At 38.4% G+C, this 288358-nt stretch overlaps 6 protein-coding genes and 2 long non-coding RNA genes across 11 annotated transcripts; 1 reads left to right on the top strand and 7 right to left on the bottom strand.

Annotated features, from left to right (window-relative positions):
- Positions 1 to 39885: 39885 nt before the first annotated feature.
- On the bottom strand, positions 39886 to 51272 carry LOC127539954 (secreted Ly-6/uPAR-related protein 1-like). Its single transcript, XM_051964464.1, has 4 exons — positions 50965 to 51272; positions 43049 to 43168; positions 41589 to 41797; positions 39886 to 40301 (listed from the first exon to the last, which is right to left on the bottom strand). The coding sequence occupies exons 1-3, from the start codon at positions 51017 to 51019 to the stop codon at positions 41598 to 41600; spliced, it is 375 nt and encodes a 124-aa protein (XP_051820424.1). The 5' UTR covers positions 51020 to 51272; the 3' UTR covers positions 39886 to 40301; positions 41589 to 41597.
- A 2934-nt stretch (positions 51273 to 54206) lies between these two features.
- LOC127544512 (ly6/PLAUR domain-containing protein 2-like) lies at positions 54207 to 61179 on the bottom strand. Its single transcript, XM_051971177.1, has 3 exons — positions 61094 to 61179; positions 58086 to 58205; positions 54207 to 55069 (listed from the first exon to the last, which is right to left on the bottom strand). Exons 1-3 carry the CDS (start codon positions 61149 to 61151, stop codon positions 54858 to 54860), a joined length of 390 nt encoding a protein of 129 aa, XP_051827137.1. The 5' UTR covers positions 61152 to 61179; the 3' UTR covers positions 54207 to 54857.
- Positions 61180 to 101679: 40500 nt separating this feature from the next.
- Positions 101680 to 109280, bottom strand: LYNX1 (Ly6/neurotoxin 1). The gene is made up of 4 exons (XM_051971178.1): positions 109162 to 109280; positions 106023 to 106137; positions 105476 to 105577; positions 101680 to 104877 (listed from the first exon to the last, which is right to left on the bottom strand). The coding sequence occupies exons 2-4, from the start codon at positions 106072 to 106074 to the stop codon at positions 104666 to 104668; spliced, it is 366 nt and encodes a 121-aa protein (XP_051827138.1). The 5' UTR covers positions 106075 to 106137; positions 109162 to 109280; the 3' UTR covers positions 101680 to 104665.
- Positions 109281 to 110926: 1646 nt separating this feature from the next.
- LOC127544516 (uncharacterized) lies at positions 110927 to 224220 on the top strand. 4 transcript variants are annotated; one of them, XR_007949461.1, is made up of 6 exons: positions 110927 to 111163; positions 182742 to 182881; positions 185775 to 185992; positions 187926 to 191774; positions 214417 to 214602; positions 224075 to 224220. It is a non-coding gene; the product is annotated as an uncharacterized LOC127544516 (long non-coding RNA). The 4 variants fall into 4 exon arrangements; XR_007949459.1 differs by lacking the exon at positions 224075 to 224220 and having other exon boundaries at positions 214417 to 214904; XR_007949460.1 differs by lacking the exons at positions 110927 to 111163; positions 224075 to 224220 and adding an exon at positions 181771 to 181982 and having other exon boundaries at positions 214417 to 214904.
- On the bottom strand, positions 122865 to 135528 carry LOC127544514 (lymphocyte antigen 6D-like). The gene is made up of 3 exons (XM_051971179.1): positions 135456 to 135528; positions 131076 to 131174; positions 122865 to 123941 (listed from the first exon to the last, which is right to left on the bottom strand). The coding sequence occupies exons 1-3, from the start codon at positions 135508 to 135510 to the stop codon at positions 123709 to 123711; spliced, it is 387 nt and encodes a 128-aa protein (XP_051827139.1). The 5' UTR covers positions 135511 to 135528; the 3' UTR covers positions 122865 to 123708.
- LOC127544517 (uncharacterized) lies at positions 182875 to 185753 on the bottom strand. Its single transcript, XR_007949463.1, has 2 exons — positions 184724 to 185753; positions 182875 to 183941 (listed from the first exon to the last, which is right to left on the bottom strand). It is a non-coding gene; the product is annotated as an uncharacterized LOC127544517 (long non-coding RNA).
- On the bottom strand, positions 215157 to 224384 carry LOC127544515 (lymphocyte antigen 6D-like). Its single transcript, XM_051971180.1, has 3 exons — positions 224228 to 224384; positions 216640 to 216738; positions 215157 to 216044 (listed from the first exon to the last, which is right to left on the bottom strand). The coding sequence occupies exons 1-3, from the start codon at positions 224277 to 224279 to the stop codon at positions 215827 to 215829; spliced, it is 369 nt and encodes a 122-aa protein (XP_051827140.1). The 5' UTR covers positions 224280 to 224384; the 3' UTR covers positions 215157 to 215826.
- A 44944-nt stretch (positions 224385 to 269328) lies between these two features.
- Positions 269329 to 285488, bottom strand: LOC127544518 (lymphocyte antigen 6E-like). The gene is made up of 3 exons (XM_051971181.1): positions 285309 to 285488; positions 278406 to 278525; positions 269329 to 269854 (listed from the first exon to the last, which is right to left on the bottom strand). Exons 1-3 carry the CDS (start codon positions 285355 to 285357, stop codon positions 269643 to 269645), a joined length of 381 nt encoding a protein of 126 aa, XP_051827141.1. The 5' UTR covers positions 285358 to 285488; the 3' UTR covers positions 269329 to 269642.
- Between the last annotated feature and the right edge of the window lie 2870 nt (positions 285489 to 288358).

Genomic DNA, 288358 nt, shown 5'->3' on the forward strand with positions numbered 1-288358 from the left:
GATCCAATAAGGGAGAACTGGGACACTCCAGGGGGCAGGTGCAGGAAGCCAAGTTTTCTAATTGCTCAATTACTTCAAGTGAGCCCTGGACTGCCTCAGGCCTTGGCGAGGTAGGTGCTCCGGCTTAGGCAGGACGGCCACCCAAGGGGTTTTCAAGGGAACTTCTCTCCTGCAAGCAGGATTGGACCCCGCATCTTTGGACCTCCCTTCCAGTTTGGAGATCCTAATTTCATCTATACTCTGGAAAAGTTTGCCTTTGATTTCCAGGATTGTAGAGCCTCAGGGGTAGCAGCTGGACTCCTTCCTTGGGAGTTCTAAGAATTAATATTTTGAGAAGTTACCGTTAAAAAAGATCTTTCAAAGGTTCTACAGTTGTGAAAGTCCCTCTTACCTTAGTGATCTGCAACCAGCATACCAACCTTTTCTAGGAGCTAATTAATTCAGGAGATCTTTTCTTCCTCCTAGGACCTTCACCTTTTATCATGGTCTACCTAAGATTTCCAAGATCCTTGAAACCCAAGACGTGTAGACGAAATTCCTTGAGCCTACATGAGTCCCCTTTCCCAATTCTTGCTTATCTGGATCCCCTTTCCCAGCTGCCATTCATAACTGAGTACCCCAGGCTAAAATGGTGCTCTTCTGTGTGACCCTGAGCAAGTCACTTAACCCCAATTGCCTCAGCAAAAAAAAAAATAAAAAAAAATTTTTTAAAATGCTGCTCTTGCAGCAACTTTTACCTGTGAGCTACAGTCCTCAAGAGTTTTTTTTTTTTCTCAAGAGAAATGACAACTTAAAATTTCTCAAGGGCCCCTAAGTTGCCTGTGTATTTTTGGTCACCCTAAGCTTTTAAAGCTCTCCTTTAAAGTTTCCCAGGCCTTATTGCAATGTTGTTGTTGTTAAAAGTAAAAAGGATCTTTAGAATAATTTATTCCAACCTGTTTTTCTTTTTAAATTATGAATTTAAGCATCAACAAACATTTTCATTTTTAAAATTCATTTTGAAAAATTCCATAATATAGGAACATTTTGTTTTATAAATGTATATTAAATGTAACAAAATAACAAAATCACCCTGTTTGTCCACTTCTGAACATGTTGGTTGTCTTCTGTGTGTTATAAATGTTTTATTACTGCTCTTTTTAAAAAATAGTTTACTTTTTCCTGAATTAAATAAACCCTCAAAAGGGCATTTCCATATGCAAAGTAGAAGAGGAAAAAGATATTCTAGGTGAAATCATAGGTCTCCACTGTGTGTGACTTGCCTTTTTTTTTTTTTTAAGTATATAACAGATCCATCATGTCATTTTCAAAGCTGTCCTGCCTGCTGTCTTGTCTGACTTTGAACCTTTAGCTCTCTTTTATGTTAAAAAAAAAAAAAATGCTGCAATGACCTTTTCTTTCTCTTCTTCCTATTTTTTTGGACAGCATAACTGTTAGTTCCCCTATTCTTTACCTTCAAATAAAGAAGAAAAATTCTTGCAGAAGATAAACAAATAGATTTGCCATGTAACAAAAGCATGTCTCATTCTGTACCAAGTCTTTCCTGTCTGTAAGGAGATGGGCAACATATCTGCTTCCTTATTTGTCCTCTGGTATCAAGATTGATTATTACATTAATCAGAGTGCTTAAATTTTTCAAAGTTGTTTGTCTTTATAGTATTGTTGTAAAAATTGTTCTGATCCAAGTCTCACTTTTCTCTAACTTCTCTCATTTCTTACGATGAAATAATTACATTCAATAGCATGATTTATTCAGCCATTTCCAAATATATGCCCCCTTTCTTTCTAGCTTTGTGCTAAAAGAATAAAAAAGAACTACTATAATTTGTACACATAAGTCTTTTCCATCCTTTGATATCTTTGGGGGCATAGGGCTAATAGTGGTATCACTGGGTCAAAAAGAATCCAGTTTAGTGAATTTTGGGGGCATCATTCCATTGATGCTTTTTTCTCCTGCCTCCATCACTATTTAGTAATTCATTTCCCACCCATAAATATAAGTTCTCTCTGGTGACAAATAAGTCTAGTCAACCAAAACTCAACAATGCATTTACCATGTCTGAAAAGAATTTTTTTTAATTCTTCTCCTCTCCCACTTACTACCAGCATTAACTTTGTCAAATTACTTAGCTGTGTTGAGCCCCAGCTTCCTTATCTGTAATATGACTAGATAACTAAAAGACTTACCTATCTCTCAATCTGTCATCCTTAACAGTCCGGAAGCATGCTTTGTGCATTTTTTCTAATGCCACAATTAGTTACTAAGTTTACCAGTGATCTAAATTTTTGAAAGTTGTTTTCTTTGTCATTATTATGATCTTCATGTAAGATCTTCCTCCTGGTTATATCAATTTTCTTTTGCATCAGTTCATGTTAAAAAAAAACTCCCCCAATTTCTCTGAATCCTTATTTGTCATTTTTAATTCCACAATAATATTCCATTGCATTAATGTATCACAATTTATTCAACCTTTCCTAAACTGATGGGTACCTCCTTTGCTTCTATTGTTTTATTTACAGCAAAGAATATCACCATAAATGTTTTGTGCATATAAGTCCTTTGCTTTTGATTTTTTGGAATATATGACTGGGAATGGGAAAGCAATCCCTTTATTGTTAAAGAAGGAAATCAAGGCCTTAGGTAACACAGCTGCTTTGTTGCAAAGTTGGGATTTTATTTTAACTCGAGTCCTTTGAATCTACATCAAATGCCCTTTCCACTAAACCCACAGATAGTAATTGATACCTTTCCCTTATGCCATAATATATAATGAGTTGAGTCTTTGTAACAAGATGCCCAACTGATGGCCTTCATATATTCATTTTCCCTTTCAAGGCTTGGGGTTTTTTCTCTTGGACAGCTATGAATTCTCCCCACCTCTACCTACTTACTATTTATTCTCTGGATAGAGAGTTTCCATAAATTGAAGTTCAGAAAAAAGAAGTGACCTATATCATTATCAGGTTATCATTATGTAAATTATCTTTTCTAGTCAATTTTGCAGGTGGGAGTTTGGAAGGGTAGAGAAAATAGGTTCAGGTTAAATCAGTTTTCTGGCTAACATGAAAACTGGAAAAATGTTTGTTTTGTTTTTAATATTGACAGTGTGGTATAATGGTAAAATTAGATTTACAATCAGAGAAACTGATTTCAAATCCTTTCTGTTCTTCTGTGTGACATTAGGCAAATCATTCTCCTTTTTTGTTGCTGTAGTTTCCTCACTGTAACATACAGGTATTGTAGTGAATCTTCAAATTTCCCTTTATCTCTTAATAGCATCTCCCTTCCTGTCCCCCCTCCATTCTGGACAGAGGAAAGGGAAGTGGCTTGTTAGATGAGCAATCACATGTAGAAATCTATGTGGGACACAAAGAATCTGCCATCAACCAGACCTGACTTCCTAATGGTCAAGGAGTTGAAGATTATAATCTAATGAATAACCCTCTTTCAAGGTTATGGTTTGAGGGAATCCCAATCCAATCCAACAAGCATCTATTAAATGTCTACTGGGGCAAGGCACCTTATTAGGTCTGCAAACAAGAAACTTCAAAGGCCTTCAAAGAGCTTATGTCCTTCTAGAAGGAGATATCTTGTTAAAAAAATAAGTGTATACTCAAGAATTTGATAGGGAGGGGAGAGAACACTAACCATCAGGGTAGCTGTAAAGGATCTCCATAGGAGATGGAGCTTGAGTTTGCACTGAAGGAAGCCAGGGATTGAGACACAGAAAGGAGGCAGTGAGAGAAAGGCTGAGGTGGAGGAAGAGAGATAAGAGTGATGAATTCATGAAACATGGAACAGCCTGAAAGCTTGGCTTTCTTATAGGGTGCCTGAAAGAAAATAATATAGAATGAGTTTGGGGAGAAAGGCTGGAGCCCTGAGTCTGCATTTTATCCTAAATGCAAGAGGATTGTATAGGAGGAGATAGACAAGTCAGACTTGTTACCATGTTGGAGTTAGGGATGGAGAGGGCAAGGACATTATGGGGCAAATAACATTATTTATGGTGGGGCTATAAGATAGTACCCATGGTACCAAAGTAACATAAGAAATGTATAGGGATCAATGTAAGCTGAGGAAACTTGCTCTGCTAAATTAGATTAATTGCAGACTGGCCAAGTCTGCACTGGATAAATTATTTTGTAAAGTTCTAATGATCTTTCTCTAATTTCTTGTACCAGCATTCACATAGACTCTTTTTCTCTGTAGGCACAGTAAGTACCATGGCTTAGATCCAACAGGTCGACAATGTGATAAGAGAAAGAGAGAGGGGATGCTGGTAAAATCCTTTTGGATACACTGGGAACAAGAGAGGGGAAAAGTAATTAGAGAATGGGGGTTGTTGATCTCAGATTCCAAGGGAAGGGGAAAGTTAACAGATTCCGTGCTTCATTTGGGTTTTGGAGAATCTGGGAGGTTTGGGAACTAGTGGGAGATCACTTGGGTTCTGCTCTTTGCATGGGCACAGCACTAAAAGGTAAGGGCCAGGAAGGGTGTTCATGATCTGTCTTGCATTATGGATGCCTGGCGTGGCCATGACTCTCAGCATGGAACTTAGAATCACTACTCCCCATCAGGAAAGGGGAGAAACTCCTGGCATTCTCTTTTAGCCAAGACTGAGCATCCTGGAGTTGCAGCTTCTTTCATGGAAGAAGCCCAAAAGTGCATCATGTGATTGAGGGGAAGGCAAGGGATGATGAGCCTAGCAGAAGAGAGACAGACACAGCCGAAGGAACGTCTCCCCACGGCCCACCCAAGGATCAATTTTCTCCTCCCTCACTGTCTCTCTTCTCTTCTGGCTCTCCCTCAGATACTCTAAACTTTCCCAAGTCTTGTCTCTCTTCCAAAAACCACATCTAAATCTTCTCTCTGGGGACACCACAAAGATACCTCTCTCTAACCAGTTTGTGCCATCTGGTGGGCACGATGCCCCGTGCCAGGCATCCCAGAACACGGGGCAATTGCTGTGTAACTGTCTTACCCACTAACACGATTCCTGTTTTATGAAGAAAGAAATTAAGACTCAAGAGTGGCATAGTAGACAGAGCTATGGGACTCAAGCTAGGAAAACTTGAGTTCAACTCTAGCCTCAGACACTTTTGTAGTTGTATGACCCTGGGCAAGTCATTTAATCTCTACTTCAGTTTCTTCATCTGTCAAATAGGGTGAATAATAGCATTTACTCCCCAGGATTGCTATGAGGGTTAAAAGAAATAATAATTGCAAAGTGCTTAGCATAGTTCCTGTCAAAGAGTAAGTGCTAAATAAATATTACATCACTGTAAATGCTATGTAAATGTTAGCATTGTTATCATAAATGTTATATAAGTATTATTTATTATTATAGGAAGTCATTTTCAGAGCTGTGATTTAAACTGATTTCAAGACTGGCAGTATTTTTTTTTCCTCAATTAGATTTATTGATGATCTTTGTTTTTCCTTGGAAGTAGCAATAGTAAAAATTAGCATTTATTGCTTTAAGGTTTGTGAAACAATTTACAAATAATATCTCATTTTATTCTCACAACTATCCTGGGAGGTAAGTGCTATCATTACTTCCATTATACAAATGAGTAAACTGAGGCAGAGGGTTTATTTTGAAGGGTGTTTGGGGTTTATTTTATGTATATGAATAAGTTGCCTGACCAGTGCTCTATCCACTGTAGCATTCAGCTACCTCATTTCTGGAAATATCTCTCTCATTGTCCTCTCTTTCACACTGAACCCTCCCTGTAACAAAGGAAAACTTGTTTAAGACATTAGTCAAAACCAAAAACACATTCACTATTTGGCCCTCATCATCCCCCTGACTTCTCAAGCCCAAATGCAAATGCCCAAAAGGCAAATTTCATTCTTTCTTCTCTAACACATATATTGGTTTTTCCAGAGCTTAAAATTACCATCTTTTTAATTGCATTGCTTTGGTCATTGTGTATATATTTCTTTGGGTTCTGCTTTTTTTCTTCTGTGTTAGTGCATACAAAATTCCCCGTGTTTCTCTGAATTTCTTATATCAGTCACTTCTATTGCATAATAACATTCTATTACATTCACATATAAGTTTACATAGCCATTCCTCAACGGATGGGTACCATTTGGATCGGTGGTTCTCAAAGTATGGTCTAGAGAATCCTGGGGATCTCTGAAACCCTTTTAGAGAGTCTACAAATTCAAAAATAGTTTTTATTTCCAATATGATAAATGTCTATAAATACAATCCAGATAAACAAAAACGCTTTGGAGAGATCCTCAATAATTTTTAATAGGATAAAAATACTGAAAACAAAAGTTTGAGAACCACTCATTAGATTTTAACTCGGTGATACCACATAAATTGCTGCTATGGATATTTTGGAATTTGTTCTATTTTTGTTTCTCTCTGTCTTCCTTGGAGTCTATTCTCATTAATGGGATTTCAGGATGGAAACTATGAAGTTTCCCAGTCTCCTTTCTTGCATCATTCTAATTGCTATTTAGAATTGTTGGCCCAGTTCACAGGTCAATCAATGAATTATTAGTATGTGTTCCCACTAACACTGACTTCCTGTTTTTGTTATTTTGCTGATGTACAAGAAATGAAGAGATATATTCACACTGATATAAAATACTTATTTCTCTACCTCATTGATTTGAAGCATGTTTTCAAATGCTTTAGCTTACAATTGTTTTGATAACTTCATATCCTTAGATTGCTCATCTATTGGGTGCTTCATGTCTCAGCTTCCTCTGTAGTTTGAGAAATTATGGTATCCTAAGATTTAAAACTAGAAATCCACTCAACAAGTCTTTATTAAATACTTAATTGTGTGCCAGATAGTATGCTAAGTGCTGGGAATATGAAAAAAGCAAAAAATGGTCACTGTCCAAAGAGTTTGCAATCTAATGAGGAGCCAACATGCAAACAACTGTATATTAACAAGATTATAAAGTGGAGATAGTCTCAGAAAAAAAGGCAGTAGCATGAAGATTGGGAGTGTGTTGGGGAGTGGGATTTGAGCTGAGACCAAAAAAGTCAAGAGGTGGAAATAAGGGAGGGCGGTGCAGAACAGAGTCAGCCAGCAAAAGAGCACTGAAGGGAGCCCAGAGATCCAACACCAGAGGTGCATGAGGTCCACAGAGTGGGAATCAATGTGGTCAGTTTGGTCACTAGTAAGCAGTGGATTTCTTGGGGGACTGGAAGAAATCCAGCTAATAAGCCAGACCTCCTGACTCTCTAATGTTTATTCTCCTTACACAGAGGTCCCCTGAAAGGTTTCTGTGTTCTTTACAAAACACAAGAATTAATAAAGGTTTTTAAAGATCATCTAGTCCAATGCCCTCTTTTTACAGGAGAGGAACTGAAAAACCTGAAGAGGTGATGGGTTGCCCCCAACATCATATATACAGTGGCTGAATAGGGGCTGTGTTACAAAGGGCCTCAGATGCTGTAATGGGGCAGGAAGGAGAGGCTAGCCACCCAGGAGACGACCAAGCTCTTCCAGAGGCAGAAGGGGTTGCTCTAGGGATCTAATCAGTTCTCTAGCAACCGCCAACAGGCAAACACTTACAGTGTGCTTGGCCACAGGGACAGGCAGAGAAACATTTTTGTCTGGGTAGAACCTGGAGCCCAGCCATAATATCTCCTCCCTCCCCTACCCCTCCTGCCCAACACCTGGACACCTCTCCAGAGAGTTTGGGGGAGACAGGTCACCAGACGCCAGGCTCCAGTCTCAGAGTGGAATAGAACTCTTTGCTGGAGACAGCTAAATGGAACATGGCATAGAGTGCTGGGGCTGGGATCAGGAAGAGTAAGAATTCAAACCTCGCTTTTTGGGCAAATCACTTAACTTCTGCCTGCCTCAGTTTCCCCAACCATATTAGAGTTAATAATAGCACTTTCCTCTCAGAATAGTTAGGAAGATCAAATGAAAAAATATTTTTAAGTGCTTGGCACATAAATTCTATATAAAGATTTATTCCCTCCCTCCTTCTCTGGAAAAAAAAAAAGCCTATTGTCCTGTTTCCAGACAGAAGATGCAGTCTTTGTCCTCAAGGATCCCTCAATTTGAAGGAGGAGACACAATCTACCCTCAGATAAATCTAGTCCCAATCCAAGGTCTTTTTTATATAGCCACAACTTATTCAGCCATTCCCCAAGTGATGGCAGTGCCCTCAATTTCCAATTCTTTGCCACCATAAAAAGGGCTGCTATAAATATTTCTGTACATAACGGTTCTTTTCCTTTAAAAAAAAAATCTCTTTGGGATACGGACTTAGTAACGGTATTGCTGGACAAAAGGATGTGCATAGTTTTACAGCTATAGTTTTATAGTTCAAATTGCTCTACAGAATAGTTGGATCAGCTTGTATCTTTTTCACTGATGTCTTTCTTTATACCTGTGAGTCAGGTAGTCTAGACATTGTTGAACCTATTTTGTAGAAAAGGAAACAGAAGCTCAGAATAATCAAGTGATTTGTCCAATTTCATACAGAGTTCAAAATTCAGTCTCTCTCTCCTTAAAATAGTAAGCAATTTGATATAAGTTATACATGTGAAGTCATGCAAAATATATTTCCATATTAGTCATTTCATGAAAAAAATGGACCTTCTCCAATAAAAACACAAAGAAAAATAAAAAATTTAAAATTTGGCTTTTTTCAACAATGAAGTGATTGATTCAGTTCTAATAGTTCTAACAGACTTGTGATGGAGAGAGCCATCTACATCCAGAAACAGGACTATGGGGATTGAATATGAATCACAACTAGTATTTTCACCTTTTTTTTGTTGTCTGCTTGTTTTTTTTTCTTTCTCTTTTTTTGCCTTTTTGATCTCATTTTTCTTGTGCAGAACAATAAATGTGGAAATATGTTTAGAAGAAGCACACATAATATAGGTTAATATTGGATTACTTGCTGTGTAGGGAAGGGAGTATGGAAAAGGGAGGAAGGGAAAAAAATTTGGAACGCAAGGTTTTGCAAGAGTGAATGTTGAAAATTATCTTTGCATGTATTTTGCAATAAAAACTTGTTATTAAAAATGTATGCCTTGACCTGCATTCAGACTCCATCAATTCTGTTTCTGAAAGTGGATAGCATTTTTTCATCATGAGTCCTTCAAAACTGTATTGGATCATTATAATGGTGAGAACAGTTAAGTCATTCTCAGTTGATCGTGAAAAATATTGTTACTTTGTACAATGTTCTCCTGGTTCTGCTCACTTCATTTTGCATCAGTTTATATGACTTCCTAGGTTTTTCTGGAAACATCCTACTTGTGATTTCTTTTAGCACAATAGTATTCCACCACAAGTGATGGCAGTTCCCTCAATTTCCAATTCTTTGCCACCACAAAAAGGGCTGCTATAAATATTTCTATATATAATGATCCTTTTCCTTTTTTAAAAATCTCTTTGGGATACAGACTTAGTAGAGATATTGCTGGACAAAAGAATGTGCATAGTTTTATGGCTATAGTTTTATAGTTCCAAATTGTTCTACAGAATGGTTAGCTCAGCTTGTATCTCCATCAAAAATGCATTAGCGTGGGACACACTTTTAAGTTTAAACTGTATTATTCAGTCCATCACTTTATCAAGAAAATAATAAATCATGCTTTTACATATATTCAAAGTAAATTAAGCAGAAACAGGATAACATTATACACAATGATTATAACAATGCATTGTTGTAAAGGAGGAAGAGGGGAAGAAAAGGAGATATTTGCTGATTTCTGAAGGAGAAAGGCTGCACTGAAAATTTAACAATAGATTCTCATGTACCTGTTTGAACTGCCTCCAGTACACCCCTGTCTCTGTGGTATGTATTCTAGCATAGGACACTTTCTTGATGAATAATCCTTTAATGTGTGATCTTGCAGTGAAAGTTGATTAATTATAGAAAGGGGAGCAGAGACTGGTCAGAAAATAAAAATTCATGATTCTATCTATAACTTGCCCAATAGCAGTGATAATTGTTTGATCATAAGATCATAGATTTTAGAGTTGAAAGGGACCTTAGAGAATATCTGATATAAGCCCCTTATTTAAAAATATTGATATTTTTCTTTTTGTTTAGAATTACTTTAATTTCTGAAAATATCCTTCCCTCTTCTCCCATCCAGAGATCCATTTCCTACAAGAATAATATGTTTTAAAAAAATAGTTCAACAAAAGTAGCAATCATATCAGCAGGGTCCGACACCATATGTAATATTCCACAGTCTCCCATCTCTGCAAAGTAAGGGAAAATGTACATTTTTTCATCTATTCTCCAAAGCCAATTTTGGCCATTTTAAGGATATAGTTTTCAGTCTTATCTTCCCTCTCTGCCTCCTTCTTCTCTTCTTTTACATTTATATTGTACATTATGTACATTTACATATATATTATTATACATGTATATATATACATTATATAATAATACATTTATATTACATTTATAATGTTATACATTATATTGTTTACATTTATATTGTTATACATATATATAGTGTTTAATCTCTTCCTGTTTCTGCTTATTTTATCCTATATCAGTTCACATAAGTCTTTCTGTGTTTCTTTGCATTCTTTATATTCATTGATCTTTGCTATGAAGAAAGATTCTAATATTACATTTATGAACATAATTTGTTTAACCTTTCTTTTTTTCTTTTCCTTGATGTTTTGGGAGTGGGGAATTGAATTTAAACACCAAATAAAATTAATATTTCTATAGCCACAGTTAAACAGGAAAACAAGGTTGCACATGATCTTTCTAATCATTGGAAATTTGCTTTTCTTTGAAATACATAATAAATTCAATATTTAATTTTCAAAATTGTAATTCTTGTCTGTTATTTTTTCTAGTTTTCCTTCTGTTCTCTTCTATGAATTTTAAAGAATGTTTTTATGACTTTCTTTTCTCCCTCCTTCCCTTCTTCCTTCCTTCCCTTCTTCCTTTCTCTCCCTTCTTCCCTTCCCTCCCCTTATTTCCTTCCTTCCTTCCTTCCTTCCTTCCTTTCTTTCTTTCTTTCTTTCTTTCTTTCTTTCTTTCTTTCTTTCTTTCTTTCTTCCTTCCTTCCTTCCTTCCTTCTTTCATTTTTCTCTTCTTTCTTTTTCTCTCTTGCTTTATTGATATAGATAGTACTGTCAGGTATGTATAATTTAATAATTTTCTGGTGATGTTCTAAATTGCTTTCTAGAATAGATGGAAAAATTCATAGTTCTACCAATTGTGCATTAGTGTGTCTATTTTCCTATAATTTCTTCAGCAATTTAAAAAAAATTATTTTTAACACATTGCTTTGTGAATCATAGTGGAAGAGAAAAATCAGAGCAAAAGAGAAAAATCATGGTGGAGATTTTAAAAAAAACAGAAAAAAGAAGTGAACATAGCATGTGTTGATTTACATTCAATATCCTTAGTTCTTTTTCTGGATGCAGATGGCATTTTCTGTCCAAAATCTATTGGGATTGCTTTGAATCACTGAACCATTGAGAAGAACTCAATCCTTTATAGGTGATCATGGCACATTTTTGCTATTATTGCATACAATGTATTTCTGGTTATGCTTGTTTCACTCAGCATCAGTTCATGCAAATCTTTCCAGGCCTTTCTAAAATTAGTTTGTTCATTATTTTTTATCTTAAGCAAATTTCACTTTCATTTGTGTCATCTTTCCCAGTGTGAGGGGTATAAGGTGGAACATCCGAGTTGTTTTAACTTTCACTTCTCTAATTATTAGTGAATTAGAGCGGTTTTATGTGCTTGTTGAATGCTTCTGTTCCTTCTTATGGAAATCACCTATTCATATCCTTTGACCACTTATTCATTGGAAAATAGCTTTTATTCTTATGAAATCCAGTTTATATACCTGATATGAGACCTTTATTAGACAAATTTGCTACAAAGAGTTTTTTTTTAACTACTTCCCTTCTAATTTTGACTGCATTGGTTTTGCTTGTACAACAGTTTTTTTTTTCATTTTATATACTCAAAATTGTCCATTTTTTGTCACTTGTGATCTTCTTTATCTCTTGTTTAATCTTTCCCCAATCCTTCAATCTAAAAGTCATTTTCTCCCACGATCTGCTTATTTATTTTGTGTCCTTTTTTTGCATTAAGATCTGAATACTCACCTGAAGTTTATCTCAGTGTATAATATGAATGTTGGTGTATATCTATTTTCTGCCATTTGGCTTTTTGGTTTTCTCAGTAGTTTTTGTTGTATAATGAATTCTTATCCCAGTTCAGGGGACTGGGATTATTAAAGATTATGCTATTATATTTGGATCTGTATGTTGCATGCCTAATCTGCTTTACTGATGGGTCTCTTTCACTTTTTAAAACTAGTATCAGAGAATTTTGCTGATTGCTGCTGTGTGCTGTGGGTTAAAATCTAGTCCTACTAATGTGGTGGATAGAGCGCTGGGTCTGGAATCAGGAGGTCCTAAGTACAAATATTTTATTGTCTCTGTGATAATAATACCACAGAGACAATAAAATATTTTTCATAAAATTTTCAGAGACATTACCATTTACAAAGGCCTGTTTCAACCCAACCACTCAGGGGCTGTGGGGTTGATTGGAAGTTATTCCAATTACCTTACTTCAGGTAAGAAACTAAATTTTCCTGAATGAAAATTCTTCTGGGTCCCTTTAATTATGTCACTAGAAGTTTATACAAACATCCTTCAACATATAAAACAATCCAATCAGAGGGGTGAGCAAAATATTTTCATTGGGTTCTTAAAGCACATAAAGCAGAGTCAGACTCTGGACAAGTCACTTAACTCTTGTTTGCCTCAGTTTCCTCATCTGTAAAATGATTTGAAGATAGAAATGGCAAATAACTCTAATATCTCTGCCTAGAAAACCTCAAATGGGGTCACAAACAGTTGGACCTGACTGTTTGTTACCAAGCAACAAAATAAAATTATTTGAATATTTTCTTGTTTTTTTCTCATTTAGCTTAAGATAAAGTCAAGTTCATAGTGATTCATCATAGAGATGGAAAAAAGAGCTCCAGTTTTGTGCAGAGGCTAGAGCATATACTTCAGAAGTGATTAATAAAAGTCACCATAAAGTATACGAGCCATTGTCAGGAAGCATGGATGGACTCTAGATGAGCAGTGAGTCTCATAGCAGTGATAGTTCTGTCTGAGTAGCAGAAACAAGCCCCCTTCTCACAACAGGTCAGCCTAACAGGTCAGGAAGAAGAGCTTGGTGACAGAGAAATCACTCCTGGGTGGGTAACTGAGACTCTTGCTGAGGTGGACGAGAGAAGGCAGACGTTGATCAATGCTTTCTTTTGGACTGCTCTTCAGTCTTCTCTTCCCCCCAGGTCTAAGCAAACTCAAATGAAGAGAATGAGGAAGTCAGTTTGTGAAAGCACATCCATGGAACCCAGCATGAAGAAACTGAATAGTCTTTTGCCCTAATGGCCAAGCCTGAAAGAAGAACCTTTTCATAGTGGATATATTCTGGCATGTCCCAGGAGAAATCAGGTGATCCTCTGCTTCCTCTTCTGTCCCATTGATCAGAGAACAGTTCCCCTTATTCTGTATCTTTATTGTTTCACTGATAACTTTTGTTTTTCAAGTTTCTGACTCTATACACTTACCTGAGTTATATCTGTTTTTTAACTCCAAAACTATATTCAAATAAAAAGGTTATGCAAATGCAGAAGGAAATTGGGGTTTGGACAAAGGACAATGTCTCTTGTGAAAGATTTGTGCACCTTTAGGTTCCCTCCAGGGAATAACATGTAGTGAAAAAATGTCACCAGGAAGAGACACTAACCAATGGGAAATATACCTTAGGACCTGGAAACAAGTCTGCTTTTTCTGAGATCCTCTATTGTTTTTTAATCTTATTTTAATCAATATTTTCATTTCACAATATAGCTTTCCATTCCTTCCCAACAAGTGAGTCATCCCTTGTAGTGTTTTTAAAGATAGAAAAAAAAATCCACACAGTTCAAGAAAATCAATTCATATTATCAACTCAGGTTGGTGGTGTATATACTATCCCACATCCACAGATTCCTGCTCTGCAAAAAAGGGAGCACAGGATATATATATTTCCCTCAACTCTTTTCTAGGGCCATATTTCTTGGTTATTAAAATTACATACCACTTTAAGTTTCTGTCATTGTTATTACCACTTAGAATAAATAAGTATGATTTTTTAAAGAGAGGTTGTTAAATATTGTTAAACATTTACTGTCACACCCAAATACATGGTTATATAAATTTGTAATGTAAAAAAATAAAAAAGATACCACTTTATAAAATTTTCAGAGACACTACCATTTACAAAGGCCTGTTTCAACCCAAATATAATAAAGAAAATAAAAAAAGGGAAAAGGAAATCAAACTTTTCCTTCTTTTTCTCATAGGAAAAATTTGGTCCACTCAGGGGCTGTAGGGTTGATTGGAAGTTATTCCAATTACCTTACTTCAGGTAAGAAACTAAATTTTCCTGAATGAAAATTCTTCTGGGTCCCTTTAATTATGTCACTAGAAGTTTATACAAACATCCCTTCAACATATAAAACAATCCAATCAGAGGGGTGAGCAAAATATTTTCATTGGGTTCTTAAAGCACATAAGCCATCCCAAATTTCTCCAATAGACCCAATAGAATTTCACAGGTCATTGCAAATGGACATCTAAACTCATCTCTCACTATAACAGAAGAGTTAACTTAAGGGCTCCCAAAAAGGTATTAACCTTGTGGTTGGTTCAGCATGGTTTTTAGGCCAATGGGCAAATCTTATCCTATGGATCTGGAGTCTATATGGATTCAGAAAAACTGTACAATCATTATAAAACAAGCAGTTTAGGTTGGATCAAGAATAAAGGAAAAGAAATTATCATGAATGATTTACCACAGTGTGCTGAAGGAAAATTGCTAGATATCAATTTTCTAAAGATACAACATTCAAATTGCTTACATCAGCTTTCATAGTCATAATGACTATGGTAATACAATAGACTTAAGTACATAAATTTTCAACCAGGCAAAAATTATCTCAAAGAAACTTGTCCAACTTTTAATAGCAATGGAGCAAGTAATTAAGTTAGTTCCTTGTATCTCTTGGATATCATACCTTGTCACAGATATTTGATGCAATTCTTCCCCCCACACACAATGACTTTCATTCTTAACATAGCCACATTGATTTTGTTGATGCAAAACAAATATTTTTGTTAATTCATGCAATTAATACTGTTTAATCTTTTGTAATAAATTCTATTCCTTGATTAAGAATTCTTTCCTAAACTATGAAAAATATGCAATAAATTTCTCTTCTAATTTCTTTTTCCTATGATGTCTACTCACAATTTTTCAGTGGTTCATGGGAAAAGTGTCAGGGGTTACAAACTACTTAGAAGTATTGAGAAATCTGTAATAACTCTGAATTTCAGAAGGTATTGGGTAATATGTAAGAGCTTTTTTTATTTATTGACTTGATACTTATAGGCTTAAAGCTGTAACTTAACAAGTGTTAGTTTTTCTAATCATCTGTGGCTCATATGTATAGGGCACTTCATCAAGGAGGAAGTATTTCCCTGAGAAGACAGATAGAAGCTCTTGTTACTTAGATAAGTTTATTTTTTTTATTTTATCCATTAATTTATTTTTTCTTTTCTTTTTTATTAAAGCAATTTAATTTTCAAAACATATGCATAGATAATTATTCAACATTAATCCTTGCAAAACTTTGTATTTTTTCCCTTCCCCATCTCTAGATGGCAAGTAATCCAATATATGTTAAACATGTTAAAATATATTTAATCTAATATATGTATATATATTTATACAGTAATCTTGCTGCACAAGAAAAATCAGATCAAAAAGGGAAAAAAATGAGAAAGAAAATAAAATGCAAGCAAACAACAATAAAAAAGAATTAAACTGCTATGTTGTAATCCAAACTCACTTCCCACAGTTCTCTCTCTGGGTGTAGATGATTCTTTTCATCACAAGATCATTGGAACTGGCCTGAATCATCTCATTGTTCAAAAGAGCCACATCCATCAGAATCTATCATCGTATAATCTTCTTGTTGCTGTGTACAATGATCTCCTGGTTCTGCTCACTTCACTCAGCATCAGTTCCTGTAAGTCTCTCCAGGCCTCTCTGTATTTATCCTGCTGGTTATTTCTTACGGAACAATAATATTCCATAATATTCATATACCATAATTTATTCAGCCATTCTCCAATTGATGGGCATCCACTCAGTTTCCAGTTTCTTGCCACTACAAACATGGTCGCCACAAAGATTTTTGCACATCCAGGTCCTTTTCCCTCCTTTAAGATCTCTATGTGATATAATCCCAATAGGGGATTGGATCAAAGGGTATGCACAGTTTGATAATTTTTTGAGCATTGTTCCAAATTGCTCTCCAGAATGGCTGGATCTGTTCACAATTCCACCAACAATGTATTAGTGTCCCAGTTTTCCTGTATCCCCTCTAACATTCGTTATTATCTTTTCTGTCATCTTAGCCAATCTGAGAGATGTGCAGTGGTACCTCAGAGTTGTCTTAATTTGCATTTCTCTGATCAATAATGATTTAGAGCACCTTCTCATATGACTAGAAATGGTTTTAATTTCCTCTTCTGAAAATCGTCTGTTCATATCCTTTGACCATTTATCAACTGGAGAATAGCTTGAATTCTTATAGATTTGAGTCAATTCTTACTAGAAATGGTTTTAATTTCCTCTTCTGAAAATTGTCTGTTCATATCCTTTGACCATTTATCAACTGGAGAATAGCTTGAATTCTTATAGATTTGAGTCAATTCTTATTTGGACAAGTTTAAAGGTGAATGAATGATATTTCAGGTGATTTGTAATTATTGTTAGAGATTTATGGAAAAATAATATCCTCATTGTAAAACCTTTCAGTGACTCTTACCAGTATATGTAAAGTTGTGCCCAATCCACAAGCATTTATTAAGCACCTGTTATGTATGAAGATCTACATGCATGCATATATAATAGAGGGAACAGCCATAAGCAGATGGAAATATAGGAAATTCAGAAACAGTGTTTTAAATGAAAGGAATATCCTAGACTTGATTCCTCAGTATCTTTGAGAGGCTGCTGGGATGGGAAATGTGACCAAGTCTTTAAGGATCTAATTAATTGCCTCACACGTGTAAGAGACTGGCTTTTACCCATTTAAGTAAGCCTTTTGTGTTACACAATGATACCAGCCTTGATGTCTTGGGAATAGCCTTGTACCAGGAGAGCTTTAGCTACTCAGAGACTCTTCTATTCAGCTGTCAGGAACTCTCTGATTGTCATAATCCCTGAACCAATCAGTTCTTAGTATTACAAAAATAATATTAAATACTCTTGTACTTCAGAGAATAGAATATTCACCAGAAGTGATGACTTGCCAATTCTATGATCAATTCTTGTTGAATCATGTTCAGGAGAACATATTTTCAGTTACTACCATTGCTTTGGTATCATTTTATTGTTGTTTATTGAAGGAGGGTACTTTGCTAAATTGTGTACCGAGCCAGATTAAATAGGGTTTCATAAGGCATGTTGGCCAGATATAGTTATTTTAGATCATCAGAGCTAGTATATGATACAAAAAGGTTTAAAGGTCTACTATGATTGTGGTGGGGTTCTTGGAAGGCTCAAATAGGACCTTGGTAACAAGCCTATATTGTAAAAACTGAAATTAGGATGAAAACACTATCCACTAAGGAGAAAACTCGTAATATCTGATTTAATTAGGTAGACTAGAGATAATTAGATGGAACATATCATTAACATAAGGCAGTGTGACAAATAGCTGCTTTTTGGGGCTAGTCTTTTTTACCAATCAATTTTCTTTAACTTCCAAACCTAATGACCTTTTCTTAATCCTCATCTTTCTTGATCTCTCTGTAGTACCTGCTACTGTTGACTACATTCTCCCTAATACACTCTTCTTTCTGGGTTGAAAATGGCATATAATTCATGTGATTTTATACACATTCAGACACACATATAAATATACATATATTTATGTATGTACGTAAAAATACACATATAAATATACAGGTATATGTATTGTGTACACACATGTATGTGTATGTATTCACAAGAACTAAAATTTTTATTGGATGAGAATATATAATGTACAATTTTTCTCCATGGCATAAATCGGGAGATCTGGGTCCCTAACTCCCACCTACCCCTGACTTTTAGCCTTAGTCCTAAGAAACTTAACCCGCCTTAGTATTTGGGGTGGGGGAATGGGGAATCATGGCACACTGAGAGAGAATTCAGGAGAGAGCAAGAATCTCCTCTCTCCCCATATTCTAGAATTGCAGAAGGGCTGGTATGGGCAGATGACACAACCCTGAGGTGCTGTGGAAGACTGTGACATCATCATTAGCCTGCCTCGGATTAGGGATCCATTTGTTAACCTGCAGAGTTCCTGTAATTCTGGGGAAACTTCTTTTGTGTGAGATCCTGGGAGTCTAGTATAAGAGAAAACTATTAGAAGAGAGCATCTAGAACTGTGTTTTTGTGATAAGAATCAGACAGATCCAGGAGCGGAGACAAAGCTGGTCCTTTGTGGAAAAAAGAATGTCTTCCATCTGCTGGAAGGTAGAGAAAACTGCAAGAAGCATGGGGAAAGAACAGGGAAATCTGGGAGACGCCTGGAATATGACAGAAAGCACAATGATGTATCATCTGTTTTGAGAAATGGTTGGGAAGGACCAGCTCCACCCTCCATCCCCAGCCCACCCAAACACCGGGGGCTTCCTGCAAGCATCCTTACCAGGACAATAGACAGACTTTCCAAGAAGATTTTATTGCCTGGGATAGATGAGCCCAGTTTATTCTCCATATAAACAGGTTCATGTTTTAGACCTTGTTTAACCTGGGTGCTGGAGGGGGATTTGATTACTGTTCCACTAAGGAATTGAGGGTATCAGACATTAGAGTTCCTAGAATATTTGGGTAAGTACAAGATAAAAGAACAGTCCGCCATAGGTACTTGTTGTATTGTTTGCTTGTTTGTTTTGTGTTTTTTCAGTGAGGCAATCAGACTTAATAACTTGCCCAGAGTCAATGGCTGGTGCACATCAAATGTCTGTTATTCAAGAGTTAACATATTCTTTATTTTTCCTTTGGCCAAAGTTTTGCAGCCATTGGTTGCTAGGAATAAGGGCAGAGCACACACACATCAAACCCACCCTGAATTAGAAGCTTCCTCATTTGAAGAAGTTCGAGATTGTAAAATGAGTCCCCCCGAGCTCCTTTTCACTATATTGGTCTGGCTCCCTGGAGGAAGTAAAGACTAGATAGATATTTGTCTCCTGGTCTAAAACCTGACTTAGAAAACCACTCACATGGAACCAGAGTTGGCGAAACCAAAGGCCCTTTGGCTCATGGAAGGGACACGGACCCCAGAGTCAGTGCTGGGACTGGGGACTGGGTGGGGGGGAGAAGGTGGGGATCTCACCCAGGTAATTATAGGGGCCCAGGTGTTTATATAAACTATAGGCTCATGGCAGCTTAAGCAGGAGATGCTAGAGATGAGTCAGAAATAATAATAATTTTAAAAATAAATCCATTTAAAATAAATAAATAAATTCTATTTCTATAGGGCTTCCAGATTTATAAAGCACTGACTTTATTTACAATAGTATGTAATGGAGGTAGTATTATTATTTCCATTTTACAAATGAAGAAATTGAGGGACAGAGAGACAGATGTTTGTAGGTATCTGAACCTGAACTTAAACCTATATCTAAACCCAGGACTCTTGTAGCTATACCGCCAACCTCCTCTCAACAAAGCTTCCTCCCTTCCCTCCACATTGATGGGAGGCGGTATAAATAGAACTAGATGTCATCTGGGGTCCTATGATTATGTGACTCCCCGAGGCTCAGGTTCTGGAGATTTGGGGTGATAATGAAGAGGGGAGCTGGCAGTGCAGTAGCTCAGAGTCTATTGCATAGGTGTCCTGATTCCCAGGCCAGGGAGAGACAGGATTAATGCGCACTTTGAAGCCTGGAGACTTGGAACCACAGAAAGCTTGGCAGGGAGAAAGGGAGTTACAAGAGTGGATGGTTTTGGGGACTTGCCAGGGAGGGCTGGCAAGGGCAAAGGTGGGAAGTGGTAAAACCAGTATTATTAGTGTCCAGGCCTCCAGGTCATGGGTGGTAACTGTTCTGGGGAATTAGATACAAACCAATTAGGTCTCTAAGATCAGAAAAGATAAATAAACAAATAACAAGTGGATGGGGGTAAATGAGTGAATTAATAAACAATTAAGTACAAATGCATATATACACATATTTATATACATACACATATGGGTCTGTCGATGCTTTGTGGATAGAGGGCTGGACTTGGACTCATTTTCCTGAGTTCAAATCCAGCCTCAGTACTTGTATGATCCTGGGCAAGCCCCTTAACTCTGCTTCAGTTTCTCATCTGTAAAATGAGCTGGAGAAGGAAATGGCAAATCACTCTAGTATTTTTGCCAAGAAAACCCCAAATGGGGTCACAAAGAGTATGGACAAGACTGAACAACAACGTATATATGTCTGTGTTAGGGGAAGGTGGTGGAAGAGAGAGAGAGAAGGGATGGGAAAAGAAAGATTCAAAGCTGAAGGCCCGGGAACAAGGATTGACACACCCCATAGATTCTGGTTTCTCTCTCCCATCTTCTCTATCTCATCTTTAGGGTGTGTGTCTCATCTCTGTTTCTCCCTTTACCTGAGCATATTCCTAAGGTCCTTTGCATCTTCCTTTCTTGGCAATGGCCTTTCCTCTCAGAACTCTTTTAGCCCTTTGTGTGTGTGTGTGTGTATGTGTGGTGGGGGGGCAGGAATCTATTTCTTTCTAGACTTGAAGCTGCATAAGGAAAGGGAATCCTGTCCATCTTAAAGTCAGGAGTTCCCTAAGTTGAAGACATGTGTTTTCTCATGCTGAAGACCAGAGTCTTGCCTTCAGACCAAGCATAATTTGTAAGCAGGAGTATTCTTCCCTTTCAAGTCAGTTTAATTTAATGCAAAACACTTATTAAGTTTCCCCTATCTAGGGAACCTCCTGCTTGAGGTTAGAGATAGAATAGTGGGGAATATCACCATGAGGAAATCCCAAATCTTCTCCAGAGAACAGGACTTTCCTGAGGACAAGAGCCCTTATCAGGCCAGGGCTCCCTGAGGATTCCATATCTCCTCCAGGTCACATTTCTTCCTCCACATCCAGGAAAGAAGTTTAATATCCTGTTTCCTAGAGAAGCCCCTAGACTTCCTGGTGGGATGTGGTTTCTACATTAATTGGCAAAGTCATATATTTATTCAAAGACTGTTCTGTTCCATTTGCCAGATTCCCCAAATGCCCTCTTCCTTGAGAGGAAAGCACGGGTGGATAGGTCACAGAAGAAGGATGGAAGATAGTTCTCCAGACCCTGGGCCATAAGCAGAAGATGTGTCTCATTATAATAGCAAGAAAATAGTTACTTTGCATCTTGGTGATATTTCCACTGCATGGCTCTAAGGATGTTTCCAGATTGGGAGAAGAGAAGGGAGAAGTGGAGAATATACAATGAGAATTATGAGGGGTCCTGTGTATACAACCTAGGGGACCATCTAGAGTAAGGATATCAAGTAGAGGAAACTGGTGAGAACTGGGAGTCCCAGCAGGGTCCTCGGCCTGGTCCCATCTCCCAAGGCACTATCTGTGTTGCACAGGTCTTGGTAGCAGCAGGAAACAGGATGAGCAAGACCGATGGTATCTGGGTCCGTAGCCACACAGTTGTTAGAGCAGGAACGGGTCACCATGGCATTGTTAAAAAATGGATATTCTGGAGACAGACAGAATGGGGATAGGATAAAGATAGCCTTCCTTCTCAATTCAGTTGAATTCAACTTAAAATGCTTATTAAATTTCCCCTTGTGACATATGGTATTAGACTGTAAACACACTGTGGTTAGGAATTGTGCCATTTTTCCCTTGGCAGAGCATGATGGAAACCAAGGCAAAGTAAATTCTGATACGTATCAGCCGTATGTTCTCAGGCAAATTAATACATTCTATCTGGGTCTGGGTATTTTTTCTTTAAAATAAAGAATTTGGCTTAAATGATTTCTAAGGCCCTTTTCAACTCTAGGTTTTATGAGAAATCTGAGTAGAAAGAGATCACTTTTAACTGGGAAGGTCAAAGAGAAAGGAATAAAGAAGAGAAAAAAATATATATATATATCTGATAAAGGCAGAGCAAAGGGCAGGAGGCCTTGTAGTACAGTAGTGTATGAATTACATGGGAGAAGCAGTAGTTTTAATATGGTTTCATTTTATAACAATAATACTTCTGTGGATGCTAAGTTGACTCAGAACATCTGATTTTGACCAGATAAAACTGGATCAAGTTGGCATTCTCACCCATAACTAGTTATTTGTTATCTGAGTGCTAGATTTTATGGAAGGTATAACTTTCATTTGTTGTCTTTTGTTGAATTTTTAATCACCTAGGGTTTTTTTTTTTTAAGAAATTACTCCAAGGAAATATGTAAAATCTGTAGTTCTTAAAGGGCATATTTCAATGATTATTAGAGATACTGAGGTGACTATTGGTATGAGAAAATAAATCATTTCAAGGAGGATCTAAGCCCATAGTGAAATAGAATCAATGATCAGAATGTGGTAAAAAATGAGGAAAACCACCAAGAACTGATAAACTAATTCTGTGTAACAGACTAATAAATCAGAAAATATACAAAAACCTTTAGAGGTATCCAGGAGACAAAAAAAAATTGTTATTAAGATTCCTAAACTTCTTCAGACTTCTTAAAATTGGAAGAACACTGGAAAAACAAAAATCCCAGATATGAAGGAAAAATGTTTCAGTGGAAAAAATGGGTTTTTTGGTGGGGCAACATGATACAAAGCATATAGTACTGACGATGGAAAAAAAAAGGCAATTTTTACTAATGAAACTCATTTTTTCATTCAAATTGTTAAAAAATGGATATTCTGGAGACAGAATGTGGTTTCTACATACATTCTACATTCTACATATGTAGAATCATTGTCAGAAGTTCAGATGAGCCTGCAAAATTTGGATATCTCTACCAGGCTATAAAATATTCTTCCCTCTGCTCCCAAAACACACACACACACACACACACACACACACACACACACACACACACACATGGAAGAGAAGACAAAGAGAAGGAGGGAAAGGGAGAGGAGGAGGAGAATGAGAGAGAGATAAAGTGGGAAGGAGAGAGGTCAGGAACTAGGAATTAGGATTGGAAAGCCTGGGCCGGAATATCACTTTAAACACTGAAAAGATGTATGACTATAAGCAAGACATTTTTTTCATCTTCAAGGTAGGGATAATAACCCTTGTACTACCTACCTCATGGAATTGTTATGACTAAAATTTGTTAATTTTTTTTTACATAACATTAAGTTGAATATAAATAACATTTATATGTAAAATGTTATTTATGTACTGATGCAGTATTGATTGATCCCTGATCTTGATCCCCAGACCACAGTCTGACCTTGACCAGAGATTGACTCTCAACCCAATTTCACTTTGAGTCCCAAAACAGGTCCTAATCTGCACCTGACTAAATCCCAGAGCCATTTCTGAATACAAACGGAACCTTCACCCTCTCCATAGTTGAGAAGAGGCACTTCTGTTCCCTTAGCTAGAGCAGAGGAGATGTTTTCCCCATGTCTTTCTTTACTCTATTTTTTGCCCTCTCTTACTCCGTTTCTTCATGCCATTCCTCTCTTTCTGAAGTCATTTGTTCCCAGGAAGAATCTAAAAAATTGCTTCTCACCCAGCTACTGAGCCCTTCTTGCTTTTTCCTCTGAGGATACTGGTATTTTAAAGAAAAGGCTGGGGAGGGCAATAATGAACCCTAAAGGATGACAGATTGGTGGTGGAATTTTAGGCATGGAGCAAACTAGCTCCATAGAATTTTGGCTGTCTTGAGAGGTTTCTTTGTGCTTCTCCCTTTATGGGATCTGGGGTGGGGGTGGGATGGGTGGGATGGAGGGGAGGAGAGGAGAAGGAAAGGAGAGGAGGAGGGGAGAAAAGGAAGAGCGAGGGGAAATCAACCTAGCTAGCTGTCAGCCTTTACCTGACTCCACTTTCTCCAGCCGGGTCTTACAGGAAATCTCACCATGGTTACAAATACTGATGTTTCTGCATTTATAGATGTCAGTTGGCTCTTTGCAGGTGTAGCATATCAGGGTGTTGCCTGGGTGGGAAGGAAAGGGAATTGCATTTATAGTAATAGGGTGTCATATCTAGAAGGGATGACAGAGAAAAGAACAGATAATGCCATGGAAAAGTGGATTAATCATTCCTTTTCAGGTAAGGAGGCTAGATATGGGAAAACAGGAAAAGTAGCAGATGGGCGAGTTTGTCAGGATGAGTTTGGCTAAACTATAGAGTATAAGAAAGGAAGGAATATATAATAAACCTACAGGGGTAGTCAGTCTTATGACAGATTTGTATTTTACTCTAAAGGTGATAAGGAGCCATTTGGATTTTTTGAGTAGGGGAGAAACTGTTATGGGCTAGAACTCTGAACTTAAAACAAAGGATTCTTACAAGGTACTAAGTCAGTGGAATTGATAGATACCATGGTTATCTAGTTTATCATGGTTCAGTATGATTGATTTAATCCTACAACAAATAATGGTTTCCTAGTGATATAATGATTGGTGTATATTCAGTGTGAAGCATATAAGCAGGGACTGAGAGCCACAAAAGAGAAGCTCTCTGGGCCAGAGAACACAAGCACACTAGAAGTTCTCAGAGACAGGAAAGACGAGTGCACTAGAAGCTCTCGGAGGCTGAGACAGATTCATTCCATCGTCCACCTCTGTGGTGGCTGGAGATTGAAACAGAAACCTTTGGATTCAGGGAGATTCAGAAGCCAGAGAAGGAGATAGGAGCTCAAGCTCTCAGAACCAAGGAGAGAGACAGGTCTCTAAGAAAGCTAATCGGGTCCCAGGAAAGGAGACAAGATTTGGAAAGAGACAATAAAGGATTTGGACTTTAACTCCTGGCTGCTCGCATGGTGATTACTGAACTGAAACGAAGGCTGCTCCCAGAGACCCCCAAGAAACCTCAACAGAGAACAATACAAGAAACTAGAGAATGAATGAGAGAGATGAGAAACTGGATTCAGGGAAACCAATTAGAGGCTAATACCATAGTCAGGTGAGAGATGATGAGGATCTGGATGAGTGGAGAGAAGGGGAGGATGAGATAGATCTTGGGGAGCAAGCATTAACAAACCTTGGCTCAGGGAGAGTAAAGAGTTGAGGATATAAGTCTGAATTGTTGTAAGCCTGGGTAAATGGCAGGTGATGCTATCTTAAACAGACAAAGGGAAGTTTGGAAGAGAGGAGGTTATAGAAAGGGGGGAAGACTATGAATTTGGTTTTGAACATAGTAAGTTTGTGCCCAGTTTTTATTATAGGAAATTCTGCTATGTTGATAGAACATGTTTTCCTGTTTTTAATGTGCTTGGTTATAATTCAAATAATGGGATCTATGAGTCAAATAGTATGGATATTTTAGTCATCCAAGGGATATCTGGAAAAATCCAAAAAATGACTGATTGTATATGACTAGGACCCAGAAAAGAAACTAAAACGAGATATATAGATCTGGGAATTGTCTGAACAAAGATTATAATTGAATCTATAGGAGTTGATGATATCACTGAGCAAGAGAATGTATAAAGAGAAGATCAAAGAAAAGGCTTTGGGAGTACATTCATAATCAGGTAAATCCAGAATTAGCACACAGATAATTTTACAGCAATAGAGATTGCAAATATGCTTCCTCTAGGAAGAGAACCAAGGGAAAGCAGTGTCATGAATATTCAAAGAGGTAAATTATATTCTAAAATAGTAATTACTCAATTTTGTATAATGCCAGCTACAAAATGGAAAAACTGACCAATTGAGCAAATTAAATAAAGAAGAATCAGAAACAATTAAACTCAATAACCTGATGTTTGGGAAACCTCAAAAGGTAAATTGCTTGGGGAATTTCCAATTTGATTGAGGCACATTTCTCTCTCTCTGTCTCTTTCTCTCTTGTTCTCTCTCTGTCTCTCTCTCTGTCTCTGTCTCTCTCTCTATAGATAGATTGATAGATCTCTCTCTCCATATAGACATATTGAATATGACCTCAAAGAAGAGATTTTAAGATGTACTTTCCCCAAAAGTGGGGGTTATGGGTATGAAACACTGTATTTGCTGTCAGATCTGGCTCATGTGTTTTGCTAATTCATTAGTTTTGCCAATTTTTTCCCTTTTTACTTCTTTTTCTTTATTATATGGAGTAGTTTCTTTTTTTTATTTAAATAACTTTTTATTGATAGAACTCATGCCAGGGTAATTTTTTACAACATTATCCCTTGCACTCACTTCTGTTCCGATTTTTCCCTTCCCTCCCTCCACCCCCTTCCCCAAATGGCAAGCAGTCCTTTACATGTTAAATAGGTTACAATACAATAGGTTGAATATCCTGGATACAATATACGTGTGCAGAACTGAACAGTTTTCTTGTTGCACAGGAAGAATTGAATTCAGAAGGTAGAAATAATCCGGGAAGAAAAACAAAAATGCAAACAGTTTACATTCATTTCCCAGTGTTCTTTCTTTGGGTGTAGCTGCTTCTGCCCATCTTTGATCAATTGAAACTGAATTAGCTCTCTTTATCGAAGAGATCCACTTATATGGAGTAGTTTCTAAGGGGAATGGGAAGGATATAGATATAGATACATACATACATACATACATACACACAGGTAGATTTATAGATATATCAATAGATATAAATATAGATAGATAAATATGAGAATCAAGTTGATATAAAAAAGAGAGATTTTTTAAAACTACAAAAAGGAGAGAACATCCAGGAAGGATTCTCTGGTTCCAGATCTAATGTCCTTTCCCACTCTATCACAACTACTCTGCTGTCTTTCCCTCAAAGGAGAAATGAAAAAGTGGCTATAAAGATACAAAGAGTTGCTACAACAATGATTACTAACAGATCCAACTGGCTGGGTCCAGGATTGGACTCTCCAAGCTCATAAGAGGATAAAGAGGGGAAATCTTTGGATCTTGGGGCTTCTCTGGGAGCTGGAGGGAATTCCCCCAAGCTTTCTAGCCATCAGAATTGCCTAAAGTGGAAACAGGATTACAGACATAGGGTGAGAGAGCAGAGGAACTATAGGATTTAGAGTAAGAAAAAATGCCCATTGACTGGGGAACATTTGACATGCTCCCTAAGTATACTGTGAATCACCATCTTTTCTAACAGACCCTAAGGACCCAGTTAGTCTTTCTATTTGCTATTAAGGTAAGTCCTCCTTTATCATTTTCTTAATTAGAACACAAATTCTTTGATTTCAGGGAGTTTCTTGCTTTTCTACTTTAATCCCAAATACTTGGCACAATCCTTGGCAAAAAGTGCCTTTCCATTGCATTCCATTTATTTGATTTATAAGATTCCTTAGCTCAGGATCACCCAGTTGGTAAGCAGCAGAGCTGGGGTTGAAACCCAAGTACTGAGGCTTAAGTCCATTGCTCTTTCTATCAGGTTCACAGTTATGTGCATGCTCCCAACACTGAGTTTTAGGCTGTGGGCACACAGGGTTAGGGTCACCAGCCCTCCTGACACCCGCCTTTATCCCTTGACTTACCCTGCGCCACACAGGTGGCAATCACCAGCAGCCCGATCCAGAGGGAATCCATCTTCAGGATATTAATCCAGGACCTCATCAACTGAGGCCCAAACCTCAACACCAGGGCATTTATCCATTCCCTTTCTCTCAGAGGGGTGGGATGACATCAGGTTTCTGAGTCATAACAGCTGTGATAATCCCTTTATTAATTCACATGTACGTTGGAAGAGGCTGGTAGCCTGTCTGGACTTGCTAAGTCAATGTCACGCAGCAGGCAATAATTTTGTGCCCTCCTTGCTAATTCAGAAAATAATGCTCTGACTTAGGGAGAAATCAGACTCTATCCTCAGGGAGACCCTGTTCTAAGGGAGGAAACAAGATCTCTGCCCTCAAGGAGGCCCAAAGTGCTCTAAGACATGGCTTCAGGAAGCCTCTATTCTGAAAGGGAAGTGTGGTCTGTGCATCCAGAAAATAACCACAAAATTCCCAAGTTCAGCGTCTCAAGTGTTATCCATGACTCTTTACTCTTTCCATATCACATATTCAGTCTGTTGCCAACTATTCTCATTTCTGCCTCCATATCTCACATCCAACCTTCTCCTCATTCATAAAACTACCTCCTTATTGTTGACCTCATTTCTTTTTGCCTAAACTATTACAATAACCTCCTAATTGGTTGTCCTACCACACGTGTCACCCAGTTCCAATCCACTACACAGAGCTACTATCATTATTTTTACAAAGTACAAATTTGACTATGTCACTCCCCTACTTAAAGAATTCCAATGGCTCCCGACTACTCCCAGAATAAAACATAAAATCCTCTGTTTATCCTTAATAGCTCTTCCCTATTACATCTTTCCAATTTCATTGTACATTCCTCCTTTCTATATAATTTATTTTCCTTCCATTTTGCCTTGCGGCTATTCAGCGCTCCATTTCCCATTTCTATTCATTTCCATTGGTTGTACTCAGGGTCTGAAAAATCCTCTATCTTCACCTCTGATTCTTTTCCTTCAAATCTATCCTCCACAGAGAACCTTTTCTGATCCCAATTTTTAATGCCTTCCTTCTCTTAAACCACTTGTATTTTTTTCTGTTTGTTCCATATATATTTATTCGAAGAAGCAGTATGACTGTGGATAGAGAATTGATCTTGAAATGAGAAAGATATGGTTTAAGTCCTGTCTCTGACACATTTATAGAAGTGTGAGTCTAGCCAAGTCACTCAATCTCAGTACTCTAGGTAGTGTTCTAAGACTACAAATTGCAAAGAAGATGCCAACTTACATTAGTAGAAGGAGTTTCCTCATTCAGATATTTCATAGATCCATTCCCTATTTACTCTATATACACTATGTAGCATGTCACAGATCACTGAAAATGAAAGATAAAGGAGCAAATGTCAGAGAGAGAGAAAGAAAGAGAGAGAGAGAAAGAGAGAGGGGGGAGAAGGAGGAGGATGAGGAAGAGGAAAAGGAGGAGCAGAAGGAGGAGGAGGAGGAGAGAAATAGAGGAGAAGAGAAGAAATATGAGGGGAGGAGAGGAGAAGGGAAGAGAATGGAAGAGAAGAAAAGAGAAGAAAAGAGAAGAGAAGAAATAGAATCCTCCATCTCTAAGTCAATGTGCTTGATTGACATTCCTGGGAAAATCCAAAAATGGATCATTAAAAAGATATTTGATGGATATCCAAAAGGAGATTGTTGTTCTTTGTCCTTCATTTTCAAAAAGGACTAATGACATCAGGAAGGTGATGTCTTGACTTGCAAGCAATGATTGGAAAGGACCATTTAGACTTCACTAAAAACAGGTAATATCAGATTAAATCTCATCCTCTTTTTGAAAATGCTCCCTAACTATTGGATACAAGGTGGCTATAATTTATATAGATTTTTTTGACAAAGTATCTCATACAATTCTTGTGGAGAAAATGGAGTATTGACTGGACAACAATACAAACAGATGGATTTGGAACCAGTTGAATGACTAGATATGCAAGATTTGGTTTTTACCAGTCAATGTCATGACAGGAGGTGTCTAGTAGAGTATATTAGGGATCTGTGTTATTAACATTTTTTGTTAGTGACTCAGATGAAGCATGGATCGAATGCTTATCAAAGTTGCAGATAATTTAAAACTGAAAAGGACACCTAATACACAGGATGGTGGATTCAGAATTCAAACAGATCTCTCTAAGTGAAAACACTGAGTTGAATCTAACAAGATTAAATTCATTAGGGATAAATGGAAAGGAAAAAAATTAGTTTTGGCAAAGAGGCCACAATTGAGGAGCTTTTCCTTTAAATAAAGAAGAGCTAGGGCTCAATTACTGTAGCAGCTTTATGATTGGATTTTCTACTCCAGTCCATCTTACATACAACTGCCAAAGTGATTTCCTATAGCATAGACCTGACCTTGTGACTCTCCTACTCAATTGAATCCAGTAGCTTTCTATTACCTCTTAGATAAAATATAAGCCTTCTCTACTTCTCTTTTAAGAGGCAGCTAGGTGATGCAGGAGACAGATCATCCCTCTTGGATTCAGGAAGATCTGACTTCAGTAACTTACTAGCTGTGTTACCCTGGCTATGTGACTTAATCCCTACTTGCCTAAATTCCTCGTTTGTAAAATGGGGCAAACTGGAGAAGGAAATGGCAAACCTTGATGATCTGAGCAAAGCAAATGAATCAGAATTTTTAATGGAAATATCAAAGCAGGGACAGGAAAACCCCATGGACAAAAGTCCACACAACTATACCCATGATTTTATTGGCCCCAGGATCTGACCACTGAACCAATTAATAAGAAGAGTCCCTGAATATAGAATTTCAGGGTTGGCAGGGCCTTAGAAAATAGAATGTCAGAATTGGAAGAGATTTTAAGAGAACATCTCATCTAATACCTCATTTTACAGGGGTGGACTCTCAGGAAGCTAATAGTTCAGCTTTTCCCAATGAGTTCTCAATACCCTCCCATTTCCCAAGCTAATTCTTCTTCTTCCTGAGACTTCTTGCTAAATGAAGATTAATTCAGTAATTAAGGCAAATCCACCCATCGATGACAGGTTCTTCATTCTGGTCTTGGTAGCAAAACTAGAAGGAAGTGAGGGAAGAAAGGTACTAAGGCATAATTAAAGCTTTTATAGTCACTCCAAGAAAAATTTTTTTCCCAAAGGGGCAGGTAGAGGTCACCCGAGAAAGAGTTTCTGGGCTGTGTACCCCATCCTGATAACTCTACTCTATCCCCCTCTCTCAGGTAAAGCCTGGTATGAGTGAAAGACTCAGATTTGTCCTCAGGTTAAAAAAAAGACCTAAAAAAGCCCCAAAAGACCCTCAGAGAACTAGGACTAGTTTCCCTTCTCATTCCTCTTCCTATATTACTTGTCCTGGAACTATTTGCTGGAAGTGGAAAAAGCCTTGGAAGAGGACCCTCCCTACTAATTCTATTCTCTATGGAATCAAGGGTAATATGTATGTGATGGGTTCTTGAGGACAAAACTCTCTTTAGAGCTACCTTTCTGTTACTCCTCCCTCCCCAAATTTACCTTGACATTCTAGATTCAAGTTACTCTCCATTGGCTCACTTTTTAAAGCAACTCTTTTCTGTTAGTTCTAGCTGTTGCTATTGACAAATAATTAAGACATAATATTTAGCAGAGCAAAGCAGTTTAATTGGATTAAGACAAGCATGTTAATAGCAAGCTTCAAACACCCAAAAAATGCCTACATTGCATCATCTTAAAGAACTCAACAACCTGTTTATGGGAAATTTTATATATATAAAAATGTATAAAATGTGTGTGTGTGTGTGTGTGTGTGTGTGTGTGTGTGTGTGTGTGTATATATATATATATTATATATATATATATATATATAGAGAGAGAGAGAGAGAGAGAGAGAGAGAGAGAGAGAGAGAGAGAGATCACAGATGTCTAGTCACAGGGATGTTCCATTTAGGGATTGCTGTGAGAGGTCAAGTTCATTCCAGGTCACTTTAACAGATTGGATGAGAGATCAGGAATCAGCTTGCAGTTTCTCTCATTTGGAACTGAAAGAAGGATCATGCTAAGAATCTCTTTGAGGTCTGAAAGCTGCAGGGGGATGGATCAATCAAAGGAGCTATCTCAGTCATCTGCTTCTCTTGCAAGGGAGAACAAGACCCTTCTGGATATTATCAAGCCAAGGTGGGACAGGGCAGGACACTTGGGAAGTTTCCTTCCATGTCCACTACTTACCCCCTTTCTTTCTCTTGTCTTTTTTCTCCTGACTCCATTCAAAACTCGCAATAGCATGTGTTTGTCTTTCTGGTGCAAAGCATTTCTTGGAGGGAAGAACAAAGCCAAATCCAAATATTAAAATATGGACAAGATACACGTGTCCAGAGGCAGAGAGTAGATAGTTCCTTTGAATTCTATCCTGAGTAAATCATTTCAAAACCATTGTGCTAACTGGTCAGAAAGCATTTATTAAGCACTCCTTCCTCTCCACCAACTACCAACTAAAATCCACCTCCTATAAGACACAGTAGTAAATGACCATAGTGATCAAACATTTGACAAACCCAGAAACCCCAGATTTGGGGACAAGGACTCACTATTTGACAAAAACTGCTGAGAAATCTGGAAAACGATGTGACAGAAACTAGATATAGATCAATATCTTACACCATATACCAAGATAAGGTCATAATAGATACATGATTTAGACATTTGTGGTAATATCATAAGCAGAAAGATAATTGTATAAATGTGTATGCATATATTGGATTTAACATATACTTCTACCATGTTTAAAAAATATTGGACTATTTGCTATCTAGGAGAGGGTGAGGGGAAAAAGGGGAAAATTGGAACATAAGGTTTTGCAAGGATTAATGTCAAAGAATTATCCATGCATATGTTTTGAAAAATAAAAAGCTTTAATAAAAAAACATAAAATATCATAAGCAAATTAGGAGAGCAATGAATAATTTACCTGTCAGATCTATGGAGAAGGGAAAAATTATGATCAAACAAGAGATAGAGAATATTTTTGCATGTAAAATGGACTATAATAAATTAGAAAGCTTTTGTACAAATAAAACCAACATAACCAAGAATAGAAGGAAAGTGGAAAGTTGGGAAACAATATTTGAAGAATGTATCTCTGATAAAGTCCTCATCTGTCAAATATATAGAGAACTGAGTCAAATATATAAGAATTCAAGTCATTCTCCAATTGATAAATGGTCAAAGGATATGAACAGGAAGTTTTCAAATGAAAAAATCAAAGATATCTATAGTCATATGAAAAAATGCTCAAAATCCCTATTAGAAAAATGAAAATTAAAATGACTCAGAGGTACCATCACATGCCTATCAGATTGACTAGTAAAACAGAAAAAATAATACATGTTGGAGGTAATATGGGAAAACTGAGACATTAATAAATGTACTGTGGTGGCATGTGAACTGATCCAGTCATTCTCAAGAGCAATTTGGAATTATGCCCAAATGGCTATGAAACTATTCAAATCCTTTAATTCAGCAATACTACTCCTAGGTCTGTATCCCAAAAGAGATGTAAAATAGTTAAACGAAACAAAAAAGGACCTATCTGCACAAAAATATTTGTATCAGCTTTTTTTTGTAGTAGCAAAGAACTGGATGGGGAATGGCTGAACAAGCTGTGGTATATGATTATAATGGAATAATACTATTGTGATAACAAATAATGAGCATATGGATTTCAGAAAAAACTTGAAAGACTTACATGAACTGATGAAAAGTGATGTGAATAAAACCAGAAAAACATTCTATACAATAACAGTAATAATATATAATAATCTACTGAAAAAGACTTAGCTGTTCTCAGCAATACAATGATCTAAGAAAATTTCAAAGAACTCATGATGAAAAGTTCTATTCACCTCCAGAGAAAGAACTAATGGAGTATAGAGACTGAAGTATACTATTTTTACTTTGTGTATGTGTGTGTGTGTGTGTGTGTGTGTGTGTGTGTGTTCTTTGGTATGCCATCTTTCATAACATGATAATATGGAAATATGTTTTATATTATTGCATATGTATAACCTGTCTTAAACTGCTTTTTGTCTCAGGGAGGGGGAAAGTAAGAGAAGGATGGAGAAAATTTGGAACTCAAAAATTTAAAAAAAGAATGTTAAAAATTGCCTTTACATATAATTAGGGAAAATAAAATATTATTAAAAATAAAGAAAACAAAATAAAATTCCTATGGGAAATCTTTCTCATCCTACCTTAATTCCAGTGCCTTTTTTTTTTTTTTGCCTTTTGTTGTTAAATTGTTATTCTGTTCTGTCCAACTTTTTGTGATTCCATTTAAGTTTTCTTGGCAAAGATATTAGAATGGTTTGCCATTTCTTTCTCCAGCTCATTTCATGGATGAGTAATTGAAATGAGTAGAGTTAAGAGTCTTGTGCATAGCTGGTAAATGTCTGAGGCCAGATTTGAACTCAGTTTTTCAGAGCTAGAGCTCTAGCCATTATACTACCTAGCCGATGAGCCATAGTGAAATACTCTGTATCTTGCTCCAACACAGTGACTTCATTTTGGTGTTCTTGAAGAATGAAGGGCAACAACCAATTAACCCTTTCCTATTTATCGTATATATATACCTTCCTTTATGTATATTAGTTTGCATGTTGTTTTTCACATTATGTTGTAAACTCCTGAAAGTGTCTCTTGCCTTTTTGTATCATCAGAGCTTAGCACATAATAAGTACTTAATTAATGTTTATTGAATTGAACTTACTATGTTGATCTCTGCCCTTAAGAAGTTTACAAAAAGATGTCTCTAATGGAAGAGACATCTAAAAACAATTATTTCTATATAAGATACATACAGGGTGGATGGAAGATAATCTCATAGTGAAGACACTAGGAAGTGGGGAAGCTTAGGAGAAGACATACTAGGGAGGGTATTTTTAAGAGCAGAAGGGATTTGAGATGGTTCTTAAATGAAGCCAAGGAAGGCAGGAAGAAGATGTCAGGAGTAAATGCATTCCAGGGGAGAAAAATGATTATATTTTTCTTATATTAAAAACCAATTGTTAAATTAGGACTAACGTTTTCCTTTCCTATTTCTTCACTCAGAGTCCAGCCCCTGTAGGTCATTCAGCTAGTCTCTGAATAAACAGAATACAGTCTAAATGAGTTTTTGCCTTTAGGAAATAAGCTCCTATCCTTGAAATCTTCCATTAGAAGCTAGGGTGACCCAGCTTATGAAATAGAAAACCAACCAGAGTGGGATCCCTACCAGAGTAGGGAAGCACCTAAATCTCATGATCAAGACATGTTCTCAGCAGAAGGAACTGAAAACTTGTAGTACACCTCATCATTGGTATATCTGTCCATTCATTAATTGTTCCTAATCAGGGCTGATTTTCACCTGTCAGGAGTATCTCCTTTTCCAAAGGTATTTAAGCATTCAGAAATCTCTTTTTTTTCCTTTAGTTACCAAGACAGACTACTGATCATCAATTTGTTGATTATTTGCTAGCCTAATTTATATATTGATTATTAATTACTCAGAAACTTTGTCTCTAGAACTTTTCATTTTTCACATGAAAGGTAAGGAAGACAGCCAGCAAAAATATACATAAAGAGATGTTAGGAAATGGAGAACACCAAAGAGTTTCGATTGTGATACCTCATTTTAGAAGAGACATCACTAAATGCATAACCAGAGGTAAACACACAGAATGAATATAGTATAGGAAATGTCTCTTATAGGAAGTGATCTCTCTCTGTCTGTCTGTCTCTGTCTCTGTCTCTATCTTTCTCTGTCTCTCTCTCCATAAAGCTTTGTGAAATCTCTTCTGTTGAAACAAAATGGCTTTCCCCCCTACATAAACAGTATTCTGAACTAAGCTTCTCGAGAGTCACTGGAGCAGGCTGCTTCTGAGGATGCCAGACACATTCCATATTCAAAGCTTTCCTAGCTATTAGGCCCTATTGGGAAAGCTTTTGAGATCTCAGAGCCCTCTAAACATAATGAAGTATTGGAGAAAGACATAAATTACTTTTAAAAACACTTTTTGTATGTGTTTTGTTTTTACATTAAAAATGTCAACAGATTATTCCTACTACTTGAGATCTTTTCTTTTAAACAAAGAAATATGTTAGGAAAGCTAATAACATAATGACTTTATCTGAAAGTGCATGTAACATTTCATATGTATAGTATTAACCTCCACCTATTTGTTTTTTAATAGAAATCTATTCTTTCCCTTTTATCTTCTGATTCAATAGAAAATTATTTTTGCAAGAAATATGCATACTTAAGAAAAAACAAATTCCCTAAATAACAGTTTGTAACAGCATACAAACATATATGCCTCATTCTGCATCTTAAATCCATTACCTCTGTAACAGACAGCATGTTTCAACAATCCTATGTAATCATAAATGATCATTATGTTAAAAGTTTTACATGTTTCAAAGTTAAATGCTTTTATAATGTTGTTGTTATATAAATTATACTCCTTAATCTGCTTATTTCATTCTTCATCGATTTGTAAAATTCTTCAAAATTGTTCATTTTTATAACATTGATGTTATAGAAATTATTCTGTTTCTACTCACTTCACTTGATATGTTATCCATGTCTTTTTGAAATCATCTATTTCTTCATTTCTTACAGGAAAATAATATTTCATTGCATTGTGATGCTACAGTTTATTATGTCATTCCTCAAATGATAAGCATTCCTTTAATTTTCAGTATTTTTTGTCACCACAGCATTTTTTTGTATTTTTGTGAGTTTTCTATATCCTAAAATATGTTCAACTTTTAAAAGTTGATACATAGCTAAAAACAGATATATTTCTTTGTTTTTCTTTTCAATAATCACCAAAAGCATAATCACATCTAATTTTTCTAAAATTATATTAAGGTTCTGAACTTCTCATTGATTTTTTTGGTTAAATTTGTCTATGGTTGATATAGGCAAATAGTACCAAATGGCATAGCTTCTAAAAATCTGACAAACGAAATTAATTACAAGGAGAAATAGACATAAACAATTATTTTCCAACACTAATGCATTCTTTCAATACTTCTGTGACTCAATGATCTTAGAAGTATGGATACTCCTTCTGCTCATCCATGCTATCTTACCATGTACAAGTCCAGTCTATGTCTTTTCTCCAAGAATCTAGGGAAGCTCCATCCAATCATCTGATGATCTTTCTTTGATTCTTTTGATATTTTGTTGGTCTTGAGACAGCAGAGAGCTATTCATATGGTCATTGAGTTAGATCTTTGGGATTCTTCATTTTAGAAATTAGGAAACTGAGGCCCAGAGAGATGAAGTCACTTGCTTTAAATCATAGAAATAGTAAGTAGGAGACTTGACCCAGCTTCTCCAACCCTCAGATTCAGGGTACTTTTTTCTTCCCCCCTTTTTTCTGTTATATAAGATCTCTGATGAACTTTGGTACAAATGTGACACCGTTTGCTGATAATCCAAGTATTCCACTAGTATTTGGGTTTCCTATAGTTGTAATTCTTCTAAAGATATGAATATCCATGACTCATAGACATGCAGCATTTGGGCATATTGGTATATAACAAAATGTTACGTAGATGGGGTGGAGGAAAGCTATCACTGATAGAACTAGGGGACAGGAGATCAAGGAAGGCTTCCTAGACAAAGTAGCATCCAAACTAGGCTTTAAATGACAAGTAGGAATCCAAGGATAAGCAGATGAAGAAGGGAAAGGAAAGATATTCCAGAAAAAGGCAACCTTATGAGTAGGTAGAAATGGACCATGTGTGGGCAGGACATATGATATGGTACTTTAACTGTGGATGTCCCTCAAGACTCTGTCCTGCATTTTTGTTTCTCTCTAGATATTCTTTTACTTGGTGATGTCATCAGCCTCCATGAATTCAATTACTTTACAAGCAGATATTTCTCAAATTGATTTTTCTAGCTCTAATCACTTTCCTGTCTTTGAGTATCATCTTTCTGATTGTCTACTGGTCATTTCAAACAGGATGATCATGGACATTTTAAACTCAGCCATTTCTAAAACATAACTAATTATCTTTTCCTCCAACCACTTCCCCTTTTTCAAATTTCCCTATTACTTGGAAGAACACTATCATCCTTTCAGATCTACTAACTAGGTATCATGAATGACTCTTGGATCTCTCTTCTCCCTTACATCCAAGTCTTTGTCATTTATTATCATTGAGTATTATTGATTCTACCTCTGCAACATATTTCATATATTTTCCTTCTTTCCCTTGACATTACTTAAACTCCTGATACAGGTCCTTATAACCCAAACGTGGACAATTCCATTAGAGGCTGGTTGGACTCTCTGCCTCAAATCTCTCTCCACTCTTGTTCATCCTCCACTTAGCTACCAAAGTGATCTTCCTAAATTGCAAGTCTGACCACAACACCTCCATCCCCCAACTCAGTAAACGCCAGGGTCCCTATTATCTCCAGGATCAAATACAAAGTCCTATTTAGCTTCGAAAGCCTTTCATAACCTATTAAGTTTTTTTTTTTTTACCATTCTAAGTCATTTTAGACTTTACTCCTTTTATGACACAATGACAGAGATTTCCTTGCTATTTCTCAAAGGAGACACTCCATCTCTGGACTTTATGTGTTTTTACTGCTTCGTGTCTGAATTTCTCTCCCTCCTCAAGTATATCTGGTTTCCTTGGCTTTAAGTCTCAACTAAAATTCTACCTTTTGCAAGTAACCTTTCATTCCTCTTCCCACCCTCTCCCTATTGTCTCCCCCATTTATTATCTTCCCTCTGAGATTAACCCATTTTTCGTGTGTGTGTGTGTGTGTGTGTGTGTGTGTGTGTGTGTATGGTTTGCAATTTTGCAAACTATTGCATTAGATTGTAACCTCCTTGAGGGGAAATAATGCTTGTATCTCTAGCGCTTTATAGTATTAGTAAATTCCAAAAATTTTTTAAAAATGCTTATTGATTGAGTGACTAGGGGGTTTACATATAGCCATAAAATGTACTTTGTATATAAAAAGTATACTTTGTTTGAAATCTCTATATGTGATGTACTCTGTTTGTGTGTAAGTTACATAGTTTATCTTCTGTGACACAGTTCTATGTCATGTGTATTATGTTTCTGCCCATGATTCTTGTGTTTGACCTACTACATACAACACTAACTTAAAATACATACTCTGTATCTGCAATTACCTTTGATTATGCCATAAAAGATCAATTGATGCCTTGGATTTTCTTCTCTTGTCTTTCTCCTTATGTTCTTCTGTCTTATTAACTCACATGAATTCAATTATCATCTTAAAGTTGATGACTTTTAGATCTCCATAGCTAGCCATTTTTTTCTCTCCTGATCTCCAGTTCTGCCTTACCTGTTTAAAATATCTGATAGACATGGGCTGATGTCCCATGGACAACTCAAACTCAACATGTCAAAAACAGAACTTATTTTCATTTATTTTTGTGTTAACAAAGAACTGGAAACTAAGCAAATTTCCTTCAACTAGGGGGTAGCTAAACAATTTGTGTGCATGAATATAAGGGATTATTATTGTAATGTAAGAAAAGATGAGTAAGAAGAGGATAAGGAAACATTAGAAAACTTTTATGAACTGATGTAGAGTGATGTCAACAGAACAAGGAACACAATATACACAATGATTCAATGACTATAAGAATGTAAATGGAAAGAGAAAAAAATTAGGTCCTCCTGACACTACACTAGCCTACTTGTGTAATGGAGAGCTTCTTTTATATACCTTGGGAGCAATTGTGGGACAGTGGGAAGAATGTATTTTGTGCGGATCTGGATTCAAGTTCATTTTAATTCAATTGGTATTTATTATCTACTATTTGTCAGATGCTGGAAAAAGAAAGGACAAAAGTAAGAATCTGTGCCAGCAAGAGATTATGTTCCTATGTGCTGAATCTTGGTTCTATCAGTTACCAATCATATAATTTTTGTTATTTTGCTCCCCATTTAAGAGTTCTTTCTAATAAACCATGAGTTCAACTAAAAATGCTCTGAAGGGGGAATTTCAGGTACTGTGATAGATCAATGGGGGAAAAGCTCTAGGGTGGGGACTGGGAGGCAGACAAGCTTCTTTATGTAGACCACTTAAATAACTAAATCTGAGTTCAAAAAGGGCATTAGATTTTGACTAATCCTAAAAGAAACCCTAAAAGATATGAGAAGGTTGTGAATAAAAGAATTTTAATATCTTCTCTAGGCTTGTATATTCCGATTTCTATGCAAGGTCCTGGTTAATTAACTTTCAGGTCCCACCTGATTAATTTTTCAATTCTTGAGCTCTTCTGTTGGATATTGAGCAGAAAACAAAAGCACTTTCTGGAGTTGCTTGTAATCCCTAGCCATGGCTAATCAGCAAACTCAACAAATTGGGCTTCTGTCTGATCTCAGATTTCAAAGGCTAACTAGGATTATTATGAATCATGTTGGTTTCAGAAGCCGAAATATTTCTTTATGATAGGGATGGTCTTGTTTTTCTCCTTGGTGACAAATGAAAAAGGGATGACATTCAAATATATTTGTGGAAATTCAGTAGTTTCAGGGATCAAGTGCAGTGCCTTCGTTACATAGATGTGTTGGTGGCTGAAAGGGATAGAAAAGGACATTAGTGTACACACACATACACACATACTTACGGAGAGACATAGATTGTCCTGAGGACTTGGGATAAGAGGGAAAAGATTTCCCCAGCAGAAAAATGCAAGCAGAGAACTTTTTGAAAGCAGAATGCTGACCAAAATAAAAGGTAGCTATAAGTATAACTTAACTTATGAATTCATTTACACATCACTTGTTTTTAGAGAAATTGCCAATCTAATAACTGTTTTGAGATGATGCTACAATAATATAAAGGCTATTTGAGGTCTTGTCCCAATCACATGGATTTTCATACTAATGTAACTCCCTGATTTATTACTGAAAGTCTGAACCCAATCTTTCATAAATATTATATTTACTAGTGGGACAATGTCACCCAGATTATTTTTCATGGATATCTTGATTTTGCCTTTTAATGAGAAAATATAATATTATTCTGCCTTTTCCTTATCACTGGGTACATGTTTCAAGTTTAAGAGCTAATGATGTTATTGTGACTGTTTTTGTCTAAATGAGAAGTGCACTGATGAGTGTGTCATGGGCTGAAGTAGTAAAGAACAAAAATGTATTCCTCACACACCAGAATTACCCTTCCCTGCTCCATTGTCCAATCCCCAGGATCCTGAGATTTGGGTAGTAGCAACTTAGTTGTACTTGTGATCACTTTTTCTCACCTTTCACTCTAGGAAAGCCCCTTGCCAACATCCTTGTAGGTTGGGGGTGAGTCAGTCCAAAGAGACTGAATTATATATGACATGCCTAAGTGATCCTGGTACTTAGGACTAAAAAAAAAAAAGGGTTTTATTATTAGAAGAACCTATAGATTTTTTACAGGAAGAGTGAAGAGAAAGGTAGCCCATGGAATTTGTTAATTATTTTTCTCTTCATTTGGTGTTTTGCCTAGAAGAGGCAATGAACAGTTATTTCACTAATTTGCTTTCTTTCTAGCCTTCTTTCTTGACAATACAAGCAATGTTTTCTCTCAAACTAAAGATCTCTCTAGGGCAAATGTCAAATCTTCCCTTCAGATAGGATGCTTCCTGACCAGGATTTCTCTGAGGAATGAAGCCATGTCTGTCAGGCTGAGCAATCAGGAGAATCCAGGAAAAGGCCAGATCTCCCTTTCCTTCCATCCCTCTCTTCCCTTCCCCCCCCCCACCATGATCTAGTGCCTTCACCTCAGGCAGCTGGTATAAATCCCTAGATTCAGGCTTTCAGGGATGGACAGGGATTATTTAAAGTGGGCAGAAGTCTGACCCTGACCTTCCCTACCCTCATCAGCTAGCATCGGCTGAGCAGGGCTGACAGGATTCCAATCAAGGTAAGGCGGGACCCTCGGGGCACCAGGGCCCCACTGTCCACACAGAGATCAGTGTTGCAACAGAGGATGGGTTGAGATTCTCCAACGGCCTCAGGTTCTGTGGGAATACAGGAGGCCACACATCCCCGCTGAACTGTTTTCTCCTCAATGAAGGGATAACCTGAAAAATCCCAGAAAATAGAGTGAGAAGATTCTAGTCTACCCTTTGCTGCTTTCAGTTAGATTTTTATATTCCTGTCTTCTGTGGTATGAATAACAGATATCCAGAGCCACCCAAAAATCCTGGATTCTCTCTCTGTCTCTGTCTCTCTGTCTCTTTGTGTTTCTCTCCTTCCCTCTTTCTCCCTCCCTCTCTTCCTCTCTCCCTTTCTCCTTTCTTCCCTCCTTCCCTACACACACACACACACACACACACACACACACACACACACACACATACATGAAGGGATTTTAGAGGTCATCTAGTAAAACCTCTTCATTTTACAAATAAGAAAATGGAGGCCTAGAGAGAGGAAATATTTTGTCCATGGTCACACAGTAAGAACAGAGCTATTTAAATCATGGTCCTCTAACTTCAGATTTATTCCTCCCACCATTCCTTCTTTCAGCCTCTTATTTCTTTCCTGTACCCACTCAAGCTAACACAGCGAGTTCTGGATCTCAATTTTAGAAGGGACTTTAGTAGTCATCTTGTTCTCCTTTATATATAATTGACAAAGAGGAAGTTGCCTTCCGTCAGAATACCTACAAGCAATGGGGAGATTACCACTTCCTGAGGTATTTTGCCTCATGAGAAAAGCTCTCACTGTGAAAAAGTTCTTTCTTATATTGAAGTGGAGGTGGGTAGAAAATAGAATGAAGATCATTGGACTAGGAATTAGGAAACCTGGGGTTCTGTTCTTGACTCTAAGCCTGTCTTGCTCTGTGACCTTATTTAAGTCATAATCCCTCTCTAGGTCTCAGGTATCTCCATTAATAAATAAATCAATGAATGACTATCATTCTAAGAACATATGAGCTAAAAAATTTCTCCCTGTATCTTTACTCCCCTCTCTTGATGTCTACTACAGGTTTAAGCCTATGACTTAATGCATTAAATCACAGATTTAGATTTGGAAATCTCCTTTGAGAGCAATCAATCAACAAGCATTCATTAAGTGACTACTATGTGTCAGGCACTATACCAGGTGCCAGAGACACAAATATAATGAAACAATCCCTGCTCACATGACTGGTAAGAGATTTGGTTAGTGAATTTGCAAACAGATAACTGGGAGCTGGCTGTTTATAGGTGATGGGAGGTCCCATCACTGGTTGCTCTGGCCCCCAGAGGAGGGTGCCTTGGACCTAGCTTTTATTTCTCCTTGCCTGCAGAGGCCCTGAGATTTTCCCAGTTATCTCCTGGGCTTACCAGATTGCAGAGACAGCAGCATGGTTTGACACCATCCCTCGGTGGTTGAACAATTGACTACATCAGTACAAAGAGACAGGGCTGTGGGTTTGGAGCAGGAGAAGCAGCTCAGAGAAGCACCTGCAACGAAGAAGAATTCTCAGACACACACACACACATATATCAGGCACACATAGACATACATGGACAGATACAGAAATATAGACCCATAAAAATAGAGATACATATAGGTACAGGCACTGGACTCCAGTTTTAGACACAGGGACAAGAATAGGAAGCATCTGGGCATTGTGCTTAATATGGATTCAAATCTCACCATAAATACAAAATAGCTGCATGACACTTAACCTCTCCAATTGTAAAATGACAGAGTCTAAAATCCCCAAGTCTTAAATCTATAATCCTAAAGCACCTCCTTGGAACACACTCTTACAATTGAATGGTCTCAGAGGTCAGAGAATCCAATTCCCTCCTTGCACAAAAGGCACTGAGGTCTAGAGAGGGGAAATGACAAGTATTTAGCTTGAACTTTGATCTCTTGATGGCCCAGATTCCTTTCAAACATTTTATGCTGTTGGTTCAGCCACATTCAGGTAATGACATAAAAAGACATACACCAAGTCACACTGATGTTTGCTTACAATACATTCACCCAAGTCACAGAAATATAGACACAAATATACCAACAAACACATAATCATGAAACCACTCAAATACAGAGGCACATGCACACTTGGTGCTATTGCTGGATGTGTGTGCCCAATGCTTTGTTCAAGTATAAAGTAACACCATTCTGAGAAAAATTTTGAACTACAAAAGAGCTTTATATCCAGAGTTTGTACCCTATGACCCAGCAATATTGATTCTAGGTTTATGCCCCCAAAGAGGTCAAAGAAAAGGAAAAATATGTATAAATAGTAATATATTAATATGTAATTTAATGTATTAATAAAAGATTTGTAACAGTTTTTGGTGTGTGTGGTGGCAAAGAATTAGAAATCAAGGGGATACCCATTAGCTGGAAAGTGGCTGAGCAAGTTTTGATATATGATTGTGATGGAAGACTATTTTATTGTAAGAAATTACAAAGGAGATGGCTTCAGAAAAACATATGAACTAATGTAAAATGGGAAACAGATCTAACAGCAGTATTACTGGATCAAAGGGTACACACAGTCTATAACTATTTGGCATAGTCCAATATTGCTCTTGAAAATGGTTGTTCCTCCCAGCATTTGTCATTTTCCCCTTTTATTGTTTGTCAGTCTGATAGATGTGAACTGGTTAGGTGTGATGATAGGTGTGAGAGCTCAAAATTGTTTTACTTTGATTATCAATCAGTAGTGATTTTGAGTACTTTTTCATATGGTTTTCTTCCAAAACTGCTTATTTACATCTCTTGATCATTTGTCAATTGGGAAATGACTTATATTCTTAGAAATTTGACTCAATTCTCTATATATTTAAGATAAGGCTTTTATCTGAAAAACTAAGTTTTTTCCTCCTCAATTTTCTGTTTTCCTTCTAATCTTGACTACATTGATATTATTTGTACAAATTTGTTTTAATTTAATGTAACCAAAATTATCCATTTTACAATGTTCTCTATTTCATATTTATTCATAAATTTCATTTATCCATAAATCTTCTAGGTAATATTCTTTTATTATACTTATATCTTTTTATATCTGGGTCATGTATCAATTTTGATCTTATCTTAGTAAATGATGTGAGATATTGGTCTATACCTAATTTCTGCCATACTGCTTTTCAGTTTTCCCAAAATTCATCTTCTTTAGTCTATATAGTCTATATAGATAGATCCCAATCTATTTTCTCCCAGCTCCTTAAGATTCTCCAAGGGAAAGTTTCTTAAGTTTTGAACATGTCCAAGCTCTATCTGTCTTTTCCTTTGATTCTGATCCTTCTCAACCTCCATTTCTTCAGAAATGACACGTGCTTAATTTTTAGTCTATCCTCAAGAATGATTCCTATTTGATCCCTGTATTCAGTGAATTGAACTGAAACATTTGTATTGTTTACCTGAGTTCTGATTCATGGGGGAGAAAGGGAGAGGAGAAGACTCAATTCCTGACCCTGGAGAGAACTTCATGAAGGACACAAGACTTAATTCACAGGAGATTGCATAGTTCAAGTGCTAATAGAGGGAGAGATCACCTTGGATTAGAGACATCTGGGAAAGATGAAAGAAGACATGAGTCTGGAGCTTGAAGCATGGGGAGATTTGGATCAGAGAAAGAAAAAGGGAAGCTCTTTCAAGTTGGGGAGCAGCCTGGGCAATGGTGATGAGGATCATAGGATTTGGGTTGACTGAGACCCTAGAGCCCATCTAGTATAATCAATACATTTTACATGAGAAGGAAACTGAGACCCAGAGAGGAGAACATTGCCCAGGGTCATGAATACTCCAAACCTGTTCTTTTTTTCAAACAAATCTAACTGGAGTGGAAGGTACATGTTAAGAATAAGGGAAAGAGGAAATCAGAATTGTAGTTGTTGGCTTCCTGTTTAAGGGGGCCAATGTAAGTATTGTAAATCATTTCTTTTCTAGGAATAGATGGTCTCCAAGGCCATTTTTGACTCCAGCATCATGTGTTCTAAGATTCCTTCAGTCTAAGAATCTATGAAGCCTTGAATGTAAGACCAAGAAAGATAGAAAGTTTCTCTAGCCTCTTCTGGATCTTGCCTGGCTTCTGGATTATAGAATTCCCTTTCCTCCATTTCTCAACCCATTTCTTCCATCATAAGCTCTCTAAGAATGAAGGTTATTTCATTTTTTGTCTTTGAATGACGCCAATGCAACAATGTAGGTGCTGAGTGCTAGATTGAAACCTGTTCCACTTTTCTATTTTACATATTGAATCTAGCACCCAGGCAAGCCTGTTTGCCTCCTGCTGGCCAAACTCTTTTATGCTTGACTAGATGCCCCAGCTCTGACAAGGATAAATTCTTTTCCCCCAAAGTCAAAGCTGAGATCATTTAGTCTACCTTGTACAGATGAAGAAACTAAAACCTCGAAAGAACAAAAGAATCTTAAATGGAAACATGGAGGTTCTGGTAACTATTTAACAACCAGTTCTCACGTATAACACACTTTACATTTTTAAATTATCTTCTTAAATCAAACAATCAATTCAACAGCAACTCCAGTGTTGATTTCCAGCTTTCCCAACTCCTGAGGTACAATGCTCAAGCTCAAAATTTAACAATCAGTCCCAGTTAGTTCCAGCCTATCTCTTCAAATTTTCATGTTTTAAATTATATTAATCTTAGAACTATGATAGCTTTTAGCTATAATAAAAAGATATGACAACAGGAAAAAGCCAATGATGCTTCTTCTATTAACAGTGAGGAGAAAACCTACTTAAGAAGGTTTTTCATAATATATATTCCTTACACATTTGATAAAGAGTCTTCCATACGCATCTAATAGTATTTTGAATATTCTTATCCTTAGGTTTTCTCCCCCTTTGATTCCTAAAGGACTCACAAAAGAAAAAAAAAAAAAAAAGCAATTGTATTCAATTAAAGGAAGGAATCTTGAGCTGTATATAAATCAATATCTGAGCAAGAATCTTTTTTGCAATGCTTTAACTACATTAGGTCATATAGCTTTAGCTTCAATTAATCTATCAATCAATTAGCAAATATTTATGAAACATCTATAACTGTGAAACAGGGCAGCTAGATGGCACAATGCACAGAGCATTAGGCTTGGAATCAGGAAGATTTGTGTTCAGGAATTTAAATCTGGCCTCAGACACTAGTCTAGAGTTGTAACTCTAGACAAGTCACTTAACCATGTTTGCCTCAGTTTCCTCATCTGTAAAATGAGCTAGAGAAGGAAATAGTAAACAAACATCTTTGCCAAAAAAAAAATCCAAACAAAAAGAAATGGAGTCATGAAGAGTGAGACCTGACTAAAAAATGATGCAATAACCACAAATAAATTGCCAGGTACTGGGTTATGTAGTAGAGATACAAAACTAATACATGAAACAGTCTGCTATAGCAAGGAGTTTATCTTCCAGTGATGAGGATCACTCTGTCTCAGTCAGTCCATTCTATTGTGGGACAGCTTTAATTATTTTCTGAAGGAGGTACCAGAATCACTAGACCTGAGTTCTAATCCTGTCTTTACTATTTATTAGCCAAGTAACTAAAGGTAACAAGTCTCTCAGAGCCTCAATTTCCTTATCTGAAAAATGAGCATAACACCTGTAGCATCTACCTCATAAGAATGCAGGGAAATTACTTTTTATATGTCAAAGCTCTATACAGTTGTAGTCATCGTAGCTATTATCATGTAAGGAGGGACAGGATTGAAGGGATAAGGGACAAATATGGTAATGGGTAATTTGGAACCTAGAAGATCTGAATTCAAATCCCCCTGATCCATATCAATTATGTGATCTTGGGTAAAGTCATTTAACCTCTCAGTGCCTCAGACAGCTTCCTAGGACTATAGTCTCAGAGACTTATCTAGAACTTCATTGGCTGAAAGAGTTTCAATAATAAATAATAGCAATAACATTTATATAGGGCTTTAAAATTTTTTCAATTGTACCCGACTCATTGTGACCCTATTTTGGGGGTGTTTTATTGGTAGAGATAATTGGAGTGGTTTGCCATTTCCTTCTCCAGCTCATTTTACAAATGAAGAAACTGAGGCAAGCTGGGTTAAGGGATTTAGCCAAGATCACACAGCTAGAAAATATCTGAGATCAAATGAGTATTCCTGACACCAGGCCCAGCATTCTATCCATTATAACATGTAGCTGCCCCTAAAGCTTGCAATAATTTTAAAAATAGTACTTGTTTGATCTTCCAACAGCCCTGAGAAGTAGATGCTATTATTATCCCCATTTTACAGATGAGGAAACTGCAGCTGAAGCAAGTTAAGTGACTTTCCCAGCTAGTAAATGTCTGGGTCTGGATTTGAACTCATGTCTTTCTGTCTCTAGTCCAATACTCCATCCGCTCAGTCACCATAGAACTTGGTAGTCTGGACTTAGCTCTTCTGCCCAGGAATGACTGAGTTCCCATGAGTGCTTGGTAAACAGATCAAGGCTTTGGTCGGAAGTCTATCCCTAAATTTGGTTTTTCCTTGCTGACCTGTCCAACATTTCCTAGAATCCCAGTTGGAGGAAGCTCAATGGCTACGTTGGGACTCCTTCGATACAAGAGGTACTTATCCTATAGCCCAGTTTGCAGGGATGGAACCAAAGAACTTGAGGCAGCAGGTGCCTCTGACAGACATGTTCTGCTGCCCAGACCCAGCCAAAGACTTCACTCTAGAATTGGGCCCCAAGCTAAGGGACCCAAGGACAGGTCTACCATGATGTCCCGGCATATGTAGGGAAAGTTTGCCCCCTTCAGGTCTGACCAGGGAACTCACAAAAGGACTTCTGGGCTTGGAATTCAAAAACTTGGGTTCCAATGGGTGACAGGTGTTGCTATGGGACAAGCCATTTGACCTCTCTAAGAACATTTGTATAACAGAAAAGAATTGCTGGGCAAGATGACATCTGAGATCTTTTTCAATTCTAAGATTCTATCCCCTTATAAATCATCAGCTCAAATCACACTACCTCCAGGAAGTCTTTCCAAATTTCCCAACTTTCTGCATCCTAAAGACCTTACCTTCACTTTGACAGTTCACTAATAGTTTATAATGCCTTGTTTTTTGTTTGTTGTTTGTGAATCATCTCTCCATCCAGACCAAGTCTCTTTCTTTTATTTTTTTCCACAATGGGGATGAGTGGGTATGGGAAGGTAGAAGACTAGATGAGTTGACCTATGACATCAGTGATTTGCGCTGCAAAATTTTGTCTATACCAGGATCCTATGACCCCAGGGCTGCTCTTCTGCTTTCCTAATCTTCTCCAAACATTATTCCTCCCCAACCACTTCTGTTTCCCTCATTGACATGCCCTCCTACTCCCATTTCTGTCTCCAACACACACATACATCCTTCATTTCCCCATGTAGAATGGGAGTATATCATAGTCAGGGGTTCTAACCCTGGAGTCTGTGAAATTTTTCAAAGTATTTTGATAATCACAATTCAATAGAGTTTGTTTTTTCCAGTCTCCTGTATTTTATGCATTTAAAAGAATTATTTTGAGGAGTTCATACATTTCACCAGACTGCCAGAGAAATTCATGATGCTAAAAGATTAAGAACCCTTGACATAAACTGTAAGGGATGGAAGATATATTAGAATATTAGAGCTGAGAAGCTCCTTAGAACAAATAACATTGAACATCCAAGCTAAAAGGGACTTTAGAAGATAAAATATTAGACATGAAAGGGTCTTAAAACACAGAATAATAGAGCCTAAAGAGTTCATAGAAAATACATTATAAGAACTTGAAGATTTGGAACATTGAATGTCAGCATTGGAGGGAGCCTTAAAACATAGAATGTTAGAACTGGGAGGAGACCTGGAATACAAAATGTCTGAACCTTAGAGATTATCTAGATGCCTACTTTCCAGGGGTCTTTATATCAACTCCAAGGACTTCAAGAAAGTAATAATTAGGAGAATTCCCAGGGGGGTGAATCCTAAGAGGGTAAGGGTCTTAGATGAAGGTATCAGATCACAGACGAATCTAATCTTTTCCCCAGATGGTAATGGATCTAAAATCAATCCTACCCCAGAAGGGCCTGGAGTCCTGACACCAACATTTGGCAGCCTATCTTTTTTCCTGCTCCCACCCCACCCTAACTAGGGATTGTGCTTTTAAAATAACTACACATAAAAACTTGCTCTACTACTGGGAATGTGGTTCGATCAGTGCATGTCAACACATTGTCCCTGTCCTTGCCCCTAAGTGGGAAAAAATCTTGTTGGTAAAGGAAGCTTGTTAAATGATAAATTAATTTGAGGGGTAAGTGTTGGATTGCCTGAATTCTAGGATCCCTTTCTGCTATCAAACTGTGACCTATTCCTCTGAACATCAAGGAACTTCCAGCCTGAATGAGGGTAATATACATGACACAATCTTTAGATCTAACAAGTAAAATATTAAACAACAAAATTGCATATATATGCCTTGGGTGCCAGGAGAATCAGAGCTAGAAAACGGGCTAAGGAACTTTCTTCCCATACCAAATTGGTACTCTGCCAAAGGAAGATTTAATACTCAACTTCATCCTGTTGATCCCTCCCCTAATGAGAAGTCATCTTGAGGGACTGCTGTCCCCACCTTCTCTGTTCAGTTTCTCTCATCCTAGTGGATGGTTGTGGTGGGAAGTGGGAAAGGGCATGGGGATCTAGACTGGGAATATAATGACTGAGCCTTAGACTCTTAGAATCTCAGAAGTAGAAAATCTTAGGTTCCAAGAACCCCAGTATTGCAGACTGCATGGCAGATGACTTCTAGTACAACTTTCAGCCCCCTGCTGAACCTCCCCACTCCCACCTCCTCCCCCCAGTCTCCCGGTCAGAAGGGCCAAGCAGTCTGCTTTTCGCTCAAAGACTGGAAACTCATTTCCTTTCCAAACAGCCTACTCAAAGGGCCAGATCAGATTGTTAGAAAGTCATTCCTGAAAAACAAACAAACAAACAAACAAATGGACAGACAAACAACAGACGGGTTTGGAGGGTTTGGAGGGTCTCACATTTAGACTGTGAGACTTTTTTTTAAGGTGGCCCTGCCCAAGAGGGCCATCTCCCCACCCCCACCTCCCAACTCCGCCCTTGGCTGATCAGTTCATGATCTTCGGAATCTGGTTTCTCCCAGCCGCTTAGAGAACCCCTTCCTCACCCAAGTTTCCAGAGCTGACGTGCAGCTGGAGAGAATTCGGGGGACTTTTTAAGGGCTCTTAGTCACTTCTAGTGCCCGTCCCCTCCCAGAATTTCCTTGCGAAGGTCCTGGGAAGCCACTTACCTCGGGGCAGGGCTGCCGCTGTCAGCAGGAGAGCAACTAGGGCAGGTTTGGGCATTGTACAATCTCCGGGCCGGGGGAGGCGGGTCTGGAGGGTACCTGGGGAAGGCGAGCTGGTGGGGCGGGAGCGGGGGTAGGGCAGAGGGAAAGCCAGCTGGGTGGGAGAGACAGAACTCTCAGGGAACGAGTTGGATCGGGAGACTAGGACCTGGGAAGCTTGGTTGGGTTCCGGGACGGCGCAAGTAAGTAGTAGCCCAGAGGTGTGCGGGTTGGGCGGGGACTCGAGTGCCGGAGGAGGGGGCACGGAGAGGACTGAGGTCACCTGGGCGGTCAAGGATGGAGGAATCTCGGAGTATGTGTATGTGAAGGGAGGGGCAGGGGAGCCGAGGTGAGGAGGGGAGGCATGAGAAGGCAGAAGGAATGGAGTGGGGGAGTGCCAGGAGCAAGGAAGGGGGGGGGCGAGGAGGGTGAAGGCTGAGGGTCGGGGTGCTACTGGGTATCACTGGGGAGAGAATGAGAGAGTTAGAGAAAGTATCTGTGTACTATTCGGCTTCTAGGATCATTCACTGAGGACCGGAATGGACTAAAGCAGTAATTTAATCCCATCCTTTCATTCTCCAGAGGAGGAAACTGAGACCCAAAGAGATATCCCATAGATGCAGTACAGTTGGTAGGCTGACTCTGGATTAAAGTGTTATCCTGTGATCACAGGTTCTGCTCTTCCAACGCATGGGCCTGAGTTGAGGTGTGCAATGGGGCAGGAGGCTTGCCAGATCAAGCTGGGCCAACTTTTGCATGGCACTGGGGAGGACTGGTTGGAACACATGAGAACATGAAGTAAGAAAAATATAGGGTGAAGAGCAGGAGAGCAGGTCCAGTGGATCTGGGGAGTTGCTGTCCAAGGGGGAGGAAGAAAACATGGGCTAAGGGTAACTTGTTCAAATGCAGTATTAAAAGGGGACAAGCAGGATTTAGTGTGTTGTTCCCCTCCCCCCCACACCTCTCTCTCTCCCCTCTCTCTTTCTCTCTCTCTCTTCTCTCTCTCTCTCTCTCTCTCTCTCTCTCTCTCTGTGTGTGTGTGTGTGTGTGTGTGTGTGTGTGTGTGTAAACAGGCAGAGCAGAGAGGGGTTATAGATTCAGGATAAATTTGTGTGAGCTCTGAGGTCTGGGAGATGTATGACCAATTTACACTTCTTTGAGGATCAGAGGTGGGACAGGAAGCATCAGCTACCCCACTGGGAACCCATCACCACACTGTGGTCTGCCAGATTTCTTTACTCATTCCTTGATCTTAGTCACTGCTTGGGGAGCTGCAATTCTGAGGGAGCAGCAGGCCTGAGGACTTTTAGAGACCTTAGAATTCAACTTTCTAATTCATAGATGAGAAATGGGAAATCATATCAGGAAAGGCACTTGTCCAAAGATCCAAGGTGTCAGTTAGTAGCAGAGCTGGGACTGGAATCCAGGTTTCCTAAGAGCCAATGAAGTGGTTAAGCCACCTTGTCATTGAAATGCAATAAACATAATTGACAGAAACACACACAATTCTCTCTTCACATAAGTGGAACGTTCAGCAGACCTCTATATAAACACTCAATTCAAAATTTCCAGGGTCTGAGGAAGGGAGGAAGGGGAGTGCAGGTGGAAGGAGAGAACTTGGACATGATTCAAGGACCATAGAAGTGAGAGCAGGAGAAGGAAACATGGGAGCTGCAGTCAATTATGCTTGGGCAGGAGAGAGTGGGGTGACCCGTGTAGTTGGAGGGAGAGGGGGAAAAATGTCTTCTCTCTTGGGACCAAGGCCCTATGGAAGGCAGCTTTGATCTAACAATGTCTCTGTTTCCATTATTCTTCGTTCGCCAGAGAGGTGTTGTTTTTGTTTTTGTTTTTTCCTGGTGGGAAGTGGGAGGCCAGGGAGAGCCCAGTGGAGGGCCAGGAAAGGGAGAAGTGGGAGAGACTGAGACAGAGAGAAAATAGTTTTTTTTTGAAATGTGGTTTCAGAATTCTTAATATAAAGTGGAATTTGCACAATTTAAATTTACACAAATCTAGAATGATCTGTACTAAGATTTGACCCTCCTTTCTAATCTGAACCATTTTTGAAGCTCCTTTTTTCTGTAGAGCTTCGTAAAATTTTTCCACCCGAGACCCCTTTTCACTCAAGACATTTTTGCTTGACCCTGGGTATATGGGAATATAAACTAGGTAGACAAATCAAACATTTACTGGTAATAAATCATAATTTTACAACTCCCACATTCAGTTACCTGATCCCATCCGATGTTTTAAGCCACATATTAAGAACCTCAGCTTATCGGATGGACTCTAAGACAGGAAGTGAAGAAAAACTTCTGGAAGTATTTCTCCATGCTTGCCCCTTCCTTCCCCACCCACCTCTTCCCCCTTCGTCTTGGGATGTACATGTATATGTACATGTTCCCCCTTCTACTCACTCTGCCCCTTCTGTCTTGGGATATACATGTATATGAATGTTTACTTGTGTCTACATGCATATCTGCAGGGAATAAACATTGTATATCAAAGGCTGAATAATTGATAGATTGGGGAACTTTGCTGAGAAGCAGTTTAACATGATGGTTAGAATGTTGCACTTGGAGTCAACATAGACCTTCTGCCTTCAACATTTATTAGTCATATGACTATGGTCAAATCATTTAACCTCTGAGTCTCACTTTGCTCATCTATGAAATGGGCATAATAAGACTTGTTCTTGTGAGTAGCAAAGAGATGATATGTGTAAAGTGCTTATTTTATAGATGAGGAAACAGAGGCAAACAGGGATAAATGACTTGTACAGGGTCACAAACTAAGCAAGTGTCTGAAGCCAGATTTGAAGTCAGGAAGATGAGTCTCCCTGACTCCAAGCTTAGCACTTTATCCATAGCTGTTCATGCAAACCTTTTAGCAATATATCAATGCCAAGTGTTGTTCTTCTTTGTGTATCTATGATTGTGCATATGTGGATATTTGTGTTTTGGGGACTGATGCGTCCTGTGCTCTCTAAATCTGTGTGAATATAAGGAGTCGTATTTCTACAGAGTTTTCAGGCTCACAAAACCTTCCTTTACAACAATCCTTTGAGGTAGGTAGTGCAATTATTTTTACCCCCCCTTTTCCAGTGAGGAACTTGATCCTTAGAAATAAGAAGCTTCCCTTCCTTGGAAAAGTTAAGAATTTCTTCTGAAACATTCCCTGATAAATGACCATTCAGTCCGTGCTTGAAGTCAGCTAGTCTGTTGTGGGGCACTTTTAATTGTCGGGAGGAAGGAGACACACTGTGAGTGGAGACACAGCAAAAAAGGAGACAGTGGATAGAGATCAATAGCCAGTAAAAGCAAGAACAGACAGAGAGGAGAGAAAGGCAGGTAGAAAGGACACACAGAGAGAAACAGAAAGGAGATTGGGAGAGAGAAAAAGAGACCATGGAGATGATGATGATGATGATGATGATGATGATGATGATGATGATGATAGTTAACAATAAGATTCTCATACCATTTTAGAGTTTGTAATTGCTTTACATGTCTCATCTCAGTTGATCCTTTTAACAACCCTGTGAGGTAGGTGCTATGATCCCTATTTTATAGATGTGCAAACTGAGGTGGAGAGCAGTCAGAAAAAAGAGAAAAGGCTGTATTTACTTGACTCAGCCCAGAACTCCCTGAAGGACACGACTGAATCTCCCCCCTCAGACTGGGAATTCTTGAGGGCAAAAATTCCATTTTCCCCTCAGATGGTGACATCTTTCTCTCCCACAATCTATAAACATAAAGACAGGGGAGTTAGGGGTGTTGAGGTGTCACCCCTCTGGATACTGAAAAGGAAACTCAGAATTGGAAGAAGGGAGAGGGAAACCCTTGTCCGGCCCTGTCCCTCTAGATTCTAGTGTATAGGAGGAGGAAGGTAATGACAAGGAGGGTAAGGACCAGCCCCCCAAAGCTCCCCAGGGCAGCAGCCCCTCCTGTGTTGCATAGATCTTGGTTACAGCATGAGATAGGCCGAGTCAGACCGATGCCATCCACATCCGAGGACACACACTTCCGGGCACATGCCTTTGTGACTGTAGCATCTCCCAAGAACGGGTACACTGTAATGGGGCAGGGAATAATGGACAAGTCAGGTGGCCCCTCCAGCCCAAACATTAAATTCCCTTCTGCTAAAACAAGCTAAATCCCAGCTCAAACATTCCCCTGCTCCAGGAAATCATCCCTGATTAAGCATGACTAGACCGAATCACAACTGGATTTCCTTCTACCCCCAGTGCTCAGGTGATCTTGAGTATTCTCTAAGAATTCCTGGAGAAAATTGGTCTTATTGTTTCCAATTTTCTCAAAAAGGACCGTGATATCGGAGAGATGAAGCCATAATTTGAACTTGAATCGTATTTAAAGGAGGGGGGACTGTGCAAAGTCACCAGCCTCACTTTCTCTTCCAAACCTTATATAGCCAGATTTAGGTTGGGAAGACTGGAGATGGCCCCAGATGCAGTGGAATGGGTCCGATTCCAATAAAGGAGGAGGAAAAACAAATTTTCTAACTAATGAGTTGAACATTTTTTTTTGATTTTCCATGGTGAAATTAGTGATGTGTCTATTATTCAAATGTTGTCCAGTCACATCTAATTCTTTACGACCCCACTTGGGAGTTTCTTGGCAGAGCTAATGGAGTGGTTTGCCATTTCCTTCTTCAACTCATTAAAGAAGAGCAAACTGAGGTAAACAGGGTTGAGTGACTTGCCTACGAGCATATAGCTAATAGGTGTCAGTGGTTGGTTGAATTAAGATTTTCCTGACACCAGGCCTATTCACTGTACCACCTAGAGCTGGAAAAAGTTCTTGGAGGCTGGCTGGTCCAAGCCCTTCATTTTATGAATAAGGAAACTGAGTTTAGGGGTATTTGCCCAGGGTCAAATGTATAGTAAGTAGCAGAACTTGAATTCAAGCCCAAGTTCTTAGATTCCAAATCCTGTTCTCTTTACATAGAAAATGAATACTTAATCAAAGAACTTGAAAATATTTGAGATATAATGGGACTTGGCTCCTAAGTGTGTCAGTAGCTCCATAAAAGAATGGTCCTTGAAAATGGAAGACTTAGAATTAACAAACTTGGGTTCAGGTGCTAATCTTGACCTTAACCTTGACCTTGACTCTTACTAGCTGTGTGATCCTAGGCAAATACCATCCTTTCCCCAAGTTTCAGTTCCCTCTATAAAATATAAGAAGTAGTTCTTGAACTATCTAAACACACAATGTTATTGTAGAAAAAGTACTCTGGGAACAAGCTAGTGATCTCAACATGTTGAGATGTGAATAGTAGTTATGTTTAAAGCTGGCATCTCCTCCCTCTTGCTCATCAGCCTACTCCCCATTTATCTTGTTAGACTGGAAATTTGAAAAAAAGGAAATGCACTTTAAATTTTATTAAGTCCATGACAAGAAGAGTTCGTCTTTCTATGGTTTTAAATTTTAAAAACTCTTTTCCTCATGAGAACTTGGGAGGTAAGTCACTATCCTCTAATCTTTTTCCCATCTCTAGAAAATAGCAGGGTTGTACTAGACTAAGAATTCTCAAAGGGTGACCTGGAGACCTCTGAAGATCCCCTTTCAATGACTCTTTCTGTGAAATCAAACCTATTTTCAAAATAATGTCAAGATATTTTCATTATAAATTCAACAAATAATGTTAGATATAACCCATATAAACAGAAGCTTTTTGGAGACTCCCAAAAAATTTTAAAAGTAAAGGGATCCAAAGATCAATAAATTTGAAAACTATTAGACCAAGTGACCTTTAAGTCACATTTAGGTTTTACTTCTAGTGTAGTTAGATAATGTCAATACCATTATTCCCATTTTATAACTGAAGATAATATTGAAATTGGCCAGCTTGCTCCTTTACTCAGTAAGCATTGGTGGCTCCCTATGACCTAGGGAATAAGCTAAAATTATTCATCGTGGCATTTAAGACTGAATTCTGACTCCAACTTGACTTTCTATTTTTATTTCATATTTGATTCTGCTCATGAATTCTATATTATAGCAAAATTTAAGCTATTACCCATTTGCTCATCCTTTTCCTATTCTATCTCATTCCCATTCATTCCTAAACTTCTCTCTTGCCTGCCAACAGCTTTCTTCACTTGGCACCATCCCTGAACCATCCCCCTTGAGTCTCCATCCTCAGATTTTCCCAGGGTCCTGTGTTTTTTCTCTACCCTAGTTCCATTCTATATCATTCTTATTTTTGTTTTTCATTCTAATTTCTCTTTGTGCCATCCCCTCACCTTAACCCCCTGCAACCCACAACCTTTAGTAAATCTGATGGCAGAGAATATACTTTTTCAGAGTCCCAAGATTCAGAACTGGGACCATTTGGTCTAATCTTTCCATTTTCAGATGGGGAAACTGAGGACTAGGGAAGTGACAGGGTTGCCTAAAGTCACACAGAGAGTAAGGAGTAGGGCTAGAATACAAGCACAAGTCCTCTGATCTCAAATCCATTATAAACACTTTATAAATATTTGTTAGACCCCATTTTATAGATGATGAAATTGAAGGGGGAAGAAGCTCTATTTTTTTTTCCTTTTTCCTTTTTTTTTTTTTTTTTTTTTTGGTGAAGCATTGGAGTTAAGTGATGTGACTTGTTGAAGGTCATACAGCTAATAAGTTGTGTTATTTGAACTCAAGTCCACTGTTCTATCTAGTTCCCCTGGGTCTATATCTTTTTTTACAAAAGCACAAGGTTTGGGTGCAATGGATTGAGCACTAGCCTTGGAGTCAGGAAGGCTCAGATACTTCTTAGCTGTGTGATCCTGAGCAAGTCACATAACTTCAACTGCTTCCAAAAAAAAGAAAAGAAAAAGAAAAAAGATTTAAAAAAAAGAAAACCACATAGCTTGTGTGGTGAAGCTGGGATTTTAAATCACATATTGTGATTCCAAGTCCAGGTTTCTTTCTCTTTACTAACCCCATTGACCTTCATGGGAGAGGTGGAATTTTACTCTATGGAAAATTTCCTTCTTGCATTGTTTTGCTGGCCTTGCCCCAAACCCGTCATGTGAGGCTTCCCTCCTGGTACCCTTGGAACCGGACCCCTCTCCTCACCTTCCTCCAGGGAATACATAGTCGTCTTGCACATGGTCTCCTCAGGGGCACAGTTCACAATAGTGGTGCACTCGGAGAGGTTGGTGGGCTGCGGGCAGCTGTAACATTTCAGAGCCCCGGCTACATGGGGAAAGAAGAATATGGTCAGGCAGTGTCTCTTCAGCCCTTCGGATCTTCCTCTCAGCCCCAGCCTTGATGGGGATGCTATATTCCCTGCCCACCGGGAGCCCTGACCTAAGGAGGGAAAGGAGAGAGGGGAAGATGGGGCCCCTCCCCTCAGAAACTTCCAAGACTTTGGAGGGTGTCATGGCTCTGGTGGAGTCACCCATCAAGTGGAAGGGGCTCCCAGACAGCATTCTGTTCCCTCAGGACTTGTTATCTTTTTAGACTGGAAATTTGAAAAAAAGGAAATGCATTTTAAATTTTATAATAGAAGCCCATGACAAGAAGAGTTCATCTTTCTATGGCTTTAAATTATTATCTTGTTAGACTGGAAGTTTGAAAACTGGAACTGGGTTCCTTCACTGATTCATTTTGGCATGGGGGAGGCGAGTCCTTTCATCTCTGAGTCTTAGAATTCCCCTTGAAATGGGAAGGGGCAAGGCTTTCTAAGACCCAACATCTAAAACCCAAGGGCCTCTGGGTGCTGGAGCTGGGGCAAGGATAGCGATAAGGGGGGAGTTACAGGAGAAAGGGAAATGGGCTTCTTGGGGGAAGTGGGACGCCTCCTCTTTGTCTTTGGGGGCCGTAGCTCGGAGGTGGAGGCGTGCTGTGTAAACAAACATCCAGGTTGAAGGTAACATTCCAAGAATAGCCCTCCATACTTCCCTCCCCTTCCCTGCTTGAAACCTGATCCGGCCTCAGTCCATCCCAGTTAACCACCCCACAAAAAGCACGGGCATCTCCCGGAGTCCCAACAGCACCTCCTGCACACCTCGCTGTGTGGCGTGTATGAGTCACGGCTCTCTCTGATTAATCCTTTTTTCCCCCAAGGAAAGGGAAAATTTTTTTGGTTTTGGACCCATCCTAACTAACTGTCCTCCCTTCTCTCCTCTCCGTCTTTGCATCTAAACAGACCTGGAAAGAGCTTTTGAGGGGGAACTAATCCACCTCCATTTTACAGATGAGAAAACAGAGGTCTGGAAAGGAAAAAGAACCGACTTGGCTTTGGCCACACAGTGAGTCAGGGGCAGGCAGAGAAACCCTGAATCTTCTTTGACTCGCCCTCACTGTCCCATTCGTTTCCTTGTTCGGCTTTGTGCATTCTGCGTCCGCGATACTTTTTGGGGGATTGTCCCGTGTTTTCCAATCTCACTTCTAACACTGAGTAAAGGCTTCTCGGTCACCTTAGCTGAACTAACGGACTGTTTTCCTGACCAGACTCTCTGCCTTCTCCTCTCCAGGCCATCGTGCATACGCTAGTCAGAATCTTCCCAAACATCTTCAATATAGTGCCCATTACCTATGGGGCTAAAGTTAGCACTCACCAGCCCCTTCCTAGTCTGACCTCAATCTACCTTTCCATCTCATTTTACACTGCTTCCCCTCTTCTCTTCACAGACTGTCATTCTCCTGATCCTCTATATCTCCCCTCTCCCCCCCCTCTCTCTCTCTTCCCCCCTTCTCTTTCTCTCAGTCTCTCTTGCTCTGTCCCTTTTGATCTTTCCCTTTCTCTCAATCTCTGTCTCTCTGTGTCTCTGCGTGTCTCTTTTTGTCTCTCTGTCTCTCTTTCTTTCCCTCTGTCCCTTCTTCCCTTCCTCCTTTCTTCTTATTTTCTTACTCCCTCTCTTCTTCTCTCTCCCTACCTCTCTCTTCCTCTTCTCTTTTTTTCTCTTCCCCTCTCTTTCTCTCAATCTCTCTGTGCTTCTCTCAACTTCTCTCTCTCTCAATTTCTCTGTCTCTGTGTGTCTTTGTTTCTCTTTTTCCCTTCCTTTCTCCCTCCCTTGCTTCTTCCCTTCCTCCTCTCTCCCTTCCTTGCTCTTTCTCTTCTCTCTTCTTCTTCTTCTTCTTCTTCTTCTTCTTCTTCTTCTTCTTCTTCTTCTTCTTCTTCTTCTTCTTCTCCTCCTCCTCCTCCTCCTTCTCCTTCTCTTTCTCCTCCTTCTCCTCCTCCTCTCTTCTTCTTCTTCTTCTTCTTCTTCTTCTTCTTCTTCTTCTTCTTCTTCTTCTTCTTCTTCTTCTTCTTCTTCTTCTTCTTCTTCTTCTTCTTCTTCTCCTCCTCCTCCTCTCTCTCTCCCCCTCCCTCCTTCCTTCCCTCCCTCCCTCTCTTCCCTCTTTCCTCCCTCCTTCCCTCCCTTTCTCTGTCTTTGTCTCTTTGTGTCTCCATCTCTCTCAACTTCTTTCTCTCAATGTCTCTCACTCTCTCTCTTTCTCTGTTTCTCAATCTGTCTCTGTCTGTTTCTATGTCTATCTGTCTGTCTGTCTGTCTCCTTTTCCTCTTCTCCTTTCTCTCTGTCTAGCAAGCTCTAAACTCAGGAAATGTAAGTCTATCTCCATCTTTCTTTATCTTTTGTATCTTTATCCGATAAGAGACAAATACAGTTTCTCCCTTCCTCTTTCATTCTTCTCCTCATTTCATCTTTTTATATCCCCAGACTTTTATCTTCACATCTCTCTCTGTCTCTATCTTTTATAACTATCCTTTATCCATTTGCCTCTCTTAGGTCTCTTTCCCAGCTTCTCCTGCAATCCCTTTTCTGTTTCTGTCTCCATTTCTATATGAAGCAAGTAGGCTAAGGACATTCCAAGTGTGGAGAGAGAGAAAATGGCAGATATAGAATAAGTCCCTATTTCTTCTCCCTCTCTCCTCCCTCTCCCCTTCTTTCTCTCCCCCATCTCTGACTTTTTTTTTACCTTGCTCGGAACTTGTGGGGGAGGCCATTGTGAATGAGAAGAATGTTTCATTTAAACCCATTCTGGACTCTTCTCTTTGACCTTCCATCTGCTTTCGTGCCCTCCTCATTCTCCCCTCTCTCCTTCCCATTCAATCTTAGCCCCCATGCCCATCTCACCAAGCTCCCCGAATACAGCAGTAGTCACAGCCAGGAGAACCAGCCTTGATGCCCACATGGTCTACTTGGTTGTGCCAACCGTCTCCCAGGCACCTATACTTTTGACTTATCCAGAGAGAGGAAGAGGAAGAGGAGGAGGAGGAGGAGAGAAAGGTGGAGAAACCTGTTCTCTAAGAGGATTATCCTCATCTAGTTTCCAGGACCTCCCTCCTTCCCTCCCCCCTTTCTCTCTCTTATGGGGCTGCTGGAGCTGGGCTGGGCTGGAGGTTAGGGGCCAGTTATTTTAGGCTTGGTATCCTGCCAAAATGGTGACCACCCACTTCATTTAAGAGGCCCTGCACTGGAAATTGCATTCCTAAAGCTGTTCTATACATCAAGGGAATTCAGTATCATTTATTAAAACCTACTTTGCATGAATTATTGTTTGGTCCTGGCATGTAAGGGCAAAAATGAAGTGGTTCCTGCCCATAAGACCAAGATAGAATATGCTGCCTCAAAGATTGATAGGTTCCCCTTCATTGGGGGGGTCTTCAAGCAGGGGCTGAATGGTTGGGGATACTGCAGAGAGAAAAAATTCTCAATCAGGCACTTGGTCTAGATGGCTTCAGAGGTGCCTTCCAGCTCTTACATTCAGTGCTTCGAGTTTCCATTTTGTTAAGGGCATACCAGGATAAAGTGGGAGATATAATGGAAAGAAGCAAAAAACAACCTTGGACCTCAAGAAGACCTGGGTTCAAACTCTGCCTCTGCCATTTATCAGCTGTGTGACCAAATGAGGAGGTTGTTCTGGTGACTTGTAAGGTCCCTATTAACTCTGTCATCCCAAGGTTCAATTTCGATGAAATTGGGAGAGTAACTGTAGTGTCTACTCACCAGGATTTATGAGGAGCAAATGAGATAATGAATGCAAAGTGCCCGGCAAGCCTTAAACTGTTACTTAAGTGTCAGTTATTATTGTTTTGTTAATCATAATTATAATAATTTTTATTATTATTATTCTTAGTGTCATTATTAATCTGCGTGGAAAGGAGCTATTTTTCTTGAATAGGTTTGATCCATCATTTTTGTTGTATTTATTTCTTTTTTCTTTTTCTCTTTTTCCCTCCCTCCCTCCCTTCCTTACTTCATTCCTTCTTTCCTTCCCTCCCTCCCTCCCTTCTTTCCTTCCTTCCTTCCTCCTTCCTTCCTCCTTCCTTCCTCCCTCTCTCCCTCCCTCCCTTCCTTCCTTTCTCCCTTCTTCCCTCCTTTTTTTCTTCCTTCCCTCCTTCCTTCCCTCCTTCCCTTCCTTCCTCTCTCCTTCCCTCCCTCCCTTTCTTCCTTCCTTCCTTCCTTCTAGTTTTATTTTTCACCTTCTCCTATTATTATCTTGTGTCTGAGAAGGCTTAACTAAACTGAGAGGAAATTCCAAAGAAGCCTATTTTATCTATGTACCTAAGAATGTCCTTAGAATTATAACAGTTATTTAAAAGGAAAATTGGCTACCTTGGAAGGCAGTGAGATCCTTGTTACTAGAGATGCTTGAACTGACACCTCTCTTATCTCTGTACTTTTGCACATGTTCTACCCTATGTCAGAAATGAACTCCTTCAGCTCTGCTTTTGAAGTCCCTAATTTTTTTTAAAACTCAGCCCAATGCCACCTTTCACCAGAGACCATTCTGGATTTCCCCCAGTTGCTAGTTCTCCCCAGCAAAATTACCTTGCAATTCTTTTGTTTGCTTTCATATATATTATGTACATATAGATTTGTATGCATATAATTTATATACATAGAGATTTATTTATACATGTACACATATGTACGTGTGTGTGTGTATAACTAATCTACATAAATTGTACAGAATGTAAGTTCCTTAAGGACAGGATATTTTTCATTTTAATCTTAGTATTCTCAGCATCTAACAGGGTGCCAGACATATTACAGAAACTTAATAGATGCTTAATGATTGATACATTGAGACTAATTGACTATTTGGGGCTGTTGTATATGTATATATATATATAATATTCAGGTATAAATTGGGGTAGGTGTTTTTTAATTTGGTGATTCTATGATATAAGTATAACCTTTCTTTGCCAAACCCATAACAAGTGTGACCACTGAGGATGAGGGAGAAGGGACCTGCATGTTGGTTGGGGTGGGGATTAGTTAGTATTTCACCAAAGTCCCAGTGACCTTGGACTTGACCAAGAATTGACCAAGATTACCTAAAATGCTCAACACACTAGCATAGTGAAGGAGAAAATGTTGATAAGAATACAAGACTAAATGAGATGATTCCTTGCTCAACCCATGTTCTCTTTGTGTTGTTTTCTTCAACATTCCAGGCACCAAGGTATCCTGAGTGATCTGTTCCAGGTATATTTTGTATATCTCTTTGTATGTATCCCTTACTCATCCTCCTCTCCCCCTTGGTAAACTGTAAGCCTCTTGAGCATAGGAAATCTTGGACTTTTGTCTTTATATTCTTAGTACTGGAACCAATGCTTAAACATAGTAGGTGATGAATAAATGCTTGTTGATTGATTGGTTTCTTCTCTGACTTCTCTACCCTCCTCCGATGCTTAGGTTGACTCTGTCAGTCAATTATGGGTTGGCTTTGGGGATTTAGAGGGCTATTCCAGAAGGCCAGTGTCAAAGGGGATTCTTGTCATCAGATAGCCCCTTGCCTAATTGGGAGTCATGCAAGAAAAAAAGGATTTAACTAAAAAATGTTGCAATGTGTTTGGATGATTAGCATTAGTGTGTAAATTCAAGGGGTCCAAGAAGCAGCTACACCCAGAGAAAGAACACTGGAAATGAATATAAACTGCTTGCATTTATGTTTTTCCTCCCGGGTTATTTATACCTTCTGAATTCAATTCTCCCTGTGCAACAAGAAAACTGTTTGGTTCTGCACACATATATTGTATCTAGGATATACTGCAACCCATTCAACATGTAAAGGACTCTTGCCATCTGGGGGAAGGGGTGGAGGGAGGGAGGGGAAAAATCGGAACAGAAATGAATGCAAGGGATAATGCTGTAAAAAATTACCCTGGCATGCGTTCTATCAATAAAAAATTATTAAAAAAAAATTCAAGGGGTCCATGGAGGGATTTAATGTGGTCTATGAATTTGGATAGGAAAAAAAATCCATCTTTATTTTCATTGAACTCCCAATGATATTTAGGATTTCTTTCCTTTTTTTTTTGAAGTTGGATTAATTAAATATTTTATTTCTTTTTTTGGTTAATCTAGGTAATTTATATTTTTTGTAGCTATTCACCCATTTCATTTAGAATGTCAAATTTTTGCACATGTTTAACACATATTGGACCACTTGCCAACTAGGGGATGTAAGTGGGAGGAAAGAAGGTAAGAAAACCTGGAACACAAGGTTTTACAACAGTGAATGCTGAAAACCATCCCTGCATGTATTTTGAAAATAAAAGCCATTATTTAAAAAAATAAGACAGAATAAAAAATTTAATGGCATATAATTAGGCAAAATAGCTCCTAACAGTTGTCTAAATTTCTTCTTCAACAGTGATGAATTCACCCCTTTTTCTGATACTAGTAATTTGATTTTCTTCTTTCCTTTTTTAATCAAATTATCCAAAGGTTTATCTATTTTATTCCCCCCTAAAAACCAGTTATTTTCTAGTTTTATTTGTTAGTTCAATGATTTTCTTTTTCTGTTTGTTTGTGGATTTTTTGAAACATGCTTTTTTAAAAATAGCTTTTTATCTTCAAAATACATGCAAAGATGCCTTTGCAAAACCCCATGCTCTAAACCGTTCTCCCTCCCCTCCTTCCACTCCTTCCCCAAGACAGCAAGCAATCTAATATAGGCTAAACATGTGCAATTCTTCTATACATAGTTCCACATTTATCATGCTGCACAAGAAAAATCAGATTAAAAGTAAAAAAAAAATGAGAAAAAAGCAAGCAAACGCTAACAACAAAAAAGTGAAAATATAATCCTCTCTCTGGGTGCAGATAGCTTTCTCCATTTCAAGTCCATTGAAATTGGCCTGAATTACTTCAGTGTTGAAAAGAGCCATGTCCATCACAGCTAATCATAACATAATATGTTGTTGTTGTTCTCCTGGCCCTGCTCATTTCACTCAGCATCGGTTCAGGTAAGTCTCTCCAGGTCTCTCTGAAATCATCCTTCTGATCGTTTCTTACAGAACAATAATATTCCATAATATTCATATACCATAACTTATTCAGTCATTCTCCAATGGGCATCCGTTCAGTTTCCAGTTTCTTGCCACTACAAAAAAAGGCTGCCACAAACATGTTTGCACATGTGGTTCTATTTCCCTTCTTTAAGATCTCTTTGGGATACAAGCCCAGTAGAAACACCACTGGGTCAAAGGGTATGCACAATTTGATAACCCTTTGGTCATAGTTCCAAATTGCTCTCCAGAATGGTTGGATCACTTCACAACTCCACCAACAATGTATTAGTGTCCCCGTTTTCCCACATCCCCTCCAACATTTCTCATTATCTTTTCCTGTCATCTTATCCAATCTAAGAGGTGTGTGGTGGTATCTCAGAGTTGTCTATCTTTGCATTTTTCTCGATCAATGGTGATTTAGAGCACCTTTTTATATGACTGGAAATGGTTTTAATTTCTTCAGTTGAAAATTGTCTATTTATTTCCTTTGATCATTTATCAATTGGAGAATAATTGTATTCTTATAAATTTAAGTCAAATCTCTATTTTAAAAATGAGGCCTTTATCAGACCCCTTGGATGTAAAACCCCCCCCCCCCCGTTTTCTGCTTCTCTGCATTGCTTTTGTTTGTACAAATGCTTTTTAATTTAATGTAGTCAAAATTATCCATTTTGCATTTCATAATGTTCTCTAGTTCTTCTTTGGCCATAAATTCCTTCCTTCCACACAAATCCGAGAGGTAGAAGATTCTTTGTTCTCCTAATTTGCTTACAGTATCACCCTTTATGTATGAATCATGAATTCTTTTTGAACTTATTTTGGTATGGGATGTTAGGTGTTGGTCAATGCTTTGTTTCTGCCCCACTAATTTCCAATTTTCCCAACCATTTTTGTCAAATAATGAGTTCTTGTCCCAAAAGCTGAGGTCTTTGGCTTTATTAAACACTAGATTGCTATAGTCTTTGACTATTATGTCTTGTGAACTTAACCTATTCCACTGATCATTTACTCTATTTCTTAACTAGTACCAAATGGCTTTGATGATTGCTGCTTTATAATAAAGTTTCAAGTTTGATACAGCTAGGCCACCATTGTTTGCATTTTTTTTATTAATTCCTTTGAAATTCTTGACCTTTTGTTCTTTTAAATGACTTTATGATTATTTTTCTAGCTCTATAACTTTTTTGGTAATTTGATTGGTATGGCACTGAATAAGTAGATTAATTTAGTTAGAATTGCCATTTTTATTATATTAGCTTGACCTACCCATAAGCATTTGATATTCTTCCAGTTGTTTAGATCTAACTTATTCGTGTGGAAAATGTTTTGTAATTGTGTTCATATAGTTGCTGATTTTTGTCTTGGCAGGTAGACAGCCAAAAATTTTATATTATCTACAATTATTTTAAATGTGATTTCTCTTTGTATCTCTTGCTGTTGGACCTTGTTGGTAACATATAGAAATGTTAAAGATTTATGTGGATTTATTATTCCTGCAACTTTGCTAAAGTTGTTCATTATTTCTGGTAGCTTTTCAATTGGTTTTCTAGAATATTCTAAATATACCATCATATCATCTGCAAAGAATGATAATTTTGTTTCCTCATTACCTTTCTAATTCCTCTCATTTCTTTTTCTTCTCTTATTACTAAAGCTTACATTTCTAATACAATATTGAATAGTAATGGTGATAGTGGGCAACTTTGTTTCACCCCTGATATAACTGGGAATGCTTCTAGTTTATTCTCATTACATATGTTTGCTGATGGCTACTGATCATTTTAGAGAAAATTCCATTTATTTCTATGCTTTCTAGTATTTTTAATAGGAATGGGTATTGGTTTTGTCAAATGCTTTTTCTACATAGGATTTCTTTCAATTATTTTAAAACACTATTGTGAGAAAAGGTCTATAGACTTAATCATGCTGCCTAAAGTGTCCATGACACCTAAAAAAATTAAGAATCACTCTCTTAGAAGCAATGGATTGGCTTGAACCTTAGTAGGCAGAAATCAGAAAAGCTTCCCAAAAGAAGAGGAGGTAACTGAGAGATGACATCTGACAAAAAAAGAATTGGGATGGGGAGGAGAGTAAGTAAGATGGCAATGAGTGTCCTAGATTGACAGATGATCTTTTTATTAAACAAATCTGGGAGTCAAGACATTCACTGGAAATATCCTTGCTTCTCTTTTATCTTTTATCTGCTGGTCCAGGACTCCTAGGGTTTTCCTAGATGCCAGTATGGTTTCCATTTCTTTCTCTGCATCCACAGTGTTTGAGCCTTTATTTGTATCCTTGTTGCTTGGTACACTATTTTACACATAGTAAGCACTTAAAAGATGTTTGTTAACTGATTGTAAGGTGAATAGTCTAGCTTTCATGTTCCTTGGGTAAAGGAACCTTTATAGGGTGTGGTCTTCCCTGCCCCTTGATCTGTTGAGGCCTTAACAGGGTCTGGGAAGGGGCAGGGATCTGCAGTTCCATTCGTTGTCTACCTGAGTCTTATTCAGTTCCTTCTTTGGATCACACCTTTATTTGACACACTTCAGTCCTCCAAGACACTCCCCTCCCAAGAAGACATACGATCTCATTTTGCCCCTCTCTGAAGTCTGTACATTCCAAGGGCACAGTTGATGCCTTCCACCTGTCTGCCTTGGGTGTGGAGGGCTCTGGGCTGCACCTGGTGAAAGGGACTGTGAGGAAACTAGGTACTGAACCTAAACCTAAGGCCTCCTCCCTTAATCCCTGCCTGAAACCTGAACTTTCTCCCCCTCCCAGACTTTCACAATCATTAACCTGAAGCTAAGTTCAGGGCATCCCAGGACCAGGTTTAGGGCTTAGTCTTATGAATGAGGTGAAGGAGTCTATCCAATTGAGGTGAGATATTAAAACAGTGACTAAGACTTGTAGAACCAGAGACCTATAGCTGGAAGTGATTTAGGACCACCAATCCTTCATTTTGTTGAGCCGAGGAAACTGAGTCCCAGAGAGCCTAAATCATTTATTGGAATGAGTGTCGGGCTCCAGGAGTTCTCTATAGAGACTGAAAAGTCTATCCAGGAAATTCATAGATCAACTTATATTTGCAAAAGCTAAGTATGGATGATAGTAGTAACTCTTTTATGATGTGGAAAAAATGTTTGTAGTAGTGGCAAGGAAGTTGAAATTGAGTGAATGTCCATTACTTGGAGAATGACTGAATAAGTTATGGCATATGAATAGAATGTCATATTATTGTCGTATAAGAAACAATCATCAGGCTGATTTCAGAAAAACCTGGAAAGACTTGCATGAACTGATGTTGAGTGAAGGGAACAGAACCAAGAGAAAATTGTACACAGTAGTTCTTTTATGAGCAGGGTCAAGGGAGCATGCTATGAGTCCATGAAACTTGGAAAATTGGCAAGAAAGGTCTGTTTCACTCAGAAAAAAGGGGAGTACAGTCCAGTACAAGAAATGTCCTAGCAAGTTCTACCTCAGCAAATTAGTGGTAGAGCCTGAGTCCCAGTGACAAGGAGCAGGCAAGCACCAACACCAGGACTCTCATGTACCCTAGCATAGTCAGAGGAATGGACAGCCTCCAACTCTGAGAATCATCATGTGCTTCAGCATAACCCTGGGCAAATAGACAGCTACCAGTAGTCAGACTCCATGTGCTTCACTGTAGCCTAGAGAAGCACAGAACCTTGCTACCAGCCTCAGGAAAGGCCAGATGCCTCCATTAAGACCTGAGCTCAGCAATAGGTAAGGTTCCTATGGCTTCCAGCAGCATCAGTCAGTCCCCATCCCAATTCCTCAGTGCAGTACCAGACACAGGCTTCCCCATGGACCTCAGGGCAACATCAGTGCAGCACCAGGTAAAGAGCCAATCCCTGCAGCCCCTGGTGCAGAAAGCCCAAGACAGTCCCCCGTTCACCCCAACAGAAGATCTCAAATTTAAAAGAAAGTAAAAAGGCCAAAAACAGATAAACAAAAAAACAATAAAAAAGAACTTGACCATAGAAAGTTATTGTGGTGGCAGAGAAGATCAAGACACAAATTCACTCAGAAGAGGATAACTATATCAAATCACCTATGGGAAAAACCCCAAAGGGAAATAGTACATCGCTATAAGTCCAGAAAGAACTCATGAAAGAGCTTTAAAAAAAGAAGCTTAAAATCATTTAAGAGAAGAAGAAAAAAATGAGAAAAGAAATGAGAACAATGTAAGAAAATTATGAAAAAAGAGTCTTCAGCTTAGAAAAAGAATTGGCAAAATGGAAAAGGAGACACAAAAATTCATTGAAGAAAATAATTCCTTAAAGAGTGTAAACTGGCCATTTGCCAATTGAGGAAACTCATTCCTCATGGAGGAATTGAGGAAACTAATTGAGGAAAACAACTTAAAAATTAGGATTGGGCACATGAAAACTAATGACTCTAAGAAACAGCAAAAATCAATCAAACAAATTGAAAAGAATGATAAAATGAAAGAAAATGTAATATATATCATGAGAGAAAGACAAAATGACCTGGAAAATAGATCCAGGAAAGGCAATATCAGAATCATTGGACTACCCAAAAGATATAATCAAAAGGATGATCTGGACAATATCATCCAGGAAATTGTTAAGGGAAATTTCTTTGATGTCCTAGAATCAGAGGGCAAAATAGGTATTGAAAAAGTTCACCAATCACCTCAAGAAAAAGATCCCATAATAAAAATTCCAAGGAATAATATTTCAGAACCATCACATTAAGGAAAAAATACAAGTGGATAGAAAGAAGCAGTTCAAACACTGGGGAGGCACTCATGATTACAGAGCATTTAGAAGCTGCAACATTAAAAGACCAGAGGCCATGGAATGTGATATTCAGGAAGGCAAAGGAGCAATAATTACAAACCTAGGAACTATATGAATATAATTACAAAACACTTTTCACAAAAATAAAGTCAAATTTAAACAATTGGAAAAATATCAATTGCTCATGGGTAGGATAAATCAATAACTTAACCTTTCTGTGCTTCAATTTCTTAATCTATAAAATGGAAATAATATCATCTATCTTCTGGGATTGTTGTTTTGAGGATCAAATGAGATCATATATATAAAGCATTCTTGCAAAAAGCTCTATAGAAATGCTGTTACTTACTGAAGACAATGATGATGATGATGACGATGATGATAGTGATGACTTCTGGACCAAACAGAACAATTCTCGTTTCTTTTCCATATGGCATCCTTTAAAGTGTTTGAAAACAACTTTTGTGCCCTTCCTCATTCCCCTCTCTCATATCAAGTCTTCTTTTCTCTAGTTTAAGTATCTCTAGTTCCTTCTACTAATCTTCATTCAGTATGGTTTCAAGGTCCTCATAATTTTGGTCCCTCTCTTCTAGATATTCTGTAGTTTGTCAATGCTCTGATCTTTCAGTATATCTATAATCTTATCAATTTTGATATTTTTTATGATGTGAAAAAATTCTCTTGATAGCATGAATCACTCTAATTCTCTTGAGATCGTGAATCCACAAACTGAACAGGTGAGCTAATTATTGGTTATCTTTCATTATTACCACATGATCATCATCCTGTCTTTTCTTTGGACAGAACATTTCTTTGATAACACCTCTATTAGCTATTATTACTTACCTTGTACTAATTTCCCCATTGCCTTTTTAATGATCGATTTAAATAGTAATATTAGCTAGCAGTTTTTTAAACACTTGCTATGCACATTTGTCTCATTTGATCCTCATAACAACAGATGAGATAGATGTAAATAATAGTAATATTATTATTTCTTTTTTCTACAGAGGAGGAAACTGAGGCAAGCAGAGGTTGTGACATATCTAAAGTCTCACAGTCTCTGAGGCTGGATTTGAACTTAGTTCTACCCTATCTCCCCCTTTGGTGCTCTATCTACTGTGCTGTCATCATTGTCAGCTTGTCAGAGGCCATAGTGTTTTATGACTCACTACCATTCACCATTACCAGAAGAATATTAGCACAAAAATGGATCTTTGTTTCAAAGAAAAGAGTCATTCAAAGAACTTCACTATGTCTCAAAAGCAATTCAATTCATCCCTCTAGTTCAATTCTGTGTCCAACTCACTGTTCATTTTCTACTTCACAACAAGATATACATTGTAGATGGATGAAATTAACCCTGTAGATTGTCAATCCAACTACATAGTCTGGGCAATATGCATTCTTCATTCACCTGGTTCTTCTTGAATGGATAGTTAAAGGGAATTCTTTGAGTGATTATGGATCCAATTTAGAAGACTTGATGTCATTAGAAGAGTGTCATTCATAAATAATAGCATCATATAGTTTCACCATCCATAGGATGGCTTGGTCTCTGAGTTGGATTTCCTTCATGATGGTATCAGACATCTTTGGGGAGATTATGTATCCTTATTTTATAACTCGTTCAATAGTATTAGATTAGTAATAGTAATAGATTAGAAGGTAATCAAACAAGGTCATTATTGTTGTTATATAGTCAATGAATATTATAATTTCAAATATCAAAATAGTAATATAATATTTTTCTAAAAATAATCCAGTCTCATAGAAATAGCAAAGTATCTAAGGGACAGACAGGAGGCATCATGTTCTGGACAAATTAAATGGCCATTATCACTCTGACCACTATCTTCCCTCAGATTCCAAAGGACCTGATCCCCAGACCCTGAGGAATAGCAGTGACCCCTTCAGAGACTGAAGCTGAAGCCAGATCTTCAGACATGACCCATTTGCCAAATCCAGAGACTCTGACAATCCCTTCCAGCACCCACTATGACACACTCAGTGTCTACATCGAGAACAGCGAGTTCCCACCATGCAATGAGCCACCTGCCCCACCTCCTCTGCCCAGATCCAGCTGCCTTCCAGAGAGCTCAGCTCCCACAGAACCCAAGATTAGGGCCCCTCTAACACTCAGGCTTCAACAGCAGCAGCCCCAGCAGGAGTTCTGAAAAGGCAGGAGGGGCTCAGTGGAATGGTCGAGGAGCTGCATTGTGGGCGAAGTTGCAACGTGTAGCTCTGGGGGGTTTTGCTGCCCCATTCTCTTACCCCACCAACTGCCCTCATTTTGTCTTATCCAACACTGATTTTACAAGACAAATCCATAGAAATTCCCAAGGATTTCCAGAAGAGAGAGAGTCCACTCTGTACTACCTCTGGATGTTCATTACCTTGGCCCTCTCCCTGGATTTCCTTGCCTGCCTGCCTCTTTCTGGGTGACCCCTATTTCCAGCAGCTCTAATTAGGGTTCTCTTTTCTCTAGGTCCTACACATCACCCCCTGTTTCTTTATCTTCTGGTATGACATTATGCACAAGACTTTCAGAAGGGACAGTTCATTCAATTTCTTCATTTTCTCTGTCCAGGATATGATACATGTACCAGCATCCATTATCAGGATTCAGTGGCTGCATCTCAGCCCTCACAGTGTTGAAGATCATCACAGCTGTGGCTGTATTCATCAGCTGGTGCTGGAGTGAATCTCCTCCCTGTACCACCCACAGGTACTAAAGTCCAGAAAATCCAGGAGTTTGCTGCTGGTGTCTTCTCTAACCCTGCAGGGCAAAGGGCTGAGCCTAATGCCAACAGAGCCTTAGGGGCCCCATAATATTCTCCCCCTTTTTACCTATTTATCTCCCTCCCTGACAGGTGCACCCCAACTTTGGCTCTGGATGGAGCTAGCTCTCCTCTTCTTTAATCTCTCCCTAGGATTGATTTTGGAAAGAGATGACAGTTTCTATTTGTTCTCTCTCCTCCTTAATTTTTGTGTCAATTAGAACTGATGTGCCTAAAAGGGTCAGGGGAATGCAGGAATGCAGATCTAGCTCCAACCACTGCCCAACTCTATCCCCCTCCCCAGCCTTCCCTATGCTGCTGTTCTCTCACCCCATTTTGGAGCCCTTCCTTTCCCCTGCTGTGCCAAAGCTAATGCTTCAGTTATTTAAATAAAGGAAAGTAGAACTCATGGAGGGGGGGAAATTTGCTTCCAGACTGGTCCACCAACAATGAGAGAAGGAGCAATCTAATCTCATCACTACCATTACCACCAGCTGCTGACCAGCTTCTGCCCACAAGCAGATGACTCTGCTTCCAGTCATCATCTGAGGAGCAATCCTTGAAGAGATTAAACCTGGCAGGTATTGTCATAAGCCCTAAAAACAGAGGAGAGGGGGGAAAGTTCTTGCTATAGAAGTCTTCATCATCAAAAACAGGTATAGTTTTAACAGTGGAAGGCAGCTAGATAGCGCAGTAGGTAGACTCCTGGGCCAGGAGTCAAGAGGAGTTTAAATTCAGCTTCAGACATTTATTTGCCTTACTTTTCTAAATTGTAAAATGGGTCCCTGGGGAAGACCATGACAAATCTCTCCAGTAATCGTTGCCAAGAAAACTCCACTGGGATCACAAAGATTCAAGCATGACCAAAAAAAAAAAAAAAAAAAGACTTAACAATAAAATTATCAGTGGAATTTTAGGGAATTATTATTAATTAATAATTAAAGAAGATGCATTAATACTTGTCTGCTTTGCTACCCCACTCGAATAGCTACTGGTCTTTTCCATTTGATTTGCAATTGAAATCTATATCTCTTGTCTCTTCCAATAGAAAGTGAGCTCTTTGAGAGCTGGGACAAGCTCTCTTTTTTAATTTGTATGCACAATGCTTTGCATAGTGAAGACAAATAAATATAAATGTTCTTTTATTGATTCATTCACTCATTCATATGCCTGGGATAATATGTTCCTTGTTGGAAGACAGCATTTAAAGTAGGCTTTTTCTCCACTGAATCAAACACCCTTTTTATAACAAAAATAAACAAACACAAAACACCCACCCACCTACCCAAAAATCTCAGCAATATCATGTGCTCTCTATATCTTTCAGTCCATTGTGTGATGGTAATAATGTGCACTAACTACTATTGAGTATCACTTACAGGAGCCTGCTGTTTTGCTTGAATTTCCTCATCGACCATAATAATGATAACTAATATGTATCTAGCACCTACTATGTGCTAAGCATTTTATAATTATTATCTCTTTTCATCCTCAAAACAATCCTAAAAGGTAGGTGCTATTATTATCCCCATTATACAGAGGAAGAAACTGAGGTTAAGTGATTTGTCCAGGATCATATTGAAGCTGGTTTTAAACTCATATCTCCCTAATTCCAGGTACAACACTCTCTCCACCCATCAAAGGTATCTTCAATGTATGTATATATTCCTCTAAAAATGTCATATCATTGTCCTTCCTAAAATATTATTTCAGATGCAATCTGATCAGTGCAGTTCAGTGCAAAGGACCCTGACCTTTTTCCTTCTGGATTCTGGGCCTATTTTAACATATCCCAAGATTACATTAGCATTTTTGGCTGTTAGCAGAGTTCTGGCCCATATTGAACTTGCAGTTCACTACAACCTGCAGATCATTTTCAAATGATTTATTGAATAACCCTAACTTCCAAATATCATACTTATGAATTGCTTTTTGGAGCCCAAGTATAAAACCTCACATTTATTCTTATAAATTTAATTTTAACTATATTTAACAGTTTTCTAGACTGTTTTTTGAATCCTCCCCTTATCATCTAATATTAACTATTCCTTCTCCAATTTGAAAAACTGAAAAGGCTGCTGTCTTTGCCTTCCATGACATCAGTTAAGGTCACATATAGCATGGAGGCAGATACTGGATCCTGGGGCACTCTACTGGCAATCTCCACCAGGCTTGGTCCACTCACAACCCTGTTAGCAGCAGAACCAGCTTGGGGTGAGTGAGATTCCGACAAGATGACTTCTTCCCCTCGAGGACATGTTTCCTTGCTTCCTTTCCGAGGAGGCTGGTTCAAGTCCCCTGCCGACATGCTCAGCAACTGCTCTTCAGGACTTTCTAGGGGATAGCTACTCTCTCTCCAAAGCGGATTGTCCTATATTCCCTCCCCTCACTTTGGATTACCCATCTCCCTGCTCTGCCCCCAGTTCCATGCTTCTATATCACCAAATCCTTAAACTCCCTTTAGGTCCTTGTTGCCTGCCCTGTGTTCCTCTCCTAGCCCACCTTATTTTTCCCCTAGGCTTAATTCCATCTAGCTATTTCACAGGCTGTTGGAGAATGGGGAGATTTCACCAAACATTTGACAAAGTCACAGTATCTTTTTTTTTTTTAATTATAGCTTTTTATTTACAAGTTATTGCATGGGTAATTTTACAGCATTGACAATTGCCAAACCTTTTGTTCCAATTTTCCCCTTCCTTCCCCCCATCCCCTCCCCCAGATGGCAGGTTGACCAATACATGTTAAATATGTTAAAGTATAAATTAAATACAATATAAGTATAGATGTCCAAACAGTTATTTTGCTGTACAAAAAGAATTGGAAAGTCACACTATCTTAATGGGAAAAAATGGAGAGAGAAAGGCTCCTCATGTGAGTCTCTCTGAGGCTCAGTTTCCTCCTCTATGAAATGGGTATAATAGCAGTTGTGCTACCTGCCTCACAGGGGTCTTAGGAGGAAGAAACTAGGAAGCATAATTGACATTGGAGCCGGCTATCCCTCCAGGGCTTTGGAATTGCCGGTGACTCCGGGGTACCCAGTCTTCCATCTCATTTCAGGATGACCTTAGCTGTTCTTAACTGCCTAGCCTCGAGTTGCCCTTCTCAGATTTCCCAGCCCTGTCAAATGGAGCCAAGCCAGCTACTATTAAGCCGTATCCTGGCAACTCTTCCAGCCCAGCTCAGCTTCCTACTGATGCTAGCTCCTGCTTGCCATCTGCCGAGGATTCCTCTCCAGACAGGTCTCTTTCTTCCTGCCCAGCCTATGCCCCATCCTCCTTCCCAAGTGACCTCCCTTCTACCCCTCTCTCTGGTCCAGCCCATAGTTGAACCTCCAATCCTCCATCTCCATTATCATCATCTTCTCTCTTCCTTCTTATCTTTAAATTTTTTAAGTGATTTTAAAAATTCTGAATAAATGCCATTTAAAATGAGCATTTCCATATATGAAAGATAGGAAAAGAGTATTGCATATGAAACTGTTAATCTTTTTGCATTCAGCTTGCTCTTCTTTTTAAGTAGCTATCAGAATATAATTTTAAAATCTGGCCTACTTGTCTTTATTTCCTTCTGGCTATTTGTTTTCTTTTGTGTGTTTAAAAAAAAAAAGAAAAGCTAACATAAGATTTTAAACAAATATGCATTGCCAAGCAAGACAAATTCCCATGTTTACCACAGTCTTATTCTGCACCTTGAGTCTATAAATTCTCTATAAAGTGGTGGTTGACAAGCTTCATTATTTATCCCCTGAAATGGTGGCTGGTTTCGCCACTGTTTTTCTTTAAAACATTGTTATTATAGAAATCGTTCTCCTGGTTCTGTTCATTCAACATCAGTTCACAAAAATGTCCTCAGAATTGTTTAAAATCCAGGTTGATTTAAAAACTTTTTTTGGCAATTTCTTATGGTGCATAATATTCCATTCTACAAACATGGAATGTATCTGTATACATATATGTATGTATATGTAATTTATCTAGCCATTCCTCAATTGATGAGTATTCATTTGTTTCTACCAAAAAAAAATTGTTTTCAATGTTTTTTGGACATATGGGCCCTTTTCTGCTTTCTTTATTCTCTTTGGGATGTAGGGCTTGTGGTGCTATTGCTGGGTCAAAGATTATTCATAATTTAGTGACCTTACAGTATAGTTCCAAACTGCTTTCCAAAGTACCTGCACTAATTCATAGCTCCATTAATGATACATTAGTGTGCCAATTTTCTCAAAGCCTCTCCAACAATTGCCATTTCCTTTTAAATAATCATTTACATGGGACCTCCATGCATTCGTGCCAAATATGACTTATTTATATTATCCTTCATCAATCTTGTCTTCCATAAATCTTCCATAAGCAATGCATTCAATACTCTAGAAGCCCTTTTAACATGCTGTGCATACCACTGCAGAATCTGGACTATCTTTCTAGAGGCACCTCAATGGCACACTAGACCTTAGATATACTTACTAACCATGTATCCCTGAACAACTCATTTAACCTGGAAATACCTCTGTTTCTTTAACTATAAAATAAAGATAATAATAGCACTTACCTCATAGAGTTGTGAGGACCAAATAAGATCATATCCATAAAGTACTTGGCACAGTGCCTGGCAGATAGTAGATGATTAATAAATGTTTGCTTTTTTTGCTTCCCTACTCTAATATTCTTCCTCCCTCCTTTCTTCCCTCCCTGCCTCCCCTCTCCCTCCATTCCTTCTTTCCTTCCTTCTTTTCTTCCTTTCTTCCTCCCTTCCTCCCTTCCTTCCTTCCTTCCTTTCTTCTTTCCTTCCTTCCTTCCTTCCTTCCTTCCTTCTTTCCTTCCTTTCTTCCTTCCTTCCTTCCTTCCTTCCATTGTCTTTTGTTCCTGCTATAATACGTGCCTGGTTCTTCTCATCTTTTTAATTGTATATTTCCAAAATGAGCCTTTATGCCTTCTTTTGTATAACTGATTATTGGCAACATGCTGCAGACTATACTCATCATGTCTCACTCCATTGCACCTATACTTTGGTGGTTTGTTGATGTCACTGATGTTTGAATTCCCTCTAAAAACCATTCTTTCCTCTTTTATCTTAAGTAACTCTTGTCCATGTATTTCTATAAATTCTTCAAAAAGAGGGTTATCTAACATCCTGGTAATTTTCCTTGAGCTTTCTTGATATTTCTTGGAAACCAATGGAGGAGGTGGGCCATCCAGTGGTTATTCCTATATGTTGTTACATGATTGATCTACTTTTTTAACCTGGTTAGACATTTCTCTCATGATATTCTTTATGTCACTTCTCCAGTGAAAGTCTTTGCTGTCAGTAAGTTTTAGCCAACTCATGCCTACTAATCTTTTTTTCAATTTATTACGCTTTTAGAGACTTTGCTTAAATTCTTTGCTAATTATAATGTTCTATGTTAAAGTCATCCAGCATCACCAGAAGAATACTGCAACTAAAAAGACAGGTCTTCATTTTGGGGAAAAGCTTGGAATCACTGAAAGGATCACACAATTCCCCAAATATAGAATACACTGTTTCCTTTGCTTCAATTCTGGGCCCACTTTACCGTCCATGAAGAATGAGTTCCTATAACACATTTATTAATGGATCAATTCTATGTTTTATCCATTCAATTGCATATCATTGGAAAAACAGTAAGAATTTTTCATCTTTTAAAAACTATTTATTTTATTTTTGATTTGTGGGATAAAATAAACATTTCTATTACAGTATAATAAAAATGATTTCACATGAAACTGCAAATCTATTACGTACAACTTACTATTCCTTTTAAATATATAATAAAATTATCATGTTAATTTATTTTCTCCTTTCTTTTCTTCCCTCCTCTCTCCCCCACTCCTCTAGAAAGATGGCTACCAGTAGACACAAATATAATTGTGTGTGTATGTGTAAGATTCTTCTATATATATTTCTATTTTTCAGTTCTTTCTCTGGATACAGATAGCATCTTCCTTCATATGTTATTTGTAATTAACTTGGGTATAATAGTCCAAAATGACTCATATACAGTAACAGTAACATTGTTTTAAGAACAACTTTAAGCCTTCTTCATCTACTTGATTTTTCTTTTGTGGATAGTTAGACTGACCACTCTTAATCTCATTTAGGAGGCTCTGGAATGTTCCAAGCTTTGATGATGACATTACTTCATTAAGAAAAGGGAATGTTTCATTCTTTATACTTGTGTCCTTGGTGCCAAGTACATGATATTTGCTTAATAAACTTATTAATTGATATTACTTTAATTTTTTAAAATAGTTTACATATTTACCTCATTTGAGCCTCACAAAGATAGATGCTATTATTGTTCCCATTTTACAGGCAAGGAAACTGATATTCTGTAAAATTAAATGACTTACCTGTGGCCACATATCTATGGAGTATGTGAGGTAGGATTCAAATTTATTTCTCCTCATTCAAAATCACAAAGCTTTTTCTTCTGTAATATGTTGAGGGAGACAGAAACAAACAGAAAGCAAATAAAGAAACAAAGAGGGAGAAAGGCAGAGAAAAAGAAATGGAAAATGTAAGGAGATAGACACAAGGAGACAAGCAAGAAAGAAGGAAAAAGAGAGAGAGATAAGAATGAGAGAAAAAGAGAAAGAGAGATTTAGAAAGATAAAGGGAAAGACATAGAAAAAGAGAGTGAGAGGAAAGAGGGAGAGAGAGAAAGATATTTAGAAAGAGATAAAGGGAGAGACATAGAAAAAGAGAAAGAGAGAGACAAGCACAACATGTCTTAGTTTGCTTTTTAGGAAACATTCCTTCTTGCCTCACTAGAAAAATGATAACAGTTTATATTTATATAGCTCTTTAAAGTTTTGAAAGTTCTTTACATATATTATCTTATTTTATCTTCACAACAAACATGAGATAGGTATTATTCTCCTTTTTTCACATGAAGAAACTGAGGCTGAAAGTTTAGGTGATTTGCTTAGAGTCAAAAAGCTAATTAGTGTCTAGGACAGGATTTTAACTCAGGTCTTTCTGATTTCCAATTCAGCATAGTATCAATTTTGCCACCTTTAGTCTTCTCTTTATTATAAAACCTCAACACCGTTTCCTGGCTTCCTTCTAGTGCCAGTCAAAATCCATCTCCCAGTCTCTCTTAATGATGGTGTCTTCTCTTTAGCAATTATTTCCATCCATATGTATGCATGTATATATGTATGTATGTATGTATGTATGTATGTATACAAAGGGAGAGACAGAGACAAAAAGAGAGAGAGCTTATTTCAACATAGTTGTTTGTATGTTATTTTCCCCACTAGATTGTGAGTTCCTTGAGATCAGAGACTGTCTTTTATCTCTCTTTGTATTCAACACTTTTTTTATTATAGCTTCTTATTTACAAGATATATGCATGGGTAATTTTTCAGCATTGACTCGTGCAAAACCTTCTGTTCCAGCTTTTCCCCTTCTTCCCTCCCCTCTCCCCAGATAGACCAATGTTAAGTATGTTAAAGTATATGTTAAATACAATATACATATACATGTCCATACAGTTATTTTGTTGCACAAAAAAAAAATCGGATTTAGAAATAAGGTAAAAATAACCTGAGAAGGAAATAAAAAATACAAGCAGACAAAAAACAGAGGGAGTGGAAATGCTGTTGTGGTTTTCACACTCATCTCCCAGAGTTCTTTTGCTGGGTGTAGCTGGTTCATTACTGCTCTACTGGAACTGATTTGGTTTATCTCATTGTTGAAGAGCCAGGTCCATCAGAATTGATCATCACATGGTATTGTTGTTGAAGTGTATAATGAGCTCCTGGTTCTGCTCATTTCACTCAGCATCAGTTCATGTAAGTCTCTCCAGGCCTTTCTGAAATCATCCTGCTGGTCATTTCTTACAGAACAATAATATTCCAAAACATTCATAAACCACAATTTACCCAACCATTCTCCAATTGATGGGTATCCCTTTAGTTTCCAGTTTCTGGCCACTACAAAGAGGGCTGCCACAAACATTTTTACACCTACAGGTCCCTTTCCCTCCTTTAAGATCTCTTTGGGATATAAGCCCAGTAGTAGCACTGCTGGATCAAAGGGTATGCACAGTTTGATAACTTTTTGAGCATAGTTCCAAATTGCTCTCCAGAATGGCTGGATGTATTCACAGTTCCACTAACAATGTATCAGTGTTCCAGTTTTCCCACATCTCCAACATTCATCATTATCTTTTCCTGTTGCCTTAGCCAATATGAGAGGTGTGTAGTGGTATCTCAGAGTTGTCTTAATTCTGATTTATAATGACTTTATGCAACACTTTTTAATCCATTGCTTGGCACATAGTAGGTGCTTAATAAATGTTGTCTGCCTGCCTATATCACCTGGCTCTCCATTTCTTGCTTTTATCCCTAAGGATACTAGGGAGTTATTGAGAATTGAGTAATTGAGTAAACTAGGGAGTAATTGAGAATAGGGAAGATAAATCTACTCAGATAGTTGGAAGAGAACAGAGACTGGAAGTGGATATTTGTTAAGAAACTATTGTAGAAGGAAGAAAAAGAATTTGTAACTCAAAATTTTTAAAAATAAAAAAATCAAAATTAAAAATTGAAACTCTTATTGTGATCCAAGATGAAAAAAAAAAAATGAAGGCCTTGATGAAATAGAGGAGTGGTAGATGGAATAGAGAGTAGGAGAATGGTTTTGAAAAAAGTAGCAAGAGTAGAGTGGGCAGGACTTGGTAGCTTATTGGATGTGAGAACCAAGATAAAAAATATAAATTTTTGATAAGAGTAAAATAATAGGGCAGGTAAATGAAACAGTGATAGAGTGCTGGACCTGTAGTCAATCTTTCTGACTTCAGATTTGGCCTCAAGATAGCTAGGTGATCTTGGAAAAGTCCCTTCACCCTGTTTCTTCATTTGTAAATCTTCAGTTTCTTCATCTATAAAATTAACTAAAGAAGTAAATTAAATCCCTGCAACATTTTTAGCCAAAAAACCCTAACTGGAGTCACAAAGAGTTGGAGATGACTAAAACTATTGAACACAACAAAATATAATAATAACAATAGCAGTGATCATAATATCAACTGGTATTTACACAATATTTTCAGGCTTGCAAAGCAGGTTACATGAATTAATTCACTTAATACATAAAGACTCAGTGAATTAAGTATTAAAAGGAATTACAGGCATACCTTAGAGATATTGCAGGTTTGGTTCTACGCTAGCACAATAAAGTGAATGTCCCAGTAAAGCAAGTCAGACAAAGGTTAGTTTTCCAGTGCATATAAAGGTGATATTTACACTATATGGTAGTTTATTGTGTGCAATAGTATAATGTCTAAAAAAGTAATGTACATACCTTAATTAAAAATACTTTATTTCTAAAAAGTGCTAACCATAATCTGAGCCTCTAGTAAATTGTAATCATTTTGATGGTGAAGGGTCTTATTTGGATGTCGATGACTGCTGACTGATGAGGGTGATGTTTCCTGAAGGTTGGGATCACTGTGGCAATTTCTTGAAATAAGACAGCAATGAAATTTGCCACATCAATTGATTGTTCCTTTTAGCTGAATGCTTTAAGGCCTTTATAATGTTATTAATTGACCTAATTTCAATACTGTTATGTCTCAGGCTACAAAAAAGCCTGAGAAGAGGGAGAGAGTTAGCAGTCAGAACACACACAGCATTTAATGATTATATTCCCTCTCATATAGGTATAGTTTTTGGTACCCCCAAAAAATTACAATAGTAACATCAAAGATCATTGATCACAGATCACTATAACATATGTAATGATAATGAAAATTTGAAAATAATTAAAATTAGAAATATTGAGGGAATTACCAAAATGTGATACAGAGACTTGATGTAAGCATATACTACTGAAGAAATGGTGCTGATAAATTTGTTCTATGCACAATTGTCACAAAGCTTCACTTTGCAAAAAACACTTATTTGTGAAACACAATAAGGTGAAACACAACTAAACAAAACATGCCTGTATTTCCTCTTTTGCAACTGTAGAAACTTAAGTTTTGAAAGTTTAAGTGACCTCCCAACAATTAAACAGCTTGTAAGTTCTAATTGTACAACTCTACTTTTTCTTCCCCAACTCCTCTATGTGACACATTCTCATCATCCAATCTCCTATCAAATTTAAGTCATCTGTAGAAATGATGATTAATTACTGGATGCAATCACTTGAAATCAGAATCTAGAACAGGGGTTCTTAAATGGAATTTGTGAATTCTTTTTCACTCTTATTAAAATTTTTCTTTATTTTAATAGTTTGATAATTATTTAATAAAAAGGATTGATCACAATGGCAGAAATTTTAGCATTGTTGGTTGGGAAATGAAGAACATTTAAGGCCTTTAGAGATCCCTCAAACCTTATATATAATCTCCCATCTATTTGTTTATTTATTTTTAAATAATCTTTCCCCCCAATTACATGTCAATGCAATTTTTAACATTTTTTTTACAATATTTTGAGTTTCAAATTTTTTTCCTTCCCTCCCCTCTTATGAAAATGGCTGTCAATTTAACATAGGTTATACAGGTGCTAACATATATAACACATTTCCAAATTAATCACAATTGTGAGAGAAGAAATAATCAAAAAGGGGAAAATTATAAAAAGATAAGTAAATGGAAAAATATGTTTCGATCTGCATTCAGAGTCCATTGGTTCTTTATCTGGATCTAAGATCTGGTATTGCTAGACTACTTTCCTTTGTATTTTTTCCCATTAATTTCCTTGATATTCTTGACTCTTTGTTCTTCCAGATAAATGTTATTTTTTTCAAACTCAATCAAATAGTTTTTGATAGTTTGATTGTTATGTAAATTAGTAATTAAATTATAAGTAATTTAGATTAGATAAAATTCTCATATTTATTATATTGACTTGGCCTATCCATGAGCAATTTATATTTTCCCAGTTGTTTAGATCTGGCTTTATGTGAAAAGTGTTTGTAATTGCATTCACATAGTTCCTGGGTTTGTCTTGGCCAGTAGACTCCCAAGTATTTCATATTGTTTATAGTTATTTTTAATGGAATTTCTCTGGTTATTTACTTTTATTTAATTTTATATCAATATTAATTAGGGAAATTGATATATAATTTTCTTTCTCTGTTCTGACTTTTCTAGTTTAGATATAAGCATCACATTTATGTCATAAAAGGAGTCTGTTAGGACTCATTCTTTGTCTAATAGACAGTTCCTGTTCTGAACTGTTCACCCCTTTTACCTGAGAAAAACAGACCTTTCTTGATGCTTCTCAAAGTTCTTTGGGTTCAAAGATTGTTTAATCTTATCTTTTTGCTGGTTCTGTTGTGCCAGGATTTGTGTTTTTTTAATAGTTTTTGGAGGTGAATATGGGCGAGTTACAGCAATTTACTGCTTATTCCACTACCTGTGAATTAAATTTTTGATAACTGTATTTCAATAAATTTTTACTTGTGATCCTATGTATATTATTTTATGCATGTAAAAATTTTATTCTGAGGAATTCTTAGATGGTTCTTTTGAGTGGCAACTAGGTATGAAAGTAGATCAAGTGTTGAGCTTAGAATCAGGAAGTCCCGAGTTCAAATTTAGCCCAAGATACTTAGCTCTATGACTCTGACCTCTCTTTGCCCCAGTTTCCTCAACTGTAAGCTGAGAGTAATAAGATCTAAAGAGAAAGAGTGTTAAAGACCCAAAATCTTAAGGAACCCCATCATGTTATATAGATAAAAGGAAGAGAAACTAATTAAGATAACCGATTAAGGAATGATCATAAAAGAACCAAAAGAGAGTGCCCAAAGGAAAGGAGTAATAGGTTGCTTCAAATGCTACAGAAAAATCCGAGAAAGATTTTGAATCTTCCAACTAGGTATTGAATCTGCCAACTAGGAGATCATTGGTAACCTTTGAGAAAGTAGTTTCAGTAGAATGAAAGACTAGATTGCAGGGATTTAATAAAGGAGTGGCCAGAGAAGAAATGAAGGCCTTAAATATAGAAAGATCTTTGTAAGAGTTAAGAAGCAAAGGGGAGGAAGAAGGTGGGAGGCATCTAGAAAAAGTGGCAAGATTTTGAAAAGGATTTTTTTTTTAGCATAGAACATACTTGAGCATATTGCAGAAGAGGGAGGAAATGACTGATTAAGCAGGATCCAGGGGAAGAAAGACTAGAGGCTCCCTTAAAGAAGGATCTTTATCTTTCCTTTCCAAATCTGAACTTCCCCAAGAGGAGGATTCATATCTCTATCTAAAGTTCTGCCCTCATCCTTTCAATGCTTCAAATAGATTTATGATCTCTCTGACATAGGGTTCATAGGACTAGAGAGCAAGAGCTAAAAGAGAACAAAAAAGCCACTAAATATAACCCTCTTTATTTTTCATAGGAGAAAACTGAAATCCTAATTGACTCACCCAAAGTCACAGAATTTAGAAATATAAGAGATGAGAATTGAAACCAGGTATTCAGAATCTCCACTGGATCAAACTGCTTTTCTCTAAAGATGCAGGACACAGTCTACACTCAGCATGATTCTTGTCCATATACTTCCATAAAGCCTTTATTGGGGAGCTATCCAATGTCCTGAAAGTCTCCCTTTAACTTAATATTCCACAGAAACAGGACAGCAACTGGGCTACCTAATTATTATTTCTCAATATCACTGAATAACAGGACTCTACTTCATTCTTCCCTTTGCCCCAGAGTCTACTCCTCAGTCTTGCTGCCAATATTCCCTTTCATTTTTCCCTTCCTGGAAGAACATTGAAACTTTATCTTGCCAGAGGGAACCTAGAAATCGCTTTTATACTCTATTCCCCTTCTCAATTGTAGTAAGATACTCATGTGAGGCAGACATTTCAATATACATTAAAGGCAGTTATATCCTTAGGATCCTTAGGCCTTCTTTTTTTTGTAGCAAGAATTTTCCAAAATAAGTATATGAGGGGCAGCTAGGTGGTGCAGTGGAGAGAGCACCAACCCTGAAGTCAGGAGGACCTGAGTTCAAATGTGCTCTCAGACACTTAATACTTCCTAGCTGTGTGACCCTGAATAAGTCACTTAACCCCAATTGCCTCAGCAAAAAAAAAAAAAAAGTATATGAGCTTCTTGAGAACAATTTGTATTGTGCTTAGCACAATGCTTGACTCAGAGTGAACACTTGATTAATTAATACTTTTTATTCATTCATTAATTCATGAGAAATGAACATTTAATAAGTAATAAGCACTTTGTTAAGTTTTAGGGTACATATATAAATTCAAGATAGTCCCTGCCCTCAAGAAACTTATAGAGGGAAACAACATATATAGGAAAATAGAAAACAAATTAGAGTTTTGATCTGGGAAGTCCAAGAAAATGGTGAGTTGATCATAGGGCTGTTAATTGACATGCCCTTTCCAGAAAGAATGATGGTATTGATTTGATTACAGAGTCCCAAGCAAAAGGTCAAAAGTGAATGAGGGGGAAAGTACACCTGGATATGATATGAGAAACTGGTCTAGTCTGGTGCTTGCTACATATATTCTGGCCTAGCCACATCTATATTCCTTCGTCTATCAAGACAATTCATCCCCAAGGTAAGGGTTTTAAAACTGGGTGGATTGACTTCCTCTGGGACCAGGGCAATATCTCTGGTGTTCTGATTCTTAGGGTGCAGTTCTTGGGAAGAAGTGAGTCTCATGGAGGGCAGAATGTGAAGCATGACAATGGAAAAAGTAAGAAACTGAAATTAGGAGAGATTTAAGTTTAAATCTTTTCTCTTATCCTTAACAGCTGTGTGACCAGAGGCAAATCTTTTCAATTCTCTGAACATCAGCACCTAATCTGTAAAATGTATATCATTATGAGTCATTACAGGATTAAAGTTGTTGTAAGTAAAGTGTCATGTAAATGTCAGCTACCATTGTTTTTATCTCTTATGCTATTTTTTTTAACACACAAACCCTTATTGGGAATATGTCACAGCCTACTCACACCCACCACATGTCTTTCTATTGCCCTTTGGGTCACTGGCAATTTTGGTTCCTCAGAGAACGTGGTGTTTTATGATTCACAGCATATAGCAACACAAGAATACTGTTATTTAAATTATGGGCTTTCATTTCAGGGAGATACTGGAGATTGCTGAAAATATTGCACAATCTTCCAAAAACAATCCAACCCACTCTCCTGCATCTACTCTTTTCTGAGAACACAGCTCATTGAAGAGGCTAGCTATCCTTTATCATTGTCCTCCCACCAAAACCTGGGCTTTGCCTCTGTTACCCTGAGGCTACAATTGGTGAGTACTCCTTGCTTTATCTTTCCCTAAAAACAGTCCTCCATTTCTATTCCCAGTCATTTTGAAACTACATTACCATTTCCAATTTCTTCCTCCTTTCTAACTCTCTTTAAGTATCATTATGTAATATTATTATTATGTAAAATGCCAGTAGAATATTAGCTCAAGTTCAGAGATTGTCTTGCTTGTTTGTATTTGTATCTTGAGTGTGTAACACAGTTCCTGACTCATAGTGAGAGCCTAATAAATGCTTTTTTTAAATTAATTAATTCATTCATATATACACTGTTGAACTAACTCAAAAGACTACCAGTTCAGCTGCATGTCATAGTGTGAACAGTTGGCAGTCTTTGGTTGCTTAGTTTCTTCAGTATGGATTGTCAGAGTGATTTCTTTCAAGTGGGTACAGAACCATTTGAGTGGCTCTTTTAGTATTCTGGAGCTTGATGCAGTCTCCAGTGTCACATAAAAACAGAAATAGTTGGAAGACCTTTCCACATAGAAAGAACCTATCCTCCAACTAGAAATTGAGCAGGACATTCTCTAATGAGCATGTTAAGTGAGAACATGCATAGGTATGTGTCTTCCTGTTTTATACCACAGTCAATATAATGATAATCAGACTGAGTGAATATATTTATCCTTCACTGCAGATAGATAGATGTATCCTCAAACATTAGGAAGTGGATTCATACTTAGGTTTTTCTTGAGATCCCATCTGGTTCAATGAATAACTCAGAGCCCAAGGGTTCAAGTAAACAATACATTTAATAAAAATATATATTCAAATAATCTTGGGGAGAAAAAATTTGTTAAGTAAACAAAATCAGTCCAAAGGATGAAAAAGCATAAAAGAATAAAAGACTTCTGGTAAGGGAATTAAAAGCATTTGGTAAGGTGATTTCCTAGGGTCTTAGGAACTCCCCATCAAAATCCCCATAAAAAGCTATTTTTGTGCTCTTCTTGCCCAAAGGACCAGTTGTTGTTGTACTTCAGGGCAAAGTTAACCCACCTCATTCAGATCTGTGGCAAAACTTTCTTGCACAAAATAGTTCCAGTTAGTGTATGTAGCCAGGTGAGGAAGGAGGGAGACATTACTTTGTTTTCCCACTTCCAATAGTGTCCTGGTCCACAACACATTGTGTCTGAAAGATCTGGATGTGGAATAATAATCATATTCAAACTCTCACTCACACAAAGGCTTGCAAACAGATGGTCCTAACAGCTACATGATACAGTGAATAGAGGGCCTGCAGTTAGAAATATCTGAATTAAAATCCAGCCTCAAATACTTACCATGTGACTCTAGTCAAATCACTTAACCTCAGTTTTCTCATGTTTAAAATGAGTATGATAACAGCACCTCCCTCACAAGGATGTTGCAAAGATCAAATGAGATAATAAATGTAAAAAGTCACTGAATCTATTCCTTTCCCTGCTTGGAATCAACATAGTGATTGCTTAAAGAATGCTTCTTTCATTCCGTCACTTGCAGATAGCTATTATGTTCATTTCTTCTGAATGATGGAGGCAGTGTATAGTGACCCAATAATATATAGCATGTATCGTAGGGAGGGTGAAATGAGGCAGCATGTAAGCAAGACTTTGCAGGCCTTGGAGCCCTAAATAAATATCACTATTTTAATTTTGCTTTCTTTCCTAAACATTCATTTCAAGTAAAAGCCTAGTTTCCAGTCCTCTCATTATCTTGGACTCCTGCTCTGGGCACCCTTGTCAATGTCATTCCTAAAATCGGATTCACGAGATAGTATGTAAAACTGTCAGGGGAATGTGTTTTGATTTCCATGTACACAACTGGTTCCTGATCGTAGCAGGAAAACAAACGTCCTCAAGGCCTAAGACAAGGTCCTGACTTTCCATGTCTCCTGGCAGGGATAATCTTTCAGAGAATATGAAAAAATGCCTTGGCCAAAAACTTGTCTCTAAAACTGCTGGGGTCCAGTGTGGGTCTGCTAGGATGTTTTTGTGCTTTTAGCATCTCCTAGTTATCTGCAAGACTCTTCAAGTATGTGCGTGGGAGTAATTAATAAATGAACCTCATGGCAGTTTTTCCATTGCATGGACTCTTAAATAACCACTCATCATAACTGACAAACACAGGAAAAATATTTGGAAATCTTTCAGTCACTTCCTGATCTGTTCAGCAAATTGTTGAAGAGTTTACACACACAAACATACATGTGAATATGTGAACTTACAGAGGCATATACTCACACATACTCATAAAATAATTAAAAAATAACAACCCCCTGTTTTAGAATATTTTAAGGTATATCAACAATCTGGTCAGAAAGGCAATGCAAAAATTACTATTTTTATGAATGGAATGGGGAAAATCAGGAAAATGGATCGATGAGAAAAAAAGAGAATCAGAGACAGGATATTTCTAACCTAGAAATCACACAGCTTGTAAGTGGAAAACTTTGAATGTGAGTCAAGGTCTTCTGACACCAAATCTAGTCTTAATTTTACCACAAAAGTTGATGACCTGTAAAATGAGTTGTTTGACCATGACATCAGAGAGGCGATGCCATGATATGACCTTAAAAACACTTAGAATAACTTACTCATTTTGCAAATGAGTGAACTGAGGTCCAGAATGGGAAAGTGACTTATAAAGTATCAGAATTATAGACTCTGAGAATTGGGAGATGCTCTCAGAGGACACCACTCCTTGATTTTTTTCCCCTGAATCACTATCCATCTTCCCTATCAACCCCAAAGTTCTGTCTTGGACTCTGTATTAGCTAGATGCTCCTTTTTTGGTGATTTCATACACCTCAAATATTTAATTATAGTTTTTCTGCCAGTGCTTCTCAAATTTACATATCTAGCTCTAATCCCTCTCCTTAATGCTAGTTCCACATTGACAGGTGGACCACTCCACCTAGATGTCCTACTATCATATGAAACTCAACATGTCCAAAGTAGAACTTGTATTTCCCCTTTAGTCATGCTTCATCCACACTTGCCTCCCCCACCCTGTTGATGATTCAGTCATCCAGGTTTGCCATTGAGTCTCAACCTACATTCTTCTTTCTCTCTCACTTTCTATCCAAGGGAATATATTTTATCTAAATCTTGTGTCATCACCAACAGTATATAGAACACAGTGCTAGGTTCTAGCATTTACTGTATCAGTTACCCAATCTCATCATCCCTGCAACATCTTTTTAAAATATTTTTTTGTTTAAAACAATTGTTAGTGATACTTGTATGCTTTTTAAACATATTTTCATGTGAGTCTTGTTGGGAGAGAAAAATCATAACAAAAGGGAAAACCATGAAAAAGAAAAAAAAAGTGGAAATACTATGTGTTGATCTACATTCAGTCTCCATAGGTTTTTCTCTGGAAGCAGATGGCGTTTTCTATCCAAAGTTTATTTGGATAGCCTTGGATCACCGAATTGCTGAGAAGAACCAAGTCTTTCATAGTTGATCATCCATAGTCATGTACAATGTTTTCCTAGTTCTGCTTGCTTCATTCAGCATCTGTTCATGTAAATCTCTCCAGGATTTTCTGAAATCAGCCTCTTAACCTTTTTATAGAACAATAATATTCCATTACTTTCATATACCATAACCTATTCGTCCATTCCCTAATTGATCGGCATCTATTCATTTTCCAGTTGTTTGCCAGCACAAAAAGAGCTCCTGTAACATCTCTTACATCTATGCCATCCTTTCCACTTGACTGGCTACAACCATAATTTGATTCTTCATTATTATTCTTCTGGGTCTATTGAAATAGTCTGTAAGGTTTTTAAAAAATCTAATTTGCATTGACTTCTTTACTTTTTACACAATATTTATTAGCTCACTGCCTGCCTTATGCTGGGGGATACAAAGGCAAATTCAAGGAGTCTTTTCCTCTTAGTAATTTACTTTTATAGGGGAACCAATATGTTTCCTCTTTGCCTTTTTGGGCAGCCCATTCCGTTATATGATTCTGTTGGGAAATTCTTCCTTATATCTAATGGAAATCTATTTGATTTTTATCTAGGCTAGCTCTACCCTCCAAGGCATTGCCATTGCCAGCATCTTTCCCTGTTTGATTTCAAGCCCAGGAATGCCTGTGTTCTTTATTTCAGCCTGTTTTGGCAAAAGTCAAAAGTTGGCAGAAAAATTAATTTTAAGAAGAATAATTCTGACAACTCATTTTTCCCCTTATGGCACATCACTCTCACATGTGATAACTCATTTGATCCTCATCAAAATAACCCCAAGAAGTAGGGGAAGGGAGAATAAGCATTTGTAGAGTGCCAGGTATTACAAGAGTGTCTACTACATGCCAGGAATTGTACTAAGAGTTCTACAAATCTTACCTCATTTGATCCTCACATCAACTCTGCAAGGTAGGTATTATTATTATCCCCATTTTACAATTAAGAAAACTGAGTCAATCAAAGTTCAGGTGACTTGCCCAGGGTCACACAGCTAGTATCTGAGAATGGATATAAACTCAAATCTTCTTGACTTTAAGTCCCTCTTTCTATCTATTACGTCACCAACTTGAGAGGTTGTACAAATATCTCCATTTTGTAAATAAGTAAATAAAAGCAGTTTTGAATTGCACTCATTCAAAAGATTTAGATGAGAATTCCAGCCCCAACATTTATCATTATCTCATTATCCCATTATTTTGGGCAAGACATCTGACTTAATTTCCCAACCTGTAAAATGACATGTTGTTTGTCTTTCATTCTCCAAAAGGACCATGATTTGAGCGAGGGAGCATTGTGCAAGATCACCTGCCTAATTTTTTCTTCTAGAGCCATCTGGTCTAGTGGTAAAATACATATCAGGATGACTGCAAATCTACTTCACGGTGTTGTTTCAAGGAGCAAGTAAGGTATGTTAAGCACATAACCAGTAATAGAATCTGGTCTCTTGATTTTCTTGACTGAAGCAATCTAGAGGTGTTTTTTTTTTCCTTTTACTATAGCAGTAGGGTATCTTGTAGCATAGGAATCTGCTTATAAAGCTCACTTGCTTTGAGAACTACAGTGAAGAATCCTGACTTTTTGCCTTGAGAAAATTGATGGTATATATGTCTCTTATAAAGATCTTGAGTAGGTCCTCAAAAGCTTCTGGCCAAAATTCTGTTCTGAATGGACCACAAAGCTACCTTTGAGTTCTATGAACTGAGGAATATTTTTTAAAAATAAAAAAAATATATATAAATTAAAATTTTTCTTATACATCTATTTTCTTTCTTCTCCTCTAATGCCCCCTCCCAACTTGAAAAAAAAAACAAAAACCTTGTGACAAATATGCATAGAAAAACAGAATACATTATTTTTGTTGACCCTCTAGGAGAATATAATTTACCTGAATGTTGTATCTTCTCCAGGACCTAATACTGTGTTCTGTACAGTATTTATGTTCAATATATTTTTGTCGAGTTCAGTCAGTATTTTCATCTGATTTCCTTATGAGACAGGGTCATGCTTTGTTTACCATAGTATGATTATTACTTTGGACAAGAAATGATTTTGATATGATTTCATTTTCTGACAGCAGAGGCATGAGTGTGTGTTCCCAATGGTATTAGAATGATTCAGAATATCTGACCTTGACCAGATGAAATTAGATTGAACTGGTTTCCCCACTTTAATTAGTTCTCTGTCAGTTGAGTGTAGGATTTAATGCCAAACATGTTTCATTGCTTTCTTTGTTGTGTTTCCAAATTTGCATTTTTAAAAAATGGTTATTACTCCAAAAAATATGCAAAACTTGTAGTTTTTAAGAACTCGTGTCATTGAATATTAGAGATCTTGCAGACATTATTTGTGTGGAGAAGTCATGTGTTTCATTTAAACCCACAGTGAAATGAAATCATTTGCACTAATATGCAAATGTATGGTTGAAAATAATCAAATCAAAAAACCCAGATCTGACAAAAGACAGTCTAATTTATCTATAACAAGTATAGACCATTAGAGGAACATGGGAGTGGAAGGGTTATTATTGATTCTTCAGTGTGACACAGACTTCAAAAAGTCAAAAGTACAATGAGAAGACTAGCACAAAAAATAAGCAACCAACCGAGCTGCTAAATATGAAGAAAAAAGTTGATTGCCATGGTCAAGATAATGCAAAGATTGTAGTGCTGGGGACTGAAAAATAATTTTTACTGATAAAATTTACTTTTTCATTAGGTTATACCAAAATTCTTGTTCAGAAAAATCCAGGTGACACTGTTGGATCTGGGTATTCTTATTAGGTTGTAAAATATGCACTCAATAGTCTTTTGGGATTTTTTTTTTGCTTCAGATAATCCTGAAAGTCTAGTCCCCATTAAAGGAATGATAAACTTTGATAAATATATTGATATAATAAGAAACATTTGAGAATTATAGAAAATCTCACATGGAGATGAACTACTGCAGCATGATCTCACAGCATGCTACATGTCATGGAAGATTAAGAAATTTATCTGAAAGATAGAGACAAACTTGTTTTAATGGCTTGGGAACTCATTGAATTTATGTCATGAGTTATCACTGAAGTTAGACTTGAAGAAAGCGAATTATTTTTTAAAAGTATGCTTAGTAGCCAAAGTGATAAAAGTATGGTTTCAGGGTGAAGAATTAAGGAATATACATATACATACATACATATATATATTTTATAAACTCAAGGACAAGTCATGTAAAAGAAGTGATAGCAAAATAAAAACATATTGTATACTATATATTTTATTCAAAAAGTTGTAAGGTTTATGTTATGTTAGTGTCATTATTTTATCTTTTTTTGAGTATTTTGCAAACTATTTTAGGTAGGACATTTGGGTACCCACAAACATATACAATGGGTTCCCCAGACAAGGCTACCTCAAACTGAAATTACTTTGTAGGTATGCATCCACTCAAAACCATGACTTTTACAGTTACTACTCAGATAGACATATGATCCAATTCAAAGCAGTGGGTCTTTAGTGAAATAACATTGCTAAAAAAAAGTAACAATAGATCATTTTTCCCATAAAGGTGGGACACATTCTCTATTCTCTCATAAATATACTCACCCTCAGGACATATACATAGGAAACCATGTTTAGCCATGTTAACTAAGTGAAAGAGCAATTCATGCCTGTACTACTACAGAGTAATGGGTCTTTCCAAGCACAATTTCACAAAGTGGGAGGTTGGGGATCTTCTTTTGACTCTCAAGCATGAGATTTCCTCTACAATCCTTAGGAGAGATGCTACTTTTCCTCATAGAAGAAAGAATGGATTTACCCAATTTTTTTTATTTTAAAGCTCAAAAGTTTGTTTTTTCTTCAGTTCTTTTAGGAAAATTCAAAGTCCCACTACACCAAGTCATTACCCTAGAGAAAACACCATCATTCTGTTGCTTTATCTCATGAAGTGATCTGTTTCTTTGAATCTTGGTTAAAATGGGTATTTCCTTTCTAGCAGATTTCCTGCCCTAGGTATCAGACTTTTTAGACACAGAAAGCTACTGAGTGTCTTCAGGCTTGAATATGTTTTATTTAGTTTTAAATCTATTTCCTGGGCACTGAGTAAGATTTTTCCCCATAATGATTGTTTGGAAGCTTTTGAAAATTCCTCTAAGTCCCTGTTAAACTGCTTCCAGTCAATATCTATTTTAAGGGTATCCTTCAAGAAACCTGGAAAGGACTTTTTCTATTTGCCTCTCTGACTTCTTTCTACTCCCATTCTCCATCCCCAACCCCAGTTTCTGCTCCTTTAAACTCTTGCTTTCCCATGCAAACAAATACAGAAAAAAATTTTGCTTTTCTAGCTGAACAAACAAAATATCTAATTTTTCATATGTATATGCAGTAGATAATATGGTTGCTTTACTTCTAAACTTTGTGTAATCTATGTGGTTGAATAAATGAATAAATGAGTGATAAAACTTTTATTAAGTGGTTACCATGTGCTAGGCACTATGCCAAGTTCTGGGGGTACAAATAACAACATCATCCTTGCCTTAAGCAGCTTAAATTGGAGTGATGGAAGACATAAAGGGGAGCTAAAAGGGGGGAACTAGAAAAAAGGGAGGAGTAAGCACATGGCAACATGGTTTAAAAATGACTGGGAGGAAGTGATGTGGAGGTCTCATTCCAAGCAAAATAAAGCAAAAAAACTAATTTTCCCCTGACATCCAACAACATAGTCCAAGGTTCCAGTAGGAGGGTTGTAAGGAGAATGAGGAAGATGACTGAGGGAACTCTATGACTCAGTGGATAGTGTGCTGAATCTGGAGTCAAGAAGACCTGATGTTAAATGTGATCTCAAATACTCACCACCTGTGATGTTGGACAATTCACTTAACCACTATTTATACATAGAATTACAAAAAAAATCAGAGGTTAGCAAAAATGAAGATTATTTTTTCCCTATCCAAGTTTACAGATTCTCTGAAATCTATTTACAGATGCAAAGACCCCAGGTTGAGAAGCCTTGCCCTGGAATGAGAGGAGAAATCCAAATGATGGCTGATGCATGTTGCTGTGATGTGATGAGAACAAAGATCGGCAGATACAGAGAAGCAGTGATGGCTGCTAGAGAGCCTCTGGGGGCCTGGATTGGAGGTAATGTTTGAGCTAAAAATAGAGGACCCATCTGCTGCAGTGTCTGAATGCTGGAGGGCTCAGGGTAATCGCTCTGGGCATATGGACAGTGCTGAGAACCTTGATGATGAATTCTTAACTACTAAAGTAGAAGAGGGGTAAAGGTTTCTGGATAAATAGAGGAGGTAGCCATGGTATTTCAAGTGAGTGATTGTGCAGTGATTTCAAAGTGCATAAATCAAGCCATGGTTTGGTGCTCAGGTGACCTTCATTGATACTATTATATTAGAATGCTGTCTGGAAACCGGAGGAGTCTTCCAGTTCCCGGCTACTCAGAAAACTAATTAAGAAGGAAGAAGAAAAATGAGTTACTAAAGAGAATGGTGCAGTGAAAAGAAGACTAGAATTGGATTGAGAATCTGAGGATCTGGATTCAAATCCTATCTTCTATCGTTCAACTCTTTGAGCCTCAGTTTCCTGATTTGTAAAATCAGAGGGTTGGACTAGGTGACCCTATAAGTCACTTCAGCTGTTTGGGCCTCAGTTTCCCTATCTGTTAAATAATGTGATTAGACTAGATAACTTCTAAATCTAAGTACTTAGAGTCATGGAGAAATAATAATTAACCAGGTAGGTCAAGGTTATGTGGTTGCACCCTTGTTTCTTGGGTTCAATTCTCTTTTCTTTCTAACCCTCTCTCATTGACCTCATCAATTCCCATGTGTTCAGTTAATAGCACTATATGGGTGACTCCCCATTCCACATCTGTCCCTTATCTTTCTCCTGTCCTACATCACCAGCCACATGTTGGTTCTCTCTACCTATGCATCAAATAGGCATTTTTAATTTAATAGTTTCAAAATAGGCTGTTTTAGCTTTCTCTTTAAACCTACTACTTCTCCTAACTTTGTAATTTCTGTTGAGGTTATTATTGTTCTTCTAATAATAAACATTATAACCTAGAAATTATCCTTGGCTTTCGCTCTTCCTTATTCATCATATAAATTATAAATCTTATAAATTCCACCTTTACTGAAGGGCCATGGACCCTAATTCAGGCTTTTACCACCTTTTGTTTGGACTATTCAAATGATTTCTTAATGGATATCTTGGTTTCCCATATCCTCTCTTTCCAGTCATTCCTTTTTACAGCTGCCAAACTGATATTCCTAAAGAAGAAAATGTAGCTTCCAAGGGTAAAACACAAATTTCTCCATTATTTAAATCCTTCACCATCTGGTTCTACTCTATTTTTCCAGACACATTTCACATTTTCCCAGCCAGACTGGCTAATATACTCTTGCCAGTACACAATATTCCAGGCTTGTTATTGTTGTTATTTGTCCTTTGTTCTTGAAAAGGACCATAACATCAGGTAGATAATGTCATATTCAAATGAATTGGATTTAACTGAGGAAGTGCTGTACAAAGTCACCAGCCTCACTTTATCTTCCAGAGCTAAGATCAGATTAACTAGAGAAGGCTCTAGATACAGTAAATTGGATTATCACACAGAGGACTCAGAAGAAAAACTTGGGACCCTGAGGGAGGCAATGGGAAGAGAGCTGATTTGATAATCAGATAGTCCAGGCAACTAGGTTGTTCAGTTAGGAGGAAGCTGGGTATCTTAGTAGATAGAGCACATGACCCTTAAAGGTCAAGAAGAACTGAGTTCAAATTGAGAGAAATAATCATTTCTCTCTCATATTAGTAGTCAATTATTAAAATTGGAAGGGGGAATCAAAGTTTTTTCCTCCTTGAACCATTTCCTTTCTAATCACTCAAGAGCAGAGTTAATGAAACATAGAATTAACATTTTTCTCATTCTGGGTGTTGCTACTCTACCTAACTAGATCAGACTGCTAATATAAGGTGAAACTCCCTTCTACACAGGCGTGGGTGAGGAACTCTTTATTTAGATTACCCAAGTCTGGGGTTAACAGAAGTAAATGACTTAATCAAAGTTTATTAAAATAGGTCAAATTTCATTGTAATACTCATTCTCTTCTTATTTATTAACCAATCAGAGTTGATTACCACCCTTTGGAACACTCACCTTTCTAAGAGAATATAAATAGTGAGCTAGCCACAATGATATTTTTTTTGACATTTCAAAAGTGTCACTGACTTTTCATTAAAAATGCTATCATTATTAATAAAATGATTAATCATTCTGAAATTATATCTCTCAAACTTTTTAAATGTCACAAAATCCAGCCTCAGATACTATATGATCCACAAGTTGCTTAACTACAATATATAAATGCCTCTGTTCTTGAGAGCTCCTCAGTAGTCTCCCCTATAGATATGTCATTGAGAAGAACCAAAAGCAGAAAATCAGATAAAAGGTTCAGAAATGATAACCTAGAAAAGACAACTTGATCTGATCCATGGAGGCTGTGGGAATAACAATCTTACCAAGCCTTCAGAGACCCCACAGTGCATTTTTTATGGCTTTTGCTGGTCCATGGAAGGCTTTTTTGCTGCACTGGCATTGACACTGGGTGCACGGCATAATAATGGTAAAAGCTTCATAAAAATGTGTTGATTGACTGACAGATAGACTGAATCACTTATTCTTTGTGTGAGTTTGGGTAAATCACTTAATTCTTTCAGGGCTTTACTTTAGGCATCCATAAAATAAAGTATTTGGTTAGGAGTCCACTATTATATGTTTGTATGCTATGGATTCTTATGATAGTCTGAGGACCCTGTGTGTGGACTTCTCAGAATACAATTTTTAAATGCATGAAATAAACCACAAATGATTACAAATGGAACTAACTGAAATACAATTATTAAATAGTTAAAATATACATACTCTGTGAAACCTATTTATGAACTCCTTAAGGCTCCAGGAGCTCCCAGTTACTAGCCATTGGAGTATATCATTGCTGAAATCTCTTTTAGTTTTGAATCAATGTTCTTAAAATGGAGGACTGGGCAGAGGGATCCCTACCCTTGAAGCAAGCCCAGTGTGCTCTACCTGCTTTCAAACCTCCTGGGGAGGCTTGGTGATTCTGCTCCTGAATGATGATTGTAACAGAAAGCTCCTCTGCTCTTTGCTGACTTCAGAGCATAAGCAGATATTCCAACAACTTACTCTGTCCTTTTTCATTGTCTTCTGTGCATAAAAAGACTCCAAAGCAGAGAATAAGCTCTATTTCTTTCTCTGGTCAAGGGAAGGCATGTTATAAACTTAGTGGATAAAGAGGCCTGAAAGCTTTTAAAGTTCCTGCCTAGACTAATATCAGTCCCCCTCTCCCCCCACCTTTTTTTTTTTTTTTTTTTTTTGCTTCTTTTAACTTGAGCTTTTCTGCTTGTTAGTAAAGGAGCATAGAACTAGGCTGCAACCCTGGGGGGTTTAGAAATGTTGGAAGCCATTGGACATCCAGACCTACAATCCATCCCTGATTTTGCAGACAACTGAGCCCACTAAAGATCGAGGTCCCAAGTTCTACACTACACTGAGTCGCAGTGAATATAGCCAAGAGAGACATAACAATACCTCATCTATTGGCTCCTTTGCATTCAGAAGTTAACTTGTGGTAGGTGCTGGTTGAGGTAATTTCTAGTTCACGGCCTGAAGTATTCTAGGCGGCGTTATTTGCCACCCCCCTCCCCACTGGAATATTCAGATTTCTCTTCTTGCTGTATTTCCTTAGTAAATATCATCCCCTTGGAAAATCTAAATTATGTCAATTGGCTAAGTAAGATTGAGGTGTTAGCCCCTAAAAGGTATTAATGATAAAAGACACTAATTATAAAGAAAGTGGGGAGATCTCACTGGAATAAGGGCTCTGGCTTATGGCATTAGAATTTTCTTTATACCTCAGTGTACTCCTAGAATTTTAAGATTCAGCTGGGATCTCTCCAGGAACTGATTCTTCAGTGAGAGTGGGAGTTGGGATAAGGTTTCCAGGTTTTTAAAACTACGATCTTATTGCTTCATCCCTTTTCTGATTATTTATCTTTTAATTCTACTTAATTAAGTAGCATTTGCTTTAAGATTCTTGTACTTTTTGTAAAGCTGAGGTTTGGACTGAGGTTCGAGTCACTGTTGACCTAAAACAGAACCCAGGAAATGTCAAAAAGTTCCAGAATTATGTGGGGTCTATGGGAGCCCTACATACATATGGGTAGATACACATATATGGATATATAGACATATGTATATATCTATCCATGCATATGGACATGTGCCTATATGCATTCATACAGAGATTTTTGGTTTGAGTAAGGCTTTTCTGAATATTGGGTCAAATTAGTTACTTATCCTAGCACAGACACACTTCTCTCAAAGTCTTCAGACCTTCCATTTGTAGTCTCCCCACCATTCTTCTTCTTCTGTTGGAGGTACCTCCCTTTTTCTTGGTTGAAATTTAACAGCCAAGTTATAATATAACTCTTATGAGAGACAAATTGAGGCAAATAACCACACGACAAGTTTTTTTTTTTTTTTCCGGAGTTATTGTTTATTGTGTGTTGTTGTAGTGACATTGTAGAACCGGGTTGTGTAGACTGTAGAGTTGTGGATGTGAGTTAAGTTTTAAATTGTCATCATACATTACACACCTGAAGAACAGAGCTGAATAGTCAGTCACCGGGGCTATTCAGGTGTTCAAAATCCGACACATAACAACAGGACTGGACAGTTCGAGGACTATTGTTTTTGTTTTTTGTTATTTTTTTTTTTGTTTTTTTTTTTTGTTATTTTTTTGGGGGGTATTTATTTGGATGATTGTGATTGTATTGCAAAGACTTTACAGCCTGTCTAGGGCACTTGGAGGGGTTGTTGAGTCCTGGCTAAGGTATATTGGAATGGAGAAGGGATAACTGTTATCTATTACATGAACTTCCTGAAACTGGGAAATTCCAATATCACTAAAAAGACAAGTGTTACTGGGGTTACTTTGGAACTAGTTATTACCTCCCCCCCTCCCCTCCAGGAAATACTAAATAAGGATAAAGCCAACATGGTGAGAGGGTAAGCTGAGAATCACAGAGAAACTCTCCAGAAGAGAGAAACGCCATCCTCAGCAGCCCCCAACCCAGTGGCAATAATTCTGGGGAATGCAGGTTGTCCACCTGCCATTACTGTTATATCAGGGGACCAACTTTCCACCGGGTTTTATAGACTGTAGAGTTGTGAATGTGAGTTGTTGTTGCTGTTGTTGTTGTTGTTGCTGTTGTTGTTTTTAACTACACTCCCCCAAAATGCAGAGTTCCAAGGTTATGGTTTGTGGTGCTTGCAGAGTGTGGATAATTTGGAGGTGCAGAGAATTCACAGGAACTCGATGTCCAGTCCCTCAATTCCCTCCTTTGGGAGGGAAATGCAGCCTCTAACTTTGTGCTCTATTTGTGCTCCATAAGCGGATGATTGGAAGAGCACTACCGGTTGAGCACATAAACAACTTCAGACTGACCCAAGTGCCCAAGGGGAAACCCTTTTGTTGCACCCCTATTGTTGCACCTATCAGGGCAGTCTTTCAATAACTTGGAGCTGATATGCCTGTGAGAAAGAGAGAGAAAAAGAGAGAAGAAGAAAGAGAGAGGGAGAGAGAGAGACAGAGAGAGAGAGAGAGAGAGAGAGAGAGAGAGAGAGAGAGAGAGAGAGAGAGAGAGAGGTGGAGGGGATGGGAGAAGGGGTTAAGGGGAAGGAGAGAGGGAAAAGACATAAAGGGAGGAAGATAGAGGGAAAGGGGAAGGAAATAGGAAGGGAGCATAGAGATGGGAAGAGGATGAGAAGGAGAAGAGAGGAAAAGGCAGAAAGAGTGAGAGGAAAGAGGAAGGGGAGAGAGGAGGAAGGAGAAAGAAAATGGGAAAGAGAGGGAGGGAAGGAGGGAGGTGGAGGAGGAGAAGGAGAGAGAAAGAGAGAGAGAAAGAAAGAAAGAAAGAAAGAAAAAAGAAAGAAGAAGAAGAAGAAGAAGAAGAAGAGAAGAAGAAGAAGAAGAAGAGAAGAAGAAGAAGAAGAAGAAGAAGAAGAAGAAGAAGAAGAAGAAGAAGAAAAAGAAGAAGAGAAAGAAACAGACAGATCAGAAATCACCCAAACTGGTGTCACTTGGCCTCAGGGACGGGAAACTGAGGCAGAAAGGAGGCTGCTACTGTACAAGCAGACCTCAAAGTGAGTCCAGATGGGCCTAAACAAACAAGCAGGACCGCCTCCTCCCGGAAGGTCAGGAGACTGGAGGTTTAGGCAGCCTGCTGTAGAAACACCTACGAGAACAGCCAAAGAGCCGGTGGGGCTGTCTCTTCACTTTGACTGTGGACCAAAACAAACATAACTGTGCTGGACTCGCCCGAGAGCAAAATCCAGACTTTGAGCAGAAGCTGAATTCCAGTGCACCAGTACCAAGCAACAAAAATATCTTTGAGGTTTTTTTTTTTTTTTTTTAGACCCCAAAGATCCTAACCTCAGCCCTCCAAGCCTTTCCTGGGCCCTGTCCCCTTAAGCATCAGAGAGAGAAAGTGTGGAAGGTGGTGGATCGGTAACACTTCTCTCCTAGATGTAAGAGATTCAGGACCACAGGTCAAGGCAAGCCATCCTGGCAACAGCCCAGAAGGAAGGCCTCTGAAGAGGCCCTCCCCCCCACCCCTTCCTTCTGGGCTGTATTCCTCCATCTCCCTTCCATCGGCCAACATTGACTCATGCTTACTGGGTGCACGGAAGGAAGGAATTCAGCACAGGTTTATCAGGAAGCTGTGGGCCGCCAGACTGACGTCTGGCGGGAGCCACAGCGGCAGAAGTGGGCTCGCACCCACAGGAGTTAGGCCAGCCCATTACAGAGGCAAATGCGGCAGAGAGCGGTGAACAGGGGCTTCCAGGTGGGAGCAGCTATGTGGGAGAGGGGCAGCAGCATGGCAAGCCAGAGAGCTGTCAGGTGGGCTGGCCACAGGACTGTGAAGATCACAGCTACAGAAACAGGCAGATGCAGGCCAGGGGAACAAGAGCGTTCCTGCACAGAGGCACACAAGAAGCACCAGAAGAAGCTGTGGGTTGGCATTGGGACTCTGCTAAGGCAACACACTAAAACCGCCTGCTGCCCACAGGGGAGACTGTTGAACTCCCTGGCAACCAGGAGGACAGAAATTATGGAGAATCGGGGAAGTAGGATCCCCTTTCTCCAACCGTTGTAGATGGGCAGTTGGTTGCAAAATCTGGATGAAGAGGAACTGTGTCAGGTAGACTTAAAATAGGAAGGGAGAGCAGCCACATGGAGGGAGCTGGCAGTGCAGACTTGGAAGGGCAGAACAGATGTGGAGGGGCGGAGGTTAGGGAGTAGGGGCACAGACTTGGAAAAGGGAGGTAGCTACTATATGATGAGAGATCAGAAGGTACTGAAGCATAGCAGTTCAGGAGCTACAGAAATGAGCAGATGGGAAAAGCAAACAGTGGGGCTGTGAGAGCTGTGGGGAACACAGGCGGCTACATAGCCTGGCCGGACCACTGTGGGACGGACGATTCCAGAGTTGTGGTGGGAGACCAGCTTTCGTTCAGCCCTTAGACATTCATTCTACTTATCTCGCCCCACTGAGACTGGAAGGAAAGAAACCCAAGAGGCGGATGACTTCAAACCCAAAGATTCACTGGGGTTCCTTGGGTTTGAACTGAAAGTGGGTTAGCTGGGGGGAGGAGGAAAGGGGGGTTAAAAGCACAGAATATGGCAATCTTTTTGTGCATGAGTACAGACATTTCTACCCTGTTATTTACCTTCCTATTCTGCTGTAATGAAGTGTGTGTGTGTTTGTGTATTTGAATGGTCATGTATATTTTCTTTGGTGTGGCATAGAAATGTAATGGCGGGGGCTCAAGCTTGAGGTTTGGGGATAAGTGACTCAAAATAGCACAGGAGACCACAGATGTAACAAAAGGATCCAGAGTTGTGTGGGAACCCATGGGGACCCAGTGTTACACACAACCTTACTTTGTGACCATTAGCAAGTCACCTCTCTTCCCTGTGCCTCAACTTCCTTATCTGTAAAATGAGAGGATTGGATTAGATGGTCTCTAAGGGATCTTCCAGCTCTCACGTTCGGCAAATCTGTCTGTGAGGACCTTCCTGGGGCAGCTAAGGAAAGCTACCCTCCATCTCAACCTTCCATGGTATGCATCAGTCTTTGGGAGGACCTTACCTTCCTGTGGACCCAATCTCTTCCCATTCTTCTGGAAGAGCCAACTGAAATAAGGGGTTAACTATGACAATCCATCTCAGACCAGGGGCTTCCTGGGGATGGGGGCATTCTCCCCCTTTGACAGGTTCTCCATATCTCCCACTCCCTCCCCAGCAACAGCACTCTATTACTTCCACCCCCCACCCCCAAAACCCCATCAGAACTCAACAGGTAACAAAAAACCATACTTGTCCAACCCCTGTGTTTGTGCCTCCCCCCCCTCCATACCCCACCCTAGATTGGTCTTCCCCCAACACTCATCCCTGCAGAAGGAGTCCGGTGTGGATGGCAGATCCATAAACATTTCAGGTGTCAGGTCCCACATTAGTCAATCAAGTTCAAAGTCAGACATTTTGAAAAGTGGATGGGATCAAGGAGCAGAAGTATGAAGAGTTCCAAGATGGTCAGCATAAAAATAAAACTAGTCCATGAAGAAGGGTACAGGGAAATCCGAGAATCCAGGAGCCTCTTCTCCTTCTGCCTCCCACCTTTGGGCTCCAACAGATTCCCCTGACTCCCAAGACAGGCAGAGAAGAAGCCTATGGATTAGCTAGAAAGAAGGACCACTCCCATCCCCTGGAGGTATGGGAAGGATTGACTCCCAGGCCCTTTACAGCAGTGGGAAGATCTGGATTTGAAAGCACCTGGGGAAGGTCTGACATCCCCTCAGTGCTGGGGGTTGGGGACAGAAGAGATGGTCCTGGGAAGAGGTCATGGAAGGGGCTCGATGTGTGGGGCAGGGGCCAGGGACAGTTATGAAGTCGCCATGTTCTCCTCATCTCTCACAGAGCCAAGTTGATCTGGGGCTTCTGGGAAAAGGGAAGGGGTCCAGTTAGCCTGGGTCAGAGGCTGGGGGGCAGCAGCCCCCAGAGCGTGCTGAGGATTGTGGTGAGGGCCAGAGCTGAGGAGGTCTGGGCCCCAAGGCTAGCCCCATTGCAGTAGTCGTACTGGCAGCAGGACGTGGTGGCAGCATTCTTGGTGTAGCCATCGTACAGGGTCTCAAAGCAGGTGGGGACACAGGACTTGCTGACTGTTACCCTGGTTGGAGTGATATCTGAACACCATAGGGAGGGGAGGGAAGAGAAAAAAAAAGGAAACAGGCTCAGGATTCCAGGAGTGGGCAGCCTTTGCTCTGAGCACTTCCCAGGCTTACCCCCAAAGTGGGAGCCCCAGTCTTCCCTAAGACTAGTTCTATGAGAACAGGGCGTTTTCCTATTCTGTTGTCTCCTCCAGACTGTGATTGGCAGGATCCCCACATATTAAGAAGCTGCAGGGCAGACATAGCTTGACAAACCCTTCTTCCCTTCATTCAACCCATTAAAGATGGGCTTCAAGAGCTTGATGAGGGAATAAAAGGTAGGAGTCACATCTCCATCATCAAAGGAACAATTACTGAATAGTCGAAAGAAAACAAATGGAGTTCTTGAAGCCTAGTCTTGTTTTGTTTCTTAATCCCTGCCTTTGCCACCATCTCTCAAGATGTGACAATGTCCTTCCTCTCCTTTTGTCAGGAATGTAGTTTCTTATCTGTAAAATGAGGGTGTTTAATGAGATAATCCCTAAGATTTCTCTCAGGTCTGACTTGAACCCTGCTGTTGCAACATTTTGAAATTGTGGTCCTAACTTTGAAAGAAATCGAAGAGATTACTTACAGGTCCGGGTGGTCATACAGTAGTTGACATAATCGGGGCACCTCATGGTCTTGAAGCAGTTGTACCCTTTGTGTTCACAGACATAGCATTCCAGGGCATGGGCTGTGTATAGAGGAAATTCAAAGGTTCATTCAATAGATTCATTCAGAGGTTAACACGGCCCCCCCCCCCCCACCCCACCCCACACTCTCTATCTCTAGCTAAGGGCCAAGCATTGGAAATGAGGCAGATGCCTTCTGGGTGGGTGCATTCCCAAGGGACTGGACTCAAGGGCTCAGGCCACAGCTGTTGATCCCACCAGGACATATTTACCTCTATCTCTTTTGCTAATATCTCAAGTGATTGACATCACAAATCTCACACGACCTACCCCTTCCTCCCCACCTCTGGCATATCAGACCCTTCGTTTCTGCTATGGTCCCAGATATTCCTTCCTAGAATAGGATTGCTGGAATGAGGTGAGGAGAAGCATTAGAATTCCAATCTTTCTGGGCACCTCCCCCATCCCACCTCAACCCCTAGAGGTCAAACTGTTTGTCTTCCTTACTCAGTGGCTGGACCATGATAGTCATGAGAAGCAGGACTGGAAAGAACTTCATGGTTGAAAGCTGGGGGAAGGGCTGCTAAATTGAAGCAGGAAGCTGCAGGCAGGATTCTTCAGCCTGGGGAGAAAGTTAAAGGGAAAAAGGGGAGGGAGGGGGAAAGAAACACAGGGAGGAAGGAGTTAAGGAAAGGCTCCAAGTCTCAATTCCTTGCTCCTGTCCAATTCTGCTCTAAGTATTCCGTGTCTCACCTGCTACCATTCTCTCTTCTGTCTACCCATCCCCCTCAATTCAATTCATTTGATTCAATTGGAAAGGACGCTGTATTTGGAGTCATAAAACAGCTATTCAAATTCTAGCTTTATTGGTTACTAGCTTAGTGAATTTGGGCAAGTCATAATTTTTTTTGGCTACTGTTTCATCATCTGTAAAAAGAGGTTATAATTTATATATCACCTTATGGTTTGCAAAGCGCTTTAAAGATATTACCTGATTGGATCCTCACAATAGCTAAGTGAGCTAGATGCTATTTTATTCTAATTTTACAGATAAGGAAACTGAGGCTCAGTGACATTAAATGACAGTCTCCTTTAGGATTGATCTTATCTTTATCCTTGAGGTATCCACCCAGTGGCCTTCATCCACAAGAAGCAAGACAACATTTCAATTACTTGAAGATAAGCATCCTCCTCCCCTCTCCCTCCCTCCTCCCCTCTCCCTCCCTCCTCCCCTCTCCCTCCCTCCTCCCCTCTCCCTCCCTCCTCCCCTCTCCCTCCCTCCTCCCCTCTCCCTCCCTCCTCCCCTCTCCCTCCCTCCTCCCCTCTCCCTCCCTCCTCCCCTCTCCCTCCCTCCTCCCCTCTCCCTCCCTCCTCCCCTCTCCCTCCCTCCTCCCCTCTCCCTCCCCCCTCCCCTCTCCCCCCTCCTCCCCTCTCCCTCCCTCCTCCCCTCTCCCTCCCTCCTCCCCTCTCCCTCCCTCCTCCCCTCTCCCTCCCTCCTCCCCTCTCCCTCCCTCCCTTATCAAGTCTTTTCTTCTGAAGGTTGAACATGCGCATCTCTTTCAAAAGGTGCGCATGGCTTCCAGTTCTCTCTTCATTAAGAGTCTGGGCCACACCCATGTGACATAACCAACTAGTATCCTGATTGGCTGGTTGCTTTCCGCAACCTAGGCTGTGAGCTCTCAGATGGCCCCTCCTTTCACCTCCCTCTGCCGCAGTCCCCCTCCCACCTGAGCAATGCGTAACTGCTCAGAAGGGGGAGGGGGAGGGAGATGTCACTTAACGTAGACCGAGGGGGTGTGACTCAGCTTATTGTCTCTGCTTAGGTTTGACAGCCTGATGCCTAGGTCACGGGGTGGGGGGGAGAGGAGCCCCGCCCCCTGCCCCGCCCCCTTCCTAGACGCTCACACCTGATTACATCGTTGTCTAAAGACCAGTCCGCAGCCCGTCTCGCCCATTCTTATAGCGCAGCGGGTTTGGTAAGGGTTAAGAGGGTGGGCGGAGATATTGGTACCTTCCTGGGCTCGCTAACTGTTCATCTAGTCTTCCCCATCACTGCGCCATCACTGCGGTCCCTGCGGGAGCAGATTCCCGCCCCCGCCTCGCCACACCCTCTTCTCTAACTAATGAGCTCTCTGATGCTGACTGGCTTTGTGAACCCCATCAGCGAGCCATACGCCCCAACCCCATGTTGGGCATCAAAGAATCCTGGGTGTCCTTTGGGAAAATAAGAAAGTGCCCGGAACCTTGAGGAAGGAAGACCATTGGTATGCCCCTGGAGCGGGGGTGTCTGTATCTTGCTAGGGTTCAGTAACTTTAATAGGATTTTTCTTTTTGTTCACATAACCGCAATACCACTGCGCCACCACTGCGGCACCACAGCGCCACCCCTGCGCCAAAACTGCGTCAACACTGCACCAACATTACGTCAACACTGCGGTCCCTATGATTCAGCATTCTGCGGTACCAGAACCCCGCCCCGCCCCGCCCCGCCCCTTTTCTGCAGTAACCTGTAAGCACTGCGACAATTTAGTGACCATCATCAACCGCAAGACAAAGAATCTTTGTGAGCCTGTTTTCCCATCCACAAAATGGAAACAAACAATACTTGCATTAGCCACCTCAGAGCAGTATTTTGAGAAACGATCTTTGCAAACATTAAAGTACCATAGAAATACGACGCATTGATAATATCGTTAATTTTCATATAATTATCATTTTGCGCACATTGCTTTGTGACACCTTGTTTCTCTCTACGCCCAAGTGAAAGCATCCTTCTCTAAGACACGTCTCTATGCACCAACTCTAACCCCGCTTTTGGCAACGAGAATCGAAGGGAAAGAATCTGATCACCAATATGCCTTCCTAGGGCTCATTAACTCTTAATAGGGTCTCTCTTTTTGTCCCCATCAACCTCGCCACCACTGCGCCAACATTACGTCAACACTGCGGTCCCTGTGATTCAGCATTCTGCAGTGCCAAAACCCCGCCCCACCCCGCCCCACCCTCTGCCGCAATCCCCCGCCCCCAAATGAAAAAGGGGCTCTAAAAAAGCGCTGAGGGGCGGGGAGGGGAGCGAGGCACGTTATTTCCTCAGCTGTAAAACGAGGACTATATTAACTCCCTCCCAAGGTTGCTATGAGGTCTAAGTGAGCAAATACATGAAAAGCGTTTTGCAGACCTCAAAGAATTTTATAAATTGTCAGCAATAATAACTAACGTAATAGTAAGGATTATCACACAGCACAGAGTGAGGAGAAAGTGGAGTGCCGGGCATAGAATAGGAGACGGGGAACATTTTGGGGAGTGGGACGAGTCCCGTAAGGATGCAGAGATTGACGGGGAAAGATTGGAGAGGAAAGAAAGAGTTTGGAGAGGGGAGAAGGGGAGAAAACTTGGAAGAGAAGGATGAAATCCTGCGGGAATGGGAGGTCGGGGAAGAACTGAATAAGAAAGACAAGACCGCGTGGGAAAGTAAGGAGTTTCTGTAGAAATCTCCAGTCTATCCCAGCAGGTAAAGGAGCCCAGGACTCCCTTTATTTGCCTTCGCTCCCTTTCCTGAAGAGCCCCTTAAAAATCCATCTATACTAACTGGTAGGGTACACGAGAGACTCTTTCCAGCCTCTCGGCTTTCCCACAAAGCACTCACGTCCAGGTCCATCCGGCTCCATCTGGGTCCTTCCGAGTCTGTCCAGGTCCGTCGGGGTCCATCGATGTCCAAGTCCGCAGCTGCAGCCGCAGCGGCGGCTGCGGCGCAAGTGAGCCGAGAGGGGTGCACCGCTGCCTTTTAGACCCTCTTAGGCTCCGCCCCCTCTCCAGACCCCCTCTGGCTCCTCCCCTCGCTCCCTTACTGCAGAGCCCCCTCCTTTGCTCCAACCCCACCTCCACTGCAGAATTTTAGCTCCTGGCCTAGAATCTTACCCCAAATTCGGGTCCTCAACTCAGAATATTGCCAGGACCCCTCTCCCTCTACCCACTCACCCAGCCCCATCATCGCCCCTTCCCCAAATTTAACTTTTAATCCATGGGAGACCCAGATGTCAAACTGTCATCCCAGGCTGGGCCCCAGCCTCTGCAGTCCTTTCTGGGCTCCGCCCCAGACCTCCTTCTCCCTCCCTCAGATGCAGACTGCAGTCATTCCCTCCCCCCGTTTCCCCCATCCATGTCCGCAGTCTCCCCACCTTCTTCAAAACCTCTGCAAAATCTGCCTCACCACCTCCCTGCAGAGTTCTCCTCACCCCTCCCAACCTGTTTCCCTATTCTTACATAATCTCTGCGGCAAAAACTTCACTGCGCCATCACCATCTCTACTTTTGTTCAAGAACTTCTGCATCCTGACCCCAGCCAAGAACCTGTCCCCTGTCCCCAATCCCAAACCGGTCCAACCCCCCACCACACTCCCAGCTCTGTGCTACCCCCAGTTTACCCTCCTCAATATACCCCCCACCCTTCGGCCCTCCAGAACTGATCCTAGAATGCCACACCTTTGTCTCTGATCACTTTGTCCCTAAGACTGTGGCTGAGAGTGAGAGACTGTGAGACAGTTACAGAAACATAGAAGAAAACATCTATGGATGTACTGACAATCCCAGATACAGAATTATCTTCAGTCACACAGATCCACACATCCAGAAATCCCTGTAGGGAAAAGGGATTCTTTTTTTTTTACCTCCAAGGTAAGAAAAAGAAAGGATAGGATTATTATGAGAAAAGCTCTTTGTAAACCTTTATGATCTATTAAAATGTGAGTTTTTATTTACAATTATTTGTTATGTCAACCCCTCCTCTCTATTCAAAGAATGTCAGTCCTTTATTGCTTATCATCTCTTCTATGGATTATTGTGATGATTTCCTAAATGTCCCCCCTTCTAGTCTTTCCCTTATCAAATCCCTGCTTCCAGATTCATTTCACCAGATCATTCTCATTTCAATATAAATATATAAGTTTGTTTACTGGACATATTTCTTTTCCTGAACTAAGGCCCTTCCCAATCTGGAATCTGTCCCCTCTCCTCTCACCTTTCCAATTTAGTCTTCCTTTAATTTAGTCTTCAGCTACACACTATGTATCTGAGTCTCTGATTCTTACACTTACTTTTACATCTGAAATAGATTCACTCCTGCCCCCCCCCCCACTCCACCCGGTTAGTCCTTTGAAATCTTGTTCACATCTTTCCTTCCTTGATTGTTCTCATTGTATTTCTTTCTAATATGAACTCCTAAAACCCTGAACCTGATCTATTTTAATGGTCTTTTTCACATCCTACATTTAACTGTCATGATCCAGATTTTCAAAGAGGGAAGAGTCCTTAAAGTACAGACTGCAGAGGTAGCTCTGATTTCTTAATAATCTCCTAAAAATATCTTATTAAAAGGATGGTTTGTGGACATTCAGAAAGGGAAGTACAGATTAATATAGTGATTTAATCAAGACTAGACTCTGCTACCCTAACCTCATTTCCTTTGTCCATAGGATCGAATGAAATGTGAATTAGGGGAATGCCATAAATGTGGATCTCTGCAAAGGATTTGACAAAGCCTCTTGTACTTTTGTAGTGCGTGAGATGAAGACAAAGGGATTAGATACATTTGGGAAGATTCAGAACTAGTTAGATGCCTGGACCCAGACACTAGATGTGTGACTCCATTGGGTAAGTCTTTTAGTATCTGCTTGATTCAGTTTCTTCGTCTGTGAAACAGGAATAACAATAGCATCTACTATCCAGGATTTTTGTGAGGATCAAACGACATAAAATTTATAAAGTGCTTAGCATACTGCCTGGTATGTAGGAAATAAATACTATATAAACCTTAGCCATGATGATGGTGATTAATCAACTAAAATCACATTAGAAGAAGGTATCTAGCAGAATATCCCAGGGATCTGTCCTTGGTCCTGTGCTGTTTTTTGTTTTTTTTTTTTTTTTTGGTTGTTGTTGTTTCTTTGTTTCTTTGTTTGTTTATTTATTTATTTTTAAATTAAAGACTTGGATGAAAACCTAAAGGGTATGCTTACCAAAATTAAGGACAATTTCAGAGCTAGTTTGGAGTAGATGATAGAACAGGAATCTAAAAAAAAATCTCCATAGGCTAGTACAGGGGGCCAAATCTTAAATGATGAACTCTATTAATAGAGTGCAATATAACTTCAGGACCAGGGAGATATGGCTAAACCTTATTTTCCTTTTTTGACTGGATTCTTGCCTTATAGTTCAGGAGGAGATTTTTGGTCCTTGGCTGCCAGATCAGATCACTAAGGAAAAGCATCTTCTGGATGGTTTCTGGATGTCATGAACAGAGGGACTGATCATGGAAGTCAATGGTCATGCCATTTATTACTATTTATATGCTATAAGATTATGCTGCAAAGTATACTGGTTTGCCCCTTTACTTATAGCTCCCAACTTGACTGAACAGCAACAGAAGGTCAAGCAATAACTTGCCAGAAATCTTCTTCAGTAAATTCATTGCCTGACAGAAAAGAGTATTAGAAAAGCAGAAATTGGTCGGTGATTTAAGGAAAAACAACCTGATAGGGAATTTCTAGAGAAGAAGCTCATGGTGGTTTAGATTATTTCAGTGATATGGAGATATCACCTTGTGAGATATGGTCATGGAAATTCTAAAGATATGATTTAACTAGATTTTTGTAAAGCATTTGATAGACTTTCATGGTGAAAAGGAGACAAAAGTAATACAGTTATATGGATTTGAAAATAGCTGAATAGTTACCCCCCAAAATGGTGCCATTTTAATGAATTGAGGTCTATGAAGGAGGGTTCTGTGGAGTACTCTTAAGTAATTGTGCCTAGCCCTGTTTTTCCAGACATTTTTTATCACTGACTTAGATAAAGCAAGATATAGTCTATTCATCAATTTTATAAATAACATAAAACTGACATTCAGGATTCAAAAAGAAAAGCTAAACAGTCTAAAATCTTCTGGAATATTCAAAATTCAAAGAAGATCTCAAGAGGTTAGAATGTTACAGAATTATTTTAGATAAAGAATCTCAGATTTGGGTTTTATGTTAAGGCTAGCCATAATATGATTGCTCCAATTCATTCCATTTCTGTTTTGTAGCTTCCATGATCTCTTTCTTCATGTTTATGTAAAAGGGTTTGTCATTTAAGAGATATATGTATTATTGGTAATTGGAAGTGCTAGGCTGCTTTTGTGGCTATCTATGAATTGACTGGGCTGTCTTCAAAAAAGTCACATGCAAAATCCCAAGGGCAAATTATAAACTACTTGATTAAAGGAACCATTATTTTCTTGATGAACAGCAGATCTTGAGATTATTCATTTCTCAGTGGCCACATAATTTTGGTATAAATTAGATTACTTGAGTCATTACAGCTTGTTTATTTTCTTGTATATCTATTCAATTGTTTGATTCCTGGTATTTTTGTTTTAAATCCCCAAAGTTGAGCTTTCAATGTCTTTAAAGCCTTAGAAGGTTTTAAGTAGCAGAAAGATTGCTGTTCTGTTCTGTTGGAGAAAATGTCTTCCTCCTAATATGATAAAATCACAGATAAGATCACCTCTATCTCTCTCCAAATATAACAACTAAAAATATCTTTGCTTGTTTTTAAAAAACTCAGACTTCATAGCTAAAGTGCAAGTTTTTTGTAGCATCCTAGTTCTTGGAATTGTAAATAACAGATTTCAAAATCCTCTAATTAGGAAGCCTTGAGCAAAGGAAGGACAAATGGCTGTTTTAATCCTGCCCTTGCTATCCCATTTAGTCGATCTCTGTCTCAGAATTTCTGGGAATAGGCAAATTGAGGGAACATTGTGTGATTGATGGGGATGAAAAGGAAGAGCAGGGGAGGCTTCTTTGATAGTGCCATTACCAAAAACCATTTTGGGATTTATGTTGTATAGATGTCCGGACTCCATTTGAAATATAGACTAGAAAAACCACAGCACTCCCTTTCAGTTCCCTTAAGACTTTTCACTGGCTGTAAAAAGAAGATCCTTCAGTAAATATCATTAAGTTGTATACATTTTGTGTCTTGCTGTCTTGTTGCCACTAGCTCATAACAAATTCACTATTTTGAGAGTATTCACTGCTAAGTGTTTGGGAAATTCTGATTTCTTCTCCCACCCTGCAAAACCCCATGAACTCTATTCAGAGTCAGAAAATCAAATTTCACAAGTACAAGAATAATCCCCCCCCCCATGGAACAAAGTCCATCTTCTATCCTTTCCAACCTCACTTCTCCCTATAAGGGGGGAAAGAAAAAGAAAAACAAATATGTATTATAACAAAAATATATAATCAAATGAAACAAATTCCTGCATTGGTCATGGCAAAAACTATCAGGTATTGTAGTGGGCTGCAATCTCCTTATTAGTCAATATGGTGATCTGGTAGTCTAAATGGCATAATGGATAGAGTTATGAACTTGGAGTCAGGAAGATCTAAGCCCCAGTTTTTTTAACTGTAAAATGAAGAGAGTAATAATACCTACCTCCCAGGTTTGCTGTGAGGACCAAATGAGATCATATTTACAAAGTGCATTCAATAGTAGAGAGGTTGGAGATATAGATGTTGAAGTCATTTACACAGAGGTAGTAAATGAAATCATTGAGATGAATGATATTATCAGAACAGAAAGTGTGCACTAATAATCAAGAGAGATAAACAGATGAAGAGGAGAGACAAAGAAAGAGACAGAAAAAGAAACAAAGACAAAGAGAGATAGAGAAAAAGACATATACTGAGAAAGAGATCAAGAGATTGAGAAAGAGAGGGACAAAGAGAGAGACTGAGAGTATGTTAAGAGCAGAGCCTAAAGAGATACTAGGAGAAAAGGAAAAATAATGAAGGATCTTTTTGAGAGACAGAAGGATGTTTTGGAGAATAGAATGTCTTGAAAGCCAAAGAAGAAAAAGGAAGGGAGTAGTCAACAGAACTGGCATAAAGACAACAAGAGATGTCTTTAATAGAATTTGTCCAGATAAGGCTGACTGTCAAGCCCACTAAGTTACCCAAACTGTTTTTAAGTCCTGGCTTTAGCTAAGTTTTTAGCTCTGCATAATTTTTATCTCAGAGTCCTATATTCAAACACCTGTCTCTGCTCAGGTCTGAAACAAAGATGGCCTTTGTCTTCAAATAAGCTTTATAACTCTACCCTACATTATAGGCTGAGAAGTGAGGGGAAAAAAGTTTTTGTTGGTGATGACATAATTAGATGGATTCAGAAATGTTTGGATGATGGGACTTAAAGAACAATGACTAATTTTTGGTATATAATGGACTCTACCAAAGAGCTCTTGGGAATCTCTCCTGGGCCTTCTACTGTTTAATATTGTTAACAACAACTTGGATAAAGATGGCACTCTCTTATAAAACCTACAAAGAATATAAAGCAGGGAGCGCAATTAATATATTGAATGACAGAGCCAAGACACGGCGCCCCCTCTCAATCTTGACTGGATAGACTATTGCACTGGATCTAGGAAGATGAAACTTAATGGGGATAATTACAGAGTGTTACACTTGGGAGACTTGATTTCACAAGTACAAGAAGATAGGAGAAATATGTTTCAGTGAGAGTTTGTCAGAAGCCAATTGCAGAGTGAAGGTTGACATTCTAAGCATTGAGACCAGACAGTGATTAGGAAATAGATTGTTCTAGGCTAGGTCAGTGTCTCTGGAGTGCAGATTTTAAAGAGGATGAAAGGGACCAGGTACTGAAGGACTTTAAAATACATAAAGAGGATTTTCTATTTGGGGCAGCTAGGTGGTGCAATGGTTAGAGCACTGAACTTGGAAGCAGGAAGGTTCATTCTGGTGAGTTCAAATCTAACCTCGGCTGCTTGCTAATGCATGACCATGGGTAAGGTCACTTGATTCTGATTGCCTCAGTTTCCTCACTTGTTAAATGAACTGGAGGAGGAAATGGCAAATCATTCCATTTATCTTTGGGGCCATAAAGTGACTGAAAATGTTATATTTGACTAAAACAAAACAAGTAGGAAAATAGCCAGAGGTGACGGCTGCCGAAGGTCAGACCCCCCACTGCCATCTGCCCCCCAAACAGCCAGGATTATGGGTATCCAGCATTATCAAAGAACTTTATTCTGGCAGCCTGGACCAGAAGGGCAAGGGGACTGAGCGGGTGCTATGGCAACCGGCAGCAGAAGACCTGCGCTCTGGATCGGAACCAGCAAGTTCTCCGAGAGTCCGGGCCCTGCTCCTGGAAGCTGGGGAGTCTCTGTACCTCCCTCTGTGAAACGGGCGCGGGATGGAATGATGGCTTTTTAAAGGTTGTATTCCCTCGTTGGCCAGCAGAGGGCAGCGTCTGCCCCACAGTGTTCTTGGTTTCTGCCGTTTGGGGAGTTTGCAAGTCTCAGACAACCTAATGTCCCCACGTCGCCACAAGGGGGTGCACAGAAGGTGTTCTATGGACAAGGTGACCTAAGAGCATCCCTTCTGTGTTAAATAAATGGAAGGAGTTTTAACTTCGCTCATTTACCTCACACTCACATATAAGCATGTACAGCACCACATAGACATGATACAGACACACTCTGTACATGTACAATTATACACTTGTAAAATATGGCTATATCAGGTCTTTATAGCCCTGTGACCTCAAATAAGCTTTAATCTTTCCCAGCCTCCATCTCCCCATCTATAAAATGGGGGAAACAGCAGCAAAAAAATATATAGTTGTGAAAATCCAATGAGATCATACTTGTAAAGCAGTCAGCCCAGGGGCTGGCACATAGTAGGCACTTAAATGCTTGTTTCCTTCCCTCTGCTCATCCTCAGTTTCCTCATCTCAAAAATTTGGGGAAATTATGGCACTTATAAAAAAAAGAGAGGAAAAGAGAGAGGAATACTCCATCCTGTTCCAATTTAAAAAAAAAATCTTTGAAGTGTTTGAGCAGATATGTTTAGATTGAATTATAGTCTCCGATGTGAATCCGTTAGCGTTCCCAACTTTCAGCTCCATCTAAACAGAGAATGTCAGAGCTGGAAAGGCCTTCGAAAATAGAATGTTAAGAGATAAAAAGACCCCTTAGAATATGAAATGTCAGAGTTGGGAGAGACTTTAGAACATGGAATATTAGAGCTGGGAGGAACCTTAGAACATAGGACAGGAAGAGATAAAAGAGACTTTAGAGCACAGAATGTCAGAGTTAGGGGGAGCTTAGGACATTTAAGATTAGAATGAAAAGGACTTTAGAAATGAGTCCAACTTTCTAATTTTACAGAGAAAGAAACTTAGCTGTAAAAAAGGTCATTCCTTGCTCAAGGTCACATAATAGTGAGCTGGTGGCCAAACCCCATATTAGATTCTAGGCTTCTGGTTTCCAAGTCCAGGACTCTGTCTACCTTACTTTATATTCTTAATTAGTTAATGATTTTGAGAATTCGTTTCAATTCTTAATAAGCATCTGATATGTTAAGAGCATTGTTTCAAGTGTGAGAATTTTTGAGAGCCAGGGGAAACATTCAAAGCTATGGTATCTAATTTCTAAGAATTTAGGTTCCTAGTGAAATCCATGCCTGGGGCCTAGAATGATATTTCTTAAAAAATTGTCCCTTCCAGGGGTCTTCAAACTTTTTAAATAGGGGACCATTTCACTGTTCCCTCAGACAACACATCTTCATAACAAACGTCGATACCCTAACCCTCCTAGGACTCATCATCACCGCAACCGGAAAGTCAGCCCAATTCGGCCTACACCCATGACTTTCTTCAGCCATAGAAGGCCCTACTCCTGTCTCAGCACTGGTTGGAAGGACGTACTATAGTAAAAACCTTTGTTTTGTGGGCCTTTAAATAAAAAAAACTTCATAGCCCTGGGTAAGGGGGATAATCGTCCTCAGCTGCTGCATCTGGCCTGTGGGCCGTAGTTTGAGGACCCCTGCTTAGACTTTTGGAATTGATAACAAATAGACTGTTTTTTTTATTTTGTTAAGAATTTAAGAGACTTTTCTCCTTCTCTATTCCAAAGGAGGAAGGAGATGGTCTGGGTAAATCTCTCTGTCATATTGTTGTTAGCCATGTGGCATTGATCCCTTAGGGATATTCATGTAATGATGCACTCTCCTCACAATAATTCTGTAAGATAGTGCAAAGGTGATCACTACTATTTGATGGAGGAGAAACTGGGCCTCAGAGAAGATCACTACAGGGCCCCAAAGCTGATTCATTTCAAAGCTAGAGAATTTGAACTCAGATATTCATCCTCCAAGTTCATACCTTCTCCATCTTTGTAGGTACATAGAGCAATTCAGGATAATACAGCTAATAAGTCAGATTTAAATTCAGGAAGATGAATCTTCCTGATTCCAGTCCAAGAGACACTTAGTGTAGGGAATATATTCTTATAAAACCCAGTTCTTCCTTCAAGGTTCAGCTTGGGAGACTCTTCTTCTTTTTTTTTAATTTTTATTTAATAATTACTTTATATTGACACTCGTTTCTGTTCCGATTTTTTTTCCCTCCCTCCTTCCACCCCCTCCCCTAGATGGCAAGCAGTCCTTTATATGTTGGATATGTTGCAGTATATCCTAGATACAATATATGTTTGCAGAACCGAACAGTTCTCTTGTTGCATAGGGAGAATTGGATTCAGAAGGTATAAATAACCCGGGAAGAAAAACAAAAATGCAGATAGTTCACATTCGTTTCCCAGTGTTCTTTCTTTGGGTGTAGCTGCTTTTCTCCGTCATTTATCAATTGAAACTCAGGTCTCTTTGTCAAAGAAATCCACTTCCATCAAAATATGTCCTCATACAATATCGTTGTAGAAGTGTATAATGATCTCCTGGTTCTGCTCATTTCACTCAGCATCAGTTCATGTAAGTCTCTCCAAGCCTCTCTGTATTCATCCTGCTGGTCATTTCTTACAGAACAATAATATTCCATAACATTCATATACCACAATTTACCCAGCCATTCTCCAATTGATGGGCATCCATTCATTTTCCAGTTTCTAGCCACTACAAACAGGGCTGCTACAAACATTTTGGCACATACAGGTCCCTTTCCCTTCTTTAGTATTTCTTTGGGATATAAGCCCAGAAGTAACACTGCTGGATCAAAGGGTATGCACAATTTGATAATTTTTTGGGCATAATTCCAGATTGCTCTCCAGAATGGTTGGATTCGTTCACAACTCCACCAACAATGCATTAGTGTCCCAGTTTTCCCGCATCCCCTCCAACATTCATCATTATTTTTTCCTGTCATCTTAGCCAATCTGACAGGTGTGTAGTGGTATCTCAGAGTTGTCTTAATTTGCATTTCTCTGATCAATAATGATTTGGAACACTCTTTCATATGAGTGGTAATAGTTTCAATTTCATCCTCTGAAAATTGTCTGTTCATATCCTTTGACCATTTATCAATTGGAGAATGGCTTGATTTCTTATAAATTTGAGTCACTTCTCTATATATTTTGGAAATGAGGCCTTTATCAGAATCTTTAACTGTGAAGATGTTTTTTTGGAGACTCTTCTGAGAAGCCTCTTCTGATCTCTGCACCTCCACCCTCAGTTGCTATTCTTCTTTTTCTCTTTAAATTATCTTGTCCTTCCTCAAATTTATTTCTGCTGTATCTCCTTACCCATCTTGAAGAGAATATAAGATCCTTGAGTTTAGAGACTATTTTGTTTTCATTTTTGTATCACTAGCATCTAATCTAGCTCCTGGTATATGGTAAACCCTTAATAAACAATTATTGAATTTAATTGAGTAATTATAAATTAGAGAAGCCTCAGCTTTTCTTCCTTCCTATAAATTCCCACTTTTCAGGGATTATTTCTTCATCCCATATTTCATTTCTTCAAGAATTCATAATTTTGTAGATGTGTTTTCCTTACAAAATATAAGAATATCTCTTCCTGAGTTCATATTCCAGATATCATCTGCTCTATAACTTAACAGATAATTGTCAAAAATTATTGTGGGAAAAATTAATCATTCTATGGGCTCACTATGATGTTGTTTGGATTTAACTAGGCTAATCCTTTAACAACAGGTATGCATACAAATTCATCACCAGACCCATACTTAAAGCCTTTACAACTTGGTAGATTGTGCCAGAGTTTATATTCTACTGGCATTGTTCGTGAGAAAGCAGGGGCACCTGGGAAGCACAGTGAAATGGAAAAAAGATTCCCATAGAGCTTGTACATCCACGAAAAGGGCAGATTAAAGTTTATAACTTCATCCTCTTGTGAAATTATGTGATGTGAGTCAATTCTGGAAGTCAGAACAAATGATTGTAGAAATTTTGAGATCCTAGGAAATAAGAGGTGTTACTTGTTAGGTGAAAGTGTGGTATTATGCCTTAGGGGGCAAAGGACATATTTTTTCCCTTAGTGTTGTCTTTAATTTTAGATCCTGATTTTAGACTCAGAGATTGAAAGTGACCTTTCTAAAGCCATTGTGAACACAGCTAAGAGTAGAATTTTCCATCGAATCAAGGGATTTATGAATCATCCTATAATAGAGGAAGAGACAGAGAAATAGACAGATGTACAAATGGGCGAATGACAATGGTAGAAAGAAAAATGATTTCAAATTCTATCAGGAGGTTAGCATCCTTATAAAATGTGGCTTCTGTCTGATCACTAGTCCATTCCCTCCTCCTCTCCCACTCAAGAAACCAAGAGATTAATGAAGTACCTCCTTTTATTCTTTATAGCCTTCCATAAAAATTTTAATTCTACATTTCTTTTATGCTGTTTGTTTGATGCTTGCAATTGTACTTTAAAGCTGGTTTTCCCTAAAGATAAAATGATTCTTAATTGCTCCCGAGTCATATCTGTTTTTCATTTCATGCCAAAAGTGTAATAGGAGGTGTCAGTAGAATGAATTGAATGCAAGAATTCAAACAGTTTGGAGATCCTCATCTTTGGACATTTGCTGGGATTTCGCAAACTTGAGGCTTGTTCAGCTATGATGATTTATACTGATAACTTGTAGTCTTAAGTTCCTCCAAAAAGCAGAAAGATTCCTATGTGTACTGAAGACCATTGCCCCTAGGCTAAAAGCCCCCTGTGAATTCTCTAATTATTTATGTTGCCATACTACTTCAAATAAGGAAACCCAGGCAAAACATTTAGCCATCCATGAAAGAAAACACTGATGAGTTCAGGATAGTGATCAAAAGGAAAGTTATATTCAAACCTGACTCTTTTGTTGGAGATAGTTATTGTCTAGAAGGATCAGCTTTGCCTCTTTATTTCAGGGGGAGGAGGTAAACCCCTGCTCAGTGGTTAAATAGCAATCTCAGTAAAAATTATATTTATTGTATTTCCTTGATCTGCTCAATTGCTCTGAGATTATTCTGGTCACTTTTTGTGATTACACATTCTCTTACAGATATTTACTGATCATTCCTTTAATGAGATTTTTTTCCAGAAATTGAAATAAAGTTCAATGGTCTTTTATTTGAAGATTTTTCTTTCTTTCTTTCTTTTTGAAAACTGGAACAACATTACCTTTTTCTATTCTTGAAGTACCTCTCCTGTTTGCCATGGCCTTTCAAAATTGACTGACATTGACATCACAATCACAACCAATAATTTCTTCAGTTTCTGATTTATCTGCTACACATATTTTTTGTTGCTTGGGGAGCTCCCTTCTAGCTACAGAAGTCTTTAGACAACTACCCCTTGTCATCACCATTTTAATTGTTTCTCTTTTATGTTCAGATTTTTATCAAAGGCTCCTAAAGAGTTTTAGATCCTAGAATTGTGCTAATTCTCTCTCTGAGCTCTTTGAATTATTCTGTCCTAAAATCTAGGATATATGCTAGAATGTGACCAGCTTTCCTTTCCTACATCACAAATTCTAAGATTATATGGTTACTTCTTTCTAAAGCTCCTTTTGATTTCATCTTGGTAATCAGTTCTTCCTTGGTCATGAAAATCAGATCCAGAATAGCAATTCCTCTGGTTCCTTCACTTTTTGTAGAGAGAGAGAGGGGGGATTCTTTATCAATAAGAGGATTCATAAGACTTTTTTTTAGAGAGGGGGAGGGAGAGGGAGAAGGAGAAGGAAAGGGGGAGGGAGAGGGAGAGATTGGAAGGGAGAGAGTGAGGGAGAGAAAGAGAAAGAGAGAGAGAGGCTCTAGCAGATAATTGAAATTCCACATCAATAGCGAATCATGCTCCTCTGTCGTACTTTTGAAATGTTTCCTAAATTCTTTATCAAATTCCTTTTTTTTGTACAGATGATCTGATAATATTATATTAGTCCCAGTGTTCTGATGACAATGTCACTCTGGTACTTGGATCCATTGATCCTCACCTTAACATTTTTCATCACACTTCCACATTTCAGTTATTGAATTTCCTTATATTTTAATACACAATATCTTTTTTCCCAACTTGTTCCTTTTGAAAAAGGCATATTTTCATAATGAGGATCTGATGCATGCTTAGAATGTCTCAGATGGCATGTCTACATGGAAGAGAGTTGGGAGGCCAAGAAGAGAACCATGAAGATGTGTAAGGGATGTGCCTTAGAGAGGCAGACTTTGGATCCTGAGTAGATATTCTGTAACTGGTTCAGGTTGCTAATTATGTATGGGAAAGGAAGCCTTTTAATTAGCTATATGACATTCAAAGAGATTTATTAGCTTTAACTATTCTTTCTTTATGTTGGTGCTATTAGGGGAACTCAGTAAGCAATGAAGAGTGGATGGAACTTGTAACCTGGTAAGTGCAAAAGATTCAGAGCATTCCATTCTAGAATAAGGTCTTTAGAACTTCATCATTCCAAAATTCATATTTTCAGCTAGCATTGTATCAATGCCTCCAAGTTAGAGAGGGAGTAGTACCATCATCAGCATCCCAGATTTCCAGACACTAGGTTGGTAGCCAACCAAGCCTGATGCTTTTTTTTGTGTGCTCATGGGTTGGAAGTAGGAATTAGGAATCTAAGGTTCAGGTCTTTTTTTTCAGTCTGACTCATTCTGTGACTTGGACTTGGACAAAATTCTTCTCATTTTTGGGCCCCAGATTGTTGATCTAAAAATGGCAATAAATTGAGGGTAGAGGATATTAGATAACTTTTAGGTTCCCTTTAAGATTGAATATTCGATAATAGGAGAAATTCAGGAGTCCAGATCTAAACTGTAGACCACAGATGCTGATATTAGGGTTAGGATGCAAGAACAAGGTAATGGGGGAGGCCTTAAGAGGTTACAAATATGTATCTTACTCTGAATTCAATATTTGGTCATAAACTCAATCCTTCCTAACTGTAGTCCTACATTGAGACCATAGACGATTTTAATCCCCATTACAGTCTAAGGCTAAATCCGGGACTCTCTGCCTTATATTCTTTGATTCAAAAGAGACACAAAAGGCATTTTAATAATTTTTATTATTTTTCCTCTCACAACATCCCTGTGAGGGAAGTAGGTACATCAGGGTGGGCTCTCTGATTGAGGCAATGGAGCACTCTTCACCCTAATCACAGATCCTCAGCTTCTTTCCCTCCTATTTCCATTTAGGGAAAATTAACACCTGAGATAATTCTGCCTTCCCCCCCCCATTATTGCTTATAGGATAGGTTTGAGGAAATCATGTACTCTTCATCTCTGTTCCCCCCCCCATCTTGATGATCCATTTAAAGAGGGTTTAAAAGCTGCTTATTTTAGTGAAGCCTTCTTTAATTGGGTCATTCACCCTGACTGGCATTGAGGGGGTTATATTGAGCTTCCCAAGGATTAAAGAGGGGAAAGGGACTCAATGTTAAGTAGGACAGAGTAGAAAAGAAGGAAGTGATTGTTTAATTAAAACATTAAAATTTCACAGTTCCCCCATGACCTCTTCCCTTCCCCTCCCAATTATGGCTGTACCACCCCTAACAAAAAAAAAAAAAACATAATTTTCCCTATCCTCAGGGGACAGAAAAACTGCAGGAAAAGATCAGCATCCCAGATAAGAAAGGGAAGAGAAAAGGAGAAAGAAAAATAGTAATACTGGGAATTGGCCAGGTTCATACCCAAGGAATGAGACTACAGGGCAGAATTCTCCCTTCTGGATTCCCTGAAGGAACTAAAAGAAGGAAGAAAATCCTATCCTGTGGATCTTTTTTCCTGGGAGGAAATCTGCCCTTTGGTATTGGAAATCCTGTCCTGAGTGAAGAGATCTTGGGAACAGAAAACTTTAGGGACAGTAGAAGGGGTAGGGACAAGAAAAATCTCCTCACCAGCCAGCATGGAGGAGCACCCACAGGAGGCTGGCAGAGATACCCACCCACAGAACCCCTTGACTGATGGCTAGGCTAGTGGAAGCATCTGTGTCCACCTTCCCATTGCATCTATTTGCCTGGCAGCAGGCAACAGAGATGGCGTGTCCATCGTTTGAAATGGTGCTGTTCGGGCATGTTGGGGCGCAGGACTTCATCACCAGAATATGGTTGGGGTTGATTGAGTTGACTGGAATTGGGAGAGAAAAAAGAAAAGAGACAGGTGAGATTGGACAAAACACTCTAGAGTCTGCTGTTTAAAAAACTGATATTTATCATTGTCCCAGCACGCTCCACCAAGATTTTTTTAAAACCTATCTATGGCCCTATACACATTTTCTAAATTGAATTTATTGACTCTAGAGGTTTTCCTGATTAACTCCATCTGACTGATGCTCCTTTATTCTGTTTCTCCAAATCATTATAACAGCAGAGTTTCTTAAGACAGAAGTGTCTTCTATGGTTATTTAGTTCAACTCAGGATTCTTTGCAAAAAGTGGTTATCAGCTACCACTTAGAGACTTACCATAGTAGGGACTCGTGATTTTCTTGGATAACTCATGCCATTTCGGATTAGCTGCGAGAATGGATTTACTGGTAAATGTTTATCAACTGGCTCTCTGGGGGTGGGAGTGAGGGAATGTTCACAGGACATACTTTTAAGTTAAATATGCATCAGAAATTTTTGCCATCCCTTTCTTATATCATATCTAGACAATCAACAAAACAATAAAGCAAGCCTTGATTTGTGGCACTTTCCAATTTCCATAGGGTAAATGTTCACACTGAAAAGACAAGATTTGGCCGGTTTGAGTTGTTCCCAGCCCAACCATGGACAGCTCCTTTATTTAGGAAGTGTTTTCTTACACTAAACCTAAATATTATTCTCTTGCAATAGAAGCTGATACTTGTTAGAAAGGAGTCCAAATTTCTTGGGTAGAATTACAAATATGTGGAATCAAATGAGACTTGAAATAAGGAAGCTATTGGCCAAGCTTAGGATCTATTATGTATAAGGAGATTTCTATTGTTGTAATAGAAATCAAGTTAGAAACAACTTAATTCTGTAAAATCCAACAAATATTTTTAAGTGTTTACTATGTGTTATGTATTCTGGTAGGTGATGGGCACACAAAGATGAAGAAGTGTTTGAGTTGAAGGAATTTGTGTTCTATTATATGGTCATTTTAATTTGAACATACATCTATTTGCACATCAGTGTAGAGTGTGGCAGGGAAGGAAGAAAGGCCAAATCAGTCCAATGTGGTGATATTATAGGAAAGAACATTAAGACACCAAAGAATCTGTGTTTGAATCTCTTACTTGCCTTTACAACCTAAGAGAAGTCACTTTGGCTTCCTGGGTCTAATTTTTCTCACCTTCAATTGAGAAATTTCAACTAGTTGAGTTCCAAGACCCCTCGAAATTCTTAATCCTATAACTAAGGAATTAGGGAAGCTTGGGTACAAATCCTGCCTCAAACACTTTGTGATCCTGGAGTGATATAGTCACTCAATCTCTCTCTTAGTCTTAGTTTCATCATCTATAAAATGGGTATAATAATCTATCTACGTACCTCTGAGGGTTGTTGTATTAAACTTGTAATAAAATATTGCATATTAATATTTGTAAATATTGTAAATAATATATAAATATTAGTAAAAATATAAATAATATTTGTAATAATAATTTATAAATAGATAATATTTGTAAAGTGCTTTGTAAACTTTAAAATGTTAAATTTTGTATAATAATAATAACAGTTATAATCAGTTAAACAGTTATATCACAGGGTCAGTGAGAGGATTAATTGAGGTAATATATGAGAAGTGTTTTGAAAATCTTAAAGTGATTTATAAATTATTATTATCATTATTAGTTTGTTAGGAGATCACTTTGATATTTCAAACCTAGAGAAATAAAAGTTGACATAGCTAGTAAACTTCTGCTGAATTGGAGAAATTGTAGTTATTAAAGAAATCACTGATTGAAAGGGGAAAAGAATATGTCTATATCTGCAAATAGACCAATCACCTTTTCTTTTCTTCTTAGCTATGAGGTGAAGTCAGATGTAAGGGGGCTTGATTCTCCAAGGCAGAGACCTTTCCAATCTTTCTAAAAATCAAGCACATCCCTTTCTCATTAGCCAGAAAGCAAAACTGTAGGAAGATAATCTTTTAGGCTTTGACAACTAGTGCCCTTTTAAAAGTTAGTGAATAGCTGCTTTCAAGATGGAGGAATTCTTAACCTAGGGATTACGAGTTTAATTTTTTTTTTTTGATAACTATATTTCAATGCAATTGAAAAGCGAACTTATTGTGTTTTGTGAATTTAATTTTTTTTAAAAGAGGATCATAAAAGATAAAATGATCAATTCTGATGACACAATCTTTTAAAATGTTTTTGCATAAACAAATTCATTGAAAATAAAGAGTAAAGGGGAACAATTAACTGAGGTGGAAGGAGGAGAGTCTTTACAGCAATCCCTGCATAAATCTACTTTGGTCATAATGTCTAAGCTTTGTATGTATAATATGTTGCTCTTTACTAGTATTTTATTTGATTAAGATCTCATTTCCAATATATATAATAAATAGATTCAAGTAAATTTTAAGAAGGGATCTTAAGTTTTACCAGATTGCCCAAGGGAGCCATGATACACAAAAATTAAAAGGCTCTTCTTGATCCTCTTGCCTCCAAGGACTTTTTTCAAGAATCTAGTCAAAGATAGTACGTTATGAACATTGTATTTCCAACTCTTAAGAGTCCATTTCCAAGGCCATTCGAGTATCCATCTGGAGAGCCAAAACCCAGGATACTACTGAGCGTACTGGGCCAGCAAGCCTGGTGAGTTTTATGAACCACAATCTAAAATTTTGTGGGTGTCTAATTACTCCTACAGTTCTACAGGAGAAAGATCATGGCATCTAGATCTAGAAGACTTAGATTCAAGGCTTTGTTATGATACTATCCTGTGAAATCTTAGGTAGATCAAGTTTCTAACCTTTCACTCTCAGTTATCCACTTTGTAAAATGAGGGAGTTGGATTATATCCCTAATAATATCGACAAGCAAAGTAGTGGTGAGAGCTCTGCTCTTGGAGTTGGAAGTCTTTGGCTGTGTCCTTGATTTGATACTATTTGTAAGATCATGGGCAAGTCATTTAACTGTTTTTTGTCTGACATTTTCTTATTAACTGAGTGATTTGGGGAAAGTCCTTTCCCCACTCACAAGCTGTAGTTTTCTTCTCTATTGATAGCCCCTAATATTTCTTGCAGCACTGACATTTTACATTTTTTGTGATTACAAATCAACTTTCAAAGAAGTTTCCCTTGGGATTTCTCTTTCAGTTTCCTCCCTTTCTCTTCTACCCTGAGAATCAAAAATGATTCTTCTGAGGTATAAATGAGATACTATGTCCATACTGAATACCATCATTCTAGAGGGATGGTGTCCATGTTCTTCCCAACCCATTCTGTTGAGCAGAGATGGCATCTTAGCTAAACTATGCAGCTCTGAGCCTCCTTAGCTCCAAGAATAGGGTTTTTTTGATAAACCTTTGTTGAATGAATGAATGAAAACATTCCATAAGATCCTTCACTCTTTCTAGATTATGAGTTTCTAAAGATTAACTCAGACTATCAATGGAGCCATTCAGAAAAAAAAAAACCCATAGTGAAGTGAAGGTAATTTTCTTGTTATTAAAATAACTGGTCACAAGGTCACAAGCTTGGAGTGAAAAGGGATTTTAAAAGCTACACTTCAAAAATAAGTGACTTTTTAAAAGGAGCCAATAAAAAGAGCTGGGAAGATTCACATCCAGGGTTCTTTCCAATACATTTTGTGACCTTTCATGTAGTTCTCTATCCCTCTATCAATCTATAATTTTTGGAATTTGGGGGAGCCCCAGAGTGTATTCCCTCACTCATTTCCAGCTTGGGGTTATCAGAGCAACAGCTGGGTTATTCTGCTACATTAAGTCTTGTTCCCCAGGAATTCAAGTTAATGACAGCCTTCTAGGTCCAGGACCTGGCATCTATCATTTGTGGATTTTGAAGCTTCTTTTGGCCTGTCATTAAGCAGGCATGGGAGGGTGTGTGGTGTGTGTGTGTGTGTGTGTGTGTGTGTGTGTGTGTGTCTGCGTATGTGTGTTATGTATTATCTGCCCATCATTTCTGGGTTCATATGGTACCTGCTGGGCTAGTCCTGAGGCAGGAGTTATTCCCAGCTCTCATGAGTAATAAAAGACACAGAGATGGTGAATCACCCACTTCAGGGGACCCAGCACCTGGAGGCCTAAATTGGCAATTTAGTTGAGGTCATCAATCTTTACTGATGTCCACTTCCTAACACTGTTGACTTAAAAGCTCAGAGTATAACAGATTTCAGGAACCTCGGGACATTGCAACAGATGAAACCCTGAATTTATAAAACAAGCTAACATTAGGAAATGGAAAGTTTAGGAGTAGTGGCCCTTTTTCCATTTAAAACAACAAACATTTATTAAATAAGCACCCAAGTTCCAGTCTCTCTGCTTTTTTCCCCTAGAGATACAAAAAACAAAAAGAGAGCACTTTCCTGCCTTCAAGAGGCTTACAATCTAGAAGTAGAGAGAGAAGATGCAGAGAAGTGGTAAGTACAAAGGAGGGATCTAGGAAAAAGTACTATGAGATATTCCAGGAGAGAAAGATCATTTCTACCCAAAGAGAAAGTGGGAGAAGGGATTTTAGGAGTTAGTCCCTGAGCTAATTTCAACAGATACTCTTTCTCCCCAGGATCACTGGAATTCAGGATTCTATAATATTAGAGCTCCAGTAGATTTATATGGCTTAGAATGTCGGGGCTGAAATAGATCGTAGAGATCATCCAGTTTAATCTCTTCTTTTCACACATAGGGAAATTGAGGTGCAGAGAAGGAAGTAAGAATCCTATTCTTCTGACTTTCAGAGCTATTTCCACTACACCAAGCTATTTTACTTACTCTAGGATGTATATGATTGTAAATTGCTTAATGTGAGATCTCTCTGGGAGCCTGGCATTTCAGTTGGGGAATGAGTCTCAAACCAATGGAATTAATCTCTAATGGTAGAATTGCAAGCTCTATGACAGTAAAGGGAGGGAAAAAATTTGAAATAGGGTGAAATATTTCTAGAGGGTCTTAATCTCTCCTCCATTTAAAAACATCCTTTCCAGATGAAGTTCAATGGATAAAATTCCACGGGAATCTAATTGCTTATGATTTCCCCTGCAGACATTTTGGATAAATGTCCCTTGCCTCAAGCAAATTATCTGTTGTCCAATCATTTCAGTCATGTCTGATTCTGTGACCCCATTTGGGGTTTTCTTGGCAGAGATACAGAAGGAATTTGCCATTTTCTTCTCCAGCTCATTTTACAGATGAGGAAATTGAGGCAAATAGAATTAAGTTACTTGCCCAGAGTCACACACCTCATAAGTGTCTGAAAGTGCATTTGAACTCAGGTCTTTCTGATTCTGAGCCAATTGCTCTATCCACTGGTCCCCCTCCCTAGGGCAGCTGCTCCCTCAGGCAAATAGACTTTTAATTATTTTATCCCCCCCTCCATATAACTTGCTTGTACATATTTCTTTGCTTAATATCCGCCCTACTAGATTATGAGCTCATTAAGAGCTCTTTTGCCTCATTTTGTATCTTCAGGGCTTAGATCAGTGTCTGGTAGACATTTAATATGTTTATTGAAGGACTGACTGTCTGACCTACTTACTAGAGTTATGAGGAAAACTCTTCATGAACCCTTGGGGATTATACAATGAGGGCTAACATCAATAAAAATGTCATTCATGTCCCATTTTAATCTACAGACTTTGCTTAATCTCTATCCTTACCCCTCATCCTGGGTCTCATCGCAATATAGGACAACACCTCTTTTAGGAAAAGAGGGAAAGAATTTGGCCAGAGACAGCCACATGGAAATTACTGAGTCCTATGAGAAAACCCTCCTCCGGGGAGTCTTCAGTGATGGTTACCTTATTTGTACCTGATTTCCTTCCATACTCTGTGATCTCTAGCAGGGTATATTTAATTTTTACTAGGTTAGTTAGTGATGCAATCAAGGAGAATAACAACAACAACAATAACAATAATAACAACTAATATTATTTATGTAATGCTTTGAAGTTAGCAAGGAGTTTTACATACCTTATCTTATTTGAGTTTTGTCATCCCTGTATGTGAATTTCTCCACAGCTATTATTATCCCCTTTTACAAATGAGGAAACTGAGGCTCAAAGAGTAGTGACTTAGCTGTGATCACATAGAGTCAGAGGCAGAATTTGACCTAAGCCTTCCTTATTCCAAATGCTGCGTTCTCTGCGCATCTTTCCAAATATCAAATATGTTGCTTGACTTTGAAGAGCCAGAAGGCAGTGTGGTAGAATGGAAACGTTTTGGAGGTCAGGAAGATACAGGTGTGTCTGCAAAGCTTGACACTTAACTTGCTGTGAAGCCGTGGGCACCTCACCTAGCCTCAGTTACCACCAATTAAATGGGGATAATAATGATTGCCCTGGTTCCTTTCCAAGTTCAAACGAGGCAAGGGATATAATGGCAAAGCTTGAAGGGCTATGGCAATGTTGGCCATTACTGTAGAATCCCAGGACTTCTTTTTATTTGTCCCATCTGTCCTTTGGGTCTGGGACCAACAGAGGGGACCAATCTCTGCTTGACCAGAGAATCCCCAAGAACAGGACCTCAGTGGAATTATAAAATCTTTTCTTGACTTTTGGCATTCCTAATATTATATAGGACTCTACCCCCATTAACCCCTCATTCAGCAGACATTAACTCTCCTTAGCCAAGCATAAAGCACAGCCAGGAAGTGTAGGACTTTTTGTTCTTTTCTTGAGATTTCTCCATTGCAAGGTCACAGAAGTTATGTACCTGTGCAATGGGTACAACGCAGAGTCTGAGTGCAAATCCAGCCTCAGACTCTCACTAGCCTTGTGATCCTGGGGAAATCACTGAACCTTACACTCCAGCTCCAGTTTTCTCATCTGGGAAGTCTTCCTGCGAGGGTTGTTGGGAGGATAAAATGGGGTAAGATTTTAGAAGCTCTATATAAACCTTAAGGACTCCTCCAAATGCTGTTATGATTATGAGTGGGTTGGGTTGCCCACCAGGAAGGCAAATTTCTGCAATTTCTTGGGTGGGAGGAGGATTCGCGCCCCGTATGGCAGCCTCATGGCGGGCTAGCCAGGTGCGACTTCCTAGCCCACGTCCCTCCTGGGGGAAGGGGAAGGCAGGGGGATGGGGTCCAGGGAAAGGGCGGGCTGTGGGAATACTCACTTGCCCGGGTAATAAGACAGAACTTGTCTGTTGGGGAGCATTCGACGGGAGCCCGGCAGCTTTCAGGCCCGCAGCACACGTGGCATTCTAGGGAGTGAGCTGGGAGAGGAAAGGAATGATAAGGAAGGTCAAAGAGGGGATGGAGATCTGCAATGGGAGCGGTCAGGCTTTCCTGGCAGGATTACAGGGGGAGCGTCTGGTACAGGGGGGACTGTCACCGTGGAGGGGGGGGGGCCATGCAGGATAAACTGGCCTGACCTGCTGTCCTGTGTCTGTGAGGACTCAGAAAAGAAATAAAAACAGAGCGAGAGGTAGAAGTCCAAGATCATAGAGGCTTAGAATCTTAGAGCTGAAGAAACGTAAGATCACAATAAACTTGTGTGTGGAAACACAAGGAAGTTATCACAATATACATATATACATACAAACACACACGTGTACACAGTCCAACACAAAACACAATAAAACATACATGTACACGTGCATGCAACATACACGGCACATACAGCTGCCCCCATGACATGCAATGCATAAATACATGCAAATACATAAGTATACACATACACAAACATATATGTAGTCACATATACACAAACATGTATGCAGGTACACATATATAAATACACAGAGAAACATATATGTAGGCACATATATACACACATATACATATATACACAAACATATACATATTGTTGAAATCTGCCTCCTGGAGACTTTTTCTCTGTCTCCTTTGGGGGTCATACAGAGCAAGATTGCTGTCCTCATGACATCCCCTCAAATATCTGCAAACCCTAATCATGTCCCCTCTTTCTATTCATTTTTGCTTTCCTAACATAAAGTTCTGAGATAGGAGGGACTTTTAGAGTGTTAGTCGAACAACTCCATTTTACAGATAAGGAAACTGAGGCTGTGAGTGATGGAGGGACTTACCTGAAGCCACAGAATGAATCTGAGTCTCAAGTCCTTTTTTCTAATTAAAGAATTAATGGTCTTTTCATTTCATTGCACTGAAAACTGAAGCCCACAAAAAGGGAAATTTGTGCAAGGGGAAGGACTAGAAATAAAAATAATAGAATTTTTCTTGTGCAGCATGATAAATGTGGAAATAAGTTTAGAAGAATTGCACATGTTTAATCTATATTGGATTAATGGTTATCTGCGGGGTAGGGGAAAGGAAGGGAGAAAAATTTGGAACACAAGGTTTGGCAAGGGTAAATGCTGAAAACTATCTTTGCAGTGTTTTGAAAATATAAAGTTATTAAAAATAAAATAACTGTCAAAAATAATATTAATTCACATGTCCAGTGCTTTGAAGTTTGTAAAGTTTTTTCTTACTGCAATCCTGTAAAGTTGGGAATGGAATCATCACGAGACATTTGACAAATGGGGGAACTGACACTCACAGTGATAGTGATTTGTCCAGCATCACAGAACTAATCGGTGGCAAAACAAGGATTTTAATTCAGGCCTTTCACCTCCACATTCAGGCCTCTTTTCATCCCATTGCTATTGGTAACACCAGGGAGATTATAAGAATGACATATCTCCTATCATTTTGGGGAGGGTGTGGGTAGGTAGTATTCCAGAAAGTATTCTAATTCTAATTGCTCTTCATTCATTCAAAAATATTTATTGAGCATGGGACATATGCCAGACTTTGAGCTTGGCACATTAAGGTGGACAGAGAGGAATAAGAAAATCCCCTATATCCTTGAAGCTTACATTCTCAAATGAAGTCTGGTATAGACACAGGTCACTTCAGTACCAGGTAGGACATGAAAGGGCCATAGGAGAGGAACAGAAATTGAGGGGCAGATATTCTCAGGAGAGGGATGAGAGAATTTGTGCATGAGTAAATCAAGGAAGATTTCGTGAAGAGAAATAGCATTTTAGATGAATAGTCACTGAGATGAGTGGAATGACATTTAGTCCAGGGGTCCTCAAACTTTTTAAATAGGGGACCAGTTCACTGTCCCTCAGACTGTTGGAGGGCCGGACTATAGTAAAAACAAAAACTTTGTTTTGTGGGCCTTTAAATAAAGAAACTTCATAGCCCTGGGTGAGGGGGATAATCGTCCTCAGCTGCTGCATTTTGGCCCTCGGGCCATAGTTTGAGGACCCTTGCAAGTTAAGTCAGTTTGTTTAAGGGTTTATAAAATAAGCCCAAATCAATGGCAAAGGGACTGTCAAAATCCCAAGCAACCTGAGACCTCTCAGCATCTCAGTTGTCTCTCTGCAGTCTCTCTCATCTTAACTGGAAGTTCCCATCCAGGCTTTCCCCAGGATAATGCTTTCCTAATCCAGAATTAATATCTTGCTCCAAACAATAATAACAATAAAAGCAACTAACCCACTTATTTCATTAGGGAAATACACCTTAGCTAGCTGTTAGGAGGTGAGTCCCCATCAAAGTCTGAATGACTGATACAGTCTGATTATGACTCATAACAGTGTGCTACTATTGTAAATGGAACTGTCTCAGATTGGGACCCATCCTACAATAGCTTTCAGCCCAATCCAGAATTAATATCTTGCTTCAAATAATAATAATAATAATAAAAGCAACTAACCATTCATTTCATTAGGGAAATATTCCTTAGCTAGCTATTAGGAGGTGAGTCCCCATCAAAGTGTGAATGACTGATACAGTCTGATTATGATTCATAACAGTGTGCTACTATTGTAAATGGAACTGTCTCAGATTGGGACCTATCCTACAGAGCTTTCAACCAATCCAGAATTAATATCCTGCTCCAAATAATGATGATAATAATAATAATAATAAAAGCAACTAACCATTCATTTCATTAGGGTAATATACCTTAGCTAGCTATTAGGAGGTGAGTCCCCATCAAAGTCTGAATGACTGATACAGTCTGATCATGACTCATACGTGTGCTACCATTGTAGATGGAACTGTCTCAGATTGGGAACCATCCCACAGAGCTGGTTCAAAAGGGATTCACCTGGGACAAGTGACCATCCCACTTGGGTCCTCATCCTAACTTCAACAATGGGGAGGATAATTATCTAGGCACTAGCTTTTACAAGGGCTACTGTAAGGTCGAATGAGCTTGTCTATGTCCAAGCCAAAGTGCTTTGCTGCAGAATAAATGCAATCCAGCACTCGTTTATTAACTGCCTGCTGTATACAGTACGATGGTCATTTATGAGGAACCCTAATTAAGTGCTATTTGAGGTGCCCAGTAATAATAGATCCTATTTCTATAGCACTTTAAGGTTTATAAAGTACTTTGCTGGCAATAATCACATGAGGTAGCCAGTTTGAGTGCTATGAATTCCATTTTATAGGTGGGGCAATGAAAGTTCAGAGAATGGGACTGACCTGTCCAGATAATAAGTTTCAGAGTCAAATGATGAACTCAGGTCCTGCAAACTCAAGGATGTGACCATGATTTTGCATAATACTTCTTCCAGAGAGGTTTGCTTTTTAAAAAGGTAGCTGATTAACTCAAAGAAAAGAATCTCTGAAAGTGCAATTTCAGGGGACTTGTCTTTAGGTAGAGATGGCTTTTTATAGAACTCTTCAATTGTTGTTTAATTAGTCATATCCAATTCCTCATGATCCCATTGGAGTTTTCTTGGCAAACGCACTGGAGTAGTTTGCCATTTCCTTCTCCAGCTTATTTTACAGATGAGGAAACTGAGGCAAATAGAATTAAGTGACTTTCCCAAGGTCACACAACTAGTGTCTGAATTTGGATTTACACTCAGGTCCTCTTGACAGCAGGCCCAATGCTCTATCCACTGTCTTGGAACCCATCAAATTATATCATAAAACAATCCTGGATAGAAATCATGCAATTGTCAAGAGCTTTGCAAATGAATATAGGAGACCTGTTCTGTCTGTACTGTCATCTACTACCTGCATGTTCCTGGGCATCATGTCCCCTGTCTGGTTTATCCAGCTCAAAATCCTGTGATCCTATAACCTGAGTTCAAATTCTGTTTTTGTTACTTCCTATCTTGAGGTTACTTTTCCATCTTTGAGATTCACTTTTTCTGTCCGTAAAATGAAAATAAAAAATACTCAAACTCCTTACATCAAAAAACTGTTATGGAGAAATGCTATAGAAATATGAACTACTATTACCTTTTAAAAGGGGCACAAAATATGATTTTTTTAAGAACCAGAAAGACACAGATTTAATTTCAGTTAAGTACCACATAAAGAGGAATGACTCCAAATGAATAGAAACCCACTCTGCCTCTAACTCCCAGACACAGAAAGACTTTCAGTGCACGTTACAGAAATATAATACGGATTCCCCAAATATCCTACCCCTAAATCCATCCCCTCCTTCCCACGACCTTCACCACCACCAGAGAAAGCCTGGGCAGGTAGGGAGTCAGTCTTACCAAAATTCACACACAATGCAGCCAACAGAAGCAAGGCAGCAAGACACAGCTTCATCGTGGGGGGACTTCTCACCAGGACTGGAGACTGGAGGAGCCCGCCTGGTAGGTGCCTTTATATGGCCTTGGCCCAGCAGGGAGGGCTTCCGGGCTTCCTGAGCCCTGCTAATTGAGCTAGCCAATTAGCCCGGGAAAAAAACAGCAGCCTGAGTCACTAGCTGGAGCCTGCCCGTCCCTCACTCAGGGGCCCTTTCTTTTCCTCCTCTGTGAAATGGGCTCACTCCTAGATCTCTTAGGGGTCCTGAAGATCCTAGGACTTAAAACTGGATTAGAGATCATCTAATCTGAGTTTCCTCTTTTGACAGATGTGGAAATCAAGGCCCACAAGGGCTGCCTAAGATCAAAAAGGAAACAAGTGGCAGAACTGGAATTCAGTACCCTCTCTGTCTCCCTCCCCTCATTTCCAAATCCTGAGGACTTTTAGGATCATGACTCTAGAGGCTATTTCTGGACCAACGTCTTTATTTTACAGAAGAAAGCGGGGCTCTGAGAATCTAAGCAATTTACTGGAAATTCCATAGGCAGTAAGCTTCACAGGCAGAATTTTAATTCAGTTTCCTGTATCTCAAGGCCAGAGATCTTTTCACGGAATCTCTTCCTAATTGTATATTCTTCCTTGACTAAAGATAACTTTCTGCCCTTTGCCCCTTCTCTTTCTCCCCTCCTGGACTTTTAGATTGCCCGCCATTTACCCTGGATGTATCCTGAATATACAAAACTTTGTTGATTGTCTCTCCCATTAGAATAGGAGCTCCTTCCTATGTGTGTAAAAGTGTTTGTGGCGGCCCTTTTCATAATGGCAAGAAACTGGAAACTGAGTGTATGCTCATCAGCTGGAGAATGGCTGAATAAATTGTGGTATATGAATATTATGGAATATTATTGTTCAGTAAGAAATGATCAATAGGATGAATACAGAGAGGCTTGGAGAGACTTATATGAACTGACGCTGAGTGAAATGAGCAGGACCAGGAGATCATTATACATGGCAACAACAAAACTATATGACGATCAGTTCTGATAGATGTGGCTCTCTTCAACAATGAGATGATTCAGGCCATTTCAAATGGTCTTTTGATAGAAAGAGCCATTTGCACCCAGGGAGAGAACTGTAGGGATCACAACATAGTATTTTCACTTTTTTGTTGTTGTTTGCTTGCATTTTGTTTTCTTTCCCAATTTTTTTCCTTTCTGACCTGATTTTTCTTGTGCAGCATGATATTTGTAAAAATGTGTATACAATGTTTAATATTTATTGAATTACTTGCCATCTAGGGGAAAAGATGGGCATAAAGGAGGGAAAAAATTTGGAACACAAGGTTTTGCAAAGATGAATGCTGAAAATTATCCATATGTTTTGAAAATAAAAAGCTTTAATAAAAATAAATGCTCAATGCTTAAAAATTAAATAGAATTAAAAAGAAGCATAATGATAAAAAAAAAAAAGAACAGGAGCTCCTTGATATCTGACTCTGTTTTTGCCTTTACTTGTACCTCTGGTACTTAATCAGTGCCTGGCACATAATAATCACTTAATAAATACTTGTTAACTCTTGTTGTCTGGGGATTTTCATTACTGATTTGAAAATGAAAAAAAAACCATCAAATTGGACAGGTAAAGTAGCAAGAACCTTGAAAATAGCTTAAAATACTACTTGAAAATTTGCTGCCTCTTTTCATCTGGGAAAGAACAAGCAGTGGAAATGAAATGGGCTTGGAAGTACTCTCTTCTGTAGATCAGGAACATTTTTAGGTGGCACAGAATGCCAGAGATAAGGACCACAGGAAATACCCACCTAACAGCTTCTAATTCTTTTCATTTAAAAAATGTCAACAGGAGGATAATTGTCATTTAACAGCCAGACATTTATTGACCTTCCACTGTATGCTTTACATAAGTGATCTCATTTGAGTTACTCAACAATCTGGTGAGTTAAGTATTACAGATGTAATTAACTCCATTTTACAAAAGAGGAAACTGAGGTTCCAAAAAGGTGACTTGCCCAGATTCACATAGCCTGAGAGTACCAAAGACCTGATTTAAATGCAAATCTTTCTGACTCCAACTTCAGTGTATGGCCACTTTGCACATTACCAAGACTCACTGACCCATAATTATCTCTCCACAAGGTCTTTGCTCAATATACTTCTAATTTCAGAGCTGTTCTTCAATGACAGTTTACCTTTTGGTATCAGGAGTAAAGTCCCTGTCACTGAATATGCTCAGAATTTTGATGCAAAAGATAGGTTTGTGGGATGATGGGATCTTAGACAGTTAGAAGAGATCTCAAGAACATTTATCCAAATTTCTAATTTTACATATGAAGAACTGGGGCCTAGAGAAATTAAGTAACTTATTGAAGATCACACTTGGTGGTAAGTAGCTGTCAATTTTTGGACCCAGATCCTCTGACTCCTAATCCAGATCTCCTTTCAGCAGAGCATTGTATTTATATACAAGGATGGAACATTAGTTGTATGAACTTGGGGCTTCTTCTTTTCTCATCTTTAAAATGAGGCAGTCAATATAGAAGTCCTCTGTTGGGTAATTCCCAAGAGTTGGGTAACTCTTGGGAAAGGCAGAGGGGATTTGTGGGTTAGATTGAAAGTAAAGAGATTTATTAATATCTGTTCTCACTGACAGATTCCTGGAATACAGATTCCATTTTTCCAGGTCTGCTTAAAGACTGTTATCCTTCCTTTGCTTTCTAAGAAGAATATACCTTGAGTCATAGATGAACTGGATTTCAGTGAGGTAGAATTGCACAAAGTCATTGCACTCACTCTCTTCCAGTCATCAAAAGTCAGTGGCAGAACAGAAATTAGGATAGCCAGTAATAAGCTAGGATGCAGTGGTATCTTCAGACATTGGAAAAATTTGTTCTCATCACGCATCCTTTTCATCCTTGAGGTAAACATCCCCCAAACCCACTGACAGGCTTAAGATCTTTCAGTTACCCTCAACCTGGTTTCATCTGCCCACCAAGATGGCTTATTAGAGGGAGGTCACTGCTTCTGGGAGACACAGGTACCAGTTGAGTGACAGGTGGTTTCCAAAGGTGGATGAGCGGTCCAGAAAAGGGCTTGGCAAGGACTCACACCAGAAGTGCTGGTCCTCTGTGAACACCCTATTAGAGTACACATTCAATCAGAATTAACTTGGGATAGAAAAATAAAACATTTCACGGGAAAGGGATGAACAGAGAAAGAAAGGGATGAGTCAAGGAAAAAAGGAAATATTTGGAATGCAAATGATAACTTATTATTAGAATAACATGTTCCCTGTTGTGGGGACTTGAGACAAAGATAATAGAGCAAATATCTTTACAGCTTAGAAAGAAGTCCTTTTAAATAAAACTGCAGGATCTCTTATAGAAAGACTATAAGTAGTTGTTACGATAGTGACTGAGGCTGTCTGCTTTCCTAATTTTTTGTATGGGGGACTGGAGACTTTCTAATATTAGGCTACCAGGGGATTAGGGGGGATTTCTACTTTGTTAAATCAAGATGTCATGAAATGATTATAATTCCTATTACCTTTTTTGCCCTATTTCCAAAGTTTCTCTCAGGTTTAAATCTATGGCTCCTGAGATACCAAACTGAATCTATAGCAAGAAGAATCCATAATTCAGAATAGTTTTCCCTGATGCAAAAACACTAGGAAGGAGTGAATCCAGGCATTGGTGAGCAGCCATGGGTCATCTGATCCTTGAAGCCATAAGTTCTGGGAATGGGAAAGATGTTCTCTAGAACAGGAGTACCACAATAGTCTGAGAATGACCTCAGGGTGGCTGTGGGTTTCTCCCCACTCCCTCCCTCAGCTCTCAACCTGCCATGTTGATGCTGAGAAAAAGACCTATTTCCTTGGTGTTTGTTAGGGCTCCAGTCTAGATGATTCAGGAAGGTAGAGAGGATTGTTCCATAAGATAGGAGACTGTACTTCATGATCTCTGAACCCTCTTCCAATTTACATATCATGATTCCTGCAGCGCTGACCAGTAAAATCCCTGTGTTTCTGAGAAGGTGGCCAGAACTGGAGGATCCTGAAGCGGTCAAACTCGACTTGAAGATGAGAAAATGAGACTTCCCCTACATATAAGGAAACAGAAGTTAGAAAGAAAAGAATTCAGCAAAGCTCACAGAGAATCCAGGAGGAAACTAGAATATGACCCATGTCTTGGAAAACCCAATGTCCTGTTTTCTCCAATGCATTGAGCTACCCCACATGGAAAGTACATAATGATAACATAGTACAATAAGGTTTGCAAAGCACTTTACAAATAATATTAATAATAATAATGTTTGCAAAACACTTTTACAAACAATATTAATAATAATAATGTTTGGAAAGCACTTTACAAATAATAGCAATAACGAGGTTTACAAAACACTTTGCAAATAATATTAATAATGATAATAATGTTTGCAAAGTACTTTACAAACAACAACAATAATAATAAGGTTTGCAAAGCACTTTACAAACAATATTAATAATAATCTTTGCAGAGCACTCTTTGCATACAATATTAATGTTTGTAGAGCACTTTACAAATAATAATAATAATAATGTTTGCAAAGCACTTTTCAAATAATATTAATAATGATAATAACAAGGTTTGCAAAGCATTTTATAAATAATATTACTGTGTCAGATAGTGTGCTAAGAGCTTTCCAAATAGGATCTCATTTGATCCTCACAAGAACCCTGAGAAGGAAGTGCCATTGTTATCTCTATTTTACAATTGAGGAAACTGAATTAAGTGATTTGTCCAGAGTCACAGAAGATTAGACCTGAAGTCTCCAGGTCTAGCACTAAATTCAGTGTGTCCCCTAGCTGTCTCTAAGTACAAGGATTCTAGTTAGAGACCATTGTCTGGGCATCTGAAGGAATATCTGAAGTTTAGATATTTTGATGGTTTGCAGAAATAATTTTCTGCTGGATTTCCTGTCATTTTAGGATCCTGGGATTCCTGATGAAGGATCATAGAAATAATGAATCCAAAATCAGGAAAGAACTTCACAAGGCGTTGAGCTTAATGAGACCTATTGCCCCAGTGGGTCTGTCAGCCTTTGGCTTTTCCTCCTCCGGGGACCCCTTCTTCCTCTAGCCTGGTTAGCTTTGATTTTAGCTTTATGGCATCATAATCCTGGAGCTGGAAGAACACACGGAGGCTGTCTAGTACAACTCCCATGTTATACAGTTGGCAGAACTGGTGAGGAGACCCAGGAAGTTTAAGTCACTAACTTAGCCAAAGTCACAGAAATGATAAGTGATAGGAGTTGAACCAAGGATTTCTGGCTTCAGAGCCATCATTCTCTCTACTATATGAAGATACCAATCAGACTTCCCCTTCCTCTTCCATATTCCCTTGTTCACCAATCTCTATTTCCAGCTCAGCTCCTGGTGCAATTTATGCATGAGAATCACCACTAGCTGGACTAAGCAGGAATCCCTGGATTGTTCCACCTCCCTTGCACAAAACACCTGTCATTAGAGGAAGATTGAGGTGGAGGGAGAGAGCAATCAGCAATGTTGTGGACAGCCAGATATCCACGTATATAGTCTGGGACAGGAAATCATGGTGATATGAGGGCAATAGGGTGGGTACCCAGCTATAAAAAAGCCTTAGAATGTTAGGCAGCCCCTTATAATCTTTAATTAGTCCTTGCAGACATCAATGCAGGAGGAGCCCCATATTAATTTAGTTTTATAGCTGATGAAGCTGACAAGTTTCATAAACACAGCCTAGAGGCTTGGAGGATGGACCAGGCAACTTCCCTAGGTCTCTTCCAATTCTAGTTTCTATAAGCATATGATGCAAAAATTCCACTTCTATGAATCAAATTGCATGTTTCTAATTCTGATTATGTGATGCTGATTCCATGAATTTAGTTTTGTGAATTTTCTCAAGTACATCTGACTATGTAAATGCCTTTTTCAATAGTATTTTATTTTTCTTCAATTACATGTAAGGATAATATTTATCATTCATTTTTGTAAAATTTTGAGTTCCGAATTTTTTTTCTCCTTCTCAAGACAGCAAGAAATCTGATGTGTTATACATGTACAATCATTTTAAACACATTTCTATATTAGTCATGTTATGAAAGAAAAATCAGACAAAAGAGAAGCATCATGAGCCAAAAAGCAAATAAAAAGGTTAAAATGCTATGCTTTGATCCTCATTCAGTCTTCATAGTTTTCTCTCTCCATTTTCCATTCCAAGTCTATTGGAATTGTCTTGAATCACAATTGCTGAGAAGAGCTAAATCCTTCAGAGTTTATCTCACAGTGTTATTTTTGCTCTGTACAATGTTCTCTTGGTTCTGCTTCTTTTATTCAACATCAGTTCATATGTTTTTCCAGGCTTTTCTGAAATCAGCCTGATCATTGTTTCTTATAGAACAATAATATTCGATTACATTCATATACCATCACTTGTTCAGCCATTCCCCAAATGATGAGCACCCACTCAATTTCCAGTTCCTTGCCACTATTAAAAAAAAACTGCTACTAACATTTTTATACATGTAGTCATCCCCTTTCTCAATAAATTCCAGTTGTTCCCTGTCACTTCTAGGACCAAAAAAAAAAAAAAAAATCCTCTGTTTGACCTTCAAAGCCCTTCACAAACTGCTCCCTCTACCTTTCTTGTCTTCTTACATCTTAAAATCCCCACTGCCCACATATTCTTTGACCCCATGACACTAGCCTCTCTTCCACAAACAGGACACTCCATCTTTTGGACAAGATTTTTTTTTTGCTTACCTGGAATGCTCTTCCTCCTCATTTCTGCCTCCTGGCTTCTTTTAACTCTCAATTAAAATTCCATCTTCTATAGGAAATCTTGCTCAGTACCTCTTAATTCTAGTATCTTCCCTCTTTTATTTTCTACTTATCTTATATATGACTTGTTTGTACATATTTATTTGTTTATTTTCTCCCTCAGTAGATTGTCCCTCCTTAAGGACAGAGACTATGTTTTTATCTTTCTTTGTATCAATGGTGCTTAATACAATTCCTGGCATATGGTAAGCACTTAATAAATCTTCATTTAGTGCCAAACTGAATCTACTTTTCAGATTTTGAACTTACAGAACTAATTTTATGGTTCTGTTCTGTAAGTCTAGTGTTGATGTTAGATCAGTGATTCTAACTCCATGATTTATTTCTGTGATTCTTTTTTGCTATGGACTTAGTGGATTTCATAATTGTTGTTTTAATTCCTTGATTCTGTGATATAGTTCTATGAGTTTCATGATAATTTTTGATCTCTGAACCCAATTCTACAATTCTGATCTATGATGCTAATCTATAAACCTATGATTCTGTTTCTATAATTGTGATTCTCTGATTTGAGTTCTCTGGTTCTGGATTTATTAATCTAGTTCTGATTTTGAACCTATTGTTCTGATTACACAATCAAATTCTAAGCGTTTGTTTCCATGACTATAATGATAGCTTTTATATTATTGATTCTGAATCTATGACTTTGGTTCTATGATTCTGATTCCAAATCTAGTGCTGATTTTGGATCTATTAGCCTTATTCCAGGATTCTAGTTATAATCTATCATTCTGTATTCTCCAAAAGTACTTGATAACAGAGTGATGGCTTAGTAAACACTTCCAAGCCCTGCAGATATTTGGTCTTTAGAATGTTTTATCTCTTTTACAGCTTATTCTAAGTTAGAATACCTTGAGTGTAGGAACTTTGCAGGGAAAGAAGGTCTTAATGTTGCCCTGACCTGGTCACAGACCCAGTGAATACTACTACTGGCCCCAGAATGACCCTTAATTCCAGCCACAACCTAAATTCAAGCCTACTAACTAATCTCATCACAAAACTCTAAGAAATAAACAGGGCAAAGATTATTATCCCATTTTACAGATGAGAAAATTGAAGATATCTCTGACTAGTCTTCTAACTTCATATAATCAAAAAAATTACAGAGCCAGAATCTGCTTCCAAATGTATGAGTTTGCATTTAGGAGATTTCATTAGAGATTGCTTATACAGGATCAGTCCTATTGTACCTATATTAGAAACAATTTTGCTTTATGATCTAATATTATTTGCTTTTTTGGTAATAGCTAATTTTTTGTCCCAGAAAAGAAAAGTGAGTTTGAGAATCATTAAGAGTAGGGGGAAAAACAAACCCAAACAATGAATGTATTATAAGTGATATTATCTTCCCATACCATCAACAATAAACATGAAACATGTTTCTCAGCATATTGCAAAGAACAGGTTAAAAGTTCTTCACAGAAGTAGCTTTGTTTTCTATACAACATCTAAATATGTCCTTCATTGTGCCAGCAAAATCAACAACATGCCTGTAGTTTTGAAGATGTATTTTCAATAAACATTGAAAATGGGGAAAAAATTAACCACTTCTAAACTCTTTATTTTGCAAAGAGTAAGCAGAGGCACAGAAAACCAAGGTCGGTCACAAGGCCAAAATTAAGAAACAAAGCCATGTCTTCTGCATCCAGCACTGATGCTCTTTTCACTTGTCAGACCTGAGAATTCTGAGATTCTGAATGGACTGAGGGCATTTTGTGGTGTGGTGGTCAGTTTGGAGGTCGGTGCTTTGGGGAGAATGGGATAAATAAGACACGGCCCTTTCATGTCAGAAGGTCACAAATCTAGAGTACAAGGTCACACTTTTCTCTAGAATCTGGGTTACTCTAGGCTTATTTCAAGCTCTTACTTGGTAAGGTATGGTGAAAGTTGTGGATCTACAAGATTCAAGTTTGAGAGTGAGTTTTGCTTCTTCTAGATTGTGTGACTTTAGACAAGTCATTTTATTTCTTGGCTTTTCAGTGCCCTCATTTGTAAAATGGGAATAATAGCATTTGTGGTGAAGTGCTAGAGAAATAGAAGCTTCATTTGTTTTTCTGGGCTTCCCCTGTGGGGACCAGGTTGAAGTTTGGGATGTAGTAGTGTCAGATTATCCTATGTGAAAGCAGAACTGAGTCTGAATCCTGAATCTTACTTATTATCTGTGTTCCAGGCCATTCCCACTAATCTTTATGGCCTCCTGCTTTCTCCTGGGTGATATCTAGTAATATCAGGATGATATCAGTATCTAGTCAGGGGTCCTCAAACTACGGCCTACAGGCCAGATGCAGCAGCTGAGGACAATTATCCCGCTCATCCAAGGCTATGAAGTTTCTTTATTTAAAGGCCCACAAAACAAAGTTTTTGTTTTTACTATAATCCGGCCCTCCAACAGTCTGAGGAACAGTGAACTGGCCCCCTATTTAAAAAGTTTGAGGACCCCGATAGGTGATACTGAAGGCCTTGTTAAGGACCGCTTGACCCAAACCTCTCTGGATTAGTCCTGGGCTCAAGGCCGTGAATCAGTTCCTAGAGTGAATTGGCCACTGGACTAGAGGTAGAGAGCTTCCTAACACAAGAATGTCTGCATGGCCTCTGCTCCCACCCAAGGGCTCCCCGGCTATTCTTCTGCCCCAGGCTATTTCTACCCTATCATCCACTTTCAACTGGGCCAAGCTCTGACTTCCTTATTCTGTGGAGTCTCCTACATCTGGGAAAAACTGGGGCATCCATAGGGCTGGGTGATATTGCTACAGGAAGAAAAACAGAGTGCAGTCCTGTCCAAGAATTACAAAATTCAGTCCCAGGTCCTCTGACAGGATGACCTCCTAGCAGTGAATGAATGAATGAACCCAACAACTTTTCATGCTCACAATATCTTAGCTTTGCAAGGGACTTCAGAGGTCATTTAATCTAATGCAATGTCCTTCCCAAGATCCCTGACAGTGTCAGGGATATAGATCCTACTTCCATTCAAAGCTCATAATTATCAAAATTTTTTCTTTGCATATATTCTAAATCCTCCTCTTGGCAAACTCCACTTATTATGGGGTATGAGATTAAAGAACAAGTCTACATGTCTTCCCTACAGCACCCTGAAATGCTTCGAAACAGCTCTCACTTTCCCCTCAAGTCTTCTGTTTTCTATGTTAAATATTCACCATTTTCTCAGCTAATCTTCATATAGCATAGCCTCAAGTATTCTCATCATGCTGGTGACTTTCTTTTTTTTAAATTTTAATAGCTTTTTATTTACAAGTTATATGCATAGGTAATTTTACAGCATTGACAATTGTGGTGACTTTCTTGACCCATGTCAATGTTCCTTCCAAAATATGTCTGCTAAGATTGGAACCAGTCCTCCAATGTGATATAAGCAGGGCAGAAAATAGAAGAGATGTCATCTCCCTCTTTCTGGATGTTACCCACTCCACTATAGCCCCAAATCCCTAATCCATACTTTCTATTATAGAATTTCAGGGAATCTTGAGGTCACAGAGTTGTAAGAAATCTCAGAAGTTCAACCCCACACACAGTGGAGGAATCCCTTCTAAAACAACCTTGATATAGGGTTGACACTTTTCTTCAGGAAAGGGGAGCTCCCTATTCCCCAGAAAGTCCATTTTATCATTAGATATCTGTAGTTGTTGGAAAGAGTTGTTGTTTTCCCTGAGTCTGAGCCAAAATCTTGCCTCTTTGTAATTTTTCCTCATTGGTCTATTCTCAATGTAAACAGGTATCCATGGGAAAGGTGAAATCTTTGATTCCCAACATGCATTAAAATAACAACTATCTCTTTAGGCTGCGGTGAACTGTTTTTCATACCGTGATGAAAGCCACGTGGAATGCAGAGAAAAGAGCTCCAGGCTGGAAGTGGGGGTATCTCAGGAGACCCGAATTTTAGCCTAAGTTTGGCTCCCAGAAGTCATTTTTCCCTTCTCCCCTCTGAGTTTCAATTTCATCATATGAAAAGTGGGAGAATTGAACTGGATTGTCTCAAAGGCACAACCTAGCTCTAACATTTTATATTCTAAGATTCATTCCACCTCACATAGTTTTTGCATCTAAGGGTATGTAGGAGCTGGACAGAAGCATCTAGACTAAGTGAGGGGAACTTCATCCCCGGCCTCCTAAGATGAATAGAACTGAGTTTTGTATAGCTGGTTCCCAATGGACATGAATAATGAATCTCCTGAAATAGCTGTATGTATTCAAATTCACATTATTTGAAGTTACAATTTAGTAGAATATGGTAATTGGTTCCACCTCAATGACTATATGCAGTGCTAATAATTCTAATAATATGACTGCTTCAAGGGATTCATTATTCACACTTATTAGAAGCTAGCTGTATTCATTCATCCTCTCTGGAATGACCATGCTCTTACCGTCTGTAGGTACATAATATTGCCAGTAGGAACAGAGCTTGTGTTGCTCTAAAAATGAGATTCTATTATTGTGAACAATTCTTTTTAAAAGGCAAGGATGGGGGAGAGAATGGAAAAAAGTACATACTTAAAGCTGGGTTGTGGGGGTGGCAACAAAGTTCAGGAAAGGTAGCAAATCACCAAAGAGAATGATGGCTTCACTGAGGAAAAACTATAAGAGTTTCTTATTTGTACAGTTTTTACTAGATAATTAATCTCTAAAATCTCTTGCAGCTCATAGTTCTCCAGGTCATATTTTATGAAGGCAAAGCCATAACTAGGGCAGGGTAGTTGGGACTTCGTTCCAAGCACTAATAATTAAGTGCCACATTTCCTCCCTAAATGTTCTGGAGACCTCTTTCCCCAGACTTTTGTTGGTCCCTCTTTCTGTAGATCTTGGAGTAGGGTATGGGGAGGAGAGCTCTAAGTTAGGGGAAAGGGTCATTAGCAGGCAGAGTAGTTTGGCAGCACTAAAAGTCAAGCAACTATCTTTCCCAGAGTCCCTCGTTATTATCTTCTCCTCTTCTTTTCCTCCACTTCTCATCCCAAACTGAAATTATCCAAAGTTCTGGGATTCTTAGTTACAGATTTGTAGATCAGAGCCCTGGGTATGGAATCAGGAAGACTCAACTCAGGCTACAGACATTTACCAACTGTATGATCCTGAGCAAATCATTTAACTTTGTCTGCCTCAGTTTCCTCATGTATAAAATGAGCTGGAGAAGGAAATGGAAAATAACTCTGGTATCTTTGCCAAGAAAACTCCCAATGAGATCATGAAGAGTCCAACACAACTAAGCGACACAATCTCCCAATCTTAGGAAGAATAAGTATAAACTGGAATATGTTTAGCAGAATTGGTAGAATGTCATCTGAAATTGTGTCTGAAGGAGGTAAGGATCCTTAGACTGGAGAAAAGATATAAATGAGGCAGAGGAACAGAATAATTGCCTTCAAATGCTTGCAAGATTGTCATGCTGAAGAGGGGCTAGACTTACTCTGTTTGGTCTTAGGGAGTAGATCTAGGAACATTGGGATGCAGGAGAAAAATGATGCTTCTGAGAACAGATGACCTGGGTTCAAATACCAACTTTGACATTTGTCATCTGTGTGACCTTAGGCAAATCCCTTAATCTCTCCAGTCTTAAGATCATCATCTGTCAAATGAAGGGTTGTACTAGATGACCTCATGTTCCCTTTCAGCCCTAGGTGCTCATCCTATGCTCCTAAATTGCAAAGAATATTTAAGCTTGGAATAAAGAAAAACTTCCTACAATTAGCTCTATCAAAAGGAGGCAAGTGCTGTCTCTGCTAAGAGGAGTGGAGATTTTAAGCAGAGATGATCACTTGTCAGGTGTGTTTAGTGGAACTCTTGTTCAGGTAGCATTTGCTGGCCTTTGGGATTCTGTGATTCTAATATTTTGTACTCTGTGTTCTCTTCCAGCTCTGACATTCTGGGGTTTGTGCTCTAAACTTCTCTGATTCTGTGTTTCTTTTTGCATGAGGTTTCCATACTGAGAGAGGAAAAGGAAGGGTCTGGAGCCATTGCTACTTCCCCCTTTCCCCCTCCCCACCTGCCTCTGGTATTAAGTGACCTCAAGAGGAAGAATGTGACCTAACTGGAATATCCCACCATCAGAGAAAGGGGGGAGGCATAATAATACATTATTAATTTAATTGAGTATCAGAAACACATTTTTATGAGGCTCCAACTATACCCCATCATTCCAGACATTATAATTAATATCTTGAATCCACTGAGGGACAACAATATATTGGAAAAGTAGGGGAGTTAGATCTTGCCTTTATCCAGGGATCCTGGGCTTTTATAGTTAACAAAACTCTATTTAGTAGCAATGTCAGAGAAGCTATGGCATCTGTCCATTCTTCAAGGTTCAGTTTAAAAGGCATGTCTTCAAGAAACCTTAAACTATATTTGTCCTTCCTTCCTTCCTTTCTTCATTCCTTCCTCCCTTTTTCTTCCCTCCTTCCTCTCCTTCCTTCCCTCCCTCCTCTTCTTCATTCCTTCCTTCCTTTTCCCTCCCTCCCTTCCTCTCTCCTTCCCTACCTTCCTTCCTCCATCCTTTCTTCTTTCCTTTTTTCCCTTCTTTGCTTAATACTTTCCCCCAGTCCTGTGATATTATTGCCCCCAATGTAAAAACTCCCTTTACCAATTCAGATAACTTCTATAGTCTGAGAGCATCACCAAGATCATTGAGAAATTTATCAGTGTGACCATGACCAGACAGTCAATATGTGTCAAGGGAGGATATGACCCCAGATTTCCACAGAGTTTCTAGTATAGTTGAACATAGCTCTGATTCTATAAAAATGTCATAACCAGCACTGAAGCATTCAGGCTGCCCATCTACTATTATATATTCAATCCAGAACTTGTGTTATAGGATCATGTCTCTGTAGCTGGGAAAGACCTTAGTGGTGATCTGATCCATTCTTTCTCTGGAATGGATGAGGAAACTGAGTTTCAGTGATGTGCAATGATTACATTAAGTATCAGAGAAGCTTCTTTGATCTCAAGGTTCTTTCCACCATATTTGCTGCTTCCCTTGATATTTTTTATATCTTTTGAAATTCCTGATAATTAATTTTCTCTAATATTTTAGTTGTTCACATCTTCATACTCTTTTATAATTGTGTTAATTCTTATTGATCCATCCACTAAGTACAGGATGCCTATGTGAGTCTGGACAACTCACTTAACCTTAAATCCACATCCTTAAGTAACTTTCTAACTCTCTAAGATACAGAATGTTTGTCAATATTCAGTAGTAGAAATTTCCTTAATGGGACATCCATGCAATCATTTATCTAGACCAAAAAAGAAGAAGGAAAAAAGGCTAATCCTTGGGCTCCCCATATTTTGTGAGGAAAAAATGTTTTGCAAACCTCAAAGTACCATTAAAATATGAGTTATTTTTATTATTCAATCTCTGGACTTTTAGAAGCTCACCAGGTTGTTGCTATCTCCGAAGGTTCTTCCCCTAAGAACAGGAAAAAATAGACCCCAGAGAGACAGAAGCCCTAGTAGGGCCATGTACTAGTGGGGAGATAAAGACCTGAGATCTCTCTACATCCTTCTCACTCAACCAAGAAGACTATTTAGAGCCTCTATCTGCATACCTAATTCTGGATCATCAACCAATCAAAAGGTGACTCTTTGATGTTCACTAAAAGGACCAGACACAACCTTAAAATACTTGCATCTATTCTAAAATACACACATGAGATTGCATCAAGCAGAGCCCACTTCCCCTAGACAAGGTTCTCATTAGTTAGACGTCCATCACAAATTTGTATTTCTTCAATCAAAGGAAAGATCCCTCAGAACAAAAGAAATCTCAAAACACTGGAATCCCTTGGGAGCTGGAACCATCAAAAGACTGGAATTCTCAGAAGGTCAACAATGAAGATCAGGGTGGCCCCAGCTTGGCCAACTCCCAAATCAGTAAACAGAAGACCCCATTGATTTCTGTGTTTTATTTTTATAAAGGTTTTGTTTCCTGTTGGGCACACACCCATGTGGGGAACCCCACAGATCGGAGGTATCATTGTGGATGACTCTCATCATCACTATTTTTTGTTATTATTACCATTGGGCAACTGCCAATTACTCTCTCTTGGAAGAGCTCAATCTCCACCTCTGGCTTCTCCCTAGCCCTGAGGTTGGGGAGGCTCTTTCAGAAGGTTACTGGATGTGATTCCCTTAGGGCATACCCAGGATTCTGCCTGGGGTCCCCTTTCTCAAAAGGGAGGGAGCCAGCCCAGACTCTAGTTGGAAAAGGCTTCCTGGGAACAGGCTTTGTATTTTTGTTGTTTATTCCCCTCTCTTTGATTTCACTTCACCTGGAACATCAGAATCACAGAGATAGAAGGTGACAAAGCTACAAGGGAACTCAGAATACACAACGGGACAGCTACAAAGGAGCTTAGAATATAGAAATGGGAGTCTATGGGAGTCTACCTAAAGATAGACCATCCAACGTAAAGGCATTCTAGAATCCAGAATAAATCAAAGAACACTAGAATTTTGTTGTTTTTGTTGTTGTTAAGTTGGGCTCAGGTATTTGTGAACTCATTTGAGGTTTTGTTAGCAAAGACACTGGAATAGTTTGCTATTTCCTTCTCCAGGTCATTTGACAGATAAAGAAACAAACAGGGTTAAGTGGCTTGCCCAGGATTACAAGATAGTAAAGCCTGATGCCAGATTTGCACTTAGAGAGATGAGTCTTTCTGGTGTCCTACCCACTGCTCCACTCAGCTAACTCATATTAGAATATGGAATGCCAAAGCTAGGAAGGACATTAAAATACAAGCATATAGTGTTTGTTTTATTTTTTAAACATTCTAGAACATAACATGTTAAAGATGGAACTGTGCTATGTTTGATTCAAATGTTTCTAACTGATTGAATGCGCTGGGAGCCACTTTTTAAAAAGCTTGTGTTTGCTGCAGCATCCTTCATCTCACACATGCTATATATGTGCTCCACAGTTCTGTCTTTCACACTCTTTCTTGATGACTTCATCAGTTCTTATGGATTTAATAATCATCTCTCTGGAGATGTCTTTCAGTTCTCTATCTATCTATTTGACAGATTTAACAATTATCTTTCTAGATTTCTCTCTCTCTTTCTCTCTCTCTCTCTCTCTCTTTCTCTCTCTCTCTCTCTCTCTCTCTCTCTCTCTCTCTCTCTTTCTCTCTCTCTCTCTCTCTTTCTCTCTCTCTCTCTCTCTCTCTCTCTCTCTCTCTCTCCATCTATCTATCTATCTATCTATCTATCTACCTACCTATTTTTCTATTACCCTAGAAATTAATCAATATTTATAAGTAAAAGTAAATAAATAAGAATAAATCTGCACAGCAGGGGGTGGGAGGCCTCTGCCCAGGGCAGTCACACTTCTGCACAGCAGGGCTCTGCCTGGGGCAGTGGAACTTCTGCAGCATGACCATGCTTCCCAGGGCAGAGAAACTTCTACAGCTTGGCCACTCTTTGGCTGCTCTTTGCAGCCTCTTTGCAGGAGGCTGTCCCTCTATCTATCCCTGTTCTGCAGGGGAAGCTGGTAACTTCCTTGCCCTGAAGGCAGCCCCCAAGGGCTTCTTAAAAAATGAGTAAAAAACTCAAGTGAACTCTAACCATTGATAGCTTCTATACAGAAAGAGAGCAGGTTTTCAACCCCAAGGAGACAAATAGCAGACAGTCTCCAGACAAAAAGGGGAATATAACCTGGTCCCCATCACACAAGGCTCTCCTAGAAAAATTTATAAAAGATCTTAAAAGAGAGCTAGAAGAAAAATGGGGAAAGGAAAGAGAAGCTCTGCAAGAGAGAACAGAAAAGGCATATAACTCACTAAAAGAAAATTTTGATAAAGTGGAAAAAGAAAACAACTTCCTGAAATGTGAATTGGAAAAGGTAAAGAACTCCCAGGAAAGTAAGATTTGCGAATTCAAAATAATAATAATAATAATAATTCAACAAAAAAAAAATAGTGAAATGGAAAAAAATTCCATAGAGCAAAACAACTCATTTAAAAACTCAATTGGACATATATAAAAAAGAAGTTTAAAAAAACTAATGAAGAAAACTCATTAAAAATCAGAACTGAACAAATAGAAATGAATTTGTTGAAATATCAAGAATCAGTCAAGCAAAACCAAAGAAATGAAAAAATAGAAAAAATGTTAAATATCTACTTGGAAAAACAATAGATCTGGAAAATAGATCTAGGAGAGGTAATCTGAGTATTATTGGACTTCCTGAAAATTATGATGAAAAAAAGAGCCTAGACACTATTTAACAGGAAATTATCCAAGAGAACTGCCCAGATGTAATAGAATCAGAAGGTAAAATAGGCATTAAAAAAATTCATTGAACACCTTTTGAAAGAGACTTTAAAATAAAAACTTCAAGGAATATTGTGGCTAAATTTCAGAACTATCAGAATAAGGAAAAAATATTACAAGCAGCCAGAAAAAAAACAATTCAAATACCGAGAAGCCACAATAAGGATCACTCAGGATCTATTTGCTTCCACATTAAAGGATAGAAGGGCCTGGAATATGATATTCCAAAAGGCAAAAATAACTTGGAATGCAGCCAAGAATAAACTACCCAGCTAAGCTGAGCTTTTTTTCCAGGGAAGAAGATGGACATTTAATGAAACAGGTGAATTCCATTTGTTTCTAATGAAAAAAACAGAGCTAAACAAAAAATTTGACCTCCAACTATAGGACTCAAAAGGAGCAGAAAAAGGTAAAAAGAACTCTTGATAACTGTATTTTTGTTATGGACATACATAAAGAGTGCATGTATAATTTGATTTTACTGATATAATATTTTTAAAAGGGAAGTAGAAGTGGAAAAGGGATAGTATCAGAAAAAGGGAAAAGGGGAGGTAAAAAGAGGGAAATTACATCCCACGAAGAGACGAAACCTATCATATCTGAAGGAATTTAGCAGGGGGAGGAACATTATGTGAACCTTACTCTTATCAGATTTGGCTCAAAAAGAAAGTAATAGACATATTTGGTTTACAGAGAAACTTCTCTCACCTCATTAAAAAGTGGGAGAGGAAAAAAGGAAAAGGAAAAGAGTAATAAGGGAAAGATATAAGAAAAGGGAAGGGACTCAAAGGGGGTGGGAGGAAGGGAGAGCTGTGTGAGGCAAGTGGTGCCCATAAGTTTAATGCTGGGGAAGGGAGTAAGGGGGAAAAGGAAAAAAACATAATCTGGGGATAATAAGATGGCAGGAAATACTGAATTAGTAATTTTAACCATAAATGTGAATGGGATGAACTCTCCCAAAAAGCAGAGGTGGATAGCAGATTGGATGAAAAGTCAGAATCCTACAATATGTTGCTTACAGGAAACACATTTAAAACTGGGTGATATATACAGAGTAAAGGTAAAAGACTGCAGCAGAATCTATTATGCTTCAGGTGAAGTAAAAAAAGCAGGGGTAGCCATCTTTATCTCAGATCAAGCAAAAGCAAAAATTGATCTAATTAAAAGAGATAAGGAAGAAAACTATATCTTGCTAAAGGGTAGCATAGACAATGAAGCAATATCAATACTGAACATATATGCACCAAATATAGCATCTAACTTCCTAAAGGAGAAGTTAAGAAATTTGCAAGAAAAAATAGACAGCAAAACTATAATAGTGGGAGATCTCAACCTTGCACTTTCAGAATTAGATAAATCAAACCACAAAACAAATAAGAAAGATGTTAAAGAGGTAAATATTAGGAAAGTTATGTATGATAGATTTTTGGAGAAAACTGAATGGAGACAGAAAGGAGTATACTTTCTTCCCAGCAGTTCATGGAACCTATACAAAAACTGACCATATATTAGGACATAAAGACCTCAAAATTAAATGCAGAAAGGCAGAAATGGTAAATGCATTCTTTTCAGATCACGATGTAATAAAAACTACATTCAACAAAAAGCTAGGGGTAAATAGACCAAAAAGTAATTGGAAACTAAATAATCTCATCCTAAAGAATGAATGGGTGAAACAGCAAATCATAGACACAATTAATAATTTTACCCAAGATGATGACAATGAAATAACATCCCAAAATTTGTAGGATGCAACTGAAGTGGTAATAAGGGGAAATTTTATATCTTTAGAAGCTTACTTGAATAAAATAGAGAAAGAGAAGATCAATGAATTGGACCTGCATCTTAAAAAGCTAGAAAAAGAGCAAATTTAAAAACCACAATCAAATACTAAACTTGAAATTCTAAAATTAAAAGGAGAAATTGATAAAATTGAAAGTAAAAAAAAAATCTATTGAACTAATAAATAAAACTAAGAGTTGGTTTTATTAAAAAAAAACCAATAAAATAGATAAACCTTTGGTAAATCTGATTAGAAAAAGGAAACAGAAAAATGAAATTGTTAGTCTTAAAAATGAAAAGGGAGAACTTTCCACTAATGAAGGGGAAATTAGAGTAATAATTAGGAGTTACTTTCCCCAACTTTATGCCAATAAATTTGACAACTTAAGTGAAATGGATAACTACCTTAAAAATATAGGCTTCCCAGATTAACAGAGGAGGAAGTAAATTGCTTAAATAGTCCCATTTTAGAAAAAGAAATAGAGCAAGCTATTAATCAACTCCCTAAGAAAAAATCTCCAGGATCAGATGGATTTACATGTGAATTCTATCAAACATTTAAAGAACAATTAACTCCAATGTCATAGAAACTATTTGAAAAAAATAAGGAATGAGGGACTCCTACCAAATTCCTTTTATGACACAGACATGGTACTGATGCCTAAACCAGATAGGTTGAAAACAGAGAAAGAAAATTATAGACCAATCTCCCTAATGAATATTGATGCTAAAATCTTAAATAAAATATTAGCAAAAAGACTACAGAAAATCATCCCCAGGAAAACATACCTTGATCAAGTAGGATTTATACCAGGAATGCAGGGCTGGGTCAGTATTAGGAAAACTATTAGAATAATTGACTATATCAATAACCAAATTAACAAAAACCATATGATCATCTCAATAGATGCAGAAAAAGCATTTGATAAAATCCAACATCCATTCCTATTAAAAACATTTGAGAGTATAGGAATAAATGGATTTTCCTTAAAATAAGTAGCATTTATTTAAAACCATCAATAATCATCATGTATAATGGGGATAAACTGGAACCATTCCCAATAAGATCAGGAGTGAAACAAGGTTGTCCACTATCACCATTACTATTCAATATTGTATTAGAAATATTAGCTTCAGCAATAAGAGTTGAGAAAGAGAGTAAAGGAAAGTAAGTAATAAGAAAACCAAATTATCACTTTTCAGATGATATGATGGTATACTTAGAGAACCCCAGAGATTCTATTAAACAGCTATTAGAAATAATCCACACCTTTAGCAAAATTGCAGGATACAAAATAAACCTACATAAATCATCAGCATTCTTATATATCACTAACAAAATCCAACAGAGATACAAAGAGAAATTCTATTTAAAGTAACTACTGATAGTATTTGGGAATATTTGGGAATCTATCTGCCAAGGCAAAGTCAAAAATTATATGAGCAAAACTACAAAACACTTTCAACACAAAGAAAGTCAGATCTAAGCGATTAGAAAAATATTAAGTGCTCTTGGATAGGTTGAGCAAATATAATAAAAATGACAATACTACCTAAACTAATCTATTTATTTAGTGTTATACCAATTGGACACCCAAAAAACATTTTTGCATTTTTGATTTGCATTTGCATTTTTGATTTCCTTCTCAGGTTAATTGTACATTATTTCAAAGTCTGATTCTTGTGCAGCAAAATAACTGTATGGATATGTATACATATATTGTGTTTAACAAATACTTTAACATATTTAACATGTATTGGTTTACCTGCCATCTGGGGGAGGGGGTGGAGGGAAGGAGGGGAAAAGTTGTAACAGAAGGTTTTGCAAGGATCAATGTTGAAAAGTTACTATGCATCTGTCTTATAAATAAAAAGCTATAATAAAAAACAAACAAATAAATAAGAACAAAATAGAAATAAAAATTATTTTTTACATTTTGATTTTAAGGGCCATCTTGTACCTTCTATTTGTGGGGTTTTTTGTTTTGTTTTACAAAGCAATTGGGGCTAAGGAACTTGTCCAGAGCCACACAGCTAAGAAGTGTTAAGTATCTGAGGCCACATTTGAATGCAGGTCCTCCTGACTCCAGGACCAGTATTCTATCCACTGTGTCATCTAGTTGCTTTCCATCTTCTGTTTTGTATCATCTTTCATATCTGAATATATCCCTCCTTCTTCCTACCCAGAGACCCATCCCTTTTGACAAAGAAAAGAAAAAAAGTAAAGTCATGTCCTGAGTTTCAACCCTGCTTCAGACAGTTTTTGACTATTTGATCCTAGGGGAATTAAACTTCTCTCAATCTCAATTTTCCTCATCTGTAAAATGGGATAATAGTAACACCTACTTCACAGAATTGTTGTAAGGATCAAATGAAATAATAAAATACTACATCCGTAATAACTATTCTCATAATCACATAGTGTTTGTTGGAATGAATTTTTAAATGATGAGCAAGAGGGCAATGGACAGGGAGAAAGGAACGAGATCAGGAAAACTTCCATGCTCCAGTGAACCAGATCTCATCAGCTCATGCACTGGGTCCCTCTGTGTCTCTGTATCCAATGAGATTCTCAACTTTTTTTAAACCTCCCAAAAGGCTGAAAGTACCCTTCTAGAGACTTTGGTTCATTTATAAATTTGAAAACAGCAATGAAGTACTAGAGCCATCCCTGTGTGGTCCCACACTCTCACTATTGCTCAGACACTTCCTACCTGTGTCACCCTTGGTGAGAAACCAACCATCTATAATATTTATCTGTAAAATGGGGATAATCATTCTTAGACCACCCACGTCATGGAGCTCTTATGAGGAAGATACTTAGCTGCTTGTAAAACTATATAGAAATAGGAGCAATTATGGTGAAGACGGGATGTGATTTAGTCGGAAGAACAAAGGATTCAGAGCCAGGAAATTAAAGGTCTGAGTCACAAATCTGTCACTGACAAATTTTTTTGATCTAAGGTAAGTCACTTTCATTTCTGAGTCTTAGTTTTCTGATCAATAAACATGCATTTATTAAGTGTTTACTTGACATTTTAGACATTATTCTAAGAATTGGGGAGTGACCTGCCCTCAAGGGGGAAACAATATGTACTAGATAAGTACTGGTACAAGGTACCTATTTGAGGGGAAGGCAGCTTCATCTGGGAAATCAGGAAAGGTCTCAAGTAGAAGGAAATTGACTTGAATCTTGAAGAAAACTAGAAACTTTAAAAAAATGGAAGGGAGAAGGCAGTGCTTTCCAGGCAAGTGTACAGTTAGTGCAGAGGCGAGGTCATTTCTGAAGAACAGAAAGAAGGCCAGACCATAGAAGGCAGGAAGGAACAGAAGAAGGACTGAGAGAGAGTAAGGAGTCTAACGTGAGGGAGGTAGTGAGCCTAGGTGACTTCAAGGAAGGGGGTAGTCTTAGTGGTGACTGTAACCTTCAGAAAAGTGGGCTGGGGGGCAGCATGGGGAATGAGTTCAATTTGGATGGGTTGGGTTTGAGGAGCCTATCAGGCATCCAGTTTGGAATATCCTAGAGGTAGTTGGTGAGCTGGAGAGAGATGAAAGCTGGGTATATAGATCTGGGAGTCATCCACAGAGAGGTGATTATTAAATCTATCAGAGAGATAGAGAGATAGATAGATAGATGAATAGATGGATAGAGATATGGGAATCATCCACAGCGAGGTGATTATTAAATTGATCAGAGATATAGATAGTTAGATAGATAGATAGATAGATAGATAGATAGATAGATAGATAGATGGATAGATAGAGATATGGGAATTATTCACAGAGAAGTGATTATTACATCGATCAGAGAGATAGATAGGTAGATAGATGGATGGATAGATAGATAAATGGATGGGTGGATAGATAGAGATATGAGAGTCATTGACAGAGAGATGATTATTAAATCGATCAGTGAGAGAAAGAGAGAGATGGATAGGTAGATGGAGATCTCCAGAAAAATAATTATTAAATCTATCAAATAGATAGATGGATAGACAATATAGACAGACAAATGGATTGATGGATGCATGAAGAGAAATAGAAATAGAGAGAGATCTGCCAATCATCTCTAAAAGAATAACTGTTAAATCTGTCAGCTAGATAGAGAGCTGGCAATCATCTCCAGAAAGACTATTATTAATCCATAGAGGCTGATAAGGTCATCAAGAAAGAGAGTGTGAAAAGTCCCAGAGAATACTGTGGAGCACATATATAGCATGTGTGAGATGAAGGATGCTATAACAAAGGACACTGAGGAAGGGTCAGACAGACATGGGGGAAACTAGGAGAGAACAAAGCCCCCAATTGAGTGAGGAATCCATCCAGGGTGGACAGCAATGACTAATACTGCAGAGAGATTAAGAAGGATGGGGACTGAGGAAAGAACATCAAATGTAGCAATTAAAAGATTGTTACTAATAAAGTACTTTCATTTATAGAATGGGGAATAGCAATTCTATTCTAGAGTCAGTATGTACAGTGGTCAGAGACCTGATCTTGAAAATAAAAGACCTGGTTTCAAGATACTTCTGGAATTGCATATGTTTAACCTATCTTGGATTGCTTGCTATTCAGGGGAGGAGAATGAGGAGAAGGGAAGGAAAAAAAATTTGCAATATAATATTTTGGAAAAATGAATTTTGAAAACTACCTTTACATGTACCTTGAAAATTAAAAGCTATTATTAAAAAAAATTTTAGATGCTAATGCTCCATCTAGATGTGTTACCTGGACAAGTGATATAACTACTCTATTCTTCCCAGGAACTTGTCCTAAATATAAATTGTAAAGAAGGTGCTGATCTACACTGACAAAGGAGGTTTTTCAGTTCTTCCCTAAACCAGTGAAATCACATGTTGGTTCTTTCCCTCCTCCTCCTCCTCCTCCTCCTCTTCCTCCTTCTTCTTTTTTTTCTTCTTCTATTCTCTTTCTCTTTCTTTCTCTCTCTCTCGCTCTCTTTCCTCCCTGCTCTTTTCCCCTCTCTTTTCTCTTTCCCCACTTCCTCTCTCTGTCTCTCCCAGCTTTCCCCTTGCCTCCTCTTTTCACACACACACATACTATATACACAAATACATACATGTATATATACAAATTTAAATACATAAACACACATATATAAATTTACACACATACATAAACACAAAGTATCCCCCAAATTTTAATTTCACTAAAACTTTTGGGATATCTTACGTGTATTATATATATATATATATATATATATATATATATATATATATATATATATACACATATATATGTATACATACACACACATACAGAGCTCTCTTTCTTTTTCTCCATATATAAATTTATGTATATATACACACAGATATATATATATATATATGGAGAGAGAGAGAGAGAGATCTATGTGTATTACATATCTCTCCATATAAAAGTATATTTGTGTATCTAAACACAAATTGTTATATGCCTGTATTGCTTACTTCTTAGATATCTGGAAAATGTTTTATAAATTTTAACTTCACCCCAAGTATGCATAGATAAATGTATATTATCCATCTTAGTTATGTCCCAGAAGTTAAGAAAGACCTCTGTCAAACTTGTGACTCAATAAACGTGAATTATTATTATGTCCCAGTCTTTGTCTGTGGACTGCTCCATGCCTGAAGGAGGGCCAGGCGGCCCTGCGGGGGAGTTGCCCTGCTTTTCTGGGCCAGAGGGTCACAGAAGCTGATCCAGCTCTGCCCTCACTCTGCGTGGGCCACTGAGGCTGGCTCCGTTGGATCACAAGGAAGTTTGAGCCCCTGAGCACTGGGCACTTAGATGCTGGTCTGGATGACTGTGAGGGGCCGTGGGGGAAGATCACCCAACCCAAGCTGCCGCCCTCTTGGACAGGTGCATCTCCTTCTTTTGGCCCGCCTCCTCCTTTGTGGGAAGCCCTGCCCGTGGGTGCTCGTTAAGGGCCTGAGTAATTCCCCAGCAGTTAGGAAGACCTGGCTCAGCCACATACTTACCGGGTGACCCTAACAGGGGGTGGGATGGGCTCCCTTAATCCCTGTGGGCCTTGGTTTCCACATATGTCAAATGAAGGGGTTGGACCTCGTTGATCCTGAAGTCTCTTCTGGAGCTAAAGGCCACAATCCTGTGATTCACAGATCTATAAATGATAATCTCAAAATAAAATAGGAGCCTAAAGATAGTCTTGTTTATAATAACTCTAGGTATTGTACAGGGGTCTATCCTGGACTCTTTTCTCCTAGATGCTATTTCACTTGGTGATCTAATCAACTCTCATGGATCTAATCATCATCTCTATGGGGATGGTTCCTGTATCTTGACCTAAAGTCTCTGCTGACCTCCAGTCTCAAACCACAAACTGCCTTTCACACGTCCAAACTGGGTCCAGTAGATACCCTCAAGCTCCGTTTGTCCAGAACAGAGTTTGTTGTCTATCTCCCTAAGCTCTTTCCCACTCCTAATTCCCCTATTGTCATTACTAATTCCCCTTCAGGCTCACCACGTAGGAGTCATCTTGGATTTCTCACCTCCTATATCCAAGTTGTTTCTGAATCCTGGTGATTTCATCTTCACATCTTCCAATATCTTCCCTTCTCTCCCTGTCACTGCCACCAATCTAGTTCAGAGTTCAGATCTCCATCATGTCATAGAGGGATTTTCTCCTTCTCCTCCTCCTCCTCCTCCTCCTCTTCCTCCTCCTCCTCTCCTCCTCCTCCTCCTCCTCCTTCTTCTTCTTCCTCTTCTTCTTCTTTTCTTCTTCTTCTTCTTCTTCTTCTTCTTCTTCTTCTTCTTCTTCTTCCTCTTCTTCTTCTTCTTCCTCTTCTTCTTTTCTTCTTCTTCTTCTTCTTCTTCTTCTTCTTCTTCTTCTTCTTCTTCTTCTTCTTCTTCTTCTTCTTCTTCTTCTTCTCTTCTTCTTCTTTCTTCTTCTTCTTCCTCTTCTTCTTCTTTTCTTCTTCTTCTTCTTCCTTCTTCTTCTTCTTTCTTCTTCTTCTTCTTCTTCTTCTTCTTCTTTTCTTCTTCTTCTTCTTTTCTTCTTCTTCTTCTTCTTCTTCTTCTTCTTCTTCTTCTTCTTCTTCTTCTCTTTCTCACAGCAAATCTCTCCCCACTCCAATCCAATTTTCATTTAGCTATTAAAGGAATTTTCCAAAAACACATCACCCCCATACTCAATAAACTCCAATAGCTTCTTATCACTTCTGGGCTCATATTCAAAATCCTCCACTTGTCATTCAATAACCTGGCCCCTTCCTATCTTTCCAGGTACTGCCCATCATGAACTCTTCAGTCCAGTGACATTGGTCTCCTGGATGTTCCATGACCTAGCTAATCTATTTCTTGGCTCTGGGCATTTTCTCTGACTGCCCCCATGCTCTTCTTCCTCATCCCTACCCTTCTCTGTCTTCCTTTAAGTCTCAATTAAAATCCTTTATTCTTCAGAAATTTTTTCCAAACCCCTCTTAATTATCTCCTTCATTAGTTCCTACTTATCTTGTATATATCTTTTTTGTACACATGGACTTAGAAGGAAAGAGAAAGGAATAAGTCTTTGTATAGTGCCTATTATGTGAGATAGGGATGTTCTGAAAACCCAGAGAGAAGAGAGCATCAATCAAGGAGAAGAGGGTGATCAGCAGTATCAAAATCTAAAAAGAGAACTGAGAAAAGAGACCATTAGATTTGGAAGTTTAAGAGATCATGGTAACTTTGGAGAGAGTGGGTTTGGTGGAATATTGAAGTCAGAAGCCAGATTATATAAAATTAATATAATTATGATAAATAATAACAATTATATATATAATCTCAATATATTTGTTTATATAAGTAAATGAAAATAACTTTAAATATATGAATAAATAAAAATTAAAATAAATCATATAAAATTAAGAACTGAGTGGGGAGAAAGGAGGTACCTAATATATAGGTTGTCTTTTCAAAGAATTAGGCTACAAAGGGCAGAAGAGATATAGGATGATAGTGGAGTTGCAAGGATCAAATGAGGTTTTTTCAGCATATGGGGAAGATGTGGGCATATTTATAGGCAATAGGAAAGTAACCTACAGAAAGCAACCCATCATAAGTGATAAAATGAAGATGATAGAAGGGGTAAATAATTGGAGGAAACAAAATGGAAATGGATTGCTTGCTTGTACGGATAAAAGAATTGGTCTTGGTCAGGAATAAGTTCACCTTTTCATGTTAGAAGAGTTGGAGGAGAAGATAATGGCAAAAGACACCAGAGTGATAGAAGATGAGTAAGAAAGGAAAAGAGAAAGCTCACAGCAATTAGCCTCAATCTTTTCAGTGAAGGTTGGGGAAGGGGAAGCCATGGCAAATTTGCTGGCAAAGCAGCATCCATGACATTAGATACACAAAGTGAGGTACATATCTATTGGCAATTAGTTAAGATTTCTCACAATTGGGCAGCTAGTTGGTGCAGTGGATAGAGCACCAGCCCTCAAGTCAGGAGGAGCTGAGTTAAAATCTGGTTTCAAACACTTAACACTTCCTAGCTGTGTGACCCTGGGCAATTGCCTCAGCAAATAAATAAATAAAGATTTATCACAACTAAGATAGAAAATAAATAATTAGAAAGTAAAGATAAGCCTTCCATTTTTCTATTTATTCAGGACAAGAGCTACTATATATACACATATATGTAATATTATATTTATATATACATTCATATATCTATGTCCAAATATGTAGACATAGATATAGTGTTCTGAGATTTACAAAGCACTTTACAAATGTAATATAATTAAAATGGGGTTCAAGAGGGCTGATATTTTCCTTTGTCTTGACCATCTAGTTGAAAATAACTTCTGATTGCCTCAGCCCACTGCAGAGCTATATGAGCAGACTCAGCAGGCAGTCCTGACCAGGAGCCTGCGCCAACAATATGCGCCATTAATTTCCATATTTGCAGCTTTGGCTGGGTCAGCCCACTGCTGCAGATGCAGCTTTTGTCCCTTCCTGACACTACTTATTTCCAAGCCAAATCCCCGATGCCCTTGAGCATTAAAGTGAGGGAGCAGAGAAGGGAGAGATAGAGTGCAAGAGAGGGTCTAAAGGAATGGTCTTACTCATAGCTGAGGGAGATGTCAGCTTTAGATGAAACAGTCTCAACATAGGATATTTTCCATGATCCTATTCAAAACTTTTGTTGAATATATTTTCCCATTTTTCATTTATTATAATATTCTGTATATTATTGGGGAAAAAAGATTTCTCTGGGTTGATTTTGCCAAATAGACATATAATTTTATTGAATATTTCAGAGACACCATTCAAGGATGCATTTTGTTTTGTCTTTTTTTTACTTTTTTTTGGGGGGGGAGTTGGGGGAATCAATAAATAATAGATACCATGGATCTCATCTTCTCTATACCTGTTGGTCACTTGGAAGACTCAAGATGTGGTCAGTTACAGAAATCATCTGTGGAAATTTACCTTTTGCTTTTTCATATTTTTTCCTCTTAGGAACTTTGTTATCAAAGTTACTGGAAAGAATGTTAATATTGAATGTGGAAACCATTATCATAAAGATTTCATGAAACCAAGAAATTTAACATAAGAATAAACAGTGGTAGATGTAATCTTTTTTTTAAAAAATTGTTTTATTTTTAATTTATGGAATAAAATAAGCATTTCCTTAACATAGTATAATAGTAAAACGATGATTGCACATAAAACTGCAAATCTTTTATGTACATCTTGTTATTCCTTTTAAAATATATGATAAAATTATCATATATGTTATTTTTCCCTGTCTCCTCCTCCCCCTGGAGAAGGCTACCATTAGACACAAATATGTATATATATATATACATATATGTAAAATTATTATATACATACTTCTATTTGTCATTTCTTTCTCTGGATGCAAATAGTATCTTTCTTCATATGTCCTTTATTGTCCATTTTTATTGCTACCAAATTATTCTTAAAACAACACTGCTATCACTGTAATAATATTCTCTTGGTTCTGATCATTTCACTCTTCATTATTTTGGGCAAGTCTTTCCATGTTTTTCCTAAGATCCATGAGCTCATCAGTTGTTGTAGTGCAGAAGGATTCTATCACAATCACATATCATAGCTTGTTCAATCATTTCCAAATTGATGGTCATTTCTGCAATTTCTATTTCTTTGCTATCACAAAGAGTGCTGCTATAAACATTAGAACATTTTAGTTCTCTTTCTTTTTCCCTAGTCATCTTTGGAAATGAACAAATATTTCTGGGCTAAAGGATATAGACAGTTTACTAATCAAATTGCTCTCTAGAATGGTTGGATGAGGTCACAATTCCACCAGCAATAAATTAGTGCCCCAATTTTTTCACATTCCCTCCAACATTTGTCACTTTCTCTTTCAATTGTTTTAGCCAATCTGGTAGTTATACTTACCAGATAGCTCAAGGTTATTTTAATTTATATTTCTCTGATGAAAAATGATTTGGAGCATTTTTTCATATGACTAGAAATTATTTTTATTCCTTTATTAGAAAACTATTCATTCATAACTTTTGACCATTTATCTATTGGGAATTGACTGATATTCTAATAAATTTGACAAAGTTCTTTATGTATTTGAGATATGACATTTATTTGGAGATAATAAAGACATTATTTGAAGAACTTGGCTATAAATTTCTCCCCACTTCTCTGTTTTCTTTCTCATCTTGGCTACATTTGTGCAAACCCTTTTTAATTTAATGTAATCAAAATTATCCATTTTACATGTAATTTTATTCTCTATCTTTTGTTTACCCATAAATTGTTCACTTATCCATAAGTCTGATAATATGCTCCATGTCCTTTTAATTTTTCTTTTGTTAAATCTCTTTTTATATCTGGGTCATGTATCTATCTATTTTGACCTTACTTGGTAAATGACTTTAAAATTTAAAAACAAATTACCTTTTTAAAAACATATTTAATTTATTTTTTTGCATGGATATCATCTTGCCATTTTATTTTTTGAAAGCAACTCCAAAACCTACACATCATGAATGTTTCTTTGCAAACTTTCTTTAGAAAATCAGAAAGCATCGGAAATGATAAGAACTGAATTTTAATTTTTTTCCTTTTCTTTAACTCAATAAATTATTTCATTGACATGAGGAAATCACAGTAAATAATTCCCTCTACCAATACAGATTATATGTAGCACAGCAAAGTTAGATGACTTGATTAGAATCATACTCCCAGAATACAGGGCTTGAATTGAGGTCTTTAATTCCAAGTCCAGTTCTTTATCGAATATATTATTGCTATTTCTGCAACACTGAAATATATCATACACACAAAGAATGAAATTGACTCTATCTGTAAAATAGAAAGGAAATGATTACAGAATGACATAGGAATGATTTCAGAATTAACTAACTGGTTGTTTGCTTTTCTGTCGGATCATTGACTGGTTATATGAAAGACAAAAACCAACACCAAAGCTGAAGAATCAATAAGGATGGGAACACGCTGCATGAAATTAAAATTGCTCCAGATGAGCTGAGGAAATAAATTGTTGTCTCTTAGGGAAAGTAGAAAATAGTAAAGTCGTGACTTCAGATCATTCTGATCAGATAAAATTGAGACCAATTCACATCATTTCTATTTCTTAGGGAAGTTTAACTGAAGTAAAACATTAGAGAGGTTGAATAAGGCCAGAGAATGCCTCAGCCAGTAAATGTTTGATCTTCCTGCCAGACTCAAAGTGATGGTAGCCAAGGGTAATGATGCAATTCATTTGCAAAATATGCTGAAGGAGGAAAACAGAAAAAAGATTCTGAGAACTTGCTTGCTTTATCTATCAGATGACCTTACCTCCTACTTTGCTGAGAAAATGGAGGTCAATAATTTTCCACAACTTAAAATCCCTTTAGATCTTCATCTCTTGTTTCCTCTTTCCTTCTAGTTTCTGAGGAAGAGATGGTCCTTCTCCTGGCCAAGGGCGAGCCCTCAGCTCATGCCATGAATCCCATCTCCCTTTTTTTCTTTAAAATGCATGCTTTCTCTTCCTCATCCCAAAACCTGTATTGAGAGGTGGGAGATTTTCTCTCCTCAAGGAGAGGCTGGATGAACTTTTGTCTTTTCTAGTGAAGTATGCTTTTTGAGTGTGCATCGGACTAAATGGCCACTGAGATCCCTTCCAAGTCCCAGAGTCTGAAATTCTATTATTTTTCATAATTCCTTGTTTATTATCCTTCTATGATGCTTAAAAACATGTCTAGGTCTGCCCCATACTTAGGAAATCTTCAATCAAGTCAATCATCCCCTCCAGGGATTGCCTTCCCTTTATAGGCAAACTCCCCCCCAAAACTGTTGACACTTGTCACCTTCATTTGTCTCCCCACTTTCTCATCTTTAGAATGAGAAAGTAATTTAGTTTACAATCTAGCTTTTGACCCCAGCACTTAACTGGAATTTTTCTTTCAGACTTTATTGATGGTGTCTTAAGTGATTAATTCTTAGTACATTTTTCTATCCTAATGCTACTTGACTTTTCTGTAACTTTTGAAACTGCTGACAGCTCTCCTAGTTTCTATTTTTTACTTTTTCTACTTTGTGGACAGCTTTCCCTTCTGTTTCTCCTTCCACACGTCCGTATGCATTTTCAAGTCTGCTTTCTTGGTAATCCACCTCCTGCCTTCTAAGGATGGTTGTCTCCCAAGTCTCTGGTCTTCTCTCTCCTCTCTCACTGCTTTGTTGATCTCTTTGCTCCCCCAAAACTCTGCTATCACCCCTATGTAGACAACTCCCCAAAATTCATATCTACCTTTAATCTCACTTTGTTCTCAACAATATCCTACCCACTTCTATCTAGCTATCCTTTTGACACCATAAAGTCAACATACGAAGAATCAAATTCATCACCTTCCCCTCTTAACCTGACCCTTTTTAGATACTGAATAAAGGAAGCTAGGAGTTCTGCTGAAGAGAACACTGGAATTAGAGTCAGGAATACCTAAAACTTAGTTCTAGGCAAATCAGGACTTCTCTCAATCAGTTTCCTCACTTGTAAAATGGAAATAATAGCATATACCAAAGTTGATGAAAGGAACAAATGCAATTATGGGTAATGTGTTCTGCACACTTTAAAGTGTTATATAAATGTTAGCTATTATTAGCACTTTCCAGTTGGTGTGCTTTGGTGGGGTTCAGTGTCTTTTTAAATCTACAGCACTGAGCCCCCACCCAATGCCTCTGCCTGTCAGACCAGATAAAATGTGGAACCAGAGAAGAAACATTTACATAAAAAAGGATGAAAAAAGTGTAAGTAATTGGACCTGATCAAAATGAGCAATTTGGGGTCCTAATTAGTCTCTGTGGATCTTCAGCATGGTAAGAAAAAGACAGATGAGTTCAAATTCATTACCCAGCTGAGAAAAATCAGTGTCAGAAACAGTTCCTGTGTAATCATTTCCTTTTCATCACCACACAGTGTCAGGGAGCATTTATTTGCCTCTCCAGAAATGGAGGCTCAAGTCATTTCTACGTCCTTCCACATCTTGGCCATCTCCACTATCCCCACTCATGAGACACAGCCTGTTTCTCACAGTCTTTATTTGTCCTCTCATTTGGGTCTAGATATAGTTTCCTGTCTCTCTACCTATTGACATAGCCAATAAGATATGCTAAAAGTGCTCCTGCTGAGTCAGAGTTCACCTTGCAGATGTCATAACACTGTAGGTTCCTACATGTTAGGAGCAGTCCTGGGGATTTCTTCCAGTGAACAAAGCTCTCTTTTATACCCCCAAATCATCATGGTAACATGGAATTTAAGCACAAGTGTACCCTTCAATACGGACATCCCCATTTTCTGTTAAGATCAGTTGGTAGATCTGCCTTCCTCTTGTCTGTCTCTCCCTACTCCAATCCATGTTGGATTACCAAAGTGATTTTCTTAAACACAGATCCATGTCACCCTCACCCTTCCCCTCCACTCATAAACTCCTGTGTTTCCTATTGCCTCTGGGATCAAATATAAAAGATTTTGTTTGACATTCAAAACTCTTCATAACCAAGCCCTCCCTTATCTTTCAGGTTTCTCACATCCTACTGCCCATTTTCTAGTTTGTATTCTTTAATCCAATGCCTCCTAGATATTCTATCAACAAGTAAAATCTCATCTTTCACTTGAATCTTTTCCCAATCTCTCTTCCTTTTCTTGGTTATTCCCAATTTATCCTATATATAGTTTATTTTGTGTATATTTGTTTGTATGTTGTCTCTCACATTAGATTATAAGTTTTTTGAGGGCAGGGACTGTCTTTTGCTTCTTTTTGTATCCCCAGGGCTTAGCACAGTGACAAGTATGTAGACACTTAAAAATGTTTATTGATTAATTAGATCCTTCATTTTTCAAAGTCCCATATCAAATTAGTCATCATATTCGGTATATTCTGCCTCCATGTCTCTTGTAATATTCCCTTCTCACCACTTACATAATCCAAACAATAATTTAGTTTCTTACTACCACTTTTCTGGATTTTTCTAATGATTTCCTAATGAATTTTCTTGCCTTTATTTCCTCCACATTTCTAACTGCCAAAATCATCTTCATAAAACATATATCTGCCTTTATCACCTCCTTATTCAAAGACCTTGGTTAGCTCACAATTGCTTCTAGGACAACTTAACAAACTCCTTAGCCTAATATGTAAGACTCCCCACACTCTGATTCCTATCTATTTTCCCAAAATTATCTCACATTTGTCCTTCAGGTATTCAGCACTCCACTCAAATTAGATTTGTAGTTGTTCCTCGAATGAAACATTCCGTATCCTATCTCCAAGCATTTGTAAAATCATTCTTTGTGCAAAGCATAGGCTTCCTCTTCTTTTTTACCTTTTATGTAGACAGATAGAATAGATAGATAAATATATATATATATAAAATACATATCTATCTAATCTATATAAATACATATAATAATAATTTCTTATCTATCTATCTATCTATCTATATTTTTCCTTCAATACCTGGATCAGGTTCCACCTTGTTAGTTCTCTCTCTCTCTCTCTCTCTCTCTCTCTCTCTCTCTCTCTCTCTCTCTCCCTCACGCGCGCACGCTTTCTCTTTCTCTCTCTTTCTCCTCTTATCAGTTCAGCTCAAAGCATTTATTAAGCTCCCTCTACTATGAGAAATTGTGGAAGGTGCTCAGAATTTCAAGACTAATACAAAATAGCACCTGATCTCAAAGAGACCATCTCTTCCAGAGACCCTCCCTCCTTCTATCTCTTTCCCAACGCAAAATATGTTATTGTTTTTTATCATTGAAACCTTAAAGCAACTAAAGTTATTCACTCCTTTGGGTTTAAGTTTTTTTTTTTTAATTTATAGTTAGTTAATTGTATATCTCTCTTTCTACTAATTGGACCTTCTTCCCACCCTTCCTTACTCATCACTATACATGAGAGACTTGAACGCATCAGGCATCTTCCCCAATGTTTGTTAAGGTATTATTGAATTGATTACTAAGCTATGATCCCAATGGGAGACACTTTAGGCTTTCAGGGGAATCATTTGGGAATAGGTGGAGCTTTAAATAATATTCATCTATTCCTCCTATGGAGGAAGTCCCCAAGTCTGCCTGTGCTAGGGATTGGTACCCTCCATGATTTCCATTTTGTTCAGGGATTCTGAGCCAGAAAGTAGGCTGTAGCGTCTCTTGGGATTAAAGTTTCTTATTGTTTTTTGGTGGGGGAGGTAGTTATCATGATTCTTTTTGGCAATCTAGTGAAGTTTATGGATCCTAATGTTTTTAATTACATAGTGTACATAGCACAACAGAAGAAACATTAAAAAAATTTAAGTTCATGGATCCCAGGTTAAGATTTCAGAAAAACCTAGAACAACTTAGATGAACTGATGCTGAGTGAAGTGAGCAGAAATAAGAGACCATTATACACAGTAACAGCAACATCGTGTAGATGATTGTTTTTGACAGAATTTGCTCTTCTCAGCAACACAATGATCAAAGACAATTATATAAGAATCATAATGGAAAATGCTAGCCACATACGGAAAAACAACTATAGAGTCTGAATAAAGATTGAAGTACACGATTTTAACTTTTTTTCTTTCTCGTGGTTTTTCCCTTTTGTTCTGATTTTTCTTTCACAATATGACTGATTTAGTAATATGTTTAATATGATTGTCTCCTATTAAACACTGACCAAAAATGGCCAAGATGAAGAACTCTAGCAGGAGTTGAATGAATGAGGAGGCAATAAAAGGGTTTTCTGCCTTGTGAGATGATCCCTTGAGGTCCCTTCCAATTCATCGATTTAGTTACTCCTATTTGGGCGGCCCCCAGAGTCCCCTTCACCTGGGCCCTCAGGGCTGGCACTACCCCTCTCATTATTTCCTTGAAATCCTTCTGCCAACCCACCCAGCCAAGCCCTCGGACTCCCACCACCCTGTATTGTTTTCTATGTGCTCCTCGCACTGGGGCTGGGGCAATTAGACTAAATCACTGTTTGGGGTGATGACATCCAGGCCGGACGGGGTCCATACCTGGGCCTCTGCCCAGGCTAGCCCATATGAGGGATGGGTCCCAGGGATGGGGGCCGGGTCCCCTCCCCTCTGCCCATTGTCTCTGACACTTCAGGACAGAACACGGGACTGGCGCAGGACTGGAAACAAGCCAGGTAGACAGTTTTGGTTAACCAGAGCCAAGATGAAACTAGGAGACACCCTTGTTTATTTATTTTTCTTTCTCTGCTATCAGTGGAATGATCTGCGTGCCTGACGGTAGCCAGAATCTGGGGGAAGATAGCCCTGGCTGGGGAGGATTGGCAAAGTTGCTGATAATTTTCGGAACTGGAGCAGCTAAGACAGGACTCCAAAGCTGAAGGAGAGCTTAAAACAGAGAACACTGAATATCAGAGGGCCGTGTCCTGCTCTTCGGGACCCCCTCGGCGCTTTTCTTGGGAGAGATTCTGGAACGGTTTGCTCCCCTGGGGAACATGAGAACACAGAACATCAGAGCTGGGAGGGACCTCGGAACCTAGAACGTTAGCACTGGAAGGGGACCTTGGAACATAAAGAATCAGAGCTGGAAAGGGCTTTCACACATTGAACGTGGGAGCCCAGAATCACAATTACTTGATAACATACAGTATAGAATACCAGAACTGGAAGAGACATGACATAGAACAGAGTGTCAGAGATGGGCCGAACCTTTACACGTAGAACAAGGCTTCAGAGCCAGAATGGGCCTTAGAATCTAGAATGTCAAGTCCTTGCTAGCTCTGAGAGTCAAAGGAGATAATATATGTTGAGTGCTTTGCAAGCCTTAGCTTGCTATGTAAATATTAGCTGTTACTCTAATTATTTGTTATTATTCTAAGAATGGGTGGTCTGATCTGTTTGCCATCTCCCGCCTCCTTGCCTGTGTACAATCGGTTGTTCCCTCTGCCCGAAACATCTTCCCTGCTCACATCTGACTCTCAGATTCCTCACTTCCTTCCCTTCAGTCAGCTAAAGTGTCATTTCTTAAAAAAAAAAAAAAAAAGTAACATCCCTGATTCCCCCCCCCCCCGTTGTTGATAGCCCCTGAAATCTCTTCATAATTATTTTAAATAATTATGTATATTTGGGTCAATTAGGTGGTGCAGTAGGTAGAGCACTGATCCTGGAGTCAGGAAGGCCCCAGACACTAGCTGTGTAACCCAGCAAGTCACTTAACTCCTGTCTGACTCAGTTTCCTCACCAGCTCCCCAAATGAGCTGGAGAAAGAAATGACCAACCACTCCGGTCAATCTGCCAGGAAAACCCCAAATGGGGTCTTGAAGAGTCAATCACTACTGAAAACAACTGAACAAGAACAATTTATATATTTCTGATCCCTCCCTTCCAGGAAAATGTAAGCTTCCTGGGAGTAAGGACTTTATAAAAAATTGTTTTGTTTTATGTATGTTGTTCCAGGAGCATCCCCTGATATTTTTATGGATTGTCTCCATGTCTGCAACATTCTTCCTCTTCTTTAAATCTCCCTCTTAATTCTGTTGTTCATTATTTCCTACTATCCTGAATCTGAATGGTTCATGTTTTTTTTGTTTGTTTGTTTGTTTGTTGTGTCCCCTATTAGATGGTGAACTCCTTGAGGGGAGCGATTGCCTTTTGCATCTGTTTGTATCCTCAGAGTTTAGCACAGTTCCTGGTTTATAGTAGGTGGTTAACAAATGTTAATTGATTAATTAGTTGTAGCCAGAGAACCTGGCTTCCAGCCCCAAATCCAAGATCTTTGATCTACCACTTCGAGTAGTACTTTGATCTACTGCCCAGCACACAGTAGGTACTTTGTAAAATGCTTGTCAAATTGAATTTTGATGGTAGGTTTCACATTATATCACATTATTTATCTGGGATTGAAGTCTGAAAATCTAGCTCTGACACCAGCTTATGACTGTAGGCAAGTTAACATGGCTCATAGGATAATAAATGGAGCATTCAATGGAGCTTAGAGACCATCTGGTGTAATCCCTTCATTTTCACAGCTGAGAAAACGTAGTCCTCAGGAGGCTAAGGGATATGATCACACAGAGAGTAAGGAAGACCTGGTCCCTGGATTTGAGCCCTAGATATTTAACTCAAATCAGTCTCCTTCCATACATCTATTTTTTTCAAGCCTTGGTTTTTTTTTTTCTGCAAAATGGACACAACAAGACTCCCACTGCCTTTCTTATAAGGTAGGTGTGAAGAAAATACTTTGCAAATCTCTAGAGCAAAATAGAAATGTGAGCTATTACAATGGTGATTTTCTGATATAACCAGAATCTCAGTGAAGGTGAAGATTAATAGCCACTGGGTAATATAAAGTCTGCTGAACACACCCATGATCCTTGAAGGAAAGACATTCCTTGAATGGGAAATAATTTTTATAAGTCTAAGATCAAAAGGACTGTATAAATGGGCATTACACGCTGGTCCACCCCCTCAGAGGAGGCAGCTAAACTGGTAGATTTTCTTCTCTGATCCTAGCGCCTCTCGGGCCCCTGGGGCATCCAAGAAAAAAGCTAATTATATTTTCCATCTCCTTCCTATACAGGAAATCTGAGGTGTGGGCCAGCTACCTAAAGCCTCAAAAGTGGTTGGAATAGACCTCAGAGAGAGGGAGATCGTGAGGATGCTAACTAGGCAGAGGAAAAGATGGCATTCAGTTCTTAGAGGGCAAGACACTCCTTTTATTCTTCATGCCCACCATCATCCTATAAGTCAAGGGGCCCTGGCTTTAGGCTCAGAAAAAGGAAGTGATTTTCCCAGTCTTTTAGTTGTTTAATTACCTCCTCAAACATCATCCCCTTCTGTCTGAACTATTGCAAATGCTTTCTAACAGAATGTGCACTAGAACTAGAATGGCCATTCAGGGGTCATTTACCCAGCCTTCTCCTCTATAGCACAGCATCCCTGACAAGTGGCTGAACGGTTTGTGTCCATCTACTTGAAGACTTCCAGCGATGGAGGGCTTGGTATCTCTTATTCTAGTTTTGGATATCAAGGAGCTAAATCCTGTTTTTCTTCAATTTCTTGCCATCATTCCTCCATCTTTTCAGGCAGGAAAAAGCCTAATTCTCTGGAGTCCAAATGTTCATGGAAGAACAGAGAGTTAATAGTTCAATTCCCACTCAACCCCACCATCAAACAAGGAAACCATCCCCAAGGGTCTATTCCAGCAGCAAAAACTCTCCCTTCTTTGATTGCCCCCTGGTGGAGATTTATAAATTCTGAGATTGCCCAAGAGCTAGGTACAATCAACATGAAACTCCTGCTAAACATTAGGAAAAAAGGGAATCAGTCATGGAACTTTAGAGTAGGAAAGGGGCTTCAGGAAGCCCATCCACCTCATTTTACAGAGGGGAAGAGAGGCCCAGAGGAGGGAAGACATAGGATTTCAGACTAGTCACATCCAGGCCTGAGGGCTCATTTGGTCCCACTCTGCAGCCCCCTAGGAGGGGCTTGTTCAGCCTCCGGTTGAAGACCTACCAGTAACCCACTACCTTCAGCCAACTTTTGGATATCTCTGTTAGAAATCTCTTCTGTCTTTCCAGAGCTAGTCAATCAAAAAACAAGCATTTATTTTATTTTATTTTTCTTTCTAGGATTTTTCCTTTATTTTTAATAGTACTTTATTCTTTTCAATTACATGTAAAGACAACTTTAAAAATTCATTTAAAAAATCTTGAATTCCAAATTTTTTTCTCTTCCCCTCTTCCTAAAATGGTAAGCACTTTGATATAGGTTTTATATGTGCAATGATTTAAAACATATTTCCATATTAGTCATGTTGTAAAAGAAGAAATAGACCAAAAGAGAAAAAATACCAAAAAAAATGAAAACAGTATGCTTTGATCTGCATTCAGAGTCCATCAGTTTTTTCTCTGGAGGTAGATAGCATTTTTCATCCTGAGTTCTTTGGAACTGTCTTGGATCATTGTATTGCTGAGAAGAGCTAAGTCATTCATTGTTGATCATCTCACAAACAACAAATACTTATTAAGTATTTTTATATATCCCACATTATATTTAGCCTTGGGAATATTAATGCAATGCAGGGTCCTGCCCTCAAGGAGTTTACAGTATAATGGGGAAAAGATAACACAGAAAAGCTTAAAAATTAAGATACTTGGGCTGAGACATGATGGAGAAAGATTCTAACTAGTCAGGAGCAGATCCCAGAAGGGAAGGAGGGAACCAACCCAACCGGCCCGACTTATCCCTCTAAAATGGAGTTTGTGGAAGGAACTGAGCATTCAGAAGAAGGGGTCTCAGAGACAGAGCGATCTTCCAGGGTGTGGAGGTCAAAGTGGAAGAATGAAGTTCTAAGGTAGAAAGGAAAGTCTTGGGAGCAAAGAATGGAGCCTGGAAAGGAATGAGAACTTCAGAAGTGATTTGCCCACGAATTAGAAAAGGAGATATTATTGTTTCCACTTTATAGATGGGGTCTTGGTGATTTGACCAGGAACACATAGCAAAAAAGTCTCAGAGCTGGGATTCAAACCCAGATTCCCCGATTCTGAATACAAAAGTCTTTCTTGCTACATCAAAGCTGAAAGTTCAAGGTCCCCTTAGGAACATCAGCCCAGTTCTTTCAGGCTGTTTTTGCAATCCTCAACAGTTTGAAGCTGCTCCAGACCTGGAAAGGAGCTGCCTGTGCCCTCATTAAAGCTGCTAGCAACAACAGCTGCCGTTATCCTCCCTGAGGTTAATAATGAATGAAAAAATGAATGGATGATGGCACAGTAGATAAGGGTACCACCCTGGAGTCAGGAAGATGAGTTTAAATCTGGCTGTAGACACTTAGTAGGTGTGTGATCCTGGGCAAGTCACTTCACCCTGTTTGCCTCAGTCTCCTCATCTGTAAAATGAACTGGAGAAGGAAAGAGCCAAGAAAACTCCAAATGGGATCATGAAGATTGGATTGTGTCTCCCACATTGGATGTGACTGAAATGGCTGAAGGACAAGAAAAAGCATCTATCCAGCACTCACTCTGTGCCAGGCTAAATACTTCCATCTCATTTAGTTCTCACAACAACAAGCATGGAAAATAGGTGCTATTATTTACAGATGAACAAATTGAAACAAGCAAAAGCTAAATGACTTGTTCAGAGTCTCATAGATGCTAAGTGTCTGAGGCTGAATTTGAATACAGGTTTTCCTCCTTCCAGGCTGTACACTACTGTGCCTTCTTGGTGCCCACCTCCACCTTTCTGATGGCCAGGAGGTAACAGGGATCATTCTGTTTATTTGTTCTCCCTTAACTGACATATGGAAATTATTCAACAGTTCTTATTATCTGTTCTCAGGCTACCAGGCTGAACCTTGGTCTATATAGTAATACATACTGAGCAAGGTTTCTTCTTTTTAATTTTTGATTTTTATTTTCTTTAGTTACATATAAAAACAATATTTCTTTTTGGTTATTACATTCTCATTCTTTTTTTACATATTTCCTTAGGAATCATGTTGGGAGAGAAAAATCAGAACAAAAGGGAAAAATTAGGAGGGAAAAAAAACAGAAGAAAAAAAAATGAACATAGCATGGGTTGATTTATATTCAGTCTCCATAGTTCTCTCTCTGGATGCAAATGACATTTTCCATCCAAAGTTTATTGGGATTGCTTTGAATCACTGAACCACAGAGAAGAAGTGTCTATCATAATTGATCATCATTCAATCTTGCTCTTGCTGTGTATAATGTATTCCTAGTTCTGCTTGTTTCTGAGCAAGGTTTCTAAATTAAAGTAACAGAATGTCAAAGCTAGGAGAATCATGGAATACCAATGCTCTTCCTCACACATAGAATGATATCTCCATCCTCAAGCTTTTGCTTAGGCTGTGCTCTCATTCTTGCTAATGAATGCCCTCTGCTCTGTCACCTCTTAGAATCCCTAGTATTCTTTCAAGCTTTACTTAAATAGCACTTTCTTTTTAAAAAATATATTAAAACTTTTTATTTATAAAACATATGAATGGGTAATTTTTCAACATTGACAATTGCATAGCCTTATGTTTCAAATTTTCTCCTCCTTCCCCCCAACCCCTCTCCTAGATGGCAGGTAGTCCAATACATGTTAAATATGTTAAAATATATATTAAATCCAATATATGTATACATTTTAAATACCACTTTCTAAAAGAGAGTTTTTCCAATCTATTCCCACCAAACTGCTTGTGCTGTTCCTCATTACCTTATATTAATTTTGTGGGCATATGTGTATACACACATACACATTTATAAATATATATTTTTACATTTTCATATATATTATAAAGTTCTATTCTGGCATCTCATCACATATGAATGTATATATGGCAGCTAAATGGTGCAGTGGATAAAGCACTGGCTCAAATATTACTAGCACTTACTAGCAGCATGATCCTAGGCAAATCATTTGCCTGCCTCAGTTTCCCCAACTATAAAATGAAGACAATAATAATAGCTATCTCCCAGGACAGTGAGAATCAAATGAAGTAATATTTGTAAAGCCTTGTACCAGGCATAGAGAAAATGCTTTATAAATTTTAGATATTAGTGTGTTTGTGAGAGAGATAAAGACAGCATATGTGTGTTTGTATAGATGTGTGCATATATACATTTTCTTTTTCATTATGAGCTTAATTTAACAGGGAAGATCTGGGGAACTCTTACTTTGTTGTATCAGAGGTCCTAATATGAGATAAAAAATGTAGTTTTCAGAGCTACACAATTGTGCTAATAGTAATATGACAATAATAATAATAATAATAATAATAATACCAAACATTTATATGGTACTTGTTATGTGTCAAGTGCTTTATAATTTTTATTTCATTTTATCTTCACAACAGCTCTAGGAGATAGGTCCATTATTATCCCCATTTTACAGATCAGAAAACTAGAATAAACAGAGGTGTTTTTTAAAATGTCTTACACAGGATCACATAGCTGTTTGTATCCCTTCTGAACTTGTTTTTGCTTCTTTTTACTTTTTTAATTAAATGTCTTTTCCTTCTTTGTCATTCACTCCTCAGAAATCCTATTACAATAAATCAGTTAAGTCAAGAAAAAAAAAAAAAAAAATCCCCGTGTTGGACGCATCTGTGAGCGTCTGTCTAGTTCTGCACCTCTGATTGCTTCCTTCTCTGCCAGGAGGCAGGAGGTCGGCTTCCCAGCAGTCTGGGGAAGTCGTGATCAGAATGCAGAAACGGTTCAAGGGCACTTTTGTTGCTGGGCTTGGGGCATAAATTGCTCTCCAGGTTCCACTGTTTTGCTGTCAGTTCCCACAAGCCTTCTCAAGTTCCTATTGATTATTTCTCACAGTACAATGTGTTCTTATATATTGCCATCCTGCTTTGCTGGGATTCTTACAAGTGTAAGATTTCCCTCCCCCAACACATCTGCATCCTCCATGTTGTCTGTGATCCAGGTGATGTAGGGCTCCTTGCGGTTTCTCCATTTCTCATTTCTGGGCATTTTCCCTGATTGTCTTCCAGGTCCTCCTCATCTCCACCTCTCAGATTTCCCTGACTTCCATTATGTCTTAGTTAAAAATTTATCCACTAAAAAAGCTTCTCTCACTCCCTTCAATGCTAGTGCCCCATCTCTATTGATTATCTCCAATTTATCCTTCATCTTGTTTGTAGATAGTTGTCTTTATGCTCTCTTCCTATTAGACCACATGCTGATGGAGAATAGGAACTTCCTTTTGCCTTTCTTTGTATCCCCACCATTTAATGTCTGGAACGTGTAATTGTTATTGTTATTGTTTCATTGCTTTTCAGTCCTGTCCAGGTCTGAAATCCTTATCCGGGATTTTTTGAGGCAAAGAAACTGGAATAGTTTGCCATTTCCTTCTCCAATGGATTAAGACAAACAGGGTTAAGTGACCTTTAGGATCACATAACCAGTAGATGTCTGAGGTTGGATTTGAACTCAGATCTTCCTGATTCTTCTATCCAGTGAGCTATCTAGTTTCCTCCTGGCACATAATAGGTGCTTAATCAATACTTATTGACTGATTAACTGCATGTAATATAATTTGTTCTGCATTCCCCAACTAATGGATATTCACATTGTTTCTAGTCTTTTGCTATGACAAAAAGTATTACTATATTTTTGTACATATGAAATCTTTTCCTCTGTCTTTTTCTTAAGTAAATTTTAATAAATATTTGTTCCTAAATTCTCTGCATTTCCCAGTGTAGCCTTTCCTGTTCCCTTTCTCTGAGAGCCATCCCTTAAAAAGAATAAAAAAAAGAGAAAACTACAATTTAGGAAAACTAACCAACATATCCAAAATGTTAACATTATATTACATTACATACATAAATACACATAAACAGTCTTCCACTTCTGCAAAAAAGTAGAAGATACTGTTTTTTCATATCCTTTCTTTGGGGACAAGCTTGATCATTAAAATTTCACAGCATTCAGTTTATTTTTTTATCATTTTTTTGTTAAAGCTTTTTTATTTTCAAAATATGTGCATAAATAATTTTTAGTTTTCATCTTTGTTAAACCTTCCAAATTCTTTCCTCCTTTTCTTTCTGTCCCCTAGATGGCAAGTAATCCAATATATGCTAAATATGTGTAATTCTTCTCTACATATTTTCACAATTATCATATAGCATCCAGTTTCGATTGTATTATGGTGGTACTTTCCATTTACATAGTTGTAGTCATGGTAACCACACTGAATTCACTAGCAAAGATACTGAGAAAGACTAAAGGCAAAAAGAAAAGGGGATGGCAGAGGATGGATAATGTCATGGAAATGATGAATATGAAGTTGGACAGACTTTATGAGATAATGGAGCATAAAAGAGACTCATGTATGATGGTCCATGGGTTCATGGTGGGCACAACAACAATCTTCCATATTCATCACTTTTTTATGGTATAAAAATGTTCCATCCCATTCACATACCATTATTTGCTCCCCCCTCCCATTTCCCAGTTGATGGATACCTACTTTGTTTACCAGCATTGCTGCAACAAAAAATATGACTAGAAATATGTTTTTGTATATGCAGATTTTTATTCTTTGGGACAAAGGTCTTGAACTTAAACTTGTAATGATATTTCTTTTTGGAGGGTGGGATATAGTTCTAAATGCTTTCCATTATTGTGCCTGTCCTTGACAATTTCTCCTCTATTCTGATTTTAATTTTTGTGTCAAGATGTATAGAATGTAAGCTTCAATGTCAGGGATTGTTTCATTTCTGTCTGTGTTCCCTGAACCTAGTATAATTATTGGAATACAGATGGTTCTTAATAAAGGCTAGTTTACTGATTGATTGATTAATGAACTAAGTAGATTTTCACTGAAAATAAGCTTGTACAGTTGAAAGAACATTGGCATTTGGGAGTTTGGCATTTATTACCAGTATGATCTTTACATATATGTGCATGTATATGTACATATATATGTATATACATGTGTATATAGGTATATACATATATATACACATATATTATTTATTTTGTTAAATATTTTCCAATTACACTAAAATATTTAACTTTCATTTTTTTGAAATTTCAAGTTCCGAGTTCTTTTCATCTCTCCCACCCCTCTCCCATCTCTTGAGAAGGAAAGCAGTAATATTGATTGCACGTGGGAAGTCATGTAAAACACATTTCTAAGTTAACATATTGCAAAAAAGAAATTGTGGGAAACTGAGATTCAGAGATAAAATAACTGTTCCACAATGACACAGCAGAACCTAGAACAGATCTCAGGTCCCCTAACTCCCAGTTTAGGGCTATTTTCACTCAACACACATTGCAGCTGGGCTCTAAACAAGGTAACAAAGCAGCCTCTGTTCTATGAACAAAGTTCATTGTACCTAGCCAAGGTTTAGCAAGCTAAGTCATTGTTTTCCACAAATAACCGGGCATGTCCTTGAGACGATTCAAGTTTTCAAATGTTTTTTTCTCTGAGTAAGGCCTTGGCAGCTTCTTTATTTGGTTATTCAAGGAGTTATATTGGGCCAAGGAAAGTGGAATGAGGTAGGGACTATGTTTGGAGCAATCTCACCATCTCTTTTTCATTATACAACCTGATAGTGTTTATAAGTAAGGGAATTGTTCTTCTATTATTCCCCAGACCTTGAGTCTTTGAGTGCAGAGGAGAGGGGAGCTTGGTCCTTTGTTCATCTATTCCCTCCCAAGAAGAAGTATGGAAGGAAGAAGAAAGGAAGGCAGAGAAGGAAGAAAGGCGAGAGGGAGGAAGGAAGGAAGGAAGGAAGAAATAAGGTAGGAAGGAAAGAAAGAAGGAAGAAAATAAGACAGGAGGGAGGAAGGAAGGAAGAAAAAAGGAAAGAAAGTAGGATGGAAAGGAGAGAGAAGGAAATATGCATTAAATAATTATTATATGGCAGACACTGTGCTGAATGCTTTAGAAATAGTATCTCATTTATCCTCACAATTAACTCTAGGAGGTAGATGTTACTATTCCCATCTTGCAGCTGAGTAAATTGAGGCAAGAAGTTAAGTGCCTTGCTTAGGGATATACAGGAAATCTCAGAGCATGGATTTGAATAAAGCTCTTCCTGACTCCGGGTCCAGTGCTCTTACTACTATATCACCTATCTGACTCCAGGCAAAAATGAGTCTTCAAATGGATTTAGGCATTCCACAAAAAGAGAGAGAGAGAGAGAGAGAGAGAGAGAGAGAGAGAGAGAGAGAGAGAGAGAGAGAGAGAGAGAAAGGCAGAGAAAGAGAGAGGGGAGGGAAAGAGGAAGAAAGGGAGGGAGGAAGAAAAGGAGAGAGGGGAGAGGGAGGAAGGGGAAAAGGAAGGAAGGAAAGAAGAAAGAAAGAGAGGGGAGGGAGGGAGGAAGGAAGGAAGGAAGGAAGGAAGGAAGGAAGGAAGGAAGGAAGGAAGGAAGGAAGGAAGGAAGGAAGGAAGGAAGGAAGGAAAGAAGGAAGGAAGAAAGGAGGAAAATTTCCCTCTACTTTTTTTTAGTTAGACTCTATCTAGGATATTATTATTTCTAATCTTGGCACTATATTGTAGGAGGGACATTGACAAACTGAAGCATGAGAGGGAACTCCAAATAGTAAAAGACTACTTGATCTTATCAGGTAACAATGGTCTTGCTACTATATCACCTAAGTTTCCCTGTGAGAGGGAAGAGGAGATAGCTTCATGAAGTTCCCCCCCAACTACTCCATTCCATTCAGCAAGAAATAATCCTTTAAAAACCCCCACCTCTGCTCGGGTCTTCTCCCATGCCTGAAAGCATCCCTTCCTTACCTGCACTGCTTGGAATTCCTTTCTTGCTTTAAGATGCAGCTTTAGCACATCTTCTCCAAGAAACCTTCCCTTTTTCCCCCAACTGCTAGCACCTTCCTTCCCCAAACACCTTGTACCTTAGCTATTTTCATTTATTCCATTGTTGTTTAGTTGCTTTAATCATATCCAACTCTTCTTGAACTATTTAGAATTTTCTTGGCAGAGATACTCAGGGGTAAGTGGCTTGCCCAGGGTCACTCAGCTAGGAAGTGTCTGAGACAGGATTCAAAATAAGGAAGCTGAGACTTCCTGACTCCACTCCTCTATGGATCTGTGCAACCTAGCTGTCCTTATTTATTATGTCCTAATTTGTCCATATTAATAATATGTCTGTATTATATATACAGAGTATATATATACTCTGTATATATATATATATATGCTTAATATCTCCCCCAAAGAGTGAAGGCACTTGGAGAGTAGAATAGAGAGATTTAGGCTTTGTACTTGTACTTCTCTTGCCTTTTCTAAAGCCTGGCACATAGTAAGTGATTAAAAAAAACAACTGTGTTAATTGATTAATTGAAAAGCAAACCATTTTATTTTAGGGGATTGTTTGAAGAATAAAAACAACAACCAAACCTTACAGGCCCCATGGGGAAGAGAAGACAAAGAGAATTACCAGGGGATGTGCAATGTGATTAGACCACCACACTGAAGAAGTGGAGGAAGAAAGAAGTACACAGTGGTAAAGAAAAATTTAATCAGTGTCTGTCCAAGACTTTTCACCAGCACTTTCCCCAGAAAACAAAAGTTCAAAGAAGATAAAAAAAACAACAACAAATGAAACACATAAACACATTACAAAGGATGGGTTGACTGGCAGGGGATATAGAGGCAAAACATTGAAATTGATGGTTAGGGACCCAGGATGGAATTCCAGCTTTCTGGAAAGTCATTTTATTCCTCTAAGTCTCAGTTTCTTCCCCCCCCACCACCACCAAAAAAAACAACAGGATTTATGCACATTGCACTCTCTGCCCTTTCAAGGCTATTGCGAAGAAAGGACTAGAAAAATGTCTGTGATTATTATTAAACTTCAAGGTCTCAAAAGGATTAGCCTGTGACCTAAAGTTCCCAGAAAATATGTTCCTAATGGATGAGATCTTAGCAGAATTGATTCTCTGATTTCATTTTGAAGTGTCCCAGAAGTTCCCCAAGCATGAGAAGGCCCTGCTTTCCCTATTTCTCAGATGGAAGAGCTAAAGGCTGGTGATTTTGCCCAGTATCATATAGTGTCAGTCTTTGTTGAAGCTGGGTGAGAACCTAGTCCCCTTTTTAAAAAGTTTTCTCAAGGAATCACTTCCAAAGTCCAGCCATTAAGAAATGCTGAATTATAGGAAGAGCCTCCCATACAATAATTTTTACCATATTTATCAAATATCACCATATTTAACCATGGGATTTTGAGAGACCAATTACAAAGCCAGACAGGAAAGAGATTCTATTCTTACTGAAGGAATGTGATCAAATTTTGGGGGCAGGAGGTGGGAGGGGATAGTTTCAATCTCCCAGGCCAATAAATTGCAGTATAATCATGAAGCAAGCCCAGAAGAGACTAGCTGTGAAGTCTGATATTGGGATGTTGGTATGATTTTCTATTACCTCTCGGGAGTACTGTAAAGTATTGCAAAGTTGGAAACTACAGCACAAAGCAAAATAATTCTTTGTACCAGTGAAGATCACTGAAGGGAACCCACAGTCAGTTGCACAGGATTTTTTAATATATGTTTCGTCATCTTGTCCTTCTATAATAAGAGAGGAGAGAGAAAAAAAGATTTAGGTAATCATAGAAACCTTTTTTCTTAAATTCACTAGTTGTGTATTTGCATCTAGAAATAGATTGGCCAGAACCCAACCCAATGCAGACATACCACTTCCACTCCTCCCTCAGACTGCAGTCACCATTTGAAATAATATCATTATTCATTTTGAGCCAAGCCTTATACTAAATAGGTATTCCTTACTAGACCATTTGGGTTGTTCTGAATTTCTTTTACTTCTATCTGTTAATTCTTACTTTAGCCCTTTGTGGACCAAGTTCAATCAGCTTCTATCTCATTTGATCCTCACAATAACCATGGAAGGTAGGTATTATTGATAGGATTCTAATTGTTGCCCCCAGCCCAAACCCAAACAAGCAGGTCAGCATGTTCTGTAACCACACCAGATGGTTACCGTACCAATTCATTTAAACGTAACACAGAAATCGGTCAAAGAGAAAGTCACATTTGAACTTGCATCTTCCTGAGTCAAGGCCCAGTGCTTTCTTAATTGCTACCTCATGACACAGAACTTTAACTGCAGCTATTGTTAACATCAGCCAAACTTTATCTGGGGAATATGGGAAGAATAGGATGGCTCCCCAGAACTCTAATTCTCCCAAAGCAGGTTTTTGCTGCTTTCATGACCTTACTTTCAACAGGTTCACCTCAGAAAATTCCCACATTTCTTCCAGAACTGCTCTCAGGTGAGAACGTTCTGCCTGAGTTATGATAAAACAAACAAACAAAAAACCATGGCAACTCACCGTAGGTGAGCAGATGGCAGAAGCCAGAAGTGCTGTTACACACTTTGGTGTCATCACATTTGAAGGTTCCAGACTGTGAGCACTCGTAGCATAAAATCGGTTTTACTGTCCCAAGAGAAGACAATGCATAACTCAGTTAATTGCTGATTTTATTTATTTCTCATTTATTCATTTCTTTATCCATCCATCCACTGACTCATTCATTCATTTAATATTCACTGAGGAGGGTTCGGTGTCAGGAACATGTCCCACCAGGGAAGATATTCTTTCTCTTTTTCTTCCTCCTCCATCTCCTTCCCCTGGAGTCCATTGTGCTTCTTGACTGCTCCCATGGTCTGAATGACCATTTCTTCTGGGGAGAATAACGGCAGATCCCCAGGGCTGACTATCCACTATCCTGGAGCTGTCATCTGGCCTGCTGATGGAATCTCAGGATTCCCAGGCCTTGCCTTAAGACTTTCGAGCCTTTCTATTTGCCCTGTAGCTGAAGTTTCCTTTACATGTAGTGTAACCCAGTTAAGAGTATCAAGTCAAGGATTGAATGCCTAATATATTCGGGGCAGTGAGCTAAATGTTGATGTGAGTTCCTTAACAAGAGGGACTGTCTTTCTTTTTCTTTTTGCATCCCTAACCCTTGGCATAGTATGCAGTACATAGTGAGTATTTTATAAATGCTTTTTCATTCATTTATAAAGTGCCTACTATGTGCAGGATCCTATTGCTTAGTGCTGAGAGATACAGTTATTTGATTCAGGTACAGTTCTTACCTTCAAGGAGCTTAATCTAATAAGTGGATACTGCACAAACACATACAATACTAGTGGATGGGACTGATTACATGCTAAGTGCCTTGGAGAGGAGTAAATAAAATGCCATCTGACATCTGAGGGGACCAACATAGGATGTCAGGAATGGCTTCGTGGGCAAGCCTCTGAACTTCCTTCTGCCTCAGTTTCCTCATCTGTAGAATAAGAGATTACAGGGACAGGCCCATCCAGGTCTACATTTTCGGTCAAAGTTGAAGTAAGGAAATTCTTTGCTATTCTCCTAGCTCTCCCTTGCTGCCATTTCTCACCTGGTTGCAGAGTAGGAAATGTGCTGAGGCTCTCCTGAAAACAGAGGGCGAGAAGCAGGACAGTCAGCAGGGCCTTCATTTCTCCAGTCGTTCCTGAAGGAGATCAGGGCAGCTCAACGCAACTTGAAGAACCTCGTGGGTCTAAGGCCATAAGGGATTTCAAAGGGATTCAGAGACGAAAAACAAATAAACAGGTACAGTTTTTGTTCAGGAGAAGCATGCAACCCAAGAGTGTGGGGTGTGGGGGCAGGTTGGGGTGGGAATATGATATGACCAAGTAATATGATATTAGAAAGAATTTGACAGGGACAAAGAAGAGCCTGTAGTGTCTGGGAGAAATGTGAGGTAGGAGAAAGCATTTGCATGTAGGGTCAGAGAGGAGCAGATCAAGGAAGGCTGCATGGAGGAGATAGGGCCTTCCCTTCCTTCTCTTCCCCCCCCCCCATCCTTTCTTCTTTTCCCTTTTCCCTCTCCATTCCCTCTTACTCCCCCCACTTTCTTCTTCTCCCCTCCCCCTCTCTATTCTCCCATTGCCACTTCCTTCCCCACCCCTTTCCCTTCCTTCTCCTCCCCTCCCCATTCTCTTTCCTACTACTTCCCCCACCCCTCCCCCGCCTTTTCTTCTCCCCTCCCCCTCTCTATTCTCCCATTGCCACTTCCTTCCCCACCCCTTTCCCTTCCTTCTCCTCCCCTCCCCATTCTCTTTCCTACTACTTCCCCCACCCCTCCCCCGCCTTTTCTTCTCCCCTCCCCCTCTCTATTCTCCCATTGCCACTTCCTTCCCCACCCCTTTCCCTTCCTTCTCCTCCCCTCCCCATTCTCTTTCCTACTACTTCCCCCACCCCTCCCCCGCCTTTTCTTCTCCCCTCCCCCTCTCTATTCTCCCATTGCCACTTCCTTCCCCACCCCTTTCCCTTCCTTCTCCTCCCCTCCCCATTCTCTTTCCTACTACTTCCCCCACCCCTCCCCCGCCTTTTCTTCTCCCCTCCCTCTCTCTATTCTCCCATTGCCACTTCCTTCCCCACCCCTTTCCCTTCCTTCTCCTCCTCCCCCTCCCCATTCTCTTTCCTTTTACTTCCCCCGCCCCTCCCCCACCCCTTTCTTCTTTTCCCCTCCCCCTCTCTATTCTCCCATTGCCACTTCCTTCCCCACCCCTTTCCCTTCCTTCTCCTCCTCCCCCTCCCTATTCTCTTTCCTTTTACTTCCCCCGCCCCTCCCCCACCCCTTTCTTCTTTTCCCCTCCCCCTCTCTATTCTCCCATTGCCATTTCCTTCCCCACCCCTTTCCCTTCCTTCTCCTCCTCCCTCTCCGAATTCTCCCTTTCCTACTCTCTCCCCCACCCCTTGTCCTTGCCTACCCTCTCTCACACCTCTTCCCCCTTCCCTCTCCCCTACTCCCCTCCCTCCCTCAGACCTGACCCAGGAGGGAGCAGCAGGCAGTGTGTGCAGCGTTCAGGGCCTTCCTTCCCGGACTGCCTGCACCGCCCCCCCTTCACCAGCAGAGGGCGGCTCCTTCTGGAAGCTTCTGCCCGCCCGTGCCCCCAGAGGCAGAGGCACTTGCTGTGGGACCTGAGTGAGCTCCCCATCCTCTCTGGTCTCCTAAGTCCCTGGGGCCCTGAGTTAAGGAAGGGGGACCAGAGAGCTCCCAGCTCAAGCCCTGGGCTAAGGAAACGCCCCTCGTTCCTTCACATGGCGCCGTGCTCAGAACTTTTCTAATTCTCTCAATGTTTAAATAAGGGAAAAGGCGCTTTAAGAGTGCGGCGGCAGGAAGGAATGAGCGCCCTTCCCGCCCCTGCTGGTGGCGTAAGGCACAGGCAGATCTCAGAAAACGAGACGCGCCCCAGTGTGCCCCGGGGAGCCACTTCCGGTGGCCCGCTTCTTGGGGCTCGCTGAGGGGGCTCAGCAACGCCGTCCCCCTGGGCAGAGAAGTGCCAGAAAGTTTCCGGGGAGGAGTTCAAAACAACCGTGTCAAAGGGAGGAGAGCTGGGGCAGTGGGGCTTGGATTCGGGTTCTGCCACTTACGGCCACCTGCCTCAGCCACTTACGCCCCGTTCCGATGGGGGTTGGGTTACCTGGCAGATCTGTGAAGGCCTTTTTCGCTCTGAGAGACTGCAATTCTCTCTAACAGCGCTCTCCGCATTGGAACGGACCCCCTCCATGGGGAATAAATTGGTTGTCAGAGAATATGTTGTTGCTGCTGTTCGAACTTCCGTCTCTAAGAGGACCGTGACTTCAGGATGTCATTCATTGGCTCTGAGTGAGGGAGAGCTGCGCAGTCACCAGCCTCACGTTCTCTTCCAGAACCATCTGGGCCCAATGGCCCGCTGTAGCTCGGGACGCCTTTTTAAACTAAGGCCTTTCTCGGGCCTCTGTTTGACTGAAACAACCTCCTTTCAGTAGTCAAGGTCGGGTAAGATCTTTGTCAGAGAATTATAGTCCAGGAAATCATCTGGAAAGGGAAGACTTCTGGGTTTCTGGCCAAAACAGAAGTAATTATTATTTATATAGGGATGACCGCTTGTTGGTGAAATTATATGGGGATTATGCGAATATTTCAACTGTAAGCCCTTGAAACTCCTTCTGACTATGAGATTCTATGATTCTATGGTGAGCATTAAATAAACCTTTATATAACAAAATATACGCTTCTCAAGAGTACGATTTTTTGTTTTTACCTTTATATATTCAGGCCTATCGCGATATATGACACATATTGTTGTTTAATAAAAGTAGAGTTAAACAGTGCTGAATGTAGAGAGCCAGAGGCCCAGTCCCAGATCTAACACTTAATATCTAGAACCCCTGAAGGAAATCATAAACTGGGCCTTAGTTGTAAAAAAATGATGTTGGCCTCTTAGGTTTGTTTTTCTGAAATAATGAATTTCCTTAGAATCGAGTTAAAAGTGTTTTGGGAGTTCTATTGTTATTGTTCTTTTCTTCTTCATCCTTATCTTCTTCATCTTCCTGTTCTCATTCTTTTTTTTTTACAAACATGTAAAAGAAACTTCAGTTATAGGCAAATAGAAAGGCTCAGAAGTCCTAAGAATTGGTCTTCAAAGAAGATCATGGGATGATATCTTTTTTTTTTTAAAATAATTTTTTATTGATAGAACGCATGCCGGGGTAATTTTTACAGCATTATCCCTTGCACTCACTTCTGTTCCGATTTTTCCCCTCCCTCCCTCCACCCCTTCCCCCAGATGGCAAGCAGTCCTTTACATGTTGAATGGGTTGCAGTATATCCTAGATACAATATATGTGTGCAGAACCGAACAGTTTTCTTGTTGCACAGGGAGAATTGAATTCAGAAGGTATAAATAACCCGGGAGGAAAAACATAAATGCAAACAGTTTATATTCATTTCCAGTGTTCTTTCTCTAGGTGTAGCTGCTTCTGTCCATCTTTGATCAATTAAGGCTCTCTATCAAAGAGGTCAACTTCCATCAGAATACATCCTCAAACAGTATCGTTGTTGAGGTATATAATGATCTCCTGGTTCTGCTCATTTCACTTAGCATCAGTTCATGTAAGTCTCGCCAGTCCTCTCTGTATTCATCCTGCTGGTCATTCCTTACAGAACAATAATATTCCATAACGTTCATATACCACAATTTACCCAGCCATTCTCCAATTGATGGGCATCCATTCATTTTCCAGCTTCTAGCCACTACAAACAGGGCTGCTACAAACATTTTGGCACATACAGGTCCCTTTCCCTTCTTTAGTATCTCTTTGGGGTATAAGCCCAGTAGAAACACTGCTGGATCAAAGGGTATGCACAGCTTGATAACTTTTTGAGCATAGTTCCAAATTACTCTCCAGAATGGCTGGATGTGTTCACAATTCCACCAACAATGTATCAGTGTCCCTGTTTTCCCACATCCCCTCCAACATTCCCCATTATCTTTCCCTGTCATTCTGGCCAATCTGACAGGTGTGTAGTGGTATCTCAGAGTTGTCTTAATTTGCATTTCTCTGATCAATAATGATTTGGAGCATATTTTCATATGTTTCAATTTCTTCGTCTGAGAATTGTCTGTTCATATCCTTTGACCATTTATCAATTGGAGAATGGTTTGATTTCTTATAGATTAGGGTCAGTTCTCTATATATTTTGGAAATGAGGCCTTTATCAGAACCTTTGACTGTAAAAATGTTTTCCCAGTTTATTGTTTCCCTTCTAATCTTGTTTGCATTTGTTTTGTTTGTACAAAAACTTTTCAATTTGATATAATCAAAATTTTCTATGTTGTGGTCAATAGTGATCTCTAGTTCTTCTTTGGTCATAAATTCCTCCCTCTTCCACAGGTCTGACAGGTAAACTATCTTATGCTCTTCCAATTTATTTATAATCTCATTCTTTATGCCTAGGTCATGAACCCATTTTGACCTTATCTTGGTGTACGGTGTTAAGTGTGGGTCAATGCCTAGTTTCTGCCATACTGATTTCCAATTTTCCCAGCAATTTTTGTCAAATACTGCCTTCTTATCCCAGAAACTGGGGTCTTTGGGTTTGTCAAACACTATATTATTAAAGTTATTGGCTGTTTTGTCCTTTGAACCTAACTTATTCCATTGATCAACTAGTCTATTTCTTAGCCAATACCAGATGGTTTTAGTAACTGCTGCTTTATAATATAATTTTAGATCTGGTACAGCTAGGCCACCTTCATTTGATTTTTTTTTCATTAATTCCATGGGGTGATATCTTAACTTATGCATGAATTGGATTTAAGTGAAGCAGAGTTGTACATAGTTATCTAAAACTGTAGATCCCTTCTGATTGGGATTACCAGCGCATAATCCTAACAATAAAGTTAATAATTCATGTTCCTCTAATGTTCTCAAATTTAAGGAAAACTTTCCTTATAACAACCCTAAGACAGATAGTACAAGAGTTTTTATCCTTATTTGACAAAATAGGAAACTGAGCCTTACAAAGGTTTGAGAGCCTTTTCAATTGTCCAATTTGAATAGCCTGGAATCAGGCTATGAAACAGAATTATATGGGATTTTTGTTTGTTTGTTTAAGGCTTTCATTTTAAGGCAGTGATTTCTCATCTTATGAAAGATGAAATCTTTCATAAAGCAATCTATAAAGGAGATAATCTCAGTTTATGTTTTATTCAAATAAAAGTCATTATTCATTTTCGAACATGGATTTTAAAAATAGAATAAAAGTAATATAAGATATATCATATAATTAAAATCCCTAAAAGTGTTCATATTTATAACAGGTAAATAAGGCACAAAAGTAATTTTATTTCATTTTAAAATTGAGACAAATTTAAAGATTATTAAATTTAAATGTAACTATTGAAACATTGTGATGATATAATTTCTGTTAAAGTCACTTATTTTTTAAAAGCTGTAAAATTTCTCTCTCTGTGTATATATATTTTAAAAGAAACTGGCTTATTTTATTATGCTTCCAAAATAAATGACATTGAGAAATACCAAAATAAATGATATTAATAAATACAACAGATATGACTTGAGTTTTTAGAAATGCTATTAGGGAAAGAGGGGAGTCACATTCAGGTTAAGTGTAAACTGAACATCATGGAGCCCTTTCCACAAAGATTGAGTAATTTTTGAGTTCATATCCTTCATATTCAATTGGAGATCAATACAACTCATCAGTCTCACAACTGTCCACACCAACCAGCTATGATGGGTCAAGGTTACCTGGAGATGTATAGCTCCATTCCAATTTGACCTTGGTTGGATATGTTTATTAAAAACTCCCTGTACCACTGTCAGTTGGAGATAATTTACTGTGTTAGTCTTGGTTTTGTTGACTTGGATTTAGACTTTGTTTTCATAGACAAAAATAGATGTATTTATTTTATTTATGCAGGAGTTGAGCTTGGTAATCCAATCATTTGGGCTATTCCTTCACACCCCACCTGAGTTGCTCTTACATCTGGGAATGAGGATGGACAGTGTGTTCCTCAGATTAGGAATCTGTTTCCAGGTGAGTAAATTGTAATACCAAGGACCTCAGAGATAGATTCCAAGCTATCCCATCTTTTCCTTTTTATAGAAGGGAAATTACTTAATTGTAGCTAATATGTATGTAGCATTTTAAGGTTTGCATTGTATTTTAGAAAATATTATCTGGTCTGATGCTTACAATAACCCTGGGAGGTAGGTGTATTGTTATCTTACTTATTTTACAGAAATGAAGGCAAGCAGAAGTTAGCAACTTGGCCAGGATCATAAGCTGAAGTTGGATCTGAACTCAGACCTTATTGACTTCAAGTCCAGGACTCCCCTCACTGTACCACCTAATTACAGGTCATGAAGTAGTTAGTAGCAGGGACAAAAGTAGAGCTCAGGCCTTTTAGTTTCAAATCAAATGCTCTTTTAGTTATACACACTACCCAATAAGTATAGATGATGAAACATCTTTGAATTCAGCAAATCTTTATTCATCACTTGCTACATGAAGAATGTTTATAATAGATATTCAGAGTAATACAAACTGTAGATAATATTTTACATGTGTATAGGCTATAAAACACTTGTTGTATCTGTTATTTGATCCTTACATGGCTCTGTGAGGTAGGCAGTGCAAAGGTTAGTATCCACATTTAACAGATAAGGATACTGAGGCTGAGGAAGACAAGTTGACAATGAAGAGTCAGGCAAATACAGCAGCCAGAGTGACAGACCTGGATGTCCATCCAGATCTTATAACTCCAAGCCTCAAGGAGCTTACAGTCTAATATGCTAGAGTAGCAAATAACACCTTGCAAAATCAATAATCATTGTCATACTTAGCTCATGGATGAGTTAGGTGTACTAGTAGACTCGGAGGGAGCCTTCCTAATGTTTCTTTTTTTCTGAGGAAAAAGGTTAATGAGAGCAATCAGGATGTATTCACATACCTTACATCAATAATTCAAGGTAGGTCTATAAGAAGATGCACAAAAAGGTTTGATGAGTTCCCAGGAATAACTGAAGAAATAAGAACTTAATGAGAGGAGGTTTCAAATTTGGTTTGAAAGTCTCTGTGAAGTTCCCCATACATATATAACTCGGAATTTACCCAAATACAAAATCTTTCTAATTTGTCTAGCTTTAATTTTGTTTTGTTTGTATCTACAAAGTCTGTCTAAGCTCCAGGGAAAAGATTAGGGAGGGAGGTTCAAGGAAAAAGATGGCATCTGAATTGGACTATAAAGGGTGAAAGAAAAAGGTCTTCAATAGATGGAGATGGGGAGGGTGGGATGGACAAAAATACACAGAGATGGGGATTGTCAGATGAAGAACAAGGGGTGAAGGGTTGTCCAGTTTCTCTAGAACATAGAGCAAGGGAAGGGAAGTAAAATAAGATATGGCAGGTAGATGGGAACCAGCTGGTGAGTGAACTTTGAATGATATTGGAAGTTTATATTTTAATCCTGTCAATAATTCATCTCAGCTAAACCTCTGGGGGATATATTATTGACCTCAATAGACAATGATAATGATGATGTATGTATGTATGTATGTATATATTGAGGGTAGCCTTATAAATGACCACCAAGTTCCTTTCTAGGAATAAAAGGCAAAATGCAGAGAATCTTGATTTTGGGGGGATCAGAAGGAAAGAAACAAGCATTTATATAGTGCCTACCATATATTAAGCCCTGTGTTAGGTACTTTATCAATATGATGTCATTTAATCCTCACCAAACCCTAGAAGGTAAATGCCATTATTATCCCCATTTTACAGATGAAAAAACTGAGGCAGACAGAGTTGAAATGACTTGTCCAGATTCATAGAATTAGTAACCAAGGCAGGATTCACACTCAGGTGTTCCTGACTTCAGACTTAGCACTCTATGCACTGTTTCACTTACGTTCTGGTCCATGCCCTGCTATATATTATTGACTTTTTAGTTTATTATATTTACTAATTAGCATGCCTTTCCCCTTCTTTTTGGGAAGTTTTCTCAGCTGTAAAAAAATGAGGGGCTCTTTGACTCCAGAGGATGAACCACGAAACATGCTTTCTACTTCTCCCTGAGGGGCAGCTGATCCCACGAAGCCTCATATCTGTAGCCAGAGGTTGGTAGTTGAATCTGGAGTGTCACTGGGCTGTTTTAGCGGGCCTCCTGTTCCTATAACTTCAGCCTCTTCTACTTCTCTTAGGAGCGGTAACTGGAGTAGTCATGTTTGCCTTCTCACCCTGGAGGGGGGAGTGGGAGAGATGCCCTGGGGACAAGGGCCTTAGTTTCCCTGCCCAGGGCTGAGTCAGGCAGCTAAAAAAAGCCCCAATCTGGTCTGTTCCCTTTCCTTCCCTCCAGAGGTCAACATTAACCTGGCTGCTTTCCCCTTGCCTTCCCTTTTGTAGAAAGGGCCTGGGGTGACATCTGGCAGACCAATAAACATTTGAGACTTTGTGGGTAGAGCCAGCCCAGGAGCAGCTGTTGGGATTCTGTGTTGTCACTCCCCTGAACTCCACAATGAACAAGAGGGATTCAAGAGATTTTTCTTCTCCTTCCACTTCTAGCCTTCTTTAAGCTATTCCTGAAACTCTAAAGTAACTGGAAATTTGAGGAGTGTCCTGGAAAAGGACCAGAGACTGGGATTTTTTCCACAGCAAGGAGAATAAACAAAACTAGATCTGAAGTCAAAAATCTTGAGTTCAAATCTTACCTTTGTCATTTCCTGTGTTAGACAAGCAAGGATTTTTCTTTAAAGCTCAGTGTCCTCCTCTGTAAAATGAGGCGAGGCTAAAATAGAATCATCTGTGAGATCTCTTGCCATGCAAGGACTGGGATTGGGGGAATAGGGGAATTAACTTGCAAAAGAGAATGGAAACTATAGCTGTCTTCAGATATGTGACAGATTCGACTTGGTCTGCTTGATCCTAGAGAGCAAAATTAGGAACCAAGATTAAAAATTGCAGAGAGGAAGATTTTGACTACATGTAAGGAAAAGCTTCCTGCCAATTAAAACTGTCTGGAAGTAGAATGGGGTGCCCCAACAGGTAGGGAGTTTCCCACAACCAGCATTCTTCAAGTCAACGTTGGATGAGAGCCTGTCAGGAATATAACAGAGGGGACTGCTGCTCAAATGAAGGTTGCATGGGATGCTCTCTGGAGTCCCTTCTAAATCTGGGATTTTGTGATTTCCTTCTGAATCAAAATTTTATCATAAGAATCATCTTCTACCTTCTGGAAAATGGCCAGGGCTATTCTACTGATATGAAAGCCAGAGACATAGCAGTGGGGGATGGTAGGTGATGGAGGGCTGGAAGCAGCCCAGTGCTCTAAGTAGGACCTAGTGACAAAGAGAGCACAGTCTCCCTCTCTCACCAGAGAGCCAGGCTGAGCTATCAGTGCAAAGGAGGGAAGGGAAGTTAATTTATCCACCTGTGGGTCTGCTGGTTATAGCTCAGAGACCAAGAGCAAACAGGCCCCAGAAGATGCTGAGAAGCCCCGTGAGGATGAGACTTGAGGATCCTGGGTTCCAGGAGGTAGCCCCATTACACAGGTCTGACTGGCAGCAGGACACCTTGGCATTTTGTTTTATTTGAATTTCCTCCATGCTATCCTTGGTGCAGATGGCCGCACAGGATTTGTAGACCAGAGCTGGAGAAGCTGAACATAACCAGAGTGGGAAGACAGTCAATAAGCAAATGGATCCCTTGTTAGATTACCTCAACATTATATTCTTCGTATCAAATCCATTTGTGCACAATTCCCCAATTGCATTTTAGGCTGAAGACTCCTTGAAGGTGAAAGTTACATAATTTTTTTTCATCTCTGAGCTCCCAGTCCAGAGTATGGTAGGCATTTTATAAATGCTTTTGCTTGAAGCAACTGCCTTTCTTTTCCCCACCATGATGTAGCCACTTTGGGTCTACCCAATGGCCAACTTCAGGATCCTTGGGACATGTAGCCCTTAGACTAGAATTCATGTCCTCTTCTCAGGCTCAACTCCTTCCTGGGCCTCCTCTCCCTGGCTATCTGTCAGTCTATGAAATAAATTCCCAAACCCTTTGCTAACTGTTCAAGGTCTTCCAGTCAGATGCAGCTAACTAGAATCTCAGAGAAAATCTTAGAAGTCATCTAATTCAAACATTACACAGATCATGAATCTTTAAAGTCAAGAAAATTTCAACCCAGGCAATTGAGAGCATAAATTAGGGTCTTTGAGATAACCTGATCTAAACTCCATATTTTATAGATAAAGAAACTGGTCCCAGAGACCCTAAATGACCTGTGCAAGATCATAGGGTCAGTAAGTAGCAAGCCCAGATTCTGGAATTCTAAATCCAGAGCTCATCCCGTTTTCATCTGCAAGCCTCAGAATCCTAATTTGAAATATGAGACATGGCAAGCCTTAATTCACTTTAGATAATATTATTAGCACTATAATTAGTAACACTCCTGACATCTTAGACAGAAAATTTTTTAAAGATCAAACTCACCCACTTCTCATTATTTATTTTCTTTACCATCCTTTCTTCTGCTGCTTTGCCTCCCTCCCTCCCTCCTTGTTCATTATCTCATTCAGCCTAATTTCTTATCCTGCCTCAGACACCTAGGAATTGTGTGACTCTGGGCAAGTCATTTAACTTGTTTGCCTCAGTTTCTTCCACTATAAGGGAGCATCATAATCTCCTAGGTCATTAAGATCAAATAAGATATTTGTAAAAGAGCCCAGCACAGCATCTGGCACGTAGAAGGTACACTATAAATGTTTATTCCCATCATCCCTATATCCAGTTTTTCTAAGGGGAAATCAAGGGGCTAACTTACAGGCCCGAATGGTCTTGCAGTAGATGGCTAGTCCAGGACACTGCATTGGGTTTGAACAGTCATTTTCATTAGCTGTACAAACATGGCAGTTCAGAGCTTGGGCTGAAAGAGGTCAGATAAGAAATCACAGAATTAGAGATGGTTCATCATTGGAAAAGTCACTGCCCAATTTCCCTCATCTCCTCTCTCTTCTAACTGGATCCAGCCAGATCTGAGAATGGAAAAATGCTTCCTTCTTCTAAGGCTTCCAGTGGACTTTAGGGCTCTGGCCACAGCTGTCCCCATCAGAGAAAGGGTATTTGGACAGCATTTTTTTTCCGCCACAATCCCCAATATCCCAAACCAAATGGCAGCACCCATCTTGTATTCTCCTTCATGTCCTCTTCCCACACCATCAAGGACCTAGACCTGGTAATTTTCCCATAGTCTCAAAAGTTGAGACTTAAGAGAGATCTGGCCCAGCCTCAAACACTTGATACTTGCTAGCTGTGGGAATCAGAGTAAGTCACTTAACCTGATTGCTTTGCAAAAAGAAGTCCATTTATTCATCTTTCTTACCAAATTGCTTGGCCATGATGATGGCGACGAGGAACATGACTAAAAAGGACCTCATGGTTGAAAGTGAAGGGGAATGTGAAGGTGATGTTGAGCTGGGGCAGGAAGTGGTAGCTACAGGCAAGAGTCTCCAGCCTAGGGGATGCTGTAGGGAGCAAGAAGAAGGAGTTCATCAGAAACTTAATGGCTTCCCTGTAGTTATCTTCATTACCAGCCCTAATGCATTCCCACTTCTGTTCATTCCCCATGTTTATCAGAATCCTCTTCCAAGGTTTCAGGTCCACAGGTAAGCTTGCTTTGAACACGGCACTGCCCAGCTATCTGGAATAATTCATACTGACTTGATGATGGGATTCCCATCATTCCTTGTTTTCAAGTGAAGGCTAATTGGTCAATGATCATGGTCCTTGTTCAATAGCTAATCAACCTTCACTTGAAGACACAGAATGGTGGGAAATCCATGATCTCCCAAGGAAGACTTTGTCACGTTCGGGCAACTCTAATCACTAGGAACATTTCCTAACATTAAGCGTAAGTCAATTTGTTGAAGTTCTATCCATCATCTCTTTGTTTTGCCCTCTGGGGCTAGGCTGAACAAATCTTTTCTCTCTTCCACGTGACATCCCTTCAAATACTTGCAAATAGTTCTTGTGTCCCCTCCCCACCGATTCTTCTTTTCTTCAAGCTAAATATTCCCAATCTTCATAAAGTATGACCTTATGATCCTGGTGGTTTCTGAGTGTTCTCCAGATTATAGATGGTCTTTTAAAAATATGGTTCCCAGAACTAAATACAATTACTTCAAATGTGGCCTGACCCAAGCACAGTACATGACTATTATTTCTCTAGTTTTGGATTCCATTCTCCTCAATATTTAAAAAAACTGAATTTTTTAGGTGGGGTGGGAAATACATCACCTTATTGACTCATATTGGATTTTCAATACGCTAGACAAATAATTCTCTACCATTCCACTTCCATCTCATACTTATAGATCTGATTTTGAAATCTGAGTATAATCCTTTATTTTTATGTCATGTCAGTATATGATAATACTGATATGTAGTTTCTTTGGGGAAGCTATGTTGCACAGTGGATAGAATTCCAGGCCTGGAATTAGGAAGTTCTGAGCTCAAATGTGACCTCAAATATTGGTTGTGTGTTCCTGCAAGTCAATTAAATCTGTTTGCCTCAGTTTCTTCATCTGTAAAATCTTCTGGAGAAAGAAATGGCAAACCACTCTAGTATCTTTGCCAAGAAAACCCCAAAGGAGTCACCAGGACTTGGACATGACTGAAATACAACTAAAATAACAAGATAGTCTCTTTTGGGGATATGCACATAGATCAAAATCTGTTCATAATTCAGTCCATGTTTGAGGCTCATAAAAGTTAAGTGACTTGCCTATATTCACAAAGCTAACAAATGTCAGAAGCAGGATTTGGGCATGTGTGCCTGACTCAACGCCAAAAATGCCTCTCTGAGGGCTTATTTCTATCCCCATCAGGTAATCACTTTGGGTTTGATCTAGTATTCTAGCCTTTATAGAATATTTTATACTCTGCTGTCATCTATCATACAAGCAACTCCTCTCAACTTTGTGCTATTTGCAAATTTGGTAAGTATATTATCTATACCTTCATCAAAATAATTGAAAATAAGATAAATAGCAAGGGCCAAGAATAACAGATGCCTGAAGCATTCCAGTATAAGTTCCTTCCCAAGTTCACATTGAATCATTATCCTTTGTATCTAGCCTTTCAACTGGTTTTGAATTCACTTAATTATACTATTATCCCACATCTTTCCATCTCTTCCACAGTAACTTGATAGACTTGGTCAAATGCTTATTGGAATTCCAGATAAACTATGTCTAAAAAATTGCCCTGATCTACCAGTCAACCCTGGAAGAAAAAAAGATTAGGTTCATCTGGAACGACTTGTGTTAGATGAAGTTGGCTTGGCTCTCTGTAATTACTTCTTCTTTTTCAAACCATCCCTTTAATAATATGTTTTAGAATTTAGCCTGTGATCAAAGCCATGCTCACTTGCTAAGAGTTTATAGATTATAATTTCTATGCTTTTTGAAATTTGGGGCACTGGCACTTTCCCAGCACTGCTATACATCTCCTGTTAACAAATATCTTTGGATGGTCATAGGCGATGGCTCCCCAAATCACCTCAGCAGTTCATTCTTCTGGAATGACATTCATGTGGGCCTAGTGATTCATAAAAAAAGCTTTCTTACTGTTCCCCAACTTATCTGGGATGTTGATTTCCAACTGGTCACTTTTCTTCTCCTCTTTCCATTCCAGAGGTCATTCATTTTGAGACAGATATCAGAAGCAAAATAAAAATCGAATTGTCTACCTTTTTTCTATTGATTTTCATTGCCTCATCTTCCCTTCTGCCTTTCCCCTGATGTATGTTTTTAATATCTCCAAAATATCTTATCTCTCTCCTTGCCAGCCACCATCACTGATATTAAGATTATGACTTTGTTAACCACCTTTGACTCCATGTCTTTTAAATGTCTGAATTATTTAATTAGTTCTTTGTGCATTCACAATAGTATCTCTAGGCCATGGATGCTTAACCTTTTTTGTGTCATGGACATCTGTGGCAGTTTGGTGAAACCTATGGATCCTAGTCAGAATCACCATTTTAAGTGTATAAAAAGAAGTATTTAAGATGACAAAGGAAACATTGTATTAAAATACTTTTAAAAACATTTTTTAAAAAAATAGAACCATAGACCTTCTGAAATCTATCCAAGTTTAAAAATCTTATTTTAGACATTTCTCCTTTTTTATCCTCCATCAAAATAATTCCTCTCTTACCAACTTTTGCTAGGCTGGCTTCCCTTGTGTATTCTTACTCAACCTTTGAAATTTGCTTTCCCAATATCCAGGGTACATGATGTTATTTTTCTAGTTTTCCCTTCTTTCTCTTTCAGAAACTCTTTAATGGGAATTACTTGACACCTCTTCCCCAAACACATACACAAACTCAACATTCCATTTTCCATGATTTCCATTATTCCAACTCTTAGATTTTCTTTTGAAGTGAGAATCAGATCCAGAATAGTAGTTCCCCTTAAATTATAAGACAGCTTTATCATTAAAAAAACAAAAAACATAAGAAAATATTTCTGTCTCCATTCAGGAAAGGGAATTCCAGTGCATCAAGAAATATTAGTTAAATACAAGGAATGATATCTTGAGTGGTTAGCAAAGAAAAACCTGTGGCACTCCTTGCTTTGTCCGAATGTGTGTTTGCTCATTGGTACCCTCACTTGGAGTCCTGACTAAGCTACTTTCATGGGAATGACAGAAAGTACTGTAGGGTAGATCACAGAGGATTTCAGCTGGGTGTGGTAAAATGGATGTTTTTCCATTCTGGGAACACTGAAAATTTATAGGGATCATCTCATCGGAGTGAGTCACCCTGAAGACACCAGAAAACCTAGCCCAGCCTTCAGATACTGAAGAGAAGATGAGGACAGGAGCACTGAATTGGGAGTGGGGAGGGGGGCTTAAAAAGGAAGACTGGAGAAATAGTGATTGGGAAAGGTCCTATAAGGGGCAGAGGAAGAGGAAGGGAGAAAGGCCTGTGGAAGAGGAATCCTTGGTGGGAGGAAAAGGATGCTGGGAGGGGGAGACAAAATGGAGAAGAGTGAGGGGCTTTAGGGGAAAGGATGACACTGGGAGAAGGGGAGAGAGAGTAGGGGCTGGTGAAAAGGCTAACCCGGTCAGCAGAGACCTTTGGCAGCTCCTCCGCCTGCCTTTGCCTGGCCTGGACACCCTCTCCCTCCCAGCTTTCCCCCTCTCCCACCTCCATGCCGCCTCGGTTCCCCAGCTGCCAGCGGACCCGGGAGCTCCTTAGTCCTCCCGAACCTCCCCCACTCACGTCCCGCTCTGTTGCTACAGGAGTTACTGCAGTCCCTATGAAGGCCGTGATTCCCTTCCGGAGACCTGACTCCTCTGGACAGCGCCCAGGCTCGGGAGAGTTTTAGACTCCCCGAACTGGCCCCGGAGCTCGCCCCAGCCCTTCCCCACACCCCCGGACCTCTGGGCGGGGCCACAGAATCCAAATGACAGCCGGGGGCGGGGGAGCCCGGGACTTTATAGGCGTCAAGCCCCGACCTTTACGAGTCCGGAGTAAAGCCCTGGACATAGCATCGGAGCTGGGGGGAAGGGGTGGCGGGACGTCCGAGCTGGGAAGACCCTCAGAGCGCGGGGGGAGAGAAGGGAACGGAACCTCATGCGGCTACCACGTGCACTAAGGGCTTCTACGAACATTGCCGCGTCTGAAGTGGATGCTATTCTTATCCTTGTGTCTGTCCTCTCTAATAGCCCACAACCTTTCTTTAAAAGCCCAGCGCTGGAGCTGGAATCCAGAACACTGAGTTCGAACTTAGTCTCGGGCAGCTACGTGCTGCTGTGTGCTCCTGAGCAAGTCACTGAACCTCTCCCAGTTTCAGGTTTTTTTTTTTTAATTTAAAAAATAAAGATAATAATAATAATATCTGCCATTCAAGGTTGTTATGAAAATCAAATGAGATAATGGATGCAAATCTTGAAATTCTGTATAAATGCGAGCTGATATTATTAGTGGTTTCAGCTGAGTTTTACAGGAAGCTGAGATTCTAAGGGTCAGTTGTCCGAAGTAGGACATGGGGTGGGGGGGGAGAGAAGCCAATGCCAAATAAAAAATACCTCATGATATTCCCCAATACTTGATTGTACAACTCTGCATTTTTCCTCACATTATTCTTCAAGTTAAATAACATATTATTCTTCTTTGGGCTTGATTAATAAATTTGAGAACTCAAGTAAACTTATAGGCATTGAAACATATTAGATAAATATCTGAAACTTCTAAATGGAGCTGCAATTTCATTTGTTTAGAAGTTCCCTGCAATCAATATTTATTTGTTATACACCTAATATGTTCCCAATATTGTATGTACTAGGTACTTGGGATTTAAAGACAAAAGTGAAATAGACCCTACCCTCATAGAGCTTACATTCTTATGAGGGAGATAATATATAAAGATTTGTCTATAATTATGTGATAAATAGATGTATATAATACGTTTATGTTATAAATATGTATATTAGCACAATATTTTATAAATGTAACTTTATACAAATATAATAAATGGTAATTTGGGAAGGGAAGACACTAGTGGTTTAAGGGCACTTAGAAAGACTTCATGCAGAAGGTGGTACTTGAGTCAACTTTTGAAGAAACAAGAGAATTTAAGAAGCAGAGGTGGGGACGGACTACCTTTCAGCTGTGGAAGCCAATTAAGTCATGGAAACTAGAAAGTCCAAAGACAATAGCACATGATGAAGTGTTATTTGTGAAATCCAGTTTGGCTGAAGGATAGTAAAAAAAAAAAAAAAAGTCCAAGACTCTCTAATGTAAAGTGAGAACAGGTTGTCAAAGATTTTAAATACCCAACAGGTGAGATCCTGGAGAGCCAATGGAATGTACTTGAGTAGGCCAGTGATGTAATTACAACTATCTTGGGAACATCATGGGGGTGGCTGTAGGGAGGATTATTTGGAGAAGGAAGACACTTGAGAGGAGATGACCAATTAGGACACTTTTGCAATAGTCCTGGGGAGAGGTGCTGAAGGCAATAACTAAGGGTATGAGCAGTGAGAAGTGGACAGATGCAAGAAATGTCACAGAAGTGGTAAAAAACAAAATGGGCAATGGATTGGATGTGGTGGGGGAGGATGAGTGAGAGGAAAAGCTGAGAATGGCATCAAGATTGTGAACCTGGGTGACTGGAAGGTTAGTTGGGCTCTCTACAGAAAAAAAAAAAAAGATAAGTTCAGAAGACGTTTAAATGGAAAGATAATGAGGTCCATGGCATATATAATAACCCTTCTATTCTTACTCATTCTGTATGACTCATTCCATCCCACTGAATATGAAAGAAGGTGAAGGCTTTGCCCTTTTTTCTCACTGGCCCTTGCCCTGAAGCCCAGAGCCAGCCCAAGGGTGAGAGATTATGGGTATATGGGGAAAGGGGAGCTTTTCTAATAACATTTGCACAGCTACTGAGATTGCCTGGGTCATAGTCAGATCCTGATAAACCAAGTAATTGATGCCTGGGAAAGGCAGGGAGCACTGGGAAGATAGCATAGCAAAACAATAGATGAAGAAATTAGGTTGGCACAAGTCCATGATTGACGATAGCAAGGAGGATGAGACTTATCTTCCCATCCCCCAACTGGCTAATTGATCATCCTGAATCCCCTAAGTGTTTTTACACTTAAGAGACCATTAGTATGTTATTGTATAAGGAGTCTATACAAGCTATAGATGTAAGCCAAATGCATGATAAATGTATAGCTGTGCAAATATCTTTTTTTCTTCCTTTCTTCCTCCCTCCCTTCTTTCCTTTTTTTCCTTTCCTCCCAATTTTCCTCTCTTTTTCGCCTTTTGTTATTCCTTCCTCTCTCTTTCCCTCTGTCTACCTGTTTCCCTTTCCTTGATCTCTCTTTATCTTTCCTTTCATTCTCTCTCCTCTCTGTCTCTATCTCTCTGTGTGCCTTTCTTTGTCTCTCTGTCTCTCTCTTTCTTCCCTTTTTCTCTTTTTCTCTCCTCTTTTTATTCATCTACTTATATATATGGGGGTTTTTGAGCCAAATATGTTATCTGATATAACAAATTACCAATGAGGAAATTCCTTCTAATAATGCAGACTGGCACTTGGGGCAGTGAGAGATAGTGACTTGTTGGTGTTCACATAATCAGAATTCATGAAAGAAGAGACTTGTATCAGATCCTTTCAACTTCAGGGTACTTTTTTTCTACTTTCTACTTTTTCTTCTACACCTGAACTCTACAGCTGCTTTTCTTCCTTCGGTTTTCCTGACAGTGCTCTCCCTTGACTCTCTTCCTACCTTTCTATTCTATTCCTACTTTCCTACCTCTTCCTTCCTTCCTAATAGTGTTTCTCACTACTCAATCTTGGTTCTTCATTCAGATCATACCCACTAACTGTGGGTGTCCCTCAGATCTCTATCCAAATCCTTCTACTCTTCTCTCCCTGTACTATTTCTCTTGGTGATCCCATGGATTAAATAGTTCTCTGTGTCAATAATTCTCAGATATATTTATCCAGTTTTAATACCACTAGTAAATGTCCAAGTGTGGATTTGAACTCAGATCTTTCTGACTCCAGAACTAGCACTCTATCCACACTACCATCAAGCTGCCATTAAAAACCACAGAAAATTGAACCCCCTTTAAAGCAGAGACCAATGGCCCTAATTCTACTTGGAGATACAGTGGAATATAAATACTCATTCTTCTCTAAAGAAACCTGTAATGGAAGAATAACTTTTATATCTCATAAATCAGATGGACTGAAGGACAATGTATAGAAATTGAAAATCTATGGAAAGGACTATGAAGACAAATCAACCAGCAGCACAACTGGATTCTGAAGGATCTTGATATCACAAAAGCAGAGATGCAGCATGCCTATATGCCTGTAAAGATGAGGAAGGGACTGGGGGGGGTCCCCAGGATGAAAGTTCAGCTATGAATGCCTCCTGGAAGCACAAACTGATGCCATGGAACAGATGTTTTGAAAGTTGTGCACTGGGCAATATGCCAACAGTAGCAAGCAAACAGGAGAATGTGCTAATATGTCAAAATTCCCCACAGTGGGAAGTAATGGACTTTGATTCAAAATATCAGAAGCTCTGGGAGTGGTTGATTGACATGGAAGCTGCAGTGATGAACAGCTGTGTCCCAATGAGGTCCTAGGAGCAATATCAACATATTTGCAAAGGCTCATTTTGTGACAGAAATGGGCCATGTGACTGTGCTTAATCACAACAGGAGGCTTGGCTTGGAACTCAGTGACATGTTTTCCTTGGCACTTCAATAAAAGGAGAAAAGAATCAGTAAGAAATGTATGCATTAGAAAAATAAAATATAATTAAAAATAAAAAAGAATGATAAAAAAGTAAAGTAATTTCTAATAAAAAGAAATGAATACATTAACTTGGGGTGAAAAGATAATTAGCCTTTGAAATATGAATGCCACAACCTATGGAATTATTGAAATTAAATTTTTATTGAAAACTTAAAAAATAAAAGTAAATGATAGTGCACTCAACAGTAATAGGGAAGTTCAGAAGAGGGGAGAGTTGGGGGGAAAGATAATGAATTCATTTTTGACATGTTGAATTTAAAATGTCTGGTGATCATCCATTTTGAAATATGCAAGAGGCAGTTGTAGATGTAAGATTGGAAGTTAAAATAGAAGTTAGACTTGGGTAAATAGATTCGATAATTATCATCAAAAGTGACTATTTAGTCCATGGAATCACCAAGAGAAATAGTATAAAAGAAGAGTAAAAGGACCAGGATAATGCATTTGGGAACATCCACAGTTAATGGAGGCTTCATCTCCCTGAGTTCAAATCTGTCTTTAGACACTTACAAGCTGTGTAACCCAGTTTGGCTCAGTTTCCTCATCTGTAAAATGAGCTGGATGAGGAAATGTCAAACCCCTCTAATATGTTTGCCAAGAAAATCCCAAGTGGGGTTAGAGAGTTGGACAAAGCTGAAAAACACCTGAATAACAACCAGTTAGTGGCCATAAGGTGGATGAATAACCATCAAAGAGTGAGAAGGAGTTTTATTTATTGCCAAGCACTTTTGCAAATATTAATTCATTCAATCCTCACAATACCCTGGGTGTATATACTCTTACATCTAACTAGTCAATCAACTGCCTCTAGTATTAATTAAAGAAAAATGAGTCATGCAGATTTGTTCCTGGAAACAGAGGGGTTTATGACAGCAGTTTAAGATCAAAAACTAAACGGGGGTTATCTCAAGAGTCCAGACTTAGTAATCAAAGTAGATTATGCAAGGAAATAGTAGAAACTTTGCAATCTATCACTGTAAAAATTAGCACCTATCAAATGTCTTGTGGGATGAGACTGGATCCCTAGAATTAGACATCAGAAGGTTTCTGTCTTTCATAAACTGACAAATGACAATATCTATCAACTCAACATTTCAAATTTTCCTTTGAACCCTCTCCAACTCTACTTTTCCATTACTATTGAGGACAGCACTATCCTCCCATGCCCTCAGGCTCACAGTTTAGAAATCTTTTCTTTTATCTCTTATTCCTTATCTCTTATATCTAATACTATCTCTTATACCTCATATCCAAGCTGTTGTCAAGGCTTGCCTATTTCACCTTTGCAAGATTTCTCAAATATGTCTCCTTTTCTTTGTCAACACTGCTACCAGTCTGGTACAGTAGACCCTCATCATCTTATGTCTGTGTTATTGAAATAGCCTGCTGGTGGGTCTTTTCAGCTTCAAGTCTCTCTTCATTCCAATACATTCTCCATTCAGCCACTAAAAGGATTTCCTTTTTTTTTTTTTTTTTTTTTTAACTTTCAAAGCATATGCATGGCTAATTTTTCAATATTAATCCTTGCAACTTTGCGTTCCAATTTCCTCTTCCTTCCCCCACATCCTGCCCTAGATGGCAAGTAGTTCAATATATATTAAACATGGTAGAAATATATGTTAAATCCAATATACATACATATTCAAACAATTATCTTGTTGTACAAGAAAAATCAAATCAAAGCAGAAAAAATGAGAAAGAAAATAAAATGCAAGGAAACAACAATGAAAACAACAAAATGCTATGTTGTGGTCCACATTCAGTCCCCACAGTTCTCTCTCTGGGTGCAGATGACTCTCTTCATCACAAGATCATTGGAACTGGTCTCAGTCATTTCATTGTTGAAGAGAGCCACATCCATCAGAATTGATCGTCGTATAGTCTTCTTGTTGCCATGTATGATGATCTCCTGGTTCTGCTCATTTCACTCAGTCTCAGTTCATGTAAGTCTCTCCAGGCCTTTCTGAAATCATGCTGCTGGTCATTTCTTATAGAACAATAATATTCCATAACGTTCATATACCACAATTTACCCAGCCATTCTCCAATTGATGGGCATCCATTCATTTTCCAGCTTCTAGCTACTACAAACAGGGCTGCCACAAACATTTTGGCACATACAGGTCCCTTTCCTTTCTTTAGTATCTCTTTGGGGTATAAGCCCAGTAGTAACACTGCTGGATCAAAGGGTATGCACAGTTTGATAACTTTTTGAGCATAGTTCCAAATTGCTCTCCAGAATGGCTGGATGTGTTCACAATTCCACCAACAATGTGTCAGTATCCCAGTTTTCCCACATCCCCTCCAACATTCCACATTATCTTTCCCTGTCATTCTAGACAATCTGACAGATGTGTAGTGGTATCTCAAAGTTGTCTTAATTTGCATTTCTCTGATTAATAGTGATTTAGAGCACCTTTTCATATGACCAGAAATGGTTCCAATTTCTTCAAATGAAAGTTGTCTGTTCATATCCTTTGACCATTTATAAATTTGAAAATGGCTTGAATTCTTATACATTTGTGTCAATTCTCTATATATTTTAGAAATGAGGCCTTTATTAGAACCCTTGAATGTAAAAATGTTTTCCCAGTTTATTGCTTCCCTTTGAATCTTGTATGCATTAGTTTTGTTTGTACAAAAACTTTTAAACTTAATATAATCAAAATTACCTATTTTGTGATCAATAATGATCTCTTGTTCTTCTTTGGTCACAAATCCCTTCCTCCTCCACAAGTCTGAGAGGCAAACTATCCTTTGTTCTTCTAATTTGCTTATAATATTACTCTTTATATCTAGATCATGAACCCATTTTGATCTTATATTGGTTTATGGTATGAGGTGTGGGCCAATGCCTAGTTTCTGCCACACTAGGTTCCAATTTTCCCAGCAGTTTTTGTCAAATAGTGAGTTATCCCAAAAGCTGGGGCCTTTGGGTTTGTCAAACACTAGATTATTATAGTCACTGAGTCTAGATACTATAGGCATTTATCCTGTGAGCCTAACCTCAGTGGATATCACTGATGAACTTCTCTATTTCTTGGCCAGCTTCTAATGGTTTTGATGACCACTGCTTTATAATATAGTGTTAGATCTGGTACAGCTAAGTCTTCATTTGCATTTTTCCATTAATTCCCTTGAAATTCTTGAGATTTCAAGGGCATCTAGGTGGTGCAGTGGATAGAGCACTAGCCTTGAAATCAGGAGGATCTGAGTTCAAATCTGGTCTCAGATGCTTAACTTCCTAATTGTGTGATGCAAGTCACTTAATCCCAACTGCCTCAAGGGGGAAAAAAAAGAATTCTTGATTTTTTTGTTTTTCCAAGTGAACTTTGTTATTACTTGTTCTAGATCTGTAAAATAATTTCTTGGGAGTTTGATTGGTATAGAACTAAATAAGTAGATTAATTTAGATAGTATTGTCATTTTTATTATATTCACTTGGCCTATCCATAAGCACTTGATATTTTTCCAGTTGTTTAGATCTAACTCTATTTGTGTATAAGTATTTTGTACTTGTGTTCATATAGTTCCTGACTTTGTCTTTGTAGGTAGACTCCCAATATTTCATAGTATTGACAGTTATTTTAAATGGAATTTCTCTTTGTATCAATTGTTGCTGGACTTTGTTGGTAATAAATAAAAATGCTAATGATTTCTGTGGATTTATTTTGTATCCTGCAACTTTGCTAAAGTTGTGAATTGTTTCTAATAGTTTTTTATTTAATTCTCTAGGGTTCTCTAAGTATACCATCATATCTGTAAAGAGTGATAATTTAGTTTCCTCATTACCTATTCTAATTCCTTTAATCTCTTTTTCTGATTGCCAAAGCTAACATTTCTAATACAATATTGAATAGTAACGGTGATAGTGGGCAACCTTGTTTCACTCCCGATCTTATTGAGAATGATTCTAGCTTGTCACCATTATATATAATGCTTGCTAATGGTTTTAAATAGATGCTACTGATAACTTTAAGAAAAAGTCCTTTTATTCCTATCCTCTCTACTGTTTTTAACAGGAATGGGTGTTGAATTTTTATCAAATGCTTTTTCTGCATCTATTGAAATAATCATATGGTTTTAGTTTGGTTATTGATATAATCAAATATGATTATAGTTTTCCTAATATTGAACCAGCCCTGCATTCTTGGTATAAATTCTACTTGGTCATGGTGTATTATCCTGAGGATGACTTTCTGTAATCTTTTTGCTAATATTTTATTGAAGATTTTTGCATCAATATTCGTTAGGGAGATTGGTCTATAATTTTCTTTGTTTTTATCCTATTTGGTTTGGGTTCAGTACCATGTCTGTGTCATAAAAGGAATTTGGTAGGACTCCTTTATTCCCTATTTTTTCAAATAGTTTTCATAGTATTGGAATTAATTGTTCTTTAAATGTTTGGTAGAATTTACATGTAAATCTGCTGGCCCTGGAGATTTTTTTTCTTGGAGAGTTGACTAATAACTTGTTATATTTCTTTTTCTAAAATGAAAAGTTCTCCCTTTTCATTTTTGAGACTAACAATTTTATTTTCCTCCTCCACACAAATAAAGTCAGACTTAAATAATTGGAAAAATATTAAGTGCTCCTGGATCGGCCGAGCGAACATAATAAAGATGACAATACTCCCTAAACTAATCTATTTATTTAGTGCTATACCAATCAGACTTCCAAGAAAATATTTTATTGATCTAGAAAAAATAACAACAAAATTCATATGGAACAATAAAAAGTCGAGAATCTCAAGGGAATTAATGAAAAAAAAATCAAATGAAGGTGGCCTAGCTGTACCTGATCTAAAATTATATTATAAAGCAGCAGTCACCAAAACCATTTGGTATTGGCTAAGAAATAGATTAGTGGATCGGTGGAAAAGGCTAGGCTCACAAGACAGAATAGTCAATTATAGCAATCTAGTGTTTGACAAACCCAAAGCCCCTAACTTCTGGGAAAAGAATTCATTATTTGATAAAAACTGCTGGATAATTGGAAATTAGTATGGCAGAAATTAGGCATGGACCCACACTTAACACCATATACCAAGATAAGATCAAAATGGGTCTATGACCTAGGCATAAAGAACGAGACTATAAATAAATTAGAGGAACATAGAATAGTTTATCTCTCAGACTTGTGGAGGAGAAAGAAATTTGTGACCAAAGATGAACTAGAGACCATTACTGATCACAGAATAGAAAATTTCGATTACATCAAATTAAAAAGCTTTTGTACAAATAAAACTAATGCAAACAAGATTAGAAGGGAAGCAACAAACTGGGAAAACATTTTCACAGTTAAAGGTTCTGATAAAGGCCTCATTTCCAAAATATATAGAGAACTGACTCAAATTTATAAGAAATCAAGCCATTCTCCAATTGATAAATGGTCAAAGGATATGAACAGACAATTTTCAGAGGATGAGATTGAAACTATTACCACTCATATGAAAGAGTGTTCCAAATCATTATTGATCAGAGAAATGCAAATTAAGACAACTCTGAGATACCACTACACACCTGTCAGATTGGCTAAGATGACAGGAAAAAATAATGATGAATGTTGGAGGGGATGCGGGAAAACTGGGACACTAATGCATTGTTGGTGGAGTTGTGAACGAATCCAACCATTCTGGAGAGCAATCTGGAATTATGCCCAAAAAATTATCAAATTGTGCATACCCTTTGATCCAGCAGTGTTTCTATTGGGCTTATATCCCAAAGAAATACTAAAGAAGGGAAAGGGACCTGTATGTGCCAAAATGTTTGTAGCAGCCCTGTTTGTAGTGGCTAGAAACTGGAAAATGAATGGATGCCCATCAATTGGAGAATGGCTGGGTAAATTGTGGTATATGAATGTTATGGAATATTATTGTTCTGTAAGAAATGACCAGCAGGATGAATACAGAGAGGACTGGCGAGACTTACATGAACTGATGCTAAGTGAGATGAGCAGAACCAGGAGATCATTATACACTTCGACAACGATATTGTATGAGGACATATTTTGATGGAAGTGGATTTCTTTGACAAAGAGATCTGAGTTTCAATTGATAAATGACGGACAAAAGCAGCTACACCCAAAGAAAGAACACTGGGAAACGAATGTAAACTATCTGCATTTTTGTTTTTCTTCCCGGATTATTTATACCTTCTGAATCCAATTCTCCCTACGCAACAAGAGAACTGTTCGGTTCTGCAAACATATATTGTATCTAGGATATACTGCAACATATCCAACATATAAAGGACTGCTTGCCATCTAGGGGAGGGGGTGGAGGGAGGGAGGGGGAAAAAAATCAGAACAGAAACGAGTGTCAATATAATGTAATTATTAAATAAAAAATTAAAAAAAAAATTATTTTCCTCTTTCTTTTTCCTAATCAAATTAACTAAAGGTTTATATATATTTTTTTCATAAAACCAACTCTTAGTTTTATTTATTAATTCAATAGTTTTCTTACTTTCAATTTTATTAATCTCCCCTTTTATTTTTAGAACTTCAAATTTTGTATTTATTTGGGGGGTTTTAATTTGCTCTTTTTCTAGCTTTTTTAGTTGTAAGCCCAATTCATTTATCTTTTCTTACTCTTTTTTATGCAAGTAAACATCTAGAGATATAAAATTTCTATAATTGCCGCTTTGGCTGCATCCCACAAATTATGGTATGTTGTCTCATCATTTTCATTCACTTAGATGAAATTATTGATTGTGTCAATAGTTTATCGTTTCACTCATTCCTTCTTTAGGATCCAATTATTTAGTTTCCAATTAATTTTTGGTCTATTTTCCCCTGGCTTTTTACTGAATGTAATTTTTATTGCATCATGATTTGAAAAAATGCATTTACTATTTCTGCCTTTCTGCATTTGATTTTGAGGCCTTTATACCCTAATATATGGTCATGAACCATTGAGAAAAAACTGTACTCCTTTCTTTCTCCATTCAGTTTTCTCCAAAGAACTATTATACTTAACTTCTCTAATATTTTATTTACCTCCTTAACTTCTTTCTTATTTATCTTGTTGTTCAATTTATCTAGTTCTGAGAGAGCAAGGTTGAGATCCCCCACTATCATAGTTTTGCTATCTATTTCTTCTTGCAGCTCTCTTAACTTCTCCTTTAGGAGTTTAGATACTATACTATTTGGTGCATATATGTTTAGTATTGATATTATTTCATTATCTATGGTATCCTTTAGCAAAAAGTCCTTTTATTCCTATCCTCTCTACTGTTTTTAACAGGAATGGGTGTTGAATTTTTATCAAATGCTTTTTCTGCATCTATTGAAATAATCATATGGTTTTAGTTTGGTTATTGATATAATCAAATATGATTATAGTTTTCCTAATATTGAACCAGCCCTGCATTCTTGGTATAAATTCTACTTGGTCATGGTGTATTATCCTGAGGATGACTTTCTGTAATCTTTTTGCTAATATTTTATTGAAGATTTTTGCATCAATATTCATTAGGGAGATTGGTCTATAATTTTCTTTGTTTTTATCCTATTTGGTTTGGGTTCAGTACCATGTCTGTGTCATAGACATAGAGAGCAATGTGATTTAAAAAAAAAACTGACACAAAGAAAATGCCCTGGGGATATATAGAGAGATTGATGTTAACCTGAGATATATAGTCCCTGGTCTCCACACTGGTTGATAGTGGTCTGTTGAGAACACATTGGAAGTGTTTGGCCCAAATCTTCAGGATTGTGTCCTTCTCTCTAATCAAGCACTGAGTAACTGAGATTCATCACAGATCTTTAATCAGTAAATAGCCTTTAGAGCATCATAAAAATGCTTTGGATTATTATTATCAGCATAAAACATAATTTCATCCATTTTCTTACTGAGTCAAGAATTCTGCATCTCTTTAAGCTTCATTTACAGTTTACTTTGCTGCCCTCTTAAAGACAGATAAACTATCCTGCTGTGTAAATGCTGTGGAATTCTTATTTTTGTTTTTCCCATCATTTCTGACAAACCAATCTTGATGACTGCAAGTGTTTCTGGCCCAGATGAGTAAATGCAATGCCATACAAATCTCTAAATCTCTAAAAGCTGCCCACTCCTTTTCTGCTTTACTAATGCCAACTGTGTTGGCTCAGTTTCCCTCCAAGTTAGCGGTGAACTGTTCCTACTTAAAGAAGTGTTCCAATTTTTAACATTAAGTCTTCTGGTGTCATCTTGTCTTAAAGAGGATAAGTCTATGATCAGTCCAGCATTCTGCATCATACAATTGCATTTGTTAATCTCACATCCTGTTTGTCTCTTCTCCTTACAATGACAGTCTATTAAATGTTTTTAATTAAATGTTTGCTGTAAACAGGCATTCACAAAACTTTATAGTGTTTAGGTAAATAGAAGACGGTGCTGGTGATAAAGTCATGAGATGTACAAGTCTTCAGTAGTAAGTGACCATTGCTGTTGCTATTTTCAATTCCATTCCTCCCAAGGATTCCCTGATATGACTTGTATTAAAGTCACCCAGAATTATAAACCTATTCTCTCTTTAATATATTGATGATGAGGCTCTCCAGATCTTCATAAATTTTTTCCTTGACCTGTCAGGATTCATCACGGTGGCAGTGTATGCACTGATTTTAGTGGTGGGGCATTTTCCTGCAAGTGGCAATTACATTGTCAGGAATCTGTCATTCATTCCTTTGAGGAGGCATGCAAATTATATTTGATTGTAAAAGCTAGGCTGGCTTCATGGTGCTCTCCTTCACTAGACCATTCCAGAAAACAACAAACAGCTTTGACTTCAATAAACTGACCTTCATTTGCCAGCCTTCTTTCGCTCAGGGCTCCTATTTACATGTAATACCTGCTGAATTCTCTCTCAATAAGACCTGTTTGTCTTTCAAATGTATCAGGTTCATGTTGCCCATTCTCTGTACTGATGGTGAATAGAATCATCTTTGCAAAAGCTTTGGAACATCCTGTTTTGTCTGCAGGTTGGGATCCCTGCCGGCTGTTGCAATCTAGCCAAGGTTGGGTGAAACGGATGATTTTTAGGGCACTTTCTCTCACACCAGGAAGTGAGCAGTACAATCCTTATTAAAGGTTGTTCAGATGCACAGGAGGCTGCTGGATCCCCCTTCTGCTTCAGTGCAGTGAGATGACCCTAGTTCTGGGTCACCTATGTACAGGATTGTGACTATAATTCCCATTGTATTCACATTTGCTACTTATCTGTCACAAGGTAAGTGATTTGGGACTAGCTAAAACTGGTAAAATGGTATGGGGGTATCTTTTGATCTGTGCATAAATTGGATTTAAGTGGGGCAGAGTTGTGTAAAGCCATTGACCTAATTTTCTCTTTCAGGGTCATTGAAGTCCAGTGGCAAGACAAAGTCAAGGTGCAGGGGAGACAAAGTGATGACCTTGGCATCTTTACTGTCTGACCAAAGTTTAAGTGCTCCACAGTAGCTGCTTTAGCCATCTTCATGGCCATTGAAACAAATTGTTCTCATCCTCCTATTCTACCGGGAGTAGATTTCACAGGATTTGGGTAGACACCTTCCTAATTCACCTAAGGGTTTGTGACCCCTTGGTTACCCTTAATCTGGTTTAGGGCACTGATGAAAGTTCACTGAAATGTGGCCACTGTGCATATTACAGCTTTTGGAGCCACGTGTGAGAGTTAGCTTAATCACAAAGAGAAAGAGAGAGAGAGAGGAGAATCAGATAGACAGACACAGAAAGACAGAGAGATAGAGACAGACAGAGTGAGTCAGAAATATAGTGAGGCAGACAGAGAGGGACAAAGAGAGGCAGTGACATAGACACAGAGACAGAGAGAGAGAAATAAAATGAGACAGAGACAGAGACAAAGAGAGGCAGGAAGATAGACACAGAGACAGCGAGACAGACAGAGATAGAGACAGAGAAATAGAGACAAGAGACAAAGACAGAGAGATAGGGAGACTAAGGGATAGAAGGCAGATTAATTCTGCATCAAACCCTGCTGAACCACTGCCCAACTGAGTCCTAGAAAGCCTTCCCAGCCCATTCCAGGCCTGCCCGCTTTCTTCTCTCCCTCACCCAATAAGTGAATATGTCACCTTGTTGTCTTCTTTTCAGTCATTTATTTTTATTGAGTTGAAAATAAAAATCCAAGATAATAGAAAGAATACAAAAGCTAGTGGGATTGAAATGATTTCCCCATCTTTGTCCTCTTGCTCATCCCAACACCTCTTAGAGAATACAGGATTTTAGGGAACTATAGAGATTATTTGAATCCACTCCTTTCATTATATAGATGAAAAAACGGGCCCATTGAAGTGATTTACCCAGGATCATATAACTAGTAAAAAATAAAATCAGGATTCAAACCCAGTTCTCCAAGTTCCAAATCTATTTCTCTTTCCACTGTATGCAGTGACGTTCTCTCCTCTCCATTCTTCCTCCCCACTCCCAGATGAAAAACAAAGGCAGTGATTCTGATTCATGGGGCCAGAATCTCTGAATCCCTAGATGGATCTGGCAGGAGTACTTGGTGAGGGTGACTCTCTGGATAGCCAATTGAGATGCTTATATTTTGAGAGAAGTGAGGAACAGAACTGACCTCCTAGACCTTGGGAGCAAAATGAGCATCCCCTTCCTTGTGCCCCTTATCCTGGGAGACTGAGAGGAGTTTGGAGAGGAAGTAAATGGATTGGGGAAGGACATGGAGCTGGGCTGGAGTTGTGTGGAAAGAAGGGCTGGGTTGTGGCCTGGCTAAGGGTCCCAAAGTTTACAGACTGAGAGCAGAGACCAGCGCCAGGATAAGGCTGAGGGCCAGGACAGCATGGCTGAGCAGCGTGTGGACAGGAGCTGAGTTCTCAATTCCAACATTGCACAGGTCTGTGTTACAGCACCGGACCTGAGGCTGGGTCTGCCCTGGATTGCTATCCTGTGGAGAACAGTAGTCAGCACATTCCTTCTTCACCAGGTTCCCTGACAATCGCTGGTCTGGAGGAGACAGGTAGAGAAGAACTGGTCACACAGACATCATCCACAAATACCTTTTGGAATCTTCCCACTGATTCCTTAATTCCCAAATCAAGCCTTCCATTCTCCAAAACATTCCCCTGCAAGCCCAGATCTCAACCTCTCTCTGATAGTTTTCTACAACCTCTGGCTCCCATGGACAGTGCTTTCAAATGAGCCTACATTTTAGAAATCATCTTCACCACCATCCCATTAACCTTTTTCACTTTTACTATCCTACCATTACCATCATCATCATTATAGTCATAACCATTACCATCATCACCATTGCAAAAACCATCATCAAACCTCGCCATAATCAACAAAATCAACAATCTCCACCATTTCCATTTCTGTCATTAACAGTCAAATGCTCCCAATTGTTTTGCCTGATAATATTATATCCCAACTAGGATTTCTATCACTATCCCTCCATTCAGTGGGTAAGGTTTCCTCTGTCCTAGGTCTGTTTCCTAAAAGAATCTTCATGGAGCTCCTATCTCTGTCCCAGACTGAGGGATAAAGGGGATGGGGAATATGGAAGGAAACATCTCACGGCCTTTCCTTAGATACTCACAAATGAGAGTTGTTTTGCATTGCCGAGAAGAATTGGGACAAGAGGTTGCTTTCTTGCAATTGTCAGCACTTTCACAGACATGACACTGGAGGGCTTGAGCTGTGGGTAGAAGAAAGACATATCAGATGGACTGGGGCTCAGTGGATTCATATAAAGGTCTTGATTTGTGAGGTATTAACTCAGGGTACTTTCTGGGTTCAATCCTCAGCATCCCAATTTACCACTTCTTTCCTATCTCCTTTCTTTGGAGTGGGGAGGGGGGAATGTGGGATTGAAGAAACTATGGCTTCTCTGCCTGGTCCCAATAATCCCATATTTCCCACCTTAAAAAGGAAACAGAAATAGACATAGAATACAACTGTATGTAGTTCCAAAAACACATTTGAGCAAGAGGTCTCTCTCTAGCTTCTCTTCTTGCCCATTGCTCATTCTTAGCCCCTCTGGTGGCTTTTTCCTAGAGTCTCAGAATCACAAAGATACAAGAGAGCCCAGAAGTCTTCTAGTTCAATCCATACTTGAGCACAAATACCTCTATAACATCCCTAGCAAATGGTTCTCCAACTTTTGCTTAAATGATTCTCAAGAATGAGCCTTCTCTTTCTGATTTTCCAATCAATCAAAATAAGCAGTTATTAAGCATCTCCTATGTGTTAGGGATGCAAAGACAATTGTGAAACACCCTCTGCTCCCAAAGAGCTTATATTTTCTGAAGGGAGACAATATGTACATATTCACATACACACATGTTTATATGTTGTATATATGTGTGCATGTACATATACATATGAGCATGTGCGTGTATGCATATATATGCATGCATGCCTACATATAAACATAGCCAGTTAGGTGGTACAATAATTAAGAGTGTTGGATTTTTAATCTAGAAGAGAACAGGTTAAATCTCACCTCAGATACTTATTAGCTACCTATGACTCTAGGTTAGTCACTTGGGTCCACTAAGACCCAGGATACACAGACTGGGGATGGATAACATGTTAGATGACCTATTCAGGCCAAAACATCATTGAAGACCTCAAACTAGGACATTTAGCTAAATCTAGTAAGATGGGATTTAAATAAAAGTAAACACAAAGTCTTCAAAACTAAAAAAAATCAAATTCATAAGTACAAGATGTATGAAGTATAGGTAAACCACAATTCATCTGGAAAAAAATTGAGATTTTAGTGGACTACAAGCTCCATAATGTGACATGAAAGCCAAAAAAATGTAATTTTGGGCTATTCCCAGAGAAGCACAATGTCTGAGGTCAGGGAAGTGATGGTCCCCTCATATGTTGACCTGGTAAGAGCATAGATGAAGCAATGTTTTAAGTTGTGACTACTACATTTTAGAAGGGCATTGGCAGTTAGGAGAGAAGAAGGCAGTTGGGATAGTGAAGGTCTTTCAAGTCATGCTTTATGAAAAGCAATTAGACAAGGTACTGAGGATGTTCAGTCTAGAGACAGAAAAAAAGATTTGGTGGAGTTAAATAGATGATAATGGTTGAATTTCTCTGTAGATTTTTCCCTGGAATTCTAGATACAATTTTTGGAGTTCCTCTTCATTGAAAAGAGGTCTTCAGGCATTTGTAGGGAATGTAATAGGATGGATTTGGGAAGGTGATATGGGTTAAACCAGCTTCCAATTCAGATTTCATGTTTCAGTGATTTTAGATTGTTTTTATAAAAGCCTGGTTTCCAAAAGAAGGGACTTGATATTCTGTTCTTCCCTCTTCTCCTCTTCTCTTTGTCTCGGCTGTCCCCATTCAATTCCTACCATTTTCTTTTGATAGATTGTAGCTTTGCACAGGTCATGCTGGCACTGGATGGGGTTGGACTTTGAGTTTATAAAACTATCCCAAGGGTGTGCTGGTAAATGTTTAACAATTTGCCTCCAAAAAACTTCAACATACTAATGTACTTTAAAGTTTAATCTACATTTTTAACATTTTCTCCATCACTATATTAATTCTAAACAGTATCTTAAGTCTATATAGTAAACAAAACACTAAATCTAGTCCTGACTTAATAATGTGCTCTAGTTTCTGAGGTGTATTAATGTTCACACTGAAAATTCAACAGTCCAGTTTCTGGAATTGGTCACACTGGCTCCACAGCAGCCCTAGACTATTCCCACTGAATGTTAGAGGCAATGTAGTGTGACAGAATCCATAGTTACTAGATTAGAATGAGATCTGGAGTCTAGTCTTAGCTCTAGAATTTAGTAGTTTCGTAACCATGGGCAAATCACATAGGTCCTCTGAGTTTTTCATTTTTAAAATGGAGATACAATAGTCGTTGTGGGGGATGCAAGTTTGTTTGCAAATTCTAAACTCTAAAACCTATGTTGTTGTTGTTGTTGTTGTCGAGTTGTGTCTTTGTGATCCCGTTTGGGGATTTCTTGGCAAAGACACTAGAGTGATTTGTCATTTCCTTCTCCAGCTTATTTTACAGATGGGGAAACTGAGGCATTGAAAAGGGATCACATAGCAAGTCAGTGATATAGCCAAGAGTAAGAATATTGAAAGAGTCCTTGGAGATCTCTTCATTTTACAGATAAGGAAATTGAGGACTCAGGAATTTTATTGACTCAAGATCACAATAAGTAGTATAGTGAAATTTTAATCCAGATCTTCTGATTCTAAATCACATTCTCTTTCTATTATAGCATAATATAGAATTCAGGTATCCCAAGTCCCTAATCCAATCCAATTTCTCTCTCCTTATCTTCCTGTTTTTCTGTCTCTCTGTTTCTGTGTTCCTTTGTCTCTGTCTCTCTCTCTCTATCTCCGTTTTGTCTCTGTGTGTCTGTCTCCTTTTCTTTCTTCCTCTTTCTCTTTCTCTCTTTTTCTCTCTTTGTTTCTCTTTCTTTCTCTCTGTCTCTCTCTCTCTCTCTGTGTCTCTTCTTTCTTCTTTTTCTCCTAGACCTATGATTGCACTGACGTAAGGAATTTTAGTAAAGACCCTTTCTCTTCTGGTTATATCTACCAAAAGCTTAAGTGGTTTGCCCAAGATCACACAGTTAGTGTGTGTCAAAGGTCTTGAACCCAAGTCTTTTTAACTGAGACCAGCTCTCTGTGATCTCATTCACTCCTCTCCACTCCCTTCATCCCCTTTCTTCCACATGATGCTTACTTGGCTTGAAATTAAGGTATTCTGCCACGAAACGGCTCGCCTGTTATAGCCTCATAATCCAAAAGCAAAGCTTCACAGAAATGTGATTCACTGTGTCCCAGGGTTAATCCATGGTCCCACCTAGTTACCCATTTTTAATGACAAACCAGCTGTATGTTTCAGTTCATAAACATCTCTCTCAGTGATAAAGAGTTTTTCTCTTCTACAGAACCAGGAGGAGCCTTCTAGACTTGGTGGTGCCTTTGGCGAGGTTAAATGTTTGTGCTTTTCAAATACACAATTTCTTTAGTGATGAGGTCCTGGGTCACTAGGTGGGGTTGGCAGAGAAAGCCTTGAAGTACTGATACAATTACTCCCTGAGGCAAGCAGGGATGGGCACTGATGGGGATCAGCTCAGTTTTACAAGCCCCACCCCTGTGGAGGTCTTGTGTAACCCCACTTTGTAGTATCTATTCAGAAAGCCAAGTTATGTTTAACATATATTGGATTACTTGCCATCTATGGGGAGGGGGTGAGGGAAGGAGGAAAATTTTAGAACACAACATTTTGCAAGGGTCATTGTTGAAAAATTGTTTTTTTGAAAATAAAATAAATATAAATATGTATATATAAATAAATATAAAAATAAAAGGCCTTAATAATAAAAAATAGAAAGCCAAGTTATGTCAAACCCCTGAGGTTAAATTTCCCCTATAAATCTGTCCATGATCCACCCCATCTTTGCTGAATCTCTTTTCTATTAGACCACTATAGACTTCTGCTTCACGGTGTCTTTCTCCTTGTTATAGTTAATTAGCTCTTTTAGGATGCTAAATCCCTTTTAGTGATTTAGCCTGCTAATCAAGAGCATAGTCCCATCTCAGTATTTTCTTTCTCCTGGTTAATTTTGAGTTCTACTGAGGAACTTGTCTTTTCCCCTGTTAATATTAAAACACTTTTCCTTGCTAACTATATACTCCCCCCAATTCTATTTCATATTAACCATTCCTGTGTCTATTTTTACCTGTTCATTTTTTCTGTGACCTCTCCTCATAAATAAATCTACCTTTTGCCAAAGAAAACGGCCATTGTAAATTCTTCATATGACTGAATTCTAACATTTGGTGACAAACCCCAATAATTGGTATCAATTGCTTTCTTCCATCTCATCATTTTGTGCCTACATCTATCTTATCATTTAGTTCTGAATCTCAAACATATCACTTATTATATCTATTTTAGCACCCCTGCCCCCAACACACAATTTCTGGGATTGTTCCCCAGCTCACCAGTATCTTGGACACTTCCTTCTTGGCTTCATTTAGTCTCAGGTGAAATACCTGTTTTTTCAAGAGACTTTTAATTTCCTCTAGAATTAATGCCTTTCCTCTAAAATCATCTCCAACTGGCTCAGTATCTATCTTGTTTATATACACTAGTGTGTTTATTATCTCTCCTATTAGAATTTGAGCTCCCCATAGGCAGGAGCCATTTTTGCCTTTTCAGTTCCTGGGAAACAGTAATGATTTAATAAATGCTTGTTGACTGAATGACTAAAATTTATTTTCAAAAATACAGCATGATGTCAGGTACATAGTAGGTGCTTAAATGTTTGTTCCCCTCTTCTTTTGATTCTCACAATTGTTCTGAGAGATCATCAATATAAGTCTTATTAATGCCACTTCATCTCTAAAAAAATTTTCCTCCCTCATATCTCTGATCACAGAATGATCAATGTCCTGAAATAAATTGAGTTCAACTAAAATGAGTTGAACTGAATTGAGTTGAACTGAACTGACTTTCATTTCATTAAATAGAAACATTGAATTGTGTTGAGTTGAATGGAGAAAGGTCAATTGAATTGACTAGAATAGAATTCATTTGAATTTTATTTCACTGACTTTAGTTTCATAGCATTAGATTGAATTGAGTTTGGGTTGATTGAATTCAGTTGAACAGAATTGAAATGAATGTATGTTGTAATTGAATTAAATTGAATTAAAACTTAGCTCCAGATCATCCCTTTCTCCCAAAATTCTCTTTTTCCCCCACCACTATCTTACAATATAGAAAGGGCACTAACTTGAATCTCAAGATCTGTTTCAACTTTGTCCTCAATACTTATAATCTATGTGATTTTGTACACTTCATATCTCTGGGTCTCAATTTCTTTATCTGTTAAATTAGGGGGGCACTAAATGGACTCAGGTCTGTTGGAGATTTATGTCTTCTCATTTCTCTCTATTTTTGTTTCTTTCCTATATTCACTGAACTCATTATGAAAATTTTTTATCCTCCTTTATCAGATGTAATAATCTCAATCATAATAGGAGAGGTTCAAAATTGAGCTGGGCAAGAGGAGCTAGAATATAAGGAAGTTTTCAGGAATAAAAATAATCACAGGAATGAACTCATAGAAAGGAGATGGGAGAAGTCTTAAATGAGTGAGGGGATCCCTTGAGAGTCTCCATGTCCTAAAGTATGAGGCTGAAAGGAGAGGGATGTTGGAGAGACAAACCAGCAAAGAAAATCTCCCCTTCATATTTGGTCAGTGATATCTTACTTCTTCCACATTTGTACACAACCACATTATTATTAGGCATAATCAAGTAGATTTCTCTTGAACCTTACCCTGAGATCCAATCCCACTCTTCAGTCATACACAAACCACCCACAACCACATTCACTCTTGCACCATCACCATAACCACAGACAGTTATGAGTTCAGAAGAGATTACTGGTTACCCACAGCCACAATGTATAGTTATGTAATCAAGCATCAACCTCATTCCTGAAATTATAATTGAAATCAGTCCTAATTGGGTAAAGAGGTTGCAAATTAGAGTGATGGTGAGTTTGGAGGAGGTGAGGAGGGAGAATACAGAGAGAGAAATCTGTTCTTTGTCGCCAGGTGGCAGCATGTCAGTGGCCCCTTGAGAAGGACTAAGGGCCTGAGGTTCAAATAATCAAGTTCCAAAAAGGATCAGGATAATTGTATACCTTTTACTCCTGTAACTCTAATTCCACTGATACACACCTTTAAAATTTGATTTTTAATAGCATCTTAGGGTTTACAAATGGGGAAGCTGAATTTTAGAAAAATGAAAGTTACTTGCCTAAGGCCACACGGTAAGAGGAAGAGAAAAGATTAGAAATTACTCTATATATCTAGAATTTCACACTCTTGCTAAAATGTGGCTTAAAAATGCTATTCACCTGAGAGAAATCATGTTGAATAATAAAGAAAACATTAAGCCTGAAGTCAGAAATCCTAGATTCTAGTTCCTGCTCTGATATTATATTAATTACATGAGTTGAAAATGAATTGCAATTGAATTAAAATATAATTCAATACAATTAAATAAAATTAAAATCTGTCTGATTTAACCAAATTGCAATACATCAATTGAGTTGAATACAGGGAGGTCAATTGAATTGAGTTCAGGTGAATTGAATTAAATTCTTGATTAACTATGTGACTTTGGGCACACCATATGTTCTCTTTGACCCTCAATCTCTTTATCTGTAAAATATGAAGATTGTTGTTTTTATACTATCTATATTTTGGAATTGTCTCCTGAGACTTGTAAACTGTGAAACTTCATAGAGTTGGGAATTAACATTAGCATTAATTCCTGAAGAGATACTATTATATAGATACAATAGTATTGATATATTATAAATAATATAGTATAATATTTATAGTACTATTTAGTAAATATACTATACTAAAAGATAACTATAGTTGTTTTAAATAGGCAAGTCAGTTTTTATTTCTGGTCCTTAGTTTTTGCCATTCTTAAGTACTAAGTTATTCTTTGTCCAATATGAAAATGAGTTTACATATTCAATCATACATTCCATGGGTTGAGCATGGGAAGCTATGTTTTCATATAGCTCTGGCATCCTGTGTTCTAAGAATCCACCCAATAATAATACTCAATATCCAATAATATGGCTTATTTCCTAAGGCTCCTTTTGTCTCTGATATAGTCCAGGAAACTATAATATTCTCAAATTCTTTGGTCTTTTCATTTTGTGATTCAACCCTTCCTTATGCTATGGGCTTTAAGACCCCAATTGACCCCAATTGAGGGCCAATTGAATTGGTATGTTCTGCCAACCAGAATAAGTGAACCTGGTGATAAACACTGTGTCTGCCATCCAAGGATCAGCCTAGCTAAGCAAAGATGGCCCAGCCACCATAAATTGGCCGCCAGATGATGAATTTTTCATCTGCTACATAGATTTATGAGACTTTTTGATAAAGTATGGAAGAGTTAGGATTTGCTTCTTTTTTTTTTTTAAATGCTCACACCAGTGAAATCATGGATCCAGAAGCATACTGAAGTATGATTATGGGACCCAGTGAGAAGGCAGGATTCAGTGACAAGGCAAGGTCACCATCTCCACCCCCACTAGAAGAGACCTCCCAGAGCAGTACCCCAATTTCCCCGGAATTTTACCCCCTCACCTTGACTTATGGCGATGGCAGCCACTGCCAGGAGCACCAAGAGACACTTCATGTTGCCGAGATTACGTCGAAGGTGGAACGAGGGCCCCTCCTCTTCCCACAGAGGTCTTATATCCCCATGAGGGGACAGGCTATGGGACAGAAAGGGGGGAGGGTGGTGAGAGGAAAGGGAAGGCTGAGCCCTGGCACAGGTCCAGCTAATCGGCAATAGGATCTAGGATCACTGAGTCATCCTAGGAATGTGCCTTGACCTGCTCAGAACCCCTGCCAGACCCAACCCCTCGGTTTTGGGACTTTCCCATCTTTCTGCCTGCTGACAGTCTCCTAGGTTGGGTACGGATCCCTTAGAAGAGGGAAAAGTTGTTCTCTTCCCAGGAGTATCGAAGAGTACACTGGATTTGGAATGAGACAACTCATATTTGAATCCTGATGCATTAATATCTGACATCAGAATAACTGTTCTTATAATCTGCATGATGTTAGACAAATTACCTCTCCCCTCCAAATTTCTTGTCATAAAAAGTTTGAACCAACCCCATTGGAGTTTTCTTGGCAAAGCCATGGGAGGGAATTACAGATGAGGAAACTGAGGCAAACAGGGTTAAGTGACTTACCCAGGATCACACAGCTAGTAAGTACTTGGGACTGGATTTGAACTTGGGTTTTCCTGACTCCAGGCCTGAAACTCTTATCGACTGCATCACTTAGTTGCTCCAAATGACTTCTAATTTTCTTTAAAACTCTAAAATCTTATGATAGTATCACCTCCTTCAATCAACCATTGAAGCTTTGCTGAATTTTCTGTACACTCAATCTGATCTCCATGGACTTCAAGGGAGACAGGCGGAAGAGAAAGTGATCCAGTCCTCAGATTCAAAGCTTCAAATTTTATTAAGGAGTCAGTATTTCCTCCTACAAATGTGCAAAGTTGGTGGAATTGCGAAATTTTCCAGCCATTCTGGAGAGCAATTTGGAACTGTGCCCAAAGTGCTATAAAACTGCACACTCTTAATCCATCAGTTCCACTACTGGGTCTGTATCCCAAAGAGATCATAAAAGAAAAAAGGACCCACATGTGTAAAAATGTTAGTGGCAGGAAACTGGAAACTGAATGGATGCCCATCAGCTGGGGAATGGATGAATAAGTTATGGTATATGGATGTTACAGAATATCAAAAAAACGGTCTGCAAGATGATTTCAGGAAGGCCTGGAGAGACTTACATGAACTGCTAACTTACATGATGCTAAGTGAAATGAATAGAACCAGAGATCATTATACACAACAACAACAATATTGTGTGATGATCAACTTTGATAGACTTGACTCTTCTCAGCAGTGTGGTGATCCAAGACAATTCCAATAGACTTGGGATGGAAAATGCCATTTGCATCAGAGATCTATTGAATGTCAATTAAAGTATAGTATTTTCACCTTTGTTTGTTTGTTTGCTTTCTTTCTCATGATTTTTGTCTCTTGCTTTGATTTTTCTTGTACAATATGACAAATATGGAAATATGTTTAGAAGGACTGAATATGTTTAAGCTGCTTTGGGAAGGGGGCAGATAAAGGAGGGAGGAAGAAAATATTAGAACACAAAATCTTACAAAAATGAATGTTGATATATTTTAACATGTATAACATATATTGGATTGCTTTCCAAATAGGGGAAGAGGTGGGGGAAGAAGAAAAAAATTTGGAACACAAGGCTATGCAAGGATCAGTGTTGAAAAATTATCCATGCATATGTTTTAAAAATAAAAAGCTTTAATAAAAAAATTAAAATTTTTAAAAAATTACATGCACAAGATTTTAAAAAATGGTTTAGTCTATGTATCATTTTGATTTGGCCTTACCATTGGTAATTTAGTAAATCAAAACACATTTATAACCAGTTATTGGTTATATAAATATGTAAATCCAAAAAACTGAATATTTTAAAATTTGCTAGCTCTTATTGTGCTGACATTGTAGAATAATAATAATTTTAAATATATAAATTGACAAATTCAAATACAAAAATAAATAAATAAATAAATAAAAGCCAAGTATAAGTAAGACTCCACTGAGGGGGAGAGGGGAAGAAAAAAAAAGAATGTTGAAAACTGTCTTTACATATATTTGGAAAAATAAAATGTTGTTGAGGAAAAAAATAATGCAACAATAATTTCTGTGAAAGAAAGGAAAGGAAGGAAAGAAAGAGAGAGGAAAAAGGGAAGGAGGAAGGAAGGAAAAAGAAATGCGGGAAGGAAGGAAGGGAAGAATATAGGGAAGAAGGAAGGGAGAGATAGAGGGAGGAAGGAAAGAAAGAGGGAGGGAGGGAGAAAAAAGGTAAAAGAAAGAATGAAGCTAAGAAAACAGCTGTGCTTAAGGATTTCTAGGGGCTTTTCATGTGGGAAAAGATTTGCTTTGCTTGGCCCCAGAAAGCAGAACTAGGAGCTATAGGAGCAGGTTGTGAAGAGGAACTCAAGCTTGATGTTTGCAAGGATTTCCTAGCAATTGGAACTATCACAAAAGTCGTTAAGTGAAAATCAGAATGACATTAAGGGAAGAGGGATGTCTCCCTATTTAGGGTGTTGCAGAATTCTTGTTCTAGAATGGGTTGGACTAACTAACTTCTGTGTACTTTTCCAACCAATGTTATGGCAAAAGTTCCCATAGGGGAGGGAGTGTCCAGGGCCCGGGAAAAAGCTTGTTAATTAATTTTTCACTGAGTGCTCTGAAGCAATGTAGATGAACCAGGAGCCTCAGTTCTGGGAAAAGAAGGTGGAGCAGGAGGTCTGAGGCCCATTCCCTGAGAAAGTCCAAGCCCCTTCAGAAAGGTCTCGGGAGACTTTCCTAGTTTAGGATCAGTGCTGGTCCCATCTCCTCCTGGATGTATTACCAAACCCATCAGCGTGATATCATTGGGCTTGAAGAAAGGGAGGTCTGGCCATTTCCAGACATTAACTAGCTTTATGACTTCATGCAAGTCAATTAATCCCTCTCAGTCTCAGTTTTCTTCTCTGTGAAACTGGGATAATGATAGTATCTGTATCACAGGCCAATCAAATGTATTAATTTATGTATTTTGCAAACCTTAAAGCACTATGTAAATGCTACTGATGATGATGTCTGCAGTAAGTCCATTCTACTTTTGGAGAGCTCTAATTGTTAGGAAGTTTTTCCTGACATCATGCCTCAGTTTACCTCTTTGAAACTTCTCAGTGCTTCAATCTCGTTCTTCGGGGGGCCAAGCGACATAAGTTTAGTCAACAGTTTCTCAATAACTTGAAGATAATTATCATGTGCCTCTTAAATCTCTTTCCCGGGCCAAGCATTCCCAATTCTCCATCTTCTCTTGTGTATATTTTGACATTTATCAACATCCTTTCTAACATGGGACACTGTGATCTGGAGCTAGACTGTGTTGTCAGACCCTGAGGGGTTCTGGCAGTCAAGAGATGAAAACCAGCAAAAATTAAGGAGTTTTTGAAAGCCATAGCTGATGCACCCCAAAGAGCAGGTTGAATTTGAAGAGTCAAAAAAGAAGCAAGAGATACTCGATGATGATGAAATGGGGTAAGCTAAGTGAGAAATAATGGAAAGGGAACAGAAACCAACTTGAGGTAAACAATGAAGCAATCTTAAAGAAGAGTAATTTTGTTCATATTATCTCTCTTATGATTTACTATTACTAGGACTGAAAAATATGTCAATCTATGGCCAAACCCATAAAAGAACTCTGAACTTGTCAAGGCTCATCTTAGAGTGACAGAATATGGTCTGTCATCCGACCTATAGCTAATGACACATTAATTCCTCACATCAACATGATGAGATAAGTAAAACCAGTATGACTTTCCCCATTTTATAGGTGAGAAAAATAAACCTCAGAGAGTTTGTCATTGCCAGGCCATATTTGAAGTCTTTCCAATTTGGTTGAACCTACGAGAGTTTTGTGCAGGGGCACACAAGTAAATATTTTATAATCAACTCATTGTAAAATATGTAAGCATTCATGACACGCTTTAAAGTTTAATTTCCATTATTAACATTTACAGTATTATTAATTATTATCAATTAATATTAACCTAATTATTTATAATTATTAATAATTGCACAATTAACATTTTCTTAAGTCTAGAGAATTAACAAAACAAAAAATTAAGCCCCTGTTTGTAGCAATTCACCAATTTCCAAACTTTAGCAATCGGTTCTCACAAGATGATTCAAGCTGGCTCCAGAACATCCCTCCATTTAAGTTCCACTGACATAAATCTCCAAAACCTTCCAAACCTACAAAAGGAACTGGAGAAAGACTATAGCAGAATGTAATGATGATTAAGCACAATTTAGCAAATGTCTGAAATGTTTTTACATTTCAAAAGCATGACAACGACCCTGTGAGTCAGAATATATGCATTATTAGACTCAGTTTTAGAGATGATATTACAGAGAAGTACAATGACTTGTCTATAGTCATACAGACAGCAAGTATTGGTGTGGAGTCTTGAACTTTGGCCTTCTTATTCCAGATGCGAAGCTCTTACCTTTCAGTAGGAGAAGGAGATAGAAGGAAGGAGCCTGGTCTGGAAGAAGTTTTCCTTGAAGTCTTTGTGGAGAGAGCAATGTGGTAGCATTTATTTATTTTTTTTTAAATAATTACAACTTTTTATTGACAGAACAATCCCTTGCACTCACTTCTGTTCCGATTTTTCCCCTCCCTCCCTCCACCCCCTCCCCCAGATGGCAAGCAGTCCTTTACATGTTGAATAGGTTACACTATATCCTAGATACAATATATGTTTGCAGAATCGAACAGTTCTCTTGTTGCACAGGGAGAGTCGGATTCAGAAGGTATAAATAACCCGGGAAGAAAAACAAAAATGCAGATAGTTCACATTCGTTTCCCAGTGTTCTTTCTTTGGGTGTAGCTGCTTTTGTCCGTCATTTATCAATTGAAACTCAGTTAGGTCTCTTTGTCAAAGAAATCCACTTCCATCAAAATATGTCCTCATACAATATCATTGTCGGGGTGTATAATGATCTCCTGGTTCTGCTCATTTCACTTAGCATCAGTTCATGTAGGTCTCGCCAGTCCTCTCTGTATTCATTCTGCTGGTCATTTCTTACAGAACAATAATATTCCATAACATTCATATACCACAATTTACCCAGCCATTCTCCAATTGATGGACATCCATTCATTTTCCAGCTTCTAGCCACTACAAAAAGGGCTGCCAGTGTGGTAGCATTTAATGGGGAAAGAAAAAGATTGATTTGAAGTCTGAGGATGTGGGTTCAAATCTCAGTCCTGCCACATATTACCAACATGATCTTGGGCAATTGTCCTCTTCCTGGGCATTAATTCTTAATTAATGAGTTCTTCCTAAAACCCCTTTCAGCTCAAAAATCTTACTAGGTTTATGGACTGGCTCTTATTTGGTTGGCATTTCCAAACTTTTATGGATGATGGGAGGGAGTTGTCTTCCATCCTTATCTCCAAGAAGTATATTATATTATATTATGGTATATTACACTATATTTTGTTATTATATCATGTCATGTCATATATTATGACATTATGCTACATTACATTATTATATGACATGATATCACTATATTATACCATACTATACCGCACAATACAATATATTGTAATATTATATTATAATATTATAATAATTATAATATTATATATAATATAATAATATATAATAATAGGATATATAATAACATGTAATATACTATTATATGTTATATAATATAATATTACAATATATTGTATAGTACGGTATTGCATCCCTGAGCCCTTTCCTCTACTTGACCCCATCTGACTAGTCCAAGAACAAGTTCAGACAAAAGATAGAGATTCACAGCCTTTAGGGGAGTCGTTAAAAGGCCAGACTTCCTGGTTTCTAACTTTCCCCAACCTTTCCTTCACCCTTCTCCTCCAAGCCCTTCTGTGCATGGAAAGGAAGCAATAATTCTATTTCTGAAGCTTTTTCAAACTTCTAAAGCATAAAAGGAGTTTGCAAAGGGAAGGAAGCATGATGAAATCGTGGATAGAGTGATGGAAAGCCCTGAATTCAGACACTATCTCAGATGCTTTTTGGCACAAGTTGGACCCTGTGTATGTCAGTTAAATTCTGTACCTCAATTGTCTCACCCATCAAGTGAGGGGTTTGTATTCATTGACTTCTGTCCCTTCTTTGCCCAATCTGTGCTCCTTAGCTGAACAACAGGCTATGAAAACCTGGGTTTTCTTTACAAGGGCTACTTCCACTATACCTCAGTGCTGTTGGTCTTTGGATCAAGAAACTTCAGGTGGACTCCTAGCTAAGGCATTACCATGGCCTTATTTTAGTTTCAATTCCCTCACCCTTGGATCAGATGATTTTTTCAAATTCCTCCTGGTTCTTAATACTTTCTGCTTCAATGAAAGAATTATGTGTTCACACAAAGTCAGATTTGATGGCTAGTGGACATAAGGTCCAATGAGACTTCCCTGCCACACATCTATCTCCCCTTTTGTTTTATCTAAACTTTGAAACTCTCTCAGCAAGAAGCAGTGAGCTCTGTACACTGTTTATAGATATCTGGCTAGAAAAGGCCTTTATCCAATCAAATCTTCTTTCAGTCTAGATGAAGAAAGTCTCATAGAGATTAGATGCAAGAGTGCTGATAAATAATTAAAAACCCTTTCTTGGGAGATGGGGGTGGAATGTACTCAGGATTCACTTTTAAGCTTAATTTGCATTAACTCAAGTCTGGAAAAACAGCTAAACAATAAATCAAACCTCAAGTTATAGTGCTTGTCAATTTCTAAAGTTTAAATGCTCATCTGAAAATTTAACAATTGTGTTTTTGCCAGTCCAATTTAATCTGGTTTCAGTTGCCTCTGGTAAAAATTTCAAATGGAAGAGCTAGGATTTTAACCCAAATAAACAGACTCCACATCGTGGCAATCAGTCAATAAATATTTATTAAGCACTGGTGGATACAAAAGTTAGCCCCTGTCCTTAAGAAGCTTACAATCCAATGCCACTTAAAACATTTCTTGGAAGAAGAAGGAGAAGGAGGAGAAGGAGAAGGAAGAGGAGGAGGAGGAGGAGAAAGAAGAGGAGGAGGAGGAGGAGGAAGAGGAGAAGGAGGAGGAGGAAGAAGAGGAGGAGGAGGAGAGAGAAAGGAAAAGAGGGAGAGAGAAAGGAAGAGAGGGAGGAGGGGAGAGAGGGAAGGACGGAGAGAGAGAGAGAAAGGAAGGAAGGGAAAGAGGAAGGGAGAAAGAGCAGGGAGAAATAGAGGGAGGGAAGGAGAAAAGAAGGGAGAAAGGGTGTCGAGTCAATAAGAAAGGGTGACATGGCAAGAGTGCTGAGGGAGGGAGCAAATAGTAACCTGCAACTCTGAGTCTATGTGGCATTAGAGAGCGAGTCCTATGGTGAGGAAGAAAGGAGAGAGCTTTAATGTGTCAGTTAGCAATTGTATTGAGAAATCATGGTGAATTGAGAAACACTGAGAAATCATCCCCACCAACAGTTGTGGGCCAACTGCCCCCAGGAAGCAGTTACATCTCTGAATAGCCGTTCCAATAGCCCTACTTCCGCCCATCCCTCACAGCCTTTGTCAGGGGACAGATCCCCTCACTGCCACCCGACCGCCATGATGATGGGGAGGAGAAGGGGGAAGGGCTCTACTATGCACCAGGCACTTTGCTCAGCACTTTACAAATAAGATCTCACTGGCTTTTGGCAATAATCTGGGAGGTAGATATCATGATACTTAGGAGGGCAGCTGTGGTGATCCTCATTTTATACTGGAGAAAACTGAGTCAGACCAGGAGAGCAGGTCAAACTAGTTGAAGTGGGTAGGTGCTGAGGGAGAGACAGGAGCCCGCGTGTAACAGGTGAGTTAAAAAGCCCTTTCACTTGCCATTTCCCTCGAGACCCCGATGGACATTGCTCAGGATGTCCCAAGTCTCAAGATTAGTTGTCTTTCCAGCTGATTTTTAATATCAGTATTAGGAAATGATATGGTTTTATCAGTGGAAATGACACTAAAGAAAGGCACAAAGTCTGCTTTGTTATTCTAACCCTAAGAACAATCTGAGAACCTTGAGACTCTTGCATCTGACCTGCAGCTAAAACCTTCCCCATGTGTTACCTTTTTCATTAGAATGTGACCTTTTTGAAGGCAGGGATTTGTCTTTTCTATTTGAATCCATCCCCAAGGCTTATGCAGTGCTTTATGCATTGATTATATGTTATTAAAGTTTGCAAAATGTTACAAATATTTCATTTGATTTAAGCCCCACACCAGCCTGAGAGATGGATGCTGTAATCATCCTCATTTTACAGGTGGAGAAACGGGTGGAGAAAAGTTAAATAAGTTACCCAGAATAATGTGGCTTGTTCATGTGTGAAAGAGGGCTTCCTGACTCCAATAACCTATCCACTGAGCCACCTCAATGTCTTTGTAATATTAACTTGAAGCTGTGAGGGCTGGTATGGAAAAAAAAACTTAAGAAAAATGGAAGTATGTTTTTTGAGCTACCAATCACACCCAAAGCATTTCCCCTATACAGGTTAGTTATAAGAAAGTAGATACCCTGGGAAAGGAAATAAACACTATTTAACAATGGCTGAGGAAAGCACAGAACTTGGGAGGAAGATGAATGGGGTTCTTTGTAAAATGACCTTGGAACTGAGAAGAGCTGCAGGTCAATGGCAAGGGAAAGCAATAGGGAGCAATGACAGGGGACAATCCACTGAAAATAAATAAGAGCAATGCTCTCTGTACACAGAGTTATAGAAGGGAGGACTTAGAAGAAGAAGTAGTCTTGGTGAATCCTGGAGCTGTCCCTAGGGCAGTGCTACTGTATGTCTCTGCACAGGGTGCAGGGAGGACTGCTTACCAGTAGGTATTGCTTCTATAGGATTATAAATGAATCTTAACTGCTTTCATTAGGGTTTTTTTTTGAGGCATTGGGAGTAAGTGACTTGCTTAGGGTCACACAGCCAGGGAGTTTTTAAGTGTCTGAGGTCAAATTTGAACTCAGGTCCTCCTAACTTCAGGGCTGGTGTTCTATCCACTGAGCCACCTAGCTGCCCCTTATTAGTTTTTAAAATAAAATTGCTCTTAAGACTTGTGAACTTATGCACTTGTAAGGGGAATTAACAGCTATCCTTTGATGGAGGGTGGGGTGAGCAAAAAATGCTGTCAGCAGGAGAATGCTGGTAAAGTTTTAACAACTGGATTTTTAGAAAAAACCTGGACACACCTTTATGTTTGATTTTCATTATTAACATCTTCTCCACCACTTTCTTAAGTCCATACAATCAAAAAATGATAAAGCAAACCCCGATTTGAGTATGACAATGGAACAATTGGCTAGTTATGGCTGATTTCAGCACATTCTTCATTGTCAGATATTAAAGTTTCTAGACCATATGGATAGGAACAATAAGCTAGAGAAGTAAGGTACACAAAATGCACCTGAGAGTGTTCTATCACAAGAGATCCCCTGACACAAAATTACATGGTAAAGGAATAAATATCTTAGAATGCCTCTCCTTTTGTTCCCTTCAGCTCCCTCATCTCTTGCACAACATCATGTTCTTTCTCCCTACCCTTGACTTGCTCAGAGATAGTCATGTTGACTCACAGCCATGATCCAGAATCATTCTTTTCTATTTCTGCCTCTAAGGAAATTTGTTTTCCAGGCTGGTCTCACCCACTTTTTATGATTGGCCTTCCCTGCCCTGAATAGGAACATCGTGCTGATCTAAGAATTCTTCAACCCACACTTTATGGTGCCCCCAACCTAGGTCTCCATCATATCCTGTAGTGGATCCTGTATGATGATAGTGATGATAGTGATAGTCATAGTGAGGATGATTCTCATCATCTTTAATAATTAGCATTTATATAGTGCCTACTATGTGCCATTTTGCTTATTGCTTTATGACTATCTCATTTGATTCTCACAACCTTGTGAACTAGGGGCTATCATCCCCATTTTACAAATGAGGAAATAGGCAAATAGAGGTTCAGTGACTTGTTCATACAGCTAGTAAGATTGGGAGGCCAGATTTGAATATGGATTTCTTTCTGATTCCACACTCAGTGCTTTATCCATTGTACCACCTAATTAGAATTATTTATTAAGTACCTACTATGTGCCAATGGGCTAAGTGTTGGGGATATAAAGACAGATAATGACATAATTCCAATCACATATAGAAAACAAATATATACATATATAATAAAGACAAAATAAACACAAGGCAGTTAACTTCAAGGTTATTATGGAAGAACACAATCAGGGGCAATCATGAAAAGTTTTCTGTAGAAGGTACCTAATCTGAAACTTGAAAGTAGAAAGGGATACTATGAAGTAGAGATGAAGAGAGAATAAGGGATGATCAATTCAAAGTCATGAAGGTAGGAGAAGGAGGACCAATTGAGGATCAGAAAGGCCACTTTGATTAGATTGTACAGTTCAGGAAGGGAAATATTGTATAATGAGACTGGATAGATAGGAACCAGGTTGTAAAGACTTTAAAAGCCAAACAAAGGAACTTCTTTTTATTTATTTGTGTATTTATTTATTTATTTAGAAAGGTAGATAGATAGATGTCTAGAGATATAGATCTGTGAATTGCATCAAGATGATAATTAAAGCTGCAGGAGCTAATGAAGTCACCAAAAGAAAAAGCAGAGAGAGAAGAGGGCCCAGACAGAATTTTGGGAAACACTCACAGGAAGAATGATATGGCTGATGAACCATCGATGAAAACTGAGAAGCAGCAATTAGGCAGGTAGAGGAAGAATTAGGAGAGAGTTATATCAAAAAAAAAAAATCAGGGAAGAGATGGTACTCAGAAAGGTTAGTCAAAAAGTGTCAAATGCATCAAAGGTCAAGAAGGATAAAGAATGTGATACAACCACGAAATATTGATTAGAAAGATGGAATCTCCTTTAAAAATCTAAGATTAAATTGTAAGAATCCTTTTTTATGTTGAAATTTATCTCTTTAGCCAATATTCTCTTTCTTCCTCATTAATTTTCTTCTATACCTTTAGAATTTCATTCTTGAGCAACTTCTGAGCTGACTTTTTAGCCCATCTAATCTTCCCCTGAGTCTTTTGAGATCTTTCCTCCCAAAATCTGGCTGGGATTCATAGCATCTTCATCACTTCATATTCTTGCTACACCATCTGCTGAACAAGCTTGCTACCAGATAACTCATAACCACCAGAGTAGTTTTTGTAGGTCAATGACTCTGCCTTGGAAGTTATTTATTATTATTGGTCTCTTACATTATTTCTTCCCAAACATAGCTGTCAAAACAACCAAAAGGTAAAAAATTTCAGGATCTGCCCTTGGTATACACCACACACACCTGCCATGTGTTCTCCACTTAGTAGTTCATTGGCAAACCCCACCTTCACTTTTGATCCACTGTGACACTAGTCACTCAAGTATGTCACTATGGGCAACCCATGCAAGTCAAAAGAGGGATCATAAATGAGCACCTTCTGATTCACCTCACTGCCTCCAACATGGAGCTTTTGTCCATAGTGTCCAAAACTTCAGTCTTAGACTATGGAAACTACCACTTCCATCTACAGCACAAGCAGAGCCTTCATGCCCTGCATTCTTCCTAGAAACCAGGAAACCTCTCCATCATTATTATATTTTTTCTTTGTCAGGGCTACTATTTAGCTCTCAAACTCTTCATCTATTTCCTCTTCTGTCCTGATGGTTTGTAGTTTATTCTGATTTAAAAAATAGTTTCTCCTTCCTCCATTGATTCCCCCCACCACCATGCTCTCTACCTTGTTTCTGTGCTCTAGTTCATGGATTCCTTCACAAATATATAATGTTACTCTAATCTCCTAGTCTCCCTTTTATCTATATTCCTTCTTTTGAATGTATTATTCCCCTTCAGAGCCATATTCCAGTCACTGGTCTTATCCCAGCAAGTCTCTAGGAGGAAGTCTCCTTGATCAGTCATACTGAACCATATTTCTCTCTTCTTTTTGTGTATTGTTACAATATCACCTCATGCTTTTATTTTTTAACAGATCCCAACCACTCATTAGGCAAGCACTTCCCCACTTCCTCTATGCTTTTTCTTCACAATGAAAGTTCTTGAGGAAAGAAGTCATCTTCTTGCCTTTACATTTGAATCTCCATTGCTTATCACAATCTTGGCCTTTAGTGAGCCCTTAATAAATGTTCTCTTTGTATTTCAGCCTGTCCATCAGTTAAATGGCTCAGTGGATAGATAGAGTGCTGGGCCTGAGTCAGCAAGAGCTGAGTTCAAATCCAGCCTCAGAGATTTACTAGCTTGGTGACCCTGAAAAAGTCAATTTGCCTCAGTTTCTTCATCTGGAAAAAGAGCTGGAAAAACTATTTTTTTTTCAAAAATGCAAATAGTTCACATTTATTTCCCAGTGTTCCTTCTTGGGGTGTAGCTGTTTCTGTCCATCATTTATCCATTGAAACTCAGTTAGGTCTCTTTGTCATAGAAATCCACTTCCATCAGAATACATCCTCATACAATATCGTTGTCGAAGTGTATAATGATCTCCTGGTTCTGCTCATCTCACTTAGCATCAGTCCATGTAAGTCTCTCCAGGCCTCTCTGTATTCATCCTGCTGATCATTCCTTACAGAGCAATAATATTCCATAACATTCATATACCACAATTTACCCAGCCATTCTCCAATTGATGGGCATCCATTCAATTTCCAGTTTCTAGCCACTACAAACAGGGCTGCTACAAACATTTTGGCACATACAGGTCCCTTTCCCTTTTTTAGTATCTCTTTGGGGTATAAGCCCAATAGAAACACTGCTGGATCAAAGGGTATGCACAGTTTGATAACTTTTTGGGCATAATTCCAGATTGCTCTCCAGAATGGCTGGATTTGTTCACAACTCCACCAACAATGCATCAGTGTCCCCGTTTTCCCACATCCCCTCCAACATTCATCATTATTTTTTCCTGTCATCTTAGCCAATCTGACAGGTGTGTAGTGATATCTCAGAGTTGTCTTAATTTGCATTTCTCTGATCAATAGTGATTTGGAACACTCTTTCATGTGAGTGGTAATAGTTTCAATTTCTTCATCTGAAAATTGTCTGTTCATATCCTTTGACCATTTATCAATTGGAGAATGGCTTGATTTTTTATAAATTTGAGTCAGTTCTCTATATATTTTGGAAATGAGGCCTTTATCAGAACCTTTAATTGTAAAGATGTTTTCTCAGTTTGTTGCTTCCCTACTAATCTTGTTTGCATTCGTTCTGTTTGTACAAAGGCTTTTTAATTTGATATAATCAAAATTTTCTATTTTGTGATCGGTAATGGTCTCTAGTTCATCTTTGGTCACAAATTTCTTTCTCCTCCACAAGTCTGAGAGATAAACTATCCTATGTTCCTCTAATTTATTTATAATCTCGTTCTTTATGCCTAGGTCATGGACCCATTTTGATTTTATCTTGGTATATGGTGTTAAGTGTGGGTCCTTGCCTAATTTCTGCCACACTAATTTCCAGTTATCCCAGCAGTTTTTATCAAATAATGAAATCTTATCCCAAAAGTTAGAATCTTTGGGTTTGTCAAACACTAGATTGCTATAGTTGACTATTCTGTCTTGTGAACCTAACCTTTTCCACTGATCCACTAATCTATTTCTTAGCCAATACCAAATGGTTTTGGTGATTGCTGCTTTATAATATAATTTTAGATCAGGTACAGCTAGACCACCTTCATTTGATTTTTTTTTTCATTAATTCCCTTGAGATTCTCGACTTTTTATTGTTCCATATGAATTTTGTTGTTATTTTTTCTAAATCATTAAAATATTTTCTTGGAAGTCTGATTGGTATAGCACTAAATAAATAGATTAGTTTAGGGAGTATTGTCATCTTTATTATATTCACTCGGCCTATCCAAGAGCACTTAATATTTTTCCAATTATTTAAGTCTGACTTTATTTGTGTGGAAACTTTTTTGTAATTTTGCTCAAATAATTCCTGACTTTCCTTTGGTAGGTAGATTCCCAAATATTTTATGCTATCAACAGTTATTTTGAATGGAATTTCTCTTTGTATCTCTTGCTCTTAGATTTTGTTGGTGGTGTATAAAAATGCTGAGGATTTATGGGGATTTATTTTGTATCCTGCTACTTTGCTAAAATTATGAATTATTTCTAATAGTTTTTTAGTAGAATCTCTGGGGTTTTCTAGGTATACCATCATATCATCTGCAAAGAGTGATAGTTTGGTTTCCTCATTGCCTACTCTAATTCCTTTAATCTCTTTCTCGACTCTTATTGCAGAGGCTAGTGTTTCTAATACAATATTGAATAATAATGGTGATAGTGGGCAACCTTGCTTCACTCCAAATCTTACTGGGAGAGGTTCCAGTTTTTCCCCATTGCATATGATGCTTACTGAAGGTTTTAAATATATGCTCCTAACTATTTTAAGGAAAAGTCCTTTTATTCCTATGCTCTCAAGTGTTTTTATTAGGAATGGCTGTTGGATTTTATCAAATGCTTTTTCTGCATCTATTGAGATGATCATATGGTTTTTGTTTGGTTGGTTGTTGATATAGTCAATTATGTTAATAGTTTTCCTAATATTGAACCAGCCCTGCATTCCTGGTATAAATCCTACTTGGTCATAGTGTATTATCCTGGGGATGATTTTCTGTAATCTTTTTGCTAATATTTTATTTAGGATGTTAGCATCAATATTCATTAGGGAGATTGGTCTATAATTTTCTTTCTCTGTTTTCAGCCTACCTGGTTTAGGTATCAGTACCATATCTGTGTCATAAAAGGAGTTTGGTAGGACTCCTTCAATCCCTACTTCTTCAAATAGTTTATTTAGCATTGGAGTTAATTGATCTTTAAATGTTTGATAGAATTCAGATGTAAATCCATCTGGTCCTGGGGATTTTTTCTTAGGGAGTTGATTGATAGTTTGTTCTATTTCTTTTTCTGAGATAGGAGTGTTTAGGATATTTACTTCTTCCTCTGTTAGTTTAGGCAAGCTATATTTTTGGAGGTATTCTTCTATTTCATTTAAGTTGTCGAATTTATTGGCATAAAGTTGGGCAAAGTAACTCCTAATTATTGCTCTAATCTCCTCTTCGTTAGTGGTGAGTTCTCCCTTTTCATTTTTAAGACTAACAATTTAATTTTCCTCTTTCCTTTTTTTAATCAGATTTACTAAGGGTTTGTCTATTTTGTTGGTTTTTTCATAGAACCAACTCTTAGTTTTATTAATTAATTCAATAGTTTTTTTACTTTCAATTTTATTGATCTCTCCTTTTATTTTTAGAATTTCAAGTTTAGTGTTTGACTGGGGGTTTTTAATTTGTTCCTTTTCTAGCATTTTTAGTTGCAAGCCCAATTCATTGACCTTCTCTTTCTCTATTTTATACAAATAGGCCTCTAGAGATATGAGATTTCCCCTTATTACCGCTTTGGCTGCATCCCATACATTTTGGTATGATGTCTCATTATTATCGTTTTCTTGGATAAAGTTATTAATTATGTCTATAATTTGCTGTTTCACCCAATCATTCTTTAGTATGAGATTACTTAGTTTCCAATTATTTTTTAGTCTACTTTCCCCTGGCTTTTTATTGAATGTAATTTTCAATGCATCGTGGTCTGAAAAGGATGCATTCACTATTTCTGCCTTACTGCATTTGAGTTTGAGGTTTTTATGTCCTAATATATGGTCAATTTTTGTATAAGTTCCATGAACTGCTGAAAAGAAAGTGTACTCCTTTCTGTCCCCATTACATTTTCTCCAGAGATCTATCATATCTAATTTTTCTAGTATTCTGTTTATCTCTTTGACTTCTTTCTTATTTATTTTCTGGTTTGATTTATCTAATTCTGAGAGTGCAAGGTTAAGATCTCCCACTATTATAGTTTTACTGTCTATTTCTTCTTGCAGCTCTCTTAATTTCTCTTTTAAGAATTTAGATGCTACACTACTTGGTGCATATATGTTTAATATAGACAGTGCTTTATTATTCATTCTACCCTTTAGCAAGATATAGTGCCCTTCCTTATCTCTTTTAATTAGATCAATTTTTGCTTTAGCTTGATCTGAGATCAGGATGGCTACCCCTGCTTTTTTGACTTCACCTGAAGCATAGTAGATTTTGCTCCAACCTTTTACCTTTAACCTGCATGTATCTCCCCGCTTCAGGTGTGTTTCCTGTAAACAACATATTGTAGGATTCTGGCTTTTAATCCATTCTGCTAACCGCTTCCTCTTTATGGGGAGTTTACACAGTTCACATTTATGGTTAGAATGACCAATTCTGTATTACTTGCCATCTTGTTAACCCCGGTTTATGCTTTTCTCCCTTCTTACTCCCTTACCCCCCTTCCTAGTATTAAGCTTGTGAGCACCACTTGCTTCTCACAGCCCTCCCTTTTTTAGTATCCCTCCCCCTGCCTTAGATTTCCTCCCCCTATCTTACCCCTTTCCCTCCCAGTTACCGTATTCCCTTCTGCTTAGCTTATTCCTTCCCTTTTCACTTTTCCCTTCTCACTTTTCAATGAGGTGGGAGAAGTTTCACCATAGATTGAATATGTCTAAAATTTTTCTCTTAAAGCCAATTCTGAACACAGTAAAATACTCACTATATTCATCCCTCTCTATTCTTTCTCTCAGATATAATAGGTTTTCTTTGCCTCTTCATGAAATGTACTACCCCCACTTTCCCCTTTTTCTGGTACAATGTCCTTTCCACATCTAGTTTCTAGAACAAGGTATACATGTATTCTTTATACATCTTTATATCAGAAATATAGTTCCCAAGATTAATCTTTACCTTTTTAGATTTCTCTTGAGTTCTATATTTGTAGATCAAATTTTTTGTTAAGTTCTGGCTTTTTCATCAAAAATAGGTGAACTTCGCTTATTTCGTTGAATGTCCATCTTCTTCCCTGGAAAAAGATGCTCATTCTCGCTGGGTAAGTTATTTTTGGTTGCATACCAAGTTCCTTAGCCTTTCGGAATATCATATTCCAGGCCCTTCGATCTTTTAATGTGGATGCTGCCAGATCCTGGGTGATCCTTATTGTGGCTCCTTGATGCTTGAATTGGGTTTTTCTAGACGCTTGCAATATTTTTTCCTTCATCTGAGGGTTCTGGCATTTGGCCACGATATTCCTTGGTGTTTTGATTTTAGGATCCCTTTCAGTGGGTGATCGATGAATCCTTTCAATGTTTTTTTTTTCCTCTGTTCCTATGACTTCTGGGCAGTTCTCTTTGATAATTTCCTGGAAAATAGTGTCCAGGCTCTTTTTTTCATCATGCTTTTCTGGGAGTCCAATGATTCTCAGATTGTCTCTCCTGGATCTGTTTTCCAGGTCTGTTGTCTTCCCCAGAAGGTATTTCACATTCTTTTCCATTGTTTGATTTTTTTGGATTTGCTTGACTGATTCTTCTTGTCTCCTCGAGTCATTCAATTCCATTTGTTCAATTCTGATTTTCAGTGAGGTATTTTCTTCACTCACTTTTTTAAGATCTTTTTCTAATTGTCCAATTGAGTTCTTTTGTTCTGTGGAATTTTTTTCCATTTTGCCAATTTTGTTTTCCAGTTCACCAATCCTATTTTTCAAGGATTTTACTTCTTTATCCACTCTCTCTTTAACTGACTTCTCCAGGCTCTTTTGCCAAGCCTCCCTCTCCTTTTGCAAAGCCTCCTTCTCCTTTTGCCAAGTCTCCCTCTCCTTTTGCAAAGCCTCCTTCTCCTTTTGCCAAGTCTCCCTCTCCTTTTGCAAAGCCTCCCTCTCCTTTTGCAGAGCCTCCCTCTCCTTTTGCCAAGTCTCCCTCTCCTTTTGCCAAGTCTCCCTCTCCTTTTGCAAAGCCTCCTTCCCCTTTTGCAAAGCCTCCCTCTCCTTTCCCCATTTTTCTTCTAGCTCCCTTGTGAGAGCCTTTTTAATTTCCTCCATGAGATTCATCTGTGCTGAGGAACAGACGATCTCCTCCTTTGGGGATTCACCTGGGGACTGTTTGTTTTTAGTCTCCTCAGGGTTTGGAGTCTGCTCTTTATCTGTATAGAAGCTGTCAAGGGTTAAATTCTTTTTCAGTTTCTTGCTCCTTCTGTCTAATAATCAAAGACAAACTATCCAAGAAAAAGAAGAAAAAAACCCTTGAATGGAGGCTGCTTTCTTTGGGGGAGGGGCAGGGTAGCCGTGAGGCACAGGTCCTACTGTGCTGGCGCCTGCGCGCTGAGATCCGAGCTCTCTGAGACACTGTGGGGGAGGGGTGGCCAGGTCCCGAGAGACTCCAGCTGTTTGGGGTTGTATTCTTCACCCCCGGTGTTTTTAGCTTCTCTGCTGGGCTGCTGACTTGCTGCCGGAGCAAAGTATCCTGTAGCAAAGCTCTCCCCGCAGAGACAGCTGCAATCACGCCCCACCCCCTCTCCGCTCTACTCGGCTCTGAGCTGCTATCTGTGCTCTCGCTGCAGCTGCTGCCCGCAGACTGCTTCCAAATACCAGCCCCGCCCTCGCGCAAAAACAGACCTTTCTTGACGAGTCTCAAGGATGGTTTCTCTTGGTAAGTAATTGTATGGTTTTTTTTTTTCAGTCGAGCATTAATTCAGAGGCATGAAATGAAATGGATAGTGAGAGAAAAACGGGGAGGTTACACAGCAGTGTGCCTCCTCTCCGCCATCTTGGCCGGAAGTCCTGGAAAAACTATTTCAGTATCTTTGAAAAAAAATAACCCAAAAGAGGTCATTGAGCCAAATGAGATTGAAAAGTGACTAAATAATGTAAATAATCTACCATGATCATTTGTGTGCTTGTTACATCCTTGGAGGAGACAGTAAGTTTTTTGAGGGTAGTATCTGTGTCATTTTTCTATCTATGTATCTCTAATGCTGAGCACATAGTAGGTACTTCATAAATGTCTATTGAATGGGATGAATGTAAAGAAGTACCATACAAATAGAGGGCTGGGATGTAGCTTTAGATCTGCAGCCAAATTTCTTGTCACCTGGACTATTCCTGTGACTTGCCAAGCTAAACGTTTGAGTATATGGAATCTCTTCTGAAGATAAGACAAATTAATTCTGTTAACCTGAGCAGACAAGCTCTCTAGTGCTGAGCCCTAATCATACTTCTTGGATTGCATCAGAAGTCCAGAAACTCAGGAAACTCAGGTTCTGGTTTGGTCACTTGTTGGAATCTTTACAAACTGCTAACTCATTAGAGTTGATGTTTTGGGCCAGAACTTGAAACAGATATACATGGTATACATAAACCCATCGTTACACCTAATGGGAGGCATTACACATGCTGGCTGTGATACATTGGGTTTCAATTTTCCTGTCTGTTAAATAAATGGTTGAGCTGAGATGGACTCTAAGGTATCCAACTTTGACATTAAAGTTCTAGAAGAATTATTGAAAAAAATCCACATAATAACATGCCTTCTTTCTAATGTAATTAATTAATTATCTTCATTCATTTTCTGGCTGCTCCCCAGACTCCCTAGACTTTCTCTGGAATGACAGAAAACTCTTCATCCTGGAAGCTCACTACTTCTCACCCTGGAACACCCTATGATGTGCCTGTAGCCTCTCCCTCAGGTTCCTATTTAAAGGCTTAGGTTCATCAGGCCTTTATTCCTCTCCAAGCTGCCCTCCTGACTCTCTGAACTTATAAATTTTCTCATGAGCTCAAAAGGATGACCCAAGATTTCTGCCTTCTAAGGCAAACCAAGAAAAATACCTCCTTCTACAAGACATATGACAAGCAACCATCTAGTCTTTACTTAAAAAACATCCAATAATGGGGAACTAACTCATTACCTCTCTAGATAACTCATTGGATAGTTATATTTTTAGGACACATTTTCTGATATCAAACTTAGTTTTTTTTTTTCATTGTAACTTCTACCAAGTCTGTAATTAAACATTTATTAAGTGTTTAATTATGCAATAGGCACTATGGCTGGAGATTCAGGATAGTTCCCTGACCTCAAAGAGTTGACATTCTTTTTTTTTTTTTTTTTGCTTTTTAAAAAACTTTTCCATATCATTTTATTTTCCAAATACATGTAAAGATAGTTTTCAACATCCATTTGTGTTCCAAATTTTTCTCCCTTCCTCTCTTATCTCCCCACTCTGCAAGACAATAAGCAATCCAATATAGGTGAAACATGTATAATTTTTTAAAAACACATCTCCATATTTGTCATGCTGTACAAAAAAAATCAGACCAAGAGGGAAAACACTATGAGAAGAAAAAGAACAACAAAAAGTGAAAATACTATATTTCAATCCATTTTCAGTCTTCATAGTTTTCTCTGTGGTTGTTGATAGAACATTCCCATTTTAGAATGGGGGAAAGATAACACATAAAGTGGAAACTGAACAAAATCACAATAGTGAGCAATAGATCAGAGAAAATGCAAATTAACTGAGGTACCACTACATACCTCTCAGATTGGCTAGGGTGACTGGAAAAGAAAATGATGAATGTTGGAGGGGATGTGGGAAAACTGATACATTGTTGGTGGAGTTGTGAAGTAATCCAACTATTCTGATAAGCAATATGGAACTATGCCCAAATGGCTATCAAACTGTGCATACCTTTTAATCCAGCAGTGTTTCTACTGGGCTTATATCCCAAAGAGACCTTAAAGAAGGGAAAGTGATCCATGTGTTCACAAATGTTTGTGGCAGCCTTCTTTGTAGTGGTGAGGAATTGGAAACTGAATAGATAGATGCCCATCAATTGAAGAATGGCTGAGTAAATTGTGTATTATTGTTCTGTAAGAAATGACCAGCAGGATGAATACAGAGAGATTTGGAGAGACTTACAGGAACTGATGCTGAGTGAAATAGGCAGAACTAGGAGATCATTATACACGGCAACAAGAAGACTATATAATGATCAATTCTGCTGCACGTGACTCTTTTCAACAATGAGACGATTCAGGTCAGTTCCAATGCTCTTGTGATGGAGAGAGCCATCTAAAGAGAGGACTATAGGGACTGAGTGTGGATCACAACATACTATTTTCACCTTTTTATTATTGTTTGCTTGCATTTTGTTTTCTTTCTCATTTTTTTCCTTTTTGATCTGATTTTTCTTGTACAGCAGAATAATTGTAGAAATATGAATAGAAGAATTACACATGTTTAATATATATTGGATTACTTACTCTCTAGGGAAAGTGGTGGAGAAAGGGGGGAGAAAAGATTTGAAACACAAGATTTTGTGAGGGTAAATGTTGCAAACTGTGCATCTGTTTTGAAAATAAAAGGCCTTAAAAATATGTTCGAATTTTTTTAAAAATGGGGCCTGAAGATCTGATGGAGAGCAAGAAAAGAAGGTATATGGTGGTCAAATCTAGAGACAGAGGGAAGTTCTGAAACCCTTTCCCAAAATGGAAATTCCATAGAGAACCTACTAATGAGTAAAGGGGAAAAGAATAGAGCCAAAAAGCAGCCAAAACATAGTGGCCAAATCCAGAAAACTAGGGTGAGTTAGTCTGTGATCCTTTCCCAAAAATAAGGTTCTGGGTCTAACCCATCAGTGGGAGATATTCATGAACAGAGTTGGGAGACTACTGAAGCATGGTGATTGTCTTATCCTGGACTTTGAAGTCAATTAGAACAAGTGTTAAGTCTTTTTGTAAATAACAATCAGACAAACATTTGATAGCTATCATGGTCCCTCTGGATCTTCCTTTCTCTAGGCTAAAGAGCCTCCCTTTTTCTCAATTGTTCTTCATATGGAAGGTTAAGAGGGATTGTGGATGGCTCAGTATATAGTGTTTTGACTTGGTATCCAAAGGAGCTGGGAACAACTTCCCTCTCAGGTATTTATTAGCTGTATGATACAGGGCAAATATTATTTTTGTCTCTCTTGAATCATAATTTTCTCATCTTAAATGAGAACAAAAATCATTATATCAATGAGATCCTGAGTCATTAGGCGGGGTTGGCAGAGAGATCTTGAAGAACTGATAAAATTATTCCCTCAGGCAAACAGGGATAGTCCCAAGCTCTGTGGAGGTCGTGGGAAGGAACCCCACTTTGCAGTGTCCAGTAAGAAATCCAAGTTACATAAAGTCAAACCTCTGAGGTTAAATTTCCCCTATAAATCAGCCATCTTTGCTGAATCCCTTTTGGGGTTATAGCCTTTCACAGCATTCTGCCTCATTTTTAAAGCTAACTCTTTTAGGATGCTAAATTCTTCTATGGATTCAACCTGCCAATCAATGGAGTACTCCTACTTAATGGCACATTTCTTTGATGGATTCTTCCAAATTCCTTTCCTTGGTAACACAATTGCTCTCCCAACTCTATTTCATATTTACCATTCCTGGTGTCTATTGCATTTCTTCATTTTGTCTGTAACTTCTTCTCCTAAATAAACATACCTTTTCCCAAAGAGAATGGCCTTTGTGAATTCTTCACATAACCAAATCCCAACATTTGGCACCAAACCCCATCATTTGGTGCTGAACCTCAAACACATCAATACTACCACCTCCTAGGATTATCGTAAAGAAAGTACTTAATATGATCAATAGAAACATAATTTACCGTTTTATCTGTCCTTCTTTGGACAAGCTTCAGTCAGTCAATATTCTTTTTAAAAAATATCTTTCTGAAGAATTGAGTAAAATACTCCAGAGAAGATCTTACTAGATCAGAGGCTGGCAGTATTGTTCCAAAAGCAAAAAATCTATAGAATGAAAAATGGAAAATTCCCAAAAATCTCACGCTATAGAGGAAGACAGAAAAGAGAAAAAAGAAGAATGGGATTGGGGAGAGAAATAGAGACAAAGAGACAGAAACAGAAAGAGATAGAGATAGAGACAGAGAGATAGTGACAGAAATACAGAAACAGAGACAAAACAGAGAAAGAGAGAGAGATTGTAAAACTGTTATTCTATCTCCCTGGAGAAAGAGTGGATCAGAATAAATAAATGAACAAAAAAGCTTTTTAAATTTGTTACACTTTTTTAAATTGTTGAGAATACAAGAAAACAGCAATTCTTGCCTTTAAAAACTTAAGTTCTAATAGAGAAAAAATACAAATAGACCAGTGGTGGCCAGGAAGGAGTGTTTTGACCAAGGAAAGTCAGAGGGAAGGTGTTTGGAGTCTTAGGACAAATAACTGACAAGTCTTCTACAGGAATGAGAGTGTTTTCAGAGCTAGAACTGGAAAGCAAGGACTAAATGTGAAATCCAGTCCACTAATGTGGAAACCAGGGATCTTTCCACTAAACGGAGCCAGATATTCTAACAGTCAGATCTCAACTCTGTTACTTCTGTGGCCTGAAGAAAGTCTAGGGGCCTTCTTGACCCCTAGTTCCCTGTGCTGTAAAATAAAGTACTTTTCCTTCAGGATCCTTTCCAGCACCAAATCTTTGGATATTATATAAGCCTAAATAATTCCAATAGATTTGTGATGGAGAGAGCCTTCTGTATCCAGAAAGAGTACTATGGGGGGGACTGAATGTGGATCACCTTTGTTGCTGTTGTTTACTTGATTTTTTTTCTCTATTTCTTCCCTTTTTGATCTGATTTTTCTTATGCAACATGATAAATGTGGAAATATGTTTAGAAGAATTACACATGTTTAACCCACATTGAATTACTTGCTATTTAGGGGAATGAGGAAGAGGCAAGGGAGAGAAGGAGAAAAATGTGGAACACATGTTTTTTCAAGGGTGAATGTTGAAAATTTTAAAAAGAAAGGGGAAAAAAGAACAGTTACATAAGCCTAAAAATGAGTTAGGGAGCCAGATGTTTCTTCCTACATTCGGCTCCTCTCCCATCCTCAAATATTCTCCCTGCTCTGGGTGTGGGTTCTACACCAGGGGAAGGTGGGGGCAGAAAGTAGAGATGTTGAGCTCTGCCAGAGAACTCATTAACTGATTTAAGTCAGCTTAAAGGGATTACAGTCTTGTGGGAGAGAGCATTCAGGGTAATTTCTAAAAGTTATATAAGAAGGAGAGGATGGGGCAGGGCAAAACCTGGCTGAATCCTGGGAGAAATCATTCAATGCTCCAGAGTGAGCTATAGAGACAAAGTCCAAAGAGCAGCAATTATTGGGAATCAACTCTCTGTCTATAGACAGGGGAGAAGAGAAGGTATTCATCAAGCAAGGGCCTGGGTATGATTCTAGTCGCTCAGGGTATATTAGAACCAACTCAAAACTGAGCAGATTGGTAAATTTTCTGCAAAATGAAAGAGGGAAGGGATGAGCTAGATATCTGAAAAGGTTTTTCTATTAATTTTATAATTCTATGAATTGGGTGAAGATGAAATCTTTTGCCATTATTTTTTACATTTAATTTTTATGTTTTTATCAATTACATGTAAAGAAAAACTTTTAACATTTGGTTTTTTTTTTTTTAGTTTGGAGTTCCAAATTCTTCCCTTCTCTCCCTCTTTTCCCCCTTTCTTCAGAATGTAAGTAACTTGATATTGATTATAGATGTGCAGTCATACAAAATATTTCACTATTAGTCATGTTTGTGCCAAGTATTTGAAGTCTTTGTAGAAGTGATGATATAGACTTTTTCTTCAGTCCCAGAATGAAGAATGAAGATTAGTGAATAGAAATTTCAGAAAGAAAGATTTTGACTTTTGCTAAAATTTAATTTATTTTTGGATACATTTTAAATTTCAAGATTTTGACTTTTAAAGGGCCTGTACCTTTGGGAGGGAACATATAGTAAGTCTTGATCAGTCATTAACATGTGACCTAAATGCAGAACTTTATATCTCTCCCTGTTAAATTCCATCATAATAGAGTCAGTGATATTTGGTGGATAGAATAGGGATTCTTCAACTTTTCCACTTTTGTCCCCTTTTTGACTGAGAAATTTTTATGTGACCTCAGATATAAGCATATAAAATAAGTAGTAGACAAATCAAATATTTACTGATAATAAATTATAATTTTGTGATCCCACATTCAGTTAAGAGACTGCATATGGGGTAACGACCCATAGTTTAAGAAACTTTGGGATAGAAAGAAGACCCGGATTCAAATGCTGCTTTTAACTATATTGACTCTGTGACCTTATTACTTAATCTTTCAGAGCTATGGGCCAATTTCTAAGACCTCAACTTACAGAGAAGGTACAGTAAAAAGAATTTCCTCATCTGGTGTTCCCAAATTCACAGATCTAGTTGCTCTTCCTTAATAAATTTGGCCAATGGCTCGCTGATATCTTGTGGGTTTATTTATGTGTTTGTTTGATTTTTAAGGAAAAAATAGGCAAAAAGGTAAATATTCCAAAAGTGGGATAGACTGGCCCTAGAGACAGGGAACATGTCACTGGACATGCTATAGAGAGAATTCTTCTTCAAGTCATTATCAGTGGGATAGAAGGGAATAGAGCAAGAATTTACTAAACCCCAAGAACTTTCCATATGTTACTTCATCTGAAACTCACAATAAATCTGGGACATAGGTGCTATTATAATCTCCATTTTATAGAAGAGGAAATTGAGGGCAAAAGAGGTCAAATGACTTGCTCAGGGTCACACAGATAGGTAAGTGTCTAAGGCTGTATTTGAACTTGGGTCTTCCTGACTCCAGGCCCAGAGTTCTTTTCACTTTCCTAGGCCAGGCCAGGCCAGGGCAGGACTGGCTTTTTCTTTAAAAGGAGTGTCTTTTCCACACTTAGCCAGCCTGATTCAGTACCAAAATTCCACAGATTAATACTTCCTGACTTGGAGTAGTTCTCCCAATGGGGCTGATTTTAAAGGTCAGTCCCTTGGAGGGAAGAACATGGTAAACCAAGACCAGCCAAATCCAGTCTTTATTATCTAGCCTAAATTCAAGACTTCATATCTATGGATATTCAATTTTACCCTAATTGATTTCAAACAATTCTCTATTTCACTGAGATCTTAGTGTTTTGTTTCGGTGTTTAATTTAGTTTATTTTAATTAATTTAATATCATTTTACTTTGGGCATTTAATATATGATGAGAGTGATGGGTTCTCTCTTTCATGGGTAGTTTCTTATGCAAGCTTCTTTTGTGGTTTAAAACAGATCTTCATTTATCATGATGCTAATGGGTATACAGCTAAAGCCATCCATTAACAGTAAGCTCTTACTATACCTTATAGTATAATCTTTAAAAAAATGAGTTTTATTGACATCTTTTGTTTGTTTGTTTGTTTTTTATTCCCCCAAAGTCTTTTGTAAGAAAAAGCCAAAACTAATACCTTAGATCCTCCTATATAGGGCAATCATACACTGATAACAACAGCCAGCATTTATATAGCACTTTACAAATAAAAAAATTTCTTCTTTTATCCTTAAAATACCTTGGGAAGCAAATTCTATTATGATCCCCATTTTACATGGGGTTACACAAGTTGTTAGTAAGAATTTGAGGCTAGATTTGAATCTGTCTGCTTCTCTATCTACTCTATTATGAGCTTCCAATATAGCTGCCTATACAGTATTCCAAATATCCACCCACTTCTCTTGAAATATTCCAATTCTGATTGTTATCTGACACATCAGCCATCCCTCCCAGTTTTGTAATATGTACAGGTTTGATAAACAGTCTAACTACATATATCTTCATTTGATAAAAAATTTGAATGGCACAGGGCCAAAGCAGGAAGTTCTGGCCCAATCCAGTAGAGACCTTCAATAGATTGACAACAATAATTAATAACATTTTTCATCTATTCATTAAACCAATTCTGACCTTACCTAACTTTACAATCATTTAAGTCTCACCTCTTCTTTTTCAAGAGGATATTTCATTTCTGACTACCCTTTCTCTCCTTATCCCCTCTCCTCCCTGACCCCGTATGCTGGATTATTATAAGGCATTCAGCCCATGATGTAGGTTACCTTTCTCTACATTATAAACTTCATATCATCTTTCTCCTTTATGACCCTGAGTTGGGCCATATGGAATCTTACCTGAATACTTCAAGTCAATTTGGGATTGTGTATTCAATCTATACTCCTTAACTTCACTTAGTCAATCAAAATATTTCTCATTTCATGGTGGATTTTTGAATGGTGGATTAATATTCTACTAAACATTATCTATTATGTTTCCATATTCTTCCAAAGAAAAAGTGAGGACATATAATGAGATGCAGAGTTCTTTCTCATCACCTCAAAAACCTTCTTATAATATAAGCTCTTGTAATACACAGTCTAAACCATTCTGTTGATACCCCTCCCTCTGCTTTTCTTCTCCTGTTAAATCCATTGTTAAATAGTTCAAAAAATACCTCCTATAGGAAGCTTTATTCCTTCTGTTTAATAATGATTTCTCACATGTCATTTTGCTTGTAGTTGTCCTTCCATTTAAAAAAAAATCTATATTTAACCAAACATCAAATGAAATAAACATTTCTTTAAACAAAGTAGAATAGAATAGGTAGATCATAGATGAAGACTAGTGGATTTTTTGTTTGTTTGTTTAGTTCAAATCTGGTCTCATATACTTTCCATGGAATCATAAAATATTTGAAAATATACCCACTGAAAATGTACCCATTTGTTTCTGTAGCATCTAATAACTGTATTAGGTGCTTCAGAAACAAAGACAGAACCAAATAATTGGGAAGACATTAATTGCTCATAGATGGAGACCAACAATAATAATACTACACATTAATTTGCTTATTTAGTATAATATACCAATCAGGCTAACAAGAAATTACATTACAGATCAGAAAAAAAATAATGGCCAAATTGATTGGATAGAAAAGTTCAAGAATCTAAATGAACAAAAAAGAGAAAAAAGACAAAGGAAAATGTCCTAGCAATAACAGATATCAAATGATACTACAATACAGCAATCATCCAAACCCCTTGGTAATGCTTGCTTAATTATGCAGAAAGCTTGCTCAGTGGAATAGATTCACCACATACAAAAGCGAATGAACAAAGTAAAATAGTCTTTTTGATAAACTCAAAGGCCCAGCATCCATGGTGAGGAACCATAATTCTGTCAGTCATTAAAGATATGTTATTACTAATTTGTTCAGTCGTGTTCAACTCTTTGTAACCCCATGGACCACATAACTCCAGGTCTTTCTATCCTTCATTATCTCTAGAAGTCTGTTCAAGTTCATGTCCATTGTTTCCTTGACACTATTCATTTCACCGTCTGCCGTTCTCTGTTCCCTTTTGCCTTTAATCTTTCCCAACATCAGTCTTTTCCAATGAGTCCTTTCTTCTCATTATGTGGCCATAGTATTAAAGCTTCAGCTTCAGTATTTGAGCTTCTGATTAAATAGCCTGAGTAAGTTTAAGTATTGATCGGCTTGACCTCCTTGCTGTCTAAGGGATTCTCAAAAGTCTTCTCCAACACCACAATTTGAAAGCATCAGTCCTGCAGCATTCAACCTTCCTTTTAGTCCTACTTTCACATTCATGGGTGAACGGCTTTTCCCACTTAACTGGTCTCCTCTGCTATTCCCTTCTCTCCACTGAGCTTCTCTCAGCTGAACATCTTTTCAGTGGTTCTCAAAGTATGGTCTAGAGAATCCTGGGGATCTCTGAAACTCTTTTAGAGGGTCTACAAATTCAAAAATAGTTTTTATTTCCAATATGATAAATTTCCATAAATATAATCCAGATAAACAAAAACTCTTTGGAAAGATCCTCAATAATTTTTAATAGGATAAAGATACTGAAAACAAAAGTTTGAGAACCACTGTCTTAGGTGAACGGCTTTCTACGACCATCTTTAAGTCTTGGCTCTCTGTGCTAAATCACAAAGGCTATTTGACTTCTTCCCTGTTAAATTTTTAGAAGTTTAACAGCTTTTTGGCTGTAGCTATAAGTTTTTTTTAGGTCTTTGGACTATTGACCACACTCTATTATGTCCAGCCAGCTAATTAGAGATATTCTTTGTTATATTAAAATGTTTCCTTGAACTCCTTTTAACCTGCTACTAATCATGGTCACAGAATCACAGAATTTGACATTTAGAAGGGACCTCAATAGCAATCTAATTCATTTCACACTGGGAAAGAGTTACTACTTATCTGATAATTGGTCATCCAACCACTGATTGACTTTCTTTTCTTTTTCATTTTTTTATTTTTCTCAATTACATGTAAATAAAAAAAATTAACATTCTTTTAAGAAAATGTTTCATTCTGTATTCTCTTTCTCCCTCCTCATACACATTGAAAGGCAAGAAATTTGATATGATTATATATGCGCAGTCATGCAAAACATTTCTATATTGATCATGCTACCAAAAAAAAAAACAGACCAAAAAACCCTCAAGAATAATAAAGAATAATAATAATAAAGTGCACTGCTTTACTGCCGAAGAGGGTAAACCAATCATCTCCTTTTTAAAAAAAAAAAAAAAAAAAAAAACATTCTTTTTTTTTTTGGAGGGGAGAAAGATGGGCTCCACTGAGTTTCAGTTCAAAATTCCTTTTCAATTCAAATAATATCTAAATTTTGGGAACCTGGGTCCCCTTCAAGTCATACCAAGGACACCATTTCTCAAAACTAAAAGTTGGGTAAAACTCAGATAAAATTCTTTTTACTTTTGATTGACATGCAAATTTATTTGGGAGCTAGACTGAAAAGGTTCAGAGGGGACCTGCAGAGCTGGAGACGTTTGCCTTATCCACAAGCAACTGAAATGAGTCAGAAAGACTCTTTATGCTTACAACCCTAACAATAATATGTCCCACACAGTCCAACCCTTGAGGACACACTGCCCTGTATTGTTCACTGTGTTTCCCTATCCTTTGGGCTAGGACAATTAGGATTAATGAATGTTTTTGATGACGAGATAATGGACTGAATTTTACCCAGAGAGAGGTATCTACATCCTTTCTGCAATTGAGGTGGGTCTGTAAATAATGAGACTGGCTAAGTCTTGTCTCCCTGCCAAGACTGGGACTCTCCCTGCCAAAAGTAGGATTTGAGTTTCCCACTGCTTCTCCTTTTGTCTCCTGCACATCAGAGACAGGTGTGAGACACGACACATAGTAGGTCTGCAAGAACTTGTTTGCAGATGGGTTGACAGGGACAAGCCCTGTCTATTAAGCATGTAGAGAGAGAGGCTTCCAGCTAAATGGTTTGGGATCACAGGTGCAAGATGAAACTAGAAAACGCCCATGTATATTTTTGTTTTTCTGCATCTCCTTTCCAGGGAACATCCTACATACCTTAGAGAAGTCAAAGGGAGGGGATTCACAAAGCTGCTGACAATTCCTGGAACTGGAGCAACTGAATTTTAAGAAGGTTGTCAGGCACCTGATGTGCCCAGAGCTGAGGGAGACAAAGCTTAGCAAAGTCCCATTCTCTGCCAACATGGCACTCCCAAACCAGCGAGGGGGACGGATCCCAGGCACAGACAAGTATAAAACCTAAGTGCTTGAGCAGAGCCACGGGAAGGACCAAGGATCCACAAAGGGAACCTGGAGGTGGAATCAGGTCCTTCAGTTACTGACTCGGACAACACGCTTTTCTTCTGTAAAATAAGGCTGGACTAGATAGCCTTTCCATTCTAGGGGCTAACTATTTTAAAAGATTTTCAAATCTTTCCCTGTATTCTCTTTAGCCTGCCATCCATCATGGTCACAAAATCACAAAATCTGAGAATTAGAAAGTACCTCCAGGGCTATCTAGTCCAATTCATACTGGAAAGGAATTCCTACATACCTGGCAAGTGGTCATTCAGCTACTACTTTACTTCCTTCTTCCTTCCCTTCCTCTTTCCCTTCCTTTCTTCCTCCCTCCCTTCTTTCTTTCCTCCCTCCCTTCCTCCCTCCTTCTCTTCCTCCCTCCCTTCCTCTCTTCTTCCCTTCCTCCCTTCCTTCCTTCCTTCCTTCCTTCTTTCCTTCCTTCCTTTCTTCCTTCCTTTCTTTCTTCCTTCCTTTCTTCCTTCTTTCTTCCTCCCTTCCTCCCTCCCTCTCTTCCTTCCTTCCTTCCTCCCTCTCTCTTTTCCTTCCTTCCTCCTTCCTTCCTCTCTTCCTCCCTATCTTCCTCCTTTTTTCCTTCCTCTCTTCCTTCCTTCTTTCTTCCTTCCTTCCTTCCTTCCTTCCTCCCTTCCTCCCTCCGTTCTTCCCTCTTTTCCTCTTTCCCTTCCTTCCTCCTTCTTTTCCTCCCTCCCTCCCTCCCTCCCTTCCTTCCTGCCTTCCTTTCTTCCTTTTTTCTTCCTTCCTTCTGTCCTTTCCCTCTTTCTTTCTTCTCTCTCTTTCTTCTCTCTTCCTCTTTTGTTTTTTATTTAATCTATTTTTTTTGCTCAGTGAATAGAACTGTTGGCCTGAAGTTGTAAAGGCCTTGAGTTTTGATCCTCCAACACATACTAGTTATATGGACTTCTCATTTTGCCTCATTTTCCTCAAATCTAAAATGAAATCAATAATGACATCTACCTCCCAGGGTTGTTGTGAGAATGAAATGAAATAATTTTGTAAAGTGTTTTGCAAACATTAAAGAGTTATATGGATGTTCACTATTATGTTCATTAAAGCAGAGTAGCCCTAGATTATGGTGGGCTGCTAGATTAAGGATCTTCAACATTACTCAGCAGGTATTTGGGAACATCTGAAGATTTCTGAGCAATAAATAATATGAAGAGGTGTAAGAACAAGGAAGATAATTCTGATTGGGTTTCCAGAGGTAGAGAATAAGAAGACCTAATTGTTGTTGAATTGCATCCTACTTTTTGGGAGTCCATTTGGGTTTTTCTTGGCAAAGACACTGGGATAATTTACCATTTCTTTCTCCAGCTCATTTTACAGATGAGGAAACTGAGGCAAACAGGATCAAAGGACTTGTCCTGTCTCACACAGCTAGTAAGTGAAGCCAGGTTTGAATTCATGAGTCTTCTCTTTGCACTTTGCCATCTAGCTGCCCCAAGAAAACCTAATAAGATGTCCTTCCTAATAATCCAGAAAAGTTTAATAGTGGTTTGTACTAGTGTGGAGGCAGTGGGAAGAAGGGGATGGATGTGAGAGCTATTACAGACGTGGGAAGGACAACCTTTGGTGACTGATTGTTTGAGAAATGAGAGAAAGGGAAGAAATGGAAATAACCCCAAGTTAAATGCCATGCACAGAAATAATAATGTCACAAAGAAAAGCAGTTTTGCTTCAGGGGAAGAAAATTATAGGCTTGGCTTAGGACATGTTGAGTTTGAAATGCCAATGGCACATAAATGAGACCTTTCCTAAATAGTCTGGGGGAGAAAATGAGGGGGCAGAGCTCAGGTACACAGATGAATGTAATAAAAATTAGAATGTGATAAAAGATTCTAAGTAAGAAACATCACTTTTGGCTTGCGGAACAAGGATGGCTTTGTCAAAGAAGTAGCCCCTGAGGTGAACCTCAAAGGAGGAGGGCAAATTGAAATAGGGATTTAAAAGTGGGGTCCTCTTGGACACAATTGTGAGCTAAGGCACAGAGCAGGACTAATGTATGAAATGTTAAAAAAAAAAAAAACTTTTTTTGGGCACACAATTCAAAGAACAGAGCAGTAAAAGATAGAATGGAAATCTGGATAAAGACCAGACAGAGGACAAAGATGAAGAAGAAATAGGGAGTCAGTGAGGGTGTTTGAACAAGAGAGTGGCGTGGTCAGAAACATAAATGAGGAAGAAAATATTAGGAAGCCATGGTATTGAGGATCTAGATTAAAATATTGGCAATGAGATTATAGGGAAGTGGATGGTGATGAGTAAATAGTTACAAAGAGTTGACCGGGAAACAAAAGAAGGAGGAGTCAAAAGTGAATCTGAAATTTGAAGTTTGGGAGATTGAGCCAGAGAAGCAGATAAGAAGGACAGGTTTGGAGGAAAGAAAATGGCTTTACTTTGAAATGTAGCATTGTAGGTATTGGCAACACAAATCTGTAGAGATGTCTAGCAAGTGGTTGGAAATGTGGGGCTTGGAACACTAGAAAAGGTCATGACTAGATCTATTTAATTGTCATAGTGGATTGAACCATGAGAAATGCAGATAGTCCATCTTACATAAAAATCCTGCAACAAAATTTTGCCTGGGATTTATAAAATGACGACGAAGAAATCAAGCTCATTGAAAACCCCCAAGTTTGATTTGTTAAAAGAATCTGACAGGAAGCAATTCACTGGGTATACCTCTCTCCTTTACAGTGATTTCTGGTCCTGAATAATAATTAATTGTTTAATTAATGAATAATAAAGTAGCAATACTTTATTAGTGGGTGTACTTCCCTTCACAATGATTTCTGGGCCTGAATAATAATGAATTCTCAGTAATAATCCTTTCAGCAAACAATTTTTCAGCTTATGGAGAAAAGTAACAAAAGCCATAATAGAAACAAAACAAAAAAAAAAACTGTGATTAATAAGCTTTAGGAGTGACTGGGCTATTAGCACTCTTATTCAATGTAAAGCCAGGACAAATGTTGATGTATTTAGAAGGACGGGTGAGGCAATGAAGAACAAAGAAGTCTCCCACACCCTTGCCTTGGGAAAACTGAAGTATTACTACCCGATGAAAGGGCTAAGGGTGCTAGCCTTGGCTCATTTGAGAATGTTGAAGTGGGGAGTCATGAATGGAGGCAACAGTTAATAAAAAGGGCTGGGAACCCTAGTGTGTCTCCACAAGTGAATTGATTGTATCCCCTTTATCTCTCAAGAGGAGAGTGTTATATAAGGGGAAACAAAGGGATTTCATAGAATGTTACAGCCGAAAGGGTGTTTGGAAAATAGTGTTAGAGTTTAGAAAGATGAAGTTGAAAGAGAATTTTGTATAGAAAATATTGGATCACAGAGCACATGAAAGAAGAACCTTGGAAAATAGAATGAAATGCCATCTAGTTCAATTCCTTCCTTTGACAGTTGAGGAAATCAAGGTATTGAGAAATGAAGGATCTATATTCCCCAAAAGCCAATGAGTAGTAGTGGTGGATCTTGAGCTCAACCTTCTGACTCCAATTCTATGTGTACAAAACCCAGAATTCTTCAAGGAAAAGTTCCCTTTCTGGTTATCAAAACCCCTCAATTCCTTGACCCTCACTCAGGTCTCTCCTCGCTGGAAGGGAAATCTTCCCTCTGTAAACACCCATAGAAATTCTCTCCATTCTCCATAGAAATTCATCTAATCCACACATGAGTCAGGTACCTGCTTTTCCATGGAATTCAGTGATCTTTAATATTACTACTGTATAATTATTTGGGGGCACTATAAATGTGTGTGTTCTGACAGCTCCACTGATCACTCCTGGCTCTCTCCTCTTGTCTCCCTATTCTCTGAGACATGGTAATATTGAAATTAATAACCCTACAACAGCTTCTGAATGTTCAAGTACAAGGAAGAGTCAATTGTTGATAAGTCAAACTTCATTGCTGTCTTATTTTAAGGAACTGTCATGGCCACTCCAACCTTCAGTAACCCTCACCCTGACCAGCCAGCATAGAAGCAAGACCCTCTTCCAGCAAAAAAATAAAATAAAATTTAGGACTCACTGAAAGCTCAAGTAATAGCATATTTTTTTGCAATAAAGTATTTTTTAGTTAGTGTTTATGTTGATTTTTTTGTTCTTGTACCAAATGTGTTTATTTTTTAAAATTTCAATAATATTTTATTTTTCCAATTACACATAGACAGTTTTCAGCATTCATTTTTGTTGTTTTTAAGTAGATTTTATGTTCAATAGTATTTTATTTTTCCAAATATCTATAAAGACAGTTTTCAACATTCATTTTTCTAAAATTTTGTATTCTAAATTTTTCTCCCTCCCTTTCATACTTCCCCCCTCCCTTGGACAGCAAGAAATATCATATAGGTTAAATATGGGTAATTTTAAACATATTTCCATATTTGTCATCAACATTCATTCTTGTAAGATTTTGTGTTCCAAATTTTTTTCTCCTTCCTCCCCACGACAGCAAGCAATCTGATATAGGTTATACATATAAATTGATTTTTTTAAAGACATAATACTATTACACACTTAATAGACCATAGTGTAGTGTAAATAAACTTTTATATGCACTGGGAAACCAAAAATTCCATGTGATTTGTTTTATTGTTCCGGTCTATAACCAAACCCTCCAAATCTCTAAGGCGTGCCTGTCATATAAGTTATTCTCCTAGTTTTATTCATTTCACTCTGCATTAGTTCTTCCTGTGTCCTCTGACACCATCCATCTCATCATTCCTCATGGTGCAATAATGTCATTCCATACACAATCGCATTTTGTTTGGCCATTCCCCAATAGGTGAACACCCTCTAAGTTTTCAGTTTTTTGCTACCACAAACAAAGCTACTTTCAGTGTTTTTATACCTATGGATCACATTAGGGATCTTCAAGTAGAGACTGGATGGTCCCTTGTCGGATATATTATACTAGAGACAGATTGAATTCAAACCTGCTGAGGTCCCTTCTGTCATATCTGGAGAAAGCCTTATTCTTCTTACAAGTAAGGGTTTGTTTCTTTTTTTTAAATTCATAATCACCATAAATACTTTGGAACTAAAAGAGATTATAAAAATGCCAAGTCAGAGTTGCATTATTAGTCACGACATATTCTCATCCAGTCAGAGCCAGCCATACTAGTTCTTTCTTTCCTCTGATCCTTAAAGCACTTGAGAAAGAAAATAATTGATATTTCTAGTTTTCTCCAGTTTAGGAAATATGAGATGTAGGCAAACCATCAGGAGCCTCAGCTTTGAAAGGGTGAGATAAACCTGCAGGTAAAGAGGTGAGTTTGGACTTCGTGTTACTTGACAGGTGAAAATGTTACAGGAACAAGAATAATAGATGCCATTTACAAAATGCTTTAAAGTTTGCCAACTGCTTTACAAATATTATCTCATTTTATCCTTGCAATAACCCTGGGAGGTAGGTGCTAAAACTGAAGCAAATATACCCAGGGTCATACAGTTAGGAAGTATCTGAGATCAGATTTGAATTCAGATTTCAGGCTCCCTAGTTTGTGCGGAATGTGATTTTTCTTGATAGAGACTCCTTTGGGAAATTCAGAAAAGAGAATAATTGCTATAAATTGCCAAACAAAACACTTCTGTTTTCTGTCTCTGTAGGACTTGGTTACAATTGGTATAGGGAGGATTTTTTTTGTTTCAGATAAACAAATCAGGAGCTCTCTAAGATTCCTACCATCAGTGGGATTCCTCTACCACTGGGCCCCTTGATTTTTTCCCACATCTTTCCTTTGATATAAGTCCTGATTTCAGCATCTGGAAGGACACTCTAGTATAATGAACAGAGTATTGGACTTGACATGGACCCCTACTAACTATATGACCTCAGATAGATAATTCTCTTGGAAAGACTTGCCAACCACCATCTTCATTCCAAAGTACAGATCACTGCTGGAAACAGCCCTGTATTCTTGCAGGCTGTTAACAACTGCAGATAATCATTTTAATATTTAAGTCTTACAGTGTTACTGCTCTGGTTAAAAAAAAAAAGTCTTCCTTGGCTCTTTATTACTTCTAGGACAATGAATATTTCTTAGTGCAGCATTTAAGACCTTCCAGCATCTGGCTCTAAATTACCTTACTGTACTTATTATGTTACTCTCATCCATGTCTTCAATTTCTTATTCGAATTGGACTACCAGCTCTTCCTGCTTTTTGATGGCAAAAGTCAAGTCCAAAGCATCAGTATAGGAGTCAAATCCTATATAATGTAATTATGTTTGTATTTATTCTCCCTTTATAATATAATTGTATTTATATTTACAATCATAATTTGTTCAGAAACAAATCACTGGTTTCCTAATAGTATTGAAATAACATCTCTCTCCTTACTGCTCCCCAACTTCTACCATATAAATATATATATATGTATATATATATACATATATATGTATATATATACACACACATATATATACGTATATATATGTATATACGTATATATGTGTATATATACACATATATGTATATGTGTATATATACATATATTTATTTATTTATATATATATATATATATATATATATAATATATATATATATATATATACACACACACACACACACACACATATATTATATATATATACCTTTTTCCTAAAGGAGCTATATATCCAAGCAAATGTCTATAGGAATCATTAAGGGAGGGATTGTTGTTACTGATCAGTTGTTTCAGATGTGTCCAACTCTTTGTGATCCCATTTGGAATTTTCTTGATAGATATTGGAGTGATTTGCCATTTCCTTTTCCAGCTCATTTTAAAGATGAGGAGACTGAGGCAAACAGGGTTAAGTGACTCACCAGTCATACAGCTAGGAAGTGTCTGAAGTCACATCATCATTTTCCCACCCCATTTTCTCCACCCTCCTAGCTTTCCTGGCTTCCTTCAATCTCAGATAAAATCCCACCTTCTACAAAAAGTCTTTCCTGATTCCCTTTAACACAATTGTTTTCCCTGTGGTGATTATATCCAATTTATCCTGCATCTGTCTTATTTGGCATTTGGCATGTTGTCTCGCCCATTAAATTGTGAGCTCCTTGAGGACAAGGACTATCTTTTAGCCTTCTTTGTATTTCCAGAATTTAGCCCAAACTAGATACATAATAGGTATTTAATAAATGTTTGTTGGCTGATTTCTTTTTAACTGTGCTTAGCATGGCTCTTACACACAGTAGATTTTTCTAGTAGTTTTTTAGTTTACTCCCTAGGGTTTTCTAAGTATACCATCATATCATCTGCAAAGAGTGATAATTTGGTTTTCTCATACGAAGAGAGTGACCTACTCTTAATTCCTTCAATCTCTTTTTCTTCTCTTATTCCCAAAGCTAACATTTCTAATACAATATTGAATAATAATGGTGATAGTGGACAACTTTGCTTTATCCCTTATTTTATTGGGAATGCTTCTGTTTTATCCCCATTACATACAATGCTTGCTGATGATTTTAGATAGATGCTATTGATCACTTTAAGGAAAATTCTGTTTATTCCTATGCCCTCTGATGGGTTTTTTAAAAAATAGAAATGGGTATTGGATTTTGTCAAATGCATTTTTGGCATCTCTTGAGATAATCATGTGATTTCCATACAGCAGATTTTTAAAACACAGTTGTTGAGTAATAGATGACACACATTGAAACATCCACTTAGTCAACTTGGGAAATTCTCTCACTCTTTCAGGCCCTCAGTTTCTTTGCTTGTGAAATGGAGTTAATAAATATTATTCTGATTCCTTCCAGAAATTATTGCAAGACTCCCATGAGGCCATAGATGAGAAACACTTTGTTAACCTTAACATATTGAACACACGGAATAGGACTTGTGATAATTATGTGGAAAGAATGGCTGCCCACAATGCCCAGCCCTGTATCTGGTACAGGTTTGGATAGGGGCAGTGAAAAGGGAACAATGCCCTAGGCTCATTGTTCATCTCCAAATCTTTGTTTTCCTTTTCAAATAATTTCCTGGGAGTCTCACACCAGCTCTGCCAGTAAAATCAGTTTTAAGTCAATATACTGGGGCATCACTCTCTGAGTTGGAAAGATTCCTGGTCCATCTGGCTAATTAGTGGCTACAGTGGAATGGAAAGTATGTTGGGCTTGGTATGAAAATAAGCTGGTTTGAAACTCAGCTTTGCCCCTAGCTAGCTTTATAGAGCACTTTGCTCAAAACTTTTTTATAGTATAGGCCATGAAAGTAGAATTATACCTAATGTTCTTCCCAGAGAAAAATTAGGTATAATTTTACTTTCATGGCCTATACCATAAAAAAGTTTTGAGCAAAGTGCTCTATAAAGATTTAACTATGATAAGTGTTGCTACCCTATTATTCTGAACTTTTAAAAATGGGGTTCAGATATAAACAGCCCTAAAAAAAAAACACTATGCTACCATTATTCCTTTGTAATCAATATTTTATGAACTATTGCACAGATGACTGAAATAGCCATTTGGTTTTATTGTTCTGGTTGTTGTTGAAATAACTATTTGTTTAGTTTTTGTTTTAGTTTGGGTTTTTTTTGGGGGGGGGATTAAACAAAAGTATTAGGATATAAGTTCATCCCCTGTAGGGTCACTGAAATCCTCCTTATAGAATTCTAGTAGCAGTTAGAAGGACAAGGATGGTACAGATTTCATCATCTTTACATCTGATTTTGAACTCATTGCCAAGTCACTATACTTTGAAACTTCTTTCATTCTATGTGGCTTTAAAAATATAAGAAAGCAAGGAGGAAAGGAAGGAAAAAAAGTGGGAAGAAAGAGAGGAAAGAAGGAAAGAAGGAATGAATCATAACTTATATCACATGTTTTCTTTAATCACAAAATCACATGAGATTTTGTTTAAAATCTGTCACAGTTCATTTAAAATTCTGCAAATATAGATTGAGATGAATATCACATAGTAATTAATTGTTTTAACTGTGTTCTCATTCAGTTTTGATTTCAAGATGCCAAGAAATCTCCTAATAGATTATCTCACAGCTTTCTCCTTGAAATCTTTATTCTCTGTATGTTGCATTATTACCAGCACCACAAATACTATCACTACCACCACTACCATTACTACCACTATTACTACCATCACCACCATCAAAGAAAAGAGGTCAGCTTGGTTTATGTGAGAGCCAGAATATTTCCTTAAAAGGAGTTCCAGTTTTGAGGTCTGGAAATCTGGATTTAAATCATGGCTTTGCTATTTACTACTTGAACAATCTTGAACAAATCACTTCCTTTCTCTGGGTTTCAGTTTCCACATCTTTAAAATAGGGATAATAATCCTGTTACTATAGCTCACAAATTTGCAAGGAAGAAAATATGTAGTTATCATATCAACTTTAGACCAACTAGAACTGATACCACTGGGAAGGGCAATGGTAGTAAAAGCATAACAACCAGTTCTCCAGGAGAAAAAATGTACACACAACACATTTTTAAGTTTAATCTTCATTAATGACATTTTCTCCATCACTTTCTCAAATCTAGACAATCAAAAAAGCAATAAAACAAGATTTGAAGGATTTGCTGATTTCCAAGGTATAAATACTTGCTCTGAAAATTTAATAATCAGTTCCCAAAAGCCAGTCTAACTGCCTCCAGCATTCTGCTGCAATATCACACACAAAGAGGCAGAGCCAGTGAGTTAACTAGCTTTCAAAGTCAGAGAGAGCTTTCTGTTAGCCTAAAGTCTCTTTTGGAGGCATAGTACTGGGAGAATGAGCCCTTCATGGATAGCACCTGGTCTTTACTGAACAGGGTTAGGCTGTTCTTCACTAAGAATGATGCTGAACAAACCCTGAAATCCAATATTTCTAAGCTTGAAGGGCTAGAGTTTCCTGCACATCCTTGATAGGGAATAATCTTGTGACAGTTTTGTGGGTACTATGAGACACTCATTTTAGTAAGAGGGGAAGGCAACAATCCCTTCATTTCTCTTGATTTCTCTTTTCCCTCTTTTAATGCATTCTAGAGAGAATAAACTTGGCCTAAGGAAAGAGTTAATTATCAAGTGGTGCTAGAAACTCCAATTTACCCTTTTAATTTTTCCCTGGTACCTTGGGAATTTCTGGAAGATTATTTAGTAGGAAGCTCTAGAACTAGAGTTCAAATTCTTATTCTAGCTTTTATGAGCTATGTGATCTTAGTTATGTCACTTTCCTCCTTTTGGCCTAAGTTTTCCCTTATGTTAAATAATGGGGTGGAATAGTGTGGGGTGCAATCGGAGTCCCTTCCAATTCTGATGTTCCACATTCTAAGTTCTTTTAACTCTGAAGGATCCCACCAGCTACAAATGTTCAGAGGTGCTTGTTTGTGTACTTGTTGCTTGATTTCCCGGAAGATTATTTTATTTCTTCCCATTTGCTTTGCCTATAAAAATCCGATCATTTAAATAATCAAGTAGAAGTTTTTCAAAATTGTTCTTTATGGGTGAATTAACAGGAGTCTTGGTCCAAGAGTTTGGGGTCAGTATTATAGCATTTGAATGAGTAACATTCAGACCCTAAAAAGGCCTTGGGATATTACATTTATGCTTTTATGAAAGGAGAGAGTCAAAGCTTAGAGTAGCATCTCTCACTGAGCCTATGAATCACGCCTTCAAAATTACTGGACCTGGCTCTAGATGTCCATAGAAGTCAAATAAAGTCAGCAAACATTTATTTTGTACCATTTATACGCTGAACAAACAAACTGAAATGTGATACTTTCCCATGTTCCAGTTTGAGAAGGTAAGAATATGCTGAGATTAATAGTTCTGGGAAAAGTCACTCAAAGAAATCACTTTCAGCTAGGAAGGCTTCATAGATCAAAGAGGGAGTTTAAAAGGGCTTTAAAAGAAAGGATTACATTAAGCAAATACATGGGAAAAGGTCACTCCAGGCATGGAAGGCTTCCCTGCCAAATTAATCGATCGATAAACATTTAATAAGCACCCATTATATGCCAGACGCTGTGTTGAATGAAAGACTTTTGTGTAATTGCAATATTTTTAAACTCATCCTCTCCTATCTATTCTTACTGTCACTACCTTAGCTCACACCCCACTTTCTATATTTAAAAATGAGTAAAACAATCAACTAATCAATCAACAAACATTTATTAGGCACTTACTATCTTCCTGGTACTGTGGCAGGGGTTGTGGATGATAAGAAAACAATTGACAAATCATCTCTGTGACTGGGAAGACAGACTGAACCCAGACTATGGAAGTTCAAGAGTTTAATTTTTTTTTAATTTTAGAGGCAATAAGGAGATATTGAATGTTTTTGAGTAGGAAGTTAATATTGTCAGACTTGATCAGTAAAAGATTTTTTTTCTCCAGCAATTGTGTAAAGATTAAGCTGTAGATGAGAAAGAGAACTTAGAACAAATAAGGAGTGATGGATGGGGACCCTGAACTAGGATGGTGATAGTAGAAAAAGAGAGGATGGAATGGACAAAAGAGATATGTCAAAGGTAGAATCCACAAGAGCCTCCCTTGGGTCTCTGCCCTTACCAGTTCTAATTATGGCTGAGACTCAGCTTCAGTTCCAGTGCCATTACTAATTCCTTCTGCCCTCATAGAGAATACAATCTCCCTGGGCCTAATTTTTCTCACCTGTGTAAGGAAGCTAATGATCTTTCTCTGTTTCACAGGGTGGTTATGAAAGGTAAAACTGAGATAAGGTTTGTAAAAGCACTTCCTAAGGGAAATAGCAGAGGCTGGAAAGGTGAATTTGTTCTGCTGGAGTCCTTGAAAATGACTCTGACTTCTTAGAAATGAAGTGAAATGGGAAAATGCATCAGGGAATTAAGGTTCTAATCCCTATTTTGTCTCTAAGTTGCCCTGGCCAAATCAGTTCATTTCTCTGGATATCATTTCAAACTCCCAATCTGTCAAATGGGGTTAATAATATCTTCCCTCTCCAAGGGTTATTTTGGGAGGCCTCTGGGAAAATGGGTGGAAAATTTTGGGAATCATGAAATAACATGTCATCATGAGATCCTAGAATTTTAGAACAGGAAAGGACTTGCAGTAACCACCCTGTGGATTTGTTAATACTCTTTTTGTTTTGCAAATGGGGATAGGCATCCAAAAATAAAAGAAATTATGGTCTTGCTTGTCTTCTGTCCTGATCAGACCACAACTAGATTATTGAATTCAATTTAGGATGGACAATTAAGGACTTTAATAAGCTGTGATGGAGATGGCGAAAGCTTCCAGGTTCAGGCTAAGTAAGGACACATTGAAAGAACTAGGTACAGTTAGCCTAGAGAAAAGAAGGCCATGGGGTGGCGAATGGGAAATATCACAACTATTTTCAAGTACTTATTTCACAGGGGAAAAAAAATTTGCTCTGTTTGTCCCAAAGGACCAAATGGAGCAATGGGTGGAGATGGCAAATGAACTAAATTAGACTTCATTTAAAGAAAATCAGCAATAAGAACTTTATGAAAGTGGAGTCATTGTGTTATATAGTAGTGAGTTCCCTGTCACTGGAAGTCTACAAGTAAAGACTGGATAACCATCCCTCCATCCTACTGCACAGAGAATTCCTTGTTCATTTTTATGTTGAATTAAATGGTCCTTTCCAACACAAATTCTGTAAATTCTGTAAAACTGAGTATCAGAGAAAGGAACTTACATAACTATTACATACATACTGTACTATAACTAACATACTGTTATTTAAGCAGAGATAGACCCCTAAAATTTTTGAGTCTCATCCCAGTACCCTTTCCACTTTTGCCTATTTGTCGATATTATCAATACTCTTCTTGTCTCTTTAGACTCTGGAATACTGCCCTCTTTCACTCTCCAGTGGTCAAAATAATGAGGTCTTGGGTGTATCTGGCAGAGAAAGAATGAAATATTATAGAATTGCTATTATATTGCTATTATAGAATTCAGTTCCAGTGCCATTACTAATTCCTTCTGCCCTCATAGAGAATACAATCTCCCTGGGCCTAATTTTTCTCACTTGTGTAAGGAAGCTAATGATCTTTCTCTGTTTCACAGGGTGGTTATGAAAGGTAAAACTGAGATAAGGTTTGTAAAAGCACTTCCTAAGGGAAATAGCAGAGGCTGGAAAGGTGAACTTGTTCTGCTGGAGTCCTTGAAAATGACTCTGACTTCTTAGAAATGAAGTGAAATGGGAAAATGCATCAGGGAATTAAGGTTCTAATCCCTATTTTGTCTCTAAGTTGCCCTGGCCAAATCAGTTCATTTCTCTGGATATCATTTCAAACTCCCGATCTGTCAAATGGGGTTAATAATATCTTCCCTCTCCAAGGGTTCTCTGCCAGATAAAGAATGAAATATTATAGAATTGCTCCCTGGGGCAGGCAGGAAAGGGCTCTGCTTGGAATCAGCTTAGCCCCATGGTCCCACCCTTCATGAAGATCATGGGCAACCCCACCTTGTTATGTCCGATCAGAAATCTAAGTCATGTCCCTGAGAGTAAATTTGCCCTACAAACTTGTCCATAGCTCACTATCTTTGCTGAATCCCTCTTGGGGTTATAGCCCATCATGGCCCTCTCTCTTGATGTCTTTCTCCTTCCTGCTCCCCAGACAGTCACAGGAAGAGGAGGATTTTCCTAATAGGTTCCAGCCAAGAAGTTTGCTAAAAAGACTGTTCTTCCCTGAGCCTAGTAGTAGCAATTCTGGCACCTCCTACCTCCACCCACTGATGTTCTTAGTGGAAACCAGTAATACTTTTCTAAAAATCAGTGACCTTTCCCTTCATGAAAGTACTTTGTATTATAGCAATGGTAGATAGATGGATAGACAGACAGACAGATAGATAATAGATGGATAGATGGATGGAGGATGGATAGATAGATAGATGGATGGATGGATGGATAGATGGAAGGGTAGATGGATGGATAGATAGATGATAGATGCATAGATGGATGGATGGATAGATAGATGGATAGATAGATGGGTGGATGGATGGATAGACAGATGATAGATAGATGGATGGATGGATAGATGGAAGGGTAGATGGATGGACAGATAGATGATAGATGTATAGATGGATGGATGGATAGATAGATGATAGATAGATGGATGGATGGATAAATGGAAGGGTAGATGGATGGATAGATAGATGGGTGGATGGATGGATGGATGGATAGATAGATGATAGATGGATAGATGGATGGATGTGGATAGATGAACAGATAGATAGATGGATGGGTAGATGGATGGATGGATGGATAGATAGATGGATGGATGGATATAGAACTTTCTCTCTATAATGTTGCTCCAAATATGTATGTGTGTGTTACATATATATTTATTATGTAATGTTATATGTCATAGTTAATTGTGCTTATATCTTATCTCCCTACTAGCAAGCTCCATGAGGATAAAAACCAGGAATTTTTCCACCCAAGGCATAAAAAGCATGGTGTGGATGGGATTGTAGGGGCACAAAGTTCAGTTCAAAAACAGATTCTGTTATACTACAACGGGAGATAGTCTCCTGACTCAGAGTTTGGGGGGAAAGATAGACATCTTGGAGATAAAGCCTCTGGGGGATTAGAAGAATATTGTTCTTCATGATATAGAAGCATTACCAAACCCTCTCTCCAGAACTACCCGGTGAGTTAGAGATACACTAGCCTTGGGACTTCTCAGTTAGACTCCAATAAACTTAATTCAATAAGTATTTATTAAGCACCAACTGTGTGTAGAGTTCTACGTTCACCATTGGAGAACGCACAAGATGCCCCAAACCCTCAGCTCCATGACACTGAGTAAATATAACCTAGGACTTCCCAGAGAATGGATATAAGTAGGTTCTTTAAGAACAGTTTTCTACTTCTGTTTGTATTTATATATGTTTATATTGCCACCCTCATTTGATTGTGAGCTCCCCAAGAGGAGGTCCACTTTGATTTTGACTGGTATGCAGTAGGTGTTCAATAAATGCTCCCTGATTGATGAATTCATCGTTTGGCTGCCACATCAGAGCCTAGTCCCAAACAGAGGAAAACCAAGGCAAGTCAACACAGCCAAGGCTATGGCCGCGCTGTTGGCAGTCACATAGGCTGCTCCATTGCTGTTGCAAAGGGTGTTGTTGCAACACTGCGATGTCACGTGTAACACTCCAATTGTTGTGTTGGAGGGCTCACAGGTGGAGGAGCATTTCTGGATGATGTTTTCAAGCTTGTGGGTATCTAGAAATAGAGAGAAAAATCCAAAAAACATTTCAGAGCATTGAACTCCAACTCATTCAAAATTAAGATAAGATATAGGATCTATTCCCGTGAAGTTTTCAATCCTATAAGAAGAAATGACACACATAAAAAAAAAGAAAAAAATTAAAATTTTTAAAATTTAAAAAAGTGACATATATATAGACATCTACAAAGCATGAAAATCATTAAGGGAAATCAGGGGAGACTTCCTGGAGGAGGCAGTATTTTCACTGAAATTTTTAAAATTCTTTTTTTTTTTCCAAGGATTAGTAGAGATTCAACTAAAGAGAAGGAGTGGAAGACATTCTGGGTGTAGAAAAGTAAGTGCACTTATACACCAAGCTGAAGGTAAGAGGGCTCAGAACATGGTAAGAGGCAAAGTATTGTTCATTTTGGCAGGAACATACAATATATAAAGGAATAATATAAAATAAATCTGAAAGGTCAGTTATTGCTAAGTTGGAGAACTTCAAATGACAGGGAAAGGAATTTGAATTTTATTCAGTTAGAGAATAAAAAGGAAGTATTGGAGGTAAAGAAGGGTGGATGGAGGGATGGATGAATAGATGTATAAATAGATAAATCAACAGAAAAAGCTAGAGTTCTCTCTCTGTGTCTCAACATAGACATAAGACATATATACACATATACGTGTGTGTATATATATGTTTGTTGCAAATATGTATGTGTGTGTATATATATGGTTGTTGCAAATATGTACATATGTGTATATATATAATATATATGTATATGTGTAGAGAGAGACAGAGACAGAGACAGAGACAGAGAGTAATGTGGGTTATAGTTATTTGTGAGAGGAAGGGCAAAGCAGAGTAAGAAAATATATTTTAAAAATCTATAATTCAAAAGACCAAGTGCCTAAGAGCTATATTAAAGTGCTGCTGATGGGAATAGAGAAATTGGCATGTACTGGAGCTCACAGATATGATACAGACTCACATTAATAGAATTTCATAGAAACCTCATGAGAAAAAGAAGCTTTATTATCCTAATATGCCTCAGAGGCAGCTTAAACTCCTGGTAAGAGCTCTGGGCTGAGCATTAACTGTTACCTCTGCCTTTCAAAAATTAATTCTATCATTTTTTTCTCGATTTAATATCTCTCGGCCTCAGTTTCCTCATCTGTAAAATGGAGGTAATAAGTACTTTACTTGAGTAGTTCATAAGGGGTTTATGCTTTGTACATTGTATGCTCTAAATTAGCCCTTTTCAAACTTTTTACTCTCAGGACCCCTTTACACTTTAAAATTTTTTTTAGAATTTATTTATTAGTTTTTGAAATATACTTTTATAAGATTTTGATTTCCATTTTTTCTCCCCCCATCCCTCACCCCTCCTTAAGATAGCATTCTAATAGATATTATACATATACAGTCATATTAAATGCATTTTCACATTAATCATGTCATAAAAGAAGAATCAGAACAAAAGAGAAAAACAGGAGAAAAAAAAAACAACAACAAAATTGAAAATAGTATTTTTCAATCCTCATTTGGACCCCATTGTTCTTTTTGTGGATGTGGATAGCATTTTCTGTCATAAGTCTTTTAGAATTATTTTAGATCACTGTATTGCTGAGAAGAGCAAAGTCTATCAAAGTTGATCATTCTCAAAATGTTGCTGTTACTGTGACTTTTAAAATTTATCAAAGACTTCAAAAAACCTTTATTTATATAATTCATATCAGTCAAGATTTATAACATTAACTATTAAAATTGATCACTTAAATATTTTAATTTATTTAAAAATAATGATAATAAACCTATTACATGTTAACATTTTTATGAAAAATAACTATTTTCTGAAACAAGTAAATCTGTGAAAGTGACATCTCACACATTTTGGGGAATTTTTTTAATGTCTAGCTTACTAGACAAATTTGTTTCTGTATCATTCTGTTGTCATATGTTATTTTGGTTAAAGTATTTAAAAAGAGTCTGGCACCATATCAATCTAAAGTTGGAAAAGGAAAGAGTTTCAATAGGCAAATAATATATTAGTATTTTTATAAAAATAGTTTTCACCTTGAGGATCGCTGAATCTCAGGTTTCCCCACATGTGTGTATACCCTATTTTGAGATCTAAATAAGCATCTATTAAGTCAAAGATCATAATATGAAATTGTGTTGAAAAGAAAAAGCTTGATGTCTTTTTTCTCTCAGTATCTACATGTTACATTATATTTTCATGTAATTTGCTAAACATTTTCCAATCTATCTAGAGAATTGAGATTTAGTTATTTTTGCCTCTACTCTGGTCAGTGCACCTTGCTATACTTGCTCATGCTTACCTGGATTCCACATTGTAAGAAAGATATGAGTTCTTATCTGGGAAGGTTGAGGACCAGAATGAGGGAGAAAGGTGGGTAGGGAAGAAATGAGCATTAATTAGGCATCTACTGTGTACTAGACACTGCATTAAACACTTTATAAAATTGATCTCATTTGATCCTCACAATATTCTTGGAGGTGAATGTGTTCTGTCACTTAACAGGTGAGAAAATGGAGCCAGACAGACGTCACATAGCCATGAAATGTTTGAGGTTGGATTGGATCTGATGAGAAGCTAAAGGAACTGGGTATAGTTAGATTATAAAAGATACGATGGGACAGGAAAGTTAGGAGCGAACATTCTTCTTTTTTTTTTTTTTTTTGCTGAGGCAGTTGGGGTTGTGACTTGCCCAGGGTCACACAGCTAGGATATGTTAAATGTCTGAGGCTGGATTTGAACTCAGGTCCTCCTGACTCTATCCACTGTGCCATCTAGCTGCCCCATAGTTTCCTTGTTCTAAAGAACTATGATAGTACAGAGGGGAGAAGGCATTTTGTTTGCTTTTTTTTTTTTTTTTTTTTGCTTTTGTCCTAGCTATTTGCATTCTGGCATCTTGAATATATGTGAACTCCTGGCTTTGGAAGCAGCCCTGCTTTCTACTCTACCCTACCTGGTGTACCAGATAACTTACAGTTTCAGAAATTGCAATTTTAGCTTAAATACATTTTTCCTTTCTGACCAGCTGCAATGTCCAGTGTAAATAGAGAAGAGGAAAAAAATGAGGGCTTTCTAAGGGAGGAACTAGGAAGCAACAAAAGGAGCAAGACAGGGATCAATTCTATCAGCTCAGCATTAGGAAGACCCTCAGAACAATTACACTGTGGCTGCCTTGGGGGGAACCCCCCCTATTTCTTTTGGCAGAGGTCAGAAAACCATTGGTCAGGGAGAATTCTGGGGGAAAGGGGAGATAGATTATTGCTCTGGGATGAATTAGACTAAGTGGTCCACTTGGCTTCTAAAGTCCCTTCCAGCTTGGAATCTATGATCCCATGATGCCTTTAAACTCCTTTCTACTTCTCAGATATTTTAATTCTCTCAGTATTCTCACCAGGACTTGTGAAAATGGTTTCATCAGCCAAAGAGACTGCTCATTAGTTCTCCGGAGATTAGAAGCTTCTTTTTTTAATGTTTTAATATTTTTTATTTTTCTCAATTACACATAAAAATATTTTTTACATATGTTTTTCAAACTTTGAGTTCCAGAGTCTCTTCTTTCCTTTCTCTCCACTACTTGAGAAGGCACATGTGAAATTATGCAAAATATTTTCATAAAAGTCATATTGCAAAAGAAAACATGGATCTCCCACAAAAAATATCCCTCCAGAATTTTTTTTTAAAAAGACCAGAATTCAATCTAGATTTTTTTTTTGCACTTAATAGTAATTTTTCCCCAATTACACATAAAGATAGTTTTCAACATTTGTTTTTATAAGATTTTGGATTCTAAATTTTTTCTCCCTTCCTCCCTTTCTTCCCCCTTTGTCAAGACAGCAAGCAATCTACTATAAGTTATACATGCATAATCATTTTAAAGATATTACCATTATTAGTCATGTAAAAGAAAAATCATAAAAGGAAAAAACACACAAGAAAAAAAAAACAAAGAAAAAGTAAAAATAATATGCTTTGATCTACATGCAGCTTCCATAGTTCTTTCTCTCATTTCCAGAACTCTTGACTAGGTTTGGAGCACAGAACTAAATATTAAGTAGGAATCCTAGCGTAATTGCTCTCCATAGTTCCATAGCTCTTAGTCAACTTCAAGACCCTAAAGAATGGATGCTACCATTTTTGATATCACATACACGTGTGCATACATATGTGCACATACAATTACACACATGCATACATGCACACATGATTTTCCTTAAAGCAACAGAAAAACAAGGAAGGATAGAAACAATGATCTGGATCTTTCTGAATAAAACAGCACATGAATTTGAAAAAGTTGGTTATGTCAATTAGTATGATTTCTTCTTGATACCTGTCTTTTCTCCCCCGCCCCCAAACACATGTGTCGAAACAGGTTGAATAGACAGCAAACATTCTGAAGTCCTGGGGGAAAGGTGTATTTGAAAAGTCTTAAGTGCTGTCGGCAGGTTCTCATCCTCTAAGCCTGCTTATAAACTGAGGCATGTGCTTTCTTGTCTTGGGCGGCAAGAAAATGGGGAAAAAGTGAGGGAGGTTACTGAATTATTAAGGAAAAGTAGAAAGAAAAGGAAGGAAGGAAAAAAGGAAGGGAGGGAGGGAGGGAGGAAGGAAGGAAGGAAAGAAGGAACGAACGAACGAACGAAGAAAGGAAGGAAGGAAGGAAGGAAGGAACGAACGAACGAACGAATGAAGAAAGGAAGGAAGGAAGGAAGGAAAGGAGGGAGGGAGGGAGGGAGAAAGGAAAGAAAGAAGGGAGGAACGAAGGAAGGAAGAAAGTTGAACAGATTTTGGACTTCCTATTAATTTAGTAGAAAAAGGCCAGACTTAGAGACAGAAGAACTAGCCAGATTGAAGGTCCTGACTTGGACACCAATTCAGTCTGAGCTCTCCAAGCCTCAGTCTTCTCATCTGAAAGATGGGTGTGATGATTCTGTAACTACTCATCTCAGGAAAGTGTCCCGGCTATAGAACTGTGAGCTAGTTTTAAATGGGGAGATATTATTCACATGCACTAACAACTTAGTAAGCAATATGATTCAGTCATCAAATACCAGAGCTGGAAGGGATATTAGAGAGCGCCCAGCCCTACCTCCTCATTTTTCAGAAGATGAAACTTAGTCCCACAGGTGGAAAAATGATTACCCAACATACTACAGAAATGTGATGGCTGAGCTTGAATTCAAACGAAGGCTTCTGGGAAGGTCAGCACTATTTCCACCTTGCCACAGTTCCGTGTTGTGGACACTAAATGCTTTGGAAGTTACTGGTTGGAGGGTAGGGTAGGAAATATAAGCAACCTAATCTGTTGGTTGATTCCAAGTCAATAAAATGACAGGTTTTTGTTTTGTTTTTGTAGGTTTGTTTGTTTTGCCTTTGTCCTGGATATTCTAATGCTGTGTGACTAGATATGTGAGTTAACTGATGGTTTTAAAACTGATCCACAGGAATATGCTGATAACTATTTAACAATTGGATTTCCAAGGAGAAGAATAAATTTAGCCAGACCACACTTTAAAATTTAATATGCATTATTAATTAATATGATGCATTATTATGCATAATAGTTACAAATAATATGCATTACTGTGCATTTTATTTTCTCTGTTACTTTCTTAAGTTTACACTATCAATAAAAATAATAAATCAAGTCTTAATTTGTAGCATTTGTTGATTTCCAAGATAGAAGACTTACACTGAAAATTTAGTGATGGATTCCAGCCTATTTCTAAAGCGGCCCCGCTTTCCACCCCACCTAGTCAGCCAGACGGAGAGAGACTTAGAAATGACACTTCAAATGGCTTAAAGTGCACTTTTCCTATCTGGACATCAAGAAATAAACAGGATTAAAAAATGGGGAGAAACTGAGGACCTCATTGTACCCCAAGCATTACTACTGTTCTTGCAACCCCACCTCAAGCCAGTTACCAAACTCAAGCCTCGCCCTTTGACTCATTTGAGGCTCATAAATTCTCCTTTCCCTAGACTACCCTCCTGTGGTAGAATGTATGAGCTCCAAAATTCCCCACAAGGAGGAATCAGAAGTAGCAAAACAACAGGTTGTCTGAGCAAGAATGGCCCTTAAGTCCCAGAAGCTGGGAAGAGCCTTAGACTAGAGAATGTCTGAGCTAGAACCTAAACACACACGCCACAGAGCATATACACATGTATACATGTATGTATATAGACACACATATGTGTATACATGCATGCATGTATGTGACTACACATAAATATCCATCAGAGCCGGACAAAATGCCTGGGCTGGAAGAACTTAGATGTCAGGAAGGTCGGCCTTTCCATTTTACAGATGAAAAAACTAAGACCTTTAAGGGTTGTAAGACCGGACTAAGGTCACCAAGTAAATCAGTGCAATTCCCTTTCCACCAGGCCCTGGGAGCAGCCCAGCCTGGATAATCTATAGGATTTATAAGAAGAAGTCATTCATTTATTCATTCCAAAACCATGTCAAATGCTTGACCTGTCCAAGGGGTTTGGGACCATGGGAGGACCAAGATAACTACGATGCGAGGAGTTTATGGTCCAGGAGTAATGATTTGAATCCACACCTGTTTAGCACTTTAAGGTTTTACAGAGTATTCTTCACATCAGGCTTGTGAGGTAGGAAGCACAAGAAGTAATACCCCATCCTACTGGCTAGAGACCGGAGATGGGGGGGAAAGGCTTACGGTCCCACAGAAGCGACAGAGTCGAACCCAGGCCGCGGGCCCTCCTTCGGCTAAGGCCCGCTGCCTCTCCGCAGCTCGTACAGATGCCAGGACGCCGGTGAGAAGCTCCACGAGGAGAACAGCGTGATCGTAGGAGCGTGGTGGTCCCAGGTTTGATAGGGGAGAAATCACAGCCGGTGCAGGGGGTCAGGAAGGGGTGGGCTTTGGGGGATGAGGGGGTGTCAGCAGGGGGAGGCAGGCGAGGAGAAAGAGCATCTCCTCGGCAGAGACCACAGGCGTGCACGGAACGGGGGCAGCTGTGCCCAGGGAGAGGCAAACGCCCTGGCAAGGACGTGCCCTGAGCGCCCATCCTGAACACCTGCTTATGGAGTAGGAAGCACTGAATTCTTGAAGAAAAGGGTTGTTGCCCTTCCCAGGGACTTCCAGACCATGCTGCCTCCACTCACTTCATCTTCCTCTCCTTTCCCCTACATGTACACACCCCTTTTCCAACTCCTCTTAACACATTTTCTCTCTGCTTTCCCCTCATACTAATATAATTGTGTTATATTTGAATATAAACTCCTTGAGGGGAGATATTTGATTGCTTCCTTTTGTGTGAATTTCCAATGTTTAGCACAGTGTCTGAACTCACTCACTCATTCATTTTCTCACTCACTCTCTCCTTCCATCTATCTATCTATCTATCTATAGATCTATCTATCTATCTTTCTTTTTATCTAGCTAGTCATCTATCTATTCATCTATCTATCCATCTTGCTATCCATCTTTCTATCATTCATCTATATCCCTATTTTTCAATTCTACTTAACCATCTATCTTTGCATCTTCCTTCCTTCCATCTTTCCTTCCTTCCTCCTTTTCTCCCTCCTTTCCTTCCTCTCTCCCTCCTTTCCTCCCTCTCCTTCCCTTCCTTTCTCTCTTTTCTTGTTTCTTTCTTTCTTTCTTTCCTTCTTTCTTTTTCTTTCTTTCCTTCCTTCCTTCCTTCCTTCCTTCTCTTTCTTTCTTTCTTTCTTTCTTTCTTTCTTTCTTTCTTTCTTTCTTTCTTTCTTTCTTTCTTTCCTTCTTTCTTTCTACTCAATCATCTGCCTATTCATCTATCTATCTATCTATCTATCTATCTATCTATCTATCCTAAGAGACTCAGCTCTTCTGTGAAATGTTCTCTATTTGAGAATGCTAGGATAATAAATCCTAGAAGTAGACTGGATCTTCAGGTCATCAAGTCCACCCCTCTCATTTTATAGATGAGAAAACTGAGGTCCAAAGGAAGTGAGGTGACTTTTCCAGGATCACAAAATAAACACTAAGAAGAGCAGAGCTTTGAAACCAAGCCATGTGCCTCCATACTCAGTATTCTTTTGAATGTACTTCTACTTCCTCCTGTGAATATCTATGATTTTTCATCATAAAATTGAACACTTCCTCAAAGCCATCTGCAATGGCCTCCATTTTGCCCATTTGGGTCATGTTTCCTCAGTTGGATTTTGAGTCAGAGGCTATGCTCTTCTTCCTTCTCCACTCTCCCCCACACACTTGGCAGATGGTTAATGATTGGTAAATATCCATGGATACATCTGATGTACATCCCGTCTATCTGTCAAATAAAGCAAATACCATAGCTTCCCTATAGTGGAAAGTCAAGAGATTAATAATCAGAAAGCCCTGGGAGACCCTGGACAAGCCATTTGCCTTTGCTGAACTTTCTGTCTCCTCTATAAAACATGCTCCATAACCCACATTCCCTACTCATGGGCTGTTTTGAAGAAAACCATTTGTAACTATTCAGGCTCTACAGAAATGGGAGTTTTTCCCTCTTCCTCATCGTGGCAGAAACTTACCAAACCGAGCGGAAATCACGATGGTCTCACAGTAAGCGTCGGAAGATGAGCAGTTGGTGGGACTCTGGCCCTTTCCCCGGCAGCTGTCCCCCACACACGTGTAGCACTGCAGAGCACTGCCTGCGGGAAGAACCAAACCAGACTGAAGAGCTGCCTTTTCAGGTCACCGGCCACCTGGCGAGCGGTGGTCGTAGTAGTGGTAGTAGTAGCATAGTATCTCCCAGCATTGTTGTGAGAGTCAAATCAGATAAAGTGCTTGCCCGAGTGCCTGGCACATCATAGGTGCCTAATAAGTGCTTATTCTCTTCTCTTATCCTTAGCACAATATCCGGCATACAGTAAATATTTAATAAGTGCTTGAGGCAGATGAATGGAGCAGTAGAAAGAGTGCCAGACACGGGGTCTTCCTGCGTTCAAATCTGTGACTCTGGGCATTTATCCCTGTTTGCCTCAGTTTTCTCAGCTGTAAAATGAGCTGTAAATGGCAAACACTGTAGTTTCCTTGACAAAAAAATTCCAAATGAAGAGTTGAATATGACTAAAAATGGTTAAGCAAAAATGAATCATGTTTAGTAGATTGAATGAAAATACAATATTAGTGCTGGCTTGAGCCTTAGAAATGATCTTAGAACCAGAAATATTATAAGTAGGAGGGACTTTTAAAAATCCAAGATAAAATGTAATATCCCAGAACTGGAAAAGATGATAGAATACTGAAGGTTAAAGCTAGGGGATCTCCTAGACTGATGTTCTCACTTATAGATTCAGGAAATAAAACTGAGGAAGGACTTAAATGAGAAATTATACATTATTATTATATATATATGCACATATATAATATACATATATAACATATAATATATTATCATATATATAATATAATATAATAAGTAGATAAAAAGAGTCAGACTACAGCAGGAGCATGATGTTCAGTTCTAAGCTCCATGTAGGTAGAGCTCAGTCCTTCAAACTAGGAAGTCATAGATTTTAGTCCTGCCAATGACATCATTGATTCCATAACCCTGAAGAAAAAGCCTCCCACTGCCCTAAGAAATTCTGTAAGGCTTTTTAAGTTTTAAAGAAATTAAACCAACATTAGAGGAGGGAGTTTCCTCATCTGGGAGTTCCTTTTCCTAATGAAATCACAGATCCAGCCCCTCTTCCCTATCTTGATACCACATTTTAGAATCACCACTGACAAGATGGAGGAAGGTGATCAGATGAGGAGAGAACTGCAGATCATACCATTCAGATATTACTTGAAAGAATTGGGAGTTCTTTTAATTAGTCTGGAGAAGATAAGACTAAGTGGGTTGAAGACATGACTTTTGTCTTCAAATCTCTGAAGGGCTGTTGTGTGGAAGGTGGAACGGATTTATTCTTTTTGATACCCAAACCGAGAGCCATGGGTTGAAGAAAGAACAAAAAGAAGACTCGAGCCAAGACTCCATTGTAAAGGTGATTCTCCTGTCTGAGACTAGGGCCCTGTCCAATAAGCCAGCCACACTGCCAGGATGTTCGAGTGCTAAAGTAGCCAGGACAGTTCCTGCTCCAGGCCCCAGAGGTCCCTCGCTGGTTCCCAGCCTGAATGGAGCTGCCCAGGTCTGTGTGTCCACCATTATGTGGCAAGTTTCATAGGCTATTTCTTATAACCAAAGCAACCAAATGGATAGCCTCAATCAGCAGTGAGCCCCCCCATCCCTGGAAGGATCCCACCTGTAGGGGATTTCGGCACTGGATGAGACAATGAACCGCATAATCTATATAGTTCCCAGTACCACTAACATCCTTTGTTTCCAAAATGCAGAAAGACTTTATGAAACCTGCTAAGTGAAGCTGGAGCCCTACCTCGTGCCTTTCTGAATTTCAGAATTCTCCCCAGACAGAAACAGAGACAGCAGCAAAAAATTAAAATAAAATAAAATAAAAATAAAGTTCATTCCTCAAACCCTTTATGGTTTACAAAATGCTTTCCTCCCAGAAGCCTAATGGGGAAAGTAGAACTAAGATGGATAGATGCATTTTACAGAGGAGGAAAATGAGATTCAGAGACCAGAAGCAGCTTGTGTGTGATCATATAGCTAGCAAGCAGCAGAATCAAACACATGGGAGTTGCACCTGGCTCCAGGTGGAGATCATGTCCCTGAAAAGTCCCTTCCTGCTTTGGAGTACTGACAGACAGGTGGTGGTTCTAGCCTGGGAGTCAGGATTTGAATTCAAACCTCACCCTTCTGACTGCTGGTAGTGGTCAGCATCTTGCACCAAGAAGACGATGTAGAAGCTGGGAAGGATCCAGGAAAAAGACTGTTCTGCAAGAAGTCTCAGGCAGGAGAGTGGCTCTATCAAGCCTATGTCTGAAGGCATTGTTCCTAATGGTTCCTCAAGGTCTCCAATCTAGCAGGACCTCGCTCTGTTCCCAGAACATGACCTGTGCTTTATGGACTCTGGATCTTTGCTCACACTTACTTCTCCCTCTCCTTCTTTTCCTAAACTTCAGCCCACCTTGAAAAGCCAACTCAAATGCCTCCTTCTCTTCCTAATCTCTCTCCCTCCAACAACAATCAGATCCTCTCTGGAGGATCTCACCCAGCATTTTATTTTCTTAAATAAAATTTCTTTTTTCTTTAATTTTTAAAATTAATTATTTTTAATTAATTTTTCTTAAATAAAAACCTCTCTGACGCACATTATTGTGTATGGCCTTCATGCATTTTTGTGTTCATGTACTACTTAGGCTGATATGTCTGTGAGGATGGTAATAATGTCCAATCTAAATCTTTTGTCTTTCCCAGTGCCTGACACAGTATTATAATATCAAAGAATTTCAGAGACCGCCTCTAAACTAATCTATATCTGCACAATAATCTCTACAGCATTCTCAGTGACTAGTTCTCAAGCCTTTTTATTTAGACTATAAAGGCTGGAAAGGACTGTGTAAAAGGTATCTCAGTGGCCAAGAGAAAGTAAAAGCAGGATAAGGAAAACCTTAATCGACAATAACAAAAGAATTATTGGTTTAGTGATAAGATGGGTAGGGCCAGGAACATAAACGCAATAAATATTCCAGTAATTGTAGTTTAAAGAAACATCCTACAGTACAGTATGAATGGAAGGTTTTCATCATTTTTGACTTCTTACAGAGGATGTAAAAAAGGACAGATGGGTGGTCTAGTGAATAGAGTCTGTATTTTTACAAAGAAAACCCAAAGTAGGGTCACAGGGAGTCGGATACGATCCAAACAACAAGAACAAGAGTAATTGCCCCGACTACAGGTGACTTGGGAAGAACTTTGGGTCTGGCTTCTACTCCATCCCCAATCTGGCCGTGTGGCAAACTGCTTTGTCTCTGATCTTGATTTCCTTTTCTATAACAGAGATGGCTACCTTATCTCTGAAGTTTCTTCCAGGTTTACCATTTTATGTTAAACTTATCTTACATAAAGGAGGGGACTGAAGAATTATTCCAACACTCACACCTCTTTTCCATCAAAAAGGATCCCCAAAATTTTGGTCTTAATCATCTGGAGATTGGGAGGGGAACGTAGCTATTGTGCTTCATTTGTATGGTAATCTAGTTTTTCTATGATCCTTTGATTTGCCTAAGACTAGCCACTGTCCTTCTCCATGGACGGGAAGAAAAAATGTTAATTAAGTAGCTAGGAGACTCAGACTTTAGAGCAGGGTTCTCTGATGAATCAGATGAATCCCATGGTATCTCAGAGAGGGTCTGTGAAAAGCCAAGGCTAGGCTGCAGCAATATTTAAGTGGTATTCAAAATAAAATAGGAGCAGCCAGACATGAGGGTGAATGTCAGTAATCACACTATACAACCAGAGGGACAGGCTGGTGGATAGCTTCAGTTGAGGAATTCTGAATGCAATTGGATTAAAGTTGATTGTTTGCACTAAATCCAACATCAATATGGCAAGTTCCTAGGGGACCAGATTGGGAGATGGGGGAACTGGACTCCTAAAGAAGGATGAAATGGCCCAAACTAGGAACAGGGAGGGTCAAAGCTTCCATGCCCTTCAGCAGTGAGATCGGGCATGGGAGTGACTCCTGAGCTTTTCATCTGAGTGAGATAGAAAGAGCCAATTTCAAAAAAATAAGTTAGATTAAAAAAAAAAAAAGAATCAGTAGTAGACTTGAAATTCCTTCTTGAAATCATAAGAAAAGCTAAAGAAGCAATTAGTTTTTCTCCTTGAAATCAATGTGTCTGGGTTCAAATGTCAGCTGTGAAGTTGTTTAACCCAGAGTCTGAATAATAACATGATGACCCACCTTCATAAGAGTTGTTCTTAAGAAAATACTTTGTAGATCTTAAAGTGCTATAGAAATATAGAAATGAATCTGTTTTAAAAGATCATACATGTTTAATCTATATCAGATTAGGAGAATGGAGAATGGAAGGGAATGAAGGAGAAAAAAATTTGGAGCACAAAGTCTTACAAAAATGAGTGTTGAAAATTATCTGTACATGCGATTGAAAAAAAGTTAAATACTGTTGAGGGGAAAATAGAAATGGGTCTAAGAGTCAAGCTTAGATTCTCTGATTTCAAATGTATGCCTTCCCTAGCTTTAAAGCAAGAGTTTTTAAATCAAGAAGTTTGTGAATAGATTTTAGGGGGCTCATGAATATGGATGAATTTTTTTTACATCTTTATTTCAATATAATTGGTTTTCTTTTCAATCTTATATATATTCTTTTAAACATTTAAAAATTTTGTTCTGAGAAGGGGCTCATAGGCTCTTCCATGCTGCCAAAGGGGTCCATGAAACAACAACAAAAAAAATGAAGAATCTCTTCTCTGAAGTCTTTTAAAGTACCTGGGCTTCCTAGGCCCAATATCTGTTATAATGTATTTGTATTTTTTAGGTTTTTTTTCCTCTTTATTCGATCATCTCACAAATATTTATTGAATTGTAACAGAAAATCTCCTCCACTATTTGGATGCTTTTTCATAGATGGAAGAAGAATGATTTGAGATCTTGAAAACTATGTCATAAGAGCTAAAAATGTTTGGTGTATGAAACCAGAAGCCTACTGAGGATGTCTCTTGAGCTTTGGTTGAGTTAAAGATGCAGAAGCTCATCACCATTGAGTTGACTAGTGTAGGACAGTGGAAAGAACACTGAATCTAGAATCAAAACAAATCCCTCTTCAGATTCTTGCTACTTGTATAACTTTGTATAAGGAATTTCATTTCCCTGGGCCTCAGTTTTCTCACCTATAAAACAGGAGAGCTGGACTAAATGAACTTTGAAGTCTCTCCCAGCTCCAGGTTTATAACCTTATGACAGAATTTCTTAGCCACAAATAAAAAAAAAATTTTTTTTAACATACAAAACTATCCTCAGTCCTGTTCATTATCTTTCTGTTTCCAAGCATCACAAAGGTTTTTAATTATTACCAAATGTTAATCATTAATGATCTCAATATAAGAGCCTGTCCACTGATGAACGAGACCATATGCAACTATTTATCTATCATTATGGACATTTTCACTAACGAAATCAGAAAACAGAAGGACAATCTACTTAAATAGAAGAATGGCTTCCATGTTCCCCTTGGGAAGGAGTAGGCAGGGGGAAAGAACAAACATTTATTAATAATGACTAATAGCTAACATTTATATAGTTTTTGCTATGTGCCAGTATAATGCTAAGCACTTTATAAAATTGTTTTCCTTTGTTCTTCATAACAACTTTGCCAGGTAATGTTATTATTAGCCCCATTTTACAGATGAAGAAATGAAGGCATTCAATGGACCTGCTCAGGGTCACACAGCTAGAATCTGAGCCCAGATCTGAACCATTCCTGACTCCAGGACCAGTATTCTGCCCACTATTCTACTTCTCTGAAAATCAAGGAGTTGGTAGGTTCAATTTTTTGTGTGCAAAAAGGAAAATGGGCTTTCTCAAGAGGCTCACTCTCCTTGAAGGCCCTTAAGCAGAATCAGGGCTGACATCCTTCTGGTGTGTTAAGATGGGGATTTTATTTGTGAGTAGCAAATGGCTGCTGAAATCCAGATTCTATGGCTTTGTGAAATAAAATTAAGTTTCAGGGGAGGTGCCAACCTGTGCTGGTGGAGAGGTAATTTCTCTAAGCCTCCCTTTTCTCTCCTTTCAAATAGGGGAGCTGGACTAGATGACTTCTGAAGTCTAATTCCTAGTCACAGCAACCTGGAAGTTGTCTCTGTCGGTGAAACCACAGGTTCCTTTCTTGTCCCTACAATCATCACTGTCAAGGTTAGGGACAACAGGACCATGCCCTCAAAGGTAACAGAGAGAGAACGCTGACTCTGAAATCTGATGACTTGGCTGTGATCTTGGACAAGCCACAACTTCCCAGGTCTCAATTTTCTAACCTTGAAAATGAAGAGGTGAGAAAAGATAGAACAAAATCCCTGCTGGCTCTCCATCCACAACCCCAAGTTAGAGTTGTAAAAAGACCTTGAAACCTCCAATGGCTGTTTTATAAATGAGAAAGATAAAACTCAGAGATTTCCCTGAAGTCATATGGAGAGAAGGAAGGAGGATTTGAACTCAGGTTCTTGGACTTCAGAGTCCGTGTCCTTTTACCTGTCCTTTATCACCTTCCAAATCTGTGGATTTATTTTTCATATTCTTCATCGTAAGGATAAAAGAAATAGGGACCAGATCTGTGATGGTAGTCATACAGAGTAATCCCAGAGGAGGAAGGTCACCTACCAACACTGACTGATACCTTCTCCAAAAATTAGTCTTTCCCGTGGCTGCCTGAGGTAGCACAGGATGAATCCATTCCTCCAATGGAACTTAGTTGCTCAGGAAAATATTAGGCAGATTTTCCAGCCATCAAAATTACTTTCTCTTAATCTTAGAAAAATTCATTTCTCATTAGGAAACATCAGAGCATCTTACCTTGGTCAAAACACAGGAGGGCCATCAAGATGATCAGGTAAGATGCCATCTGGGCTTATTCTCCTCAGGCCGCCCAGTGGGGTTTGTGTCTTCAAGAGTCAGGAACAGGCTTGTGGAGAGTTGAAAAACAAATTTTTAAATAAGTCTTACTTTAGCCAGAAACAATCAGTTAAAATTGTATCAGCAGGTAATGGCTCTGAGTAATAGGCATGCAAACACTACCCATATTTGTCTTTCCATTCAGTTCTAGCCTATCTATCAATGTTATCTTTTGGCATTTTTCAAGGACAAAATGCCAAAGGGTCAAAAAACAATATTCTACACTTCTAGGACCCATGACTTCTCTGGCACGTGGAACCCATCCCCCACATCTTTGAAGATATTCTTCCTTAGTTTGCAGCCAAAATCATTTATTCAACCAATTCCACCATGAGGTCACAGTCTAGTCTACTCCATGGCCTTGCTGATGTAGGTGAGGACTCAGGAGACAGATTCCCAGGCCTTTGCTAGTCCTAGACTTGTAGATCTATACCAAGGTCACGGTAGAGCCAGGAGCAAAAGACTGGAGGAGGACTCTGGACAAAAGTCAAGGACAAAGGACAAAAGACAAAAGAATTTTAGAAGTCATCTCATTGAATCACTTGAGCAGGAATAATCAAAGAGAAGAGTCACGGGTCAGTCCCTTGTACTTTTTTCAGATATAACTATAATAATAGGCTTTGCTAAAGTTGATTGCCCAGCTCTGATCTTTGTAAGCTGAATGACCTTGGACAAATCAAAGAATTTTAGAACTAGAGTGCTTTGGAATCAGCAGGGTCTTTATAAGACCTTCTATACCCTTATTTTTTAATGAATACACTTGGCTCACTGAGTTGCAATTTTGTTTTTTAAACTGTGATAATAAGAATCCCCAGGCTATTAGCTTTGCAGTCTTATTCTGTAGAGAGTATTTTACAAACCACAAAGCTTTATGTGAATATGAATTATTTTTGCGAGCACTTTGCCATTTTCAAAGCCTTTTATGTTTTTGTTCTCCAGGAAACCTTAGGTGAGGTACATAATTCAGTTTTCATTAAGTATGAGTCTTATACCAGTTCCTATGGTGAAGACACAAGGACTCTCAAAGATATAGAAGACATTTCTTCTAGTTTAGAAAAATAGTTGTCGGGGAGGAAAACATACATGTGCTACTTAAACTGACAAATAAAAATGGTGCAAACATAGCATTTTCACTCTTTTTGTTGTTGCTTGCATTTTATTCTCTTTCTCTTTTTTTTCCTGTTTGACTTGATTTTTCTTGTGCATCAAGATAATTGTATAAATATGCATGCATATATTGGATTTAACATATATTTTTACCATGTTTAACATATATTAAATTACTTGCCATGTAGGGGAGGGGGTAGGAGAAGGGGAGGGAAAATTGGAACACAAGGTTTTGCAAGGGTTAATGTCGGAAAATTATCCTTGCATATGTTTTGAAAATAAAAAGCTTTAATAAATAAATAAATAAAGTTTTAAATGGTGCGATGGAAAAAATGTTCCATTGCACTGAGGAACCAGGTAGAGAAGGCATAAAATTGAAGTTGTGGGAATCATGGAACAACCCATTGGTTGAGAATTATAAAGAAGCAGAGGCCATTGCAATTTTTACAGAAGAAGAAACTGAGACTCAGAGAAATTAACTCATGTTCTGTCCAAGGTCACTGGTTAAATAATAATGACGGCTCAAAGGACTTTCCTCACCATGATCCCATGATGTTGGAGACATGAGTGTTTATGTTCTCCATTTTATTACACAATAGGAAACAGATACCCAAAGAGATGAGAATTCTACAGGGCCTATAATCCTCTGAGATCCTATCTATTGATCATTCCACTTCTACATGTGACCTCTTATCAATCCGTCAGTCAACAAATATTTATTAAGAACCTGTAGCGTGTATCAGACATTATGTTAGGCACTGGGGATTGCAAGGACAAAGAAATCATCCCTATTCACAATGAGCTTATAGTCCAATGAGAGAAACTACAGCAAGTACCTATAAAGTATATAATGCACCAAGTTAGGAAATGCAAATGTATACAGAATAGGGAAATGCAAGGTAGTTTGGAATGGAGGGCACTAATAGTTGGGGGGGGGGGGAAGTGGGTTGGAATCAGGGAGCTGAACTGTATCAGGAAAAAGAGGGACTGGGTAAATTGGAGGTAAGGAGAGGATGCCCTCTAGATATGGAGGATCATTGGGATAAAAGCACAGAAAGAGACCTGACAACTATCTTCCTCAAACATTGATCTAAGTCACTCTCCTACTGTGGCTCCCTCTTGTTTTTAGTATCAACTACAATAAACTCTTCCATTTGGTTTTCAAAGTTCTACAAAATTGAACCACAGTCTGTTCTCCCCAGTCTCTTTGATAGTTTGTCCCCATCCTGTACTCTTCCATTCAGCTAAAATGATGTTACTTTCCTCTTCACACATGATATTCAATTCTGTGTCTGTATCATTGCCTTTGTACCAGTTCTCCCTCATTTCTGAAATGCAATCTCTCCTCATCTCTGCCTTCCAGAATCCCTCTCTCCTTGGAAGATGCAGCTCAGGTTTCCTTCTATGAAACACCTTTCTTGGTCTTCCCAACTTCTCATGCACTTCTTGCTAAATTACCTTGTAGTTAATTTCTTTGTATTCATTGGTTTTTATTCTCTTTACACTTATTCTATGTGTATATATGTATATAAATATATGTGTACACAAATATACATTTATACACATGAAATGACTATTTCTCTCATATTTAAAAGGAAATTATTCCATTAGGGCCAAAGTTTTCCCCCTTTTTATTTCCTCATCCAGAAACCAACCAGTGTGGGAAATCTCTCTTAAATATTTACCCAAGCCAAGATCTAATCAGACAGTTAAAAAATTCTAAGTTTGGGCTAATGGGTGTATTCTTGTTCCTTATACTTGCTTGGACAGGTCTGGGCAAAGGTTGATGTTCCCTGTTATCAAGACAGGAAACATGAAAACTGATATCTTTGACCAAGATTTGA

The sequence above is a fragment of the Antechinus flavipes genome, chromosome 1 (assembly GCF_016432865.1).
Source record: "Antechinus flavipes isolate AdamAnt ecotype Samford, QLD, Australia chromosome 1, AdamAnt_v2, whole genome shotgun sequence".
Lineage (NCBI taxonomy): Eukaryota > Metazoa > Chordata > Mammalia > Dasyuromorphia > Dasyuridae > Antechinus > Antechinus flavipes.

Bases quoted from the DNA above. Each gene is read 5' to 3' on its own strand.
- LOC127544514 (XM_051971179.1), bottom strand. From the start codon at position 135,510: ATGAAGCTGTGTCTTGCTGCCTTGCTTCTGTTGGCTGCATTGTGTGTG. The intron at 131,175-135,455 runs GTAAGACTGACT...TTCCTCTCCCAG, and splicing joins TGCATTGTGTGTGAATTTTG to CTCACTCCCTAGAATGCCAC. The intron at 123,942-131,075 runs GTGAGTATTCCC...TCCCAATTCCAG, and splicing joins CTGTCTTATTACCCGGGCAA to TCAACTCAATCAACCCCAAC.
- LOC127544512 (XM_051971177.1), bottom strand. From the start codon at position 61,151: ATGTGGGCATCAAGGCTGGTTCTCCTGGCTGTGACTACTGCTGTATTC. The intron at 58,206-61,093 runs GTGAGATGGGCA...TTCCCCATGTAG, and splicing joins TGCTGTATTCGGGGAGCTTG to CCGGGGCTCTGAAATGTTAC. The intron at 55,070-58,085 runs GTGAGGAGAGGG...GCCCCATTACAG, and splicing joins TATGTATTCCCTGGAGGAAG to TGTACCCGTTCTTGGGAGAT.
- LOC127544515 (XM_051971180.1), bottom strand. From the start codon at position 224,279: ATGAAGTGTCTCTTGGTGCTCCTGGCAGTGGCTGCCATCGCCATAAGT. The intron at 216,739-224,227 runs GTGAGGGGGTAA...TTCTACCCACAG, and splicing joins TGCCATCGCCATAAGTCAAG to CTCAAGCCCTCCAGTGTCAT. The intron at 216,045-216,639 runs GTGAGTATCTAA...TGTCTCCTCCAG, and splicing joins ATGCAAAACAACTCTCATTT to ACCAGCGATTGTCAGGGAAC.
- LOC127539954 (XM_051964464.1), bottom strand. From the start codon at position 51,019: ATGCCCAAACCTGCCCTAGTTGCTCTCCTGCTGACAGCGGCAGCCCTG. The intron at 43,169-50,964 runs GTAAGTGGCTTC...TCTTCGTTGCAG, and splicing joins AGCGGCAGCCCTGCCCCGAG to GTGCTTCTCTGAGCTGCTTC. The intron at 41,798-43,048 runs GTAAGCCCAGGA...GGGATTTTTCAG, and splicing joins GCTGCTGTCTCTGCAATCTG to GTTATCCCTTCATTGAGGAG.
- LOC127544518 (XM_051971181.1), bottom strand. From the start codon at position 285,357: ATGGCATCTTACCTGATCATCTTGATGGCCCTCCTGTGTTTTGACCAA. The intron at 278,526-285,308 runs GTAAGATGCTCT...TTCTTCCCGCAG, and splicing joins CCTCCTGTGTTTTGACCAAG to GCAGTGCTCTGCAGTGCTAC. The intron at 269,855-278,405 runs GTAAGTTTCTGC...CTCTATTTCTAG, and splicing joins CGTGATTTCCGCTCGGTTTG to ATACCCACAAGCTTGAAAAC.
- LYNX1 (XM_051971178.1), bottom strand. From the start codon at position 106,074: ATGAAGTTCTTTCCAGTCCTGCTTCTCATGACTATCATGGTCCAGCCA. The intron at 105,578-106,022 runs GTAAGGAAGACA...CTCTATACACAG, and splicing joins TATCATGGTCCAGCCACTGA to CCCATGCCCTGGAATGCTAT. The intron at 104,878-105,475 runs GTAAGTAATCTC...TATGGTGTTCAG, and splicing joins CTGTATGACCACCCGGACCT to ATATCACTCCAACCAGGGTA.